Consider the following 288,358-nt stretch of genomic DNA (forward strand, 5'->3'; position numbering starts at 1 on the left):
ATAATCTTCGTCGTATAACTAGGCCACGGTAGAGTCTGATGAACGTGGGATGACTAAACAGTTGCGTGGCAGCCTGCATACTCTGGCATCCGAAGTGGAGTCATCGGGTCTCTACAGGGTTCAGCGTAGAGGATGTAATGGTAAATGACATCTAACATATCCACATAAGACAAGTACGACCCTTAGTCCCGTGAAGTGGACCTATCGGATGGGAAATAATCCTCCCCATTGCCCTGATCCGAATCCGTTTTGGGGTATAAGGTGTCCGGAGTGGAGCTATGTGATTGGTTGTGATTCCAAATTGTTACTGGGATCCACAAATCTCCAGTGTGGGGCATCCTCAACAGTGTCCATGACTCCGGTAAAATGTTGAGACTGGAAGTCTGTGCCGAAAACCTGTGCGCCACGGGCCCTGTATTGCTATGTTATTTATTGCTATCTGCGACCGTGGCGGTGGCGCCTCCCGTGGGGGTAAGTCTAAAGCCTGGCCGGCGGACGGATTTAAAACTTGACCTCGGACAGTGGCCGTCGAATTTGGGGCAGATGACGATGGGCGTGTCTCAACGTGAAGCTGTCTCAACATGAAGCCTCTTGGCCTGAGGATTCTTGTTTGTGAAGCATTCCGTTTCAGCTGATCTAGCTTCAGCGATAGGGCCGACAAACGGGATTCAAACAACGATTCCATGATGATCTTTGTTCGGCGAATAAACGCTCCAAGAAAATCTGGTGTTTGGCCCGTCGGTCGTGGTGTCTTAAGGGTAGCAAGGAGCGATGTGATTACTGAGGTAGCTGGAGACGTGTCTGGGAGAGCCATGATTGCGCCCACCTTCTTCTTAGCTGCGTCTTTTCTCCTAGCTTTGGTGATCGAATCGGTATTATTTAACTTGGAGAAGGTCTATTTTGAGAGGCTAGCACACAGCTCACAGCACCTTTCCTCGGAGTATCTGCATTTCCAGCAGGACTTATGTGGATCTTCGGGAACCACGAATCGGCCACACTTCTCAACGTCGGTGAAGCAGACACATGATGCCAGAAAAGAAACCATCCAAACATCAAACACACACTATACTTACGTAAAACGTTCCCCAAAACAATTAATTAATTTTGTATCTAGTTGAATAAATAATAAATACGAACTATATTTAAACTGAACGAGACTTAATGTGGCTACATCAACCACGTGCTGGAGGGGAGCAACAATATTTTGATGTTGACTCCAGGACACACAGGAAAGAAGTGATGATTTTTTCGCCTTTGCACATTGAAGAGGTAATCCAAAGTGCTATTAGGGATACGATTAATGATATATCTTTGACAGTCAAGAGGACTTCTGTTGAAACTCGGAAAGTCTTAGTGTGATTGCAGCCAAAATACAAGATTATGGCAATGATGAAATAGAGGTAGAGGATTCGTAAGACTTATATATGTCACTTATAACATTCAATGCCCCTTTTTATAAAGCGACAAAAACAATTTCCATAATCATAAGCAATCTCCATTGTCCATTGTACTATTCCGATTATATCATCAGAATGTGTTTATGAATCACTCAATTAGGAATGGTACAAGGTGTTTGCGAAAAGGTGAGCGTATCCTGTCGGTGGCGCCGGCCATAAGCACATACAAAGGCAAACACGGCACCAGTCAGTATAGGGTATTGCATCGGATATAATTGAGGCCACTGATGAGTCAAATTTGGAAAAGCCCTCAACATAAAAGCTTTACCTATGCCTTGAGTGTTGTGACCACCATCAAACAAATGTTGAGCAAGAGACGTCTGTCGTTCTTTGAAATTTTCGTAAAAAGAGAATGTTCTGGTGTCCCTCAGTTGTAAAATATAATGTAGATACCAAGTCATCATCATCATCATCATCATCATCATCATCATCATCATCATCATCATCATCATTATTATCATTATTATTATTATTATTATTATCATCATTATTATCATTATTATTATTGTCCCTGATATCTTTACATGACATATATTTGATCTACAGTCAGAAAGAGCAACTATTGACACAAAGAATATTTCCATACCGAAGACTGATAGCGACTTCCGAGTTGTACATTTGACCCTGGACAATTCGTCTTCAAAAGACCGTGTCAGGCTGCCTCGCCGGTGGAAGTAGGCCACAGCCTTACAAGCGTTGACTAGAACTTTCCATCAAATGTCACAAAACAATCTGACACGTGATCTGATTGGTCTCCACTGAAAGAAAATACAAAGACGCAATGTCTTAATATCACTCTAGATTACGTCAAACAGTACCGCGGGAGGGCGGGTTGTTTTGCCACGGATGTTTTCACAGCCTCTTGGCAATGGTCTGCGATCATGGTTAGGGAAAGGTCATGTTGTATTTTCAAGTCAGACCCGCCAGCTCTCGAAACACCCTGCTATGAAAATATTGGTGCAGGTTTAAAGACGAAGGCGTCGTTTTAGAACGTGAATTTGGGACTATTGTCATTGTGGTGGTCAAAGTGCTGAGATGTCTTCGTGGAATTGTGCGTTGGTGAAGTCTGACCATGGCTAGGCCATGAAGAGTAGGATCCACACTCTCCTGCTCATGTTCTGTGTAGGTCTAGGCCTTACAACTCACGAATCTTGTGAAACTGAGTCATTATTTCTATGTAAGCAGTTTACAGATTGATCAAGATAATAAAAAATAGTTCTCAGACGGGCAAAGCGTTGTCCGCCATCACTCGATTGTCTGGTCAAGACTATTGCTTACTGGCAGGAAAGTTGTGCAACAAACAAATACATACTTTTTCATGCAAACTGTCTGTTTGTTGTTAAACGCCGCACTCAGCAATATTCTAGCGGCGGTTATATATATATATATATGACGTCGGTATGTAAATAATCGAGTCTGGACCAGACAATCCAGTGATAGTCATCATGAGCATCGATCAACGCAATTGGGATCGATGACATGCATCAACCAAGTCAGCGAACCTGCCCACCCGATCCCGTTAGTCGCCTCTTACGTCATGCAAATTGTGTGGGTGGCGGAAGCTGCCGGTGGGGAAGGACATGCTCATCTTTTCCGAGAACACGTGGTGTCATCATGATTTCTGTAATCCATTCATATACTTTTTACCACTATTTTGCCGTTTACGTCCGATGAAATCTGTTGCGTTAGATAATCAAAACGGGTAATTCTCTGGCGTTGACATATTTGCAGTCTGGTTCCATTTGTGGCGTTTCAATTGATCAAACTGTCGCTGCATCACAAATGCCCTAGCAATGGCAATACAACAGCACAAGTTTAAAAGTCAAGTAAATATTCCAGGTTAGAATTAGTCTTCAACAACCCATGCTTGTCGTACGAGGCGACTAACCGGATCTGTGGTCAGGCTCGCTGACTTGGTGGATGTATATCATCGTATCTCAATTGCGTAGATCAATGCTCATGATGTCAATCACTGGATTGTCTGGTGCAGACTCGATTATTTATAGATCGCTGGAATATTGTTGAGTGCGGCGTTACGCAAAAAGCAAACGAACAAAATAGTTAAAATATGTTTATCGATGTTGTGTTACAGTATTCATATGGACAGTGTTGATAGCCTTCATATCTGTTTATTTTTGTCCATTCTATGTATCCTTAATACACATTACTTGAAGAGAGATGGTGGTATCCACGCCGAAAACGTTCAGAAAATCATACAATGAACTTATCATACAGTTTATCCAGAATTTGTTGTGCTATATGACCTTACTTAGGATTCATTAAATACAGCTTATGCACAAGGATTTGAAACACCACGTAGACATGCTATTAAAGTGAGTGAGTATGGTCTTACGCTGCTTTTAGCAATATTCCAGCAATATCACGGCGGGGGACACCAGAAATGGGCTTCACACATTTCGAGAATCGAACCCGGGTATTCGGCGTGACGAGCGAACGCTTTAACCACTAGGCTACCCGACCGCCCCAGCATGCTGTTAAAAGGGGTAGGTAACGATGTGATGGAAGTTAGCGATAGCTTCGTAACCGTTCATGTTTAGAAATTACATTTGACAATTATGTAAATCGGCCTGCAACTCATACACTCAGACATTGTGTAAGAAACAGGCAAAGAAATCATGACCTGTTGTGTTTTAACGGTACATTGAGTGATGGTTTCAGCAGGCGATGTCATGGACTTCCGATCGATGACTTCGCGCCAAGATTGACACACCGGATTAAGATCAGCTTTGTGGTTTAGTTAACCTTAGCTGAGGTTGTCCTTGGGCCCTGGCTGTCTGCAGACAGCTCGCGTGCATTCATTTCAAGAATAGAGCATGTGAAATAAAAAAAGTTTTTTATGTTCCAGTGAAATCAAGTTATATTGATGCCCGAGTTATATCAAGTTATACTGATGTCCGAGTTATATCAAGCTACATTGATGCCTGAGTCATATCAAGTTATATATATTGATGCCCGAGTTATATCAAGTTATATCACGGACCTATATATACAAGTCTGTGATAATATTGATCCCCGAGTTTTATCAAGTTATATTGATGCCCAAGTTATATCAAGTTATATTGATGCCCGAGATATGTTATGTTGGTGGCCCAGTCATATCAAGTTATGTTGGTGGCCCAGTCATATCAAGTTATGTTGGTGGCCCAGTCATATAAAGTTATATTGATGCCCGAGTTAATCAAGTTATATCACGGACCTATATATACAAGTCCGTGGTAATATTGATCCCCGAGTTATATCAAGTTATATTGATGCCCAAGTTATATCAAGTTATATTGATGCCCAAGTTATATCACGTTATATTGATGCCCAAGTTATATCTCGTTAAATTGATGGCCGAGTCATATCAAGGTATATTGAGGCCCAAGTTAAATCAAGTTATATTGATGCCCAAGTTATATCAAGTTATATTGATGCCTGAGTAATATCAAGTTATATTGATGCCTGTCATATCAAGTTATATTGATGCCTGTCATATCAAGTTATATTGATGCCTGTCGTATCAAGTTATATTGATGTCTGTCGTATCAAGTTATATTGATGGTCGCAGTCATATCAAGTTATATTGATGGTCGCAGTCATATCAAGTTATAGTGATGGTTGCAGTCATATCAAGTTATATTGATGGTTGCAGTCATATCAAGTTATATTCATATTTCATCTTTCAAATATGGTCAAGAATCCCACCATGAGCAACAAGTAACAGACAACAAGACACAGACATGGAGACATAGACATACTTTATTTACAACCTTGCTTGATGGTGAAAACATACAGGTGTCAACACATGAACCAAGACAAAGTTGGCAAACCGACAACACAAACTAATGGTCAGTGGAAGGTACTCCTATAGACAGAAGGTGGTCCATGAAACAAGCAGCCCCGGACACAGCGGGTCAAATATCACACTAATATTGCATAAATCAAAGATTTCTACAGAACAGACGGAACAGTCCACTGTCAGGTCTTTGACATACGTTTGGGTACCAACCATTCGTTATTCTGGGGGGATGGGCATCGAGGGGAAGGCTGGGACTTTGTCAAAAACGATATATTGTGCCAGAAAAAAAAAAAATATTTTGGAAAAAATTACATTGTTAAACAGGGGCGGTCGGGTAGCCTAGTGGTTCCGTTCGCTCCTCACGCTGAAGATCTGGGTTCGATTCCAGACATGGGTACAATGTTCGAAGCCCATTTCTGGTGTCCCCCGCTGTGATATTACTGTAATATTGTTAGAAGCGGCGTAAAACCTCACTCATTCATTGTTTAACAAAAGATTTAAGCTCAAAGTTTTTATTAAAAATAACATGTTTTTTGCAACTGAAGCTAAAACGTATCTAGTCTCCAAACAATCCCCACCATCTCCAGAATATCAAATGGTCGGCCCCTTAGAGGAAACTATTTTTTACTGATTCTAAATTGTTTGCAACGGCTACTTGCTTCTTACATCTTGATGAATCCTATATTCAGGGTAGGATCAGAGAGTTTTTGGAAAATGACTGGAATGTGAATAAGTCTTAGAAGCACCACAAAGAACTGATACAGCCTAAAGAATATCTTCACAACAGAGGTCCGACTAGAATGTGCAGTGTTCAGGGGACTGATGATGGCAATCCAAGTCATCTGGACATTCAGTGTAACTGCCCATTGATTCCTTGCACTAAGATCCATGACACACACCGAGGACATGGTGCAAGTAGTCAAAGAAGTTTAGGAAAAGCATTAGAAAATGGCAACCAGGATGACAGAACTTCAGAAATCTGCCAGTCCTTCAAATTGTTTCCTGGTTAACCTGTCTTTTGTCTCTTACGCCCAATAGAGTCTGTTTGGACCGTGGATCTAGACCAATTATTTTTTTGCATTCACGCTTTATATTTCGAAACAAATTTTATATATAAGAAGAAAATTAAATATTAAATACATTGCTGGTATGTCACAGGATGTGATTTGCATTTATATTCCATATTAAATACACGATACGTTTAATAAATGAATACAAATTGAGTGAGTTTACTATTATCACTGTGGAATAGATAGTACTCAGTCTGTCAAATAGTTGTCAGGATCAACAAATAGGTTGAAAATACTGGCAAATATGTTATAATAATTAGTTAACATATATTTGAATCAGAAATTTTGAATATCAGTGGACAGATTGGAATAATATTGTCACATCTAGCATATTGCCTTTTTTGATGTCAAAGAAAGGAGGCAACACATCTTTGTATCAAATTCCCCTACTGGCTGAAAAGGACGCAAAGAAAAGAAACATGTGGACACAATATAGAAGAAATACATTCTATTTGTAAAATTTAAAAACATTATTGACACATATCTAGATGCAGTGCTAATAATGAACATAATAATGATTCATTTATATGCATTAGTTACAGCTCTGTTGTGTATTGAGACATCTATTGTTTAACAGTTGTCATAGTGCTTTGACAAGTGAGTGGGGGATACAGAGAAGTCATACAAACTATGAAAATATGTTAGGCCACAATAAATTAATTATTAGATTGTGGCAGGAGGCATTTTATTATTCATACAATTTTTTATAAAGTGATCCAAGCATCTGTGTCAGTGGATGTGGTTTTTACCTGATGCATGGATGTCTAGTGGGACGACCGTATTAAATGGCGTGTGTCATCAAGGTAAGAATTAAACAAGGAATACACACACTGTGATTTTCTTGCAGGTACTGGGGGACAGTCCCAGAGATCAAGTGCAGTGGGTAGTTGTGGGGTGGGGTCAGCTCGGCTATAAATATAACCAAGGTATCATAACCTTACAGCAAGCCTAAGAAGAGTGAGTTATCTGCCCTTATAGTGAACCAAGTTCAACAAAATGACCACGTTAAAAATTACACCTGGGTCAACAACAAAAACAGGGCCTGTAAAATGTATGAAAACTGAGGTAATCTCCAAAAAACAAAAGCAAAAGAATTGTTTTGGATAATCAATTTTTTGTTTCCCGATCGAGTTACCTGTTGAAACGAAGGACTTGTCGAACCTTAACACAATGGTATGGTATTTCAATCAACTCTTCCCATCAAGTAAGTCAGTGACCGTAAAATATATATACATTACCCTACACTGAACCAGTTAGCTACATCAGTCCTCCACTCCAGTCAAATTCATCATTAACATAACTTCATTAATAGCATCAATGCAGAAACAATAAAAGACTAGTTGCTTTTTGGGCCATTCACAATCACAAAAGTTTGGAAATTAAAGTTAAAAGATATTTTCATTTTTCCACAGGTGGTCTAACAATTCTAATTAAAATCGCTAAGCAAATTATTTATGACTAACAAAAGTACATTAAAGTACATTAAAACAAACATGTGATATATCTATCTATATGAACAGCTTAAACTGTTTAATGGTAGACACAAATTTGACACATGATATCCGATCATTCATTCTTTGACTTGTGCCATGATCCCATGTTTGTTCAGGTGAACACTTGCTTTGCCTTTGCATGTGTTTGTGATGGACATCACCAGTGGGGCTGGATATGCTCACCTTTCTTATGATTAAGGAAATGGTTTTGTTGCTATTTTTTACAATAATTTGGAACATGAACAGATTCCTAAAGATACACCTAACTTCAAACTTTCAGCACAAATTAACACAAATTCTGAATAAACATTGTTACTATAACAATCTAGAATGACTGCATACATCATTAGCACAGGTAACTTATACAAAAGCTATATAAGCTAGGACTTCAAATAACGGAGTGTTTTGTTAAAGTCAAGAGTTGGCATAACTCCTTAGAATGTCACTGAATGTGCAATATAAGATTTGCAACAGAGATACGTTACTATGGTTGAACACATGAATCTACCAACTAATAATGAACAGTTGTTACTCGGAAAATATAAAGCTCCATAAAAATGAGAAACAACAATTCCACAATGTAAATAAAGTAAATATTGCAGAAATGGTTAAGTGCATGAAATGTATTTTTGTGATTCAACTGTTCACATAATATCTGTACTAACACAAAATGAATGAAGTTAAAAGTCTCAGTTGTTTTTCAAGCTTCATAATTTACAATATTTCCATGTTTGGTCAAATCAGCATAAAGCAAATTAATTCAGTGACCTTTACAAAAAGAAGCAACAATGTATCACGTTATTGGGTTAGCATGTTAATTAATCATATATTATACCAATTAACACAAATTTGTTCAGAGAGCAAGCATTAACTTTAAACAATTACAAAATTTATACACTACTGAAAGTCATCAGTGAATAATGAGTCTGCTTAAAAGCTTTGCTGTTGATCAAAGATGGTATGGCATGACTTCATTAGGTCATAAGCCACTGATCAAAGATGGTATGACATGACTTCATTAGGTCATAAGCCACTGATCAAAGATGGTATGACATGACTTCATTAAGCAATATGCCTTTGATCAAAGAAGGTATGACTTTACTCCATTAGGCCATACTCTGTGCATCAAAGCTGATATAACATGAATCCATTAGACCATATGCTGTTGATCAAAGATTTTATGACTTGACTTCAAGCAATATGCCTTTGATCAAAGATGGTATGACATGATTTCATCAAAGCTATATGCCTTTGATCAAAGATGGTATGACATTACTCCATTAGGGGATATGCCATTGATCAAATATGGTATGTCATGACTTCATTGAGCAATATGCCTTTGATCAAAGAAGGCATGACATAACTCCATGAGGGGATATGCCATTGATCAAATATGGTATGTCATGACTTCATTGAGCAATATGCCTTTGATCAAAGATGATATAACTCCATTAGGTCAACTACTGTTGATCAAACATGGTATGACAGGACTCCATTAGGCAATATTCTTTTGGTCAAAGAAGGTAAGACATGTCTTCATGAGGCCATATGCTGTCGATCAAAGAAGGTAAGACATGTCTTCATCAGGCCATATGCTTTTGATCAAAGAAGGTATGACATGTCTTCATCAGGCCATATGCTGTTGATCAATGAAGGTATGACATGTCTTCATCAGGCCATATGCTGTTGATCAATGAAGGTATGACATGTCTTCATCAGGCCATAAGCTGTTGATCAAAGAAGGTATGACATGTCTTCATCAGGCCATATGCTGTTGATCAAAGAAGGTATGACATGTCTTCATCAGGCCATATGCTGTTGATCAAAGAAGGTATGACATGTCTTCATTAGCCCATATGCTGTTGATCAAAAAAGGTAAGACATGTCTTCATCAGGCCATATGCTTTTGATCAAAGAAGGCATGACATGTCTTCATCAGGCCATATGCTGTTGATCAAAGAAGGTATGATATGACTTCATCAGGCCATATGCTGTTGATCAAAGAAGGTATGATATGACTTCATCAGGCCATATGCTTTGGTCAAAGAAGGCATGACATGTCTTCATCAGGCCATATGCTGTTGATCAAAGAAGGTATGATATGACTTCATCAGGCCATATGCTGTTGATCAAAGAAGGTATGATATGACTTCATCAGGCCATATGCTGTTGATCAAAGAAGGTATGATATGACTTCGTCAGGCCATATGCTGTTGATCAAAGAAGGTATGATATGACTTCGTCAGGCCATATGCTGTTGATCAAAGAAGGTATGATATGACTTCATCAGGCCATATGCTGTTGATCAATGAAGGTATGACATGTCTTCATCAGGCCATATGCTGTTGATCAAAGAAGGTAAGACATGTCTTCATCAGGCCATATGCTTTTGATTAAAGAAGGCATGACATGTCTTCATCAGACCATATGCTGTTGATCAAAGAAGGTATGATATGACTTTATCAGGCCATATGCTGTTGATCAAAGAAGGTATGATATGACTTCATCAGGCCATATGCTGTTGATCAAAGAAGGTATGATATGACTTCATCAGGCCATAAGCTGTTGATCAAAGATGGTATGATATGACTTCATCAGGCTACATAATTAAATACAGCTGCTTCAAAACAGACTAAACTGAGGAGCAGTTAATCCTGCACACCTAATATTCAATCTGGGGTTCTAGCTGACTGAACGAATCAAATGTAACAAATTGCTAGATACTTGCTGAAAACAATGTTTAACACCAATAAATACATAAATTGTACAGAAAAACTTCAAATTCAGCCTCTTGTTTCCAGAGTAATGTATTATGCATGATGCTTTAGCATCCACAAATCATTGTCCATGTGTCAGCAATGAATACAATGGTAGAAAAGTCATTCACATTGCACAACCATGTTCAGTGTGTTCGTCTTGAACCTTGCATAAATATCCCTACTGCATGGTAACACTATCAATACTGTGTAATATCTTGAATACTGACCTGAATAGAGATCAAATACCAGTTCTCAGACTCACTTTTGGTTAAGTGTGTATGGTACTGAATTGAAACCACACATCATCATTGTCAAACGACAATGATGTCTTGCATATTGCAAGCATTTATGTATCCTTCAAATGCACTGGCCTTGATACAAGTTGTCGAACTGTTTCAATGACTGTCATGTACAAATAATCTTTCAGATAACCAAATTCATAAAATAAATTACTGCAATAACATTCTTGTCATTTGGTTGTCAAAGGTAATACTGAAATATAACAATGTCACATGTTTATGCTGAACATGACATGTTAATATGTTCCCCAGTGTACGACACATCTCATTCATTTGTCCCCAATAAGTATGTGTGGAGGCTAATGTCTTATCAATAGTGTAGTAGACACATTAGTAGAGTCACTATAGCCCTCAATGGGATGGAACTACCATATTGTCTTATCATTACTAGATGTGCTCTGTCATGAGCATCCGGATATCCATCAAAGAAGAATTATCCTACTATCAATACCGGACTTCTTTGAATCCATATTGTCTGTGATGAAAAGTGTATCCTTTCCGACTTAAGAACTACTTCCTTGGGACACTGTGTAGTCTCTTCCATCAGCTCACTGATGCTGCAGACATCATTAGAGACACTTTTATGTCTCCAGGATTCATCATGGCAATGGGGATTCTTGTTATTTTGCAAACAGATCATGTTCACCAATTCATCCTCTGCATTTCGAACACTGAATGCTGTCATTCATCATCAAGATGGGACTTCATATTTGATCTCTTGCCCATCATTCATCATTCAGCAGCTGAACAGGCATCTCATTCCTAAGGGATTACAATAGTGATGTTTAACACTAAATCTTAAATGAAACGATGATTTAAATTTCTGCAATGACAAAATTATTGTCTTCAAACGTCTGTTTCATCATGTGATAAGAGGCACGTTTTTGATGGGTCTTAAAACTAGGTTCGGGGGGAGGAACAGCTCCGTTGTCCATCTTGTCCATGTGTCCCCCATCACCCTCACCACCCACTTTGCCATCGATGAAACTTGTATGCATCATACACTGACTCCGTGACGGACTCATGGAGTCACGAGATACCTGTCTCTGATTGGCTAATGGCTGTTCCTGTGACAACGACTTTGTGACATGCTTTGACCGATAGCAGTATACAACTAGAATGACCAGTCCAATGACACCGAGACTGGGCAGAGCTATGCAAGCGGTCATGATCAAGATTTCTCGGGGACCTGAAAAATAGAATAAATAAATATGTTCACTGGTCGTGACTAAAATGCATCTCTTATCACCAGGATCTTTTTTTCGTCAGAAGGCATAAAATGAATTCACAAGACAAAATATTACCAATCTTCTTGAACAAATCTGTTCTGATGGCATATTCTAGCTAAACCAGAAGACAATAAAATTTTCATGGCCTTTAAATATATGGCCAAATAACTCAACATATATAAGTTTGGAAAGTGTAGGATACTTGTTCTTTTTATCTTCATAATGATTGCCTGATGTTACCTTTATTGAACTTACACACTCTGATGAAAAATATTTGTAAGTTGGATTGAAATTTGCATGAAGGACTGGGTTTTTCAATTTTACACCTCCAGACCAAGTTTCATTAGTTCATATTGACACAATCAATACATGAAATTGTTTACAACATACTGGTAACAAGTTACCATATTAAAACAATTTATATATATAATAAACATCAGTTAATTTGTATTTTTTACAACTTGTTGAATAAGTATACAGTGTTTCTTGATATTGTGTTTATTGGTACACGACATCTTACATCTCCTCTCATCACTGTCGTCAAAGGGCCCACAGTTTGGGATGCGATCACATCGCAGTGACTTGTTGATGCAGTAGCGGGGCATGGAGGGGCATATCGTGGAAATGCAGGACTTCCCTCCTTCACACAGAAACTCGTCACAGTTTCCTGCTGGAAAAAAACAGAGATTCCATGTGTGCAAAACAATATATTACTCAGTTAATACAAATAACATGTTTTACCATCTCCTTACTCACTGGCACCTAAAACTTTTAATGAAAATTGTGTGAGTGGAAGATGCTACCAGTAGAGCAGGACATGATCATGCTTCTCAGGAACACCTGGTGTCTTCAATGATTTTCAGTGATTCCACCCATAAAACTTTCATCATTATTATGCAGATTTTGGAACCTGTTTCGGCAGATATTCGAGCCTGAAATTTCTCTGGGATTGACTTTATGAATTATGTCAAATGTATGATAATGAATGAATGAATGAGTGAATGAATGAATGAATGAATGAATGAATGAATGAATGAATGAGTGAATGAATGAATGAATGAATGAATGAATGAATGAAAACATACCCAGTTTTGAATACCTGATGAAACAGATTCCATTGGGCATAAAGGCAAAATAGCAGTGAAAATTATAAGAATGAATCTCTGAAAATCATTGATGACTCCTGGTGTTCAGGAAAAGGGTAAGCATGTCCTGCTTTATTGGTAGCACCTGCCACTCACGCAATTTGCAAATGAAGTTGTGTTTGTTGCCTGACACCACACAGTAGTGCTCCCGGCATCCTGTAAACAAACCAGACTATGGGCTGAAATCCTGCCACATGATAGTGCATTTACTGATTTTGTTGAAACTAAAAGTGACATTTGATGTATATTGTGCCAATTGAGATAGTGGCGGTGATAAGATGTATTTTTGTGCCTGCTCTTCTGAAAATACCATCCAACTCAAAAATGAAACAACCTTTTTTTCTCCACCAACTGGTCCATCTGGACATATATATCCCTCTCTTGAAAAAATGAACAGATTTCCTGTTTTATTGAAAGGAGAATCAAGAAGGGCACGCACGCACGCATCAATGTGTAATCGCAATAGTTTTGGATGCTTCTCCAAAAAGAGAACTGAGTATGCTCAACATTTGAAGCTGGATGTTTCTGGTTGGTCAAACTAGAGACTGAATGCTGACACCCACTGACCAGGCCACACATTGTCACCATCTGATCGTCATTAGTTAATACATTGGTTCTGGGACCTATTTTGCCACAGAGTCCCCAGAGTAAATGGGCGGAACAAGCATGACAGTAAATGACCATTGTGATGTCCCATATGTTTTCTCAGGTTGTTTGAGTAAAGTTCACTCTAATCAAGAAACTCTACGGTATATATTCAGACCTAATCAGGTATAAAAATAATATCACACTTCATCACAGAGAAACTAGTTTCTCCATTGTTCTCATGTGTACATCTCTTTACCTGAAACCAAATCACTTTGAAACCCAGTGCCTGTCAGTCAAATTCCAGACCAACCATTAAAAATACCATTGGCGCTGACATGGATTTGTTACAAGATGGTGATCTAACCATCATTTGATGGTCCCTGATGTATTCGCCTTTACTTTTGTGTCAGGCTCTCATCCACTATTGTCAAGCCACTGGGGAAACCTCTATTAGGCTTGTGTATTTCACAATACTCAGCATTGCCATAATTAATCTAAATTGACTGAGAAAATATTGATCTTGTTTTAAAAATCTTAGTTGGAATGACATTCCAGCACGACATCAGGAAGAGATCGTTGTCAAAGGAGTCATGTGACACCATGGGCTTAGTTCGAGAGCATGTCAGCACTCGAGGCAACACGTTACAGGCCATCACTGCATTGGCCAATCTCATTAAAACCTGTCTTTCAATATTGGAGTTGAGTTTGCTGAAAGGTTTTATAGACCCGTTGTGTCCAACTGTTTGAAACCACTGAAAAGGTTAGTTCTTCATAACCCAGGTCGTAGTAACCGCCATTGATTTCAGAAAAAACACATTTCCAAACTGATGCTAGAAATAGGTTTTGAGTGTGCCTCCATAGTGTTTACTTTGAGGTTCAATAATCTTGAACATTGTTAAAGAAGGACTTACCAGTCTGTGAATCCAACTCAGACTTTATGAGATTCATGTATTGTTATGCTTTCTCAGATTAGAAAAGGCTCTATATCTCACTGAGGCTTCAACAAACATGCGACAGCCTCCGTGGTCTAATGGTAGAGCGTCCGCCCGGAGAGGGGAAGGTCCGGGGTAATACCAAAAGACGATAAAAGATGGTACTTGTTGTTACCCTGTCTGGCACTCGGCATTAAGGGGCTAAAACAAGGACTGGTCGGCTCGGAGTCAGTATACTGTGTCTGAGTGTGGTATTCATGTTAAACTGCGGCATGGTATCTCAGTGTGCTAGCACTATAAATCAGCATCAGTCCGGACTAGTACAAGCAGCCACACACACACATACACGTGCATGCACGTCACTATGTAAGTGCAATAATCTTGGACGCAATGTTAAACCCCATTTCACCTCACCTCACCTCAACAAACATGCGGTGGTACTTAGAACACTATGACTGGAGGTTTGGCAAGATTTAAGGGTTTAAGTGAGTATACACTTTTGGACAACCAACAAAAAGCAGAGACATCTGAAGCAGGAGAAGAGTATGGTTTTTACACCACTTTTAGCAATATTAAAGCAATATCACAGCAAGGGACACCAGAAATGGGTTTCACACATTGTACCTGTAGCAGGCGTGGAGTCATCCCACAGATGACATACTTACCTTGTCAGCTTGCTGACAGGGTTAACCTCTTTGGTCATGTTATGGCCGCTACATTGGCGCCCAATGTGGGGCTGAGCATGTTCATATTAAATTTGAGCAAAATAAGCCTCAGTAACCTACTATGCGGCCTGGGACGTGCCTTCTGTTGATGGGGGAGTATGTAACAGGGCGTGGAGTCATCCCACAGATGACATCCTTACCTTGTCAGCTTGCTGATAGGGTTAACCTCTTTGGTCATGTGGACTAGGTGTCCGACCTCGGATCAGAAGGTCCATGGTTCGAATCCCATCACAGGACTCAGAAATTTTATAGCTGCTACATACCCATGTGGGGAATCGAACCTGGGCCTTTGGGGTGACAACAAACCCTTTAACCACAAGGCTATCAACCGTCCATGAAGATTTAGAAATAGTCACCTGACCAGCAGATTCATTCTCATTCTCATTGAAATCAGATTTTCCCTGTCAAACCTTGATAAACCTTCATTAGAGATCATGTCAGGTGGATTTTCTAATCAGGCAATTGGCTTAGCTAGAGGCATCAAAGTCTCAGTACAAATGAGTGGAGTGTTTAGAGATCTGATTTGTGTATCTCAAAACAAGTATATGGACAATTCTAAACAATAACAACTGTTCTGTATTGTGGATATTATACACACTGTTGTGATGAAGTGCCATGACATTTACACTCAAGATGGTGTTCTGTCCTGGGAACGTTTGTGTTTTCTGTATTTATTGGGTTTTTTTACTTTTGTTTAGATGGAAACTTCTGAAGTGGTAAATAATTGCAAGAAGAAGAAACTGCACATGACAACGGATTGTATTCGAAAAATACAGAATGTAGTAACTCCAAAATGTTTTAGAGTCTTTGTAAATTCATAATTCATATATGCCTGGGTTTCTGCAATCTCATTAAAATCAGATCTTAGTTCTCGCTATCGCTAAGCAAAGATCTCAAGACATCCCATTACGGGTCACGTTAGAACGATCTTTTATGTGACCAATCAAAGTGTTGCTTACCAGATCATGAAAGTGACAGTCGGAAAGTGTTTTCTAATCATGCAACCTCGAAAACGTTAACACAGGGTATTCCGAACGACAATTACAGCCTGTACGACTGATTCCGTTAAAATCATCGTCTATCTCTCGCTTCCATGGGAGAAACATTTGAATGGAAGAGGTGTTGCACAGTACGTAGGGAGCACTGCCATACAATCTCAGCCATATACTAGTATTAATAATTCTGGAATGTTCGTTTGTTCAGTTTTCAAAATTTTAATCGGGAACTGTGTCAACATATTTTTCAAGCGTAGTCTGAAATGGAAGCCGCCAGGTTGAAACGAGTGCTGTAGAGCTCGAGAAAGCTGCTTTCTAATTGCCTGATGTCAACATCTTGTTAGTCATTTCAGTTGTCGGTCAAAGTTTGCGAAAGGTCGTTCTAACTTGACCCGTAATGGGATGTCCTCAGATCTTTGTTAAGCGACAATGAGAACTTAGATCTGATTTTAATGAGATTGTGGTTTCTGTTTTAGATTCTTTCTCATTTTACATATATACTACTCAAAATGATTTTAAAAACTTCTGTTTTTTTGCTATGACAAACTTTTCCTGTGTAGTATATATTGAAACATTAGGTACAGGAGAAAATGTCTCTTATTATATAATGCAGATAATATACTACTCAAAAGAAGTTAAGGATCACCTGATTCTTTCATATTACAATAGTTAATCTCTCATGCCATGACAGATTAACATTACCAATATGAAAGAATTGGGTGATCCTTAACCTCTTTTGAGTAGTATATTTCAAACTTGGATACCGTAAAACCAGTTTGAAACATTCTTCCGCATGACATTTCTAAAGACAAATAATCAAGCAATACACCGACAAACAAGCCATAGAACCTGACACAAAGAATGTTTCATAAAAACATACACATGTATTTCTAGATGGAATGTCATTCTGCAGTTGGGTCCTCTTGCTAAGATCCCACTGGGAAATCTTACACTTGCCCTAACAAAGCCGTAATTTTGTTAAAAAATCTACTTTAGTGCCTTTCAATAGTTAATCTAAAATGGTTACCATTGTAGCAAAGAGACAAAAAAATTGCAAGGACTTAATTCATCATTTTTCTTCCCTGAATAAAGTGAAAACCTAACCACTTTCCCTATTACTTAATTTGAGTAAAAGTCTATGTTTTTTTCTGAAATCATTTGGAATCCAAAGAGAGCCCTAATGTCTAAAGGATTACATTCATTTTGTGTCCCATTTCAACACTATTCAATCGCCAGTGCTTTGAGGTTCTTCTAGGATCACAGGACTTTTTTAAGGGGAAGAGAAACTGATTGCAGTTTGATTTTGTGATTAGAATTCTTATTTCTTTAAGGAAAGTGGAACTCTAAGTTGTGTTTTTTAACCCACACAAGTTTCTCATCAAATCCTCCAAAGACCAATGACAGTTTATGAGGTCATGTGTCCATCGCCCGGGAAATGACGAAGTAGCCCAATTCCGTGGCTCTTTCTTGGTGCGTTACCATTTGCAACAAATTGCAGATATCTTATTTATCTGAACTCACATCTGTAGGTGATGAATGGATTGACAATATTTGCTTCAACTATACTGCTGTGGGTGCCATTGGTCTTCAGAGACTAGAAATTTAATTTTCTGGGGTGAGGGTGCCTCAGATACTTACAGAAATAAATAAACCTGCTTGTAATTAACTTAAAAAATAACCTTGTTCTACTTTACGACTAAACAAATTGCCAGATGAAAGTGTAGACTTGTCATGTTTTATGGATACCAGAATTTTTTGGGTCATTATACACATTATAGATTCATAGTGAAGATGTAAAATTATCATATATCATTGTATTTGGAAATATCAACTGCTGTTTTTGCACATAGTTACATTGTGAGTAAATGGCTTGGGGCTTTATTTAGCAGGAATTCTATTTCCGTAGAATCTAAATTGGTACATTGTAACCACACATAACTTACTCATCATTTCGTTATTCTTTTCAGTTGTTACTCCAGTGGAGCTGGAATACGTTACTAGAAAACCACTAGAAAGATGGCACCAATCTCACCTAATCTTAGTCTTTCATTTCCATATTTAGTCCAAACTAAAGTTTTACAGATTTAATGCCCCACTACCTGAAAGCGGGAGGGGTAGTGGGTGGGGGTGTGGGGAATAAAAATAAGAGTATTAATATAAAGAACATATGGGGGTGGGCGGGGTTGGGGAAAAATAAGAGTATTAATATAAAGAACATATGGGGGTGGGCGGGGTTGGGGAAAAATAAGAGTATTAATATAAAGAACATATGGGGGTGGGCGGGGTTGGGGAAAAATAAGAGTATTAATATAAAGAACTTGTGGGGGTGGGCGGGGTTGGGGAAAAATAAGAGTATTAATATAAAGAACTTGTGGGGGTGGGCGGGGTTGGGGAAAAATAAGAGTATCAATATAAAGAACATATGGGGGTGGGCGGGGTTGGGGAAAAATAAGAGTATTAATATAAAGAACATATGGGGGTGGGCGGGGTTGGGGAAAAATAAGAGTATTAATATAAAGAACATGTGGGGGTGGGCGGGGTTGGTGAAAAATAAGAGTATTAATATAAAGAACTTGTGGGGGTGGGCGGGGTTGGGGAAAAATAAGAGTATTAATATAAAGAACTTGTGGGGGTGGGCGGGGTTGGGGAAAAATAAGAGTATCAATATAAAGAACATATGGGGGTGGGCGGGGTTGGGGAAAAATAAGAGTATTAATATAAAGAACATATGGGGGTGGGCGGGGTTGGGGAAAAATAAGAGTGTTAATATAAAGAACATATGGGGGTGGGCGGGGTTGGGGAAAAATAAGAGTATCAATATAAAGAACATATGGGGGTGGGCGGGGTTGGGGAAAAATAAGAGTATTAATATAAAGAACATATGGGGGTGGGTGGGGTTGGGGAAAAATAAGAGTGTTAATATAAAGAACATATGAAGAACAATGAATAAATTTATCAAAGCGTTGTGTCTTTCACCATACTTTCTTAAGTTAACCTCTTTCTAAGTTTATTATAAGGCAGCTTGTGTTGTGTACTCAATAGGGAGCTGGGAATGTAATCAAATGCACACTGATCCTTTAACATGAGTAGTGTGTGAGTTGGGTTTAACGCCACTTTTAACAGTATTCCAGTTATATCGCGGTGGGTCAGCTTAATGTGGGGGGAAAGCCCGAAGTGATGCAGGTCTCAGATGTTTACCACTTCGATGAAACCTAGAAACATAATCGGGGCGAACCAGGATTCGAACCCACAATCATAGGTTTCTGGCGTGCCCAAGGGACGCAACTCTGCACAGCCAATCACGGTGCCTAAGACAACTGGGCCACCGGTGCCCCCTTTAACAGGAGTAATAATAATGGATCTTGATGAATGGAATAACAGAGCTCCAGATAACTCTTTGAGCAATTGAGTTTTTACTCAAAGGTTTTTATTTTAATTGGGTTATTACATTTTTCATTGGGTAACCAATATTTTTTCACTCATCTATTCATCACTCTATTGGGTTTTTCCCAAAATGAGGTAACATTTTGAGATTTAAAAAAAACTAAAATAATATTTTAGATGTGTATATAAGGGTTCTAATTATAAGCTTGACTCAGAAAGTAAATTAGCTCGTAATTGTGTTTCGGAAATTACCTCCATTGTACGCATGCTGAAAAGACTTCATTGTGTTTTTCATCTAATGCATGCATTTCTGTACACAAGTTAATTGAAAGTAATTGGGTTTTGAATATCCTTTTTTTGGTGGGGGGTATTTTACGCAAATACACAGCTTATCTATAGCTCTGTCATCATCATCATCATCATCATCATTATTATTTAGATTATTTACAGATTAAAATACAAAATGGCAGCAAAGAGGGTTTGGGTGATCCTTGCTCAGTCAGGCTTGTTAGGCTCATCATCAGCTCAGGGCCCTTGCCCCCTCTACACGCAGCCCAGACAGCGAATGGGACTTCTCCCAGGAAGCGCTGCCTAGTCAAACCCACCGAGAACTTCATCATCATACCGAGGTCAGCCAGACTACAGAGTCAGGTGCCACTAAAGCATTCATAAAATTTCCCAACCAGTCTACAACATGAAGGGGCGGTCAGGTTAAAGCGTTCGCTCATCATGCCGAAGACCCAGGTTCGACTCCCGACATGTATACAATGTGAGAAACCCATTTCTGGTGTCCCCTGCCATGATATTGCTGGAATATTGCTAAAAGTGGCGTAAAACTATACTCACTCACTCACCCTGACAGCAGCAACCCACCAAGTTGTCTGACCCATCTCCTATTATTTCCACAACATGCTACTGGTTCAATTATACACAGAACGTTCATTACAGAGTGTTAACCTCAATACTGTAAAACCTTCTGTGTGCTATGCGGCCAATATGATATGATGAAAGGCTAAATCATTTTATCGCTGTGGTCACAAAAAATAAATTCTAAATTCTTCTGATGATATCAACTCAATATTTGGAATTGAGAACTGGGGACTATTTTCAGCATTAAAATGGCAGGAAATAATTACAAGAGGCCAAAATAAACACTGCTGAAACTCACCCAAAAAACCTTAATCTAAAATCAATGCTGACTAGTCGATGATATTAAGTCAGTTAATATTAGTCAGAGATATTAGCTTCGTCCCAATCTTTGTCCTATTTTTGTACATTTTGTCAGCCTCAAATACACATTTGACCCCATACTCTGGATGTCTTGGGGAAAATGATATTATGAACAAACTGTCTTAGTAAGTATTAAGAATGTATGGTAAATAAAATAACAGTGAGTGAGTTCGGTTTAACGCCACTTTTAACAGTATTCCAGTTTTATCGTGGAGTGTAAGCTTAATGTGGGAGGAAAGCCCGAAGTGACGCAGGTCTCAGATGTTTACCACTTCGGTGAAACCCACGAGCACGGGTATGGTCCTGACAAACCTAGAAACATAATCGGAGCGAACCGGGATTCGAACCCACAATCATAGGTTTCTGGCATGTTCAAGGGACGCAACTCTGCACAGCGAATTGCGGCGCCTTAGTCGACTCGACCACCCGTGCCCCCTTACTGGTGTAAGCTGCCAAACTCTAACCCCCTTCAGAGTTCTGGAAACTCCCAGAGTATAGGCCCCAGAATCTACCCAGGTATACTTTGTAAGGCGGGCGGGAGGGGGGGGGGGGGGTATACTTTCAGACTTTACATCGGCACTAATCACCTTAAACACTCCTTAAGTATAATATACTACTCAATAGATGTTAAAGAAAACCCAATGTTTTCAAATGAGTATAGTTAGTCTATCATAGCGGTGATAGATTAACTATAGTCATATTGACAAGTTAGTGTTTTTAACTTCTTTTGAGTAGTATATACAAACAAGGATGTGTAGATTCACTGAGGATGTATCCTGTATAGTTACTGCAGGCAACACACTGTAGTTTCATCTGGACATTTCACTTACCGTTTCCAGGTATCCTCACTGCTGACCAGCTGAGTTTGAATCCAGTGCTTCCAAAAGTATTGCCAGTCACTGACACAAACCTGCAACATCATGTAAAAAAGGTAATAAGGATAATAATGATGATAATTCTACTACTAGTTATTATTTGTATGGCCTAAGGCTTAAATGCATAGATGTTTCTGAGAAATTATTAATTATTTGTTTTTCAAACTAAAATGGTGATTTTAATGCCACTCTCAAATCAGAGACTTGTAATGGGGCTAGGACCTTCCTAAAGTTTCAAGCTTATCAATCTTTTCAAAAAAGATATCACAAGTTATGTCCTGACAAAGTTTGTTTGTTTGTTGTTTAATGCCGCACTCAGCAATATTCAAGCGTAGTCCTGACAGCCTCCTGTAAGATTGAGTCTAGACCAGACAATCCAGTGATTGATACTGTAAGCAATGATCTATGTCATCAGAGTACGATGATGCACTATCAACCAAGTAGCAAGTCCATTTGGTCACCTCTAAGTATAGTATTAAAATATTATACATTTATATACCTAGGTATCCAGGTACTATGTTCTCCAGTGCGGTTTTATTTCTTCCCCGACCAGTACATTCGTTTGAATTCCAGTTACCATTCTCAACTCTGAGGAATATACAACCCAAGCTGCCCACAGCACTAGAGGGTTTTTACATCCACCTCACATATCGGGTACCCATTCCCTTAGATGAACAGCGGCACATTTGAACTTATTTACTTGCCCACGTGACACCACACGTTTTGACACTTGTGATTCGGGTGTATGTACATATTCGTGTTTCCACCATCTGGTCATCTACCATTGGACGAGTGAGTTAATTCTTTTGTGAGGTGAGGTGAAATTGGGTTTAACGTCGCGTTCAAGATTATTGCACTTATATAGCGACATGCATGCACGTGTGTGTGTGGCTGCTTGTACTGAACCCTGGACCTTCCGCTCTCCGGGCGGACGCTCTACCACTAGACCACGGAGGCAGTCTAATTCGTTTGAGTGCACAGGGTGAATGTACGATATAGGTAGTGACAACCAGCATAGGTAGCTGGGGACCTAATCTGACCGAGAATCCTGACTGGGTCAAGCCAATGGACAGATAATGGATAACATTTTCTCCCCATTGTCAGAGATCTCATTACAGAGTTTATGCCTCACATATATAGATCTTGTTGTTTCTATGTCCATGACAACAGGAAGAGTGAGCGAGTATGGTTTTACACCGCTTTTAGCAATATTTCAGCAATATCACTGCGGGGTACACCAGAAATGGGCTTCACACTTTGTATCCATGTCGGGAATCGAACCCGGGTCTTCACCGTGATGAGAGAACACTTTAACCACTAGGCTACCCGATCGCCCTGACAACAGGAAGAACGGAAGACAAGCTGCTGATATGAGCAGAAAATTTCACATCAGGTGAGATAAAAATCACAACTATATAACACTTGCAAAATTTTGTCTGATGTCAAATCAAGACAATATTATCTATCTCCTCTGTTAACTGGTACATGGATCTGTCAGAGCTCAAAGAAACATGGCTCACAGCTCAGCGTCTTTAATTACAACATGGTCAATGGAGTTGAACTCAGAATCCCAACACACCATCAAACATTCGCACACAATTAAGAATCTGCTTGAAGACTCTTTTATTACATTCATCCTCCTGGTAAATGTCACAAAGTGCACATGTCTGAGAGATGCGTTTGTCAGATTAACATTTTCACATGGTGTGAACATAACGATTAATTTCAGACTGCTGACATTTTAAGCATTTGAAGTTCGATCTGAAATTCAAAACTCATTCTACAGCAACAACTCAAGAAGAGAAAATGTCTGTTTCCAGCTTCCAGCTTCCAGCAGGTGCGTTTGAACTGGCTCACTTCTCACTTCCTGTTATACTGATGGTAAAAGGTTAAGCAACAGTGTTTCATGTTTCCCACTGAGATGTGTAGAATATGGCATTCTATATTCAATATTGCAAATACAGTACCATATAACGGACTACTGGAAATGGACAAATTTCCCATGGAATAAAAGATAGCCAAATTGTTCCACTTGTAGATGACTTGAACAATTAACGACCATCTCCGTGGTCTAGTGGTAGAGCGTCCGCCCGGAGATCGGAGGGGCCGGGGTTCGATCCCCGGCCGTGTCATACCAAAAGACGTTAGAAAATGGTACTTGTTGTTACCCTGTCTGGCGCTCGGCATTAAGGGGCTAACACAAGGACTGGTCGGCTCGGAGTCAGTATACTGTGTCTGAGTGGGGTATTCATGTTAACTGTGGCATGGTATCTCAGTGAGCTGGCACTATATATCAGCATCAGTCCGGACTAGTACAAGCAGCCACACATACGTGCATGCACATCGCTATATAAGTGCAATAATCTTGAACGCGACATTAAACCCAATTTCACCTCACCTCACCTTGAACAATTTACAAAGGAAATCTTAATTATTGAACAAATTTTCACTGGATGGCGCTGTAGTCACCCCACTTCATAATATTTAACGCATGATTTGCAATTTGGGTTTACTTTATGGATGCTTTTGCAGAATAAAATTTCTGGAAAAATGTAGTTTTGAATAGCATTTTGTAGCATTGTAATGTTGACATAGAAAAGCTACCTTGGTATTATTTATAGATACAGGTACCTCACGATACGATATGTATCTCAATTTTAAGATCAAGATACGATACATATCTTGATTTTGAGGTCAAGATACGATACGTATCTCGATACAGCAATACCAACCTTTTATGCATAATTTTAGAAACAAACTTTTTAATTACATATCACATTCACAATTATGTGTTCTAATCACTATCAGCAGATTATTTTGTAAAATAATAATAATTAGAAAGGTTTATTCAAACAAGTGTCAGAACTAACAAGTTTTGGTATGTGTCAAATTCAGAAAATATGATGACATTTAGATTTGAATAAAAAAATCAATTGATACACGAACAAGTGGATACCGATTTCAATAAAATTTCGTATCGATATAAATTTACATTCGCGAGAATTATCTACCGATGCATCAGAACAATTGGTGAATCGTGACATCCCTTGTGAATAATAATGCTTATAATAATAGACCAGACTCTGCCTGTTTACAGGCTGCTGTCTTACATCTGGAGTATTGAGTAAGGATAAGAATTTATGGATGAACAACTTTAATACAATTAAGAGCGATGTTTCGGTGTAGGTCCTAACACCGTTATCAAACGAGTCGCTCTTAATTGTAATAAAGAAGTTGTTCATCCATAAATTCTTATCCTTACTTAGTACTCCAACTTCTAAATGCCTATCAAAGAAGCTGGAGTATTGTTGATTCTGGTCTGAAACAATAACAATTGGTGTGAATGTGAAAGATGGTGTGGCTCCATGACCAGGCACGGTATAGGAACCAGAAGCTCCACTTGGAACATTCAAAATCACCAATATCGTGTCGTAAGAGGCGACTATCCTTGTCAAGGAGGCGTCTAACAGGATCGGGTGGTCAGGCTCGCTAACTTGGTTGATGCATGTCATCATATCCCAATTGTGTAGATTGATGTTCATGATGTCAGTCACTGGATTGTTTGGTCCCTGCTCAATTATTTACAAGCCACCTTACTATAGCTAGAATATTGCTGAGTACAGCGTTAAACAGCAAACAAACAAACAAACAAACAAACAAAACAAAGGAAACGTGACAGCAAGGTACTGAGCTTGCCAGATACAGGAAGCAGGAAGATACAGATCAAGTGGTTCCTGCAAGTTACAGTGGCAAGGAAAGTGCATATATGTAGTCATGGAGACATCTTGAGATTCTAATAGGGTGGAGTGCCTCCGTGGTCTAGTGGTAGGGCGTCTGCCTGGTGTTCGATCCCTAGCTGCTTCATACCAATAGACGTTAAAAGATGGTACTTGTTGTTACCCTGCTTGGCGCTCAGCACTAAGGGGCTAAAAAAGGACTAGTCGGCTGAGAGTCAATTTAATGTCTGAGTTGGTATACAGTATTTTGAGTATAGTGTGCACTTTTTTCCCAAAAAACACAGCTGTGTCGAGGGGTAAGTGCAATAATCATGGACCCCATTTCACCTCATCTCACCCGTTCAGGCCGAGTTTAATCTACTCCCGGAATCAACAGATTCTAGTGATTTATACAATATACAACGTGAGTGGGTGAGTGAGTGAGTGAGTGAGTGAGGTTTTATGCCCCTTTTAGCAATATTCCAGCAATATCACGGTGGGGGACACCACAAATTGGCTTCACACATTGTACCCATGTTGGGAATCGAACCCGGGTTTCGGCAAGACGGGCGAACACTTTAACCACTAGGCTACCCGACTGCCCCTCTACAACTTCAACCATGTTATGGCTGATAATTTAATTCATAATTATAATTTCTTCACAATTTTTCATAATTACCTACACTTGCATTAGTTCTACATGTTCCGAATGGCCAGAGAATCCTGGCTGAGAACTAACTGCAAAAACAACAGTGTGACGTCATTCTAATTGGTTCAAACTCAGGTATAGTAATAAGGGATTAAGGGATACAGAGTGCAATCTTACCGTATAACAATTTTCGATGCGGTGGATAAGTACTTGCTCATGCCCTTGTCATAAGCAGCCAGCTGGCCACACAGGATCTTCACAGGCAGCATATCCTTAGTGGCAAAACCATTGTAGATCAGCAACTGAGGGTCAGAACACTGAGCTGAAACAGAAGCACAGCGACTTTACAAATATACTGAGGGAAACAAATAAGGGAACACCACTTTATCCCACTATTTCTTTATTTATTTCCAGATTTTCACCCACAGAGCAATTCAAAGCATGCGAAGAAACCTGGAAAAGAATAAAGGAACATGTACTTTCATGTGTTCCCTTATTTATTTCCCTCAGTATATATTGGCCATTTGCATCAGCACAGGTTACACTATTTCATTCCCCATAGCTGGATGTTCAAATTCAAATTCAAATGTTTTTTGTATGAAAGGCCAAATACATGAAGTGAATACCATATAGTGCAAGATCATTTTACAAATACATTCATTTAAGTACATTTCTGCTCTTCAAGGCATTTTTGAAATACAACAGAAAAGATGTTAAATCTTCATAACTTGCGGTTGCCATGAGGCAAATAATACATTGTTGGACTGACGGTCAAACTACATATTTATTTGGGATGTATTGCTTTTGAATGTCTTTTAAGGACGGACATGAACATGTATAGGTGAAATGATAGAGATTTTTTATATTGCTTAGGTTTCAATATGTACATAATCTTTCAGATTTTGGAATATTGTGGTGTCTACCAGTATCAATATTAAGCCCTGTCATCCAATTCGAGCACAAGCAAATTCAGTAGGAAATGTACACATGGTCAAATCTGCTAAATCTCTTTCTGCTTCAAGACTTATCTTAAAAAAACCCTTAAAACATTTATATCTAGTGCATTGAGGGCACAGGTGGCCCAGTTGTGTTAAAGAAGCTCCTATTTACTGTGCAGAATGCCAGATACCAAGATTGTGAGTTCGAATCCCAGATTTACCCTGAATAATTTTCCTGGTTTGTCAGAACCATACCCCTGCTCATGGGTTTCACCAGAATGACAAATGTCTCAGACCTGCTTCTTCCATCTTCCCAAGGCAAGAGAGTAAACTGACTTTAAAAGTCCAGTTTCCACCCATGCCGAACAAGGCTGGAATTTCTGGGCTCGATCGTAGCGCCACCAGTGGCTATTACCAGTTATGTCACTTCTAAGCCTCTCCTATGGGCCAATCAGATTCCACCTTTCGTATCACTTGTGTTTGCTTCATACAAAATGGTGGCGCCCAGTCAGGACGATCTGATCGATAATCAAGATCTATATTGTGATAAAATGGGTCTTACATCACGAAATGCATCAGATCACGTGAGCACCTTGATTAAAAACATGAAAAGATTTGGAAAACATCTGCTGACAACGAGTTGGCGGTGCACATGCTGAAATCTACACGACAGTTTACGAACCGGATTTCGATTTCGGTGCGTGATTTTGATTGGACTACGCATAGACTCGTTAGTCCAGCCAAAATGTAACCCCATAATACCAGCCTAGCTCGGCAAGGGTGAAAACTGGACTTTTATAGTCAGTTAACTCCCTTGCCTCGGGAAGATGACTTCTTCAAGTCCTTCACACCAGACTGACATGCATGGTATGACCGAAACACCGTTCACAGTGGTACTAAACTAACCAACTCACTCACTGTCAAATCACCATTGCAAGAATGCCTGAGACCCTGGCTTGGCACAGGATTATGACAACCTTGTTATGACGACATCACCTTGTGTGATGAAGTCGCACATGTTCATGCGGACTGACATGATGATCAGTATAAAACACAACAAATAGGCCAGTTGGGTTTTCTTGTTGGTTCGGAGATGTTTTGCTCAAAGATCAAAGGAGCGTGTAAAATACACTTCTGCAATAAAGTACACTTTTTGAGTTATGTCAGAATCCGCTGAAGTGATGATGCTTCCAAATTCCCCCACCCACTCCCCATGATCTAAGATATCCCTGATAACAAGGTTCTGTCATAACTTTTAATCAAGTCTACGAAGACACATCTATCATCAGTAGGTGAAATAGATTCTCAAAACTTGTCAAATAATTGAATAATATTCTTTTTAAAAATGTCAAGGCACTCGGATGCAAGCATTCTTGTGCTTTAACTTTTATAGTTTAGAGCAAAACTATACTCTATTTAAGAAATCCACGATGAGGGGAAGTTGTTTAGGGAATAATAAAACACTGCAGGGGGAATAATCCAAGAAGGGCATGAGTGGTTTGATGGAATAAGGTCGCACATCAACAATAAGTATTTGTATGATGTATTCAGCAATGAAATTATATATTTGAAAATATTAAATCAATATTTTCCCACAATGAGACCAGAGCTACTTCCAGTCAGCATCATGGACACAACAATTTTCGTAGGATCATGAAAATCGGTAAAATATGCAATAAATAGAACATTATTTTGTTTTATCTTGTTCACAAAACATGTTTATTGTGAGGGATCTATCGTGTTCAACCAGGGGAGATAACTCACAGTTTATTTGCATCTTAACTTTTCAAACAGGCATGTTGCAACATGAGGTCCAATGTATTGATGCACACTGACTTTGGTAGGAAAAAGACAAGTTGTGTCGTTTGTGTGGGAAATTACTTTGGCATCTTCCGAGGCAAGGGAGTTAAATGACTATAAAAGTCCAGTTTTCACCCTTGCCAATCTAGGCAGGAATTTCATGGCTCAACTACAGTAACACCAGTGGCTGTTACAAGTTATGTCCCATCTATTGACAAATCAGATTCCACCTGTCATATCGCTTGCGTTTACTTCAAACAAAATGGCAGTGCCCAGTCAGATCACTTGAGCACCTTGATAAAAATCATGAATAGATTTGGAAAATGTCAGTCAACGCCCATTTGACAGTACTCATGCTTTGCAAATCCTGCAATCGACTGAAATCTGCATGTTGTTTACAGACTTGGGTACTTAAGTGCTATTTTTTTTCTACCCTTCAGTGCCATATTGATCTCATCTTGTGACCAAAGAATTGTAAGATTGTGTCACTCATGGCTGCCACACTCCTGAATACGTCAACATTATCAGGTCATGCAATGAGACAAACATGTTATTTGACAGGAGAACATACACCCTTCACCATGTCTTTCCTCAGTATGCAGATGTGTTTTACTGAGATGAAATGTATACAGCTGATTGGCATTGAACATCACTCATTCCCTCAACCTCTCACTCAACCACTCATTCAACCAATCACTCAACCACCCACACACTCACAATAGGTCAACTGACATATCTAGAAAATAGGTGGTATTATTGATGCCAAAAGCTGATTTCACTTCCTGGGAATAGGTGATCAATACCAAAGACTAAGGGCAGGTTTTTTTTACAGCCTCCTGCCACACATAATGAATTCACTTGGGACCCCCATTCCGTGCAGTTTTAGTGGTTGATCCTGTAGGGAGATGGTGCTTATCTCCCTTGACGAAATACACATGGACCTCCATTGACATGAACAAAAAATAGTACCTTTGTAGTCCACAACATTTGGGTCAACTAGCCTGGACCTGCATCTTTGGCATCAGTTTCAGCAGATGCTAGTGCTTGTGTATGGAATATTGTCAGATGAGTTACTACACCACGGGTGGCCTAGTCATCTAAGGTGCCATGATTCGCTGTGCAGAGTTGCGTCCCTTGAGCAGGCCAGAAACCTATGATTGTGGGTTCGAATCCCGGTTCGCCCCGATTATGTTTCTAGGTTTGTCAGCACCATACCCGTTCGTGGGTTTCACAGAAGTGGTAAACGTCTGAGACCTGCATCACTTCGGCCTTTCCTCCTACATTAAGCTGACACGCCATGATATAACTGGAATACTGTTAAAAGCGGCGTTAAATCCAACTCACTCACTCACCCACTCACTACTACATCAGGGCTCTAGTGCCAGATTGTCGTTTCTGCACTGACTGAAGGATACAAGTATCCAACCGTATTTTTCAAAACTGACACTCACTCATCAATTCAAGTTTATAATATCATTTATATAGAGAATTCAAGAGAACCTGGGGAATGGCTCTCAATCTTATCTGGCAGAAAGTGTCGAAACATTCTTTAAAGATTGAGAGTGGGTGTTTTAATACTGAAAAACAACAAAGGGAGATATTGGGCTATTGATAGATCTACTGGACAGAAAAAAACATTGACAAGAATCAGGTTTTGGACTTGTGGCTCAATTCCTAGTCTACCTTTGTATTATCATAATACAGAAGAATTCATCAACATCCCCCTCCATCCTTGGTTGACTTGTAACCCCACTGAAGTTACGAACTCAGTTTGTGCGGGGCGGTTGGGTAGCCTTGTGGTTAAACCTGGGTTTGATTCCCAACATGGATACAATGTGTGAAGCCCCGCCGTGATATTGCTGGAATATTGCTAAAAGCGGCGTAAAACCAAAGTCACTCAATCACTCCAATTAAAGGGGGCAAGGGTGGCCCAGTCATCTAAGGTGCCACAATTCGCTGTGCAGAGTTGCCTTCCTTGGTCATGCCAAAAACCTTTGATTATGCATTTCGAATTCCGGTTCGCCCCGATCACATTTCCAGGTTTGTCAGCACCATACCCATGCTCATGGGTTTCACCAAAGTGGTAAACGTCTTAGACCTGCATCACTTTGGGCTTTTCTCCCACATTAAGCTGACTGGAATACTGTTAAAAGCGGCATTAAACCCAACTCACTCACTCAATCACATAAAACGCTGTTCCCTTGTCTGCTGTAGGTTCATCACTAAATATACTGTGGCAAATATATATATGTGATTCAGACTGACACACGCATGAGCAGGTCCTGTCAGATCACAACACATTCTCCACGAGGAAGACATATTAATCTGAAATGATATCCAGGCGGATTCACAAAGTTGGCAAGCGATAACAACTTGAATCATGGCAGGGGTAGGATCTGATTAGCTTTCTCAGTAAATGGCTTCCAAGACTTGTAGTGTAATTCATCTTACCTTAAACACATTAATCTTGATCATTGTATATTCTATTGATTTCAATTGCAATAATTAGCTTCGTCTAGACGACCTCCAACCTGTTATTGAATGAATATTTTCTACCCTTGGTCCACCGTTTCAGGCACTGATCATTCAACATGGTAATTTCCAAATCCCCAGGATATGATATTGAGACAGAAATTATTAATAACGCTCATCTCATATCTCAAACCTTGCTGGCAATGCTGAATTAAACAATGCCACTATAATAATAAGCGACCAACCATGTAATATTTTGGGGTGGAGAGCTTTGGGTTAAGATATTTTTTCGGTGAAAGGAGAAGCTAAAGAATTATACTGACAGATATGTTGATCTCTATATCCCCCGTCTTTTAAACCGGGCGGGGATGGGATAACAATGAAAAGTAATTGATGGTGATGGAAATAGCATGCAACCAGTGGTTTGAATATATGACTAGTAACAGTCAAAGTGGTAAATGTCCGAGACCCGCATCACTTCGGGCTTTCCTCCCACATTATGCTGACACACCACGATATAACTGTAATACCGTTAAAAGCGGCGTAAAAACCCAACTCACTCACTCACTTAAACCCCTTCTAATTCTCCCCAGAGCTTCCTGTGAACTTTCAACACTTCCACGTCTCCCCAGTGACCCTTTGTAACACGACCTTGACCTGCCTACAGAATGAAATCCTTACCCTGAAATCTGATGATGTTTCACACCAGCTGTAAAATGCTATCACCTTTCCATTCCTCCCAAACAATACATCATTCTGCAACTCTTGGAGCATTCCCATACCTATCTATCAAATACACACTCTCATATGTAATTAACCTGCAGAGAATTAAAACCAACTTCTCGTACTATAGCTTTTCATCATAACACAACATGTCCTCATAATTATGTGATAGTCTCGAATTTACATTTTGCATACCCTGCGGATATATATTTAAGGACAACATTCCACTCATATCCCACACAGTCCAGCAAAATCCGAAAAGAGTCAGACCACGTCTTCCTAATTACGTGATAGTCTCGTATTTACATTTTGCATAACAACTATACCAACTTTGATACCCCCCTTTATACCACTATTGTATGCTAATCCAATTGAATGAAATAAACTATGAACACATTGAATGACCATCACTTACTCACACGCTTCTCCAGTTAATTAAACTAATCTCACGAAAACAAAGGAATAAGCACCCACAACTTGAAAGTGTTTGTGTAAACAACATAACAATACCAATCGGCCCGTTATTATCAGTGATCATTTCCTTGTGTACCGTGTTGGTTTTTAAACAACAGGAAGCAATCACAGTGGTCACCGTTTGTGACATCAAGGAAACAGCTGATCACATGTTTTTGCAAATGGCGAACGGAATAACTCGCCGTTACATTTGTTTATTTGCCTCTTTCAATTAAGGTAGATACTTGTTCACTATCAGTTTATGAACTTTGCAAAACGTACGTAATAGCTATTGGCGATTTCATCTGGGGATTATATATCATAGTTATGGATTATATATATTGTTACATGTAAAGATTGTGGAGTTTATGAAGAACGATAAACTTTGAACATTCAATTGAAAACTTATTATCGGAAGTAGTAACAAGCATAACATTTTTTTAATAATGACAACATTGGAGTATAATAATAACTTTATTGATAATTTATCACAATAATGGCTCTAGTCGTGGCAACTTCCAAACTTTCAGGAAGTTGTAATCTATCGGCCTGTCATTCAGGCGATGTTTCTGACAGATCACGATCTGAAAAATACTATCATGAAAGTGTATCCCATGGATAAGCCGCTCCCATCTACAGAATCTTTTTTTCTGGTCCTCAAAATTCAGCTTATCTGCGGACATATACGGCACCCTGCTGATGTGGATACATGTCCCACACAGTCCATCAAAATCTTAAAATAGTCACCACCAGCATATTAAACATTATAGCTAAAATGGATAGAATTATCATTAAACCGCCCGCATGTTATCAGAAATGAGCGGGCCACTGTAACTTGATAATGCCCTCATATTGCTTGACGACTGGCCATTATCAAGCCAGTTGTTAGGTATCGTCATAGGATAGTGATAGGTGACGTCATGTTCAATAGGTTTGTTCTATGACGTTTCCATACTTGTAAAAGTGGGTCAGTGACATTCGTGTTGATTGCAGTAAATGTTTCCAAACCGATATTGTTGTTTCTTTCTATTTGATAACCAATTCCACCCATTTTAGCTATAATAACGGTAACGCTATTCTTCAGGGCATTATCATTTGCAGAAGCCCTCGGTCTTTTCAACTGCCTTCCTTCGTCGGGCAGTTAATGAAAGACCTCGGACTTCTGCAAATGATAATGCCCTGAAGAATAGCGTTACCCTTATACTACAATCATGACAGCTACAATTCAAGTTTCCAACCCTTACCCTGCATGCCCTTTCAGTACAAGATGAGGATCCTCATCAGTGGAATGCATCATGGCAGAAAGGACAAGGTTTGCTGCCACTTAATTGCTCTAAGGAGAACAAATTTCACACACTCTGTCCGAAAATAATGGAGACTCTGTCTAAGGGATCAATTCTTCCGTCTGAGAAATCAGCTCGAAAGGTCACAATTTCTCTCAAGACCACTCTGACCACTTGGCTGACCACAACAATCGGTCTTTCAAGTCTTGGCCCTGCATTCAGGAATGGAAGACCATGTGGTCAGCTGTATGTGGACAGGCACCACATGTGGGTGGCCGAAATGGACTGGAGTACTTGTGTCTCCAACCTGACCCAGACACTCGCAGCTGATTTCAATTTCACACCACTGACATTTCGTCTTCTTTTCTGAGCATCATCTAAGTCAAAATATATCCTGACGTCATAACATTTCTATTGATGTATGACTAAACATGACTCTACATTGGTTCTGAAGTGCAAGTCAGAACCATACTACATCACACCTTGTTGAAAGTCATGACAGAAGCCTACATCCTTACATCACACCTAAACTGGAAGTCATGACAGAAGCCTACATCCTTACATCACACCCCAACTGGAAGTTAGGAGGGAAGCCTATAGACCTACATCACACCCTGACTGGAAATCATGACAGAAGCCTACAGACCTACATCACACCCCGACCAGAAGTCATGACAGAAGCCTATAGACCTACATCACACCCTGACTGGAAGTCATGACAGAAGCTTATAGACCTACATCACACCCCGACTGGAAGTCATGACAGAAGCCTACAGACTTACATCACACCCTGACCGGAAGTCATGACAGAAGCCTATAGACCTACATCACACCCTGACCGGAAGTCATGACAGAAGCCTATAGACCTACATCACACCCTGACCGGAAGTCATGACAGAAGCCTATAGACCTACATCACACCCTGACCGGAAGTCATGACAAAAGCCTATAGACCTACATCACACCCCGACTGGAAGTCATGACAGAAGCCTATAGACCTACATCACACCCTGACCGGAAGTCATGAAAGAAGCTTATAGACCTACATCACACCCCGACTGGAAGTCATGACAGAAGCTTATAGACCTATATCACACCCCGACTGGAAGTCATGACAGAAGCTTATAGACCTACATCACACCCCGACTGGAAGTCATGACAGAAGCCTTTAGATCCAACATCACACCCCGACCTGAAGTCATGACAGAAGCCTACAGACCTACATCACACCCCGACCTGAAGTCATGACAGAAGCCTACAGACCTACATTACACCCCGACCGGAAGTCATGACAGAAGCCTACAGACCTACATCACACTCCGACTGGAAGTCATGACAGAAGCCTACAGACCTACATCACACTCCGACTGGAAGTCATTACAGAAGCCTACAGACCTACATCACACTCCGACTGGAAGTCATTACAGAAGCCTATAGACTCCCTTGGAAGTAAGGAGGGAAGCCTACAGACTTACATCACACTCAAAATGGAAGTAAGGAGGGAAGCCTACATCCTTACATCACACTCAAAATGGAAGTAAGGAGGGAAGCCTACAGCCTTACATCACACTCCCAATGGAAGTCAGGAGCGAAGCCTACAGACTTACATCACACTCTTAATGGAAGTAAGGAAGGAAGCCCACAGACTTACATCACACTACTTGGAAGTAAGGGGGGATGCCTACAGACTTACATCACACTCCCAATGGAAGTAAGGGGGGATGCCTACAGACTAACATCACACTCCCAATGGAAGAAAGGGGGGATGCCCACAGACTTACATCACACTACTTGGAAGTAAGGGGGGATGCCTACAGACTTACATCACACTCCCAATGGAAGTAAGGGGGGATGCCTACAGACTTACATCACACTCCCAATGGAAGTAAGGGGGGATGCCTACAGACTTACATCACACTCCCAATGGAAGTAAGGGGGGATGCCTACAGACTTACATCACACTCCCAATGGAAGTAAGGGGGGATGCCCACAGACTTACATCACACTACTTGGAAGTAAGGGGGGATGCCTACAGACTTACATCACACTCCCAATGGAAGTAAGGGGGGATGCCTACAGACTTACATCACACTCCCAATGGAAGTAAGGGGGGATGCCTACAGACTTACATCACACTCCCAATGGAAGTAAGCGGGGATGCCTACAGACTTACATCACACTCTTAATGGTTGTAAGGGGGGAAGCCTACAGACTTACATCACACTCCCAATGGATGTAAGGGGGGATGCCTACAGACTTACATCACACTCCCAATGGATGTAAGGAGGGAAGCCTACAGACTTACATCACACTCCCAATGGAAGTAAGGAGGGAAGCCTACAGACTTACATCACACTCCCAATGGATGTAAGGGGGGAAGCCTACAGACTTACATCACACTCCCAATGGATGTAAGGAGGGAAGCCTACAGACTTACATCACACTCCCAATGGATGTAAGGGGGGAAGCCTTCAGACTTACATCACACTCCCAATGGAAGTAAGGGGGGATGCCTACAGACTTACATCACACTCCCAATGGTTGTAAGGGGGGAAGCCTACAGACTTACATCACACTCCCATTGGAAGTAAGGGGGGATACCTACAGACTTACATCACACGCCCAATGGAAGTAAGGGGGGAAGCCTACAGACTTACATCACACTCCCAATGGAAGTAAGGGGGGATACCTACAGACTTACATCACACTCCCAATGGATGTAAGGAGGGAAGCCTACAGACTTACATCACACTCCCATTGGAAGTAAGGAGCGAAGCCTTGGGCCTATACCATGATATCAATTGCTTTGGCTTGAAGAGCATGTATCTTGTCTATGCCTTCACTAACAGTTCTCTGAGAAGGTAAATCCTCAGCCTCTATAAAATTATACAGCTTATTCTTAGCTTTTGTACATGCTGTTTTAGCATCTGCATTCTGTTTTTGTGAGGCGTAAGACAACTCTTGGTCCACTGCATTAGACCTCAAATCATTTACTCCCTTCAAAACTATCATTTGCACTTTCAGCTATACTGTCTGGGAACGCAAATAGACACAGACTGATACACAATCTTATACACATTCAAAGAAACAAACAGGATAAGACATAAACTATGCTCTGCTCCAATTGATAATAAGGAATATCTGTCTCATAAGGCAGCTTGAGTTCTATACTCCCCAGGGAGCTGAGAATGAAATTTCAGGGCACATTGATCCATTTATCAAAGTAATATATTAGCACTTTGAGCAGGCTACAAAAGGATGAATAAATGCACACATTATGATTATTATAGGTTTTAAATAACTGAGATTTCAAAAATCTTTGCAATGGAGACCATTGTACTGGCCAAGTTTCTCATCACCCGTTCGTTTGCCGGACTTCGCTAAAGGGGTATGGTGTAATTTTTTTTCTGCGCTTGGTATTCAAAATTTTTTTTTTCCAAAATACTGAATCCACTAGAGGGGGGTGAACATTATACATGGGTGCGTACTCTACTCAAGAAATTACGGTAAGTTTTAGAGAAAAGAATTGTGAATAGCCGAACCAGACATTTATAGAATGAGAGCCCCTAAAAAACTATGTATCAGAAAAATCAATCAGTTGATTTGTGTAAGGAACAGTTTGAGTTCCTCCCACAGAGATTAGCTGTGATGTGTAACATATCTTGTGTAATAGGAATAATGTATTTTCTTATCTGAATAGACATTTAGCCCATTTTCAGTCAACTGTTGGAGACATGCCATGCATTTGGGACTCGGTGCTTTATTCTGCATTAATAACAACTCGAAGAGAGTTGAAGTGTTGTCAGTGGAAATCTGGTTGAGTGGTAAGCTGTTTTAATGCATGAGACGAGAATTTTTTTCGGATTCTTGAAAGCAGCTTTGTATCAGTATATTTTTCGCTATGCTATAATGACTTTATTATGCTTTATTTTTAAGATAAAAATCATTCTCTGAGGGAATCACATAAATTTTGTTGCATTAGATTTCTTTTCTGTTGAGTGAGCACTCATATTTCTTCCTAATTGATCGTTCTTGCATGGATATCAATAACATATAATCAGCAACAATTTGATCACTTATTTTTTTTTCAAATAAATTTGAACAGTCCTCTCAAATCTAATCTATATGAACTGAATCAGTACAGTTATTGCTTTTGATATCCAAAAAGTGAGTGTAGTAAATAGGAGAAAATATTGTTTGGATGAAGAGCATACTTTTTGGTCAGCTAGAAAAACAAAATTTTAATTGTGTGGAAAAGTGTTCTGAAAATCATTGGCACGTAGGAAGTATTGATCATGGGAATTCGAACTTGTTTAAAACTTTTTCAATTTAAAATTTCATTACAGATGCTTGAATCTTTATCTACATAAAGTTTACATTTACTGATAAAACACAAAACAGTACTAGTTTTATTTTCTTTGACAGATCTTTGATATTCACATGATTTGTGTTCTTGGGAAACTTGAAAACAGTTTTCACGTACAAGTTATGGAATTTGAGAAGTTTAACAAAATGAATTTTGAAAACTGTCATGCCAAGAATCAATAATAATGTGAGAAATAATGTGATTGGTAGACTTGTAGCTGGTTTAGTCACAAGTATCAGTGACAAATCATTTTAACTTTGCCCAGTGCACAGATTCCCGAATTTGGGCACTATATCTGTAACATGGCACCACTACAGACATGGGACCACTTACGTGACACCACTACAGACATGGCACCACTACAGACATGGCACCACTTACATGACACCACTACAGACATGGCACCACTACAGACATGGCACCACTACAGACATGACACCACTACAGACATGGCACCACTACAGACATGGCACCACTACAGACATGGCACTGCTACAGACATGGCGCCACTACAGACATGGCGCCACTACAGACATGGCACCACTTACATGACACCACTACAGCCATGGCACTGCTACAGACATGGCACCACTTACATGACACCACTACAGAAATGACACCACTACAGATATGGCACCACTACAGACATGGCACCACTACAGACATGACACCACTGCAGAAATGGCACAACTACAGACATGGCACCACTACAGACATGGCACTGCTACAGACATGACACCACTACAGACATGGCACCACTACAGACATGACACCACTACAGACATGACACCACTACAGACATGGCACTGCTACAGACATGGCGCCACTACAGACATGGCACCACTATAGACATGGCACCACTACAGACATGGCACTGCTACAGACATGACACCACTACAGACATGACACCACTACAGACATGACACCACTACAGACATGGCACCACTACAGACATGGCACCACTATAGACATGGCACTGCTACAGACATGGCACTGCTACAGACATGGCGCCACTACAGACATGGCGCCGCTACAGACATGGCATTGCTACAGACATGGTGCCACTACAGACATGGCACTGCTACAGATATGACACTGCTACAGACATGGCACCACTACAGACATGGCACCACTACAGACATGGCACCACTACAGACATGGTGCCACTACAGACATGGCACCACTACAGATCAGGGAGACTCTACATCACCACAGCAACCAAAGATTGCTAAATCTGTGTCCTTCACCTTCAAAACATGACCCACACTGCAACCTTATACTGCACCTAGTGCAGTTTTATGTCTAATATCTGCACAGATTGTCCATAACTCTTTACAAGCTGCAAGAAAGACCTGACTGCAACATACGCTGCAACATAAATTCCTGGTAATGTCTGGTATCTGCACAGATAATTGTCCATACTTGTTCATGAGCCACTGCACTACGAGCATGAAGGCATTACATTTTTTACGCTCTATCATTTTCCCTAAACGTCTTAGAATATTGTTTATAGAGTATCAGTGGTTTTCACAACTTTAGCAAAAGTACAAAAGGTCAACAGATTTGGCGGAGGAAGTTTCATGATGTGGGAGCCATCTGTTATGGGCGAAGAACAGATCTTGTTCATATCCATAGGAACTTAATGGGTGTGCGTTATCTTGATGATGTCTCAGCTCTTATAGCCCTAAGCGTTATTTTTCAACATAAAAATGCTCATCCTGTACTGATTTCCTGAGAGCTCAGAGCATAAACGTAGTGACATGGCTGTCAATGTCACCAGGTCTCAAGCCAATCAGTATGATGAGCCAATGAGACATTTATGTCAATGTCAACCATTGGTACAGAATCGGCAGCAATCATGCAAAGCTCTTTAGGAAAGCTGGCCTGCCATTCCATTAGGTGTCTTCTGCAACCTCCTAGGTTCCAAAGCCTTGTTCCACCAAGTGATCTTAGCGCTATGCCTGTCGTAAGTCTATGTTAAAGTATGGGAGTTACGATCACCTTAGCACTAAGATCGCTTTGTGGAACAGGGCCCAGGTGTGCACTCATTCTGACCAATGGTGGACATACAAGGTCAAGAGGTCAAGGCTTTACGGAAGCTTTGACTAAGTAATCTTCCAAAGACACACATGCCTGACCTTGACCCACATTGGTTTCTTCAGGCGGAGAGGTACAATGCATACAGTTGGTGAAAAATTCATTTTAGGTAACTGACTCACTAAAATCTTTTTTTCTGAAAATAATTGACTTTTTCATCTTTCTAGATGTGATCAATATGTTGGCATTGTAAAAAATGTTTGGAAGAAAAAAATGCCACCTGTCATTTGAAAACTTTAATGAAATTTTTTGTAACTCTTTCAAAACTTACAACTTGTTCGACTTGGTGTGTTGAAAGGAGCCTTTTCATTGGGTATAGTTTTTAGCAACAGGGCAGGTGAAGCATCTCTTTACTTAATACATGTGCATGGACCAAAAAGTGATGAAGTATGGGAATAATACACCACACTTGTACATTGGCTGTTTGTCTGTTTCCAGCACCTACTCTTCACCAGACAATTTCTATTGTCTCTACCAACATAAGACAATATTTCAATAATGAATGACTGAACATGTGTGTTCTTACATTGTTCCTAATACCACTATGAGTGGAGCCCATTTCTTGTGACCCGTGAAGATCAGCAGAATAGGTAGAATAGGTCAGCAACCCATGCTTGCCGTAAAAGACGACTATGCTTGTCGTAAAAGGTGACTAATGTGTATCGATGTTCATGATGTCAATCAGTGGATTGTCTGATCCAGACTCGATTATTTACAGACCGCCGTCATATAGCTGGAATATTGGTGAGTGTGGCGTAAAACAACAAACCAACCAACAAACCTATTTCTTGTATCCCCTGACGTGATTTTGCTGGAATATTGTGAAAAGCAGCGTAAAACAATACTCTCACTCACTCACTCACTCACTCACTCACTCACTCACTCTTAATACTAATACTCTCAAGCACTCCACTCATACGAAATATAGCTTAAGGGCTTTTTTGGCTAATGACTAGATTTACAGATTTTTCAAAACTTCTGTCTGTGTTCCAAATAGAAATGAACAAAATAAACACATGATTTTCTTTGTCCTGTGCTTAAGTGTGCAAGGATAAAGGGTTGTTTCAATGCCATATTGTGTCCATAAGTGAGGGAGTTGGGTTTAACACTGCTGTGAACAGTGGTTCATATACATGTCGTGTTAGAGAAAAACAACTAGTGATGTAGGTGTTAGGTATTAACCATGAGAATGAGCATGGTGCTGACAAACCTGGAAACATAATCAGGGCGAACTGGTATGGAACCATCATCACAGCTTCCTGGCACAACTAAGGGACACAACTCTCATTAGCGAAATCCTGCACCTTAAGATGACACAAATACCTCAAACTCATAGAACAAAATGCACTTTAAGAGTTTAAGAATGATGCATACAAGTTTTTTCTGACGCTTCCACGAGTTAGTTCTTCATACAAAGTTACGTTCGCATTGTGACCAATTTGCTACTTGTGTGTACTTTAGAGCACTTTGTAGACAAAAACACATCAGCAGTGTCTGGCAATCAATAGGACCTGCTCCCCATGTTGTAGTAGACGATATACTAACACTGAGATAATTGGATCGAGTCAGTAGTATGCTGGAGACCTACTGCATCACTTTCTATCACATCAATCTTTATGGACATTTGTCATTGCGTAAATAGTTGGGCTTGATAATACTTCATGAAGTATATGCTGAGGCTGTTGTGCAGTCAGTATTAACAAGGAGTAGTGGAAAGATGGACTCATAGCACAATGACTGTTGTACTCTCTCATACTTTCGCATTGACTTTCGACATAAGCAGCAAGTCGAGGAGTCATTCTAGATGACATCCTTACCTTCTCCGACCCGTGAAGATCCAGGGTAGAATAGGTCTTCAGCAACCCATGTTTGCCATAAAAAGCGACTATGCTTGTCATAAAAGGCGACTAATGGGATCGGGTGGTCAGGCTCACTGACTTGGTTGATACATGTCATCAGTCCCAATTGCGTGGATCGTGCACATGTTGTCAATCACTCGATTGTCTGGTCCAGACTTGATTATTTACAGACCGCTGTCATATAGCTGGAATATTGCTGAGTGCGGCGTTAAACAACAACCAACCGACCAACCTTACCTTCTCAGCTTTTGAGGGACTAACCATTTTGGTCCAGTGGACAAGGTGTATGACCTTAGATCAGATGGTCTGTGGCTCAAATCTCAGCACAGGACTTAAAAATGAAATGACTGCTACAATATTTGGCCAATGATTTTTATTTCTCATTGACATTATGTTCTGTGAGTCCTGGCCGAAAAAGAGAAAAAAACTGTAGTCAGTCAAGAGATCTGTTGAGAGAAACTGTCTTGTCAAGATAGGAACAAAAAATTAAGTTTGCTCCCTAAAGATGTGGATACTATTTGTTTTATATTCATATCATGCAGTATTTATTACCCAAGGTCACCCTCAGCTTAAAATCTTGATATATTCTTAAGGGGAATTAAAGAACAGTGCAAGTCCCTCGTTCCTCATGCTTGTCAAGAAAATTAAGCAGCCAGTGATTATCCATGTCTCTAACCTGTCTGTCCAGCAACATATTGACAACTTGTTTCACATGACTGATGACAAATTTGTAACCCTACCTGAATTTCAAATTACATATTGACATCCTGGATGCGTAGGACCAGTATTAGTCTGATATTGCAATCATAATGCATGAGGTTACATTTGGTGTGAATAGATTATTTTTGAAATATTTATTCTGGCTTTTGAACACAATCAGGACTTTGCTGGTGGCAGTACACCATAGGGAATCTGTGTCTGGTTAGAGGTCCCCAGCATCTCGTACTTGTCATGAAAGTTAGCTACAAATCGACCAGGTGGATACATTATGTGACCTGCTTCGGCAGGTGCTGTGGGTGGTTCCATATCCTGTCAACCACTGGCTATTACTAACATCTGTGATATGGCTCAATTACTGGTGAATTAGGAGATAAGTGATTATCGACATACTGTTATAGGGATCGGTTATTTCCCGTTGCATGACCAGCTGCAACAGCTGTGAGTTGACATTCATGAGTGAGTTTGTGTATTGTGTTTAATGCTGCTTTGAAAAATATTTCAGGTATGTCATGGCATGTCAGGTTGATGTGTGAGGAAAGCTCGAAGTGAGTGAGTGAGTGGGTGAGTGGGTGGGTGGGTGGGTGAGTGAGTGAGTGAGTGAGTGAGTGAGTGAGTGAGTGGGTGAGTGAGTGAGTGAGTGAGTGAGTGAGTATGGTTTCACGCCACTTTTAGCAATATTCCAGCAATATCACGATGAGGGACAACAGAAATGGACTTCACACATGTAGGTATGAGACATTTACCACTTAATGAAAACCACGAACACATAGATGATGCTGACAAATCTACATAATCAGATAGAATCTAGGATTCAAACCAACAATCATAGTTTCTGACATGCCTAAAGGATGCAACTCTGCACAGCATCATTTAGTTGAAGGATGCATAGGTTCTGGAGCCAAGCAGATGTCTTAACCAATAAGTTTCAATACTGTACCACCTTGATTTGGAAGTCAGAAAAATATAATCCATAACAGTATCCACATCATAATAGCATTGCCATTATTATATAGCATTCAGAACTGCCCATTATTGTTTGTTTTCAAGATACAGAAAGCAGATATGCTGCTCTGAACACTTCACATGTTGATACCGCAAACTGAGAATCCTGGACGCTGATTAACTGATAAGAAAGTTCACCTGATGCGACATCGCGATTTGTCTGATCTTCGTGCAGAGACATATCATTATGAAGCAAAAGATCCAATGTAAATAAGATTAGCAGATCGTGGTAGAAGTAAGGAGACAAGTGTGCACATTGTTCTACTTACATGTGGGTCCCATGTCCATGGCCATCAGATGGACCAGCACCAACTGCCCTTCCTTGACCTTGATCTGCCAGGTGTTCTCTGTGTGTCCGGGGTAGGGGCCGGGGAACTGGGGGGAGGCGATAATACCCCCATAGCCGGTCAGACTCACTGTGTTCGGACCAAAGGGGTACCAATCTGAAGTGGACGGAGGACACTCATTGCATGGTTCATTATGGAAAGGTTTTTGACGCTTTAACTTGAACATTTTAACTAAAGTTTTTCATTATTTTGTCTTGTTTGGCGCAATGAGATTTCAATCATTGATACCAATCTGAAGTTGAGGTTGCACTCATGGTTCATTATGGAAAGGTTTTTGACGCTTTAACTTGAAAATTTTAACTAAGGTTTTTCATTGCTTTGTCATGTTTGGCACAGTGAGATTTCAATCATTGATACCAATCTGAAGTTGAGGTGGGACTCATTTTTCATTGCTAAGTCTTGTTAGCGCAACTGGATTTCAATCATTGCAATAATTTTGAGAAGTTGGGGTTTAAATAATTTGTTGGCACACCAACGACGTCAGCTCAGAAGGTTCTCAAAGAGCTTTCTGACATGCAACTCAATCACCATCGTTAATACTTCACAGGTTTTTCCTCCATCCATTAAAACATACAACCATTATACAGTGCAGTAGCGATGCACGTCTTGATTCAGTCAGCTAATGACACGAGCCCATGTAAAACTCATGGAAGTCCAATGATCCCTGCTCTGTGCCTGACCTCTGAGTGAACACTGCCATTGCCTGATATTGAAACTGTGTGTAGGGTAAACGGCTGCAAGGTTGTGGCACGTGTTGCAAAAGAAGTTACACAATTGTGATCTGTACCATACATGACCGCAGATAAGCTGAATTTGAAGACAGAAATAGATTCTGTAGAAAGGGTTGGCTTACATAAAGGTCACCTTACATCAAATTCTTTTTCTGTTGGTAAAACAATTATATCATAGGTGAAGAAACAACGCTATACGAACTTTGTCGATGAAAATGTGAAATTTGCAATTAAACATCACCAGACATGATAGCTTTACCATTGTATTTCTTGTTATGCAGGGATAACTATTATTGTGTGTATTGTCTCGTAAACTAAGCCGGAAATAGCAATGACACATCTATACATGTTTCTCCCAATCTACCAGTCACACATACCCAACATACCAAATAACGGAAAAGAAATTGCATGCAATGATCAGAGTGAGTGAGTGAGTGAGTTGGGTTTAACGCCGCTTTTAACAGTATTCCAGTTATATCAGGGCGTGTCAGCTTAATGTGGGAGGAAAGCCCGAGGTGATGCAGGTCTCAGACGTTTACCACTTCAGTGAAACCCACGAGCACGGGTATGGTGCTGACAAACCTAGAAACATAATCGGGGCGAACTGGGATTCGAACCCACAATCATAGGTTACTGGCGTGCCTAAGGGACGCAACTCTGTACAGTGAATCGCGGCGTCAGAGACGACTGTGCCACCCCTGCCCCCGCAATGATCAGAAAAAATAGTATCTTAAACTGCTATTTTACTACAAATAATACATTCTGATATCATGTTATTTTAATTGCAGGTTTTACTGTATAATTTGTAACAGATTTCACGGACCAAGTTAAAACCTCGGCTTAGATAGGAGATCGGCTTAACTACGGTCACATACCGTACACTCATTGGTGTGATCACTCACTGGTTTCCCTCTTGCTTCACACATTGTACCCATGTCGGGAATCGAATCCGGGGCTTTGGCGTGACGAGCGAACGCTTTAACCACTAGGCTACCCGACCACTAGGCTACCCGACCACTAGGCTACCCAACCACTAGGCAACCCGATCACTAGGCTACCCGACCACTAGGCTACCTGACCACCCCCCTCTTGCTTGATCCAGTGACTGTCAAGTTGAAAACACTAGTCAGTTCATACAAGTATTTATTTCTGCCCCCCTTAGATTTTTTATAAAAAACAGTTTTATTTGAATCAAGTTGGGGACAAGTGATACTTGTTCAAATATTTGCCCCCCCTGTCAAAAAAAGTTAACTACGGCCTTGTTTAATGTCATATTGTTTTCATTGTGTAGTTTATTGGCGACCCACTTGATGTAGTAAACTTTTCTTTTGCTGAACCCTGATTTTGACAACATATATTATATGAGTTATTAGTGATGCGTGTGATAGTTTAAGAACAACCACAAACACACAAAATACACTTAGGTAAACACAAAATATGTAAGTTATAGCCATAAAATAGGGCTAGTCAAATATGATGAGGGCTTGCAACATTTTTGGTTCACAAATCCTCCTGGCCTGTGAACTTTGGAAACAAATTCCTCCACTGATTGAAGATGCCTAAACACAAGTTTACATGCATGTTCCAGGACGAGAGTGGTGTGCCCATGTGTATCAGACTGACACACCAAGTTCACCATATCATCATTGACTCAGATTTATTGACTTTAAGTGCTTACCAATAGCAATAGATTGATATTTTGGTTTATTGTGACACCCCTAGTATATATATGGACGATGTAGACAATGATAATGTGAAAACTGTAATATCTAACAGTCAAACTATATTTACCCTTCCTTCCCTCTTTGCAACTAGGGGGGCACAGGTGGCCCAGTCGTCTGAGGAGCCACGATTCACTGTGCAGAGTTACATCCCTTGGGCACGCCAGAAACCTATGATTGTGGGTTCGAATCCCAGTTCGCCCCGATTATGTTTCTAGGTTTGTCAGCACCATACCCGTGCTCGTGGGTTTCATCGAAGTGGTAAACGTCTGAGACCTGCATCACTTCGGGTTTTCCTCCCACATTAAAATGACACGCCGTGATATAACTGGAATACTGATAAAAGTAGCGTTAAACCCAACTCACTCTTTCCAACTAACTTCTCAGTATTGTTGCCTGGTTGGTATATTACATTAACTAAATTTAAAAAAACGTCAAGTTCTGCGTGTTCTGGGTGTCAGGCATCAAACAATACAGACTGTAACTATCTCACTTTAAAAGTCATGGAAGTTATTTGGAGAGATATAGACAAGTAATTACATGCTATTGCTTGTGTAATACAATCTCCACTGTTGTTCAATAACCAGTTCTTCAGTACTAATTACACATGCCATCAGTCAATACTGAACATGACACCCAGCCAGACATCAAACAAGACACCCTGTCTTAACTCTATAAACTACCACTACAAAGGCTGAGGCCATACCTTTATAGTGTATGGTTTACAGATTGTTGTTAATCAGTTAACAAGGGTAAGTTGAACGAATGAACGAAGGAATGGATGAACGAACAGAAGGACGGACTGACGGATGAACAAATGAATGAATGGATGAACGAACGAACGAACGAACGAACGAACGAACGAACGAACGAACGAATGAACGAATATTTACATATTTTTTGGTAGCTCAATACTTTTTATTTTTAACCTGGCATGGCTGGGGTGGTTTAGTGGGAATAGATAAATGTTTACTGTTCGACAGCAACTGCTATATTTTCACAGCATCATGTGTATGTATGTTTTCTGGAAAGGTGAAAGGATCGAGACTACATACCATGCATCTGATAAATTAGTAATTCAGAAGTAGCTACAGTCGAACACTGTTGTGTTGAACTGATGTGTCAAACTGACATTGTCTCAAAGAAAAAATTTGGTCCCTGCATATTCCTTCTCTATTCTTCATTTTCGGTTGTTTCGAACTTTGGGTAACTCGAAGTATTTATGTACGTCCTTCAACTTTGAAACATCGGTGTTTGACTGTAGTTGATTTAATTTTGTATCTATTTCTAATCCAACTAAGAGGATGTCGTTGGGCAAATTACAACAGATTTTTTACCATTCTTATTTCATTTTATGATTGCGGCTTCTGCTCCTGTGGTTGAATCCGTTAACCCCAATATTACACGTGTGTCCTAAGTCATATGTCTGGGGTCTAAGACTAGGTGCCTGAGTCGGGTTGAGAACATTTTCTACCTGAAATTGCTGTATTTTGGCATCAATGTATTCATGTTCTTTGTCATCTAGCTGTTCAATCTAACATATATTTCTTCATCATAAGAAAGGCCTTTGAAATTCCTCTAGCTGTTATAACCTACAAACCTATGGTCAGTTTTGATGATCAATCTGCATTTTAAAAAAAAGCTTAATCAAAATGAACATAAAAACATATCTTTGTGACCTATACACTGAAAAAAGTATGCCCATGTCATCAAGCATTTTTGAAAGGGAGGGGTCCGAAATATCAAAATCCTCCCTCCGTTAATTTTACTGCCTACAACATTCTAACTACATCAGGTTTTCTAAAGGGGGTAGAGGGTGGGTTCACGACCCCCTAGAACCTCTCTGGATGCATGCGTCTTCATGTCATCATTTTCTTTTTTTCTTGGTAGGAGGGGCGTTGCAGTAGCCTATTGGATAAACCGTTTGCTAGTCACATTGAAGACCTGGGTTTGATTCCCCACATGGGTACAATGTGTGAAGCCCATTTATGGTGTCCCCTGCCATGATATTGCTGTAATATTGCTAAAACCGGCATAAAACCATACTTACTCACTAACTCACAGCAGGATTCTAATTGTCCACCAGAAAAAACAAGGGAATTTCATCAGACATCATTTTTGTCACTGATGCATCAAATTTGGAAATGTCCTCCACATGTCGTCTATAAAGTTTTTCAAAATAAAATGCTGTCTTTCATAACTTTTAAAAAGAGAATTAAGTCAATAAATAGGAATTATTTCTCTTCAGCAGCTTACTTATTTTCAAAATAACAAGGAAACCAGATTTCTTTCCCTCACTCATATCAGCAGGCAGGAACTAATTCCAACTTGTCTGTAGCCAACATCATATTGAAGTCAAGAACAGACATCATTTCTGTATCAATCCTGTCATACATAGAACTACGGTAACATAACAAATTTATCAGACCCAAACCCTATCGATCACCCTAAAAATATTCTTCACAAATCTAGTTACAAATACATCATACTTACTATCATCCAGAAATTTATAATGTCCCATAAATCCTTTTGCTGTTTTTGTATAGTCCGATACAAATATAATCTCAATGGTGGACTGAGCTGACGTGATTGGCTCTGGGTTTTTGGAACCACAATATCGGTCTACAAGAGACATATATCCCATCTCATCAACGTTAAACACATCGATGTAGTCGAACCGGCATCTGTAACACAAGAAGTTTACAATAAATATAAATATGAACTGTCAAAGCAAGAAAATAACCAGCTAGATATTTTTGCCAAAAAGGATTCCATTTGGTTTAACGGCAATGCTGTGGAAACAATGTGAATGGATCACTGAATCTCAGTGTTGACACCAGGTGTTTGCAAAAAGAGAAAACACGACCTGCCCTACTGGTAGCAGCAGCCATTCATACAATTTGCATAAAAAGTAAGTATTTATTGCCTGATGATGCACAGCAGTACTCCTGCCATGTGACGTCAGCCTATAAACAAACCAGACAATCAAGTGATCAATGAACCAGAGAATCCAGTGACACAATAGTACCATAACTGATTTTGTCGAAACTAATAAAAACAGTATGTTAATTTTGAATTACATCTGCTGTGTACTAGTGCAGAAGTGCAGCTTATAAGTAAAGAATATTTCTGGAATATATTCATTTTGCAACACTGTGGGGCACAGTTTTAAAGTCTCTGGCCCAAAACTATGAATATTATACCTTGACACAGAAAAGCAACTATAAAGCTCTTGAAAACCATGCATGAATTTGATCCTAGATGCAGAATCAAATTCAAACCAAGTGCTGGCTTATTTCATGTCCTGTGCCGAAAGCTGCTGTCATGTTCCTTGTCAGATCGGATGATTGGAGTTACACATTTACATACTCAACGTCTCGACGCTGCAATATTATCATCTCATTATTTAAATGTTTAACACTGGGAAATATTTGATACTGATTGGTCATTCAGAGGTTTTAAATCACAATAACAACTTCTGTTTGAATATTCATAGAAAAGGACTTCGTTCAGAATCATTGTCAGGAATTTTGAAATAATGAAATCATTGTAGGTAACAAAATGCAAAGTCACAGTTCATACAATATTCAAATGTCGGTTGCAATTTGTTTTGGGCACATAATATCAATAACTGTATATTTCAAATTTTAGGGACATCAAGGAGCTTGAAGTTTGGCCGCACAATTCATTAAAAATGCACTTAGTGCTGTCCCATTTACAGCTAAAATTGTTCACATTAAAAACACAGTATGTTTTTTCCTAGTTATTATCTGTTTTAGTGTCAGTGATGGAGGGTGATTGCTTACACACAAAAATTCAAGTATATTTATCTACTTTTATCACATCCATACATGTATACTTGCATCATCTCAAGTGCAACTTGAGAAATATTAGTAATAAAATACTAAGCTCACTGACATGTAATACCAATTTTATGAAACTTGTGACCAGTTCTGGTATCTGACTTGCTTTTTCTCATCCGATACCACAACTACTCACTCAGCGGTTGTTTAGTATTCTATATATATCTAACTATATATGCAACAGTGCACCATCACAAAGTATCTGGAACATATCAAAATGTCAAAACACCAAGCAGTACTGGTGAAGCATTTTATCAGACCAGCTGACAAGGTTCTCGGAGGAAGGCAACGGGGATCGATACGTCTGAGTGAGCTTGGGAAGATGACACAACAATCACACTTACAGACAAACCTATTAACATTTCCCCATTACTCTGCGATGGTCCCTGATGATAAATATTAGAAGAATTGTCATTCCAGCTTTCCCCTGCTGCTTGAATCACGGAATGTGTCAGACCAGACCTTCCCTTCAGCAAAAGTAACCATGCGAGGAGCCCTCCATTTCACAGCTACTCTTCGTCTTGGGTCATTCGGTGCAAAAGCATTCTCGTTTTACCATATTTTCTAGTGTGTTATTTACACTTTAACCCAAAAACAAAAGCTGTGCATTATGTTTGTGAAGCAAGGCATGGAGTCATCCCACAGATGACATCCTTACCTTGTCAGCTTGCTGACGGGGTTAACCTCTTTGGTCATGTGGACAAGGCGTCCGACATCGGATCAGAAGGTCCGTGGTTCGAATCCCATCACGGGACTCGGAAATTTTATGGCTGCTACATTTGCAGACAATGAATCATCCGAAGTGAAAACATTATCACTAGCATGAAACTGTATGTCAACAAACCTTGGTGCTGTTGTACAAAACAACCTTAGCGCTAATGACTGTCTTAATTCTATGTTAAGGTATGGGAGTTTAATCACCTTAGCACTAAGATCGCATCCTGTAGTGAAGTAAGCCAAATTAGTCCCATTTTTTAAAATATTTTTAAACAAAAAATGTTCAGAATATATCTGCTTTTAGTCTTAAATACATTTAATCTGTTTTAACTGAAAGTTAAGTGAAATTTAATTTAAAATTGTGAGTGGTCTGATAGCATATATTTACACCAGAAATTTTCACATTATCACTATAGACTTCTTGAAATGAACCTGGATTGTATGAGAACAAATAAATATATCACATATATCATACGTTCACTCACAGTTGTTGTAAGATAACTACTGCAAGTTATTGTGTTTTAAGCTGCATGGTATTGTAATGTTTCATATTCATAATTGCTGATTGATATGTATTGTACACAAGAAATTATGGTAATACCATATAGAAGTATGGGCACAGAAGTTAGGGTCAGTAATGAAAGGATTTTTAAGCAGACATGTATGTGGGGGGGTATTTCCAAATTTGCTGCATCAGTGACCAAAATGATGTCTAATGCAATTCTCTATTTTGACTTGCACCATCATTTTTTTTTATGTCCCCTTGTTGTATACATGACTTGCCTTTGCATGTGTTTTTGATTGGTGCCACTGGTGGGACTGGATATGCTGAACTTTCCTGGTATCATCACTATTTGAAAGTGATTCATAAACGGATGCTAATGATAAAGTCGAAACTGTTCCATGGACTCTGCTTTTAGCAGAGATTTCTTATGACAATTGACACATTTTTTCCGCTTTTATTTACATATCAATATTTCTTTGATTGTGGAAAGGGTTTTCAATGTGTCACTTTCATGTGATTGCCTTATCATTTCTACAAGTGGAATATTAACATAATAACTGTGAGTGAGTTGGGTTTAACGCCGCTTTTAACAGTATTCCAGTTATATCATGGTGTGTCAGCTTAATGTGGGAGGAAAGCCCAAACTGATGCAGGTCTCAGACGTTTACCACTTTGGTGAATCCCACAAGCATGGGTATGGTGCTGACAAACCTAGAAACATAATAGGGGCAAACAAGGATTCGAACCCACAATCATAGGTTTCTGGTGTGCCGAAGGGGCGCAACTCTGCACAGCAAACCGCGGGGCCTTAGACGACTGGGCCACCCGTGCCCCCTAATAATTGAAGAATCTCTGTATGAATATTGTCCCTACAGACACACAGATGGGATTTCCAAATTGAAACCGGTGGCGGTTCCTATCATATTTAGATGAAATAGACTTGTGTTGAGAAAATTGGGCCAGACATCAATCAATTGCAGTATTGAAAGAAATCACACTACGCTATATATAGTATAATGTCATACTAACAAATCAGGCTAGGAACACAATTGTGGAAATCACAATTTCCAAAAATTGATCTATTTTTAGTTTAAAATATCATTAATGAAAAAGAAACAAAATAACTTTTTGCTAAAAATGACGACAAATGAATATTTAAAGGTGACTACAGAATGGGATCTATTTGTAAGTGACAAACAAGTTTCTTTGTGGTAGAGCTGTTACAATTCACTCGCGCATTCAGTATCGAACTGTATCCATTCATGAATTGAATTCGTTATTCGTGGCCACAAGAATCGAATATTTATGAACATGCAATCATGTGAATTTACCGGTACATAAAAATATCTATAAGGACATATCATATGCATAGATTTCTTCAAAAGACAATACTCTTATACTATTTAATTTGACAGTATTGTGGTCACTGGGTATTGTCGCATTTGAGCAGATACTAGCACCTGGATAAGTGCTGCATAGAAATTTATAATATATGAATAATTAACAAACCATGTCAAATATTTTGTTGTTATTGCTTCACTGAACATAACAAACAATACATCAACTGCTGACTTGTAATTGTATTCGTGAATTAATATTTGAATTTGTTTCCCAATATTCTTTGGAATAGACAAACAGAGCAAAATTCTTTGGTTTTGCACATTTCAAAGATTGTTTACTTTACAAACAATTTCTGCAACATTTTCAATTCATTTCAGTCCAATCATGTTTACGTAGCAAGGGAGTTGAATCATAGTTTGAATTTACTGATAATCTCAGTAAGTCTGTTCACCCAATAGCACCTAGAGCATGGAAGAGACATGGCCTTCACCCTGTCTTTCTGTTTCCCAAATGTTATACAAAAACAATAGTGAATAGATGTGTGTCACCAATGCAAGAAAATGGTTACATGCTTATACATAACTTCTTTGATAGGCATTTAGAAGTTGGAGTACAAAGTAAGGATAAGAATTTATGGATGAACAACTTCTTTATTACAATTAAGAGCGACGTTTCGGTGTAGGTTCTAACACTTGCTTGATAACGGTGTTAGAACCTACACCGAAACGTCGCTCTTAATTGTAATAAAGAAGTTGTTCATCCATAAATTCTTATCCTTACTTATGCTTATACATTTCGAAATAATTTAGAAATATGCATATTGGATGTCTTCGTCTTTGAAAAAGCCAGCAAGAGAATGAAGGAGTAAAATAATCATAAAAATGAGATGTGTCACAAAACGTCATGATCATGAATCAGATTGGTTTGGATAATTATTGACTTTGCGTCAGTTGTGGACATAGTGGAAATTTAAAAATTCACTTCAATGATCCTGACTTCACTTCCATGGATGCATGTTTGCACAAAAGGGGGAAATACTATCATGACATGAAACTTGGAAAGCCATTTTGATTGATTAAAATCATAAAAAAAAGTTTGAAAATCTACTTCTCTATGAAGCACCTTCAACTTTGCTGTATTATTTTAAGCATGTCTTAAAATAGTGCCACGGGACTGTAGCTCACGGATGTCAACAGTTTCAAAGCTTGAGTCAAACTGAAATTGTGTTTTCTACACAGATAGTGAGAACAAAATTATAACTGTGACTCCCTTAACTAAATTAACAATAATTGTGCAACATTGAACTTATGAAGTTAAAAACTCAATAATATTGAATACCATTGTCTTGTTCTTGCATTTCTGTTCCGTTGGAGAACGGTACATGAAAATGTATCCTATCTTGTGTCATTTTTCAGGGTTCTACCCATGTGTAATTAGTGTGGCCAGACTTTTTATAGGTTTGTTGTTGTATGCTCAGGTGTGTGACAGTGACATTCATGCATGTCCCCTAAACGAACATGAACCATTGTAAAATGTGATCAACAGGTTTTCGTTCAGCTTTGGATCTGACATCCTTGATAATTTTGATGAGTTTCTGAATATACAGTCAGTATAGGTCCTTATAACGTTCTATGTGCCTCAGCCTTCTGGGTGGAGTGAAATGAAATGTCCCTGTATACTTGATTACCTTTGTCAGATGTATTTTGTCCTGTCAACCACACCCCCTGACTTTATGTCACCTTATGTGGTTAATTTTCGCATACATGTACTGCTGCAAACCTGTTTTCCCTTGTATGCAATCACAGTATCTAACTTTATCAGCTGGTGTGTCACAAGTTCCTCAGTTGGTGTGTATAAAAGTGCCCTTGCCATCATGAAACAAGAATTGCCAAAAACAAAAGCATTTGCAATAAAAAAGACACATTTGTCTTTCCTTGAATAATCTTAGGTTTGAGTCTAATTTTTTAAAATTTCATAAGGATTTTTCTTTGATAGACCAACGTCAAATCATCTAACAAGTTTGATAGAATTAAAACTTTAAAAGCCCTCATTTCTGAGGTGTCCATACTTTTCAGATTTCTTTTTCTACTTTTAGAACAAAACATGAACCGTCTACCTGAGTTTTGTTACGTAAACAAATACTTGTTTTAAAATGTGAAAAGGAATTCCACTGATGAGAAATCTTTCCATGTTCCACGGAATCCATTTGAAATGTGCTCTTTGTTCGTAAAATCTCTTGAGAATTTGTACCCAAATGGTATGTGCTTATGTACCCAGAATAATTTTGTATTACAGTTTCATAGAGTCAAATATACACATTACTTTTTGTATGAAAAAGTTAATTGATTATCACTTTCCAGTCACAACACTACAATGAACTTACGGTTTACCAATTTACTGGCCTCTTCTTCAGTGACAAGAATTTCTTACTTTCCTATCACAATCAATCAATTTGAGTCGTGCCAACGTGGACTGACTTCACTCAAGGACCACGTACATTTAGGTTAGTCATATTATGAACTTGATGAAATGTTTTATCATAAAGTTCAGCTGTTTAATTGTTTGCGATGAACATGAAAAAATAAATATGATCATACAGATTTCGTTTAGTTTCCTTGGGTACAAAATCACCTAGTACTTTGGGTACAATTTTGTTTTGGGTACAAAATCTCAGTTGAAGTGTGTACCTACTTTCATCCGTTCTGAAGACTGGGGAGGGGGAGTAAACGTTTTAAAAACGATCCTTAACATTCTAAATTGTCCTTCTTGCAATGACAGACCAATAACAATATTTTGTTGTTATTATTATGGCATATCAATATGTTATATCGCTCTCTGTTGCCGTCGCTTTCAGAAAATATTTTTCAAATCATCGAGCGTGGAATCCTTTACCAACCGGCGACAATCACAATATATTTGAAACAAATAGGATTGAAGACTGCTATCCAGATCAATAAAGAGCCGACAGTTGACGAAAACTGGTAAATTATGTATTTTCTTTTGAATTTGAATCTATTTCAGAATTTTTTTTAGGACAGCTTGTCACCTTTTGGATATTTTGCTTCCATGTTCCACATGCAGTATACTGGTTTTGGAAATGATAGCTATAATTGCAAGTATTTTGATTATTTTTCATAAACTGCATTCATTTGCTGTTGAATGGTTTACCTGGAATGTATATCAGTTCCAATTTTATGAAAAATTATAAAATTATAAAGAAAATATTGGACTGCATGCTGCTCAATGTGAAGTGCCAAAAGTTAACAACGGTCGTTTCTGGTAGTTATGTGCCGATAAATTTGGCCGATATTTTCTTAACTCGCGGTGTTTTCTTTTTGAGGTAAATAAACAACTGAAAGTTTTGATATTTTGCAAGCTGAGCATTTATGCATACCATACGTAACTTAAAATATACGCAAAGCCTACTCGTTAAACAGTCATAGCGAGTTTCATTTGAGGTTGTCCTCCTACTAAGCGCATGTCGAATTGGTTTGACAGAAGCATTGAGAGCATTAAGGGCATTCTGAAGGTGCTCACATGTGTGAGTTAGCAATATTCCAGCAGTATCACGGCGGGGGACATTATTATCTCTATGTCCCTCCTACTGACAAAATCAAATTCCACCTCTCATACCACTTGCATTTGCTTAAAACAAAATGGTGGCACCCAGTCAAAATGATCTGAACAATAATCATGATATTTATTGTAATTAAACAGGTCTTACTTCACAAAATGCATCAAACAAGTTGAGCACCTTGACTAAAAACATGAAAATATTTTGAAAATATCTGTGGTCGCCCAGTTGACATTAAAAATGCTCTGCAAATTCTGCAATCGTGCGAAATCTTCACTGAAGTTTACGATCTGGATGTCGATTTTGTTATGCGATTTTGATTGGACTATGCACAAACTCGTTAGTCCAGCCAAAATGTAGCCCAATGATACCAGCCAAGTTTGGTAAGGATGGAAACTGGACTTTTATAGTCAGTTAATTCCCTTGCCTTGGGAAGATGACTGAAAAAAGGTCAAACTTACGATGTATCATCTTTTGCCATGTCTTCCAGATCAAAATAGTCAAATTCCAGCTGAATCCGTCCATCTGTTGCAGCTTCAAACTTGTATTTACATTTGATCAGCTCGGGATACTCTTCCGGGAACTTTGGTGATGCAAACTTCCCTGACTGTGAATGCTTGTAGGAGAAGGAGTATTCACACTTCTCATTTTCTTCTCCTGTTAAAAAATATTGAAATAAAAGACATATCAGAGCAGCATTCTTTGTATCTTTGGCTCAAAGATTTGTTGGTTATATTTGGAAAAAGGATAAAACGGATTGGATGACAATTTTTGAAGTCCTTGCCTGAAGGACTCCTGTTTTATTTCAAATATGTCCAACTCAATAAAACATTAGGGGAACCGACAGCTCCAAGATCCAGAATGTTGTAATCTTTTGTTTCTGTTCACCCTTTCTGAGACTGCCTCTATGGTCTAGTGGACAGGGCGTCTGCCTGGATATCGGAAAGTTTTTGGTTCGATCCTTGGCCATATCATAGCAAAATACATTAAAAGATGGTATTTGTTGCTTCCCTGCCTGGCATTCAGCATTTAGGGGATAAAACAAGGAGTGCTGGTCTTGCTGTCAGTATACTGTGTCTGAGTAAGATATCTATGTTAAACTAAAGCAGGTTAGCACTATTAAACAGACATTAGTCAATGCAGGAACAGAGACATGATTTAACATTATCTGACCAAATCAGCGAGAATGAGAACTACTATTATGAAGACCACATCCATGAACACAGACATGATATAAATGTTATCTCATCAAGAACAGCGAGACTGAGAACTCCCATGATGAAGAATCCATCCAGGGTGTCATTATACAAAACAACTATAGCAAGACGACTGTCGCAGGTCTATGTTAAAATATGGGAGTTACTATCACCTTAGCGCTAAGATTGCTTTGACAACGGCATCCAGGAACAAAGACATAAAAGTTATCTCACCTAGAACAGTGAGACTCAGAACTCACATAATTTTGACTGCATCCAGGAACATAAACATGATATAAATGTTATCTCACCTAGAACAGTGAGACTGAGAACTCCCATAATGTAGACTGCATCCAGGAACACAGACATGATATAAATGTTATCTCACCTAGAACAGCGAGACTGAGAACTCCCATAATGTAGACTGCATCCAGGAACACAGACATGACATAAATGTTATCTCACCTAGAACAGCGAGACTGAGAACTCCCATAATGTAGACTGCATCCAGGAACACAGACATGACATAAACATTATCTCACCTAGAACAGCAAGACTGAGAACTCCCATAATGTAGACTGCATCCAGGAACATAGACATGATATAAATGTTATCTCACCTAGAACAGCGAGACCTAGAACTCCCATAATAAAGACTGCATCCAGGAACACAGACATGATATAAATGTTATCTCACCTAGAACAGCGAGACTGAGAACTCCTATAATGTAGACTGCATCCAGGAACATAGACATGATATAAATGTTATCTCACCTAGAACAGCGAGACTGAGAACTCCCATAATGTAGACTGCATCCAGGAACATAAACATGATATAAATGTTATCTCACCTAGAACAGTGAGACTGAGAACTCCCATAATTTAGACTGCATCCAGGAACATAGACATGATATAAATGTTATCTCACCTAGAACAGTGAGACTGAGAACTCCCATAATGTAGACTGCATCCACGAAAACAGACATGATATAAATGTTATCTCACCTAGAACAGCGAGACTGAGAACTCCTATAATGTAGACTGCATCCAGGAACATAGACATGATATAAATGTTATCTCACCTAGAACAGCGAGACTGAGAACTCCCATAATGTAGACTGCATCCAGGAACACAGGCGGGATCATCCTGTTGGCATTACGTGGTTAAGGCCCATCATCACTCACCTGAAACACAAATGATGCTATTGACATGTGCTGTTTCCTATATTAAATCTATACCTGAACAACAGTAAAAACACAAGCGTATACAGACACACTTCCCAGCCAAATGCTTAGTGCTGTCACATGGCCATGTATCCCTCCAAATCAATCTAAGAGGTGCATTGTCCAGGACCCCTCACTGTATCATGCTGTCAATTGACAGATATCGCAATCTGTTGTACAATCATTAATGACTCATTTGTTACAGGACTATGTATTTTTTCCTCACAGCACATATTCATGTTTATTGAATCAATAAAACACAAACATAGATTTAAAATGATCAATTTGAAGCAAATTACACGGTAATTTTATAGCACAGTTCTTCTACCGCTGTCATTTCATGTTGCAGGTGCAAACAAAGCTTTGCATTTATTTTCAATGGCATATTTTGAACTTTCATATATCCTCATTGAGAAATACATTTGAAAGATTAACACCACTTTGTGACAGACCACTTAGGAGGGTGTGGGTATGCAGGTAGGGGTGGGGATAGGCATGTAGGTGGGAGTGGGGATAGGTATGCAGGTGGGAGTGGGGATGGGCAAGCAGGTGGGGCTGGGGGTGGGGGTGAGCATGCAGATGGGAGTGGGGGTGAGGTCGGGCATACAGATAGAAGTGGGAGTGGGGATGGGTATGTGGGTGGGGTGGGGATGTGCATGCAGGTGGGAGTGGGGGTGGGGTTGGGGGTGGGTATGTAGGTGGGGATGGCAGTGGGTATCCAAATGGGAGAGGGGGTGAGTATGTAGGTGGGGGATGGGATGTGCATGCAGGTAGGAGTGGGGGTGGGGATGGGTATGCAAGTGGTAGTGGGGATGGGGGTGGGTATGCAAGGGGGAGAGGGGGTGAGTATGCAAGGGGGAGAGGGGGTGAGTATGTAGGTGGGGATGGGGGTGGGTATCCAAGTGGGAGAGGGGGTGAGTATGTAGGTGGGGGATGGGATGTGCATGTAGGTGGGATCGGGGGTGGGGATGAATATGCAAGTGGGAGTGGGGGTGGGGGTGAGTATATAGGTAGGGGATGGGATGTGCATGCAGGTGGGAGTGGGGATCGGGGTGGGCATGCAAGTGGTAGTGGGGATGGGGTGTGTGTTCTGAAGGGTCATGCATTTATTTGCTGGGTACAGACAAGGGTTGACTGAGGAGAGCGCATCTTCACCTTTGACATAAGCATCACAAATTTCAAAAATAGTCTCAGATACACAATGCAACAAAGGATTTATTATTCCCAAGAAATGTTGACTTCTGAAGGAGATAAGATCCTTCAAATACACTGAAAGTATCGATTAAGTTTCAATGCATATTCCATTTACCTAAAACAACAGGATCAAAGTGTTATTTTCAAATTCTCCTAAAATCCACAATTCACAAAGCCTATTCTGAAAGCAGAGCAATCAATACCACCAGATTCAAAACTCAGTCAAGATTCAGTCTTAGAATCAATGCAAGCTGGGTTACATGTTTCAAGCAGTCAACACACACGATGAAGGATATTCATGAATGTTAAGAACTCCTGCTCACAGCAGATGCTAGAACTAATCACAGGGAACTGTGCAGTCAATCTTACGTCTATGTCAAATGCACAGAGGCTGCTCTGACATACACACAGGTTCAAGCAGGAGACTGAGGGATGAAACGGTTTTCTGTCCTTCAAGAATGGATATGCCATTACCAGGATTGTTTTAATCCTATCTAGTCAATGTGAAATACATAGGGCATTCACTGTAGCCCCATCTAGTCAATGTGAAATACATAGGGCATTCACTGTAGCCCCATCTAGTCAATGTAAAATACATAGGGCATTCACTGTAGCCCCATCTAGTCAATGTAAAATACATAGGGCATTCACTGTAGCCCCATCTAGTCAATGTAAAATACATCAGATTTCTCTGGCTCTTGACCAGTCTCTCATCATCAGCTTCATCACCACTGTTGTTTGTTTGTTTGTTGTTTAACGCCGCACTCGGCAGTTTTCCAGCTATATGACAGTGGTCTGTAAATAATAGAGTCTGGACCAGACAATCCAGTGATTGACATCGTGAGCATCAAACCACGCAATTGGGATACGATGACATTGGTCAACCAAGTCAGCAAGTCTGACCACCCTATCCAGTTGGTCGCCTCTTATGACAAGCATAGTCACCTTCTAAGGCAAGCATGGGTTGCTGAAGACCTATTCTACGCAGGTCACACCTTTCTGATCCAATATAGTCAACTTTCCCTTTGCAAGGAGCCATAATCCAGCGGCTCCAGCCTTTGGAGCCTACTTCCCACAATTTCATGATTTCAAGGAGCATCACAACTTAACGTTTTATGGTCGACATTGGAGAACATTTTCTAAATTTGATGCCCAAAAAATGCTGTCTGAAGCTCACCTTATTGTGAACACCTGGTGTCATCATTATTTGAAAGTGTTCGATGATTTTACTTTTTGAGTTTTCTTGTGATAATCATCATGGTTTTGTCATTTCTATTCATATATCTCTCAGCAGCACTAACATATGAACATTAGTTGGCTGAACTGAAAATAAATACATTTGAGTCAAATTGACTGTTTATGAGTCAGATGGCCTTACATTGGTATACAAATCTGCCATCTACAAAAAAATGAAATGAAATGTCAACAACAAAAATGAAAAGCAGTGGGTTTTCAATTCCACCAACATTATATATGCTAACAAATTCTTTACTGTCATTATCAACATAAAAAATTAGTTATAATATTATAATTAAAACCTCAGGTCCATCATCCTACCTACCTAACATTTTAAGTAAATCTGGGGTGGTCGGGTAGCCTCGTGGTTAAACCGTTTGCTCGTCATGCCAAAGACTCGGGTTTGATTCCTGACATGGGTACAATGTGTGAAACCCATTTCTGGCATCCGCCGCTGTGATATTGCTGGAATATTGCTAAAAGCAGCGTAAAACCATAATCACTCACTTTAAGAAAATCTGTAACACTTCCACCCCACACACCTAAAGTCTAGCCCACTTCTTACACTAATGATGGGAATACTCTTTACTTTCAGAGTAACAACCTCACGATTCAAGCTGTTATTAATTTTTTAACTGTAAATCCCCTGGAAAGTTAATTTGTTGGATCGAAAAAACTTCACACCCTCATCATTAAGGAAATCAGATTTCTATCAGACTTTTAAACTGCTCCAAAATGAGATCTGTCTGCTCCTGCTAAATACCCTCCACACCAACAAACAACAATCTACATATTTTGAAATGCAGAGCTTCAGGCTAAAGCTTTGGTGCCCAGGTCAAAAGTTCACTTAAACTACCAATGGGACATCATTAAGAAATTGTGTCCCTCAACGTCATATTAACATAACAACTCAATTTTCATTTCAACATTTGTATCCTTACAAAAAGCCCCGATTTAATTAATTGTGCAGGAAAACAAATATCATGCACCCTATTTTTAAATACAAGGTTTGATGAATCATCATTTTCCAATCAAACCTAGAGATATGATAGATAATCATTCATTAGGAAACCAACTTGCCACAGATGTGATGAAGAATTTATTTTGTACCTCATGTCTGACAAGCTGCTTTCTCAAATTTAATCATCTTCCGTAATCATCCTACTTAATCATTTTAAAAACAGGTAGGTGGACATATTGATGTAACAATACCTCCATCCTGTCAGCATCTCCTAGTCTCCCACCCAGCCACTGACAGCACTAACATCCATAACTCCACACATACCGTATTCGACGTAATAAGCACCCAGGGTGCTCTCCAAATTAGAAATAGGGGCTCTTATTAGAATACAGAAAACTACGTTTATAACAAACATGCTTATAACGAACTGACGGATATAGCGAACTTATTTTTAGTCCCGACCATTTGTTGTATATATATGCTGTATTAGTCAGTAGGCCAGGGGTGAAAAACAAGATTTTCGTTACCACATTTTCCTGTATACCTTAAACCTTTTCTATTGCATAAAGGAGGTATCTGTACACAGTTTTCGTTGGATAGTAAGCTTGCAAGTGTGTGCAGGAATTTTCCGGGGGTCAAAATTCCATAAATTGAAGGAAAAATGCATAATTTGACAAAATTGGCTGTAACATTTTTATTAAGTCATTACACTATCCAAATTTTGTCTTTGATTACAGGTAAAATGTTCAGTTATCTGAATTTGGCAAACATTTGTTTCATTTATCTGTTATTCTAATTCTCAGTGGAAACATTGGTAAAAATAATGTTTTTTTAATTCATTTTAAAATCTTGTGAGTAAGTGAGTATATGTATTCTTATAAGGAACTACGGTTATTACGAACTAAAATTAGTGGTCCCCTCGAGTTCGTTATAACCGTAGTTTAGAGTATACTTTTGGTGAGAAAAAAAAGAAAGTTGAAAGGTCTTAAATTTCGTGGTTCATGCTGACAGCCTGAAATGATACAAAAGAAAAGTCTGTGCGTATTATACACGACAGATATTTTTCCAGAATTTCATTGCCCATAATTAAGGGTGCATATAACACACGAATAAATAAGTCTTGTGTACATTCATCAATCAGAAGGGGTGCTAACTGGGATCGTTCAACAGCCAATATATTAGCCAATATCACCAACGGCACTTATTAGAGTGGTGCGCTTATTAAGTCGAATACGGTAAGTCCATAATGAGCTGTTGGTTGTCTATGCCCAGATAAACAGCAATTAATACTCTTGCAATTAAGAACTAATTGTCTCGCAGTTTGTCAAGCAACAGTCATAGCCAATCAAGTTTGCTGACCTTTATTCTGTAATGAACATCTCAGTCTAAGATTGTCCCAACACATCATTACAAACAGTTGCCATTTCCTGGACAGAGCTGGAAACGTCAGGAATCATTAAAAGACAAACAAATCCCAATAAAGTGGAAGACAAAAGACTTGAGAATAAGAGTCCGAGCTCCTGTCGACAGCCATCAACATTCATGCTACTTAGTTCTGCTGTGGACCTCCGAATGAAATGGACGTCTTCATGAGAAATCAATTCCTCGTCAATTGCGATGTGTCTGTTTCATGAAAAGACAGCAAGATGTTGTAAATTTCAGAGGGTGCTGGTTAGACGTACCCTGGTGATATGTCAGTGTTCTTCAGATGCCGTATAACACAAGATTGGTGAATCTGAGACTGGTATTGAAAACATAATGTGTCTTGGATTGATTTTCTGATTTCGGTCACAGCAGTCATGCCATGTACATCAACAATTTATTTGGTAGGTAAATGAAATTCTCCTTGTCTTGACCAAAGGGCTTCTTATTTCAAGATAAAAGATTTTAAACGTTGCACTGACTTAACATATGACTCTGTTTGGGGATGCTGGGTTTGAATCCCAGTTTCGTCAGCAGCCCATGGAAGTGGGTCAGACCACGGCCGTAAACATATATGACGTCTACAGGTCACTCTGGGTCATTCAGGGCTTTTCATCCACACACAAAATACAGAAAACTATGACTGCACCTTTTTAGGAGATTAGGCTTCTTGATATCGGTTAAGGTTAAGATGACATGGTTGATGCATGTATTGACAAACCATGGGCGCTTATTTATCATAAATGTTCCTAAATTTGGTATAGACCTTCCCAACAGTAACTGGGTCTACAGTGTCTGCACTAACAGGGTTTACGCTAACAGGATCTGCACTAACCGTGTCTGCACTAACAGGGTCTGCACTAACAGTGTCTGTTCTAACAGGGTCTGCACTAACAGGGTCTGTTCTAACAGTGTCTGCACTAACAGGGTCTGCACTAACAGGGTCTGCACTAACAGGGTCTGCACAAACAGTGTCTGCACTGCACTAACAGGGTCTGCACTAACAGGGTCTGCACTAACATTGTCTGCACTAACAGTGTCTGCACTAACAGTCTCTGCACTAACAGGGTCTGCAATAACAGGGTCTGCACTAACAGTGTCTGCACTAACAGGGTCTGCACTGCACTAACAGGGTCTGCACTAACAGGGTCTGCACTAACAGGGTGTGCATTAACAGGGTCTGCACTAACAGGGTCTGCACTGCACTAACAGTGTCTGCACTAACAGTGTCTGCACTAACCGTGTCTGCACAAACACAGTGTTTGCACTAACCGTGTCTGCATTAACAGGGTCTGCACTCACAGTGTCTGCACTAACAGGGTCTGCACTAACAGGGTCTGCACTCACAGTGTCTGCACTAACAGGGTCTGCACTAACAGGGTCTGCACTGCACTAACAGTGTCTGCACTAACAGGGTCTGCACTAACAGTGTCTGCATTAACAGTGTCTGCATTAACAGGGTCTGCATTAACAGGGTTGCACTAACAGGGTCTGCACTAACAGTGTCTGCACTAACCGTGTTTGCACTAACAGTGTCTGCATTAACAGGGTCTGCATTAACAGTGTCTGCATTAACAGGGTCTGCACTAACAGGGTCTGCACTAACAGGGTCTGCATTAACAGTGTCTGCACTAACAGGGTCTGCACTAACAGGGTCTGCACTAACAAGATTCTCCATATCATTAAAGTCATTCTTATTAACAATTATACTTACTAAGAAACCTATACCCTATTTTAGAATCTCCAGCCCTTGCAGTTGGCCTGTATTCAGTAACACTAAACCTACAGCTTCCGAGATGTACAAGCCCAGCTGAAGTTGAGAGCTATATCTACTTGAACCATCCGAAAGTGGAGCCCTTTCTGTAAGTGTAACTCCCATGGATCCATAAAGTAAGCAATTCAACAAGGAGCCACAAACTATAAGCCATCGTACACTATCACCCTGAAGCAACCATATTCTTGAAATGTCATCAGATTCAAAATCTAATTTTTGTAAACAATTAATGTTGATAGAAACGGAGGTTACAGGACACAGGTACAAATATTAATCTGCAAATTTCACATGTTACTTAAATTCAAGCCACATAAATTCCCTCCATCGGGAGGCTTTTTCCAGAAATAAACATGGTTTCAAGCCAGTTACCCAGAATCTGAATTCTGATCTTTAAATTCGCTAACCTCATTTCCTGACGAGGAAGTATCCGTGGATGAGACTGGCACCAACCTTCCTGAGCCATTTCCAATGGGAAATTCCATATCCAAATTAACTGTAAACGGTTTAGCCAAAGTGTGCATGATTTGTGGCCAGATAAGTCATATAGCTGTACTATATCCCCAGAGAAGGTGACGCAGTGCTAAACATGCACAGCATCCTCACTGGGCAGTACTTAACATGCTGAAGAGCTGGAGGGGGAGATGTTTCATGTAAAACTGTCGTAGTCTAAGATGAATCTCATGTAGCATGTAACAGCATTCATTAAGTAAGGCTCCAAGGAATGCCACCCAAAAAGTCTTAAAATTGAGTATTGCAATCCTTAAGTTGAATACACACACTGATAAGTGAGTTAGGTTTAACACCGATTTGAACTTTATGTCACTTACAACACTGCATGTCATTTACTTATACTTACACCGTATTCGACGCTATAAGCGCCCCGCTCTAATAGGCGCCCACGGCGATATTTGCGAATATATTGGCTCGTGAAAAATCCCAATTAGCACCCCTTCCAATTGATCAATGTACACAAGACTTATATAAACAGGATAATACGCACTCGTGTGTTATATGCACCCTTAATTATGGGCAATTAAATTCTGGAAAAATATATCTGTCGTATATAAACATTTCAGGCTGTCAGCATAAACCACAATTTATCTTTCAATTCTGTTTTTTCACCAAAATAATATTCTAATAAGAGCCCCCTATTTCTAATTTTGAGAGCGCCCTGGGCGCTTATTACGTCGACTATGGTAGGTGTTTACCACTTTGATAAAGCCTGACTGCAGACTCATATGTAAACCTAGGGTCATAATCAGAGTTAATTTTATTTTAATCAGCAGATCCTGGCCTGACTAAGGTTGGTTGTTTGGTTTCTTGTTTAATGCTGCACTCAGCAATATTCCACCTATATGATGACGGTCTGTAAATAATCAAGTCTGGACTAGACAATCCAGTGATTGATATCATGAGTATCGATCTACGCAATTGGGATTGATGACATCTTCAACCAAGTCAGCAAGCCTGACCGCCAAATCCTGTTAGTTGCATCTTGGGTCGCTGAAGACCTATTCTACCCCGGACCTTGGCATGACTAAGGGAGATAACTTGCAATGCCTTAATCCACTATAGGTCACTTATATATAGATGAATGGTGGTGGAGTAGCCGAGTGGTTAAAGCATGGGCTCATCATGGGTTTGAATCCCACCATGCATGGGTTCAATGGGTGATCAGTTCATTTCTTGTTTCCCACATCAAATAGCTGAAATATTGTAAAATTTGGGATAAAACCATACTTTTACTGACTACCTAACTCAAGATGTATTTTTACATCATGATTACTGAAATGTTGCCTCAGCAGGCAAAAATATATTTTCTATATTTTATAGGTCAAGGGGCCTTTTAGGAGAACTATCATTATTCACAAACTGGGAGTTCCAACAAGTTTGATTTGAGTCATTAAAACCCTATACTTTGGCTGGCAATGACGACTATCAGTGTCACAATACCTGATTGTTAATGTTACATACAAACAACGCAAGAACCAACTTCTAGACCTTTACTAGACCACCTCCATGGTCTAGTGGTAGAGCGTCTGCTCGGAGAGCGGAAGGTCCGGGGTTCTTTTAGTTAAAAGATGGTACTTGTTGTTACCCTGCCAGGCGTTCAGCATTAATTGGCTAAAACAAGGACTGGTCGGCTCGGAGTCAGTATACTGTGTCTGAGTGGGGTATTCATGTTAAACTGCGGCATGGTATCTCAGCGAGCTAGCACCATAAATCGGCATCAGTCTGGACTAGTACAAGCAACCACGCAAACAAACACACGTACATGCACGTCGCTATATAAGTGCAATAATCTTGGACGCGACGTTTAACCCCATTTCACCTCACCTAGACCTTTACTGAAAATGTGCAACATGCCTTGGAGAAAAGACTCTGTTGGAGATATTGAAAGTGAGTGAGTTGGGTGTAACGCTGCTTTAAACAGCATTCCAGTTATATCACAGCATGTCAGCTTGAAATGGGATGAAATCCTGACGTTGATTCAGGTCTTAGACATTCACCACTTTGGTGAAACCCATGAGCACAGATATGGTGCAGAGAAACCTGGAAACATATTCATAGGTTCCAGGTGTTTGCAATGGATGCAACTCTGCACAGCGAAATTGTTGGACCTTAGACGACTGGGCCACCTGTGCGCCCAGATATTGAAAGATATTGCTTTCAAAATAAACAACTTGAGCTAGTATGCACACATGTTCAGTTCCACAATGGAGTTAATGTTAAATGTAATGTGTCTTATACAATGCAGGAGATGTTTCTCTTTCCCAGTGCGTCAAGAAACAAAACTAGTTGGCTTCATTCATCATTGCTTTCTTCACTTACAATCTTTTCTTCAGTGTTAAATCAAAGACTGCTACATCTTTCAAGGACAGAAAAGAATCAATTGACAACTACAATACTTTCACAAATTTTGAAAATAAGAAAACATTTAAATGTTGAAATGATGTCTGACCTTCAGCCAATTTTTCCACAAAAGCAGGAACTCTGAGAAGCGAAGATATTTCTTTGCCCAAACAATTGACCAAATATTACTATCTGGTGTTCAAAGTGCTATCTCAAAAGATCCAAGTTTGAACATTCATTTTGCCAAAGCTTCAGGGTTTGAACAAACCTCACAGGAGTTTGGCCGTCCTCAATATGCACCTATCTGTAAATGTGCACAGCACTTACAGAAGAGTTCTGTCAATATGAAGACTTCAGTCCAGAGATTGAAAAGTCACTGAATGTGGACACCCACATGGCAAAAACTGAAGCAGATCGTTATCCGTCACCTTTGTAAACACAACTGTCAAAGTGGAAAACCACTCAACAGAAAATCAATCCAATATCTTAGTTTCAAAGTTTACATAATACTCTCCAACCAAAAACTGCCTGCTCAATAGCAGTCTCATCGCGTACAGTGGGGAAAAACATTTCTTTAGACCCTGGGCTCTGTAGCAGGTAGCAGCATGGATACGTGGAATCGATTCCTAGAGTCGGAGAATGGCAGGATGAAGAAAGCCTTTGAATGTAGATAAAACGTACATGGAGTATATTTTTGAGATGACAAGAAACATACGACACGTGGCCGGATATAGAAATGAAAGAATGCTGCTCTTGAAAGTGGGTTGAGAATATTAAAACAAGATCTGACCTTGTTTGATCATGGCGATGATGTAAAGGGCAATATCTAAAGTATTCATGACTGGATCAGAATCCCATTGCTTTCTTTGCTATAGCAGGGAGTTAAAATAATTGCTTTTGCTGGATACCAATTTAGAAAATTTTACAAGTTTAGTTTGAGCAAAAATATTGTATCATTGTCATAAATTTGAATTTGTAGAAGTACAAAAAGACAATGTTTTATTCACTTTGCAATAGATTATGAGTTCTTCATCAAATTTATTTGTACAACTTGATTTCTTTCAAGTATTGATGGTCAGATGAAAAAACTTAATGAAATGAAAGTGTTTTTTATTGATGTAATCATATAATTTTACTTTACTTCACATTTTAAACAAAAATGAATTCTTTTCAGTTCTGAAATTAATTAACAGGCATGATAAAAAACCCAAACAGTTCTGAAATCTTCATTCTATGTTACTATGTAAAATTCAGGGTCACTGAGCCAATTTGTGGAATAAAACACTTTTCTTCTTTTATTCTGTTGGATGTGCCAAAACACGTTGTCAAATCTTTTATCTGCTTGTCATTATTATCATCATAATTTTTTAATGATATACAGCTTTTCCATTGGATGAGAGGTCGGTCACATGACCACGGAGCTGAAGTTCATGAGTGTATGAATGACGTTTTTTGACGTTCACATGTTTTTCACATGACTGTATTCTTGAAATGACGTAAACACTGACAAATTACTTCCACATTCCTGAGGATACCCCTGGGAATTCCCTAGCACGTATACACACAGAAGCGTTGTTTCTGATCACTTAGACCCTTTAATCTTGAACTCAGCATTTTAGCAAACAATGGGAAAAGTCAGAGAGTTTGATTGCATTCCCGTTCAAGGATATCCTCGCTACGACCCATCCTAGCGAACAAAACGAAGAAAAGCACATCCAAATTGTCATAGTATCAACTCGATCCGTGTCTAGACTGACAGTGACAGTCTACAGCATTCTATGAATTTACCTTAGCATCTATTTGAAACATATTGACAATCACCTTTCATTGACTGGCCAATTGATCCATGATGACCAACACTTGTTATCGCCACAGGTTCATGAAGAATTTTGGAAATCTCTCCCGTCACGTTTATTGGGTCGGCCATTTTGACGTCCTGCATTTGATGTGAATGTATTGCAGCATGTGGTCACTGTGACTGACATAAGGTAGTTCTTAAGACACATTTTACATCTAATGAGTATGAGCCTTTATAGAGTGAGGACCAATCTATCAATCTATCTATCTCTCTATCTATCTATGCGTGCGTGTGTGTGTTGGTGTGTGGTGTGGTGTGGTGTGGTGTGGTGTGGTGTGTGGTGTGGTGTGTGGTGTGGTGTGGTGTGGTGTGGTGTGGTGTGGTGTGTGTGTGTGTGTCTCAGTGTGTGTGTGGTATAGTGTGTGTGTGTGTGTGGTATAGTGTGTGTGTGTGTGTCAGAGAGTGTGTGTGTGTGTCAGAGAGTGTGTGTGTGTGTCAGAGTGTGTGTGTGTGTGTGTGTGTGTGTGTGTGTGTGTGTGTGGTATAGTGTGTGTGTGTCAGTGTGTGTGTGTCAGTGTGTGTGTACCTGTATGTGCTTTAGCCCATTTCTTATTCTAATGAACATTCAAGTCTTTGTACAAAAGGAGTACTTATCAGTCATCTCGAATTTCAAAATGGCAAAAACAGTAATCCTTATACTGCTACTGTTTCAACTCGACCAACATTCTGTCCGAATGAGTTGTGTACTGCCACAGTCAGGTATTCCAGTTATACCATGCCTATTTATAAATCATGGAGTCTGGACCAGGCAAACCAGTGATTGAAAACATGAGCCATGATACACACAGTCCATGCAATATGACACACAATCAGTTATATGGCATGCAACACAGACTGACAACCCAATCAAGCAAGTGGTTTGGATAACATTGAGGAATAGCTTGAGTGGATATTCTATTGACAAAACGTTTGTAAAGTGTTGAATATATACCTTTAAGATACAGCCATGTCGAAATTGCAACCAAGCCAATCTCAGTTGAATTAACCTTAGGGCAGCAAATTAAATTGAATTTGCAAATAAAACAAAAAGACTTCCAAAAAATGCACTCATTTAGAAATTAGATCTAACTTTGAACAGTTTCACATGAAGTTGGATGCAGATTACATGCCAAATGCTAGTTGTTCAGAGAATAGCTTCTTCTGATAAATAGATTTTCGCTTGATGAATATGAAAAAAGAATAGTCCCTAAGGATGAATTGACCTGTCTAATCTACTTCCTGCACTTATCATTCGGTGTTGTGTATGAAACAGTACTTACCTCTCAGTGAAAAAAATATATACTCTCATGACAGATGTGTTATTTAAGTGTGGTTACATTAATCACATGCACTAATCTACAGATAATCTTACACATTGTAGAATTCAGTGCCTGGTTCTATTGTTGGATGTGAATTCTAAAATGATGCTGCTGCCTAGTACATTTGTCAAGTCACTTCTGTGCAGAATTGTTTCCCTTAGCCTTGTAAGGATCTGCTGTTTGAATACCAGGTTCATCTAATTATGATCCTTGATCTGTCAGGTACGGTCCTGTAGCTGTGGGTTTCACCACAGTAGCATCACAACAGACAACCTTGACATGGTAATAATGTTCAAAACACCATCCCTCTTATCACTACTTCTGATTTGTTTGTTTGTTTTCTTACACAACACTTGGCAATATTCAAGCTATAGGATGGCAGCCTGTAAATAACCTTGTCTGGACCAGACAATCCTGTGATTGATATTATGGGCAATAATTGCCTGGACCAGACAATCCTGTGATTGATATTATGGGCAATGAGTGTCTGGACCAGACAATGCTGTGATTGATATTATGGGCAATAATTCACGCTGTCAGGGTATGATGACAAACAATCACCCAGTCCAACCTGGACCAATCCACTAAGTTACAGGGGCGGTCGGGTAGCCTAGTGGTTAAAGCGTTTGCTCGTCACACCGAAAAACCCGGGTTCAATTCCCAAAATGGGTACAATGTGTGAAGCTCATTTCTGGTGTTCCCAGACGTGATATTGCTGGAATATTGCTAAAAGTGGCGTAAAACCAAACTCACTCAAACTCACTCACTAAGTTACAAAAGCATAGCATGCTGGGGACTATTATTCCCATGTGAAATCCCCACTGGGCCAAATTCTGAGGCTGGTTGCATGGTAGCCTTGGGGTTAAAGCAGCAGCTTCCTAAAGCTGGGACAAATTAGGATGTCAAGTAATGCTTCATACATGAAGAATATTATTCCAAATTCTCCCATCCCACCTCCCCTTCTTCATCTGCAACCCTTGTGATTCTGGGTCAGAATCCCAAGCTTATTTTCCAAGCCAGCTGTGTCACAGGCAGTCCCAATGCTACGGCCAGATCGACCTGTCACTTTGTGTTTAAGACCAATGGTTTGTTTGATCCAGACTTAGATGCTTCCCTGATATATCGGAAATAACGATGATGGCTTCATGAAACAACATCTCAACTCATTATCGTCCAGTCTCACAGAACGAGATGTCATAAATGACAAGAAATCATCATGTGCTAAAAGCTTCAAAACAAAGTGATGCACATCTTGGAAAACATATTTACCACTTATGAGATTGTGATACTTGCAATCTCAAAAGGATGCTCCAGTGTGATCTGTACGGAGGTAATGATGTAATTAGGTAGAGACTAACTGATGCACAGTTAATCAATTGCTTCCCATCATTGGAACAATGTAGGAGAATACCATATTATGTGCCTGTCTCATAAATAGTGACTGTGACAAGACATGCAAGCCTAATGATCAGGCCATCAGGAAGTGACGAGGAAATGTGTTCAACAGAGATGGAGGACAATTGATCCTCTTTCCAAACATAAAATTGAAACAAGAAAAACTCAATCTGTATCAGGTAAATGTCCTCATAAATCTCTCGTCCCTCTTTTATTACGTTCTTAAATTCAAGCGAGATAAAATCAAAAAGTCATGAAATATATACGACAGCTTTAATGTCAGTCTGCATTAACAGACAGTGTTCGTGTACTTGGGTCTACTCAGATATGCAGACACTAGGGCTGGGACAGGTGACTCGGGTACTCAGGTCTACTCAGATATACAGACACTAGGGCTGGGACAGGTGACTCAGGTACTCGGGTCTACTCAGATATACAGACACTAGGGCTGGGACAGGTGACTCGGGTACTCGGGTATACTCAGATATACAGACACTAGGGCTGGGACAGGTGACTCAGGTACTCGGGTCTACTCAGATATACAGACACTAGGGCTGGGACAGCTGACTCGGGTACTCGGGTATACTCAGATATACAGACACTAGGGCTGGGACAGGTGACTCGGGTACTCGGGTCTACTCAGATATACAGACACTAGGGCTGGGACAGGTGACTCGGGTACTCGGGTCTACTCAGATATACAGACACTAGGGCTGGGACAGGTGACTCGGGTACTCGGGTCTACTCAGATATACAGACACTAGGGCTGGGACAGGTGACTCGGGTACTCGGGTATACTCAGATATACAGACACTAGGGCTGGGACAGGTGACTCGGGTACTCGGGTCTACTCAGATATACAGACACTAGGGCTGGGACAGCTGACTCGGGTACTCGGGTCTACTCAGATATACAGACACTAGGGCTGGGACAGCTGACTCGGGTACTCGGGTCTACTCAGATATACAGACACTAGGGCTGGGACAGGTGACTCGGGTACTCGGGTCTACTCAGATATACAGACACTAGGGCTGGGACAGGTGACTCGGGTACTCGGGTCTACTCAGATATACAGACACTAGGGCTGGGACAGGTGACTCGGGTACTCGGGTCTACTCAGATATGCAGACACTAGGGCTGGGACAGGTGACTCGGGTACTCGGGTCTACTCAGATATGCAGACACTAGGGCTGGGACAGGTGACTCGGGTACTCGGGTCTACTCAGATATACAGACACTAGGGCTGGGACAGGTGACTCGGGTACTCGGGTCTACTCAGATATACAGACACTAGGGCTGGGACAGGTGACTCGGGTACTCGGGTCTACTCAGATATACAGACACTAGGGCTGGGACAGGTGACTCGGGTACTCGGGTCTACTCAGATATACAGACACTAGGGCTGGGACAGGTGACTCGGGTACTCGGGTCTACTCAGATATACAGACACTAGGGCTGGGACAGGTGACTCGGGTACTCGGGTCTACTCAGATATACAGACACTAGGGCTGGGACAGGTGACTCGGGTACTCGGGTCTACTCAGATATACAGACACTAGGGCTGGGACAGGTGACTCGGGTACTCGGGTCTACTCAGATATACAGACACTAGGGCTGGGACAGGTGACTCGGATACTCGGGTCTACTCAGATATACAGACACTAGGGCTGGGACAGGTGACTCGGATACTCGGGTCTACTCAGATATACAGACACTAGGGCTGGGACAGGTGACTCGGGTACTCGGGTCTACTCAGATATACAGACACTAGGGCTGGGACAGGTGACTCGGGAAATCGGGTCTACCCAGATATACAGACACTAGGGCGGGGACAGGTGACTCGGGTACTCGGGTCGGGTTGGTCCTGAGTAGAACCCGGGTACCCACAGGACTACCCCGGACCCGTGGTTAGTCACGTCATATATTGTTTAATGACAAAAATTATCTAAAACTCTATTGTTACACTGTCAGTCACTAATGTTCCCATTTCTTTCTGACAATGCACCCATTCCTTCTGACTTTTATATGTTTGAATAAAGATAAAACTTCATGCATTAAACTTCAGTGTATACATGAGCGGATCGTTTTACATGTGTATCTCAATACATTTTGCAAGAGCCAGGGTCAAACTTTTCCAAACCGGACAGTTTGTACCTATCTCTAAATATCTACAGCGGGTACCCAGGTAGGGTTGGGTAATAGGGTGGTGGGTACCCGGGCAGTAAATTTGGACCTGTCCCAGCCCTAACGGGCACATTGTCTACTGCCATTGTTCAACAATATAATTGTTATTTACCATTTCAGTGAATGAGAGAGTGATTGGGGTTACAAGCTGCTTTGAGCAGTTATTCAGTCACATCTAGCCATCAGTTTAGTTTCCCGCTTTATGACGGCGGTCTGCAATAATGGAGTCACAACTATAGAATCTAGTGATTGACATTAGGAGCATTTACGCAATTGGGATATGATGACATGCATGAGCCAAGTCAGCAAGCCTGACCACCCAATCCTGTTAATTGCCTTTTACAACAAGCATTGTTACCTCTTTTAACAAGCATGGTTTGTTTAAAACCAAATCAAACCTGGGTCTTCATGGTCCTGACATGTCAAGCACTTTGGTAAAACCCACTTCTATGGAGCAGATAGACCAAGGATCATAATTAACATAAATATGGGATTCAAACCAGTCGATCCTGGCAGCAAAGGGACATAACTTCACAAAAATAGTGGGACCTTAGACAACTTAAGCACCCATGTTGCCATTTCATCATCATGAACATCTGTTGCATCTCTGTTTTTTTGCTATCCTGCTGCTGCAACTTAAGTACTGGCATCAGTCTGCAAGGCTTTGTCGAACAGTGAAGTAAGTAGGTGAATGAGTATTGTAGTGAGTGAGTTTGTAAGTTTGTGAGTGAGTGAGTTTGTAAGTTTATGAGTGAGTGAGTGAGTTTATGAGTGAGTGAGTGAGTTTATGAGTGAGTGAGTGAGTGAGTTTATGAGTTTATGAGTGAGTGAGTAAGTGAGTGTATGAGTGAGTGAGTGAGTTTGTGAGTGAGTTTATGAGTGAGTGAGTTTATGAGTGAGTTTATGAGTGAGTGAGTGAGGGAGCGGGAAAGCTGGGATTCAAACTTTCTCTTATTGTAATAATCAACATAATCTTACAACTTACTTCTTCCACAACTACATTTGAAAGAATGAGTGTCTGAGTTGAGTCTAATACCACTTTGAACAGTATTTCAGTTATCTGTGACAGTCTCAGTTGGATGTGGGAGGAAAGCCTAAGTGATGCGGGTCTTGGATGTTTTCCACTGTGGCAAAGCCTATGAACAGATATGGTATGGAGCTGACAAACCTAGAAACATTTTGGAAGGTGAAGTGAAAAGGGGTTTAATGCTGTGTCCAAGATTAGTGATGTGCATACAGTGTGTCCAGACTAATGTGCGAGCCCACTGAGATACCATGCCACAGTTTAACATGAATACCCTACTCAGACACAGCAAACTGACTTCGAGCCGACCAGTCCTTGTTTTAGCCCCTTAATGCCAAGCGCCAGACAGGGTAACAACAATTACCATCTTTTAACGCCTTTTGGTATAACATGGCCGGGAATTGAACCCCGGACCTTCCGGTCTCCGAGCAGATGCTTTACCACTAGACCACGGAGACAGTCCCTCTCTATAGAACGAAAGGTTCGTGGACAATATACAATTTAACATTCTAATACAACCGATAAAAAGAAAAATGCAAGGATTTTTATATTCGTGTACCCAATAATCTTCACTTTAATGCATGTTAATCAGTTTTGTTCAATATCTTACATTTATAAAAATACAAAGTTTTGTCCATATTCAATAGGTAAAAACATTTCTCTTTAAAAGAACAGAAAGCTCTGTCTTAGGTGACACACCCAACGGACATCACATGAGAAAGAACATGAATCAATAGAAATTTGAATCATTGACATTGCTAGTTTGAGATGAAATCGTCCATGGACATAATGAAAGCATCAGAAAAATATCATTCCAGGAAAGGAATGAATAAAAAAATAATAAAAAGTCATGGCATCCAATTCAGAAGAGGCGCCAAACCTTTTCCGACCATGTTGTTTTTAATGTTTCTTCCCCAAGCCTAAAGTATTGGGTGACAAGCAAGTGACCCTTCATCTTATTTATAACCCAATTGAAATAATCCCAATTTTCAACCCAAAAAACATGAGGATGAAATCAAGATAAAATCAATCCAAGAATAAAATATATCTTCCACACAAAGAATGCCCCTTACAATTATAGAACCACTTTTCATCCTCTAAAATTTAAAACTGTCAGGAAGACATCCACGGCACCGATACACTAGCCACATCCACATCAGAAATTCAATTTGGAACTGTCAAATCGGGAAAAGACGGAAATGAACACTGCCTCCTGCATTGAAAAGAAGAAAGAAACACAAACAACGTCGAGTCGGCGTTGGAACTTAGTGGACTGAAGGTCTGCAGAAAGGGGGACCGTTTGATATGAGATTAGCGTGAGCATCTGCTTCAAACTGTGAAGTCTGGGCCTAGTCACAGTTATTGACAACACATCAAATATGTCTAACATCATACATGTCAAGTCAGCATTATTTAATAAAGAATTGGAAATTGTGTGAAAACGCATATTTATTTGGGCTAAGCTGCAGGATGAAGGAGTGTTTTCCAAGTCAAATCTGTTGTTTGTGCAGTAAAGTATGGAGTGATGGTTTTTTAACACTGTGCAAGCAATTTTTTCCATTTTTTAGACGGCCAGTCTGCTACTCTCCATCATGCTATTTCAATGCTTATCTTAGCTTGGTCATGCTGATGACAAACAGATGCTTCTTTCTGAACAGACCATGGCTGTAAGACTTCTGTTTGGTTTGGTGCCTTTTTTAATTAATATTTAAAGGAAGACACGGCTCAGGCAGATTGGCAGCAAGGTTTCTTCATGTCTACAAGAGTTAGGTTACATCGCAGAGCCATTTAGTTCACCTACAAGCTGATCTACATTCTTACAAGAAATAATCAGCAGTTCCACATTGATTAGGATTATAGGGGTGGGTGGGTGAGTGAGTGAGTGAGTGAGTGAGTGAGTGAGTGAGTGGGTGGGTGGGTGGGTGGGTGGGTGTTTGAGTGAGTGAGTGAGTGAGTGAGTGGGTGGGTGGGGGGTGTTTGAGTGAGTGAGTGAGGGGTGAGTGAGTGAGTGAGTGAGTGAGTGAGTGAGTGAGTGAGTGAGTGAGTGAGCGAGTGAGTGAGTGACCACTGCATATTTCACTATGCACGGAGATACATGCCATTGATGTAGCTGTCATTCCTGCATACTGCAGTAATGAATATTTAGATGATCATTCATATTTTCATATTGGATATTAGGCATAAATGTAATCAGTGAATTAGATGTGAGGTGATGTGAAACGGGGTTTAATGTCACATTCAAGGTTGCACTTGTATGGTGATGTGCATCCTCCCAAGGCAAGGGAGTTAACCAAATGTAAAAGTCCACTTTCCCCCCTTGCTGAACAATGCTGGAATTTCTGGACTTGACTGAACCCGACCAGTGGCTATTACAACTTATGTACCTTCTGTGTCCCTCCTATTGACCAGTCTGATTCCACTTCTCATGTCACATGCATTTGCTTCAAACAAAGTGGAGGCACCCAATCAAGATGATCTGATCGATTATCAAAATCTATAGTGTGATAAAATGGGTCTTACTTCGCAAAATGCATCAAATCACATGAGCGCCTTGATAAAAAAAACATGAAAAGATTTGGCAAATAGCTGCTGATGCCGATTTGGCAGTACACTTGCCTTGCAAATCCTGCAATTGACAGAAATCTGCACAGCATTTTTCGAAGTGTATATTTTTACATTTATGCTGAATCTTTGCTGATTTGAGATTTATGTTGTGATTCTTGGCAGCAACACTACATATTGGATGATAAACTGACTTAAATATGTTGTCAAAGGACACCAGATGCTATACTATTGGAGATAAACTGACTTAAATATGTTGTCAAAGGACACCAGATGCTATACTATTGGAGATAAACTGACTTAAATATGTTGTCAAAGGACACCAGATGCTTTACTATTGGAGATAAACTATTTTAAACATGATGTCAAAGGACACCAAGTTAAATACTATTGGAGATAAACTATTTTAAACATGATGTCAAAGGACACCAGATACACAACAGTTGAAGTTGCACAGTGAATCAGCCAACATCCTTTACTGCTAGACTGAAAAAACATTTCAAAGTTTGAGCTGAAAGAAATTAAGAGGGTCCATAAAAAGATGAATCTAAGTTGAGCCAAGTCCCCCTTTAACACTGATCCTGCAACAGACGCATGAGCTGGGTAGCTCACTGCCATGCTCAGATCCACACTTCATCGATCCTTCCGAACTTTTTATTCACAACTCATTTCTTCTTTCTACATAACTACTTTAAAAAGTCCCCAAACCATCCAAGCAATTTTCCAACCTCAGGTCTCCATGTTGTGTGAAGAAAATCATAAATCAGAGAAAATAAGTCTGGGCCTGATAACCAAGAGAACTTCACACAGCAGGCAACTCAAAACAAGTTTCGGGAGAATTACCAAGTGACTACCCAGCTCTGCTGGAGAGGGCTAATGAGTCCCTCTGCTGTTGTTATTACAGGTCCAATGTGGCATCGAGAAGACCTCATGCATAGCAACAGAGAAAGAAACACCAGTTCCTGATGAATTCTTACTTTCTCGGGCAAGCCCTCATTATCTTTTTGAAGCCGCTTTTTTAAACCTTCATCCCCCTATTTACCTGGCCATCATTAGTATACATCAATGGCGTTCACAAACACATTCTTCGGGTCTAGACACACACGGAAAAAAGGATAGATTTCTATTTCCTTCTCTCTGGTGTATTTGCCCCTGGATAAAACATATACACAAAGGTATTGATTCTGGGAAATGACACAGGATCTGATCCAGTTCCAGACGTTCCAATCTAGAACTTTATCAGGAGATGAACATCACCTCAAGTTGATTGTATACAGGAGAATACATGAAGAAATTATAAATTTGATTTTCGATGATAAGAACTAATCTGCAATGAGATCACTTTTATGTCCTAAGTGAAAGAGAGAACTTGTTCCATCCTGATGTTTCAATCTAGGGACATATATGAAGATTAACATCACATCGTGTTAATTACATACAAGAGAACATATCAAATTATTAATTTCATTTTGTAGGACAAGAATACCTCAGGCATTGATGTTTAATATTTAAATTCAACCCAAACCTTTGGGTTTCTTGAATTGATTATGTATTTATGCCATTTTTTGTTTAATAAGAAAAAGTGAAAACATTAACAATTGCTTGAATCAATCTATTGTATTGAATACCCATGAGCAGATGAGACGAATGAAAACATCAAGAAACAAAGTTTGAAGGAGTCTCCACTGCAAATATTAACAGTGCTGTCAGATCAATGTAAGTTTTTATATGTGAGCATATTTCAAACATGCCGTCTTTGAAACCAATTTTCCAATTTGTAATTTAATGATGAAACACATGCAGATATTATATGCAGCTATCAATGTCCACAAAAGGTTATTTGAAATTAAATTTATGGGGAAATGGGGGAAATAATTCCCTTTCAACCTGGCTGGAACATAACACTGGCATCTTATTAATTCTTTCATATCATGGCAGTGTAGCAGAGCAGTCGGTCATGCCACAGATGACATCCTTACCATGCCAGTGTTCAAGGGTATGGAGTCATCCCACAGATGACATCCTTACCTTGTCAGTGTAGCAGTGTGTGGAGTCATTACTCAGCTGCAGATGACATCCTTACCTTGTCAGTGTAGCAGTGTGTGGAGTCATTACTCAGCTGCAGATGACATCCTTACCTTGTCAGTGTAGCAGTGTGTGGAGTCATTACTCAGCTGCAGATGACATCCTTACCTTGTCAGTGAAGCAGGATGTGGGCCATCCCACAGATGACATCCTTACCTTCAGTATAGCAGTACACAGTCATCCCACAGTTGTAAGGACAAGGATTAGTTTTAAAATACCAAAGTTCTATACATTTTGAGTGAGTGAGTATGGTTTTATGCCACTTTTAGAAATATTCCAGAAATATCATGGCAGGGGACACCAGAAATGGGCTTCACACATTGTAAGATGTCAGGAATCGAACCTGGGTCTTCGGCATGACGACCGAACGCTTTATCCACTAGGCTACCCGATCACCACCCTTTGAATGAAAATGGCTGAGTAATGGCAATAGGAAGTTTCAGATCACAGGGCAGGTGAAATAGGATTTTAATGTCACTCTCAACATTATTGAACTCACATAGTGAATTCACTATGTGTGTGTGTGGCTGTTTGTACTAGTCTTGACTAATTCCATATTGAAAATTGGATTCACACCTCCTTGGGGTGTTGTCATTGATCGGAAAAAGCATGTGAAGTTTCAGGTTCACTGGTATGGTGGTTTCTCAAGATTATTTTCAGTATGGCCACTGGCAGCCATATTTGATTTCCAATGAAGATGCCTTGAAGAGAACATGTTACAGGCTTCTGTCCCTTTAAGTTAACAAGTAGATATCTTAATTATTGCTTTCTAAATCATAGATGGCAACTTGATGGTCATATTGAAATTTCAGTTTAGATGCACTAAAACCCCTTCAAAGAAACAATCATCCTCATAAAATTTTAGCGAAATCCATCAAACCATTTCAGAGAAGAAGAAACAATAACATGAAAAATTAATGGATTATTCGTGACATCAAAAATGCATTACTATTATTATTATTACTACTTTTGTCAGCCTTTAACCTAAAAAACAGTCTCAGTTGCATATCAAGTTACAGAACAGTTTCTCTAATATATGGCATATTTTTCCCATGATGTGCAATATCTAAGATTTTTCAATCCATTGGATTATATTTCTTCTTTGCAAATAACCTTTAGCCTAAATAAAATGCACAATATTTATTTATTGCTCAATCATGTTTCATCATGTCAAACCATAAATATCACCCTACATATACAATTCTCATATTATGCTCACCTGTTGCAACAAAAAACCTCAATCATTATGTTCCCAATCAATACCATGGTTAATTCTCTTGCAGCACTAGTTCACATGGTCCCTGACACAAATTAAAGGTTGTCATCAAGCATTACTGAAAGGCTTCCAGACACAAGACAAGATGTAAGTGACATAAATGGGTCACAATGTAATACTCTTCTTGATAAAATGCCAAAACGTAAAAACTACATACATATCTGTTTCTCAATGTGTCAAAATAACCAGTATATCTATTAAATCAAGATACATTATTACATATTTTCTATCCCGAAGTCCACATAACCAGTCAATCATGTGTTCACAAATATGATGGCTGTCATATCTGTATGTATGTTTTATTTCACATCAACAGCTTCATCATTTCTGGGTGACTCAACATTTATAGCTGCATGTGATTCATGAATGTGCAATTTAATTAAAATCAGACGTTTTGCCTTTTATATCCAATGGAATGTTTTGTCGGTCGATTGAGTCAGGTTGTTCTCTCCTATGGAGATGTCCATAGATCTTCACACACAGAGGTATCGTACCAGGACTTAAACATGTGATTTTAATGAACTTGGTACCAGTGTTCAAAATAATTTTAAAACACAACAAGACAGTCGGGCAGGTGATCCATAAGTTTTGTCTGCCAATATTCAAAGTTACCTGCCCACTTTCAGGTATTATAAATATTGAAAAATCACAAAAACTGAAAGACAAATTGTGTCTTGATTTAGCTGAAATAAAGCAAGAATTTACTTGAGAATCTTCAAGGAGTGATTGACATCATGAACATCGATCCAAGCAATTGGGATACGATGACATGCATCAACCAAGTCAGTAAACCTGACCCTCCAATCACGTTAGTCACCTCTTACGACAAGCATAGTCGCCTTTTATGGCAGTCATGGGTTGCTGAAGTCCTATTCTACCCTGGATCTTCATGGGTCGAAATTCTAAAATAACGAACTATGGAGTTGAACAAATTTCAACAGTCCCCTGGAGTTTAATGTGGTTGTTGTGATAGCCAATGTTTACATACATTTTACGTTTGTCATCCTTGTCCAACATGGACCCACTATCGACAGATGGCCATAGGCATCATATTCACAATGGACTGGGGGGCACGGGGGGCCCAGTTGTCTAAGGCACCACGATTCACTGTGCAGAGTTGCGTCCCTTGGGCATGCCAGAAATCTATGATTGTGGGTTCGAATCCTGGTTTGCCCCGATTATATTCCTAGGTTTGTCAGCACCATACTCGTGCTTATGGGTTTCCCGAAGTGGTAAACGTCTGAGACCCGCACCCCCTGCAGCTTTCCTCACCCATTAAGCTGACACTTCTTGATATAACTGCAATACTGTTAAAAGCGGCGTTAAACCCAACTCACACACTCACTCACTCACTCACTCACAATGCACTCTACAAGAGCTAGTCATTACATACTCAATCAAGTTACTCAGTGATGCATGCAGATATGGAATTAAAATTGACAGACAACTTTTCCTGTAGATGATTTTGCGACCATGCGTGTTAAATATCAGAATCCTCTGAATCCATTTTAATGCCATTGTTTCTGGATCAGATTCACCTTCGCAAACCCACTATAGTTCACAGGAGATGTTGAAATTGCAGCATCACAAGATTCAGTTAGGTGCACGGAGCTATAACAGTGACATGTATATATCAGGTATTAAAATATTTCTGCAAATGCAACATATTTCCTACACATTAAACACCACATTGACATACGCATATACAACTGCATGAGTCATTTATTATGAGTTAAAAAAACCCATTTTCATATAGTTGTCATGGCAACTGTGTTGAAAGTCAGGAATAAATACTGTGAATGTTTATTAATAATTGGCAATGGCAGATGTGTTGGGTCATACATGTAGCTTCATTGAATTTTTGGTTCAAAATTATATTTGATAAAATGGATAGTTGACAAAAAAAGGGGACTTCTGTTGAAAATCTGAAGATTTACCAACAGTGTGAAGGCAGCCAAAATACAGGATTATGGCAATCATGTAATAGAGGTTTTGTATTCACAGGAATTGTGATAATTAAGAAAGTGAATGTCTGAAAATGTAGAGATAAGTCAGTAATGTTGGACCATTGATGCAGGTGAGCTGAAAGGGAATTTGACAAATAGCAAATATGGAAATATTTCTACTGTGGTCATTTTTTACATCATCAGGCACCTTCCTACAAGCTAGAGATCCATCGGTTTCACAGATTTTGAAAATCAGTGGTTAGATCAGTAGGCAAGGGACATGCCTTAAGGGGCATTTACCTCAGCATATTGAAACCCAACAACCTGCCTACACTAATCATCCAGATTATGAGTGCTATACAGAAGAAGAAGAAGGAGAAGAAGAAAGAGGAGAAGAAGGAGAAGGAGAAGAAGAAGGGGAAGACGGAGAAGGAGAAGAAGAAGGAGAAGGGGAAAACAAGAAGAAAAAGGGGAAGAAGAAGATGGAGAAGGAGAAGGAGGAGGAGAAGAAGAAGGGGAAGGAGGAGAAGGGGAAGAAGAAGGAGAAGGGGAAGAAGAAGGAGAAGGAGGAGAAGGAGGAGAAGAATAGAGAGAAGAAGAAGGAGAAGAAGAAGGAGAAAAAGGAGGAGAAGAAGAAGAAGAAGAAGAAGAAGAAGAAGAAGAAGAAGAAGAAGAAGAAGAAGAAGAAGAAAAAGAAGAAGAAGAAGAAATTAAAAATGTTATAACCGTAGATTACTGCAGCTCAAAATTACTTATTTTCCTTGAATATTAAGGTGTACTGGTTTGAACATGGATAATAGACTAAGGATTTTAAATATCAATATTCAGATTTTAAAATTTAAATTCTGTCTGTCAATCCTAATTTTCATTTGCAGTTTCTTGAAGATGGGTGATGACTGTGATCTCTCACAGCCCAAACTATACTTCTTACTTAAACAAACAAATCTGTCATAAAGTCCCATCTCACCATTTCAAACAGAACATATACTTTCCCTGATTTGATAATCAGGGATGGGTTTTGCCTTTACTTGCATCAGATGTCTTGTCAGTGGCTTGGCCAGCATTAATCACACGTAAATATCATCCATCTAATATCTTTTCTCAAAATAAACTCTCTAATTCTTGAATAGGAACCTGGTAATTAAATTACGCTCGAGATGTATTACTTCATCTGTCACAATTCCCAATTTATAGTATCACTTTCTCACATACATAACTCTAAGTATGACATTTGCAGGAAAAGAATGCCATGTAACAGACCATTTAATATGTGTAAAAATACATGGTACATTATTTACACATGGAATAATTTTAATGAATTGATGCTGGTGTCATTTGTGAAAATGATACGCAGCTTAAGATATATTATATTAACATTTGTCAGTGATTCTACCAAAATATCCTAATCACCGCCACAGATAGGAAATATTACACCATTATTACACTGAGATATATAGATTATGTCACAATTAGATATTTCAACCCTGCACAATGCATCAAGTGATAACTATTCAATTTTCATTAAAAGAAAATTCTCACTGTCAAATCCAAACAATAATCAGAGACTAGTGACATACATTAATACTCGAATTGTATATATATCAACAGAGCAGTGAACCATATTTCATAGCTAAAGAAACTACTCACACTTGATGGATGTGTTTTCTGGAATGATTGAGTTGGCTTCCAAAGAAATATAATCATTTCCGGAGAAGAAATGCCAGTTGTTAGCGCTGTGGCCAGTGTGCAAACATAACTCATTTGTGGAAGCAGTATACTCACAAAGAGGTTTTATACTGCAGAGAATCGATTAGAAAAAATCTACCGGTAGCTGTGAATTTAATCTCAGAAATACCATGATGATTATGCCACCTTCTGTCAATGACAACAGGTATTGTGCTGGATATTTCTTTGTGTCAAGCTGTCCACGAAATGTGTTTTGTTGTGATTGTAATTTTAATAGCTCAGTGTATTGAAGAATAAACAGCTTATACTAAGACATGGATTGCAAGTCTCATTCAATGAATGATTTCAAACTTAAAGCTTGTCTATTATGGATTTTATGTTATTGCATCTCAGCTTCATGAGTTATTAATTAATATATCATATTATATGAATCAGTATCTATGGTGTGATTTAGCATGTTGAGGTAAGGATTTGTTTGATTATATTTGTTAAGGTATTTAATGTTGTTGTTGTTGTGTTGCTAAGGTGCTGTACATTAATGTGGTTGTGTGCGTGGTGTACCCTGGGTAGTGTAATTCCTGATTAATGTTCCTGTCTTATTATAAGATGTTGATGTATTAAGATATGTAAGGTACCGGTATATATGTTTTTGTGTTGTTGTGATGAGGTATCATATATGTTGTGCTTAGGTACTATATAGCCTGTGCTGAGGTATCATATATGTTGTGCTTAGGTACTATATAGCCTGTGCTGAGGTATCATATATGTTGTGCTTAGGTACTATATAGCCTGTGCTGAGGTATCATATATGTTGTGCTTAGGTACTATATAGCTTGTGCTGAACTATCATATATGTTGTGCTTAGGTACTATATAGCCTGTGCTGAGCTATCATATATATTGTGCTTAGGTACTATATAGCCTGTGCTGAGGTATTATATATTCTCATATCACATCTTTTCTAACCACCTCTTTTCAAGCCCCTAAACAAGATGTGACTACGGGCTTAATAATGTAAGTAAGGTAGATGCTTCAAAGCCCACAGAAGACATCAAAGTGATTGCCACTTGTCGCTGAAGTTATGTTATGAATTAACATTCAGCTCGTCATGCTTGGGAGAGGCATTAACACTATAAACTTAAAAAGACATGGTCATTTGACCTTCAAAGTGTAAACAGAAATATATATTCTCAAAAGGTAAGCCCTAATTTAAGTGTATTGGGGCTGTTATTAGACATGTAATAAATGGAAGATATTGTATGAGTGTTCATGTCATACTACGTTTACGGCATGAGTGTCGTCAACATAGTATGACATGAACACAAATATAATGTTCCATTTAAGATGTCTACATACAGAGATGAATTTTAGTGTTTTCCTATGAGGACAGCAAGTCGCAACTGCAGCAGAACCACAATTTGTCGAATGACATCAACAATCTTCAGTTATGACATTGTTTCTAGTGTGACGTCAATCCAACCTCACGTCACAATAAGATTCGAATGATACACTGTTGTCTCGTGACGTGATATGACCCTTCGGCACATATGATTTTTATGAACCCCGATATGTTTGCCCTCATAGGTAAAAAGAAATACTCTTAGGGCCTCAAAACTTTCATTGTCAGCATTTATACAGAATGTAGGACAGCTTTGATTAGCCCCACCATACAACTATCCATAAAGAATAATAGAGTGACTGAGTGAGTTTGATTTAGCAATATTTTAGCAATATTCCAGCAATATCATGGCGGGGGACACCAGAAATGGGCTTCACATGTCACATGTCAGGAATCGAACCCAGGTTTTCAGTGTGACGAGCTGGGCTACCCGACCGCCATAAAGAATAAGCAGGCTGTAAACAATCATATCACAATACATCAACCGTTCTAATATCATAAAATTTGGATCTTACAACATACCGCAATGTATATTTCTTCTAAACATGGCGTGCACACCACTTTTACCTTGTGACATATTGCAGCAACATCTCGTCATAGTGCCATGGCTTCAAGCATTGTGAAAACCCTCAAAGGTAATGGAACCCTGCATTTATCCACTGACATGCAAACACCCTAACCAGTAGACTACCCTGCCAACCCTTTAACCAAGGTTATGAGTTTAAGTTTACTTACATAAAAGCTGATTTGACGAAAATCATTTTGGCTTTCTCTGTCAATATGATGAAGTGAAGTGGCTTGGCAGCAGAGTGACAACCAGTTCTAAAACTCCATATGGTGAGAAGTCTCTGAGGCATCCCTCTTCAGATTAACACAATCTGTCTGTCACATCCATGGACCTATTTCACTGATGTTGATGCATGTACACAACCATACAAACAATAATCAATATCCCAGTTTCACCTTGTCCAGGAGTATTTCACATTCCACAACTCAATGCCAGTCAAGATGAGGATGCCTAAATAGACATGCACACATTAACACATACCGAGGTGAGGATGCAAAGCGGAATGGCTTAATGAAATGTACACATGTCAATTTACTGAAATAGGTTCCATTTCTGGATAGACATATCCCGTTGTGCTGATTTGCGCCATGATCACTTGTTGCATGTGTGATCAATGGCATGTTGACATACGCCGCTAATGATTTACGACTTCCCTGACAGCCTGCTGTTTGTTGTACCAACATGAACAAGCACAGTCTGAGAAGTGAGAAATGGTCAATATCGGTATGGCGAATATTGGCAGTTATGCTATTATGGTGCCTAATATCACTATTCTAATCCACCCCGACAGATGTTTGTCTACGGATGTCAATACATCGGAGTGGAATAATCCTTGCCTATTACAGATAGAAGCGACACCAATTAGATGAAGTCATAAGGAGACAGGAATCAGATAGAATTTCTCTCAAGAGCAGCAAGACTTGTTAAATTGTGTTTATTCTATCAGGGCATCAAAACAGAAATTTGAAGTGACAAATCTTTTTTGGTAAAAATTGACAAAAATGTCAACTGAGGATTTTTAAGAGAAAGTGTGGGAACATGAATTGATTTGTCAATTTGGACAGAGAAGATGGCAAATAATTGTTATTAGCAATTAAGTTCAAATTTTCAAAAAACCCATCTTTAAATCATTACAGATGGTAGAAAGAACATTGTATGATCATTTTTCAATGATTATTGAGTGGAATAGGATTAAACACAGCTTAGCAAATGAAAAGTAAACCAACTTGCCATTTGAAATGTTCTTCAAACTTTCACAGTGTCTGTTCCATTTTAACAATGTCAGTACTTCAAACTTTCCCTTCGCTTATGAGAAAAAGATGATTGAGTGAGTTGGGTCTAATGCTGCCTTTAACATAATTCCAGTTATATCGCGTTGTGTCAGCTTAATGAGGGAGGAAAGCCCGAAGTGATGCAGGCTTCGGACGTTTACCACTTCTGTGAAACCCACGAGCACAGGTATGGTGCTAACAAACCTAGAAACATAATCAGGGCAAACCAGAATTCGAACCCACAATCATAGGATTCTGGCGCGCCCAAGGGATACAACTCTGCACAGTGAATTGCATCGCCTTGGACGACTGGGCTACCCATGACCCCAAGAAAAAAATGAGGGTTAAACCTTTTGATATACTTGAATGTAGTGGCATGTTTAGGCACAAACTGACCAAACACCTTAATGATGCAAGCACATTGACTTCCAATTTGTTTCAAGAAAAAGAGAGCAATTCAGTTCTTCAGTATCAATAGAACTGTTAATGTTTCCAGCACATTTGATTCTGGTTAGTGCAATTAATTTATGGTCAGAAATCCTTTATTTTACACTGTACAAATTTACATACAGATTTTTTTAAATTATCATAATAATCAGGCAAATTTGTTGGAGTATCTATGGTTTAAACAACTTTCAAAATCTTTACTATATCTGACGAGAACAATATTTGTTAGAGTTTGGTTTAGATATGTGTTGAAATACTCTCACTAGTAACAGCAAAGCCAAAAAAAATGAAACAGATAGTGAGTGAGATTTTACACCATTTTTAGCACTATCACTATAAAGGACCCCAAGAAATGGGCTTCACGCATTGAACTTAGTTTTACAAAGGCCCCACAGAGTACATACGTCCAAGTTGTACACAGTCATGCATGTTTAACATATGTTCAGTGGATACAGTTTAGATTAATATTATAAATTTTTCCACAATACCATTGGACCCGTGACGATCCAGGGTAGAATAGGTCTGCAGCAACCCATGCTTGTTGATAAAGGTGACTATGCTCATGGTAAGAGGCGACTTATGGGATGATGTGGTCAGACTCGCTGACTTGGTTGATGCATGTCATCGTATCCCAATTGCTTGGATTGATGATCATGATGTCAATGACTGGATTGTCTGATCCAGACTTGATTATTTAGAGACCACCCTCATATAGCTGGAATATTGCTGAGTGAGGCATTAAACAACGTATAAATAAACAAACAAACAAACAAAACCATTGGTAGGGGCATGTATAGAGCCATTATAAGTATGGATATTGCTAGCTATTAGTCCATGGACACACAAATGACTGAGGTCAGATAGGTGTAAACTATGAGGGTGGCACACTGGAAAGAGATTTTATTTATCATCCAAAATCATTCTTCCAACTTTTTCAATTTGTAGACAGTAATAAGCAGCGTCTTAAGTGTAAAAAGTACTGCTAACAGCTTCAGTAGCAGAGCCATTAGTGATGTCATTTGATTGTAACATCATGGTAATCAATGACATCACAATGGTCTGCAAAGCATTGTGATGTAATATCATTGCAGCGATATCTATAGAGTGTAGATATTGCTTGATCTCACCAAGTGATATCTCCTGTGGGAGCCAGTGGATGATAAACAGTGATAGTCTCCTTCATCATCCAGAAAACACATGCACACATGTTATTTGTTTTGAGAAATATCTGCCATTATCAACCATTCTACCATGAATTTCGAAAACACTTGATTCTGATTGGTCAGTCAGAGGTTACAATCACAATAATCACCCCTGATTGAAGCAAATGATTTGATGGCATCATCATCGTGAAGTCTAACAAATTTATTGATGTAACATGTTCTGGACTAAAGCCCTAAATGCAATCTGCCTCAAGTGATGGTGTTTGACACCCATCCATGCATGAAAGCGATCTGTACATTTATGCACTATCATCAAAATGTTATGTTCCAAAAGCATAGACTATAGATTCACGTTCCAGAGTAGCAGTTAATCCTCTAGCACTGGCATGGATCAGCTGTCTTCAAAAATAAGTGTTCAGGTAGATATAAAAGAAGGTTGGGGAAATAAGAACACTATGAAAGGGAATCAATAAAACACTACTGCCTGCCACATGTCAGCTAGTCGGTCTAACTGATACATCAAGTTCAGGAAAAGATGTGATCTAATTTACTGGAGGAAAGAAATAAACACTGTTGATAATTTCTGCAAAACAGGACAGTTGGAACCAGTCAACACACTGGTGCTGCTTGAGGACTATAAAACACAAGGTCTACTCAGTCTGAGTTTGTGTGCATATTGATGTCAAGATTTGGGCACTTGATTTGTCTGCTTGAGGTCAGAAATGAGCATGGATATATGAGTATTGGGACAGGGAGTGGATGGGCAAGAGTGAGTGAGTTGGGTATTAGGACACTTTGAACAGTATTTCAGTCATGTGTTAGTGAATTTGACTGCAGAAGAATTGAGGGAGAATGAGATAGATACTGGAGATAGATATAGGGTAGCTTGATACTGGAGTCAGAAGAAGGGTAGATGGATACTGGAGTCAGAGGTAGGATAGATGGATACTGGAGACAGAGGCAGGGTAGATGGATACTGGAGTCAGAGATAGGGTAGATGGATACTGGAGACAGAGGCAGGGTAGATGGATACTGGAGTCAGAGGTAGGGTAGATGGATAGTGGAGAGATAGGGTAGCTTGATACTGGAGACAGAGGTAGGGTAGATGGATACTGGAGTCAGAGGTAGGGTAGATGGATACTGGAGACAGAGGGAGGGTAGATGGATACTGGAGTCAGAGGTAGGGTAGATGGATACTGGAGACAGAGGTAGGGTAGATGCCTTGACATTTTGGTTGATGTCCATCTGTAACCTGAGTGGAGAAGGGATGGACATCTGGATACCCCATGATGTTAAATATGCCTTGACATTTTGGTTGATGTCCATCTGTAACCTGAGTGGAGAAGGGATGGACAGATGGATACCCCATGATGTTACATATGCCTTGACATTTTGGTTGATGTCCATCTGTAACCTGAGTGGAGAAGGGATGGACAGATGGATACTCCATAATGTTACATATGCCTTGACATTTTGGTTGATGTCCATCTGTAACCTGAGTGGAGAAGGGATGGACAGATGGATATTCCATAATGTTACATATGCCTTGACATTTTGGTTGATGTCATTTATAACGTGAGTGGAAAAGGGATGGACAGATGGATACTCCATAATGTTACATATGCCTTGACATTTTGGTTGATATCAATCTATAACCTGAGTGGAAAAGGGATGGACAAATGAATACCCCATAATGTTGCATATGCCTTGACATTTTGGTTGATGTTCATCTGTAACCTGGGTGGAGAAGGGATGGACAGATGGATACTCCACAATGTTGCATATGCCTTGACATTTTGGTTGATGTTCATCTGTAACCTGGGTGGAGAAGGGATGGACAGATGGATACCCCATAATGTTACATATGCCTTGACATTTTGGTTGATGTTCATCTATAACCTGAGTGGAAAAGGGATGGACAGATGGATACCCCATAATGTTACATATGACATTTGGTTGATGTCCATCTGTAACCTAGGTGGAGAAGGGATGGACAGATGGATACTCCATAATGTTGCATATACCTTGACATTTTGGTTGATGTCTATCTGAACCTGAGTGGAGAAGGGATGTTGTTGAATCTTTCACAAGTTGACGAAACAAATTAGAGGTGAAACAAACTTTCCAACAAAATGTCACAGTATCATCAAAGGCGTAAGTGTCACCTATCCCAGAGGCTGAGCATCCTCATTTTTCATCAGATTAGTCATGCAGTCAATTAGAAGGACTAAATGTCTCATGTTGAGAGTGTTTTTGCTCTTGATTTAATATAGTTGCAATCTCTTAAGAACCAGATGACATTTACACATTGATGACATCTGATCGTTTCTAACTGTCTCCGAATAGTTCTTCGGCATAAATTCAGAGATCAAAGCAAACATAAAAAAAAGGAAAGTCAAGTACATGAGGTTTGTGTGTATAACACATAAAAATCCTGTCAGTTTACAATCTTATGAAACTAAATTCACATTCACATTCAATATATTTTCATTTGTAACAGATGGAACTTCAAACAAAACTTACTTTATTAAACATTGTCATGCCCTCTATTTATAGCTGTGAATGAATGTAATATAGACAAGCTGTTAGGGGACTAAAGCATCAGATTAGCTAGTTCCAAGTATAAATTTCTAGAAAAGGAGTAAGTAATTTGTTATGAGTTTGTGAGTAAGTTTGTAAGTAAGTACCCTGGTAGGGTACTGAATGAGTTTTGTACTGGGTGAGTTAGTTTTGTAGTGAGTGAGTGAGTGAGTGAGTGAGTGAGTGAGTGAGTGAGTGAGTGAGTGAGTGAGTGAGTGAGTGAGTGAGTGAGTGAATACTGAAGAGCAAAGTTCATATGGGCCTGAGTGCATACCACACTCAAATCCTGACAGTTTACATTCCTCAGATAGTATTTTCACATTCACTTTCAATTATTTTCCCCTTGTAGCAGAGCGAGGTAAACACTGACTTGCTTAAACATTGTCATCCCTAAAGGCTGTCCTGTATGTTTACTCAAACACAATGTTAATATTATAACATTGTCATCCCTAAAGGCTGTCCTGTATGTTTACTCAAACGCAATGTTAATATTATAATATCTTTATTCCTATTCCTATTCTGTACCATTTCATTTTCTTTCATGACTAAATGTGTTCTGGTGTTAAATTCGATTGAATATCAACTCAATAGGGTTTCATGAGAGATTATGTTTTTGAAGTAAAATTTAAAAATATTCAAAATTCAAAATCATTTTTCAAGTAATAGTAAAAGATCTAGTTATTTAGAGATGCACAGCAGTCTGAAAGGAATTGACAATTTAAGAAATGACTTTCCTCAACACAGTTATGCATTAAAACAGCATTCCATTCACCCTTGACTAACAGACAAGTTGTTTGATAGAAGCACAGCTCTCCACGAAGTCTAAGGAATAGAGTAATTGGTAATGCCGACCTATTAGATCAGTTTGAAGCCACATTTAACATATAAGATTAGATAAAAGTCTTCGATAGGTATTTAGATGTTGGAAGAACATGACTACTTGACACATTTATATGGATAACAACTTCTTTTATTCCTCAAAACATTTCAGAGGTTCTTCTTGCCCTTTCATCAGGAGAATACGAGATTATGAATTGACACTGAAGTCATCCACAGGCCAGTTTATGGAAGCAGAATATGTACCAGAATGTGATCACATACAAAGTCACATGGTCATGCTAGATGATGAGTGAGTGAGTGAGTATGGTTTTATGCCACTTTTAGCAATATTCCACCAATATCACAGCGGGGGACACCAGAAATAGGCTTCACACATTGTACCCATGTCGGGTATCGAACCCGGGATCTTTGGCGTGACGAGCGAACGCTTTAACCACTAGGCTACCCTACCGCCCCTGCCAGATGATGAAATAAGATCAACCCTAATTCAATCAATGAACACATTCAGCTATAAACCTACAGGGGAATCTATGATATGAGTAGGTATAAGATCTGTGCCAATAACCGTTATTGGCGCTAGCATGTTATATTGGATCACATGTACAATGATAATTAAGGTCAATTTTATCAACCATAATCTTATATGTTTGAGTATTTTTTATATTCAATGCTTTGCTAAATTCATGTAAAACCATCTGTAAATAAATTTTTTGAGTGAGTGAGTGAGTGAGGTTGGTTTAACACTGCTTTGAGCAATATTCCAGCAATATCACAGCGGGGGACACTAGAAATGAGCTTCACACATTGTACTCATGTCGGGAATCGAACCCGGGTCTTCGGCGTGATGTGCGAACACTGTAATCATTACTTAGCAGTTGACAGATGACAAAATAGAGACAATTTATGGGTAAACAACATTTTTATTTACTATAAAGGTGATGTTTGACAACGGTACAAGAATCTATACCAAAACCGAAATGTTGCCTTTACAGTAAATAAAGAAGTTGTTGTCCATTAATTGTGTCTTCTTTGTCATCTGTAACTAGTAATGACATAAATCTGTCAGTCATGCTTGCCGTAAAAGGCGACTACGCTTGTCATAAGAGGGACTGTCACTAAAGGGATCCATGTCATTGATCCACTTGGTCGATCCATGTCATTGATCCACTTGGTTGATCCATGTCATCGATCCCAATTGCGTGGATTGATGTTCACTGGATTGTCTGGTCCAGACTCGATTATTTGCAGACCGCCGTCATATAGCTGGAATATTGCTGAGTGTGGCGTTAAACTACAAACTAAACTAAAAAACTAAATCTGTCAGTGACACAATGCAGGAAGAAAATTAAGGTACAACCTGGGGCCCCTATTATGTGTAGTTGGTTATATTTGAAACATTTATGTTTTTATATTTACAAACTTGTAACTGTCCTTCGTAGACAACCTTGAGGACATACTAAATGTGTGTGTGTGAATATGTGTAATTTACAACTAACTGTTGAGGCATCTGGTTACATTAACTGTAACATTAACATTAACAGATGTGATTTACATGAAGCTTGAGGGAAGTGGTTTAGCCTAGTGGTCAAAGCATTCACTCATAAGGCTGAAGGCCTGGGTTCGATTCCCAACATGGGAACAATGTGTGAAGCCAATTTCTGGTGGTGTTCCCTTGCTGTGATATTGCTGGAATATTGCTAAAGCGGTGTTAAACCATACCCACTCACTCACTCACTCACTCACTCACCCCAGGGTACTTACTTACTTACAAACTTACTCACAAACTCATAACAAAATTACTTACTCCTTTTCTAGAATTTTATACTTGGAACTAGCTTCTCTGATGCTTTATTCCCCCAACAGCTTGTCTATATCAAATTCATTCACAGCTATAAGTAGAGGGCAATGTTTAATAAAGTAAGTTTTGTTTGAAGTTCCATCTGTTACAAGTGAAAAAGTATTAAATGTGAATGTGAATGTGAATTTAGTTTTCAGAGGATTGTAAACAGACACTCACTCACTCACTCACTCACTCACTCACTCACTCACTCACCCACCCACCCACCCACCCACCCACTCACTCACTCACTCACTCACTCACCCGGCCACCCACCCACCCACCCACCCACTCACTCACTCACTCACTCACTCACTCACTCACTCACTCACCCACCCACCCACCCACCCACTCACTCACTCACTCACTCACCCACCCACCCACCCACCCACTCACCCACCCACTCACTCACTCACTCACTCACTCACTCACTCACCATCCATGAAGCTTGAAAACTTATGATGTATTTCATTAAGAAGAGAAAGATGGAAACACACATAGCAGCTTTCTTCCTCTGCATTAAAACTTGGGTACAAATTAACAATGCAAGGTAAAAAACTTGTGTTTGGTCATGCTGTGAGCAGGGAAGAAAATCTAACGATTAATTGAATATTTCCCTGTTCACAGAATTAACTCTAGGACTGAGAAATGTTAACCCACTCACTGCTGACTCAATTGGAATGTTCTATAATGAGATAATACTGCTTTCAATAGAACTCATCTTCACTGACAGTGATAGTTTACCATAGATGAGAAGCACAACTGGTTAATGCAGGCTTGTGCAGCATATAGAAGGCATCATGATGGTTTGTGAGCCGGTTTCATCGCTTCAATCATCGTGGGACCTATGGATGAGAGTGGTTTATCCTTCTAACATCAGCATGAAAGAGCGGCATTGGGAAACAACGGAATATTTTGTTACACAAAAACACCACTTTCCAAGGTTTGTAAATCCAGGGATTCAAGTCAGATCATTTACAGCTTTATGACTGCTGGGAATAATTGTGACAGTTGGTTGAAACTCGGACATTAATATTGCAGATAAAATGAAGCTTTCAATCAACCATGGCTGTGAACTCCATATGTTTCCATGGTGTAATATTGGCTTTTGAAGTGCTACATGATAATGATGGTTAAATGCTTAGATGACTGGGTCAGTGGGTCACTGGCCATAGCTTACATTCACTAGTGTGAGTGAGTAAGTTGGGTTTAACGCTGCTTTGAACAGTATTCCAGTATATCGCGGCGTGTCATCTTAATGTGGGAGGAAAGCCCGAAGTGATGCAGGTCCTGGATATTTACCACTTCGATGAAACTCACGAGCACGGGTATGGTGCTGACAAACCTAGAAACATAATCAGGGCAAACTGGGATTCGAACCCACAATCATAGGTTTCTGGCGTGCCCAAGGGACGCAACTCTGGACAGTGAAACGGGGCACCTTAGACGACTGGGCCCCTTTCATCTACTATATGAGAGTGGGTAGTGAGTTTGGTCAACACAGCTTTGAGCATCATTTCGGTATCTCATTGTTCCAGCTTAATGCTGGAGAAAGACCAGAATAAAGAAGATTGTGGAAGTTTACCACTTTATTGTAACCCTCGACCATGGTGTAGTGCATCTTCCAGAGGCAGGAGAATTAACTGACTTTAAAAGTCCAGTGTCCACCTTTGCCGAACTAGGCTGGAATTCCTGGGCTCGATCGTAGCGCCACCAGTGGCTATTACGAGTTATGTCCCTTCTATGCCTCTCATATGGACCAATCAGATTCCACCTCTTGTATCACCTGCATTTGCTTCAAACAAAACGGCGACGCCCAGTCAAGACGATCTGATCCATAATCAAGATCTCTATATTGTGACAAAGCGAGTCTTACATCGCGAAGTGCATCAAATCACATGAGCACCTTGATTAAAAACATGAAAGGATTTAGAAAATATCTGTTGTCACATGTTTTGCAAATTCTCCAATCGACTGAAATCTGCATGACAGTTTACGAGCGGGATTTCGATTTCGGAGCGCAATTTTGATTGGACTATGCATAGGCTCGTTAGTCCAGCCAAAATGTAACTCCATAATACCAGCCTAGTTCAGCAAGGGTGGAAACTGGACTTTTATAGTCAGTTAACTCACTTGCCTCGGGAAGTGCTGACAGACCTAGGAACAAAATCAAGGCAAAATCTGGGATTCAAATCAATGATCAGTGGGTACTGTGACAACAAAGGGACACAACTCTGGACTGTGTGTTACATTGGTGCAAGGAAAAACCTGTCAGCTAACAGATAACTGTTGCAAATGTAAGAATGTGCAATGTTGTAAGTTTCTGAGATAAATACCATTCTGTGCTACCAAGAAGGTCACAGCTTGTCTCACTGGGTAATTTTAACATATCATTGATCTTCAATTCTCAAGGTAGTAATGGAATTACTGTCCTGTTTACTGAATTAGTCAAGCATAAATCTTGCATGGTGTTTGATTCAATGAAAGCATTAATCTTGTTTGTTTGGAAGTGTGGACGACCAGTGCCAGAGAGAGTTTCATTACCTATCCATCAGGATGGTGAGAATGTGAAAATGTCTCACAATTTACTGCGCTAGGCAAAGAGGTCACACATGCAAAGTATCAAGGCAAGAAGCAACTCTTTCATTCTCACCTCATGGGAACACATATACTGAAGGTCATAAGATATGCAACCATATATCCAAATCTGCGAACGGTGTTGACACATATAGTTAACCCTTGTTGTGTGGAACTTGGATGTGTGGATTCCCCATCCTCTTTAAAATCACATTCTTGTCCCCTGTATTTATCATGATGTTCACGGATCTGTTGAACTGGATGTGTCAAATTCACAGTTGTCTCAAACTCATTTTGGAGTCCCAAGTATCCAAATTAAGCATAAATGTCCCTGATGACTCAAACATTGAAAAATGAAAATGATTTAAGGAAGAAAAGTCAAGAAAAAATGTTACAAAAAATTATAATTTGTCTCAATAACGTCTTCTGTCAGGTCGATGATACGCCCGACTGCTTCTATGGGACGATGATGCCAGTCAGGTTTGGACAGATGACCATATGTGTGCCATATGGAACCTGGGTCAATGACAATGACGTGTGCCAAGTTTGAACAATTGATTACCATCTGTTGAAATATAAATCTAAAATCACTTTTGCGTCTCTCTGTTTGCAGAGTAGTGAGTGAGTGAGTGAGTATGGTTTAACACTGCTTTTAGCAATATTCCAGCAATATCACGACGGGGGACACCAGAAAATGGGCTTCACATGTACCCATGTGGGGAATCAAACTCGTGTCTTCGAGGTGGCAAGCACACGCTTTAACCACTAGGCTACCCCAACCGCCCCTTTTTTGCAGAGTATATTTTGTTGCTTGGAAATGATACATAAAAAACATTAAACTTAAAAAGATGATTAAAAACTACATGAATCGGTCTGACAAGCAGAACAGCATCATGACGGTCAAAGGTTTGTTTTATATCCATTTCAGTCCATGTTCAGCAACTCCATCATCAAGTGTCTTCCCTCGAGCACTACAAGTCTGTGATGAAAGGATACCCAAATAGTCTCCAGGCAAACTAACTCCCATTTCAAATGTACAGGTGCTTCAAGGGCACTTTTATTCATCTTTATCTAAGATAGTAAATCCTACGACTTATCCATTTTGAAAAAGCTGGGTATTGACAGCTCATTTGAAGTTGCAATATGTTATACTTGATAAGATCCTACTATTCTCCATCACACTGACAAGGACTTCAGAAGCTTTGATTGGATAAAAGACAAAAAATACATCTCAAGAAGCTACATTGTCGTAAACGCATGTACAAAAAGCACACATATTAGAATGAATTTACTATCTGGTGGCTATTGCATTGATCTGATACTTGAAAACAAATGTTATTGTACAAGATATGATGATGCCAGGGCCCACTTGCACAAAGCGACCTTAGAGCTGAGACTATTGTAAGCCTATGTTAAAGTATAAGAGTTAAGATAATCTTAGCGCTAAGATCGCTTTGTGCAAGTAGGCCCAGAAACATGTTTGATCTCAGACTAATGATAGAGTATCAGGGAATTAGTTGAAGGTGAGGTGAAATGAGGTTTAACGTCGCATTCAAGATTATTGCACTTTATATAGCGACGTGCATGAATGTGTGTGTGTGGCTGCTTGTTCTAGTTCGGACTGAGGCGGATTTATCGTGTTAGCCGATTGAGATACCATGTTGCAGTTTAACATGAATACCCTACTCAGACACATCACAACCATTACTTGTTTTAGCCCCTTAATGCCGAGCGCCAGACAGGGTAACAACAAGTACCATCTTTTAACGTCTTTTGGAATGGCGTGGCTGGGGATCGAACCCTAGACCATTCACTCTCCGGGTGGACACTCTACCACTAGACCATGGAGGCAGTCGTTTGGGCAATAGACCAAATCAACATACTTGAATATATCATTACAGTCAATTCCAGATATTATTCTTCTCTTCAAGTCAGATAAAAACAAGTTATATGTTGTATATTTATCCTTAAGTCAACGTGCAGAGTTGCATCTCCCACGTATGCCACAAACCTGGGATCGTGGGTTTATAACCTGATTCACCTCAATAATATTTCTCGTTTGTCGCCATACTTGGTCATCGGTTTTATCAAAGTGGTTAACGTCTCCTCCCACATCAAGCTGACATGCTGTGATGGAACTGAAATACTGTTCAAAGCAGCATTAAACCACAGTCATTGCTCATTTTCAAAAACACTGATCAACTGACCCTAAAAGATAAGAAAAAATCTGAAGAGAAGCACATCATTTTGACGACGTGCTGAACAATCAGACAGGTTGTGAAGTTGTCTAAGTGAATGCCTTCTATCAAACTATCTATGATGGCCATCCTTTGTTGCCTTGGAATAACAACTCGATATCAGCATAGGTATACAATCTTCAAATTTGATATCAACAGGCTTGTCAAGGACGAAGTAATTGTAAGTATTAAAGAACAAATTCATTTCTGTGAAACTAAACCTATCAATATTTAATGTAAATGCCAGAGAATAAGCCAGTCTTGATATTCCAGTGGAACATAAAAAGCAAACCTACTTGTCCAGCAACTATCTCTGTTTGCAATAAGCTAGGAGGGTATTACAGACACACACACATGTCCAGCCACCATCTCCCTTTGCAACAAGCTAGGCATGTACTGCAGGGACACACACACATGTCCAGCCACCATCTCCCTTTGCAATAAGCTAGGAGGCTATAACAGGAACACACACACATGTCCAGCCACCATCTCCCTTTGCAATAAGCTAGGAGGGTATAACAGGGACACACACACATGTCCAGCCACCATCTCCCTTTGCAATAAGCTAGGAGGCTATAACAGGGACACACACACATGTCCAGCCACCATCTCCCTTTGCAATAAGCTAGGAGGCTATAACAGGGACACACACACATGTCCAGCCACCATCTCCCTTTGCAATAAGCTAGGAGGCTATAACAGGGACACACACACATGTCCAGCCACCATCTCCCTTTGCAATAAGCTAGGCATTATGATGAAGCTGAAGGATATAATATTACCAGAGCATCAATTTATGTCTTTTAATATTTTGATATCATCTGACCTCATAATCTCCTGTGGAAAGAACATTTTTGACAAACACTGTGAATATGACCTGTGATATTTCCATTTCGCAGCTTGCTGAAAATAAGAGATTTTGAATCAATTATATCTTTGATGGTAAAAATGTGATTTTTTTTTATTAATTTCAATATCAATATCCTTTCATTGAAATGCCAAGCACTGTCCCTGTTTTATGTTAGCATATTGAGATTTGCTGCGTTCTTAAAGGGTTTCGAAACACTGACATTTACAGTTTGTAAAAGGACCTATTTTGAGAAACTCGGAACACATTATTATGGCATAAGAAATTGATTATATGTTCTTCCAATTTTTAGGAGTAAGTGGATGGAAGATCAGTAGATATTTATATATATATATTTTCAAAATGGCAAAACAACAATGGTCTTGAAAGACTGGCAATATCTGTTAATATCTGATGAACTCACTGGTGATGATGGGGTTTAACATCGCGTCCAAGATTATTGCACTTATATAGCGATGTACATGCACATGTGTGTGTGGCTGCTTGTACTTGTCTAGACTGACGCCGATTTATAGTGCTAGCCCACTGAGATACCATGCCGCAGTTTCACATGAATACCCCACTCAGACGCAGTATTCTGACTCTGAGCCGACCAGTCCTTGTTGTTACCCTGATGTCGAGCGCCAGACAGGGTAACAACAAGTACCATCTTTTAAAGTCTTTTGGTATTATGCGGCCTGGGATCGAATCTTGGACCTTCCGTTCTCAAGGCGGATGCTCTACCATTAGACTACGGAGGCGGTGACATGAACTCACTGGAGTACAAATGATAAGAATAATGTTTAGCTGATGGGGACACTCTACAATTATTGCCTGCCATTGTGATTCAGAATAGGTTGGAAATTAAGCTGGCAAACCTGTACCTGAAAATCTGTATCAGAATCCCTAGAGGAAGACACCCATCCTCCATCCAACCCACCCCATACTAATAATAATGTACAATTTGGAACATGAAGACTGACAAGATCTCTAAGGTATCAAGGTGTTGATGCTGTCATGTACAAAAAGGAGTATCTTGAAGTGGATCCTGAACTTGACCAGCAGTCAATGCAGGGATTGTAAGACAACCTACCAACAAACACACCAAATACACATCCATCCACCCACCAACCAAACCACCCATCCATTACACACCCACCCATACTCACTCACTCCCATTCTGCATCATTAAAGCCACAGATCCTCATGTTAGACATCAATCTGGGAAGTGATATACAATATCGTACAGAGATATTACTTACAACCAACCCTTGGTATTATATCTTCATGGATAAATCATCTTGATTGAAAGCATCCTCAACCTCCAAGGCCAGCATCCCACATAAATAGGTGAGGATACAGAAACCTGTCACCGATACCTTGTGTGTGTGTGTGAGTTGGGTTTAACGCCGCTTTTAACAGTATTCCAGTTATATCGCGGCGTGTCAGCTTAATGTGGGAGGAAAGCCCGAAGTGATGCAGGTCTCAGACGTTTACCACTTCGGTGAAACCCACGAGCACGGGTATGGTGCTGACAAACCTAGAAACATAATCGGGGCGAACCGGGATTCGAACCCACAACCATAGGTTTCTGGCGTGCCCAAGGGACGCAACTCTGCACAGCGAATCGCGGCGCCTTAGACAACTGGGCCACCCGTGCCCCCACCGATACCTTGCTTGTCATAGAGTGTTACAATGTTGATTTGATAAAAGCAGAAAATTGTCTAAGGCTTCAATATGAAATGACACATACAGGTTGATTGATAGAAGGATGTTGTTCACAGAGAAAAAAGAACAAAGAATATAGCCACATCATGCTATGAGAGCATCAGAGACAAGACTGCCACATGAAGAATGCCAACATTAAATGAACTACAGACTAATGGGAGACTTGCTGGTGCTTAGAAAGGCCAGAGATAAGAAATAAGCATGTACTGTTGAAATAATCATTGAAGTTGTCAAATGTTTTGATATGAAAGGGAGTCTGACTTTGAATGTTTTAGACCTTTTTAGAAAACACTAAAATGTGTCCCAAATGCTTATTTTAGAGCCTTAAGGACTTTTTGCAATAATTGTTAACATATTTTCTTTAGAGATGTAGCTAAAGTATAGGTTAGACCATGAGGATCGGATGTTTTATCCTTGGCATGGTCAGTTAAACCCCTTGACTCTCCCTGCCTTCTGGTTTAACTGACCATGTCAAGGATTAAACATCGGAATCTTAGTGGTCTAACCTGTTTAAACAATGGCCAACAGTCATAGCACCCAAAATGCTTAAACTCATTGTTTTGTCAAAGACATTTTGAAAGATGTTCAGGAACTCTATGCTTAAGTGTGAGAACACTGTGTGAGTCGCCCCTGTGTGATGCACGTGAAATGTTCCCAAGCCTTCTGCCCATGCACTTCTCGTTTTGCCGACTCGAGTCATCAAAAGCATGTTCAAGGACAGAATACCATTCATTTTGTTGACTTATTTTTTTCACTTTTTCTGTCCAACAGCAGAACTTCAGTAATATGAGAGTGGTATTGATAAAGTTTTCACAATTGTTAATTCAAATATTTTGACTACATATTGTCAATTTATTATTTTTGTTTATGATTGCAAAAGTGATTGATTTTACACTGCTTTGAACAGTATTTCGATCATGGTCAGCTTTGTGAAAGGATGCAGGCATATGATGTAAACCAAGGATACAGGTCTGATGCTGACAAACCACAAAACATAAACAGGGCAAATAGGGGATTTGAACCATGAGGAAAAACAAACAAGTTCTTGGTTAAGATAAATTTACAATTTCTTATTACCAGCATTTTTACCTAAATACTAGAATGTTGTAACCCCCAAAGTAGCCATGACAAGCAATGTTTTCTTTTCTCATTTTATGCATCCAAAGTCTGATGGTTTCAAAAGTTCATAAGCTGAACTTATCTACCATCAATTTCTCTTTCAATCCATCTCAGAATACACTGCCTGCAGGCCGTAATATTGGTGAATATGTTTTCAGTATCTGCAGTAATCTGAAAGTCGCGCAGTGATAACAGTTACACATGATGACATGAATTATGTTTCAAATTTGTCTGACTCTTAATCACCAAATGCTGCTGTAACTTAAGCAAATATTGGTTGAATTAAGAATAAAAACACTGTCAAAGCATGGTCTGCCAGACATAATGGTGTCAGAAGTTAGTCGTACCATGTTACCCTGTCCGAAGGCGCTACTAACTGATTCGGTTTAATAAGGCCATTAGACTCCTTTCTGATGCTGTAGACATCTCATTATTGGAAATATTATTCCTCCTTGCCATGCCCCGGGGAAACGGAAACATTTGAATGGACTGGAGTATATATTTTGCGTCTTGTGTTTAGACACATTGGGTGATGGGTGTATGAATTATTACAACCTTCGGACTTTCTGCAAGTCCCAAAAAGAAATAGAGTGTAACATATTACCCAGCCTATCCGATAAGCATCTATGGTTTGATTGGCTTCTAAACTTGGTTGCAAAAGAAAGTATAGGTCGAGTTCCATGATTGATTAAAAAGTAACAAGAAGAGTTTTTGTTGTGAATTATAATCTAATCTAGGGAGGGGTAACAAATGATTGATCAACCACAGTTTGAATGAAATTGTGCAATCACAGGTAATGTAAGCTCAAGGTAAACAATGGTGGGGTAAGAAATTTCATTTTCAAAAGTTGTCTGAAATGTCACCAAAAAATTGTCAGACACACTACAAGTTCATTGTCGACACAGTTGCCTTCAACAGCGTGTATGACCTCCAGCTGCCTCAATGCATGCTTTGATACGCCGCCTCATCAATGACGTCAGTCTTCTGATGACGTGGATGGGAATCTGTTACCACTTGTCTCTCAGGGCCTGCTGCAATTCTTGTCTGTTGACCAGAGGCTGATGGCGTGCTCTAATCTGTCTGTCAAGATGGTACCACAGATGTTCAATAGGATTTATATCGGGTGAGTGGGCAGGCCAGGGCAAAACGTCAACATTCTGCTGGTTTAGAAAGATCCAAGTCATTCTTGCAGTATGGGGCCTGGCATTGTCGTGTTGAAACAATGTCCCCTGCTGTTGGTTTTGTAAGAACAGAAGCACAACTGGCTGCAACACTTGGTCTCTGTACTGCACTGCGTTCAGGTTTCCCTGTATAATCACCGAATCAGTCTTCTGATCACCACAAATACCGCCCCACACCATGACACCTCCCCCGCCAAATGGATGGACCTCTCGAATACACGCCGGAGCCAAACGTTTCCCTCTGCGTCGATAATTTTTTCTCTGCCGTCTTTTGGAAACAAGTTAAACCAACTTTCATCAGTAAACAGCACTTGACACCAATTTCTCACTTGCCAGCGTCAAACCTGCCTCGCCCATCCCAGTCTCAGGCATCGATGTTGAGCAGTCAGTACCATTCCTTGGAAAGGACGATACGCTTGGATTCCAGCAGCACGAAGTCGTCGTAGTACTGTACGTTGGCTAATGAGATGTCCCAATGCTGTTGCTGCCGTTGCCATCACCGTTACGAATCTGTTTCACAGGTGACTGTCTTCCTGTGGTGTTGTCACTCGGGGTCGTCCGGTTCTAGGCCTGTCCTGTGTCCTCCCTGTCTGCCTGTACCGTTGAATCAGACTGGCTACTGTCAATGGTGTACAACCAAACCATCTGGCAATTTGGACCTGTGTTGTCCCCATTTCGTGGCATTTCTTTTGTGTGCTTTCATCACGTGTGGTTATACCCTGCAGACGAACGCATTTATACAGCTAATATGCACGTGCAGTTTATGCCATAGGCGGGACACTTGTTTCACCATTTTTTTGTCACCACACGAGCACCGTCAAAGGTGGCGTGTTCGGGTGAGGTGTTTTTTGGTACCTCTTCGTGGGCAGTCATATTATATTCCCAATACCCACTTCCACTAGTTATTGCTGTTTTTAGGAAAATTATAAATTGCCAACCTATACTTTCTTTTGCCGCTTACTTTAGAAGTCGGTGAGTAAATTAGAAAAAATGCATCTTAATGGATAATGACTTCTGGTTTATTTTGTTGCTACCGGACCTGTGAAGATCTGGATTAGAATAGGTCTTCAGCAACCCATGCTTGACGTAAAAGGTGACTAAGCTTGTCGTCATCACAGGATTGTCTGGTCCAGACTCAATTATTATAATTACAGACCGCCATCATATACCTGGAATATTGCTGAGTTTGGCATTCAACAACCAACCAACCAACCAACCAACCAACCAACCAACCAACCAACTGTTGCTACCAGCATATGCAATAAACCAAAAGTTGTTGTCCATAAAGTTGTGTATAAGCATCTATGGCTCTATAATACATTAGTTAGCAGGACATAATTTGGAGACATGTTCACTTTGATGAAACCCACCAGCATGGGTATGGTGCTAACAAACCTAGAAACATAATCAAGCCAAACCTGGGATCTGAACCCATGATCATAGGTGCCTGCCATGACTAAGGGACACAACTCTGCACAGTGAATGTGGCACCTTAGATAACTAGTCTACCAGTGCCCTCTGGAGAAAGTTAAGTCCAAATACAGCATTATAGTTTACATGTTCATGTCCTATGATGTTTTACATCAGAAACCATGTCAGTACTCGAGAAAAAAGAAACGAATATTGAAGCAATTTTACTTCAACTTATTTCTCAAAAAAAAAAAATAATTCACCACACACAATCCCCAGACGACCATGTTTTCCAAGATTATATATAGTCTGTTCATTTCCTGTATGTTTTTTGCTTGCACCATGACATTTAGCTCAGCTGTATGGAGCAACCATGACCCCTGTGAAGGTCATACCGCCAGCATATACCAAACTCTGCTTCATCGGTTATGAAAAGTGATTTTCGTGCAGACTGATTTGGTGTCAAGCCCTAACAATTTCCTCCAAGATATCTATACTTTCCTTTATGATAATGACAATTTTGGTAAAATTAAATGTAACCCAAGCCACTCTCAAGTAAAGAAAATAAAAAATTACTCAACTTCTTCTTGAAAATAGACACCAATATCTCTCCTTAAATCTCCAATAACTAGTCAAGTGGTTCCACCAACTATCGGACTTGACCCCTGATCTCACTTAACACATTCTGCTGCAGGCAAATCAAATTTGGATCGAGAATGGAAAAAGTATCGAAACTTGGCATTCTGAGAGATCAATGATTGAATTAGCTATGGCTGAGAGCTCACTATCTTCCAATGGAGTTTGAGTGTCATGGACATAAATTCACTTTCAAATGCTTTTACTTTATAGTCGTCACATTTACACTTCTCTCTTGTTCTGTAAATGTTTCATCAAATGTAAATTTAGTGTAAAATTCTTTTTTAACTTCACTTTATTCATTTACCTGAGCATGGAAGTTGTTAATCCATTTATTAGAATGTGTCACAGTGCCGCTCCTGATACCCTAACGATAACATAAGGCTAGCAATTATCAGTCTTTGTTTCTGTAAGGTGGAACTGAACTTTTGATAAGCATTATTTCATATCTTGCAGGAAAGGAAATATATGAAATATTTATAATCTCATAAAACATTTTTTTTAAATATTGGTTTGACATTACAAGGGTCATATTGATCTACAGGAGATGGCAAAACATAAACAGTCCATTTAGTTCGCTACCATTTTAGTCATATGACATGATCAAGCATGACCAAGAAGCTCAAATGATAGGAAAATCAAAACAATAGTTATTAATAATACTACCTCTATTACATCATTGCCATAAATCCTGATTTGGGCTGCTAAATCTTTAAATTTTCAACAGAAGTCCTTTCACTGTCAACTACACACAACTAGTTGTTCCCGCAATAGCACCAGCAGCCTACCAGCTTTTCAGCTTAACATGACAGTTTCTTCTCAAACACAAATTTTATATTGTTCTGAAAATGTGTTCTGCGCACTGACAGTCATTAACTGGTCACACCGCCTCCGTAGTTACTGGTAGTGCGTCGACAAGGGGAGTGGAAGGTCCGGGGTTCAATCCCCAGCCACGTTTATCAAAAGATGTTAAAAGACGGTACTTGTTGTTACCCTGCCTGGCGCTTTGCATGAAGTGGCTAAAACAAGGACTGGTCGGCTCGGAGTCAGTATACTGTGTCTGAGTGGGGTCTTCATGTTAAACTGCGGCATGGTATCTCAGTGAGCTAGCACTTTAAATCAGCATCAGTCCGGACTAGTACAAACAGCCACACACACGTACATGCACGTGGCTATATAAGTGCAATAATCTTGGACGCGACGTTAAACCCAATTTCACCTCACCTCACCACATTAACAGGTCATCACTGATGAGGCAGGTAAGGTGAGGTGATGATTATTGCACTTATATAGGGACGTGCATGCACGTGTGTGTAGCTGCTTGTACTTGTCTAGACTGATGCCGACTTATAGTGCCAGCTCACTGAGATACCATGCCGCAGTTCAGCATGAACATCCCACTCAGACACAGTATACTGACTCCTAGCCGACCAGTCCTTGTGTTAGCCCCTTAATGCTGAGTGCCAGACAGGGTAACAACAATGGAGTGCCAGACAGGGTAACAACAATGGAGTGCCAGACAGGGTAACAACAATGGAGTGCCAGACAGGGTAACAACAATGGAGTGCCAGACAGGGTAACAACAATGGAGTGCCAGACAGGGTAACAACAATGGAGTGCCAGACAGGGTAACAACAATGGAGTGCCAGACAGGGTAACAACAATGGAGTGCCAGACAGGGTAACAACAATGGAGTGCCAGACAGGGTAACAACAATGGAGTGCCAGACAGGGTAACAACAATGGAGTGCCAGACAGGGTAACAACAATGGAGTGCCAGACAGGGTAACAACAATGGAGTGCCAGACAGGGTAACAACAATGATAGAACGCATGACCCTCCGATCTCCGTGCGGACGCTCTACCACTAGACCACGGAGGTGGTCTGATGATGCAGGACGGATGTATGATCAAGCAGTGTCATCAATGCCCTGTGCCATATATCAGATTTCATAACATCCAGTCAGAGGTTGCGTTTTCTCCTTGAATGATTTCTACAGTCAATTTTCAGTCATTAAAGATTTTTTGTAAGCATCCCATTTTAATTTTGTGGTCCTTCGATCAAGAATTTTCAAACATAATGAACAATAAATTGTAGCCACCATATTTCCTACTGAAGTGTCATATGCATGTGAGCTATCGAAAGAATAATTTCGGGTCATGCATATCTGTAATGAAATATGAAGGTGAAGATATTGATAGACTCATTGCATACTTCAAACAACTGGTTATGAAACCAAGAGCAATGAAAACACAATCACATCTTGTGCATCATCAGATCAAACAGATATGAAAATGCTTGGCATCTGCATCAAATACTGTCATCATAGAAACGCCATCCTTCAGAATAATGTCACGAGATTAATAATACTAAAATGGGAATGAAGACCTATCGATATCACAAACAGTTTGCACAAGCAGCCATGTGGCCGTTAACCCTAGCACTTCCAAACACAATCTAAACCCACATGCCTACCTGTTTAGAATCAGAATAATCCTTTTACAACAATTACCTCAGTCTTTCCAAACATGTCGGGATCCATCAATCTACTAGGTTTCCCCACAAAGCCTCTTAACATCTTTACATACAATCCTGCACTGCGTAGAACATAGAATAAATAGGGGACCCACCTCGATCACCAGCTCAACCAGAGCGATACCATCTTCCCTCTATCACAGTAATGCCTTATCACATCCCCGGACTCCCCCAAGTGATGCTGGGGGCCTTCAGGGTGTATTTACACAACATAAACAGTTTTACCAAACCGCAAGGGTAAGAAGAACCAATTTTGCTCATGAGAAAGACAGGGAGTTTGTCCAAACACGACCATCTTGATTATTGGAGAAGTGTTCTGGTTTGTTAGAAGTGCCTAATAAATCTGATTTATATCCAATATCCCTTGTCACTGTTCTACTTCTAGACTGCAGCAGGACGACTTTAGCGCAGCAACTGGCTTCAAGAATGGAATGAAGGCTATAGCCCTTTAAGTAAGACTATGGGTTCATTTGCATGTACCGTATTCGACGTAATAAGCGCCCGCTCTAATAAGCGCCAACAATGATATTTTCTAATATATTGGCTAGCGAACAATCCCAATTAGCACCCCTCTCGATTGATAAATGAACACTTTATTTATTCGTGTATAATACTCACTCATGTGTTATATGCACCCTTTATTATGGGCAATTAAATTCTGGAAATATATATAAGCACAGAGTTTTCTTTAGTATCACTTCAGGCTGTCAGCATAAATCACGAAATTTATGATCTTTCAACTGTCTTTTTTCTCACCAAAAGCATATTCTAATAAGAGAACCTATTTCTAATTTTGAGAGTGTACTGGGCGCTTATTACGTTGAATACGGTATTAGTTTTAGCTGCTGACTTGAGGATGTTTCTAGCTATTGGTTTCTTGTCGGGACATCATGTCTGAGCATGACAATTCATTCATTAGAAAGCAAATACCATTGATTGTTCAATGGTTACATTAATTTGTTAGTTGGTTGTTTATCAAGCAACAGTCCAGCTATATTATTGCAGTCTCAAAATAATCAAGTCTGGACCAGACAATCCAGTGATTACCATCATGAGCATTTGCCTCATCCAGCAATTGGGATTCAATGACATCTATAAATGAAAGTTAGTGAGCCTGACCATCCAATCCTATTGCATCAGTCACCTCTTATGACACAAATGGGTTGCTGAGGACCAAATAAAACCCAGAACATCACATGGGGTGTCCAGTAAACATTCTACTCTGACACTCACTAAAAGCTACATTTAAGGATAATAGACATTTAAAGAAGTCAAATTTTATTAAATTAATGTAAATGGCTATCATAAAGATGCTGCTAACGCAGAAACAAAAGTTATTACCATTTTTATACATATTCTTGATCAAATTGTAATACAATGTTTCTTCAAGCATTTGAATGCACACTAGGTGCTTTTATTTTATCACCTATCATTTTCTTCAATTTCTATCCTCTTAAATGACACATGTGCTATCGTTCATGTCAACTGAAAAAGAAAATATGCAGTTAGTCTGACTAAAGATGACAGTTAATTTTTAAAATGACTTGATCAAAATTGATCATCCTCATTTTGACTTAAATTCTTTTGAGCAAAGAGTGCTATGTTTTTTAAATGAAATTGTTGCCTTGTTCACCATTAACCAAAAAAACATTGGAAACTGACAATGAAATTAGCATTGAGCCACAGACTATTGCTTTAGGCTAGTAGAGGGTTTTTAATCCCTTTACAAGAAGTTGAAATAATGACAGTGTGACTTACAGAACCGGTTGAAAGAAATGTTAGCCAGTCAGAAGCCAGAACAGAAGAACTTTCCGAACATGGTACACATGTCACAGTTGTTATCTAGCAGACAGACAGTAAGTCAAGTAAAGCTATGAGCAGACTCAAGCCTTAGAAAATGTGAAGACACGACTAACACAAAACTGGAAACTTTTATTATGTTTGCATCTGTAATGCAAGGTTTTGGTTTGTGAGATGAGGGGGGTACGAAAGGTGGCCATACTATGCATGGGGTAGAATATCTCATTTTTGTTCTCCAGCTGTTCCAAGTTTCACTAACGATGTTTGAAAGCAAGCTAAGCACTGATGCTTGACAGTGAAAATTAGCATTTCATTTAAGATAACAATTACTTTAATGATTTTTGCAAATGATCATCTATTTTATCTGATATAGTATTCATGCTGTATATTTTATGCCAATAAATAGAGGATATTGCATGTGTTGAGTGAAATATCATTTTTCTCTCATCAAGTGGCATATCTCCTTTTCCCCTGTTACTTGTGTAGTTTTCTACCAGAAAATGTAGTCATTACAAATGTAAATATGATTATGATATGATTATATACAAAATAAACTTTAACAAAATATATTCTTAAAAACAAGGAGACTGCTGTTGAAAGCTAAAGTAAACCCGCTGGTCAAATAACAATAATGGCACTTTGCAAAACAAACAGTGTCAATTGACGAGTTTAATGAGAAATTAACAGTTTATAACGAAACATTTTCAAGAAAATAACAAATGGCAACAAGTGATATTTACTCAATAAATGACCATCTGTCATTATTTTTCCTTGTCAATGTGGAACTAACATAACAAGGACGTCAACAGTTTGTGTACGGGCTTGACACTTACGGTAAAGGGAGACAATTTAAGGGGTGGTAACTCTTGTATGACAATAGTTCACTGCAGTGAAATATCAAGTGTTATGTTCACTGCAATGAACATATCACATGTCTTAACTTCAGAAAACTCAGTCTTTCACACTGAAGTATATAATAAAGCTTAAACTGTATTCTGAAACGCAGTATAGACGCGGTATACAAATTCGCTTTGAATTTGAAAGTTTATATAGGGGGTTCCATTGTGAGTGAGTTTGGTTTATAATAGGCCATGCATATTGTGTATATTTCCACACCACTCAGGGTCATACTCAAAGTGCCATCATTACCCTGGTCACTGGATCAGTGTGCATTCAAGAATCATTCTCAGCTCCCTGGGGAGTATACGAGCCAAGCTGCCTGTGAGGTGCTAGAAGGTTAACAACCACATTACTATCTCATCCTACCGGGTACCCATTCACTGCTGGGTGAACGGAGACACATTTTGAACAAAGTCACTTTCCCAGAGAAACACCACATGTGTTACATGTGCTTCAGTGTGGGGCAGGACCGAAGCCCTAGAAACTCTCAGGAGCCAAGCTGCCGAAACGCGGACACCCATCACTTTGAACAGTATCGCGTCATGTCCGACTAATGCTCCCGAAGTGATGCAGGTGGTAGATGTTTACCACTTTGGTGAAGCCCACAGACATTGGCATGGGACTGATACGCCTTGAAACGTCATCAGGTCGAACTGATATACAAACTCACAATCATGCTCTCCTGAAATGGCTGAGGGATGTTGATGACAGCTGAGTGAGGATATCCAAGATGAAGCATTGTGAATAAGTCATGGGGAAGGCGAGCTGTCACATACAAAGTAACTGGCATTCACATGTCTGTCACACCACTGTGTGACATTCAGCAGGATTCAGGATTGTGCCTGAATTGTTCATTTCATTGATTATATGTCTGTCTCAAAAGAAAATACCCAGCTAAATTGTCATAATGAAGTACATTGTTCAGCTTAGCAGGGCTCACTACAACCTTGACTAGAGAATTGCTTGTAGACATGGGAAATATCTTTATTGGAAGTATAACATTGAATATTAAGAGATGTCAGTATTGGAAAAAAGTCCACATAGCAGGTGCTGCCAATGGTGCTTCACTATGTCTTCAACCATTGGGGAAGGGGGCTTTGTATATGTAAGGAGTAGAAGTCCATGTTAACATTCAGTTTCAGATAGATAGAATATTGCTTTAGGCTAATAGAAGGTTTTTAATCGCTTTACAAGAAGTTGAAATAATGACAGTATGACTTACAGAACCTTTTGAAAGAAATGTTAGCCAGTCAGAAGCAGGAACAGAAGAACTTTCCGAACATGGTACACATGTCACAGTTGTTATCTAGCAGACAGACAGTAAGTCAAGTAAAGTTATGAACAGACTCAAGCCTTAGATAATGTAAAGACACGACTAACACAAAACTGGAAACTTTTATTATGTTCGACATCTGTCATGCAAGGTTTTGGTATCACATTCAGTTACAGACATCCTGGTGCAAATGATGTCATTTTTGGCATTAGGTCATGAATAAATGACTGGTAACTTGACACAAGTTATTAATTTATTACTTCATATGAGGCAGCTATGTGATAAATCTAAAAAAAACAATGAAGAATGAAGCAGAGTTTATTTTGTGATAAAACATTGTTCTATCATGACGTCATTTCTGGAGATTCGAACATGCGCTCGCAACTTGATGACAACGTTAGTTTTGAGAGGGGAGTGTCCAGTGAGTTGCTCCCCACAGATGCAGCTGGAAAATGCAGGTAACCATGATGACCTGAATGACCGCTTCCAAAAGTGGCAGAGATATGACAATCAGTATTGGGAGAAAAGGTACATGTAACTGACGTGAAGATTGTGTGAATATGCTGGAAATACCCACCTGTGCATAAAATGGACTGGTCTGACGTTACCGAGTTCAGATTCTAGTGAGGGAGTCATAATTATTTAAATATGGGTAAATATTTTTCAAGCTTGTACATTTTATCATCATCCTTAAAGAGGCCGTACATAATGTTGATTTCTGATATAAGAAATAAGCGACTCAAGGTTATCGTTTATTTAAACCACCATGTCCAAACAAAATGTCGCCATGTGTGGGAGTCATGCATTGTAGAAAAACAAAAGAGGAGGCAAGACATGTTTTTGTTGACTTCATCGGTAGTGGCTGACTGTAAGGTCTACTGATGTGTGTCTGGAACACACTGTATACAGACAGGGAAAATAAATTAGCATTGAAGGTTTCTACAGGATAGGTCACCTAGTCTGTCTCACAGTCCCTTAACCATATTATTTTCCTGCTGTCCAGCCCTTACCATAAAACAATAGAACTACATGAAGCAAGTCTAGATTTTCACTGGGGCTACTTTTCAAGTTTAATGTAGTTACATGTTCTATCCAAAAAAAATTCAGATACTAAGCGTTATTCAAGGTCGCACATTATAGAGAGGATCATACAAACGATGATATACAGTATGACAATTATATTATTGATTTATGCCAAAATGAGTCAAACGACATAGATTCGAGACCAGCTTTAATCAGAGCTCTACATAAATTTAATTCCTGATGTAGAATAAGAGCAAACAGGAATCATCAATGCCTTAGACATGATCTCATACCCAGGGATAAACGCTGTAGGACTTCCATGGCACTAAACCATTATTAGTAGCTGGTATTGAGTTCTGTTATCTCAGCTCATCTACATCGAAGCCCCAGTCTGCAACATCAGCATCCCCTGAGCACAGTCAAGATGATCATACTATATAGAGACAACTAAAACACATTACAACCTTCCCATACTTTCTGTTTTATGGTATCGAAAAAAACATCCAATTCAGGAGCCAATCTTCCAAAACTAGTTTCCTTAAAACTAAGCAGCCATTCATTGTAAGACCACCAACTCATTATGTTTTAACATATCGATTTACACTTTTTCAGTTTTTTCCCCAAGATTGCAAAGATTGGATGTACTGTAGCTTAGCCACTGGCCAGGTGGCCCGATGCTGTTGTCGCCTACATGATTCGGTTGTAGGAATACATTACTTGCCGTTTCGCCGGAGGGGCATTTAGCCCTAGTGGGTACAGGGAGGTTAATTAGCATATGGGATAGGTATTAAAGGGGACAATGCTATGTGAACTGCCATTCCAGCTGAAATGTTGTAATTGATTTTGTGTGTAAAGTGAGCTATTGTGGATAAGTAGTTTAGGTGGGGTGAAATGGGGTTTAACATCGCGTCCAAAATTATTGCACTTATATAGCGATGTGCATGTGTGTGTGTGTGCTGCTTGCACTAGTCCACTGTGACTGATGCTGATTAATAGTGCTATCCCAGTGAGATGCCATGCCACAGTTTAACATGAATACCCCACTCAGACACAGTATACCGACTCCCAGCCGACCAGTCCATGTTTTAGCCCCTTAATGCCAAGCGCCAGACAGGGTAACAACAAGTGTCGTCTGTGGTGAGTGACCACATAGAGAACCTGCACAGAGATTTGCAGAGACAAATGGGCCACCCATGCCTAGGGGTGTCATTGATTGGAACTTTTAATTAATATTGACATATCAATTCAGAAGTATCACAATATAAAAAACTACCGTACCTAAGTAGACCTGCAATTTAATGCTACATATGTAGCGGACTGATACATTCAATGTTTAAAATGGAATTTCCATCTGAACCATCCATCATAACCATGGTAATGTTAACAAATGTAAACATTCTATTTTTGACGGTGAATTATTAATTATGTATTGATATTAATACAATATCAATACAGAATCGACGTACAAATACTACTGACACATCGATGTCACAAAATATGACATCCCTACCATGACCCACAGTGGTAATGAAAGGAGGCGTCATAAGACACCTAAAATGTTTCCTTTTCAGAACCAGACTGATCCTCTCATTTCAGCACCCCTTTCAGCTGTTTTAATCAAAGCTATGACAAACCATTCAAAATTGTCTCAGAAGTAGTGACACACTTTACATCAGTGTCAGAGGGTAAGGAAGGTTCATAAAAAAACGACTAAGGAAAACTAGCACTGAAAACACAACCAACTGTAACGGTCAGAGCTTTGAAGCCACAAAGAGCACAGAAAACACATCAGTAGCACACAAAAAAACATCTGACAGCTGTATAATCTGTCTCCTCTGTCCAAGTGGTCCTTGAGATGAATGAGATCGCCTGAAGAAAATAATCCATGTTAGGATCATGTTTCTATTTACCCTATTCGACGTAATAAGCGCCCTGCTCTAATAAGCGCCCACGGCAATATTTACGAATATTTGCTGGTGAACAATCCCAATTAGCACCCCTTCCGATTGATCAATGTACAAAAGACTTATTTATTCGCGTATAATATGCAATTAAATTCGGGAAAAATATATCTGTCATATATAAACATTTTAGGCTGTCAGCATAAACCACGAAATTTATCTTTCAAGGCTGGTTTTTTCTCACCAAAATAACATTCTATTAAAAGCCCCCCATTTCTAAATTTGAGAGCGCCCTGGGCACTTATTACGTCAAATACAGTATGTAGCAATATGAGAGATAAATGGTGTCAAACTTTAGGGGACCTTGGACATTCTTCACAAGGAAGCAACCATTTGATTTTCAGGGGGATGGGGTGTTCTAAAAAAGAATCAAGCCCTGGTTTTACTTATTATTTTTTAAATATGCCTTGCACTGAAGGACAATAAATAAAGTGACCTTATCTTGGCAACATGGGAACACAGGGAACAAGTCAAACCAGGGAACTGCATCGGACATCAGTTTGATCACTGACGTGTCTAGTTTGGAAATTTCCTCCACATGTCTACCATACAGCCTTTTGAAAGCATTACTACGTTGTAACAATGATCAAACAACTTTTGGGTATGGTTGTATGATGCTCTTTGAAATTTCCATAGAGCGTGCATGCTTGATTGAACCTCAAACGACACCATAGGTCAGAGCTGGTGGAATATTGATCGACATGAGGGGAAAGTTGACTATTGGAAAACTGATGTCATCCTCCTTATCACAGAGTCTTGTGGATAGTTTTCAGTCACTTTGAATCTTTATGCATAGATTTGATATGAATTAGACGAGGCAGTGTCACTGATCCCTTGTCTCCAGCTCAAGTTGGTAAAGTCATGGAAAGTAATTGGCAATTGGTTCATTATTGAATGATATCAGATCATTGATGTACCTGAAGCTTCAGTTAATATCTTGGCCGCTTGTTTTGATGTTGCTAATATGGCCAGACATTCTGACTTATATGCATAAACAAACAGATCAACAAGAAGAGGAGCACAACCCTTGTCCAAGGGGATACCGACTTCTTGCCTCAATGTCATACCCACACAATTCACATTGATGTCATCTGTGACAGTTCCAAAACTGTTTTCTCAGTAAACTTTAGATGACAATTGCTTTCTTTTGACAATTTTCCTGAACCTTTGACGATAGTGAACTAATATTTATGGTCACCATGTTAGCGACAAATTGCTCAATTGAACAAGGAACAAAGCTTTCCCTTAAGTTTGTTTAGTGAGATAATGGTGTACAAAGTCCAAAAATGAAAGTTTTGACACACAGTATTTAAACTTGGTTCTTCTCTGATATTGCAAAACATAAAGGACCTGCTATCACTGATTTGAATCCCATATTTACAAAGAATGATGCTCGACCTGTCAACATAATACCCATTCTCATGGATTTCACAAAACGCTAAACAATGTTTTATTTTCAAATCATCTCTTTTCAAACTGGAATTGGTAATTGACCCGACAGCCAATGTCAGAGACCAATTCATTCATGGAAATGATTACAAAGCTGAAGTTTAATGTGCAAAAGTTTTCTGGTTTTTAAGCTTTTCCTCTATCAGTGGCAAAGTGAATAAAAGCAACAGAAACATTTGCAAACTATTCAGAAATCTTTGCTAAAAAACATTGTTCATTGTACAATTCCAACTACATCATAAGCAGACATGCCTACAACATTCAAGGCCTCAGTTAAGTTTCAAAAGTTTTAAGGTCAACATGTGGAGGACATTTCCAGCATTGATGCAATTCCCTATTTTGACTTGTACCATATGTTCCATTGTTTTTTTCAGGTGAACAATTGACTTGCCTTTGCATGTGTTTGTGATGGGTGCCACCAGTGGGGCAGGATACACGCACCTTTCGCAAACACCTGGTATCATCACTATATGAAAGTGATGAATAAACACATACTCCCTGTTGAATTTCTTTTGAGAATAGTTTGATCCCATGTCTGGAAGCATTTAACCCTAGAAAGGCCAACAGATTTCAAACCAGGAGCTGCAAATTTTAGAAAAAAATGTTTCCGAAACTATCTCAGCATTTTTGTCAAAAAATTCCACTAAATTTGACTACCTCTGGGACAATATCTTCAACCTTAGCTGACGGAGCATTAACATTAAAGCTCACTTCCAAATCAAAGACAGCAATTTATGGGACAATTACCCCCTGGTGCAAAGAGATGATTCTCCACCCATCAATGTCACTTGATGTTCGCCAAGAATATTGCCTAGGTCTCTAGGTAGTGAATAAAATGATGTCCACTAAAGCTTTCATAGCTTTGATCTTGAATTCATGTTATCCTTGCTCCTCAAGCACAGGATACACTGACCAAAGTGTAATGGACCCGTTTCTAGCTGTAACACTTGACATTATCAAGATGGCTTATTTTGGTGATCAAGTGCTCCCTTAACTATCAAGATGCCTTCTTTTGGCTCCTTTGAATATAAAGATGGCATCTTTTGGCAATCAAGTCGTCGACCAAAAATGGAGCAGACTGCCAATACTGGTGCTTGACCAAATCATCAGGTCAAACTTGTAGATTTGTTTTCAGAAATAACTTGATCCATTTTTATCTCAAGTGTGGCATTATATATTTCACCCTGTTACATTGTTGAGTAATCCAACCACACATTACTGACTAGTAACACAATGCTTCCATATCAGTGAGTTGGGTTTCTACTTTCACTGGAAGATCCGGGGTAGAATAGGCCTTCAGCAACCCATGCTTGCCGTTAAAGGTGACTATGCTCTTCGTAAGAGGCAACTAACGGGATCAGGTGGTCAGGCTCGCTGACTTGGTTGAAGCATGTCATTGATCCCAATTGTGTGGATCGATGCTCATGATATCAATCACTGGATTGTCTGGTCCAGACTCGATTATTTACAGACCGCCGTCATATAGCTGGAATATTGCCGAGTGAGGCACAAAACAACAAACCAACAAACAAACCAACTTTCACTGACACAGTAAACGCTGCAAACCAAAAACCAAGAAAGATGCCCTGGGTAGAAGATTTTAGTGAAAAGATCCTTCCTCACTTTTTAAAATTTGATTTCTTTATTGAGAAAATGTTGAAATTTAAACTTTTCATATGTAATATAAGTTTAAATCATACAGGTTATAAAAACCCATCTTTTAGACACCTGAGTTCTTACAGGTGACTATACTATCAATTTCTGTTTTGTTAAGCTAGGAAACTTATGAAATCACTGTGTCAAAGGCTTTGCAGGCGCTGAGTAGAAGGAATATCTAACCATGAATTGGTGCAAGTATCTGCCCAGGAAATATTGTATTTAAATCATTTCAAAATGGAACTCTGAATGGACAACTTTTTTTCAATGACAACAGCACTATAGGCAATTCATATCTGTCTCTGTCCCAGAAAACAAATTAAGCCTGTAAATGATCAAGTCTGGAGACAATCCAGTGATTGATATCATAAGCAACAATCCATGACATCAGGGTACAATGACACACAATCAAACAGGTCACCTAGCCTGATCACCTGATCAACTTCATCACCTCATACAAGGACCACAGGTTGCAGGGGGCCAATCCTAACTCAGAGTCCAAGCATCGGACAGAATGGTTTAGAATGTTGGCCCCCTTGGTCATGGATACCGATAAGGCTGGGACGAGTCCGAATTTACTACCCGGGTACCCACCCACTATTACTCGACCCTACCCACGTACCCACTGTAGGTCTCAAGAGATAGGTACAAAATGTCCGATTAGGCATTTTGTTACCATAGCACTGGCAAAACGTATTTAGATACATGTATTAAACAATCTGGCCATGCATACACTGAAGTTGACTCAAGTTATATCTTTATTCAAAGATATGAAAAGTCAGAAGGAATGCGAACATTTGTGACTTGTAGTGTAACCATAGAGTTCTAGATACTTTTTTGTCATTAAACAATATATCACGTGACTAACCACGGGTCTGGGTAGTCCTGTGGGTACCCGGGTCCCACTCAGTACCCACCCGACCTGAGTACCCAAGTTACCCATCCCAGCCCTATATACCGATACATGTTATGAGTACAGGTCAAGGTGACAATTGATGTGGCTTTAGAAAAACTTACGTGTGCGATGGTCGATGAAAAAGCAATTGCGATCACAGGTTCTTACACGCTCCGTGACCTTAAGGTCTTTGTCGAGGAAATAAATGAATGCAACATTGTCTAAGTGTGGTGAGTCATGAGATTAAAATGGAAGAAACTGCTCCTCACACAAAGAAGTCCGAGGCCAGCAAGAGGCTGACATGCCATTAACAGAATGCAGGTTCCTACGGAGGACTCAGTGTGATCGAAATAGGATGTCTAACAGATGAAATATTTAGAAGGCTGATAATTTCATATTTTTGTCAAAACAAAGAAACTGTCAATAAATAATTCCTTCTTGGAAAGCGGTCATATGAAACAAATGATATATTTGGGATAATACTTTCTAAGTCGAGCATAAATTTTTTTCCCGTTCAGGATTCGAACCCACGCTCTCGGAGCCAGGCACCTCATCACCAGCACCCAGTCAGTGATCTAACCAGCTTAGCCATCGATAGCCCTCCGCCATTGGAGCAATGGCAGTTTACACTTATCAGAAGGGTACATAAAGTGCATGATCTAGACTACCATCTGTCACACTTCCATTTTTGTAGAAGCTAAAGTGGCTAAGTGACTAAGATTGCTGAATTTGTGTGCTGGTGATTATATTCCTCTATATGAGAGTGTGAATTCGAATCCCGGGTGCGACTCAACCAAAACGTACTTGAATTAGTTCTTTACTAAGAAAGCGTTAACCTAAATATAACATTTGTTACAAAGAAACTGTGTTCTAGAAATCAAGGACATGGTGTCTGCCATCATTATTGTCCAGACCTTTCATATCTGTGGTTAGTCTCATAGTGTTAACTATAACTATAGAAACGCAGCAGACAGGACACACTGTTAAGGTGTGAGTATGTAACAGTCCTAGCATGTTAGAATCCAACCATTACGCCACTGTTTATCAACCTAGTTGTCATTGTTTCCCCCGGTACACAGACACTGTCTCAGACATGGCACTTATTAGGTGTCTGGGCCTAAAAATGGCCACAGACAGAGAAGCACTGTCTATAACAAAGATCGAGGGAAAACGAGCATCTTGTCAACAACAATATGCAAACATATCCACCTTCTTTCTGTCCAAAGATCAGGGTAGAACTGGCGAGTGAGGTTCTGTTGTATTTGTATTATTATGATTTTCCATTCTGGTGGATTTAGGTGAGGTGAAGTGAAATTGGGTTTAACGTCGCGTCCAAGATTATTGCACTTGTATAGCCACGTGCATGTACGTGTGTGTGTGTTTGTGTGGCTGTTTGTACTAGTCCGGACTGATGCCGATTTATAGTGCTAGCTCACTGAGATACCATGCCGCAGTTTAACATGAATACCCCACTCAGACACAGTATACTGACTCCGAGCGGACCAGTCCTTGTTTTAGCTCCTTAATGCCGAGCGCCAGACAGGGTAACAACAAGTACCATCTTTTGTCGTCTTTTGGTATGACGCAGCCGGGGATCGAACCCCGGCCCTTCCGCTCTCCGGCCACTAGACCACGGAGGCAGTCTCTCTGGTGGATTTAAGTGAATTTTGTTAGTAAAAGCAAAAAAAACTCACAAGAAATCTCTGCCAAAATCAGTTGATTGTACGATTCTGACTAAATCATGCAATGTAAGTTTGTTGTTAGTAATCATTAGGTCATGTAAGTAGAAGAATGTGACCTTACATACTTTGTCCAATGGATATTCTTATACCAAGGGGGCAAAGGTGTCCGTGTTATCTCAGCCACTGCAATTCGCTGTGCAGAATTGTGTCCCCCAGGAATGCAAGAGACTTATGATTGTGGGTTCGAATCCCAGGTGGCCTTGATTATGTTTCTAGGTTTATCAGCACAATACCCTTATTCTTGAGTTTCACCAAATTGGTAAACGTCTAAGACCTGTATCACTTGGGGATTACCTCCTACATTAAGCTGACACACATGTGATATAGATGGAATACTGTTCAAAGTGGCATTAAACCCAACTCACTCACTCTTATACCAAACCATATTCTTGTTTCTTTAAAGATAGCTGTCACACATAATATGATTGTGTCGTAGGTAATGGTATTTGGAGCATCATGGGGGCCACCGGTGGCCCAATCATCTAAGGTGACGCGATTCACTGTGCAGAGTTGTATCCCTTGGGCTCGCCAGAAACCTATGATTGTGGGTTCAAATCCCGGTTTGCCCCGATTATGTTTCTAGGTTTGTCAGCACCATACCCGTGCTCATGGGTTTCACCGAAGTGGTAAACGTCTGAGACCTGCATCACTTCGGGCTTTCCTCCCACTTTAAGCTGACATGCCCTGATGTAACTGGAATATTGTTAAAAGCCGTGTTAAACCCAACTCACTGACTGACTGCCTCACTCACTCAAGCATTATGGTTCCTAATTATGCATCTACTGTGCTTAAAATATTTTCTTGTTCAAATCATCTAAAATAATTTTTGAAAATATTACGTATAAATTTATGCCAGAGAATAATCAGTCTATGAAATCATTCCATTGAGTATAAAAGGCAAAATAGCTGTATAAATCATATGAATGGATCACTGAAATTCAGTAATGACACCAGGTGTTTGCGTGAAGGGTACGCAATGGGCACAGGTGCCTCAGTTGAAAGTACTGACATAAAACTTGTCATGGTTAATGTCCTACATCATTCACTTCTTATTTCAAACAGTGAATGTCAAACATTAGTCCACAGTGAAGATGCAACTTACTCAGTCTTACTGTGCACTTACAGGGCTCATCTTTTTACAAAAGTTGGAGTTGAAAGCATTTCAAGCATTTTCGACATCTTCCCGTTCCCATATTGAACAAGCAGCACATGGAGACGATCACCAATGGCTGCAAATCATCTCCAAACAACCTAACTCTGTCTAATTTGGCAGTAAAACCTCTACGAGTATGTGACAATGCTTCTCACAAGACATTTAAGGAACAAATTCAATTCCCATGCAATTAATATGTACATTCCAAAGAAGTTCCGTGTTTGTTGAAACTGAGCCAATCCATGGGAATGTTTCGACAGATTGTGTACACACAGTTCAACTGTTAAAGTCATGCCACCAACAAATTGAATTAATTGCCACGTCTTAAAAAAATAATAAGACAGGGTCTGGGGCCTATAGATCGTGATGGCTAAATATAGGATGCAATTGGTTTTCGATCATCAGCTAACAGTGAGAATAGGGAGGCAAACCCAAGGCGATTGTCAGGATGTCGACAACCATGAAAATTAGTGACTGTAAATAGAGGACTTGCAGACCTTGCAGGACAATTTCAAAGAGTTTTTACACTGTGTTCCACAAAGAAGATTAACTTTTGGCAATTCGAAGCAACCATGAACAGCTTCTGCTAAGCGAAATGGAATTGTTCTTGTCAAGTGTTCATTTGATGTATGTTTTAGGGAGAGTGATTATGAACAAAGGGAGGTAATGGAATAAACTCCACAATTATCTCCAAGTAATCTCAATGAAACTGAAAGAGAAATATACTCAGATGTGGAACATTAAACAAATTAATTTTTTAATCTGCTTCAAGATCATTATTATTTTTTTAGCTGAATGTTACGTCTTTGATCTACTGAATCTAACTGTGTCCGTTCGCCACTTACAGAATATATTGTTCCTTCTTAAATAGCATTATTTCAGTAAAAGCATGAGTCATTGACATTTTCAAGTCCATTATTCTTTACTTTTTTTTCACTGCTGTTTCTGTAATGTGAGGACAGTGGTCCAAATGTCCTTTTTCTGATTTCTCTAGACAAACATGAATAGAAACATTTACTGAAACGTATACTTGAGCAAAACTTCAGTTTCATTTTCTACTTAGGAAAATACATAAACAAGGAATGAAGTAGAAAAGGACTTACACCGCATATATCAGAAGCCACTGAAAACATTCCTGGAATGGTGACAAAATAATCCATGGTCTCGGAAACATTTATTTAACCATTACTGGGTAGGATATCTGACTTCTGCCCTTTGTGACCAGATATGTTGCTTTCTATGTTAACCCACAGTGATACTTTCATCAAATATTTATTGCACTTTGAGCCAGACTCTTCAAGTTAAAGTTGATGGCAAGAGGATTGGGATTGATTGGAAAACTTTCTTACTGTCTGACATCATTTCCCTGTGGAAAACCCAACTAGTTTCTTGTCATCCCAAACCTGGGACTTCTAGATCATAAAACGATTTGTTGTTTTCATATTGAATCAGCATGCCATACTTGTAATTTTTAAATAGATTCTGGTGCCAATCCTTTAATGGACAGAAGCTTTACATATGTGTGTGAATATACTTTACATATGAGGAAATAGCCTTTACATATGTGTGTGAATATACTTTACATATGAGGAAATAGCCTTTACATATGTGTGTGAATATACTTTACATATGAGGAAATAGCCTTTACATATGTGGGAATAGCCTTTACATATGTGGGAATAGCCTTTACATCTTGGGAACAAGCTTTACATCTGTGGGATTAGCCTTTACATCTGTGGGATTGGCTTTACATCTGTGGGAATAGCCTTTCCATATGTGGGAATAGCCTTTACATCTGTGGGAATAGCCTTTCCATCTGTGGGAATAGGCTTTTCATCTGTGGGAATAGCCTTTACATCTGTGGGAATAGCCTTTACATCTGTGGGAATAGGCTTTACATCTGTGGGAATAGCCTTTCCATCTGTGGGAATAGACTATACATATGCAAGTAGGCTTCAAATGAGGAAATAGGCTTCACTTATGAGGAAATAGCCTTTAAATCTAAGGGAATAGGTTCTACCTCATAGAAAATTTCCTTTACATCTGTAGAAATTAACTTTCCTTTTGTGATAAATGCCTCTTATTCCACTGAAATAGGCTTTACTTCATTGATTATTGCTTTCACTTCTGTTGACATTACCTCTCCTTCTGTTGACATTACATCTGTTGACATTACCTCTACTTCTGTTGACATTTCATCTGTTGACATTACCTCTACTTCTGTTGACATTACATCTGTTGACATTACCTCTACTTCTGTTGACATTACCGCTACTTCTGTTGACATTAATTGTGTTGATATTACCTCTACTTCTGTTGACATTGCCTCTACTTCTGTTGAAATAACCTCTACTTCTGTTGAAATTACCTCTACTTCTGTTGAAATTACCTCTACTTCTGTTATAATTACCTCTACTTCTGTTGAAATTACCTCTACTTCTGTTGAAATTACCTCTACTTCTGTTATAATTACCTCTACTTCTGTTGAAATTACCTCTACTTCTGTTGAAACAGCCTACACAAAGTAGATGATTCCTGCACGTTCTAATCTATGCATGGTTGGTTTCATATCAATTCATTTTACACCACAGGGTGCTTTTTCTCCAACCTTTTTGAACAATAACCTCTGCCATTTCAATAATTGTCATATTCCCAGAACCACTTTCTGAAACAGGTTTTCTCACCCAATGTCCAGACACTAATGTTTCAGCCATCTCCGATATCCTGGGAACACTGACATTTGTGGGTACTGCTCCAGTTTCCAAACTCATTCAGGAAATACTGGCTCATTCTAGGCCATTTTCTATGAAAAAGACCATCGGGAACCTGAAACCTAATGTTTACTTGTACATCAGCCAATAAAAACTGTACCAATCTGACATTATCTCAATTATCATTTTACTGATATTTGTCCCGAGAGATTCTATTGACGTCATCATTCCCAGGGTATCAATACAAAATTGTTTTCAGGCAAGTCCTATCCAAGTTGAGGGGTAAGGGTGGTCCAGCTATTTTGCATCCCTTATAGGCATGCCAGAAACCTATTATCATGGGTTTGAATCCAACATTTGCCCTGATTATGTGTCCAGGTTTGTCTGCACCATTTCCATGTTCGTGTGTTTAAGATACAGGTAATTGTCTAACACCTCCATAATTTCCGGCCTTCTTCAACATGACAGTGTGAAATACATGCAACATTATTCAAAGTGATATCAAACCAATGAACTCCTGACTTTCAATAAACAGACTTATCCTCAGTATGTTTGATGGTGACTAAAATGAAACAAACAACAATTGGTTATTTGATGGTGATGTATTTTATACAGGTATCATAGTTCTGTATTGGACCTTAAGTTTTTAATGTTCCGGCGACTGTTTTCAGGCTGCTAACATTATACTAACATTTGAAATGTTTTGGTTCAAATCCAATGTATGTACTTTCTTTTGCCTGGCAGGTTAGTAATAACAATAATTATCTACAAGTGAAGAGAAAATTATCTTTCCTAATTAAACATTATTTCATGGGAAACATATAATTCTATATATTACCCATATTGATTTTTCTGGAAAAATGTAAAAATCGATGGAGTCCACATCATACGTGGATACATCACCTCAGCTATCTATTGTTGGCACAATGTCACATTATACCATCTGTGACATCATGAACAAAGGATGACGCCATTTTTAATTACTAGCATTTATTCATGGATATGATGACACATTGCTAAGGGCCATTTCACAGTATTGCTGCTACATCTGTGTAGATTTAGTTGGGTTTAATGCAGTACAGAACTATATTTCAGTCACACCACATCATGTCAGATTCCATGCAGTGCTTACATGCTTATCATCTGGGTTAGAATTGATCTTCAGCAATCCATGCTTGTCATGAGAGGCGATTAACGGGATCGGATCGTCAGGCTCGCTGGTATAGTTAATACATGTCATCGTATCCCAAAAGCGTAGATCGATGATCATAATGTCTATAACTGGATTGTCCGGTCCAGACTTACATATTTACAGACATAAATACATAAACATTGCAGCATGCATCCTTAAACAACCAACAAACAAACAAACATGCATTCCACTTTGGTGATATCAACAAACACTGGTATGGTGCTTACAAACCAAGAAATATACTCTAGGCACATCTGGGCTTCAAAACCACATGAGCAATCATTGATAGAAGCATTAAAGCAGCCGAATCTCTTAATTCTGTTGACCGCCTCAGTGGTCTAGAGGTAGAGCGTCCGCCCGGAGAGCGGAAGGTCCGGGGTTCGATCCCCGGCCGTGTCATACCAAGAGACATTAAAAGATGGTACTTATTGTTACCCTGTCTGGTGCTCAGCATTAAGGAGTTAAAACAAGGACTGGTCGGCTCGGAGTCAGTACACTGTGTCTGAGTGGGGGGTTAAACTGCGTCATGGTACCTCAGTGGGCTAGCACTATAAATCGGCATCAGTCCAGACTAGTACAAGCAGACACACACACGTGCATGCACTTTGCTATATAAGTGCAATAATCTTAGGCACGATGTAAAACCCAATTTCATCTCACCTCAACTTAATTCAGTTCCGCAATATTAGTCCCTCTTTTGTAAAACCCTAACTCTGCCTTTGATTCATGACACTGTTCATGGTGCCAGCCGCTGATTGCACCATCTTTGACAAATTTATTCAAGACCTTGGATTTTTTCTTCAAGGAATCCCATTCCCTACTACAATCAGTGGTATTGGAGGTTCTACAGTCAAAGCAATCACAAACGGCCATGGTTCATCTGGCGCCACTGCTTTCGTTTTCATTGTAAAATCCCATCACATAACCCTGACTAAGTAACACTGACAGCCTTCCCGTCTAACACAATTGCCATGCAGATTATCTCATTGGTATTGTCTCCCTCCAAGATCCATAGTTTCCCACCTTCTGTGGGTTCCCCTCTTTACTTCACCAATCTTCATTTTTGTCCACCTCAAGCACTTCTCAAGGTGACTGGTGAGGTCATGGACAAGGCTAAGGAGGGACCATCTCATAAAATAATTTTTAAATTGTAAGTTTTGTTTAATTCCACTCTATGAACAATATTCCCTTACATCACTGTGTAAATACTTCATATCCAGATACTTATGGCTGGTTGGTAAGCTGTTGACTGATTGACTGATTTGGGTCTGACGCCGCTTTCAAAAGGTGAGGTGAGGTGAAATGGGGTTTAACATCACGTCCAAGATTATGGCACTTATATAGCAATGTGCATGCATGTGTGTGTGTGTGTGTGTGTGTGTGTGCTTGTTGTCTTCCAGACTAATACCGATGTTATAGTGCTAACCTACTGAGATACCACGCTACAGTCTAACATGAATACCCTACTCAGTATACTGACTCCGAGCCGACCAGTCCTTGATTTAGCCCCTTAATGCCGAGCGCCAGGCAGGGTAACATCAAGTACCATCTTTTAAGATCTTTTGGTATGACACGGCTAGGGGTTGAACCCTGGACCTTCCATGCTCCAGGCGGATGCTCTACCACTAGACCATGGAGGCGGTCTCTGCTTTCAAAAGGTATTTCAATAATTTTACCATATGCCAACTTAGTGTTGGAGGAAAAGTCATGCAGGTCGTAGATATTTACCACATTCATAAAACAAATGTATAATCACAATATGTTGGAGAAAGAATCTTAATCAGGTAGAACAGGCATTTGAACCCATAATCAGAGGATCCTGGCATGGCTAAAGGAGGTAACTCTGCACAGAGACTTGTGGCATCATGTTCACAACAATCGGCGTGTCAAAACTTGTTCAATGTTTGATATTAAATCAGTCATACATGTGAACCTTGGGGATAAGAATTTTATCAAGAGGTAGGCATCCCCATGGGCGCCAATTGGGCGCCAATACTTGTTGATCGGTGTCTTTATGCATATGAATCAGAATTTCGAGGTTAAACTAAAGCTTTGGTATATCGATGATCTGAATCATTCAATAACAATCAAATAGCCAATTCCCTTCCACTGATTTACCCACCTGAACTAGACATAGAGGAGACCAGTGAGACCGCCTCATCTGTTCTGTATTGGATCTATGCATAAAGATTCACAGTGACAAAAACTATTCACTGTATGACAAGAGGGTGTATTTGAACTTTCCAAAGTCAACTTTCCCCTCATGTCGAGCAATATTCTAGCGGCTCTAGCCTGTGGTGTCACAATTTTGGAGGTACAACCAAGCATATTCTTTTTGTAATAAATGTTATTTTTGGGATAACACTTTTTGAGTAAAGTACGGATTCTTGTACTTTTGGGGGGTTGAGTCCCTTTTGGGATTCAAACCCACACTGCCAGAGTGAGGCACCTAATCACCAGCACGCAAAGCCAGCGATCTAACCCCCTCAGCCACTGAGGCTTGTTAGATCGCTGACTTTGTGTGCTGGCGTTTAAATTTACTACCCGGGTACCCAACACCCTATTACCCTTTCCCCTTCCCCGGATACCCGCTATAGGTCTCAAGAGCTGGGTACAAAATGTCCGAATGGGAATTGTTTTACTGCAGCACTGGCAAAAACTATTTAGATACACTTATAAAACGATCTGGTCATGTTTATCCTCCTTTGAAAGGCATTTAGAAGTGATACACATAAGGAAGAGAATATATGGATGTCAACTTTTTTTATTATGAGGAACACAACGTTTCCGAGTAAGAAGGAGTAAGCATTTTCTCCGAAACGTTGAGTTCCTCATAATAAAGAAGTTGACATCCATATATTCTCTTCCTTATGTGTATCCTTACTCGAACACATAAAAGTCAGAAAGAATGTCTGCATAGTGAGAAAGAAATGTGAACATTAGCTATGCTCATAGTGACCCACCCGACCCGAATACCCGAGTTACCCGTCCCAGCCCTGCTATACCCATAGCAAGTGCCAGTCCTTGATAACAATTCATTTCTTCCTAATAATAATTATTGATAAATAAGATCATGCATAACTGTTTATTCAGTATTTTAATTATTCTACATCGACAGATAAATCATTTTTATCAAATCATTCTTACATTATTTGTCGATGAATGATTGATTGAAAGGTTAGTGCATTAGATTAACATAAGAACAAAAGAATATTTCTTGGTTCTTAACAGACATAAGTTTCACGATTAATGTGAATAGGAATTTATCTGACTTTTCTTTTAGTTTATTTCCTCTATTAAATTTTGTGTTCAAAGAAAATTAAATACTAATCTTTTTAAATATGTATTGTTTTCAAATATTAGTATCACATCCATGGAACACAAAACTACTTGTGTCCTTATTGTGCTGGACAAAACTCTTGAGTATTTCTTCTTTATATAGGAGTGGCCATGGTGTAGTGAGTGAGTGAGTTTGGTTTTACGCCGCTTTTAGCAATATTCCAGCAATATCATGGCGGGGGAAACCAGAAATGGGCTTCACACATTGTACCCCTGTCGGGAATCGAGCCCGGGTCTTCGGTGTGACGAGCTAACGCTTTAACCACTAGGCTACTCGACTGCCCCAGTGTGAGTGAGTGAATGGAGTTTAATTCTTCTTTGAACATTATATCAGCTATATCTTGCCAGCTTGATATGGATAGAAAGCTCAAAGTGCTGCAGGTCATGAGTAAGGGTCTAGTGTTGACAGACCAAAGATAGATGTTATTTTGGACAAAATTTCAGCTGTTCCTGACATGGCTAAGGGAGGTAACACTACCGACCGCCCCGGTGTAGTGAGTGAGTGAGTGAGTGGAGTTTAATGCTTCTTTGAACACTATATCAGCTATATCTTGCCAGCTTGATATGAATGGAAAGCTCAAAGTGCTGCAAGTCATGAGTTAGGGTCTAGTGTTGATAGACCAAAGATGTTATTTTGGACAAAATTTCAGCTGATCCTGACATGGCTAAGGGAGGTTACACAACACAAATGGCAGCAACCTAAAGCCTTAGAACACTGTGTCCCCTGGGTACACTGGACATGATGACTGGCGTGACAGATCATAATAAACAGATACCACCACATCCCTCCGAAGGGAGCTAGTTAACCTTTGATGGTCAATATCCTTTAGGGAACAACTAGTTACTTTTTTGGGGACGAATGCTTTGATTTTTATTGGAGACAGGATATTTCTTCGGTCACTTCTTCAAGACATATATATTTTATTTCTCTGATAATATCACATGCCAGAAAACAACCATTTTTAATTTGACATTTAAACTGAAGAATGTTTGGTTCTGATTGGTTTGATGAGGTTTCCTTTTTGCAACAGTATTTTGAAATTTGATGTAGTCCCACTGCGGAGTAGATACTTCTTCTTTATATGTTTGAAACTTCACGCTAAAGCGCTCGATTCCAAATTAAAATAAGAGGTATCTATTCTACAGTGGGACTACATTAAATTTCCAAACACAGTTGGTTTATCTTCAAATTATACATTAAAACAGACTCCATTGGGAAAAATAGCAGTGACAATCATATGCATAGATCACTGAAAATCAGGGGTTTGTGAAAGGCCTGTAATTATTTTATTTCAATGTAATTACTTTATTTTAGTGTAATTACTTTATTTTAGTGTAATTATTATTTTTATTGTAATTTTTTTATTTTAATGTATTTTTTTGTATTTTCCCGTAATTATTTTATTTCAATGTAATTATTATATTTTCACAAGACAATTACTTTCAGGACATTCAGCATGAAAAATGTTTTCAAGTATTTCTGGAACATTTTATTGAGGTGAGGTGAAATTGGGTTTAACGTCATGTCTAAGATTATTGCACTTATATAGCGACGTGCATGCATGTGTGTGTGTGTGGCTCCTTGTACTAGTCCGGACTGATGCCGATTTATAGTGCTAGCTCACTGAGATACCATGCCACAGTTTAACATGAATACCCTACTCAGACACAGTACACTGACTCTGTGCCAACCAGTCCTTGTTTTAGCCCCTTAATGCCGAGTGCCAGACAGGGTAAAAACAAGTACCATCTTTTAACTTCTTTTAGGTATGACACGGCCGGGATCAAACCCCTGACCTTCCACTCTCCAGGCAGAAGCTCTACCACTGGACCACGGAGGCAGTCTAGCACTTCTAGAATCAAATGGCTGGTCCATTCAGACAAATCATTTCATCAGAGTTTATACAATGAACACTTGGTAACCTCTACTGAACTCATTGAGTGTTCATCCACAAGAGTCATCTCCCATTGGTGACCTCTAACACAAGTTCATTAACCTTTCACCAGATTCCTTTCATTCATTTATCCTTCTCTTGAGCCTCCCACTTGCACTTATTGACCCACTAGAGCATTAAAGGTGGGTCTTCTCTTATGTGACACCTCATTCAATTAAGTAACTAAGTCTGACTATTCAGCTGACATCTCTCTCCAACTCCAGCACAATTCCAGTAGCTCTTCAGTCACAGTCTCCTGTGAACTCTTCTATAAAGGATCTTTGCCTCTTCATACTACTCCCATCACATTCACTGAGTGTCACTCTCCCCTCTGCCCTGTGTACATGTCCTTCTGAATCGTCCAGTTTTAACACAAATGCTTGTCCATTGGTCCCATCTGTTTTGCAAGGACCAGTGGCATTAACTAAATATGGTCAAGGCTTTAGTAGTCTCATGGCTTTGTGGCACTGATGATTGTTTTTACACTTGAAGAGCTTAGAGCCATAAGGGCCAAGGTCATGTTGATTCTGTTTTGAGAAGGGTAATGAAAACCACAACCTTATGCCTGCTAATGACCTTTTTTTTTTCATCGATAAATTCCTAAACTTTAACACATTCTGACAGTAGACATATAAATGATGCTATAAAAACATTAAAAAAGGAAATAAACTTATGTTTTTAATTTGTGTAAGGGCTGAAAGGGCCAATGTCTGTATTTTGTCCCTTTTTACTATCAGGCATTTGCAAGGGATTTAACATGTGAGATAGATAAACTACTACTGAAAGTACAAACACATACTACTGAAGCTCTGTTAAATGATTTAAGCTACTGGCAACTTTGTTGAAATAGTTAAAACATAATAATAATATTTCCAAACTTTCAAAATCTCTCAGACAACCAGTCTCAAACACACACGGAGATGAGAGCTAAAAGGGCCAAAATCTAGCAAAGTGACTTTGGCCCTTTTACAGAATTGTAAGTAGCAATATTTCAAAAACCTATCAATGAAAACATACAATAATTCTTCTGCAAGTAGACAAGAACTCATAGATGTTATTTATGAAATAATATGCAAAAAGGGCAGAAGCTCTAAGCTCTTCAATCAAAGACTGAAACTCTCATCAAAATCAGCAACATTCTGTATTCTCTTTTATACAAATTATCATTAATAGACACCAGTTAACACTTTGGTTTGACCCATGGGGATTCCAGGTAAGAATATAAGTCCCCAGCAATCTATCTTGACAAAGACTAAATGGATCGGTTGTAAGGCTTATTGACTTGGTTGCTTTTCATAGCTCAATTGTGTGGATCAAGCTCATGTAGAGGATGTCAATCTTTGGATTGTCTGGGCCAGACTTGCTTATATATACAGACCGCCATCATATAGTTCTATAGCTGGAGTATTGCTTGATGCACATTATACAACAAAAAAAACCCAGAAAGCACCAACACTTCTTGGTCAGGGCCACTAGAGTTTCAACAAGACCAGTTTATATTTCTTGCCTTTCAACTACGAACATTAGGGCTGGGACAAGTCCAAATTTACTACCCGAGTATCCGACCCCCTATTACCCGACCCTACCGGGATACCCACCCGCAGCTGGTCTCAAGAGTTGAGAACAAAATGTCTGATTTGGAATTGTTTTGACACAGCCCTGGCCGAAACTATTTAGATAGCGACATGTAGTGTAACCACTGAGCTATAGTGAGTTTTTGTCATTAAACAATATATCACATGAATAAAAACGTGTCCGGGTAGTCCTGTGGGTACCCGGGTCCTACCCAGGACCCACCCGACCCGAGTACCCAAGTTACCCGTCCCAGCCTGACAACACATTCTTCCAGTGTCACACACTGCACATCGCTCCCCACTACTTCCCTCACTGATGATTTCTGGGACGGATCCAACCTACAGCACAGATGGATTTCACCACGGTGACAAATCAATAAATACCTCCATCCAACAAAGCACCAGGATACTGGAAATCCATTTAAACATGAGGAATTCTATAGTAATTCACAACATTATTTGTCTATTTTATTTTCGAAAGCATCGATGTTTGCTTCCTGTCATAGAAGTCATGCATGGGGGTGTGTTCATTGCACTGGATGGCTGTATTATCAAATATTCTTTCAAGTCCAACTGTCATGAATGTATTGAAAATACCATAAAGTTTTTAAATTTCTTGATATTAAAATGTTATTATTTTTTGTTGATACACTTCAAGTTAGACAGCAAAATATGATGTAATGTTTAACTTTTGATCATCATCATCATCATCATCATCAGTTTCCTGTGAAAACTCTTGACAACGCTGCACTTAATTTGAATGGATCAATACATGGAGAATTTCATTTAAGTGTCTTTTGATATTTTGATATTAAACATATCAACATGATTCAATACAAATTTTTAGCTTTTATTGACGTATGTTGGTACATTAAATATCAAAAGACATCCAAAATCATCAATCATATCCTAAGGACACATCGCTTGATATCACTCAATCTATATCTTCTAAGGACACATCGCTTGGTATCACTCAATCTATATCTCCCAGGACACATAGCTTGATATCACTCAATCCATATCTCCTAAGGACACATCACTTGATATCACTCAATCTATATCTACTAGGACACATGGCTTGATATCACTCAATCTATATCTCCTAGGACACATCGCTTGATATCACTCAATCTATATCTCCTAGGACACATAGCTTGATATCACTCATCTGTATCTCCTAAGGACACATCACTTGATATCACTCAATCTATATCTACTAGGACACATCGCTTGATATCACTTAATCTGTATCTCCTAAGGACACATCGCTTGATATCACTAAATCTATATCTCCTAGGACACATAGCTTGATATCACTCATCTGTATCTCCTAAGGACACATCGCTTGATAGCACTCAATCCATATCTCCTAACTACACATCACTTGATATCACTTAATCTGTATCTCCGAGGTCACATAGCTTCATATCACTCAATCTATATCTCCTAGGACACATGGACCCTGAGACCCACGGGGGATGACTGTATTTGTTTTTTTGGTTTTCATCCAAAAAACAACTGTGATTTTTCATAGACAATACTTAATCCACAAACCAACGAATAGAACAAGTGTGGCCTTATCAACATGTCACTCCGATAACTAGATCTGGATTAGTAGAACTGGATTCCAAATCATTACTTCGACTTGTTCCCTTGAGTAACTTCGTAGTCACTGTAATTGTATACTGGACTGAACATCCACTGCAACTGCTCAACCCAGACAATACCTAACTGACACAGACAGCAAGTAATTTTCCCCACTATATTTCCAAGCCTCGATCATTACAACCGACACCATCTTCCCGAGGCAAGGGAGTTAACTGACTATCCAGTTTCCACCCTTGCCGAGCTAGGCTGGTATTATGGAGTTACACTTTGGCTGGACTAACGAGTCTATGCATAGTTCAATCAAAATTGCGCAACGAAAGCGGAATTCGGTTTGTAAACTGTCGTGCAGATTTCGGTTGATTGCAGGATTTACAAAGCATGTGCAACGCCAACTTGTTGTCAAAAGATATTTTCCAAATCTTTTCTTGTTTTTAATGAAGGTGCTCACATGATTTGATGCATTTTGCGATATAAGACCTGTTTTATCACAATATAGATCTTGATTTTCGATTAGATCGTTTTGACTGAGCGCCGCCATTTGGTTTGAAGCAAATGCAAGGTGGGATTTGACTGGTCCAAAAGAGAGGCATAGAAGGGACATAACTCATAGTAGCTACTGGTTGCCTACGATCGAACCCAGGAATTCCAGCCTAGTTCGGCAAGGGTGGAAACTGGACTTATGAAGTCAGTTAACTCCCTTGCCTCGGGAAGATGAAATGACACAAATTGCAAGTCATTTTCTCCACTATATTTCCAAGCCTCGTTAATGACTATCCATAGTCAAGAATACATGAAATATTCATTTTGTACCAACTGTTTTGGATTCTGACACTGGTTAATATGATTAGAGCTAGTTCTTTGAATCCCCAATTGACAAAACTGTTTTTCAATAACCAGTCTCTGATGAACAAGTTATCAATCAGTTTGACTTTTTCATTACTTTTCATATATCTTGTATTTTTAGATGTCTTCAGTTACTACACCAAGGATGGTAACTATTTTAGTAATGAAAACAACTTCAAAGGAGGCCTAAAAGCAAAGTAAGGAGTATTAGCAATTACTTCTCATTCCAAAATATGCTTTTCCAATTTTCTTTAAATAAAACATTTGTAAAATGGCATCATTCTTTATATTTCAACCTCTGATATATACAAAAATCTGTAACTCAAATACATAAAATACCAACATCTAATTAGTTTCAGATTGCAGCAGAGACTCCTATTCACTTTACAGTCACCTTTAGCCATTATACAAGAACTAACAGTGTTCAAAACAGGAAAGCCATAATTTTCAGGCCAGAATTAACTCAACAAATATGTCTGTCATTTTCAAAACTGTAGACAGTTCACCAAATGGTTTGAGTGAGTGAGTGAGTGAGTTGGGTTTTACGCCGCTTTTAACAGTATTCCAGTTATATCTCGGCGTGTCAGCCTAATGTGGGAGGAAAGCCCGAAGTGATGCAGGTCTAAGACGTTTACCACTTCGGTGAAACCCACGAGCACGGGTATGGTGCTGACAAACCTAGAAACATAATCGGGGCGAACCAGGATTCGAACCCACAATCATAGGTTTCTGGCGTGACCAAGGGACGCAACTCTGCACAGCGAATCGTGGCGCCATAGACGACTGGGCCACCCGTGCCCCCCACTGCTTTGAAAACCTATTCTATTCCAGTGTTTATTTTCCTATTTGGTTAAAAAAAAGATGTACTCAATAACTGGTAAATCCAACAACGCGTTGATGCATGTGCTTTGCAGACACACGTGACGTTGCTAGTGAATTATTTGCATACTCGTATATAGAAGGGGTTGGCGTATGGTTCTCAGTAGGAAGTGACAATTTGGAGAGGATGGCTTGCGGTATATACAATTTTACTTTACACAGGTAGATAGATACATACAAAAAACATTATGTTCCAGGTCAGCACATAGTGGTAGTGGTTGTTGTCTAGGTGCCCCGGAGCACCCAGCCTAACCCTAGCTAGGCTACAGGTAAGACCTTCCTCTTTCTCTCTCTTCTCTCTCTTTCTCCCTCTCCGATTTTCATCTGTGGACCAAGGCTTAATATATAGCCAAGGTCACTTGACATTTAGTAAATCATAAATATAAAGGACAGTAATTCATCAGTGAAATACTTGCACATCTCGTTCATGATGGCAGACAGTCAATGTACAAAACAATGGGGATTAACAATTGGGATTAGTATCTCATAAATAACGGCAATTAAGTATTTCTAGGCATATAGATGTCATGTCTCCAGGGTAATTAGCCTTTGGCATTAAATTATTATTCATTATTGTATATATTATTCAGACGAATAGGTCTTCAGCAACCCATGCTTGCTGTAAAAGCCGACTATGCTTGTCGTAAGAGGCGACTAACAGGATCGAGTGGTCAGGCTTGCTGACTTGTTTGATGCATGTCATCGATCCCAATTTTGCATGGATCGATGCTCATGATGTCAATCACTGGATTGTCTGGTCTAGACTCGATTATTTACAGACTGCCGTCATATAGCTGGAATATTGCTGAGTGCGGCGTAAAAAACAAACAATTGGCATCAAAACACTCACTATACAAAATATGTCTTCTGAACTTGTGGATACATTTGTGGACATTTTTGTGAGAAACACATCATTCTCTCCATTGAACATATCATATCTATTATTGTCACTATTGCAACTGTATTACAACAAGTAAAATAACTATTTTGATACGTGTGCAATATCGTTCCCAGTTTTCAGAGCTACTGCCATCGTATCATTGGTAAGTCCAACATAAATTGGCAATGCAAGAGAATAACCATCCTAGATTTTCTGCCCAAACAGATTTCACTTGGCGTAAAGGGCAAACTAGCTGTGGAAATTATATGAATGGATCACTGAAAATCAGTGATGACATCAGGTGTTCGCAAAAAGGGTGAGATGTCCCGCCCTACCGGTGGCACCCGTCATTCATACAATTTGCATAAAAAAGAAGGTAGAGTATTTATTGCCTGACCCAACACAGCAGTACTCCTGCCATGTGACGTCATCCTGTAAACAAACCAGACAATCAAGTGATCGATGAACCAGAAAATCAAGTGTCACGATTGTACCATTACTGATTTTGTTGAAACTAATTAAATTGATAAGCTAATGTTGAATCACGTCATTCATACATTTTGCATAAAAAAGTAGGTAGGGTATTTATTGCCTGACGCAACACAGCAGTGCTCCTGCCTTGTGATATGTCAGCCTGAAAACAAACCAAACAATCAAGTGATCGAGGAACCAGAAAATCCAATGACTCGAGATTACCATTATTGATTGTTTTATGAAAACGGTATGTTGATTTTGAATAATGTCTGCTATGTACAAGTGCCAAGATTTTGCTGCTTATAAGTAAAGAAACACATAAGGAAATATAAATATTTGTTCTGTAGTTGACTCAGCATAGGTACATGCTACTGAGCTTATGATGAAAGTAGGGGACTTCAGTCCATCGGCAGAAATATTGATCCAGTTCAAGTAAATATCAATTGTCAATGCAAGAGAATAACCAGCCTAGATTTTCTGCTAAAACAGATTCCACGTGGCATAACAAGCAAAAGAGCTGTGGAAATTATTATATGAATGGACCACTGAAAAGTTCAATTCTGATAAAAACTTGTGACGGCTTAGCTAGCTCTTTTTGTCGAATACAAAATGCACACTTTGTTTTTTCTTCAAAAAAGTTTGAATTACATGTAATTGCACAACACATTTTTCAACACGAAATGATGTATAAATACCAGTCTGATTATTGACATCAATCACAATTTGATGACAGTCTAAGGTCCTAGTTCAAACAGAACACGTCTTAAATGTGTTGTTGGTTAGCACGTACTCTGTGAGGAATTCTAGGATAGCGTCAACTTCAAAGACACAATCTTCATTTGAAAAATCCTCACTATTACCAGAATGCTCTGAGTATTGAAAGGTCAGCATTACAGCAGATTAATCACATTTCGCAATTACTGAAGAGCACTTTTCTAACAGACAGGCAGACAGACCCTGAGAGCAGAAGGTCCGGGGTTTGATCCCTGGCCGCATCATACCAAAAGAAGTTAAAAGATGGTACTTGTTGTTATCCTGGCGCTCGGCATTAAGGGGCTAAAACAAGGACTGGTCAGCTGGGAGTCAGTATACTGTGTCTGAGTGGAGTATTCACGTTAAACTGCAGCATGGTATCTCAGTGTACTACCACTATAAATCGGCATCAGTCTGGACTAGATGAAGCAGCCACACATGCACAGGCACACGCACAAGCACATGCACATGCGCACGCACGCACACGTGCATGCATGTCACTATATAAGTGCAATAATCTTGGACATGACGTTAAACCTCATTTCACCTCACCTCACCTCACCTCACCTCACCACCTTTAAATAAACATGGGAGCAGGTACAACAATTTGACAGACAGCCACACAGACAACCCCACAGACAGGCACACAGACAACCCCACAGACAGCCACACAGACAACCCCACAGACAGGCACACAGACAACCCCACAGACAGCCACACAGACAGGCCCACAGACAGGCACACAGACACCTACACAGACAGCCTGACACTGGCACCACTCCTCCACAGCAATATCACAAGCTACAACTCAACATCCAATAAAACTGTTACAGTAATTGCATCAAATTACATGAGATGCTTTGGAAAAAGATTGCAATGCCTGTTGAAGCTCAACAAGTTACTCTTGCTAGAAAACACATTCAAATAATCGGCTGTGAATCATTAAATATAAAGAATCATCGAGTTGGCCCACAAAGTACTTCAAGCACAGGGGTATGAAATTGGGTTCCAATCCTGAATTCCCCAAGTTGAGCGAGAAGGATGGACAGACAGCGATTTCTCTGTGGAGGGCTCTGAACTATAGCTTTTAAAGATGACTGCAATTGTACTGTGATGCACCAGTGCCACTTCGCTTAAGAAAATGCAATTTGGTTCACTTGTATACTGGCGCTCATCACGGACATTGAAGGGCATCAAAGGGTTTTATAAACATTGTGCTTGGCTGACTGTTAAATGAAATCGATTAAGAACACCTTTGACAAGCTGCTTGAAAAACCTTCACCTCAGAGTCAAAACATCAGAGATAAGGGATAATAAATGGGGAAAGACAGTCAGATTGTTACATTTGATGATTTTTTTCTCTTCCTGGTTTTCAAGTTTTCAAGTTTCCACTGGAACTGGAGTCTGTTTTGGAATGTTTGACCATTCCCCAATGGATCTTCTTTATTGACCCTTGGATCTCATTGTTGTTCATCACACCCGTCAATAGCATTGTGTATTTTGTCATGACCCTCCCTACAGAACTTGAATTTACTATCAAACAAATCTCCTGTGTATCTGTCCAGAAAGTGATAGACGAATACTGCAGATACACTTGAAATACCTCCACTGTGTTAAAGATGCATGACCACATTTGCATTTGTTTCATGTTTTTTTAAAAATGTTTTAAAATAGATATTTCATTTTCACATTCATTGCTAAAACTCTTTTTGACCACGTGCACAGAGGTTATATCCTTAACATGCCTGACGTCCTCTATTGACAAGTGGGGAGGATGGGTAGCCTCGTGGTTAAAGTGTTTGCTCGTCACGCCAAAGACCCATGTTCAATTCCCCACATGGGTGCAATGTGTGAAGCCCATTTCTGGTGACCCCTGCTGTGATATTGCTGGAATATTGATAAAAGCGGCATAAAATATAATCACTCACTCTCTCACTATTGACAAGTGTTAATGGTTTCACAAACAGATTACCCTATTGTCTACACATCAGTATCAAGTTCGGATCAGAATACCTCCCCTGAGTATCTCAAGCTTGTTGTAACACCTGACAATGATGAAGGTTGATTGGTCAGGTTTGTTGACTTGTCAGATTGTTTACCTTTGTACCATGATGAATGACAATGATATATTTCTTCTTTGGTTTGCCTGATTTAGAGCTGATTACTTACGGGACTCTGAATCTGGCATTAAGCAACTTTCACTTTTTTTAGAAATGCAGTTCTCACTTGTGGCATTGAATTGCAATACCTATTTATAGCCACTAACAATACTGGGAGTGCCTTTGTTTTAAGGTTCAGGTTAAATATCTTCACACAGGGCAGGATATTCATTGCCATATTTTAAGATTGATCTTTCCATTTTGAAAACCAAAAACACCAAACAACCTTGAAACATGTCTATATCACTATAACCACATACAGAATATTTGTATGTAAGATTATTTACTGTTTCCATGATAGAGTGGATAGAGACTGCTGAAAGTGCCTGGGACACATCATACAAAAAGATTTTAAAAGAGGAAGTATGTCCGAGTGGTGTATCCATGTTAAACTGTGACATGGTATAAAAACAGCTTAAGTCCAGACTAATACAAACAGCCACTCACACACGCACATTCACATCCCTATATAAGTAGAATAATCTTGAACGTGACATAAACCCCATTTCACCCCATTACTGTACTCCATCTGTTTGGCTTGACTGTAAATATGGCTACACCATTCAACACTATTATCCTGGAGAGTACTTCTCACTATCACTGCCCTAAAGTAATAACTCAGCCAATTACCCCAAACCAACCTACAGGTGAAATTCTGTCCTGAATATCCCATCACTGTAATTTTAAAGCCATCATCCAAATTAATAAAACCATTCATAACCCAAAGAAGTATAGCCAATCTAATCAAAACATGATGCTCCAACTACTGAAAGCTCAGTAACCATGAATAGTTGTTAGGAATTATTCATCTCCTGTAGACACTGCTGTGACAAGTGGTGCTATCTTGTCTGCAATTTTCTGAGAGTGGCTATAGATCCTTGCCAATTAATCCTTGACATGCAGATGTCCATGCCTATGACAGCCAATCCTTGTGGGTTATTTTGATGGCAGTTGAGTTGGGGTTGAGTATTTTAAGATATTTTTGTCCTGAATTAGCATGACACCAGACAAGACCATTGGTGACATGGTTCCTTCTGTATTTAATGAACTCAAGAGATAATCAAATGAGATTGGTTCAATTCATCACAAGTAAAGGTCACAAACTGGACCAAAATAGGTGGTATTCATACATGAATAGCTTGAAATGAGTTCTGATTTGGTGTATCCGTTAATAGGTTCAAATGTAAAATCAAGAGAGAAGTTAGTCGACATTAAGGTTTTTGTTGATTCATGTTGTTGAGTTGAGGAGCCCAATTTAAGATGTGAAAGGTGAGGTGAGGTGAGGTGAGGTGAGGTGAGGTGAAATGGGGTTTAACATTGCGTCCAAGATTATTGCACTTATATAGCGATGTAGTGATATGGCATGCATGGATGAATGGATGGATGGATGGATGGATGAAAGGATGGATGGATGGATGGATGGATGGATGGATGGATGGATGGATGGATGCTCTTACTAAGCATCCACCAGGTGAAGGACCAAGAAGCAGCTCTGAAACATTAATTGTGTCAAAGAATAAAAGTTGCTATCCATTAAAAGTGTCACATATTCAGTCACTAAAAAGTCAGGAGATGGGCATGGAAATGACAGCTGTGGTCAACAGTGACAACATCTCTGGATACCATTTTCACAACAACTATTTAATAATGAATCAATAAATGCTTGAAGCAAACGATAAATTCTATGCAATATATTGCCAAACTCAGAAAGTTCATTCTCTGTCTGTTGGCACACAACTTAGTTAATATTTACATTTGTTGTAAAACAGAGAGAAACATAAAACAAGCGCATTTATGAAGGATCTGCCTGTGTAAGCCTCACAGGATCATTGGCCATATTTAGTATTGTTGATCATCATTCACATATGACGTTTTAAAGCATTCTATCCTCCACAATGATAATAAACACAGATTTTTTTTATGTAGTGAATTATAATCGCAATCATTAAAGATGAAATATGTACCGTCAGAGACCATATATCTACACAGTGCTCATTGCCCATGCATCCATGTCTCAGACATATGTGGACAAAAACTTGATGTTCAGTCCAAACGTTTCACGATTAGACTGTTGAAACAGTCTCCTGCAGGCATTCAGCGAAATCATCAGAAGAAGCTACAGCTGCCAGGCTGATCCACCAGGTATGTTGACTGCGACACCGGTCCTCACAGACCTGCATGGACTACCACGGAGACAGTCATGTTCAAGCAGCTGGTATTTGTCTGCAAATCACGCCATGGTCTGGCTCCAGTGTACCTTCAAGAACTATAAGGTTCTACCATCCTGAACCCGCATTGTGTTCTGCATGCCAACAGCAGATGCCAGGTGGTGCCACATACCAGCCCTGACAATGCATGGAAACAGAATCTGTAGCAGAGCTCTGTGGAATGAGCTGTAAACAAGATTTGGTTCCACGCATATATAAATTCCACTGAAACTTTTACGACCAACATTTGAGGTGCATATAAAGGATACATGGAATTTAGGCATGGAACATATACTTGCAATGTTTTTGTTAAATTAAAGTTGGAACAAATGCTGTATAAAATGCTATTTGAAATATCCGTTAACGTTTTTGAAAAAACAACAATATATATATTTATATCTCTATTACATTTTGGTAAAACAAATTCTCCTTTTGTCCTTTTCTGTAATGTCTTCAGGATACTTCCAGACAACCATAGTATTCACTGGCGACTTCATTTTGTGTAATTTATTTGACATTAATAGTCATTTCTTGGATTTCTCCTGCAGCAGTACTCTGATTCCAGTTGCGTTTTGGACTCTGCATTCTATCCATTTCTGTCATAAATACATGTTTTCACATTTGCCTTATCCTTAATTAACTATCAGAATTTGTTTCATGCTTTCCTTTTCATCGTATTCTTTTGTTTTGTTTAGATTGTGCTAACATGTCTTGTGATTGTATGTCTTAGTCTCCCTTCTTTTCATGTTGCACAGTAACAATATACAGGAACATCGCTCATAAACACACCCAAACATTTACTCCTGTCAACCAGAAATCTCACAACAAGGTCAGAACATTTTCACAGCAATTTTTTGTATTTAATCCTCATATTTCTTCTGGTCTAAACTAAAATTGGGCAGAACAAAATCATTCTTACAGAGCTTCCAGTGGATGTCAGCAGTTCCAAGTCAATTCTCAACACCATCTTCCTCCAAAGAGTAGGTGACTTGAGTGCTCATGAACAGGGACTATCTACATAACATGCTCCACATAAATCTATAATCTATTATTACAATTTATTTTTTCAGTGTTCAAAAACCATTTTCATAAATCTATTTCTGCACTAAATTTGATGCAATTGTTTATAAATGACCATTATTTTCTAACTGATACCAACATCCATATATATAGGTCTTTGAAAGGCATTCAGAAGTGATACACATAAGGAAGAGAATATATAGATGTCAACTTCTTTATTATGAGGAACACAAGGTTTCGGAGTATATGCTTACTCCTTCATTCACCTGATGAAGGAGTAACCATACACTCCAAAGCGTTGTGTTCCTCATAATAAAAAGTTGACATCCATGTATTCTCTTCCTTACCCATAAATATAATTAGATAAAAGTGACATAACAATTTCCATAATCATAAGAAATCTCTACTAAAGTCAGAGTCGATTGTATGATTTCGACTATGAGCAATCTCATTAAAATCAGATCTTAGTTCTCGCTATCGCTAAACAAAGACCTGAGGACATCCCATTACAGGTCACGTCAGAATGACCTTGCACGAATTTTGATCAACCAATGGAAGGACTGACAAGTAGTCGACATCAGCCAATCAGAAGGCAGCTTTCTCATGCTTTACAGCACTAATTTCAAATTGGTGACTACGCTTCGAAACATTTTTTGACAAATTCTTGATTAAAAATTTGAAACCTGAACAAAAGAACATTCTGGAATGACAAATATATGGTCTAGATTGTATGGATTCAGTCATTAAACCTGTAACTATCTTTCGGAATACCCCATGTTAACATTTTCGAGATTGCATGATTAGAAATCACATTCTGACTGTCACTTTCATGATCTGGTAAGCGACGCTCTGATTTGCCGAATAAAAGGTCGTTCTGATGTGACCCCTATTGGGATGTCCTCAGATCTAAGTTTAGCGGTAGCGAGAACTAAGATCTGATTTTAATGAGATTGGACTATGAGGGGGTCACAAGTCAGCAGTCCTAAAAAAGATGGGCCTCAATAGTCATTAATTTTTCAGCTCAGTCAGTAAAAAAATCGCGAACCATTTTTCCGCATCATGTTAAATCAGTAAATTTGAAAGGTGTCTTGTTCAAAACTTTGAAATGTGAACAACACCGGAAGAGAGTGTCCACAGTTACATTATCTAAGATGCAGTGACACGTTCTTTAACAGAAGAAAATCAGCATGAAAGAAAGCAGGAGAACTTTTGGGGAATCATTCACCTGAAAAGAAATCAAATACTTGTCCATGTGTGGGCTGCTGATTGTAAGTCTGTCTGTAGGGAACGTAGGGACAGCTGGCTCTGCCCTCCTTTCATTACTGTAATTCGTGTTTTGCAGATACCACTGGCTGGTTCTGTTGTGTTGTTAGATTTAGTTATGTACCACATCTACAAGATTTTAGAACGATTATGATAAACAGTTTTTATCTATGCAAAGCAGTTTTATATGGACATCTTATGGTAATCTTTTCAATAAAAATTTGACTCATTTTATGTTTACAAAAGTTTTTTACGCTAAACAATACAAGCCCATCAGGACTGTCATATATGAATGACCACAACATTATGAATATACCAGGTATTGTAAGACACACAACATTTTTCTCTCAAAAGAGGAGGCCAAAATGAACTTCTTTTGGGTAAAAAATAACCGCTTTCAAACATCAGATGGTTGGCTCTTTTAGTTCGCTGGAGTGACAAATACTGGGCACTGGGGAGGGAAGAACTCTGCTCTCAAATCTCCCAGATTCTTGGGAAACAGAAAAACAGATTCACTTTTCAAAAAAAAATAACCCCTTCCAGCATCAAATGGTTGGCTCTTTTAGTTCGCTGGAGTGACAAATACTGGGCACCGGGGAGCTAAGAACTCTGCTCTCAAATCTCCCAGATTCTTGGGAAACAGAAAAACAGATTCACTTTTCAAAGAAAATTAACCCCTTCCAAACATCAAATGGTTGGCTCTTTTAGTTCGCTGGAGTGACAAATACTGGGCACTGGGGAGCGAAGAACTAAATGTAACTACTGGGGTACAGTTAGCATGCTGTCACACTAGGGCTGGGGCGTGTCAAATTTACTACCCGGGTACCCTCCCCCTTATTACCCCACCCTACCCGGGTACCAGCTTTAGGTCTCAAGAGATAGGTACAAAATGGCTGATTGGGATACTGGTATAAAATGATCTGATCATGCATACACTGAAGTTGACAGAAGTTTTATCTCAATGCAAACATATAAAGTCAGAAGGAATGTGTGCATTGTCAGAAAGAAATGTGAACAGTTGTCACTTATAGTGTAACCATTGAGTTCTAGATAATGTTTGCCATAAAACAACATAATCACTTAACTAAACACGGGTCTGGGTAATCCAGTGGGTACCCGGGTCCTACTCAAGACCCACCCGACCGAGTACCCCTGTTACCCATCCCAGCTTTATGTCACACATATGCCACACTTTACGATGACACTATGCGACATATATTGGAAAAACCTATCCGATGTATCTCATCAAGTGTCAGTTTCAAAGTATGGCACAGCACTAAATGGTGAAGTATTGACACCAAGGATGCAGGTGGTTGTGTGGGCAATAATTGCAGTCAGACAGCCAATTAGCCAGGGTATCTTCAACTGAGACTGCTGATCCTGCCAAGAATGTAGGTTATTCTGCCTAATTATGTTCAAGTTCATTTGCACAAAAGGTCTAAAATTCTAATTCGCTCATGACTGAATATGTACCATTGAGTATGTTGCAAAAAACACCATCTTTAATGATAAGTTATAACACCAAAGTGGTATTTTCTCATGAACTGACACTTGGTGATCTGATAGCACTGCTGATTACGAAGAGGTCCGAATTCTTGAAGCCGTTTCCATCTGACATATCATGCAGGCAAGCTTAAGTGTAACTATTTAAGAATTTTGGTGTTGCTACAGAGACAAATAATCAGGATGTGATATCACCATCTCAAGAATGCTCAGTATCATTCGTGACCAACTCGTGTTATTCTGAGAAGAGCCGAATAGTCACTGGTGCCCCCCCTCGTGGCCATTTTTGTGACTGGGTTCTGTCTAAGTGCAGATGGGCACAGCTAAAAGAATTGTCAACTTGTTGCATAATGATTCATGTATATTTACCCCATATATCATATATATTCCAGATGCTATTGAAAACACATCAGGACTTATACTGTGTTATACAGTATGTTTGAACACACTTAAATGTATCTTGGGTATGTTTTTATATGCAAGACATATGTAAAATCAAACATTATTCCTGAGGAATTCTTTGACCGAAGTACTTCTGATTGGTTTGTCGTATTTTCGCACATAACATTCATCAATAGGAGGACGAGTCTTCTTGCAGGTTACGGAAAGGGGCGAGTGATGATGAATGACTTGATATATCTTCTTTCGTATATTTTCTGATCTTCAACTGGATACAGTAAACAACAACACTAGTGCATTATGATAAACACACAAGGTATGGCAAATCCAACACTGAATGTTTACTTCTGAAAACAAAATTTCAACACCTCACTTGTCTCGAACTACAGAAATTTTGATATACCACCGATGATCTAAAGGACTTCTCAGTGTGCTCTGAGTGAGTGAGTGATTGAGTGAGTGAGTGAGTGAGTGAGTGAGTGAGTGAGTGAGTGTGGTTTTATGCCCCTCTTAGCAATATTCCAGCAATATCACGGCAGGGACACCAGAAAAGGACTTCACACATTGTACCCATGTTGGGAATCGAACCCGGGTCTTCACCGTGACAAGCGAACGCTTTAACCACTAGGCTACCTGACTGCCCTTGATGTGCTCTGATGTCGGGCAAGAGTTTAATGGCAATAACTTTTTATTTGAAGTTAACACGATATACAGATTTTCCAATGGACAAGATTGGTCGAGTGACTGCGGAATTGACATTTCTAAGTGTTACATGAACTACACGATTTGACGTTCATATGTTTTTTTTGCGCTCCTGGGTTGTTGAAATGATGTAAACACAAACAGACTACTTTCACATTCCTGGGGGACCACTGGGAATTCAGTATATACAGAAGCATTCTTTCTTAACATTTAGACTCTTTAATCTTGAAGCTTTTTAGTATACATTGAGAAATGTCAGAGAGTTTGACTGCATGATCATTCACTCAACTGCCATGAGCTGTTTTCCATAATTTCATAACAGAAGCAATTGCAGTTTCATTTCAGATTTAAACGAAACATAAAGAGACTGTTATCCTCTGAGTTTCAATTAGCTCAGCACCCCCATCACAAATTGAGTACCTGTAGTGTACATTACACTAATACCTACAACATGAGATACAAAGTTATAGGGTGGATGACTCATCAGGCCCTGATTTTCTGAAACAAAATTAAGTTTCTACTCAAATATCAAACTGAGTCTGAAAAAACAACTCAGCTGAGTTTCTAACTCAACAGCGTTTCTTGAATCAAACTCAGCAAAAACTAATCTAATTTTTTTTTTTACTTAGTGTGAGCGTATTTGGTGTGCGATTTGACTTCCGTTCCATTTTCAATCTCCGCTTATGTCTATTAGCAATCACCATATTTCTCTGAAAGAGTTACCATGTAGGGTAACTTAAGTTTGACATGTTTTTTAACTCAATTTGCGTAAAAGTTTGAATTCTGTTTTATTTGAGAAATGCATTCTGCTGAGTTTTCTCAAATTTTCATAAAAACTTAGACATCAGTCTGTCTGTTTCAGAAATCTGAGACAGAGGTCGGAATAACATTTCTATCTTTATTTCACTTGACCTTCTTGTCATGAAAGAAAATCTGCAAACACCAGAGCAAATGAGAGGGTATGCTGTGCTGTTCATTTCCTGATCAACTATATAGGCCTGTGACACTTTAAGTGGTACCAATGATTATAACCCAGCGCTCATTATACCTTTAATCCTCTCCACAAATGTCTAAACGTATTAGTGGTAGACTTCAAACTTCTCCTTGAATAACTTCAGAAATTGGTAAATGCCTGTCTGAACTTTGGAATTGTGCTAATAATCTTCCTTTCTTCAGCTGTATGCACAAAAATCTGTCTGAATTCTGTCATCCAGCAGCAAATTGCTCAATAAGGATGCTAATGACCTCATCAGACACAATTCAACAGTTCTGTCCTGGGACATGAAGAAACTTCCCCAGCTATATTTCCTGTGACCAGGACAAAAGTCTGTGCCCTGCATTATTACCATATGCCCTGAATTCCAAACATACCATTGAGACTCATTCCCTGCAACCAGATAGCTGGTACTGTACACTACTTACCATTTGTTGTTGTTTTCTGAAAAAATATCAGGTTTCAGTGTTGAAACCATCATATGTCAGTTATATAACATATGATAAATTCCTTCAATTCTATTGCAAATTTTGCCAATCGTTCCCTCTTTCAATATAAGCCTATCTGCATGAATTCATTCACTTTCAATAAAGACGCTCATTGAAGGTATTTGATGGAGCATTCCCGCCTGAAAGTGTCCAATATAACGAGTTTAACATTGCAGGCTGTAGTGAAGCATGACTACACATACCCTATGGTTAAAGTATCACTACAGAGTGTCATTCAACGGGAATTCTGGGAATTGTGACTGACCATTTAATATTATGGAGTTCTGTCATGTTAGAGATCGATAGAATAGCTTTACAGTCACTGCTTCAAGAAATGCAACTTTATTTTCTCCAACAGGAGATTAACCATTTCTTTTTTTCACATTACCATTTTTTTCAGGACATCCAGAATGTCATTAACTCTTTTTGTTCCAAATCCAGACAAAATTATTTTTTCCAGGCCCCCACCTTATATCCTTGTATTCCTGATGTCAAAATTCACATGTTTATGAACATGGGCAAAAGATAATATGAACAATTTCAATAGACTGAAATCAAGTGACTAGTTTCCAAGATTGAGGAACTGACAATTGATGGTTTTAACTTCCAAGTAAGCTGCATTGAATATATTATGATTCTGCTTCTATGGCTGATTACAACAGAGTTGGCATGGCATGGCATGGTATTTATTCTTGTATAGAACTCCACAGTTCATGACTATATGAAATGGAATAGCAAATATTCTTGTACAGAACTACCAGTCATAGCTATATGAAATGGAATAGCACATATTCTTGTACAGAACTACACTGGTCATGACCATATGAAATGGAATAGCCAATATTTTTGTACAGAACTACACTGGTCATGACTATATGAAATGGAATAGCACATATTCTTGTACAGAACTACACTGGTCATAGCTATATGAAATGGAATAGCCAATATTTTTGTACAGAACTACACTGGTACTGGCTATATGAAATGGAATAGCACATATTCTTGTACAGAACTACACTGGTCATAGCTATATGAAATGGAATAGAATACATTCATGTACAGAACTCTACAGGTCATGGCGACATGACATGACATGGCATGGCTTGGGGATTCCAGGCTAGAATATATTAATCATGCTGACTGAGCCATAAAACAACATACAAATCATGACAGGACAGGTTTTAGCTGCAGGGCCAGAACATCGATATATCTCTGTTCTCATCCTTCTGTATCAAGAACGATGCAATATTTCTTTTAACTGTCTCTGTGCTCATCTTTTCAAATCAGAAAAAGCATAATACAAAAGCAGTAAAACTTACACCCAATCTGATGTGAATACAGCTTATACTAGATCAACTCGGCAACATGACCATAAACTTTCCGTTACACGACATAAGGGATTAAACATTTGCTAAAACCAAGGATTACATCAGCTCGTTTTATGTTCTTTTTACCCCACCATTATGAGATCAAATGATACCATTCAGGATGGTGAAAAATACTGAAATCTCCCATTCATCATCCAAAACACCATGTGCTGGGGAGCATATACGTCAGCCATAAGGCCGCTCTTAAATTTTACCCGAAATGCCTCTTTGCAAGAGCATGTTTATTGATAGAGCTATAACGAATGTTGATCCATTGGAAGTCCTCTTCAGGAGGTTTAAGCCTTTAGGGGAACGTACGGAGCCATTACTGCATGTCTCATGTTGTATGACCAGCAGGCAAGATGAGCCATGTTATCATGGAGATGAATTGTAGTCTTCAAGACAAGAAGTAGTCCTTGATTTCAGGGAAAAGTAGTTTTGGATGCTTATCCTCGTAATGCCTCAGTTGAGAGGAGATTATATGGATTCTATTATACAATATTTGAATATTGACTTTCTCTTCTTCTATGTCTGTAAAAATGGAATTTAAATTGTGTATTGATCAAAGAGGTAATATTTGGAAAAGAGATCAGAAAAGAAACGATGTGACATTGAAATATTATTACTTAAAATTGAAATAAAGCTGCAGCTTAAGATGGTTGTCTTTTCTCATGGAGTGAGTGAGTGTTGTTTATGCTGCTTTGGACAGTATTTCAGTAATTGCATGGTGTTTTACGTAGTTTCATGCTGGAGTGATTGAGATTGTAGATGTTTACCACTTTTGTGTAACTCACGAACACAGGTATTGCCCTTTAAACCTAAAACAACCTTCTACATTTATCAATTTGGTCAAACTCACTAGCACACAAATTTCATACTTATCGCCAGTTACACCATTACTTATAACACAATGTGATACCTACACATCAGGAACACGCTTGTAAAACTTCAGTGTTTAATGGCAGATGATACAGAGCCCGGGCAAGGGAGATAACTCTAGTGACTTGCCATTATAATAACCGCAAACAATAATGTTGGCGTATCAAATGATTTTTATCACTAAAATGCCTTTTATGTCATATGGAATCGGTTTTCCAAGATATTTGAGACTGATTATTCTCTGCCACAGATGTTTTTAATCATGGAAATTCTAAAGATTTAGTCTATATTTTATCAACACATAAGACAGTTGGTTGAATACAAAAACAATGTATTCAAATTTATGTTTTCCCACTTTCCGTTTATTAAAGCTAAGAAAAAAGTCTTGTATTATGATTAACAGGTAGACCTAAATGTATAAAAAACTTGCTTACATATAATTAGACAATGTGATATTCTTTCGTATTCCCGTGTGCGAAATACGTGGGATGTATCGTTTTACATTTCCAAAATGTGGACAGCGCATGTTACATCTCAAATGAAGTAAGTAGGTACTTTTGTACTTTATTAATATTCTCCTTTTCATCTAATTGTGTTTTTCTCTGAGGAGTAGCCATTTATGGAATCACTACCAGGAATATTGCCTGTAAACCCGTACTCAAGCACTCCCAGGTAAGTAGAGCTCTTCTATACAACTTGACATTAACATCTTCACGAGGTTTAGAAGTATGTAATCTGAAGCTACAAGGATTGCAATAATCTAAGCTTCATCGATACATAGACATGTATCACATTTTCAGCAGACAACTGAGATTACCTAAGATAAGCAGGTAATCAAAACTTTTTAAGATTCTGTTTGATTTGCCACAATTATTGCTGCATGTTTACCATATTGTTCAATAAAGTATATTTTACTTTTGTTATTGTAATCACCGACCTCATTATAGATGTATGGAATGTATTTCATTATTTCTTTTTTATTTTTGATATATATTGGTTCCGGAAAATTCCTGTAAACCAAGTAATTAAACTGAGAAGGCCAAAGTTACAGATGGAACAATGAAAGGATATCAGTTCTAGTTAAACTTTATTGAAAGGAGTCTTGTATCCATCTCTTCCAAAACTTTCAAAAACCTTTTTCTTTATGACAGAACAAGATTGTAAAAGACTTCAATTGAAAAATATAACAAAGGTTGATGTAGAATTCTGACTTTAGTACCACTGGAAACATTTTCCTGATGTAGTGGGGGTCAACTGTAATGAGAAAATAAATAAGTCAAAATGACCTTTAGCGGACACATTCGACAAATGCCAAGGGCTAAGAGTGTAATATTTTCTGTAGACGGCAAATGAGCCATCTTGCAGGAATGTCAGTCAGGCAATTGAGCTCGTCAACAGTAACCATGCAGCTTAAGACTTGCTGAGACCAGATCCGAGTAGATATAGCTCATTGGCTCATTTACTGAAACGTCAACAAGCTACACACCATCTGACCTGTGAAGATAAAGGGTAGAATAGGTCTTCAGCAACCCATGCTTGCTTTAAAAGGAAACTAAGCTTGTCGTAGGAGGCAACCAACGGGATCGGGTGGTCAGGCTCGCTGACTTGGTTGAAGCATGTCATTGATCCCATTTGCGTGGATCGATGCTCATGATATCAATCATTGGATTGTCTGGTCCAGACTCAATTATTTACAGACAGAATATTGCTGAGTGTGGAGTGAAACAACAAACCAACCAACCAACCAACATACAATCCTCTGCACTTTCTGATGTTTGGTACTACAACAGTTCCTTCATGTAAATAAAGCGACGAAACCCTTTCCATATCCCCTAGAAATCCCTGCATAAAGCAGAGTCGACTGTATGATTCCGACTATATCATGAGCATGTGTTTATGAATCACTATCAAATAGTAATGATACCAGGTGTTTGCAAAAAGGTAAGTGTATCCTTCCCCGTCGGTGGCACCCATCACAAACACATGCAAAGGCAAGTCAATTGTTCGCCTGAAAAAACATGGGATCATATGGTACAAGTCAAAACAGGTAATTGCATCGGACATCATTTTAGTCACTGATGCATCAAATTTGGAAATGTCCCCTACCATAAAACATTATGAAAGGTTTACTGAGGCCTTGAATGTTGTAACCTTGATCAAACAACTTCTGAGCTCTTTGAAATCTTGGTAGAAAGAGCATGACTGATTGTATCCCCAAAGTCTAATTCATTCATTGACAAACTAATGAGACCATTAAGTAGATGAAGTGAAGTTTAATCAGGCATTAAGAGAATATTTGATTCTCTTTAAAAAATGCAAAATCCCAAATCCATGTAAGACAACAGAGAGCTCTTACTTGAAAATTCCCCCAAACCATATTGTAATAAGGTTCTTGTAATTTAAGCTAACTAATGGAAAATTCATTACTTTTCAGTGAAAGGTTTTCAAATCAAGCGTTTAGCAATGAGGATCGAATGAACACTGGCTAATTTAGCATTACCCATAAGTTCCACCTCAATCAAATATTTAACATGGTTTTTTTCGCTTGTTCTCAATGAAGTCTTGGTTTCAAGATTATAACACTTAGCTACAACCATCAAGTCTGATTTTCTTCAATACTGATTTCTTCCTCACTTGGAGACTCAACAAATGTTTCAAGCTTGAACTCCATATTACAGATAAAGACTTCACAATAATCTTGTGCAATGTGTGATGAGACAGAATGAACACTAGCAAATTAACCACTGAATTTGTTTTCACAAAAGTAAAATTTTCAGCAAATGTAATTCAGATCCAAGACAAGCCTTCAGTTTCTGTTAGGAGTGACTTCTAAATTGAAATACAAAGTTAACCCCAAATCGGTATCAACAGAACTGAATTGTGAACTCAAGCCAAATACAAAAAATAAGCAAAAGGCAGTACAATGGGTCAAATATGGGGGGCGGTGGGGTATTCAAGTGGTTTGAATACCCCACCGCTCGACACAAAGACCCAGGTTCGACATGGGTAAAATGTGAGAAACCCTTTTCTGGTGTCCCCCGCCATGATGTTGCTGAAATATCAATAAAGGTGGCGTAAAACCTCACTCACTCACTCACTCACTCACTCAAAAAAAGGGGGAGCACCAATAAGTGACATGCCCAAGAATTTGTTAATGTACTTAAATGTTGGGAAACAGGCCTGTCTCCCTTCTTGAGTCGAGATGGTGATGTCAGGAATCTGGTTTTACAACTAGGTACCTTATCTGTATTTGGCAAATAGATAAGAAGCAGAACGGGTCGAAACAGCATTCGAAACATCCTCTTATATATGTACAACCTGGTGAGCCTTCTCGCAACTGTCTCTACTCAAAACATCTTGCTGTCACTGACAATCATTTGCCATCACTGACAATCATTTACTGCTACTGACAATCATTTGTCATCACTGACAATCATTTGCCATCACTGACAATAATTTACTGCCACTGACAATCATTTGTCATCACTGACAATCATTTGCCATCACTGACAATCATATGCTGTCACTGACAATCATTTGCCTTCACTGACAATAATTTACTGCCACTGACAATCATTTGTCATCACTGACAATCATTTGCCTTCACTGACAATCATATGCTGTCACTGACAATCATTTGCCTTCACTGACAATCGTATGATGTCACTGACAATCATTTGCCTTCACTGACAATCATATGCTGTCACTGACAATCACTTACTGCCACTGCTAATCATTTGTCATCACTGACAATCTTTTGCCTTCACTGACAATCATATGCTGTCACTGACAATCACAACACATGAACTTACAAGTCTCTACTGCTGCAGAGCAGTACATAATCTGCAAGTCTACAAGATCAATTGAAGAGGCAATATCCTCAATAAATATCTAATTTATAATAATATCCTAGTTATATGTTAGTTACTGGTATATAATCAAACCTGGTCCACACAACTGCTTGATATAATGAACAATGATCCATGCCCTCAGAGACATGGCATACAATCAACCAATACACAGAGACTGACACCCAATCCACAAGCCTCCCCATATAAGCATAAGTTGCTGAGGTTCCGACCCAGACTCTGGGACCAGGTTCAATACACAGAGACTGACACCCAATCCACAAGCTTCCCCACATAAGCATAAGTTCTGGGACCAGGTTCGCTATGCAGAGCCAGAACCTATGATTTGCTTGTATTATTTATTTATTCATATCAGCACCATACCCATGCTCATGGGTTTTACCAATGTGGTAAACATCTGAGACCTGCATCACTTTGGGCTTTCCTCATACATCAAGCAGTCACACTATGATGTAACTAAAATACTGTTCAAATAGAAAGGACACATAATGCAGAAGATAACTGACTTTGTTTGTTTGTTTTATTTCTTGTTTTATGCTGAAGTCAGCAAATAATCCATCTATCTCATGGCAGGCTATCAATGATAAGTGTGTCATGATTCACACCTGACAAGACTACCGATGTTTCCATGTCTTAATTCTGTCTCAATTTTCAAAAAATAATCTGGTATTAAAACTACCATGGCTAGTGTTCCTGCCTGAGATGAAACAAATACCAAAACAGATTGTATAATACTCTTAGCATGATAAGGATAAAGCTCAAATAACTTCTTATAGTATATAAATGGGTGATATGGAACGTAGGATAGCGCGTAAAATAAGCGCAAACTAATTGTCATCATACATTTTGCATCGTGACTCCAGCACCATGATAAATATTGGTTATGACTCGTAAAGTATCGCGCCCAGGTCATCACAGATTATCTCTGACACTAGGCATATGGACATAGACTGGCCCGGGAAGTCCCCTGACATGCCCCCAGTAGAGCATCTGTGAGATGTTCTTGGGCGGAGAGTGTATGTCAGAGACCCAGCACCCACCAACGTCGCCCCGCTTAAGGGCAATGGCGGGCAATACCAAGGATGACCATAAACAAGTTTATCAAAAGTATGCCATTAAGGAGTGGTGAAATATTGTATCACTCAGCATGGGGTGACACACCAGATATTGATTTCCATGCCCAAAATTAATTTTACAGACATTTATCGTCATTAATGTCACTCTCACTTCATCAGTCTCCTTATATGTGTCGGCAGTATATCATAAATACATTATTACATGGATCATTTATCACATCACTCAAATACAATATTTGGTAATGATATAAGGCTTAGATGTTGTTGATGTTGTTGTTTTTAATTGGGTTATGGACCCGCCAACCCAAAATAATGAAAAAATGAATAAAATAAAAATCAGTTTTCAAAAATAGTTTATCCCTGCCGACCCAAATATATAAGTAGAGGAATAAAAATATTCTTCTAGAACAGTGTCAAGATGACTTTGTAATCATTTTTCAAATTGCTTGTATTTTCAAATGCAATTTAAAGTAATATCCAGTAACACGTTCCACTGTCACAGATGTAAAGGATCAAAGTCATAATACGGGACTATGTCATGTAGAATCCCAACCCAATGAAAGCCAAAATGAATGTTTCCTTGAAAATTCCATAAACCAACTAATAAAAAAAGGCCCAATACATAATAGAAATTACAGATGAATATAATCACTGTATTTGTTGCCTTGTTTCTCTACTTAAGGAACGACACAATTCATGTTTCATTGTCTATTCTGTATCAGTATAATGCCCTATACAGGAATAAGGGGAATGTACCTAATTATCAACAGATGAGGTGTGCTGTTTACAACAGCCAGCGAGTTCTGTCACACAAGTTATTTCAACAATAATAAACTAAAACAAATTGTCTCAAAAATATACAGAAGCAATTGCAAAATTTTAAATTTTTATAGAAATATTTAAAAAATTACTTACAGCAATCCAAGAACATCCCACCCCTTGATGAAATATACAGTTCCTTCCTTTGAACTACGACAACTGGCCCATTTTTTCCAGTTTCATCAATCGCAAACAAGACTCCATTACCACTGCTGAAAGGATTGCTTCACAGTCACAGGCTGGCCGACCAGCACAGAAACAGACCGAATACTTTCCCCCGAGATTGCTATTTACAAATTCATAACCTTGTTAACATCTCTCATTATAGGAAGACAAGAGGGGAAGTTTATTTCAGCTTTTAAAGCTGCTTCTCATCATCCGCTCAGACAGTTATTTATATTCATATGTATAGATGAAGACCTACTGGAAGACCCAACGTCCAAAGGTCAGGATCTGGGAGATTTGCTGGCACAGGAGTAGAATACCTGGGTTGTTGGTGCTGGAAGTGGTGATTGCCAATATACCAAATATGTTTGAGTCCTGAACGAATGCCATGGAGGTTCCCCCTGTATGGTGGCCTTTTGTCCAGGGTGATTCAATTAACCGTGCAGAGTTTTATCCCTTGGGCGTGCCAGGATCTGTTGCAGGTGTTGATCAGCAGTTGGCCAGTTCAGGGATGCATCTGGACTTTCATGTAATGTCTAGGGCAATCTAACAATGTAGTTTCTTATTTTACGAGTTTCTTGGTCAAGTTACAAATAGGCAGCAAAAAAAATAAATGTTTCTTGTCAGAAGTGATTGATGGTTAATTTAAGGTACTCTTTTACTGAAGGTTCAACCTAATAATGTTAAAAGGGTTTTTTTCTATCAAAAACAGCAATTTGTAATTCATTTGTATTTATTCTAAAGGTTTAGGTCTAGAGTGAGTTTGTGAGTGACATCGGCAAAATGTTATCCATGCATAGGTAAAGAAAGTAAATGAACATGAGTATGGAGCAGACAAACCATAGGATCATCATCAGGGTGTATTGGATTTGATCTCATGATCATAGGTTTCCAGCACATCTTAAAAACACCATTGACAACTGGGCCATCACTGTGAGTAAGTCACATCTCAGTTGTGTACAGACCATTGCCATGCAGCTGGAATAATGCTGACTGCCGATCTTTGTCCTATGTGCTATCGAAAGAAAATACAGATAATAAGCCTGTGGGATCCTCCCTTTGCATGAGGATTAAAATAGTTTTTGATAGTTTTCAAACATTTGCATAGCGAATATAAGAATGCAGGCAACACTGATGTTGCATTCTTAAAGAGACAGGACATTGACTGCTCTGAAGCTTTGTTTGCAAACAAAAGCCAATCACCCACGAGCTTACTCTGCTCTGAGAGAGAAGTTTCTGCAGCAGCGACCACACTGCAAGTGTCGGCTTATCGCATGACCGGACCGTTCTCTTGTTTGTAAACAAATGCACATATTCTGAAATAAGAACAGCTGGCCTAATGCAAGCCTTTTGGTGCACTTTACATTTTGTTTTGCATAATTATATAGACATACTACTACAACTGCAACAGTGAAGCACATGACGATATAGCTTTACACATCAAAGTTACCACATTGCTAGCTCACCGTAGGGCTTCGATGACAGGACGTGAAAGATAAATAAGCAGATGGAAATAGTTTTTCATGGCTTAGGATATTTTCTTGATGAAAGTTAGACATTTCATGACGTATGTTTATCTAAGTGTGTAGACTTGTCCAGAAAGAAACAGATGACAAACACATGAATGGACTGTGTCATATGTGACGATGTGACAGAGGTAGGCTGGGCACAAGGAACCCTGGGTAGGAGACTGGTAGATACGTTAATACTCCACGAGAGCAGAGACTGTGCAATAGTTGCAATCAAAGATATGTCGAGAATGAATATAATTTTTTATTAATTTGTAACGCTTATGATGAACTTCTGGTTTTGCGCTGTGTATGCATTAGATTATGTTTATGACGTGTAAAGAGGTGAGGTGAAATTGGGTTTAAAGCCGTGTCCGAGATTATTGCACTTATATAGCGACATGCATGCATGTGTGTGTGGCTGCTTGTACTAGTCCGGACTGATGCCGGTTTGCAGTGCTAGCTCACTGAGATACCATGCCGCAGTTTCACATGAATACCCCACTCAGACACAGTATGCTGACTCCGAGCCGACCAGTCCTTGTTTTATTCCCTTTATGCCGAGGGCCAGACAGGGTAACAACAAGTACCATCTTTTAACGTCTTTTGGTATGATGCTCTCCAGGCGGACGCTCTACCAATAGACCATGAAGGCGGTCTGATGTGTTAAGAAGGGGTTCACATAATTGCTAAAAATGGTTAAAATGAAGCATTAAAACTCACTCAGCCATCTACTGCCTGCATCAGGCGTGGGGACTTACTGATGTAATACACTGAGAATTGGACTGTGAAGAAAAATCCCGAAGCAAACAGGAAATGTTATTTTATTCAATTGAAGGAAAAGGTACAAAAAGAAAAATAGCAACACCATTTATAAATTAATGATTAGATTATCGCTATGTCCACCTCACATCAAAGTTCCAAAGCAAATAGAAACATTGTGTCTCCTTCTCCCCTCATCTGATGAATTAACCATATTTATTTGGCCTAACGGAGGCGATGTATTGATACTGAATCAAGAATTGCCAGATGCACAAACAGCAGGCTGATTGAATTTGTGGTTATGGAATCAGAACCAGAATCACCTGGGTTACGGTTCCTGGAAATGATAAAGCCCATAGGTCAAACCACCCTGACCTGACGCAATCACCATTATGGACAGTTAGTTTCACAGAGCTCATTTTTAATTTTCAGGAATCAATTGCTTGCCTTGTTCTTTTCTGAGTTTGAGATAAGAACTAGCAGACAAATGTCACAAATTGTCATGTCAAACTGAGTTTATTTTGTCCAAACAGTGTTCCTATAATTAACCCTGACAAAAAGTATGTTAAAATAGGTAAAATATCAAGTATTCAAAATATTCAAGTTATATGTTGCAAAATAAAGCTATGCGAATAATGCATACTTATATTTTTTCAAAATGGCTCAGAAAATGTATACTGCAATGGATATTCTGTTATTATTTAAGTGTTCTTGAATGTGTCAAATTATAAATGTCGGAATAGAAGCTGTTCCATCATTGAAGCCATTGGTTAGTTGTGCGAACTCAGGAATACAAACACCTCAAAGTTAATACCTTAGCTGTTGAAAATCAATCAAACAGTAAGGATTAAACCTTCACTTTAGAACCTTCAGTTTCCAAAACTCAAAATGTTGCTTTACTTCTTGAAAGTAAACACATTTCTGTCTCAGAATCAGAGTAATGACAGCCATGATGTGTATGAGTGAGTTGGGTTTAACACCACTTTTAACAGTATTCTAGTTATATCGCGGCGTGACAAGCTTAATGTGGGAGGAAAGCCAGAAGTGATGCAGGTCTCAGACGTTTACCACTTCGAGAAACCCACGAACACGGGTATGGTGCTAACAAAACCTAGAAGCATAATAGGGGCGAACCGGGATTCGAACCCACAATCATAGGTTTCTAGCGTGCCCAAGGGATGCAACTCTGCACATTGAATCACGGCGCCTTAGACGACTGGGCCACCCGTGCCCCCTGATGTATATGAAGTGAAACTCTGCACAGCACACAACATCCTTCAAACCGCCTCTTATCACAGTGAGTGAGGCCCATGAATATCTGGTGTAGAAGAGGTCTTCACAAACACATGCTTGCCATAAAAGGGGACTATGCTTGTCATAAGCAGCGATTTATGGGATTGGGTGGTCAGGCTTGCTGACTTGGTTGATGCACATCATCGATCTCAATTGCGTGGATTGATGCTCGTGATGTCAATCACTGGATTGACTGGTCAAGACTTGATTATACACAGACTGCAGTCAAATAAATGCAATATTTTTAAATTCAGCGTTAAACAACAAACACAGTGAGTGAGTGAGTGAGTGAGAGGGTGAGTGAGTGAGTGAGTGAGTAAGAAGTGAGTGAGTGAGTGAGTGAGTGAATGAGTCAGTGAGTGAGTGAGTGAGTGAGAAGGTGAGTGAGTGAGTGAGTGAGTGAGTGAGTGAGTGAGTGAGTGAGTGAATGAAAGAGTCAGTGAGTGAGTGAGTGAGTCAGTGAGTCAGGCCGTTTGTAAGAAAATGAGTGGTCACTGCAGCAAAGAAAAAAACAACACAATGATGCCTTGACTCTTCTTAGCAACAGAACCTAATATTTTCACAATTCAAAGTTTCACAATATTTGAGAGTGATTGAATGTGGATGAACATTGATGAATCAGTTATCAAGAATTCAAGTTACCAAGATAGATATTTCAGTAGATGGAATTTCATTGCAATTTCCTCAACCTAATTTCAGTCAATTACGACCTGATAGCTCATATGAAATTTATCTCATAATATTCCAATATATTTCCCTTCTATAGAGCTAAAAGCCAGAAGTCTCATTATCAAGATGTAATATGCTCAGTTGTATTTGCAAATATACCTGATTTAGCTAGCTGCTCACGAGATTGTCAGATCATTTCTTTACGATAACATTAATTTCACAAGTTTTTATCATAAATAATGACCAGGTTAAGCGCAAGAGAATCAGTTTTTATCCCCTTAATCATAGTCTTTGATAAATGGGGCCAAATGATAAAAAATACACTCACATGAGACTATGAAAGTTGTGGAGCTCAAGTCGTGTTTAGCTGATTTGTCTGCGATGGGTTGCATCTGTTCGCGATATTGAAGGATGTAATTTTGCCTGCTGTTATCTGATATTGTCTCACTGTTGGTACTGATGCTTGTGCAATTCAATTTTTCCTACAATATGATACAGCTATCCACCGGAGAACAATTCGTCATAACTACATATTCAATTTACACTGTGACCAAACCAGCAGAAATTCTGCAGATATTAATGTTCTGTAAGGCCAGAGCAATATTTCCATACCCCCCATCTCCCTATAATAAAAGACCAGTTCCTAATAATGTTCAAATTTATATCTTTATATTTAACAAAAATAGAATTGTGTCATTTTTTCATGCCCCCTCCCCTCATGGCGTTGTGAATCCCCCTTTCCCCGTTTCTTTTTTCATGACCCACCCTTCCCTATAAAACAAAACGACCAGTCCCTTACTCTGTTGACATTTAAATATAATTAATAAATATATTGATAGGGCTCAATACTATCAAACAACAAAGAGTATTTATTTCCATACTTTGTATGTTCTAGTTTCAAAGTGCACAGGTAAGATTACTTTGTGAAATGGGCCCTATGGCTATTAACATTTACAGACATTGACACAGCAACATTTAATGAAACATGACACAATGTCCGTGAAGATACCATTGTGCATGACAGAACTGGCTCCACGTCAGACAAGTGTTGAATGCATTCATGATGATATCTGTTTGCGAAGCAAGAAATGTAACATCTGCTAGCCACCAAAAAGAAGAAAACAACCTCAGTGTTACAGTTAAGACTAGGCTTACCGTCTTCGACGTAATAAGCGCCCTGCCCAAATAAGATTTATATTATATATATTTGCTAATATATTGGCTCGTGAACAATCCCAATTAGCACCCCTTCCCATTGATCAATGTACCAAAGACTCATGTGTTATATGCCTTCTTAATTCTGGGCAATTAAATTCTGGCAAAATATATCTGTCGTATATAAACATTTCAGGCTGTCAGCATAAACCACGAAATTTAGCTTTCAACTCTGTTTCCAATTTTGAGAGCGCCCTGGGCACTTTTTACTTCGAATACAGTATGTACATTGTGTCACCGAGGTTCTATTTGTATCATTAGGATTCTAATTGTTTTGCCATAGTGATGCACATTTGTATTACAAGTGTTCAATACATTTATTTTCATCAACGTTAATTCTATATCATACTTTACACATGAATGTCACATTCTGATCGGCTGAGGCCCATTCCATTATTTTCATTTTTTTTGTATTTTTTGTTGTTTAACGCCCCTCTCAGCAATATTCCAGCTATATGACCTGGGTCTGCAAATATCGAGTCTGGACCAGACAATCCAGTGATTTACATCATGAGCATCGATCCACGCAATTGGAATTGATGACATGCATCAACCAAGTCAGCGAGCCTGACCACCCGATCCCGTTATTCGCCTTTTATGGCAAGCATGGGTTGCTGAAGACCTATTCTACCCTGCATCATCTCCAGTGTATCCCGCTAACATTCCTTTTGTTCCCTGCTTGAATTGCCGTACTGTTGGAATTACATATGCAGCTTACCAACCACAATTTTGTATCTCGAATTGATGATCCAAGATGTCATTCCCCTGTTCGTTATGATATTTCCTGAATGAAATAGATCTAGAGGAAAAACTCTCAGTCATCTGTTTGATGAACGAGAAAAGTTAAGAAAGTGGATAAATGTCTATCTGTGGTATTCTCACTGATTCAGACCAAAGCGTGCATGGATAAGACATACCTACAATATAATTAGATGTGCGGTAAGATAAATTCCTTGTCCACTGGTATGAGGGTGACATCAGTTGATGTGCCTTCTCTGTTAGTTTATATTCTCCCAGCCCTTCAGGTAGTGGACAACACATGATATAATTGTCTTCTCAGGGTTCTATTTGTTTCATTAAGGCACTATACAACAGTTTACAAAGGTGTGACCCACATGTGACCCACAAGGAGAAAGGGGACTTTATGGTGCACAGTGAGTGAGTGAGTTTGGTTTTACTCTGCTTTTAGCAATATTCCAGCAATATCATGGCGGGGGACACAAGAAATGGGCTTCACACATTGTACCCATGTCGAGAATCAAACTCATGTCTTCGATGTGATGAGCGAACGCTTTAACCACTAGGCTATCCGACCGCCTCTATGGGTGACACAGTTGTGCTCTGACGTCATAAAGGCGTTTGAGGTCATCTTATTTCATCGAAGATCGCCATGTGATGTCATGTATCTCTGTAATAAATGTGAATTGAAGCTTGTGATGTGGATTTTTGTGTTCCGAAGATGCTGTTGTTTTAAAGAATAATGGGAAGTCAAAATGGGATTTTTCGACAATGAGGTCCCTTATCTCATGGTTGGTCACGAACGTATACCAAGATGCTATACTTTGTATTAACTAGGTGCTCTACACAAGCACCAACATGACACATGCTTGTATTAAATGTTCTGTGCAAATTGACACATACATTCTATGTTTGTTCATTTGTATGGCCAATGTGCTATACGTTACATCACATTTCCAAGGACCCGTGAAGATCCAGGTTAGAATAGATCTTCAGCATCCCATGCTTGTCGTAAAAGGTGACTATGCTTGTCGTAAAAGGTGACTAACAGGATCGGGTGGTCAGGCCCGCTGATTTAGTTGATGCATGTCATCGATCCCAATTGCGCGGAACAATGCTCATGATATTAATCACTGGATTGTCTGGTCCAGACTCGATTATTTACAGACTGCCATCATATAATTGGAATATTGCATTAAACAACAAACAAACAAACAAACAAACAAAAACATTTCCAAGATGGTATATAATGTTTGACCAGGGTGCAGTACACACATCTGATCAAGTCATCAACTTTTCTCAAAAACAACTGGAAAAAATCCAGTGCCAGACAACAGCATTCAACTTCAAATACAACTTGATCCTGCACAGACAGGGATATACAATAAGTAATGCAACAAAACCCCTTCCATATCCAATCAATTCCGACTTTATCATGAGCATGTGTTTATGAATCACTATCAAATAATGATACCAGGTGTTAGCAAAAAGGTAAGTGTATCCTTCCCCGTCGGTGGCACCAATCACTAACACATGCAAAGGCATGTCAATTGTTCACTAGGAAAAATACAGGAACACCATATGGTTCAAGTCAATATAGGGAATTGCATCAGACATCATTTTGAGGCGTCAAATTTGGAAATGTCCTCCACATGTCAACCATAAAACCTTTTTGGAAGCTTTACTGAAGCCTTGAATGTTGTAACCTTGATCGGGCTGTCGGGAAGCCTAGTGGTTAAGGCGTTTGCTCGCCACACAGAAGACCCGGGTTTGATTCCCGACATGGGTACAATGTGTGAAGCCAATATTTGGTGTCCTCCTGCCATGATATTGCTGGAAAATTGCTAAAAGCAGTGTAAAATCATGCTCACTCTCACTGTAACCTTGATCAAATAACTTCTGAGCAAGTGTCGAGTGACCCTCTTTGAAATCTTGGTAGAAAGAGTATGCTTGTATCTCAAAAGTTGTGAAAGGCAGGGGCTACTGGAACATGAAGGAAAGTTGACTATTGGAAAGTTGAAGTCCTCCCTCTTGCCACACAGTCTTGTAGGAGTGTTTTGTTCCTCTGAAATCTTTATGCATAGATCTAAATATGAAACAGATGAGTTGGATGAGAAGAAACCTAACCAATACACATGCCCTGCAGACGGCCTCTTCCTTCCACAGAAACAGATAGCAGCTTCAGTAAAGGAATGGGAGGATGATAGGAAGATCAATGTCATACATGTAAGAAATACCCCAATCTACCAGTTTTTATGTGCAAGTTATGGTAGCTGGGAAAAGCCATAGAAACAGTGATTGTGCACACGGAAAAAATGCAAGGCCATTTTAACTGCGCTACTTCGGGACTATGGAAGCTCCAAAAGTTCAACACAACCTTTTCCTGCTCGCGAGACACGCATAGCATCAGGATGTTTTAAGAAATTGGGCAAGGGGTAATTGAACATATTGTGTAATGTTGGCAGTTAAATCTTTCCCCAACTGTTGCAAAATGAACATATGTCTCAAATGATTTTCTTTACTTATATTCACCAGAACGTCTGCCCTTGTACACAGCAGATGTAATTCAAAATCAACATATCATTCTTAGGTTCAAGAAAACAGTAAATACTGCTATCGTGTCACTGGATTTTCGGGTTCATGATTTCATTGTCTGGTTTGTTTACATGCCACAGTTGCATGGCAGGAGTTTTGCAAACAAATATTACTATTTGACGGAAATTGTGCAGATGCTACCAAAAGTGCAGGACATGCACACCCTTTTCACAAACACCTGATGTCATCACACAATTTTAGTGATGCATTCTTATTTCGCCTCCATTTTGTCTTTCATGCCCAAAGAGAACTGTTTCGGTCAATAATCGGCTACTCTCTCGCAATGACACTGTATATTCAGTCGGTGGCCTCATATGATCAGCATTGGAAATAATTGGGCCTATTCTATCCCGGAATTGCACCAGGGGTTATTATACATAATAAAAACTGACTCAAACATTTCAAAATGTTTTATAAACAAACACTTACGTATTACGTACAGGCTTCAAATTACAAAATAAAAACATGTTCATTTATGAAATATATAATATTCGTACATGTCATCAACCAATTAAACCAGATTAAAAAAAATAATAATGTAAATTTGCATGTTGTTAAATAATGACTTTTTTCAATAAAACATTAATTGTGAAACTTTATGGAAACAAAACCCAATAGGAATGATTGTCACTTTAAAATTCTAAAACTTCATCCCAAAAGGAAACCAGTTACATTGTAAGCCTGTCCTATCTTAAAGTATCAGTTTGCTGTATAAACTTCCCATATTGGCTACGGTCCTATTAAGTGATAAAACTGACTTAATTCTGATTTCAAATCAAACAATAATCCATGTTATATCAAGAAGACAAAAGACTCATAAAACATATTAAAGACTGGATCTAAGGGTTTCGTGGGACATTTAATTGTCATATTTTATAGGTTTCTTTCAGCTGTTATTGACCAAAAAAATTTAACTTGTGATTGGGGACCTACAAAGCAAACGCTTGAAATTAAAGCTCAAAGATGATGATCGTAAAAAGGCACTTCCAAGCTCTGTTTATAGCCTTGGCTAATATTTCACCTATTGATTTTTCGCCGTTTTGGCAAAGAACAATCTTCTTCTGTGAGAAGTTACAAGCTATTCTCAGAAAACAGTCCTTGAAAGTGACGAAGAATGTCTAGGAAACTGCCAAAGTTGGAAAATTACAGCCATCAGGCACGTAACGTGTGCCCACGTCTTGAGCTATGACGTAGCTTTCATTTCTAAACTTATCCCTCATAGGAAGAACTCTTCTTCAGTTGTCTGCAGCTGTCATCTTGGTACGTGAGTGTGTTGGTGTTGTTTCCTTACCTCAGTCAATTAATGTCTGCAGAAATGCCAATTTTTATTTTGGAACCTTTTTGCCTTTGCTTCACAAATAGATTGCCCAGATAATTGGAAGCAGCATTTATATAATAATGGTCTACAGTTTTCCGGTTCTTTACAGAGGCTTAATATGTCTTCTGACAATCTTAGAAGCTGAAGATATACATTTTGCATATTATCTGTTACACTGTTAAACTATTGCTGGTCTGTTCCAAAGGTGACTGGACCACCTCTGTGTCTAGTGGATAGAGTGTCTGTTCGGAGTGCGGAATGCATGTGGTGCGATTCCTGGCGGTGTCATACAAAAAGACATCAAAAGATGGTACTTGTTATTATCCTACCTGGCACTCTGCATAAAGAGCATATACACGGCATGGTATCTCAGTGGGCTTGCACTATAAAACTGGCATTAGTACAAGCAGCCACACACACACAATAAAAGAAAACAAAAACAAAAACCATTTCCCCTAATCTAAAGATGACTGTATTTATTCCAGGTTGCATTGGTTTGTATGAATGTTCAAAAGTCTCCTTAGTCGAGAAATGCTAAACAAGAGAATAAACAACAAGCCACTAGGAATTTGGGCTGGGACGGGTAACTCGGGTACTTGGGTTGGGTGGGTCCTGAGTAGGACTCGGGTACCCACAGGACTACCCGGACCTGTGGTTACTCACATGATATATTGTTTAATGACAAATTATCTGAAACTCAATGGTTACACTTCAAGTCACTAATGGGCCCATTTCTTTCTGACAATGCACCATTCCTTCGATTCTCACTTTTATATGTTTGAATAAAGATAAAACTCCATGCAGTAAACGTCAGTTTATGCATGAGCAGATCGTTTTACACATCTAAATACATCTTGCCAGGGCTCTGGTCAAACTTTTCCAAATCGGACAGTTTGTACCCATCTCTAAATATCTACAGTGGGTACCCAGGTAGGGTTGGGTAATAGGGTGGTGGGTACCCGGGTAGTAAATTTGGACCTGTCCCACCCGTCTTACTAGGATTAACAGATGTTCTGTCTCTGTCTGAGGCAAGGAATGGTGTAAGGGCTGAGCGTGAGTGAGGAACTTCCACCATTCATTCACAAGACAGTCACAAACATACAAAGTGTCAACCATAGAAAGAACCTACCTGAAGTAAACCTTTTGTTCAAATGACGTAATGTTTACAATGTGTGATGTCATAAACAATAATTATAGCTAAAATGGATAGAATTATCATTAAACCGCCCGCATGTTATCAGAAATGAGCGGGCCACTGTAACATGACAATGCCCTCATATTGCTTGACGACGGGCCATTTTCACGCCCGTTGTTGGGTGACGTCATAGGATAGGGATAGGTGACGTCACGTTCAATAGTGACGTCATCTGGTTTGTTCTATGACGTTTCCATATTTGTAAAAGTGGGTCAGTGACATTCGTGTTGATTGCAGTAAATGTTTCAAAACCAACATTGTTGTTTCTTTTTATTTGATAACAAATTCCATCCATCTTAGCTATAATAACAGTAACGCTACTTTTCAGGGCATTATCATTTGCAGAAGCCCTCGGTCTTTTCAACTGCACTCCTTCGTCGGGCAGTTAATGGAAGACCTCGGGCTTCTGCAAATTAAAATGCCCTGAAAAATAACGTTACCCTTATAATACCGCATTCGACGTAATAAGCATCCCGCTCTAATAAGCGCCCACGGCAATATTTGCTAATATATTGGCTTGTTAACAATCCCAATTAGCACCCCTTCCGATTGATCAGTCTACACAAGACTTATTTATTCAAATATAATATGCAGTCATGTGTTATATGCACCCTTAATTATGGGCAATTAAATTCTGGAAAAACATATAATAACTAATCACCAAAAATGACATATATCATATTGAAGATTATTTGCCAATAAATGCAAGCATCATATTGAAAATTAATAACCACAAATGACAAGTGTTGTATGAAAGGTTAATTACCATAAATGGCAAGTATTATACATGTATTGAGCTTAATTACCATAAATCACATGTATGAAATTAAAAGTCCAACAGTTAGGGATAAAAGGAAAACATTCATCATTTTCAGAAGACCCCCTCCAACAAGTACAGGGGATTGCCTCATTATTAAGGCTGATTGTCAGATAAATAAACGATTCAAGCCTCTAATAATGGACTCAAATGAACCCATTTCAGAGACAAATGTCCACGTTAAGTACCACTTTCATCCTGATTGTTAATGACTTAACTATCCAACACATCTGTTCCCAACCTGCACCAAATCACAGATTTCACCCTAAAGGGATCACTTCTAATAACACAGACCAGTGATATGGAGTTGAGAGCTATCTGGCCAATGAGCCTCCATTGCCTTCCCAGATTGCCCTGATTATGTATCAGCAGTGTGTTCTCCCTGTTCTACATCCAGCCATCTCACCTGTGAGGCAGGCAGTTCATTACAACGTATGAGGTGGGACAATAAAGCCTATGTCTGACAGTGTAATGCCTCCACTGCCTGCAAATCAAGCCAATTAAGGACACCTACAACACGGACACCATTGGAATCTTGCCCATGTCTCACAATAGCATTGCGATAATAAAGATCTGTCTGCCTGGTAAGTTTCATGATATAACCCCAGGACTAGGACGGGTTTTCTCTGGAGACAAGCTCAAGCATGAAGCATCAATATTTTTTATGGTTTATCAGCTGTGCGGGATACCACGTCAGTCTTCTTGGGGGAAAAGATAGCATGTTCAATTTCTACTGTTTTCTTTCTGTATTCTCAGCATCTATGGTGCAACTATTAATGCCTGGCTGGTGAATGTCTCCCAGCAGTAATGTAACTGACAGCTCTGTAACTGGAGAAGAGTCTGGAGTATATCATTTCATAGTTTATGTATTTTTTGCCAAACTTGTATGTTGGTTTGGTCAATATCAAAATAAAAGTGATGTTTGGTATTTTACATTAGAGAGAGAGAGAGAGAGAGAGAGAGAGAGAGAGAGAGAGAGAGAGAGAGAGAGAGAGAGATTTTCAAAAGTAATGTGAAAAGGCACCTATTTACTTTACAATTTACACAATATGGTCACAATATACGCTGTATTTGATTGATGATAACTCAAATAGTTTATATATATTGAGTTAAGCAGTCGTATATTTTTTTCTAAATCTAACAAAAAATAAAATGAGGAGGCAAATTACAATACATTTCAATAGTTTTCTACTTTAACTGATTGTGAAGCTAGGTGGTTCCGGTTTTGTTTGTAAATTGAGATATTGAAAACATGTCGCCTGACGGCATATATATAGTTGATGTCAGCTCCAGACTCAAAGGTGTTACCACATCTGCAAACATCAATGGGCTCTGACAGGTTGGCTCTATGCCAACACCTCAAAACATTGAACAAGTGGAGGTTTGTTTACAAACTGCTTTGAACAGCATTTCACTCATATCGCAACATGTATTGTGGGAGACAAGCCCAAAGTGATGCAGGTCTTGGATGTCTTCCACTGAAACCCACAAGCACAGGTATAGTGCAGACAAACCTAGAAACATAATCAGGGCTCATCTCGGATCGGAACCCATGATAATATACTGTAGGTTTCTGGCAAACTTAGGTGACAACTCTGCACAGTGAATTGTGTTGCCATGGGCAACTGGACCACCCTCGGCCCATTAGGCACCCCGTGTTGCAGCTTCTCCTGGCTAAGTAGACCGCCTCCGTGGTCTAGTGGTTGAGCATCCGCCCGGAGAGCGGAGGGTCCGGGGTTCGATTCCTGGCCGCTTCATACCAAAAGACGTTAAAAGATGGTACTTGTTGTTACCCTGTCCCCTCGGCATTAAGGGGCTAAAACAAGGACTGGTCGGCTCGGAGTCAGTATACTGTGTCTGAGCGGGGTATTCATGGCGGCATGGTATCTCAGTGTGCTAGCACTATAAATCAGCATCAGTCCAGACTAGTACAAGCAGCAACACACACACACACGTGCATGCACGTCGCTATATAAGTGCAATTATCTTGGACGCAGTGTTAAACCCAATTTCACCTCACCTCACCTCCTGGCTAAGTATTGATGGTGCTGTCACAAACATAAGCATTTACTGACTGACTATCTTTAGAGTATTGATACTTTCAAAATTCTGTTACCATATAGAACAGATTTACCACTGACAAAACCTAAGCTATGTCCCAAAAGAGAATAATCTGTATTATTTGTCACATTGTGACACCAAAGACTACATGCACATGTAGTTCAGTGTGTAAACTCAATGTAGACCTTTCTGAGATGGCGGAGTTCTTCTTTGGTCATCTTTGACACAACATGGATGGTTGGTTTGTTGTTTTACGCCGCACTCAGCAATATTCCAGCTATATGACGGCGGTCTGTAAATATCGAGTCTGGACCAGACAATCCAGTGATTGACATCATGAGCATTAATCTACGCAATTGGGTTTTGGTTTGGTTTGGTTTGTTGTTTTACGCCGCACTCAGCAATATTCTGTCTGTAAATAATCGAGTCTGGACCAGACAATCCAGTGATTGATATCATGAGCATCGATCCATGCAATGGGGATCGATGACATGCATCAACCAAGTCAGCGAGCCTGACCCCCTGATCCCGTTAGTTGCCTTTTATGACAAGCATAGTCGACTTTTACGGCAAGCATGGGTTGCTGAAGACCTATTCTACCCCGGATCTACACGGGTCTTTGACACAACAAGCAGTATTGAAGTATATTAAGCGATTTGATCTTTTGTTCTGGGAACAAACAATGGTGTTTTGGTGTGCACATTTGAATCAACATAGACATCTATCTTTTTGCTCATGCTAGATTTTTTATTGGTAGGCCAGTGTTATAAGCATTGTTATTAGAGATACAGTGATACTTGATATCCTATTCATCAACACACTCATAAAAATACAACATGACTTACTCAAGACTTAAACTCATGAAAATACACTGTGACATACTCATGTTTGAGGGGCGGTCGGGTAGCCTAGTGGTTAAAGCGTTCGCTCATCACGCCGAAGACCCAGGTTCGATTCCCGACATGGGTACATTGTGTGAAGCCCATTTCTGGTGTCCCTCGCCGTGATATTGCTGGAATATTGCTAAAAACGGCGTAAAACCATACTCACTCACTACTCATGTTTGATACAAAATATTTAGTCAATATGGGAAGAATACATAGTGGCACGTGGTCCTGTGTACAGTTCACACATCATATACCAGATGAAGTTTGGCAACATCAGTGGCAGGGAGTAGTTGGTTGGGTGTTCGGCAGCTTGACTCCAAGGAGTTCCTTCGGCTTTGGTCCTGCCCCTTACTGAAGCATATGTCAAACATAGTGTCTACATAGGTGAGTGACTTTGTTCAAAATATGCCTTTGTTTCTCAGCAGTAGATGGGTACCCGGTAGGAAGAGATGACTGTCAACATTCTAGTGTCTCATTTGCTGTATACTCCCCAGGGAGCTGGGAATGAAAATCAAGTGCAAACTGATCCAGATACTCGGGTAAAAGTAAGATCAATCATGGTCCAATGCATCTGAGCAGTTATAAATTGGTAAGTGTGCTGCACAGATTCATAATATGATATAAAGCAATGTCAAAACTTCATGAAAATGACTTGATATCACAGTAATTAAGTAGATGTATCTGTTGGGATCATTTAAGTGTAAACAAAGAAAATACAAATAATCTGTAAATTTTACATGTCTGATTGAAAAACAGGATGTGACTGGGAACTTCATCAATATCCAGTCCACCTTGTAATCGGACACGGACCAGACAAGCCACGAGCGGTGGACATGTAGAATCTGTGTTTGTGTCAAATTAATACAACCAGGTTACAAAGAGGCTGAAAGCGAACGTCTTCACTCCTAGTGTACATGGCCAGAACCCCTGAATCAATGGCAGAACTCCTGTTTTATCACTCTCCTGCAAGACAGTGAAGCTCGTTCAGTAGAGTGGTCTAGTGGTTAGAGTGCTTCCTCATTAGGCAGATACCCCACATTGTGGGAGGTTAATTTACTATAATGTCTGTTGCTATCTGCACAGACACAAAACTGCAACTGAACTGCCATCCAGACACAGAAACTGAAGGAGATAACTCCATTCTGGTCACGGGATTGCTTGTAAAATGAATACATACACATGTGGCCAATTGGCATTTCCAGACAGGGCTGCTAAAAAGACCATTCATCTACATGGAGCACCAATAGAGCAATGAGCTGTCACCATCGTTCGAGCGAAGTTATTATAGCTCTGGACCAACTGTTCACAGTGACCTGCTTGTGATGTTACCACAGTGGTGTGTGTATAGTATAGGACAATAGTCATACTGCTTAGATTGTGAGTGAGTGAGTGAGTGAGTGAGTGAGTGAGTGAGTGTGAGTGAGAGTGAGAGTGAGTGAGTGAGTGAGTGAGTGAGTGAGTGAGTGAGTGAGTGAGTGAGTGAGCTTCAATTTTGGTTTGGTGAGAAACACTTTCATTGTTTGTGCAGAGTGAGTGAGCTAAAATCTTGGTTTGGTGCGGAACATTTTCATTGTTTGTGCAGAGTGAGTGAGTGAGCGAACTTCAATCTTTCATGGTTTGGAAAGCAAACATTCTCATTACTTTTGCAGAGTATGTTAGTGTGTGAGCTTTAGTCTTGGTTTTTAGTCTTTCATTGTTTGTGCAGAGTGAGTGAGTGAGTGAGTGAGTGAGTGAGTGAGTGAGTGAGTGGGTGGGTGGGTGGGTGGGTGGGTGAGTGAGTGAGTGAGTGAGTGAGCGACCTTCAATCTTGGTTTGGAAAGCAAACATTTTCATTACTTTTGCAAAGTATGGGAGTGAGTGAGTGAGTGAGTGAATGAGCTTTAATCTTGGTTTGGTGAGGAACACTTTCATTGTTTGTGCAGAGTGAGTGAGTATGTTGATGAGTGAGTGAGTAAGAGAGTGAGTATGTGGATGAGTGAGTGAGTGATGATAGACGTTTGGCTTACAATGACACACTGAGGTATCTAGGAAATGGCTTACAGTATGTTGTCATCATCTGAGTAAGTCATGCTGTAGATGTGGATATCAGGCAATCTGTGGAAACATCATAACCAAATACAACAGGAATTACATTAATTTGATCTATCCATATTGAGACCCAAACTTTTTCAAACTATATTCTGTGAAACAAAGTGAACATATCAAAAGGATATTTGAAAATCCATACAAATGCATGTAATTTCTTAAAATATCACTAGGAATAAAATTCACTTGAGTTTGGTTTTACGCTGCCTTTAGCAATATTCCAGCAAGATCATGGCAGGGGACACCAGAAATGGGCTTCACACATTGTACCCATGGCGGGAATCGAACCCAGGTCTTCAGCATGACGAGCGAACGCTTTAACCACTGCCCCAAAATTCACTTGAACACAGCATAGATAATAACACTCAAGTAACTGTAAGAATAGCACAAGTGAAATAAAGATTGTGAATAAAATTATACTTTCATCAAAGTCCTCAGCCTTGAACAAAATATCATGTTAATAAACTAATTATAATTTTTTTTCTAATTAAAATTCATCATTTGTGACACATAAGATCTTCAACTTATTTCCCTCGAATATGATAAACAAACGTTACAAAATATATGTGCATCTCTAAAGCAATACTGACAAAACTTTACATTTATAGTGATATCCGATCATTGTGACATTTCCTTATTGGAACCCTTCAATAATGATGATGAGCTTAAACAAAACTGTCTTTGTAATTACCCTGCAGCTAGAACATCATGGATGAAAATACAAAATCATCATCAAAATTAAGATGCTCATCTGACTAATAATCTGCTTTGTATCACATATCAATCACTGGTCTGAACGGCACAATGAACATCAACGCCATCCTTCTCATCTTCCACTTTTTCTATATAGTTTTTCCAAAATTATAACAACGGTAAAATGTTAAGATATTGCTTGGTGATTGTGTTACACCATCAACTAGATTCAAAGCGGGAAAGTTATAATGTTGATGATCATCTTAAGTTGCTACAGAAATATTGACGAATCATCAAAAACGTTTTCGCATCATATCACTTTCCCGTCTCAAATATATGTCATGTCTGTCTTGCAACTATGAATGTTTTGGTTGCTAATGGCAATATCATCACCTACGGTGATTCCACATAAGAGCGGGCATGGGTGGCCCAGTCGTCTAGGGCGCCGCTTTTCGCTGTGCAGAGTTGCGTCCCTTGGGTACGCTAGAAACCTATGATTGTGGGTTCGAATCCCGGTTCGCCCCAATTATGTTTTTAGGTTTGTCAGCACCACATGCGTGCTCATGGGTTTCACCGAAATGGTAAACATCTGAGACCTGCATCACTTCAGGCTTTCCTCACATATTGAGCTGGCACACCGTGATATAACTGGAATACTGTTAAAAGCGGTGTTTAACCCAACTCACTCACAGACTCACTCCAGGTAAGACTTGGTCCCCTGAAACCTACGCTGGTTGTCAGAGGTGACTATATGGAACCCGTGGTCAGACTCAGTGACTTGGTTGGTTGCTTGTCATTGTACCCTGAAATTGTGGATTGTTGCTCACAATATCAATCACCGGTTTGCTGGGCCAGACTCAATTATCTATAAGCCACAGTCACATAGCTGGGGTACTGTTGAGTATGTTATACATCAAATAAACATAAACAGACTGAGAAGGTTTCGAAAAGCATTTCAAAATCTCAATATGTGATCTATTAAATCTACCACTCCACATACATAGTGAGAATTGAGCATACAATGTAAGATGTCAGCCAATCTCGAGGGGCACTTGGTGTGAGGTACCCTGTGTGTAAGTCTATGTACCCCTGAGCCGTTATGCTCAGGGTATATAGGCTCACACACAGGGTACATCACACCATGTGCCCCGAGGGATCAGTTGACATCCAATTGATCTCACCAACATTCATTCATACATACCTGGATTATATGTCTGAAGTTTCACCGAATAAAACGCCTTGATTCAGCCATTTTGACAGATAGCAGACAACGCAAACTGAATTACTTCCTTTACCCAATGCATTCGGATAAACATCGGTTCATTTCAGCTCAACAAAACTTTTGCAAGATAAGCAAGTTACTTTGGGTTTCGATAGATTGCTCAGTGGGATATATAAGCGGACGACATGAGCGGGCTCCTTAACCAATCAGAAGCTATTATTTTAATATAAGGCATGATAATGATCATTATTTCCCTGATGAACATACTATTGATCTTGTTGTACAATTTCTATTTCCCTTCAGAGCTGTGTATTACCATGACAAAGGTATCAAGAGACAAAAGATGTTGCAAACACCTTTAAGTGGCAGGCCGGATAAGTAGATACTTTAGGCTCAGTCCCTAAGTTGGCCACAAAATGAGTGAGTGAGTTGGGTTTAACAGCGCTTTGAATAGTTTTCCAGTTATATATGACAGAGTGTTATGTTGGAGGAAGTGATGCAGGTCTTAGACATTTACCACTTTGGTGGAACCCACAAGCACGGGTATGGTGCTGACAAACCTAGAAACATAATCGGGGCAAACTGGGATTCAAACCCATGCTCATAGGTTTCTGGTGTGACAAAGGGACACAACACTACACAGCGAATCGCGGCGCCTTACACATGATTCCATATTATACATGAATGGATAAGTCTTGTGTACATTGATCAATTGGAAGGGGTGCTAATTGTGATTGTTCACTTGCCAATATATTAGCAAATATCGCTGTGGGCACTTATTACGTCGAATACGGTAGGTCTACTCCTAAACTTAAGTTCAGATTTATTTCCAACTAAGGAATATAGCCATGATTCAAAGCTGGGGTCTGTGGCAGGCTGATTGGGGGGGGGGGATATTATTTTGTAGAAAATTGGATTTTGGAAGTTCTTAGTTTCCTAAATTCAAGGGTATTTGAACACGTATAACCTACTTCTGTCAGAGACATTACTTCTCTTTATGTTTCTAAATAATAAAAACAAGATCAGTAAGGCAAATAAAAATATTTCAATTTCATATATTATATTTTCAGATTGAGATGTTTTGCTTCACTATCTTGTCTATCAACTGTCAACTAAGAAACTAAAAAATATTGTTGTAATGTCCAAATGTCATAGTTTGGTTGATGTTTTCTGACGTTTCAAGATGTCATACAACACAAGTTATGGAAAATACATATAATTGGTAATAACAAATGCATAAAACTTTGCCGAACTTGTAGTAGTGATGTTTCCAGTTACATGTCACGCATGTAACAAACATCTATTGTATAAAGTTCACATATTCCAGGTCTAAGAATTTCATCTCTGCCATCTGGAAGCAAAATGATGCAAGCTAAATCCAGAATGACCCCAGAATGCTGCCATGTTAGTTTGTTTGTTTGTTTGACACCTCGCTCAGGAATATTCCAGCCATATAATGGCGGTCTGTAAATAATCGAGTCTGGGCCAGACAATCCAGTGATTGTTATCATGAGCATTGATCTATGCAATCAAGATATGATGACTTGCTTCAACCTAGTCAACGCGTCTGACCACTTGATCCTGCTAGTTGCCTCTTATGACAAGCACCAGGTGAACTCTAGGGGGTATGATACACCCGCTGCCCCACCCCCACCCCTGGATCGGCCAGTGTCCATGGATGCTCTAGGGGGTATGATACACCCGCTGCCCCACCCCGCCCATGGATCTGCCAGTGTCCATGGATGCTCTAGGGGTATGATACACCCGCTGCCACACCCCACCCCTGGATCTGCCAGTGTCCATGGATGCTCTAGGGGTATGATACATCCGCTGCCACACCCCACCCCTGGATCGGCCAGTGTCCATGGATGCTCTAGGGGGTATGATACACCCGCTGCCCCACCCCCACCCCTGGATCGGCCAGTGTCCATGGATGCTCTAGGGGGTATGATACACCCGCTGCCCCACCCCGCCCCTGGATCGGCCAGTGTCCATGGATGCTCTAGGGGGTATGATACACCCGCTGCCCCACCCCCACCCCCACCCCTGGATCGGCCAGTGTCCATGGATGCTCTAGGGGGTATGATACACCTGCTGCCCCACCCCCACCCCTGGATCTGCCAGTGTCCATGGATGCTTTTCCAAAGAAACCAAAGCCACTTCGGGTTCAAAGGTAGTTGCCTAAAATATGTGGGTTCTGTGATGGGATTTGAATCAGCAACAACTGATTCAAAGTCAGGTGATTCTCCACACAACCACAAAGGTTTCCATCAGAATGCTGGCCAACTAGGGATATCATGGCAGCAATATCTCAGCTGTAATATAGGGACATTTATCAGTGGGACCAACTGTTGCAAAATGTAACCAATATGGGACCTTGAAAATGGGGTCAAGGTCACCAAAACATGACTAGTGTCTGCGGTGTCTGTATATACACCATAGTTCCAAATATGAAGACAATCCAGCGATTAGTTCTTGAGATATCGCGGCAACACCGTTTTCCAACTCCAAGAGCAGATTTGCCTGCTGTGACCTTGAAAATGGGGTCAAGGTCACCAAAACCGACTGGTGTCTGCGGAGTCTGTATATACACCATAGTTCCAAATATGAAGACAATCCAGTGTTTAGTTCTTGAGACATCGCGGCACAAACAGGTGGGACGTACGGACGGACGTACGGACGGACGTACAGACGACGTACGGACGGTCGTGACTACTATATCCCCCGCTCCACGCTTTCGCACGGCGGGGACAACAAGTAGGCTTAAACACTGTCATTGCAGCTTGGTCGACATAACTATTTGTCATACTTACACTATTAGTGGTTGGTGTGATACACAATTTATTCTACAACAGTTAATTCAATGGCGACTAAAACAACAATGATAGGCTGACATCTTTTATCTCCCTTATATTCAAATAAAGATGAGGATGCCCAAATCTAAATTACAAAAAGGAGCAGTTTAGAAAAATTTAATGAGCCAGTGCACTTGCCTGTATTTTACAAACATTAAAGTGCCAAAATGAATCCATATCAGCGCTTGTAACATGCATAAAAAGAAGTTGCACGTCAATAGCAAATGAATAATCAATGGTGTTTCACTCAAATCAGAAATTAACTGCGACAAGAGCATCCTGATTGAGAGTGGTTCTCTCCATCTGATGATTTGTTGATAACAGTGCTGATTTGACCCAACACTACACTTTTTTTTAATTGTTTCTGCATTTGCCATCAACAGGGCACTAACATCAGTACCAAGATAAGGCCTGTTTTTCATATTTGATATTTTTAAGAACATGATAGCTGAGTGAAAACAATTGAAAGTTTCAAATACATTTCTTTAATAGATCTTCAAAGTTTGGTTATATAAGGCGATATAAAAAAATAATACATGAAAAATTTATTTTTCTTAATGATAACACATAGTTGTACATAATTTTGTTTATTAGTAAAATTAGTTAACTAGCAAGAAGCTAATTTTATAAAACCTATTTTTTTGGGGGGGGAATAGTGTGCATAATATATAAATTGATCAATCTTATCAATAAATGATTTAAACATCTCACCCAAATATAACATGCTACTGCCAAATTTTTGTTATTGTCATTGTGTCTTCTAGAATTATAAAAAGAAACGATAAAAGATTAAAATGTGAAACGATAATTTGAAATCATTATTTCTGAACTGCACAAGGCTGGCAATTTCACATTCGTTAAAATTGCATTTGTGTAGTCTTTTCATGTTGGGAGATGAAAGCGAAGTAAAGGACCTCAACAGAGTTCATCTTTTGTTCATATAATGTGAAGGGAAAAACCAATGCCCAAATACTCTGTACAGCTGATGAGGCCAAATATTGAAGGAGTTAACCAGCTGGGATTACTGATAAGGGACCATCTCAAAGGCTGAAAGGCCAGATTTCATTATTTGTCCAGTCAGAGTGAAAATATTAAATTTCTGCAGAGATTTATTGATTTATGAAAGGTGCAGATGGGAAGAATATTGACTGCAATATTAATCCATTGTGAGGGCTGGAATGTGATTAATTGCTTGTGCCAATGTCAACAATATCGGTTTGTTATTTAAACCCTTCATTGAAAGCATCTTTAACAATACAAGTGTCATCAACTTCTTTATCGTTATCATCCCTTGAGATTATTGTAGGATGGAGTGAGTGAGTGAGTGAGTGAGTATGGTTTTACGCCGCTTTTAGCAATATTCCAGCAATATTATGGCGGGGGACACCAGAAATGGGCTTCACACGTTGTACCCATGTCGGGAATCAAACCCTGGTCTCTGGTGTAACAAGCGAACGCTTTAACCACAAGGCTACCCGACCGCCCCTATTTCAGGATGGCATGTCCAATGCTCATGGTAAAAGCAGAACAAATGGTGATTTAGTGGTTGTTGGCTGTTTGTGTACAGTTTTACCCTGTGGCATCATTGCTCATGATGTCAACCACTGGTTTGTTTGGTCTAGTCTAGTCTAGGTGATGCATATGTCATCATGACATAGCTCTTATCAAGCTGACTGCAGGATATAACACAGCAATATCTCCTTTTCATCATTGATATTTAGAAATATGTTATAATTGCTGCCATTGTTACTGTGACCATTACCATTGTTTAATGCTACATTCAGCAATATTCCAGCTACATGACAGCACCCTCTAAATAATCAAGTCTTGACCAGCCTTGATAAGTTCTATAACCACATACTTGTCATTATTGCCATACCCATGTGCCCTTGTCATTATTTCTGATTATTGTAATTTAACTTATTATCATAAAAATCACCATCATCATCATCATCATCATCATCATCATCATCATCATCATCATCATCATCATCATCATCACTTTGACATAATCAAACAGCCATTTTGGCCAACTTGTCCTAATGTAACCGGTTACAAATATGAAATCATCGTCATCATCATCATCACTTCGACATAATCAAACAGCCATTTTCCCCAACTTGTCCTTATGTTACCAGTTACAAATATGAAACATCAAAGCATTATCCTTCAAAACTCCAGCCTCCCTTACACTCTGAAATAGCAGAGATCATATTTCAAAATATTTCCCTCCACCAAAAAAATCCCTCCACTTCAAACAGGATTTACCCAAAACACGCTCCATTAAGTTTAAACAGCATGACATTATCTTTCCTTGACAACTCCACAACAGGGCAAGTTCTGTGATGTTTGTCAGGAGTTAATAACCTCTCAAACCTGGCGTCCACAACAGATGAAGATGCTGTGATGCTCGGCTCCAGCATCAGGGAAACAAGGGTCCTATCAGGCATTTTATGATTTTGAAAAATGTAATATCTCAACATGACATGGAGCCGCCTTGATGTTGGTTTCACAAATGCTAAGAGACATTTGATCTGCCCACAAACAGCATCTCCTAGTTGTGTTAAACTGAGGCTGTGACTTGTGTGGGAGTCTACATGCTTCATGAAACAATATTTGCAATATGACAATCATAAGTCAAGGTTAAATATATATATTTATTTGTACATAACAGGCTGTGTGGAGATTCTGGACTAGAATAGGTGTCATAAGAAGTGATTAAAATGAAGATCCGGGGTAGAATAGGTCTTCAGCAACCCATGCTTGTCGTAAGAGGCGACTAACGGGATCAGGTGGTCAGGCTCGCTGACTTGGTTGATGCATGTCATCGATCCCAATTGTGTGGATCGAAGTTCATGATGTCAATTACTGGATTGTCTGGTCCAGACTCAATTATTTACAGACCGCCATCATATAGCTGGAATATTGCCGAATGCGGCGTTAAACAACAAACAAACAAACAAAATGACAAGTGACTGTGTTGATTCTGGGTTATCTTACCCTGATGACATAGGATGTTGCTCATGAAATCGACCACCAGTTTGTCCGATCCAGACTTCAGAATTCACAGGATATAGTTTGAATGTTGTTGACAGTGGAAGTTAAAACAGCAAACAAACAAACAAACAGCATATAAAATATATGGTGCTTTAATCTTGTCTCATGAACTTTAGGGAAGGGCTTTCTTTTAACCTAATGATTAGTTATCACACCACATTAACATGACACAGTGTGTTTTATCAAGGAAATACCAAACACCATGTTCAAAGCATTCCCAACTCAAGGTTTTACTACACCAAATCAGAACCAGTTGGGACAGTGCAGTTTTCGTAGGGAGCCTTCAGTGCAGATCGAGAGATATCTGCAGGCTGTGATTGGAGGATATTGTGTAAGATTTTTATGTCTTTTAAATGTACATCCATCCAGTTATTAAAACTGACCATGTTTTTCTATATTTAGTACTGTCTTTTTCAACATGATGACTTATGCTGAATGTGACCACAGCTATTTTCAAGTTGGTGACATTTGGTGCGAAACTGGGGGTGGTGTGTTTAGCTTCCTGTACTCGGAAAGGAGCTGGCTAAACTAGTCATTTTTTTTGTTTTTATTGCTGCTCTAAGGCCAAACTGTGCATACACGTACAGGTAATAACTGTTGAATGCTTAGTTATTTTAAAAAAAAATATAACATTACTATAGAAGTCTATGGATAAACATTTGGTTGCGTGTAACCTCAAGCTCCAAGCCGCCATTATTGTGCCCTCCATCCAGTGTTTCAAGTCCCCAAGCTCAATCAGCAATTGGCTCCTTTGTCAGATGGGTTAGGTTAGCTGCATGTCAAAAGGGCAACCACATTGAACAGGCCATCAGGTTCAATGGCTTGGCTGATTGCATGTCATCTTATCCTAATTGCATGTGACATTGTTCATGACATCAATCACTAGTTTATCAGATCCAGACTTGTGTGACAGCTGCTGTGATAGAGCTTGAATATCACTGGATGACAGCAAACAAATAGCATATGATAGTTGCTTTAATCTTGACTTATAAGCTTGTCCCTCTATGAGTTAACCTCCCACATTAACATGGTATGACTAAAACACAAATTGCCAACTTCACAGTATTATCCACACAAGCTCAAAACCTCCTTATGAACCAACTGCGATCTTTGGCTACAGTAGTGTGGGTATCTGCCTATCTAATAGTATCCCTGTGAGACCTGCTTTGAGGTTTTACAAACTTGCCTTTTAATATGAATCTTATGTTAAATTTTTGTTGGTTAACAGTCACATTTTTTTTCACATGAAGGTTTTATGATGTGAATTGAACCTGCAACCTCAATCATGTTTAGTATTGTAACCCACTGTTCAACTACTAACCACTAGATCTGGTGATGAAAGGGTGTTCAATCTTACATGTCATGACTTCAGTTGTGTGCATGCTGCACATGGTCTTTCTCGCATGCCTTTATCAAATTCTGTTTATACCGCAACACACTGTATTGTTTCACTATAAGGTATTTCATGCATTTAGACTGTTCATAACTCAAATAAAACACTCTTCCTCCATTTTGGTGAAGGCTTTTCCCTTGCTTGCAGTCTTACATTTTTAGGGGCAGTCGGGTAGCCTAGTGGTTAAAGCGTTCGCTCGTCACGCCGAAGACCCGGGTTCGATTCCCGACATGGGTACAATGTGTGAAGCCCATTTCTGGTGTCCCCGCCGTGATATTGCTGGAATATTGCTAAAAGCGGCGTAAAACCAAACTCACTCACTCACTCTTACATTTTTAACCAAAATCTTGGAGTCATGTTTTATCCTTGACATCCCACCCTGTGATAACTGAGATTATATTTCAACATAATTCTGTCCGCCAAAAGATATCATTCAACTTCAACAAGATTAACCCTTTACTCTCTCTGTGTTGAAAAGACATATGACAGTCACAGCAGTAAGGACCATGAGATCATTTTATGCTACAGGAACTATATGGTGGAAAACAAAATACATCTACAAGGCAGGAATTACAAAAGATAAGATCGACATTTGAAATGGACTGGGATTGAAGAACTTAGTCCTCCTTTATATAATACAGTGAGTGAGTTTTACACCGCTCTAGCAATATGATGGTAGAGGACACCAGGGCCCACTTGCACAAAGTGATCTTAGTGCCACGATGAACGTAACTCCCATACTTTAACATAGGCTTATGATAGTCTTAGCGCTAAGGTCGCTTTGTTCAAGTGGGCCCTGCTATACACTTCACACACTGTACCCATGTAAGAAACATACCAAATCATGTGCAGTGACAAATGAATGCCTTTACCACTAGGGGCGGTCGGGTAGCCTAGTGGTTAAAGCGTTCGCTCGTCACGCCGACGACCCGGGTTCGAATCCCGACATGGGTACAATGTGTGAAGCCCATTTCTGGTGTCCCCCGCCGTGATATTGCTTGAATATTGCTAAAAGCGGCGTAAAACCAAACTCACTCACTCACCTTTACCACTAATCTATCCAACTGCCCTTTAAACAATATAAGCCACTGGGATCATAGGAAACAACAAATACAAGTAGCAATACCGGGTACTTCTGTACCAACACTGGACCAGGACCCGGACCAGGACCAGGAGACCTGAAAATGGGATCAGAAACAAAATCTAAAATTACAAAGAGGTCAATATTTTTTGTAAAACTGGTGTGTGTCCCTGACCAATGGCAGCAGGCATCTTGTGTGAAGGTGGAGGTCAGCTCGAGTCCACACTCAAGTAATTAGTGGACAACATCACTTCAAAAACGTGGCAAGTCTCCTAAGCTCAATCAGCAATTGCATCCTTGGGCCGTTGTTGATAACAGTGACCAAGTAACAGTAAGCAACTCATTGGTCATGTGCTTGGCAAACTGCCAATGCCGAGATGAGTTGATAAATATTGCAATTGCTCATCTATGGAAAAGACTGTTAATATGTTTATATTTTAATTCAGTGTTACTGTGTATATATTTGGTGCCATTAGATCTCTAGTAATAACAAGCATGAAATACTCATATCCCCGCCAATATGACATGTCCGGTTCAAGGCAAGAAATATTGTATGGTTTTTAAGATCTTCTCCGAAAACAAGCACAACCAACATTTTCAGTCTGAGTAAAAGACATTGCTATTTAAGCTCAAAAAATTTTATTTTTTTTAAATCCCAAACTATCAAAAGGCACCAGTTTACCACTTTCTATGTGTCAAGAAATATTGTATGGTTTTCAAGATCTGCTCCGGAAAGAAGCACTTTGAACTAAATGTTTCAAAAATCCCAAACTATCAAAAGGCACCAGTTCACCACTAGACCTATCATTGTACCAAGTTAGTTAAAGATATCTCTCATGGTTTTTGAGTCCTCCTAAGGAAACAAAATGTAACGGACGGACGGACAGACGGTCGGACAGCACCCACTCCTATATCCCCCTTCCACGTCGTAGTAGGGGATAATAATTAACATTTCTTTTGTGCCATATCCACCCACAAGGGCAGCTCATAGTGAGTGAGTGAGTGAGTTGGGCTTAACGCCGCTTTTAACATTATTCCAGTTATATCGCGGCGTGTCAGCTTAATGTGGAGGAAAGCCCGAAGTGATGCAGGTCTCAAATATTTACCACTTCTGCGAAACCTACGAGCATGGGTATGGTGCTGACAAACCTTGAAACATAATCGGGGCGAACCGGGATTCGAACCCACAATCATAGGTTTCTGGCGTGCCCAAGGGATGCAACTCTGCACAGCAAATTGCGGCGCCTAAGACGACTGGGACACACGTGCCCCCTAGCTCATAGTGCTAAACAGTAATGACTGTTCATATAAATATCACCGCAGCCTTGCAGTTTATGGTAGAAAAAGACATTCCTTAATATCAAAATTGATGGTTCAGGCACTTCAGAACAAGTTGTGCACAGAGAGAATCACAAAATCAGAAACACACATAAAATGGAAACTGAAGGTTTTGAAATGCCCCCTATCATAATTATACAACCAGAATGTCTAATAATCCCTGTTGGTATGAGTCATTAAATTCTATGGAATAAACGTCACCGGGGAGGAGTCTTCAACAAGAAGGGGAACCTAATCACTCCCGGTATTGCAGCCATCAACATGAATGGTTTACACTTCAAGGATGAACCAAGCATTGAAATGTTAGATCATATACATGAAAGATCTGACAAAGATCCTGATGGATAACTGGAAAATTTGAAAAGACACTTGGTGGCTGAGCATGGTTATTTAGACAACATACACTCTGAAGGACAGAACAAACAGATTCAGTTCTGTGGAGAGTATTACCCAAAGTCTTGGTTGGCTTAAGCTTGAGTAATCGAGTTGAGATAGGCTTTTAAGCAATGGTGGTTTCCATTTCACTGAGAGAATGCTGGATTTAAAGCCAGAACGCTCTTATTCCTCGTTTAACACATTTTCCCAGTCATAATTCCAAGATAATTTATGTATGAAGAGGAATTTAAGAGAGAACATTGAAAAATTAATTTTCAAAGAGTAAGGATACCGTATTCGACGTAATAAGCACCCCGCTCTAATAGGTGCCCACGGTGATAGTTGCTGATATACTGGCTCGTGAACAATCCCAATTAGCACCCCTTCCGATTGATCAATGTACACAAGACTTATTTATTCACGTACAATACACACTCGTGTGTTATATGCACCCTTAATTATGGGCTATTAAATTCTGGAAAAATATATCTGTCGTACATAAACATTCCAGGCTGTCACTATAAACCACAAAATTTATCTTTCAACTCTGTTTTTTTCCCCCAACATAATATTCTAATAAGAGCCCCCTATTTCTAATTTTGAGAGCGCCCTGGGCACTTATTACGTCGAATACGGTATTATTTGCCTGTTGAATGCACTTGTATTTCTTTTCTGATTTGAATCAAAGTTCCATAAATACGAGGGTGAGGGAAGTTGAATTGAACATGATTCCACAACTCATTTTATCAAATATGTTCTCATTTCTTACAATATTCAGGGTAAGTTCTCATGGAATTATGAAACAGGTAATACATTGGTTTTAAGCTATAGGTTCAATTAGGACAATTACAACATTAGGCAAAGTATTCTAAAGGATATACAAAACAGATCCAAAGTCTCTACATACCTACAGCTGGCCTGTTTTATCACACATATTTTCAATAAACAATAAAACAGATAGATAAAATAATCCACAAAATGTCATTCCATCGATGGCAACTCGGGCTCGGACGGGTAACTCTGGTACTCGGGTCGGGTGGGTCTTGAGTAGGACCCAGGTACCCACAGGACTACCCCGACCCGTGTTTAGTTAAGTGATTATATTGTTTAATTGCAAACATTAACTAGAACTCTATGGTTACACTATAAGTGACAAATGTTCACATTTTCTTCTGACTGCACACATTCCTTCTGACATTATATGTTTGCATAAAAATAAAACTTCAGTCAACTTAAGTTTATGCATGACCAGATCGGTTTCCACAGACAGGAGTACGTTCAAACATTTCCCAATTGGACATTTCGTACCTATCTCATGAGACCTACAGCGGGTACCTTTGAAGGGTCAGGAAATACAGGGGTGGGTACCCGGGTAGTAAATCTTGACTTGTCCTAGCCCTAATGGCAAGTCATATTATACTACTTAAAAGAAGTTTAAGAACAACCAATTCTTTCATTACCCTTTGTAATGTCTTGCCATGTCATTATTTCCTGGACAATATCATGGAGAAAGTAAAGTACACCAATGTTTTCAACAGTGGCACAGTACTGGTAGTGGACCCAACATGGGAACTCAGGAGCAGGCTGTGGGTCCCTGATACCAAACAAAGCCGACTAAATTTGGATCAAGTGGTTAAAATATGGGACCTGACTTAATGTGTATCATTGTCCATGAAGGGGTGAATCTGTACTCATGCCTTCACCCACTGGTTTGCTTGGCCCAGACGAGACCCCTGAAGATCCGGCTTAGTATCGATCTTTAGTAACCCATGCTTGCCATAAGATCGGGTGGTCAGGCTCGCTGACTTGGTTGATGCATGTCACCATATTCTGATCGTGTAGATCGATGGTCACAAAGTCAATCATTCACTTGTCTGGTCCAGACTCAATTATTTACAGACCACTGTCGTATAGCTGGAATATTGTTGAGTGCACCGTTAAACAACGAACAAGAAAAGGCAAGATATGGTCCCGACTCAAAAATGTACGTCCTACATACAGGACACCATATATATATTCCTAAATAAAGTATCTTGGCTTCAGTAAAATTTACAAGTGACATTACTTGAAATTGCTGACTCTTGTAAAACAGGTTTCACTTGCTGAACTAAACGGATGTTCTAAATGTAAAATGTTCCAAATGTAATGAAATGTAAGATACATCCTTTGATTTGAGACTGCATCTATATGACATGACATCCATATCAGTCAAAAAGCGAAGAATAACAGGATTACGTTCCTCTTGCAAGTGAAATGAGCCCTGGTCTTACAGTAGGAGTCTTTATCATGCAACTGTGATCACTTAATAATAAAATGACATCAAACAGAATTGCAAAAACATTGCAGAATATGTTAGATGCAGAAACATTGTGCAATAAAGAGAGACATCAAAGGACAATATACATATATGCAATGGACTTCATGTATGCCATAACATATCTCACAGATATTCTTACATGCATATCTGATGTAAATCATGAAATGAGTGCAAAAATGTTTGTTTGGAATGACTCTTGTTTGCATAAATAAGTACCGGTAATGATAATAATTTTGTGGATTTATGTTGGCGATGTTATGTGTACTTCCGGTAGAATGAATTTTGCACACTTTAGAATCTGGCATATTGGGGTTTCTTGGTGTCAGTGTAGCGGCTATAAAATTTCCGAGTCCCGTGATGGGATTCGAACCACGGACATTCTGATCCGAGGTCAGACGCCTTGTCCACATGACCAAAGAGGTTAACCCCATCAGCAAGCTGACAAGGTAAGGATGTCATCTGTTGGGATGACTCCATGCCCTGCTACATAAGCATCAATGTACATGCTGCAATAATGACATATACAACATGACAAAGCTCGCAGTAAACATATTATGTTTTCTGCTTCTCACAATAAACCATGTCAAGTGTGGTCATAGTTTGTTTACACACAAGCTGACCAAGCTGTCAGGACACTTGCCAAACCATGTATGATGGTATCTGTGTCCTTGATTAAACTGTCAAGTAATCCCCTAATTAACATGAACACCATGTACAACTACAGCAGAACATGGATATAACAAACTACAAGGGACCGGAGAAATCAGTTCGGTATATACGTTGTTCGTTATATACGTTCAAATCTGACATCTTGGCAAAAACAAAACACAATACACATACACGTTTACCAGTGATTCAGTTAAAAAGTACCAAATGATACCAACTCAAAAAGTTTTATTGCAATGGTCGGAAGTAATTGTATCTGAAATTATTATTGTATTAGAATAATATATTCCAATATCACCGAAATTAATGTAAACACTATTGAATCAAATTTGTTTGTTTTACAGACTACATTAGTCCAATTACATGGACAGGTAAGATTAACATATGCAAGTTTAACAAGGTCGAATTGTCACCAGTGATTTTGTTGTGATTCGCCGCGAATGTGTTGATTCGTGTCTGATTGCATACAGCCAATTGTCAGTGACACTTGACACTGAGTGACATTTATCAGTTCGCTATAAACGTCATAAATAAGTGGTAGATGGGCTTTTCGGTGATCAGATATCAGTTCGCTAGTCCTGTTAGTTCGCTGTAAAGAGTTCATTGTGTACATAAATTTTATATGATAACATATAGGAGATAAATCAGGGATTTTTAACAGTTTGTTGTATCCGTCCGTTTGTTCGTTCTATCCATGTCTGTGTTCTACTGTAGAAGCATAACACATACTATTCCCCCAAATGTCCTGTTTTCCATTCCACAAAGTGATCCTAACTTTATGATTGTTGTGAGTCAATGTTTAAGTACATTCTAGGTTGTTCTGTGGACCGGACCCTGCTCACTATATGAAGTGGTGGGGAATACATGATAATAAAAAAGCTAAAAAACCCTTTCCATATCCCCTAGAAATTGCTGCATAAAGCAGAGTCGATTGAACAATTCCGATTATATCATGAGCATGTGTTTATGAATCATTATCAAATACAGTAAACTACGGTTAAACTCAAAAGGATCGGTAATTTTAGTTTGTAATATACGTAGTTCGTTATAAGCATATATATAGCATATATACAACAAACGGCGGGGACTAAAAAATAAGTTTGTTATATCGGTCAGTTCGTTGTAAGCATGTTTGTTATAGACATAATTGACTGTAGTGACGATAACACTGCTCAACGCAATCACAACACAGAGCCTCGTGTATCTGTATCATACAAAAAAATAAATCTTTACCAAGGCTTTCATAATACAATTTGTAGTCCTCCAATGTGATAAATTACGATACGAAAGTACAATCTTTATTTCTCAGTTTTGTGGAACGTTACTTTTGCCTTTGAGTATTGAACATTCACCTCATGCACAACATGCCAGGGCTGAGATCCAGGATCGTCCATGGTGGATGCTGAGAAAATAATCATTCAGTCACAATGATACAGCAGGATCTGGTGATGGTAAATACTCCCATCATCCACAGATTCACAATGCTAACAAATTCCTTTGTGCGCTGTCTCTAGGGATCAATGATGAAAGATCATATCAATATCCCCAAGTGTCAAGCTAGAATTTTGCAAAAACAGGATGTTGTGTGTACGATCTAATGAAATGAAGGGAAGGAAAAGTTACACATCTATCTGATGTGTTGGGAAGGGGTTGGATGCCAGTATTATTACTACAAACATGAGAACAAGACCCGAAACATTATTTTGACTATTGATTTGAAAGAAAGATATCATGACTTTGCAAATTTGCATGCATGGAGAATTTTTTTCTGTGCTGCAGCCAAAATGGACACAAATTAATAAAAAGGATTTTGAACATTAATTTGTGCTTATCTCAAACAGACAATTTTTCTTCAGTCTTTGTAATTATCTAAATTGGTAGTATTTAGTATGTATTGGATTTAGGTGAGGTGAAATGGGGTTTAACATCGGGTCCAAGATCATTGCACTTATATAGCGACGTGCATGCATGTGTGTGTGTGTGTGGCTGCTTGTACTAGTCCGGACTGATGCCGATTTATAGTGCTAGCCCACTGAGATACCATGCCGCAGTTTAACATGAATACCCCACTCAGACACAGTATACTGACTCCGAGCCGACCAGTCCTTGTTTTAGCCACTTAATACCGAGTGCCAGACAGGGTAACAACAAGTACCATCTTTAACCGTCTTATGGTATGACGCGGCCAGGGACCTTCCGCTCTTTGGGCGGATGCTCTACCACTAGACGACAGAGGTGGTCTTTTGGATTTAGGAAGACATGATACTTAAAATCTATAAGGATATGAAGCTCCATCTTCATTATATCGGCATGGAAACAGCCTCAATCACTAATCTGCAGATGGCATGGCGCTGAGAGATTCAGCAGTGCTTTGTTCTATGGTGGTGACATACCCTAATTCTCTTAGCCTCAGGAAATGAAAATGGGACAAATGAGTTGCATTCATTTGCTGGAACCTCTGCTAATTTCAGCTATCATTGGAAAGCATGCAACACAAGAAGGGTATCTATCTAGAGGCTTATAACTGAGTAGGGTACAACTTGTTTATAGGACTAAGCAACTAGGTTTGGAATAGCTTATGCCCGAAGGATGAACTGATTTTGGAAGGATATATATACTTTTATGGCCTCTGTTGTTTTTGGGTGCTTCCATATTATGGGACTTGAAATTTTATGGCCGCTACCTGCAAAGTCTATTTAATTCAAACACATCTGTCCTCATTCCTTATTGATGACTGTCACTGGATTGTCTGGTCAAGGCTCGATTATTTACAGACCACCATCATATAGCTGGAATATTGCTGAGTGTGGCGTTAAAAAACAAACAAACAAACAAATATTGATGACTGTCACAATTCATAATGTCACAGATTTGTGTGTCTACAAATTTCCCAAAGTTACATCTTGTTCACTTGTTCGACATATGCAGCCTACCTCATATTAACTGCTTCCTGACTGGTATTGCACTGAAAACAAGTTACCATATGAGAGATAAATTCTTCTCCCAAACCATTCCATTTAATGTATTTTGAGATGAGAACAATATAGAAATTGTTCTTTCTTTAATGCCTTTTCTGATTGTGGTGTACTGAACGTCATATTTTGGAATTTGGCCTGTAATACCAAAAGGACATTATATGAAATATATAAACACTGTAAATCGTGAAATTAATGCGTCTCCAAGAGAATGTGATCACTGGCCCCTAGCCAAAAATGCGACTCAATATGAATGCGACACCTCCCTCCTCTCAAAAATCAGTGGATTTATATCTAAAGAAAATTTCCTCTCGCATTTAATTCACGCCTTTGTTAATTTCAAGATTGGCAGTGACTGCATCGTGCTTGTTATGTTGTTCATTCCATTGTTGGGCTTCTACAGAAACGGTCTGGGGAAGAACAAACACTCAGCATTGGAACAGACAAGGTTGAATCGAGTGGGATGATAATTTTCTACGCTGCAGACTTGACATTAACATGTCATAACATAATTATAGCATGTCATAATTAATAACAAATACAAAAGTCCACCCATTAAAAAAATTGTAGAGTGAGTTGGGGAGCATAAGTCTGGGCCAGACACATCGGTGAAAAAACCATGGGTATTGACCCATCCCACTGGGCACTAGGGCCGGGACGATACACCAAACTGTGTTTCACGACACCTTGCTCACGATCCGATACACATCACGACACTTTACTCACGGTCCAATATGCATCACGATACTTGCATGTTCTCTTATCTGTGGTGCGTAAGCCTTCTTTTTCACTGACAGGATGGCCAAATACCTGGCACACTGATGATTTACAGTTGGCAGTGTCAAGTATGGTGCAACAAATGAAAATATTTATGTTTTCACTATTAACTTGCACTACTGATCAGTGTTTAGTGGAACAGTTATTAAAGCAAACACTTAAGGTCAGAATTGATATGCTTTACTGTGTGTGTGACTGTGATCGGTACTTGTATTGAAAAGTAAAAGATCGCGATCCACTGATACATCGGTGTATCGTCCCGCCACTACTGGGCACCATGACATGCAGAGTCTGACCACAAACATGTAGTTTAGTCATCTCTTACGACAGGGGCACGGGTGGCCCAGTCGTCTAAGGCGCCGCGATTCGCTGTGCAGAGTAGCGTCCCTTGGGCACGCCAGAAACCTATGATTGTGGTTCGAATCCCGGTTCGCCCCGATTATGTTTCTAGGATTGTCAGCACAATACCCGTGCTCGTCGGTTTCACCGAAGTGGTAAACGTCTTAGACCTGGATCACTTCGGGCTTTCCTCCCACATTAAGCTGACATGCCGCGATATAACTGGAATACTGTTAAAAGCGGTGTTAAACCCAACTCACTCACTCTTATGACAAGTTTATTGTACTAGGGGCATATTGTGACCTTGACTCTAACAGTGGCAAAAGTGGAAGAGCTTCAAAAATTCTTAGAGCTTCATGGGAAATGTGATTTTCCTTAAATGTCATGTAATGGCATGTTACATAGTTGTGTTGAGTATATAATTCAATTATACTTCTCTCCTTTCAATCAATGAATGTTGTTGCATCTATGAAAATTGCGACAACTGTCAAAATCAAGGTGATATTAAAAATGTATGTTGCTTCTGTAAAAAAAGCTTACATAATTACCGGTAAGAAGAAATAGTCCTGTAATATTTGACCGGGCTAGAAGCACTTCATCCCATTTGGGAATAAAGCTGCTGACAAATGTAACCAAAACTTGCCATACACTTAACACCTTAACATAATAGAAGAACAGCAGGTTAATTAAACAACATTTTTTACAAAGGTATTTCTGAAGAAAACATTTTAATACATTTACAAAAATGTCCTAATATAATAAAAGTCCCAAAAGTGTGACATAATCAAAGATGAAGGCATATTGAATTAAATTAACTTCGTTCAGTACTGAACTTAATCATGAAGGAGCTAATTATCAAGGGCAAAATTCTGGTTCTGAAGTCAGTTAATGGAAGTGTAAGTGAACACATGGGTTCTAATCACCTTGATGATAATATCCACACAGTGTCAGTTGTCACGTTAAAGTGATTAGAGATTGGTGGCTAAAGTAATAATGGATCGCATCATGAATCTCTCAATGACATTGACATGCACAGGACAATGTTAACACAATTCATAGCATGACCTTTTAGACCCACTCTCTGATGTCACAGGGAGGGCTTTTATTTTTTATTTCTCAGTTTAAGGATCTTTTAAATACTACATGACCAGCTTTGCAACTATAAATGCAAAACCTTCACGAGCAGTAAACAATGATAACAACCATTACACACACAAATTCTAGGATACCATTGACAATAAACCCCTCGAAAATTGGCCTTCGCCTGTGACACTATTATTTTTTCCAGAGAGATATATCAAAAGACTTGGCAAAAATACAAAATGGCTGACCTGCATCAAATGGAACGCATTTGCTGAAGACCCATGTGGTGAGGCGAGGTGAAATGGGGTTTAACGTCGCGTCCAAGAATATTGCACTTATATAGCGACGTGCATCCACGTGTGTGTGTGTGTGGCTGCTTGTACTAGATACCATGCCGCAGTTTAACATGAATACCCCACTCAGACACAGTATACTGACTGAGCCGACAAGTCCTTGTTTTAGCCCCTTAATGACGAGCGCCAGACAGGGTAACAACAAGTACCAACTATTAACGTCTTTTGGTATGACGCGGTCGGGGATTGAAAACCGCACCTTCCGCTCTCCGGGCGGACGTTCTACCACTTGACCACGGAGGCGGTCTGAAGACCCATGATCAGATTAGCACTGGGAATAACATGTTGTGTAAACTAGAAGAAAATAATGTTTGTTGCATTCCTATAATCAATAGCTAATAGCCAACATTATTTGAAACCAAACCACTTATGGTTTGAACATGTCTCAAACATTTCGAGTTTATGCAGGAAATACTAAATCAGCCAAACCCAATATTACATTTATAATAATGTCAACATGTAAAATGTGCTGAGATACTTGTTCTAGATCTAACAGTTCAAGTCAAACTATTCCCCTACCAACATGTAATACCGTATTCGACGTATTAAGCGCCCCGCTCTAACAAGCACCCACGGTGATATTTGCTAAAATAATGGCTAATCCCAATCCCAATTAGCACCCCTTCTGATTGATCAATGTACACAAGACTTATATATTCATGTATAATACGCACTCGTGTGTTATATGCATCCTTAATTATGGGCAATTATATTCTGGAAAAATATATCTGTCGTATATAAACATTTCAGGCTGTCAGCATAAAAAAACATTTACGATCTTTCAACTCTGTTTTTTTTCACCAAATTAATATTCTAATAAGAGCCCCCTATTTCTAATTTTGAGAGCGCCCTGGGTGCTTATTACATCAAATACGGTAATCCTATAACGGATAACCTGATTGTCACCTGATAGTCTTTGAGCTGCCATACATCATGCTGGCAGTACAGAACCAGGTTGAATTAGCGCCACAAGAAACATGCACGGAACATCACCATATTCTGTCTAGATGCCAATTCAGTATCTAACAGACTGTAAGTGTAAACGGAGTAGGGATGCTGGAAATGACTTACCTTTGTGCTGTAGCGAAACCATTACTGGCAGAGGGCTAAAGCATGATATTATACAGCGATGGGTCTTCGTCCTACGTACTCCCTATCATCATCACTATTCAGATGCTTACAGCCTCTCATTCATCTTGCTGAAAAAAGCTGGCTTTACTGCATGTGTGGAATTGACAAACTACGTACACAGAAATTAAAAAAAGATTATTTTTGCCATATTTGACTATAACTTTCCCAGAAGAGTCCTACGTCTGAAGATGAGATTAACATACAACAAAATGTTTTACATCATTTAAACATAAATATTGTTCAGATTGACATGATTTCAGAATCTTCAGGTCTGGAGTCCAACTAGAGATGACTTATTGTAATAGACAGAGAGCCAGTAATTTATCAGGACATAAACATACCGTTGCAAGAACAATAGGCTCAGGTTCGTTCACCTTGCCCTTTCTTCTATTGACACAAGTTTGTATCCCGATAAATTACTGGCACAAGTTCTCCGTCTATCTAAGAGCTTTAATACTCAAGTGACCACCTCCGTGGTCTAGTGGTCGAGTGTACACCTGGAGAGTGGAAGGTCCGGGGTTCGATCCCCGGCCACATCATACCAAAAGAAGTTAAAAGATAGTGCTTGTTGTTAACTTGCCTGGCACTCAGCATTGAGGGTCTGAAACCAGGACTGGTCGGCTCGGAGTCAGTATACTGGGTCTGAGTGGGGTATTCATGTTAAACTGCAACATGGTATCTCAGTGTGCTAGCACAATAAATTGTCATTAGCCCAGACTAGTACAAGCAGCCCCACATACGTGTATGTGTAAGAGTGAATATTATCCTACCCTATTTTTTATCCCGGGGATGAAATTCTCTAGTGTCAGGATGATTCTCCCTAGTGAATTTGAACCCATACCAGTGTGTTTAATCCTATAGATACTACACTCTAGAGTAAAACTTTTCCTGGGATAGTATTTAGGTAGGATATAATCCTTGCTTAAACATGCACGTCGCTATATAAGTGCAATAATCTTGGACGTGATGTTAAACCCCATTTCACATAATACTCAAGTTCCTGGTAACTATACTCTGAGAGTTTCCCACCTTTATAAACAGAATACTTTACAGAACTTTATAAGCACATACAAGTATTCTACCTGACCAAAATAGTGACCCCCCAGTGGTACTCCATAGCCTGTAAAGATGCTCATAGGCTAACACAGAAGATGTCTTCATGACTCACACTGCATCTCAGTTTGTGACTTACAAACTCCTTCAAAAGAGATGACTTACTTCAACGGAAAGGCCATTTGAACCAGGAAGAATTAGATCATTTTGTGAAAGGTTTCCAGTTTCCCCGGGATGACACATTTAGCTTGTACAGACTGCTACGATTGGCATCCTTGAAGGTTTGAAGAGGAAGTACTCTGTCAAGTGCACAACTGATGCAGATGTGTTCAAGAAAATCTGTGCAAACCGGAATACGGATCAACTTGAAACGATTCTGGTAAGCCTGAAAGAGTTCTTGATCTTCTGAGGGTATCTAAATGTGTTTGTCTGGTACACTTTCTTAAAGTCAAGACCTTCTAGTCTACTGTCAAGATGTGCATAGAGTGCTTGAGGCTTGATTCAATCGATTGTAACTGAGTTTTGAAAAACAGGTCAAAAAAGATTTTTTTATATGATGAGACAATTCAAATTTTATGATGTTGGTTTCATAAAATATTGGTATTTTTAAATACAAAAAGTGTTTACGGTCCAAACAAATGTGTATATTGTAGTTATGAAAGAATTAGAAAAATAACATAAAGAACATAATCGTCCATTGGTTGTCGAGCCATGTATAAATGGGTTATCAGTGAATTGAATTCAAATTCTAATGTAAACTATTTTAAGAAAATGTCTATCCAAAACTGAGAATAATTTAAGAAACTAAGTAATACTTCTCGGTATAATATATGTACATGCAGTGTGTGTGTGTGTGTGTGTGTGTGTGTGTGTGTGTGCGTGCGTGCGTGCGTGCGTGCGTGCGTGCGTGTGGGCGCGCATACTTGTGTGTGTGTGTGCGCGCATACTTGTGTGTGTGTGTGAGCGTGCGTGCGTGCGTGCGTTTGTGCATATGTGTGTGTTTTGTTGGTTTGTTTAACGCCACACACTCAGCAATATTCTAGCTATATGATGGCGGTCTGTAAATAATTGAGTCTGGCCCAGACAAAACAATGATTGACATCATGAGCATTGATCTACACATGCCTCAACCAAGTCCAAGAACATGACCACCCGATCCCTTAATTTTATGTCACCTCTTATGACAAGCATGTCTTGCTGAAGACCAATTCTAACCAGGATCTTCAGTAATATGCAAATGTGGTTATAATTATGCACCCACATTTTTATCAGCATCCATTTGCCTTTGCTTGAACATGACCAAGACATCTGAAGCAACCTTATTACCTGAACAATCACAAATTCAATTGCACTTAATTTCATCATCTTCAGAGATTCAAATCAAGAGCTTTCAGAACATCCTCTTGTGTATCTGTTTTCCTGTGATACAATAATAGCATCAAATTAATAACCCAAGAAAATCAGCCTCTTTGTGAACTTCTTACAGGAAGATATTGCAAGAGACTGGCATGTGGTCTCAAGAGGATGTGTATTATCTTGTCTTCCTGAAGCTGAAGAGTAGGAGGAGCAAATGAGGTGGCTACGTCACGCTTCACTGATTTCCCTTATTTAAAGTGACTTCTTCTGCGACTTCCTACTCCTTCATCTTTGGTAAGTGATCTCCTTTCTGTTACATCTGTTTTAGGGCATATTAAAACAAATAATTGGTTAGGGATAAATTCTGCTTGAAAGTGTGCCCAGTAAAACAATCGACAAAACCCTGTCCATAATTCAAATTATAAAAATAATAGTCCATTCAAGTACAATTTCAACCCCATCATGAGAACATGTTTTTGAAACTTTTTTTTCAACACAAACATTTTTCCCCTGTTTCTTGAGAATAATTTTTTTAAACTTATTTGTTAAAAATGGTAGTTTTGAATTTACCACACAAAATAACTGACATTTTTTTGTAACTGATATTTTCTTTCTATTTATATTTTCAGATAAGACCAGACATCCATGGTAGTGCCTGGACAAGATTTACAGACACATTTAGAAAGATTAAGATTATTAAACAAATTTCAGAAGTTGTTCTAATGCACACTGATACAGACAACCATGGATGTGTCGAATTCCCGGTTGTCTCAAACTCATTTGAGAGACCCGAGTGTCCAAATTAAACATAAAATTCCCCTGATATCTCAAACTCCAGTTAACTGTTTTCCAGGTCCTCACAAGTTTGACAAGACGAGGTTTGACTGTAGTAAGATTGATATTAGAGGAATAGATATTATGGACTCGGAATTAGCAGATAAATATTAACTCATACTTTCCATTACTGCCAATGTGCCTAAGCCTAGCACCCCCTTGTAAAAAAATCAATATTAATCCTTGCAAATGTTATAGTTTTAAAGTACACACAACACAGGAAATGTCCCATATCTGATGAAGGTCAAGCCCTGATGATGTCATTGTTCTTCCGGTTGTACTATCAAGATATACATAGCCTCACACATATCATATAGAATCCAAATTAGAAATTCAATGATTAAAATCGGTGTTGGGAAATTTGAAAATAGGAAAATTTTCAAACAAACTTATTTTGCCACTGATGTCCCAAATCATTAATGTTTGTGGACCAAGTAGAATTATCAAATGTCACACTGGAATATTACATGGTAATCATACCTCTTTCTTTCTATTTGATCAGAAATATTAATAAAAATTATTACAATAATATCTTCCAACTTCCTTGAAACAGGTAAAAGGTTAATGTTTAAAGACATCAATAAAATACTTCTTTTGTCAGCACTGTTAAATTGGAGGGATTAAATTCAGTTCAAACTCATTTTCTAAAATCTTTGAATGTCAAGTTAATTGTCACTTGATAGCTTTATTTATTCCTCCTGTTATACAAGCCATTGTTAACATTCTATATTCACCCACATGCAAGTGGGGCTTGGGCCATATTATTTGAGTGAGTGAGTGAGTGAGTATGGTTTCACGCCGCTTTTAGCAATATTCCAGCAATATCACGGTAGGGAACACCAGAAATGGGCTTCACACATTGGTCTATGTCGGGAATCAAACCCGGGTCTTCGGCATGACAAGCGAACGCTTTAACCACTAGGCTACCCCACTGCCCCCATGTTATTTAAACCCCTGATTATGTTTCTGGGTTTGTCAGAACCAGTGTTTGAAACTTTTTTTAAACCCAACAAGAGAGTATGGCAGGTGACCCATAAGTGTTGCCTTCCCATCTTCAAAGTTACCTGCCCACATTATAAATATTGAAAAATCATAACAAAAATATTAGACAAATCACATCTTGATTCAGTTGAAATTATGCAAACAACTACAACTAACAAGAGTCACCAAAAGATGAGAAATCCACATGGCCCCTACAATAGCAAAAGGCACCACTTCAGCACATGTAGTAATATATGTACCAAGTTTGATGAAAAATCTTTCCCGGTTTTCAAGTTATTCTCCAGAATGAAATATGGACAGACAGACAGATGATGACGAAAAGAAATCTGAATAAAAACTGAAGTCTTAAAATTATCTACCAGACAGTCGGGTAGGTGGAGGAAAATGTCATGCAGCCCGACAGAAAAGTTACCTGCCATGGGCATCGGGCAAGCAGTTATTTCAGACAGAACCATACCCATGCTCATGGGTTTCACCAAGTGGTAAACATCTAACACCTGCATTGCTTCAGGGTTTCCCACCACATGATCCAGACAAGTCTGGATATGACTGAAATACTGTTAAAAGCAGTACACTCCCTTTAGAGACGAACAGCATGCAAAACAAGCATATTGGACATGTTTATGATGTGAGCAGTTACATTCCAGGGAATTGGTCATAATTCCAGCCTACTTTCCCACTTGTCTCCCAACTTCTTTCCTACTTCTCCCCTTACTGAACGTAATACCTCCTCTTGGGTATTTCAGTTGTGTCACAGCATGACAGCTTTGTGTGGGAAGACGGACAGGTCATGGACATTTACCATCAAAACACAGTATTTTGCTGGCATCCAAGAATTATTATTGGAGAAAATGTGGAGTGTAAACCAATGACCAACTTTTCGTTTGTTTGTTTGTTTGTTTGCCACACTATATGATGAGCCTGGACACGACATTCTAGTCATCCATCTTGTGAACAACAATCCATGCTGTCATGGCAGGACATGCTATCAAACAAGTCACTGAGCTTGACCACCCGATACAGTCTGGCTGCCCGTTACGACCTGCATAGGTTGCTGGAGACCCATTGTAACCAGAATCCCACTGACACCAGCACATGAGTAGCACAACTTCAAGTCATGGATCTGACAAAAGGAGAATTGTACTGAAAAGCTTCATCTTCAGGTTGACACTGGTTACATTTGATAATTCACAATATAAGCTGTTTATCACTTAGCACTCGCTAATGAGTGAGTGAGTGAGTGAGTGAGTGAGTGAGTGAGTGAGTTGGGTTTAATGCCGCTTTTAACAGTATTCCAGTTATATCACGGCGTCACTCGCTAATGACTGAAGAATAACAGTTGAAACACAGTGCAGATACTCCTTATTCTAGGTATGGGTAAAATGTAACATATAATAAAAGTTAGCAGAAAATCCAGGCACAAATACTGTAATAAGCGTCCAGGGCGCTCGCAAAATTTGAAATGGGGGCTCTTATATAATTATTACTGGTAGAATATTATTTTGATGAAAAAAAAACAGAGTTGAAAGATCGTAAATTTTGTGGTTTCTGCGGACAGCCTGAAATGTTCATAAACGACAAATATATTTTTCCAGAATTTGATTGCCCATAATTAAGGGTGCATAAAACACACGACTGCGTATTTTAGACGAATACATGAGGCTTGTGTACATTGATCAATTGGAAGGGGTGCTAATTATGATTGTTCACTTGCCAATATATTAGCAAATATCACCAAGAACGCTTATTACATCAAATACGGTACATCTAAAGAACTTACAGATTAGAATCAAAGATGTACAGTGATCCCTTGCTACAACTCTCCCTCTGGGGTCCAAATAATTGTACCTCTAAACATAATTACAAACAGCCCACACAAATACTGTCTGCTTACAACCAGGTGAAAGTCAAATATTATTAAAGATTTGTATTAAAAAACAAATGAGAAAAAACATAGTGTAGCAATAAGCTAAAACGCTAATACTGTCTGCTTACAACCAGGTGAAAGTCAAATATTATTAAAGATTTGTATTAAAAAACAAATGAGAAAAAACATAGTGCAGCAATAAGCTAAAACGTTTGTGTTAACTTAAATTAAACCCCAATTAAATACACAGTATCAGAAAACACAAACATCAGTGTAGTTGTCTACATTACCGCAAAGCTTGTTGTAAGATGTGACTAACGAGATTAAGTGGTCAGGCTCGCTGACTTGGTTGATGCATGTCATCATATACCAATTGCGTAGATCAATGCTAATGATGTCAGTCACTGGATTGTCTGGTTCAGTCTCGATTTTTTTAAAAACCACCACCATATAGCTGTTATAATCCTGAGTGCGACATTAAACAACAAACAAACAAATCAAAGAGATTATTATCAGAGAGTAGAGAGCAGCTGCAGTGAGGTATTAGTTTAAAGATAAATACTCCAATCCAGCACCAAACTGAACCACCCAAGATCATAATGTACATGAACAAACAATAGAAAATTGTGACAATATTCTCATCCTATATTCCTGAAGGTATCCGTGTGTAATTTCATAATAATATAATCATAATTCAAATTTACCATGTAAATAAAACATCTTTTTATTATAATAGGGAAAACAAATTTGGTAAATTTGAAAATTGTGAGATGATGTTTTTCTCATCCAATTGTCATAGCGACTGATTTATGACTACCATTGTCTGCAGTACATTTGACTTCAAGGGCAATTTACCCTGTAGCCATGTCTCCTTAACTTAATTGCCATTACGTTTTAGGCGCTAATCCCCGTTGTTAATCCTCACCAACATTTCATTGTATTTTGACTGTCAGTCAGCCTGGACTACCATATCACTTCCCTTTAACTACTGCTTTTATAGTATGGCATTTATTGCCCTAATTGATCATCCCATGAACTGTGTTTGTTAATCACGCCCATATGTCCAAAGCAACGTCGTTGTCTCTTTGTCTGTCCATTGTTGTTCATTACTATATATGTGCTACCATTACACAGTTACTAGGGTGTTAGTCAGGCTTGGTATTCCGAGTGCTGGCATAGGGACGACCTCGAGCAGGATATGCTGCTCGTAGGAAACGCCCTGAGGTGGGCTGGAGCTCCGCTCACCTCTTGTACGCCTGAGCTGGAAAGCCTGCTCATTGCTGTGTTTGTGTTGTCAGAGCACGTATTCCGCTCATTGTGCAATTGTTGTTTATTGTTTACATGTTGGGCATAAAGCGTTCCGGGACAGTGATGTCGATTTTGTCCTTTATTCCCCCAAGAGCTAATTCCCCGTCAACATGCGCGTTGACACAATGACACCAATGATACCTGCGTGTGTTTGAAATTTAAGTTCATGTGACCAGAAATGTAAATAAATTTAGCATGTAGAGAAAATCAGAGTATGAAAAACAAATAGAGCCACATGGCTCTGAAGCTCATCTGAATTATGAAGAAATAATGGTGAACATGTTCAAAATTGGATTAGGATTCTGTGAGTAGTTTTACACCTACTCTTGGATCTTAATTCAGATCCTTGTAGTTTCAGAGAAGTCAAAAATGCAATGAGACTAGATTTATCAAAAATGAGAATATGACACCAAAAAATTTATATGTTATACCACATGCTTGCTGCATATAAATTTTTTATAATGATACATGCAGAAATGGCTGAAAATTGTCAAAATTGACATTTTCCATATGGCTATTTGAGGTGACCATATTTGACCTTGAATTGGAATTTTGTAAGCAGATTTTAAGAGACACCACAGCTGGAATCTCTTGACTTTGAGTCAGGTGAGCTAAAAACTATACTGCTAATGTGGTATGACATAATCTTTAACAAAATATTCTCCCTTCACGATCAGGCGTTCATCAGAATATATTCTGCCCACCTCACATGCCAAGATGCTTGATGGATGAGCTAGCTTAAAATTGCATCATTGGACAAAGCACAGTTGCATCAGTGAACAAATCACAAAACGCCATGGGACAAACACACTGACATTTATCACTTTTGCAATGCATAGTCAGCACACTTTGGTAAGCTATCAATTATTCATCACTGGAAACTGCACATGAGTATGCAAAGGCCCATTATCCAATGGCCCTTTGCACTATTTTATAACCCAAACAGAATCACAATGCTGTGAAATCCTTTACGGTTACACTTTGTTCATCGATATTCATCATGTTCATGCACATTCAAAGTGACATCAACACAGCTGTGAAATCAAAAGTTATTTCAGTTCATTACCAACATCTATTCAGTTAAATAGAGACTCTGAAAATAATTCTTGCACAAAAAACCACAATAAATGAAACGACATTGATCAAAGACCATCCTGTCAAACCCCATAACATATAAAAGATTGTTTATTTTTTTAAAAGATTTTCTTAAAAAATAGTTTGGTAACTTTTAGTCTTAATGAATAAATGTTCCATATTTAGAAGCCAAAAATCATATTTACCCCTTCACAATATTGTTTTTGCTTCATAAAGTACAAATTCTCAGGGAAAAACATTAAACGGTATCTTTGATCTATTTCTAATGTGTTTCTAGAAAGGATGGTTAAAACAAAAGAAAATGACAGAATAGATAGGATTTGAATACGAATGGCCCACATCAATACTGGCTAAACTAGGAATAGAAATCTAATGAATATTTCAACTGGATTTATAAAAGTTTGATACACGTTCATCCAACTGTCATACATACAATTGTGTTGTATGAGAAATACCACATCAATCATTATACTAAATACTCTTAATACATATACTATATATCTATAAGTACACACATTTTTTCTTTTATTCATATATTCAAAATGGTCCCGTATTCATAATCACTATGTCAGTCAGAACATTTTTTCTCGTAACCATACCATTTTTATGGAAGAACTGATCGAACTTCTAATTGCAGCCATCAATCATGATAATTAAAAAAATGTCCAAGTCAAACCAGTTTAACATATCTCCCAAGGACAAGCTTGAGAAAAATCATCTTCTGAATATCAATAAAACCAGCAATAACAAATGTATCATCCCATCAGATCAGTCATATCTTACTGTAGGTTCTGGATAAATCTTTATTATGGTGCCAAGACCAACAACACTGAGAAAGACCTCCAGGAATCACAAATGGCTGACCAACTTCAAGATGTCATGGAGTGCATTGTATTTCCTGTTCATTCATAAATTTGTAGATCATGGTGGTCAAGAAGCAAGTTAGTTACTAAAATTATTATTCAATTTATGACATGTATGTATATAAACATATTTATTTCTGTTTGTATTATGACTGAAAAATATCACATTAGCTTTGGATGTCTGAGGCAATACTTTGACCACGGGAATTATTTTCTCTCATGACACACAATTTAATTTTGTGGAAACTTGAGCCAGTATTCTGCTTTTTTCATGAAAGCCTTGTGAACTCTCGACCCAATACGTTCCATGAAGACTCCTTCTCCCATCTGTCATGAAATGTGCAATGTCTGCGAGATCATCTGGAGATTTGCAATGATGCACCCTGCTGTTGGGTGCCTCAGGTCTTTCCGACCTTTGGATTGAGTCAGGACCACTTTTTATCAATAATGGCCAAACGGTATAGCTGATAATTTAAGCTTCAGATTTGCCATTTGATAATGTAATAATGCATGTATTCCCTGACAGAGATCTGGTTCTTGGATTTTGATAGTATTTCTCATGGTTACTGTACAATGACCACAGCCTTCGTCTTGCTGATCTGACATGCTACAAGCATATATGTGACCTGTTTCACCAGCACGCTGCTCATGCTATCATTGTACCATCTTCAACCTTTCATAATTGTAATATTATCTTTTGTTACTTCATTTACAGTTTAGTTACATAGCATGTGGCAGAAACTGAGACAATGGACTTTTACAAATTGGCAGTCCTAGCAAGTTGATTTAAGTTGATGTTTAAACATCACTCATATATGTTTTGTTTGTTTGTTGTTTAACGCCGCACTCAGCAATATTCCAGCTTTATCATGGCGGTCTGTTAATAATGGAGTCTGGACCAGACAATCCAGTGACTGACATCATGAGCATTGATCCACGCAATTGAGATACAATGCACTCATATATGTATATGAATGAAACAATTAAAGATGATCTTACAATCACAGAAGGCTCTACCTTTGTTTGTTGTTTAACACCGCACACAGCAAATAAGATAGTTATACAACTGTGTCATTCCACACAAATAAACCTTAAACTGTACAGACATTCAAGATTAGGATTTACACAGGATTTCAGATAATATTAAAAGAATGTACATTATATAATCAGTTATTGCACACTTCCAAAGAATCTGACAGAATAAAAACCTGTGTAAAAGCATGAAACTGTTAATAAATATGTATCCTTAAATTCTAAGATCAATTTTTACTGAATCAATCAGAGCAAGATGAGAAACAATACAATCCCCTTCCAACATTACATGACAACATTACAGTGATTTACTGTTTTAATGTCGACATGCGTAAAGTTTACTAATGAACTTGAAAGAGGCTTAAAACACACCTTGCATAAAATCTGCTGACTTGCAACAAGATTTAAGACATTTTGCCTTAATCAGCTTCAATTTTTGTGATCATAAATATTCTAAATTGATAAAAACCAGCATGATATTTTCTATTCAGGAAAAACTCGTGCCTATTTAATTCATACACACAGAATCAGGAGGAATTGGTAACAGAAATAGAGCGAGGAAATTGACTAGATAACTTGCTGGATAAACATGGCATGAATGTTGACATAACCTTACATAATCAAACACCAGTCTCCGTAGGTTGTCAAGTTGTTACAATTTGAACAATTCTGATTCCTGGTGCTCTGACAAATTTCCGCAACAATAGTTTCCAAGAAAGTAGTAGCATGCCCTACTCACAGTGTTATTAGTTCCTTACTGCCTTCAGCAAATTAACTTTGCATTCCGGTTTTCATTTTGAGGCAGTAGTCAATATTTACTTTTTTCATTTTGAATAAAATAAAATAAAATTCATTGGACAGTCGTTTTGAGAATAGCCATCTTGTAGACAATTCAAAATCTAATATTCTGGAGGTACTCTGTTAGAGACAGGCACATCTGGGTCACAGTTTCAATACATGCATTTTCCCTCTAATATGGAGCTGAACAATTATATTAAATTTCTCAACAGTCGTGGACAACCAGCATGTCGAACAAATACTTTATCAAATCTGATGCAAAAAGGTTTTTTCCTGCTCATTTTCTGGATATTTAAAATTATTATTTTAATAAAAAGAATCCCACACTCTTGCTCCCCAGAATATCAAATGGTGGTTCTCAGCAGGAGAACTGTTGTCTCTATGACAATCACGGCTATAACACAGGTCACTTACCAAGTGAGGCAGACAAGGATGGAGATCTTCTAATTAATTTATCCTGGCAGAAACCTCCATTACGTTTTGTACCATATTCATAATGTACACAGCATTATTCTTCATCAATAAGCCACTCCACCAATTACTGCCATTAGATCTCCCTTACCGCTTTCATTGTATTAGACTTGTGACAGACCAAGGCAACACCTCAAGCAGCCGTCTGCTCAGTGTTTCTGTCAGCCATGGACTGCCTGCATCAGCCCCTGAACACACCACAAAGCTGAGCGATCCGCTTTAAATCACTGCTTCAGTTGTAGTTATAACCTGGCAGCAGCTATTATCTTCAACCTCCTATTATATTTCAGTTTATTTCATTTTCAGAAGTTCCTCCAAATTTGAATTTAATGAGCCTAAAAATGTTATTTAATAAGCTAACTATATCAAGGAATCGTTGGGACCTTTAGAATCAGTTAGTCAGCCATTTTGGAATTGTCATTTTAAAAAAATAAAACAATGATGTACATTGTCCTCTATTGCAGCTACCTTGACTGTAAGTCCCTACATTATGTGTAGCATTAACGAGTCCATACATCATCCAGTCCATCATATCCAGTTCTAATGTCCATTACTTTAAGTTAAGTGCACCTTATCCAGGATAGGAAGTGTGAATTTGTAACAAAGCTGCACCTGGCGTCTTCATCAATACAAAGTGCTGATAATGGAATATTCAAATGAGGTCAACAGAGAACAAATTTCTTTCACTTCAACAATTTACTCACAATAACCCACCATCACAACCAACACAATCCAGAATCGATTTTTTCTTTCATTTCTATTGCCATATTTCATATCTTTTAGCATCTCAAAGCTATGAACATGGTGGCCCGTCACAATGTCCTGAAATGACCCAGAGAACATGACAATGCCACGATGAGTCTTAAATCAAGAGATAAATCTAAGACACCATAAACACATCAAGGTCTCTGTAATGGTAGCAGTTATCTGCAGCCAAACCCTAGCTGCTTTCAAATCCTGCATATCCTCCCCATTACACGCATTCTCTATGATTATCTGCCTTAATCACCCCACAGGAACAAATGAAGACCAAGAGTAGTCAATCCATAGGCATTCAGGCAATGGCTTAGCTGTCACAGGACACTTATGTGCGATAGCATGCCTTAAGATTGGTTGCAGAATGGGAAGAAATTCAGAGAAGCATATGCTTCATGTAGCAGGAAATATTTCTTGAACTCATATTGTGACGTTTGACTATATTTATAGAATGAAAACTGTCCATAATTATCAATGTTTTTGTTAAAAAGATTGGCATGATCATAATTTATAGATTTAGTTTTTATTTAAAATGATTTGTTAAATAAAAAATCCATCTTTCAGATTTTGAAAGGATGACTGACTGGAGCTAGAAGAATACAGAGAGTCACAATGATGTCTAATGATACTCTGGTGGCACGTGGTCCTGTGCACAGCGCACAGATCACTAATCAGATGAAGTTAAGCAACGTCGGTCTCGGAGAGTAGTTGGATGGGTGACTATGTTGAGCTTGACTCCTGAGAGTTTCTAGGGCTTCGGTCCTGCCCCACACTGAAGCAAATGTAAGACATGTGGCAAGTGACTTTGTTCAAACTGTGCCTCTGTTCACCCAGCAGTGAGTGGGTACCCAGTAGGATGGGATGGTTATGTGGCTGTTAACCTTCCAGCACCTCACAGGCACCTTGGGTTGTATACCCCCCAGGGAGCTGAGAATGAAAATCGGGAGATCACTGATCCATTGACCGGGGTAATAATAGTGTAGCACTATGAGCATCCACTTGGTGAATGGAATCTGGCGCATTATAAATGCACTTATTATTATTATGCTCAAGATACCACACATATTGAAATACTCTGATACAGGGGCCTTTAACAAAACTCCAACAAATAGTAAGGTGAGCTACAGAGCCTTTGGCTCTATTTTCATATTAACAACTCCTATCGAAAAGGATAAGGTGGAGAAATTGAAAGATGGCCATACTCTTTTGAAGTTTCTACAATATGTGTTCATGCAATCTTTGATCGTTTTGATTATGTCATATGACATTGATTGTTGTTCATGCTATCAACCCTTTGTTTGTGGTCCAGACACTGTTATGACAGGGGAGGGTGAGTATATAGCAACAATCACTCACTCTAACATACTGTCCGACAGAGTATTTGATGATTGATGAAACTTAACATAACAGTGAAATTCATAGAACACAAAATCGACAAAAGTATGTCAGAGCTCCACAGAACTTTTTGACCAATTGAGTTTTAACTCGAAGGTTTCTATTTTTATTTGGATATTACAATTCTCATTGGGTAACCAATATTTTTTCACTCACCTTTTCATCATTCTATTGTTTTTTTCCCAAAACGAGTAAACATTTTGAGATTTAAAAAAACCCAAAATAATGTCTTTGATGTATATAAGGGTTCTAACTGGCTTGACTCAGAAAGTAAATTAGCCCGTTATTGTGTTTCGGAAATTATCTTCATTGTACACATGCTGAAAAAGCTTCATTGAGTATTTACGCATGCTGTTTTGATACATTTGAGTTTTCCATTAAACGCATGCATTTCTGTATGCACGTATGCAATTAAAAATTATTGGGTTTTGAATATTTAGGGGGATTATTTTACGCAAATACCCAGCTTATCTGAAGCTCTGTGTGTGAAATAAAAGCAAGCTAATACTATATTTCAGCCACCAAGTAACACACTGCCAATAGGCACTGTACAACAAATGTGCATTACAAATGTAACTACAGATAGATTCACAGCCTGGAAAAAGTCCTTGGGAGAGAAAGGTGATACATGTTAATCCTTTCCAAGAAATATTAGCTTCATATTCGAGTTAATCTTTAAAGGTAGCTATCTGTCACACAATATCGACTCTGTTCAGTGTATTGTTACCATGGAGAATTCCTGGCAGGATGGTCTCGAAGAGCACATCATCCCAGAGGTGATGTGATGTAATTGATTCTGTTTTCTGGATCAGGTCTGGAGAGCATACTGGAATGTCTATTGTCTTACCAACTATAATCTTCAGGGCTCGGCCAAGTTGTTATTACTGACACAGTCACGAACACGATCACTTACCCCATAATCATTAATTTTCAGAACAATCTGAGTTTGTTTGTTTGTTGTTTAACGCCGCACTCAGCAATAATCCGACTATATGATGGCGGTCTGTAAATAATCGAGTCTGGACCAGACAATTCAGTGATTGACATCATGAGCATCCATCCATGCAATTGGGATCAATGACATGCATCAACCAAGTCAGCGAACCTGACCAGCAGATCCCGTTAGTCGCCTTTTACGACAAGCATAGTCGCCTTTTATGGCAAACATGGGTTGTTGAAGACCTATTCTACCCCGGATCTTCAATTTGAGATCAAATATTTAACTACTTATCCCACATTGCATCATGTACTCACAGACCCACACTGAAATCACTGCAACATGTAAACACACCTCAATACTTGGTACTCCATTTTCCAATGACTAAGTGAGTGTGTATATTCCAGCAATATCACGTTGGGGGACATCAGAAATGGGCTTCACACATTGTACCCATGTCAGGAATCGAACTCATTTCTTCGGCTTGACAAACGAACGCTTTAACCACGAGGCTACCCGTCCGCCCCCATTTTCCAATTATGTCGATACTTAATATAATTAGTCCGAACATTAAAAATTTAATAGCTTACAGACTTTTGCGAGACAATTAGTTTGGGTTGATTGAAATAAAGATAAAACAAATTTGGGCAACATAACAACATCAAAGATCAGGTGCATTAAGCCACGGGACGTATGGAAAAAGTTTTCTTATAGGTTGCCCTACATTCTGAAGCAATGATCAGTACAGAACAGGACAGTTTTCACAGTGTGGTGACTGTATACTTCAGCTGCCAAGAGGCATCAATTTCCAAGCAGCGACAACATTGCTTTTCACAACCAGAGAAAAAGGAAATCACTTACTTCCGATGTAGGATTTCTATAGCTAGACAACACTTTCACTCAAACATAATCATATCTACTTGGACTTAATGGAAGAGAAGATGATTCAAAGAAAGTTCAACCAATATTTCTTTGAAGGAACGCCAAGGCAATATCTGTTTCAATCAGAATTCCAGGCCAAAGCTAACTGCCACACAAACAGTTCTGAAAGCAACTAGGGTAACTCCAATACTAACGAGGTGCCTTTCAGGCCAGTGGTATCTACATGTACCACTTCAAGTGCTGTGAATAGCGGACAGTCTGCGAACTCGGATGATTCCCGAGCAGAATAGTTCCTGGTGCTCCATACTTGTGGTAAGAGCAGGCTAATGATGATAAGGTGGATACGATGAGGGACCAGGCTGGCTGGGTGTCATGGAAGATGTTGATCTTTGTTCCTGCAATCCACCACAAGCCTCTGCGAGTTTTTATTATTTCCAGACAACAGGGATACAGCTGGGGTATTGCGGACACAATCTTCTCTCCCTTCAATCAGGCTCTGCGAGGCTTAATTAGGCCACACTTTTTTAATTTTATGTTTCATGGATTTATTGCAGCTTTTCCACACAAGGTTAATCGAAATAAAAATGAATAGCTATGTCAATCATTTGTTAATTTATATGAAAGTCATTCCGAGGTTAAAACTGCAGGTGGCTTCTTAAACCACTGATGGTGATGTAGACATGGAATTTATATACCGTATTCGACGTAATAAGTGCCCCGCTCTGATAAGCGCCCATATTTTGGCTGGTGAACAATCCCAATTGGCACCTCTTCTGATTGATCAATGTACACAAGACTTATTCATTCGTGTATAATACGCACTCGTGTGTTATATGCACCCATAAATACAGGCAATTCAATTCTGGAAAAATATGTTTGTCATGTAATATACGCACAGACTTTTCTTTTGTATCATTCAGGCAGCCATCATAAACCACGAAATTACGATCTTTCAACTCTGGGTTTTCTTCACCAAAATTCGAATAAGAGCCCCCTATTTTTAATTTTAAGAACACCCTGGGCGCTTATTACGTCGAATACGGAGGGTCTGTATTAGTAGTTGGAAAATAAGAAAAATACTTTTTGTTTCATTAATTTCTTTTCCAGCAGCTGTTTAGTAGGGGTGGCAGCCTGTGAGGTGAGAAATTAAACATGTGTGACTTTATATACAGGCAATAGTGATGTCGCTGGCGTTTGCTGACACAATGTTCCCTCCCTGCAACCAGGATCTTTGGTCATACATGTATACACTCATATCATTACCTCATGCGACTCTATAGCATGATCAATATGATAAAATACTGGTTGAAACTGACCAGAATGCATGAGGGTCTACCAGTGATCCCAACAACAGTACACAGTGATCCCTCGCTACATCGCTACATTTGGGGTCCAAATAATTGATAATTTATAGACGATCTGAGGTTTAACTGATATGGAGTCATAGGGGGTAGATGACCAACACAACAGTTCATGCTCTGCCTACCTAACATGATCTATGATGCATTTTTCAGATTTGGAAAAAAAGATTAGAATAGTAGTTGTTTATGATTCATAGTGTAAAAAAGGATTTATCAAGTGTTATGCGCTTAAAAAAAACCATATCGTATCCCTTCAGCAAATTCAGGTGAACAAACAGGTATAAAAAACTTGGTCAATAAAAATATGAAATTTGATATTTCATTAATATGTACCCTTAATACACCCTTAATTATGGGCAATTAAATTCTTAAAAAATATATCTGAGGTACATATACATTTCAGGCTGTCAGCATAAACCATGAAATTTATCTTTCAAATCTTTTTTTTTTTTTCAAAATAATATTCTAATAAGAAAAATATCTCTAATTTTGAGAGCGCCCTGGGTGCTTATTACGTCGAATACGGTATATTGAAACTTGTCAGTGAAATACATGTGCACATAATTTTAATTTAATTAAGATGTAATATTTTTTACCTCTATGAAAGACCACAGGAAATCAGAATCAACTGTATGCATTTTATGTTGTTGTCCTGTTTGAAAATATCAATTGAATATGAGTTTCTTTTCGTGGTTATTCACAAAAATATGAACTGTGCTTACACTTTTTAACCAGAATCCTACTGTTTGATTGGTTCGTTGTTTCCCTTCACACTCAGCAATATTCCAGCTATATGATGGCAGTCTGTAACCAGATAATCCAGTGATTAATAGCATGAGCATCGATCCACGCAATTGGGATCGATGACATGCATCAACCAAGTCAGTGAACCTGACCACCCGATCCTGTTAGTCTCCTCTTATGACCAGCATAGTCGCCTTTTACGAGTCAAGAATCCTACTGAAAATTTCTCACAACCATACATATAAATTTAAGAGTTTGCTGAGTACATCATGGGATGGTTAAACTGCAATATTTTGTATACCCTGCATCTAAATAAAGACATGACTTTATAAATACCAAGTAATATCCGCCTAGTTATAGTCTCTGCATTGTAGGACATATTGGCAGACAGCTTAATTACAGATAAACTATTTTGACTTTCACAAAATATGTTTCAACTAAACCAGGCATCATCATCACCTCAGCATCTGATAAGGAACTGACGTGGGCCCCATTCCACAAAGCCATCTTAGCGCTAAGATGATCGTAACTCCCATACTTAAACATTGGCTTATGATCATCGTAGCGCTAAGTAAAGATCACTTTGTGGAATGGGGCTCTGGAAGCTTAACACTCTGCTGTACATTAACAGTCCCAGAGATGAAGTCCTAATGCCGCCATGGCAGTACTCCACTACCCTGGGGCAGCTGCCGGACCTGTGGGTGGAAAGTCAAAGTCAAGGAAGGCGATACATTAACTCCCTTGATGAACATACACAGACAGACTGGGAAAGGGGATGGTATATTGCAGGTTGCTTCAAATTTGTCTGCTCATGATCAAGTTTGGCCGTGATGCACAACTCATAGCCTATGTATAAAACATGGATATATAGAAATTAAACTAAGTGCCTGTGTTGTGCAAGTTGAGATTATTTTGTTCCAGACTGAAATTTTTAACATCCTTCTTTTCTTCAATTTGGATACAGTTCTGTTGGTTTGTTTGTTTGTTGTTTAACTATATGACGGCGGTCTGTAAATAATCGAGTCTGGACCAGACAATCCAGTGATTGACATCCTGAACATCGATCCACGCAATTGGGACAAGTGACCATGCATCAACCAAGTCAGTGAGGCTGACCACCCGATCCCGTTAGTCGCCTTTTACTACAAGCATAGTCATGTTTTACGGCAAGCATGGGTTGCTAAAGACCTATTCTACCCCGGATCTTCACGGGTCGAGGTAGTTCTGTGCTGGACTAAAAACATAATGCTCCACCTGTGCAATGCTATCCATTAGTGGTAATTATAATAACCTCAAATTTGGACCTTCCTCATTCCAATTGGGTTTTATTGAAATATGCAACCGACCTGGCAATAAATATAGACCAATGAGAATGCCAAGATAAATGCTTGCAAGGTGTTGATCCAAGATTCTAATGTCTGCTACAACATAAGGTTTTCTCCAGTTGAGACCTCACAACTTCAGTCAAAGGATAAATCTCCAATGAACCAAACATGAAAAGACTGAAATAAGTTCAGATCCATACACCACTACCTGCGTGACACAACTTCCTGGATGGCTAGAGACTGTGGCACCCAGGCCCCATCATTACATGAAATGCCCCATTACCTTCAAACATGGAGATGATCGTGGAACGAAATGGCAGCAATTTTATGATCCATATTTGGTAGCAAGATGCCTCAAGGAATAGATGGTCAATGACCAGTTGATGTATATTGACATGTGACGGACAGATGTCATCAACTTGGGTCCCATACATAGCATCATTAAAACAACAACCTTGTCATAACGGACACTGTCGTATCCAGCCTTTCTGTGTGGACAAATTCCAATACTTCTACAGTACAAAAGCATTAAAAATGTTTAAACACTGCCTCCACAATCAGACAGATTACTATCCTTTGAATCTTTAGGACAAATAAAACAATTTGATTATTAACCTATCTCATCTCCAATTTTCTGTAATAATAACAGTCAGTTTGTCACACCTCATAATCAATAATTTAGTCATTGCGAGAAGTGAAAAGAAAAGTCTTTTCAGTAGTGACTACCTGATCAGATAAGCATTTCATGCCCAAAGACTCAGACAAGTTTCGGTTTGTCAGCGAGAGGAGTGTATGTCATTAATACTGGTTGGTTTTTGCATTCAAGTGAAACAAGAGACCTCTCGCTACTAATCAAAATGGAGAGGACACAGCTTTTTCTCTCCTTGCTTTTAAGAGATAAGCATGCTGAAAATAAATTTAAACTATAGAGAGCAATGTCTTTTATTATACAAGTTCTATAAATTTATGATGGTGTTTGGTGAAGACAATTATTGAAAAGCACAAACAGCACACCCATCCATGGATGTAGTTAAGTCGGAATAATCAGGGACACAGCTGGTTTCATGATGACAAGTTACTATACAATTGCCAGATGAGTGCAGATAATTCATGAAGCAATTTGCATTGACAATTAAATGTTATTTGTGTTGAAAATATCAATGAATGAGTTAGTTACATAAAGTGTTGTATTACATTTACATCTAGTCTTCCCCGTTGGGGAGTGGTGGGGAGGTGGGTGTGGGTGGTGTGGGTGGTGTGGGTGTGTGTGGGTGTGTGGGGGTGGTTGTGTGTGGGGAGGGTAGGGGAGTTTTAGTTGTTAAAGTGTTCGCTTGTTACGCCAAAAGTCAGGTTTTGATACCCAACACATTGATACAATGTGTGAAGCCCATTTCTGGTGTTCCCCATGAGTGAGTCAGTGAGTTTGGTTTTATGCCGCTTTTAGCAATATTCCAGTGGGACACCAGAAATGGGCTTCACATATTGCACCCATGTCGGGAATCGAAACCGGGTCTTCGGCGTGACGAGTGAACGCTTTCACCACTAGGCTACCCGACCGCCCCATTTCCCACATGATGACACCAGAGTAGTGGTTGGGGTTGAGGTATGAGGGTGGGGGTTGAGGGTAGGGGTTGGGTTGGGGGTTGGGATAGGGGTTGAGGTGGGGAAGGGGGTGGGGTTTTGGATAGGGTTGTAGGGGTTTAGGGTAGGGGAAGGGATGAGGGTGGGGGTTGAAGTGGGGGTGGGGGTGGGGGTGGCAGTGCGGGTGCGCGTGGGGGTTGAAAATGGGGGTGGGTTGGACACCTCTGCATCCCCCTTCTACATTTGCATATGACCCAGCCAAAGAAAGAAAATGATTTTATGAAAGTCTACTTCAGTACAAGGTAAAGACTGCAAATGCCATTGACATATTATTGGAAATAAATTGCATACAAAAGTTAAAAAGACAATGTAATTAGAATCATTACAGTTGTTTTTTCAGAAGGCATTATCAAACATATATTCCAAACTGTAATCAAGCCTCATAACCTTATCAAGTTCACTTCCCTTTTCTCAGATATAACATAAATGATATCATTAAACAAAATAACTAGTACCATTATATGAAATATAACATAGAATGTTTCAAAATATATCTGTCCAGATTATATGCAATTTAAAATCAAGAGTAGAAAGAAAAGACAAATTTATATTTGGTGATCTGGGAAAACGTGAAGAAAATAATTTAAATCGATCACAGATACATGGCTATTTACATAGTTCAAAGGAACACACAAGCCAATATCAATGCATCAGGGATCAAGAAGAAACTCAGAGCACCAATGTATTATGTTAAAAGTCAATAGACGTGGTTATAGACATCCCTGTGGGGAGTTCTGACAGAATCGGTCCCCATACCCAATGCATGTCGTAAGGGCTGACACAATGAGGAGCATGGCCGGTGTTTGACCTGGATGACTGTTTATCACTAACCCTAATGTCACATTCATGCTATCAACCACTGGTTGATCTGATGACTTACAGGCAGCATGACATCATGTACTGGAATATTACTGATTGGAGTCGAAAAAAAACCTAAAAAATAACTATGGCCGCTATGGTAAAAAAGGCCATATTTGACTGTTTATATATCTGTCTTGATGAACCAAAATTTGTCAGGCCCAAAGCACTGTCGGGACATCGACATCGACATCATCATCATCATCCTCATCATCATCATCCTCATCATCCTCCTCCTCCTCCTCATCATCATCACTTGACAAACATCATCATCATCATCATCATCATCATCACTTGACAAACATCATCATCATCACTTTATCATCATCATCATCATCATCATTATCACACTATCATCATGATATATATTACCACCACTGGTATGTAAACATCATACACCAACCATCATCATATCACACTTTTACAGCAGGGTATAAAACACAAAATTATCCCTACAATTATCATTAGAAATTATTATCATCATTGAAATATTCCTCATCATTATTCCGATATTTCTTCATCACCGACATCTGTAAGACAGCTAACATGCCTACACTGCATGTTTCACTGGAGAGACAGACAACTGGCGTGCTTACTGGCGTGCTTACTGCCCCTTTAAGAGAACTCGCTGGTGTATTGCCTCTTCCACTGACACTAGCAGTAGGCACTGCAGGGATCTGTGGTCAGGTATCATGTTACACACAGTTTATCTCTTGTCTAGGCTATATAATTAACATGTAGCAAAAACAAGAAACACAATACGAAACTCTTTTTACCTTGACCCTGTTAATGTAGACACCTTGCCATTTAGGCGAATACTGTATGGGACATCCAAGTAGTCATACAAAGGGACATTACTCCATACTGATGATGCAATAATCCCCCAAAATTTAATCTGTCATATTTGACTGGGATTTATCTGGATTATCGGGGCTGAAGTGTATAGAAGCCTGTTGTCCATGTTACTGACAAATTTACAAACAATGTGCGGAACACAAGTCCAGGGTGGATCACACTTGTTTCTATTGGGTACAAAAAAACATCATACCTGCATGTGTAAAAGACTGTCAACAAATTCAGAACTCGTTCAATGCACCATAAAAGTTTCTAGAACTGTTTAACTGATTTTATTGATGACTGGATGGTTTCAGCATTTGGCAGAAGTAAAAAGAAGCAATACTGTCAAAAGTGTGATGAGAGTCTCTTTAATACTGTTCATTCAAACAGTATGATAACAGTACCCAAAAATGTAATTTGAAAATTACAATTGAGTTACAATCCATCAGTTACACAATAGATGCTTAGAAATTAAGACTTCTATGGTTTTGCTTTACAAATACCTAACTGAAAATTAATCAAATGTAGACCAACAAATAAACAATCCTATAGTCTCAACCCAAATGAAGAATGTTGATAATCCTGGCTGTACGATATACCGGTAGTCAAATCAAAGGAAGAGTATTTATATTCAAGACGTGCATCGCCAACAACTTTCAACTGACGTACAATCGTACAGTACCATCACTAACCTGTGACAATAATGTAATGGCTGTAGAGAACTAGCCTCAGACAACAAGCAATGTTATGATTCGGTCATAAATATCCACTTCAGAAAATCAAAACCAAACATATCAGTTCATCCATCAAGAAATATAGCAATACACCTGAAATGAAGTCATTTTGTGACAAATAATCACAAAAATATTGACTCGGCATTAGGAAATGTACAAGAAAGGAGAGAGAGTGAAGAAAGTGACTTACCTCATAAAGACTAGAGATTGTCTGCACGACTGTGGTAATCCCAACACGCTGGATAAGCTCCCTGTCCTCGCGAGGTACACAGTCATGTGATCGGCAATCCTGGACACATTACGTCCACAAGGCTTTTGCTTCAGACACTCAGATGCAACTAACGAAGATGTATGATGCAAATACAAGCTCAAATCTAAAACTCTCCCCCAACCTCAAGGCAGTGGCAACAAGAACTGAACGTTCATACAGACCAACTGATGAAAAATTGCGACACGGTTAATACTGTGGTAGGTTGATCCAACACTGATGGACAAGACGGTTGGCTGTGTCGTGAGGAACTCCACGACAGGCAGTGGTCTGGTCTTTGTTATGAGGTTCATGGACAGACGTTGGTACATTGACCATAGTCAGTGTATTGATCCGTTCCCGATTGGCAAGTCCGCAGAAACCCTCGGAGTAAAATGATAGTTGCATCGGTTCTTAACACACCACCATCAAGGAAATGATATTCGTTATCGAGCAGGCATCACGAGAAAGTTTGCCGTCGCAGACAGTCTGTTTGAGCAGTGCTGATGTGAAGCATATTCGCTTTTTCACATATTTAGTGACTTCCTTACCCTTGAACCAAATATTATTCTCCCATGGGGTATTTTTTCATTCACACCAACTCTTCCTTCATGTGAAGCAACCGTTTCCACTTTTTCTGGAATGGAAAACGTGAAGAAATTGAATAGAAGCACACAGTATAAAGCCACATGGGCTAATCTAATATTACAGCAAGCTAAACATATAAACCTTCATTGCCATTGATCACTCTACTTGTCGCGACAAAGGTTATTTTCTTTTAATCAGATTCTAAAATATCTCCAACACCCCTACTGATATTGGTTAAGCCATGAAATAGTTCGATGGAAGGATTGAAAGATTGTTTGTGTTTCCAATGTAAAATATGGTATTTAATGCTGTTGAAAATCACATTGCACGGCTCCAATATGGAACCATCTACTCAACAAGCGTTATACTGACATGAAGAATGGAAATAGATCGCTGCTTTACTTCCCCTGATGTCGTTTTACAACACCGAGAGAATTATAGTTTGAAATATATATGTAATCTTTACGGCATTACGTCCATTGCAAGCAATAACTTTCGAGTTGTGGAATTTCATGCCAATATTTGGAAAGTAAAACGCCTCACAAAGTACATTTATGTTCGATCAAAAATTAGATTATAAAACTATAGATTTCTGGTATGTTTTAGTATTACAGAAACGAGCTTTATCCTCAACGCATACATGTTTATCCTCTTTTGAGCATATAGGTGAAAGGATTTTATCAAAACAGAATTCTGTTTTTTTAACTGAAGATGATTAGCTGATCATCCAGAAATATCAGGCAGAAATTGGGTTTGGTTTGTTGTTTAATGCCGCACTCAGCAACATTCCAGCTATATGATGGAGGTCTGTAAATAATCGAGTCTGGATCAGACAATCCAGTGATTGATATCATGAGCATCGATCTACGCATTTGGGATCGATGACATGCATCAACTAAGTCAGCGAGCCTGACCACCCAATCCTGTTAGTCGCCTCTTACGACAAGCAGTCATCTTTTATGGCAAGCATGGGTTGCTAGGGACCTATTCTGTAACTCTAACATATGTGGGAGGTATTTTAGACGTATTAAAGCAGTCATGTTTGTTTGTACAAAATAAGTACCTAAAGATTAGCACGGTAACCTCATTCCGATTATTTGTAGGGGCGGTAGGGTAGCCTAGTGGTTAAAGCGTGCGCTCATCACGCTGAAGACCAGGGTTCGATTCCCGACATGGGTACAATGTGTGAAGCCCATTTCTGGTGTCCCCCACGGTGATATTGCTGGAATATTGCTAAAATCGGTGTAAAACCTCACTCACTCACTCTAATTATTTGAGTATGACACATACAAGTAAGCAGGGCAAGGCTAGAAGATCTCCAAACTGCATTCATAAAGTTACTAGGTTTTCAAGTAGTTGCCTCAGCAACCCATGCGTGCCGTAAAAGGTGACTATGCTTGTCGTAAAAGGCGACTAACGGGATCGGGTGGTCAGGTTACTGACTTGGTTGATGCATGTCATTGATCCAAATTGCGTTGATCGATGCTCATGATATTAATCACTGGATGGTCTGGTCCAGACTCGATTATTTACAGACCGCTGTCATATAGCTGGAATATTGCTGAGTGCGGCGTTAAACAACAAACCAACGAACCAACCAAGTAGTTGCCTGATGACAATATTTGATATATACAGCCCTCAAAACTAGTGTCATTATTACTGTGATCTATTTGCTGCCCACGATGAATGATGTCGGAGTAAAGGGCCTTCAGGCGCTAGTGATGGATGTAAGCTGGCAGCTACTTACAAGTTTCATCTGAAATCTGTGAGTCATCATTCAAACTACAAGCTTGATCTGCATAGCTTGAAGGTGGAGGGCTCAGGGATTATGAAAGCTGATCTCATGAAAATTAGTCTGTGGCATAGATATAGAAATGAAAAAAATGTGTCAGCTCAGCACTGGAGGGAAGTGTGTATATTGTCAGTATGGTGTATGTGTGTGTGTGTGTGTGGTGTGTGTGTGTGTGTGTGTGTGTGTGTGTGTGTGTGTGGTGTGTGGTGTGTGTGTGTGTGTGTGTGTGTGTGTGTGTGTGTGTGTGTGTGTGTGTGTGTGTGTGTGTGTGTGTGGTGGGGGCTAGGTGAACTGAATAAGGGTGGTCACACTTATATTGGACTGATTGTTGGGTGATCTGAATAAGGGTGGTCACACTAAGATTGGACTGATTGTTAGGTGATCTGAATAAGGGTGGTCACACTAAGATAGGACTGATTGTTGGGTGATCTGAATAAGGGTGGTCACACTTAGATTGGACTGATTGTGGGTTGAACTGAATAAGGGTAGTCACACTAAGATTGGACTGATTGTGGAGTGAACTGAATAAGGGTGGTTACACTAGGATTAGACTGATTGGGGTGAATCGGTCAAGACATATTGGTCCTACAGTAGACAATGACCAGATCTCATGGCACTTGGTCAATACACAGGTCCTACAGTGGACAAGGGCAGATCGCATGGCACTTGGTCAAGACTTACTCATCCTACAGTGGACAATGGCAAATCACTTGGCACTTGGTCAAGACTTACTGGTCCTACAGTGGACAATGGCCAGATCACATTGCACTTGGTCAAGACTTACTCGTCCTACAGTGGACAAGGGCAGATCACATTGCTCTTGGTCAAGACTTACTGGTCCTCTAGTGGACAATGGCCAGATCACATTGCGCTTGGTCAAGACTTACTAGGACGACAAGGGCAGATCACATTGTACTTGGTCAAGACCTACTGGTCCCACAGTGGACAATGGCAAATCACTTGGCACTTGGTCAAGACTTACTGGTCCTACAGTGGACAATGGCCAGATCACATTGCACTTGGTCAAGACTTACTCGTCCTACAGTGGACAAGGGCAGATCACATTGCTCTTGGTCAAGACTTACTGGTCCTCTAGTGGACAATGGCCAGATCACATTGCGCTTGGTCAAGACTTACTAGGACGACAAGGGCAGATCACATTGTACTTGGTCAAGACCTACTGGTCCCACAGTGGACAATGGCCAAATCACATTGTACTTGGTCAAGACTTACTCATCCTACAGTGGACAATGGCCAGATCACAGTGTACTTGGTCAAGACTTACTGGTCCTCTAGTGGACTATTATGGAATTATTATGGTTCTGTTCAGATAAACAAAACCTTCCAAATGGCGTGCTGGTTTTCTTTGGGGAATTAGTCAGCAAAGAGCCGGATTCACAGGAGACTAATCACAATTTTATTTACAAGAACAATTAACAATGAACAATTTACAATATCTTACAATATAGCTGAGGGTGCCACAGAGAGTCGGTACAACCCTCTGGGCTGTGGGAGAGAGATCTGCTAGGAATATGATTGGTTGATATATGATGGGATGTGCCCTATGCTAAATGAATGGCTAGACAGAGGGGAATACTTAATCCTGTTAATCCTCTTGGACTGGCACTAATCTTGTTGACATATTTACTGGGTGCTTGGAAAGAGATTATAGTATCACTGTAGATGAGCTTGTATGGGGGCTTATCCTTAATGAGTCTAAATTGAAGTAATTGCTGAATGTTATTCTAATATAGGTGGTGACAGATTTACTTAAATAAAATAGTTCAAGGCAATCTATAAGACTATGTAGACATATCTTTTGTCTAATTGGATATTATGTCTTGGAGATGGGATCTTGATACCTTAGGCTAGTATTTATCTAAAAGCTTTAAATCTATTAAAATACATAGACATAACTTTTGTCTTATTGAATAGTATGTCTAGGAGATGTGTTCTTGTTACCTTTGGCTAGCATCTATCTAAAAGGCTATAACTGAAACTACCTTTATATATGCATTTTACCTGATGATAAGTATTACTTGCTAAACTATAATTATATTAAATGATGTATAAATATTACACCATGATAACTCATAAAAGCACTTGATGTGCATCGAATTATTATAGGAAAACTTAGCATAAATGTTATATCATGATAGGACAATGGCCAGATCACATGGCACTTGGTCAAGACCTACTGGTCCTACAGTGGACAATGGCCAGATCACATTGCTCTTGGTCAAGACTTACTTGTCCCACAGTGGACAATGGCCAGATCACATGGCACTTGGTCAAGACCTACAGGTCCTACAGTGGACAATGGCCAGATCACATTGCACTTGGTCAAGACTTACTGGTCATACAGATATCATTGCACCTGGTCATGGCTTTAGTGGTCCTATAAGTGGACAATGGCCAGATATCCCAGGATTAACCTTGAATGTTTTACCTTTTAGAGAAAATCCCCCCTGGTCTAAAAGCAATGAGACTTTTTGGCGTGTGATGAGATTTTTGTAAATTTTCAGAGACATTTTGTCTTCCCACAGTGGAAACTGTATTTGATATTCGGTATTTGTGACTTGAATTATTTTGCAATTAATGTTACTAGATTATGTAGATACATCCTTCGATATTTTCAAACATTGATTATTCCACTGTGTATATTTAAAATTATTAGCTTTAGTTTCAACAAAAATATTCATTAGTATTTATATTTCTGTTCATTGTCTACTTTATGAGAAAATACATTAATATTTATGTATTTCAGTTCATTGTTGACTTTAGGAATTATTTGTGAGAATAATTATAGATAAGGCATGTTTACCACCATCAGCTGTTCATTTTGTTGACAACAGGGGCAACAAACAATTTATAGGTCTTTGACAATGTCTGTTAAGATCATAATTTAATATATTCAAAGCGATGACATGAAATAGCCACAGTTGTAAATGGTGTCACAGTTTGTTGGCAAAAAATATATAATTTACATTCCAAAGCGTTCTTCAATTTTATTGTCTTGTAGTGTCTGCAGTGTGTACTGTATCAAAGACCAGGTGTCTGACCGTATCAAATGAAATCTGATCAATATGGACTTTTTCCATTAACTAGAAGTGACAGTTCATTATACAGTGATTTTTGGTCCAGGTTCAGCCTTTTGTTTAAATCAGCAACAATTAAGTCATTTATTTTTCTGCCGAAGGCAGCATGTTTGCCATGTGCAGCAACCAGAAAATGTTTTTTTGAGTAACCTGAAGTTGAAAAGATTGTTGATATTCACGATGTTTGTGAGTTACATTTGAATGATTAAATCAGTTTTCAATAAATATGGACAAATTGGAAGCAAACATATCGGAGCATATTAAAAAAAATCTTGCTGTTTGGCCACTAGAAATAGTTCTAAATCCGTACGTAATTCATGCAGGTTGGCCATTCTCAAGAGGGTACTTTCATAAAAAACAGTGCTGTCTTATCTAAAGTCTAGGCGAATCTCATCTGAAATACGATCGTTTGTGACCTGAAATTCCTATATTCTTATGGAGAAAGAGTTGTATGTGTTTTCATTTAGGTTTGGTTTTGTCATTCCAAATTCCAAATTTGCATGTGTTTTGAAACTTTACCCGTGATTGCTTTTTTTCTCTTGATTTCTGCAAATACATGTCTGTCTTTGATTTCTTGTAGGATTTAAGTGACAAAAAATATGGCTAATGACTTGTTGTAGATCACTGAATATATACAACTTGACAATCAGGTATAAAAAATGTAGTGCAAAGCTCCACGTAGTGCTATAGGAATTATTAATGCACAGTAAGAGATGGCATGCAGTGTTGCGAGTATGCAAATCGCTGTTTCCCTTGACAACTTTTGACGATTGAAGAAACTATCGAGTAAGTTTTTTATTGACATTTTTAGATACAGTAGATCAGGGTTCACTCAAGGAATTTTCTGACATGGGCCCTTCATGTGAAAATTTCAAATGTTCCCAAGGTACACTCATACAGCACAATGTCAACATGCCTCATTGTATTTAGAATTATGCCTGGTAGATAATTTTATTCACGCAATAAAACTGTTTTGATGTTTGTAGGTGAAAATGAGAGTGTCAATGCAGATAAAACTAGTGAAAGATTATGCTATTTTCAATCACGCTGAATTAATGTTAATGCGAAAATCTATGACATCTATTTGAGAATATTGCGGAATCGCGGCCTAAGTCAAATCCTGGATATCACTGCACTTGGTCAAGACTTACTGGTCCTACAGTGGACAATGGCGAGGCCATCATTGCACTAGGTCAAGGCTTACTGGTCCTACAGTGAACCACGGCCAGATGCTGCTGTCACACAGTGAAGCTAGAGAAGCGAGACCACTATGACCTCCGCAACAAGATTACCAGCAACTGGACAATGTAAGAATGTCATCTCAAATCTTCCCATGCACACTTAAAGTGATTGTACAGCATGGATCTGGTCATTTCTGGCACTGTATGTAGCTACAATCTACTTTTATTAGCATTTGATTGGGCCACATAATTTCATTACAAACCTAAAATTTGCAAAAGTCCTGAAGGTGTGTAAATCTGTGAGATCTGGTAGGAGTTCCATCCATTTTTATCAATTGTTGCACTGTTAATAGCAGATGGCACCATGCAAGAAGAAGCAGGAAGTGCCTACTGCTTAATGCTGAAAAGAAAAATCTTAGCTTGAATGTTGGCGCTGATGAATATGCATGAGTGGCATCACTGGTCCTAGGGTGAAGGGTATAGATTACTGCATTGGGTACATGTTGGCGCTGATGAATATGCATGATAGGTATCACTGGTCCTAGGGTGAAGGGTATAGATTACTGCACTGGGTACATGTTGGCGCTGATGAATATGCATGAGTGGCATCACTGGTCCTAGGGTGAAGGGTATAGATTACTGCACTGGGTACATGTTGGCGCTGATGAATATGCATGAGTGGCATCACTGGTCCTAGGGTGAAGGGTATAGATTACTGCACTGGGTACATGTTGGCGCTGATGAATATGCATGAGTGGCATCACTGGTCCTAGGGTGAAGGGTATAGATTACTGCACTGGGTACATGTTGGCGCTGATGAATATGCATGAGTGGCATCACTGGTCCTAGGGTGAAGGGTATAGATTACTGCACTGGGTACATGTTGGCGCTGATGAATATGCATGAGTGGCATCACTGGTCCTAGGGTGAAGGGTATAGATTACTGCATTGGGTACATGTTGGCGCTGATGAATATGCATGAGTGGCATCACTGGTCCTAGGGTGAAGGGTATAGATTACTGCACTGGGTACATGTTGGTGCTGATGAATATGCATGAGTGGCATCACTGGTCCTAGGGTGAAGGGTATAGATTACTGCATTGGGTACATGCTGGTGGTGTGTGCAACTGGCTGAGCTCAAGTATCACAGTCACCAACATGTAGGGCAGGGAATATGGTTCAATGTTCCGTTGAAGTGATGTATGTTTTAGTGATTCCAGTATACTGACATCGAGTGATGGATATATGCATGCACAGAAGGAGATTAGATCTGTTACTTGTATGTAACTGGTGATCTCCAAGCATATCTTACCATCACATGAAGATCTGGGTTTAGAATTGGTCTTCACCATTACCGTCTTCGACATAAGTGCCCAGGGTGCTCTCAAAATAAGAAATAGGGGGCTCCTATTAGAATATTATTTTGGTGAAAAAAAGATCTGAAGGATCGTAAATTTTGTGGTTTATGCTGACAGCCTGAAACGTTTATATACCATAGATATATTTTTAAAGGATTTAATTGCCCATAATTAAGAATGCATATAACCCATGAGTGTGTATTATACATGATAAAAAAATCTTGTGTACATTGATCAATCGGAAGGAGTGCTAACTGAGATTGTTCGATAGCCAATTCATTAGCAAATATCGCTGTTGGCAGTTATTGGAGCGGGGCCCCTTATTATGTTGAATACGGTACATGCTTGTCATAAGCGGCAACAAACGGGATCGGGAGGTAAGACTTGCTGACTACGCTGATGGATGTCATCATATCCTAACAGCAGAGGTCGATGCTCATGATGTTAATCACTGACTCTTTGGCACAGACTTGATGATCTACAGACTGTTGACACATAGCTGGAATATAGAGGAGTAAGGCATTAAACAAAAAATACAAAAAAAACCAAAAAACATATTTTACCAACTCCATTTTACCAGCACATGTCATGCCCATGAGTTTGAATTACAACTGTTGCACAGTTTAAACACTTCTGTTTTAGCGAGTAGTTAGTGAGTGAGTGAGTGAGTTGGGTTTAACGCCGCTTTTAACACTATTCCAGTTATATCGCGGCGTGGGAGGAAAGCCTGAAGTGATGCAGGTCTCAGACGTTTACCACTTCCGTGAAACCCACCAGCACGGGTATGGTGCTGATAAACCTAGAAACATAATTGGGGCGAACTAGGAATCGAACCCACAATCATAGGTTTCTGGCGTGCTCAAGGGACGCAACTCTGCACAGCCAATCAAGGCGCCTTAGATGACTGGCTACCCGTGCCCCCATTTTGGTAATATAATTAATAAGCTTAGAGTGGATAACATGTACGCCATTAACAGGGTCTGATCATTTTGTTTTAAGTAAATTAAACCTGTGTAAAAATCTATTGATTTATCACATATGGTTAGTATTATTGATGCAATAAATCCAATCCAATAAACTTGGTATCACGATCCAATAAATATGCAAATGAGGTCAACTAGAAGGAACTACTTTCAAGCTCCATACATAAATGCAATGCCTTGTTTCTCAATAAACTGCTCGTCAACATTCCCAGTAGATAGAGTTTTCCTGATGTGTCACTATGCTTCTGTGGACATACATGGCTGTAGATCATTTGCCACTCTTTGACATATTGGTGGTGCAATCAAATATTGTATTCATACAGTTCCAGGAGCTACTTTATTGAGTGACATTAAATCTTAAACATCGATTGAAGCAAGAATGACATTATATGGTAAAGAGATTATCCCCCTCATGTGTTCCTATCATAGATATCCATTGGGACCCTTCGGAGTTGCCACATTCATGAAGCGTGCTTTGACATCAGTGCTGAAGTCAGTGTGACATGTCAGACGAGGTGTTAACATTTCACAGACACAAATTATCAGGATTCATGAATTCCTAATTTGATTCTCATGCAAAGTGTGCCTCTTGAACTTGTTGCAAATCAGTCTACCCCCTGACAACATCAAAGCATGGGATATTGGACTATTGGTCTGGTGCTGCTTCCACTACTGCTACAAGCCATTTATGACCACCCGTGTCACTCTGTGACAAGCCATTTATGACCACCCTTGTCACTCTGTGACAGGCCATATATGACCACCTGTGTCACTCCATGACAAGGCTTTCATGACCACCCATGTCACTCTGTGACAGGCCATATATGACCACCCTTGTCACTCTGTGACAGGCCATATATGACCACCTGTGTCACTCTGTGACAAGCCATTCATGACCATCCGTGTCACTCTGCAACAGGCCATTTATGACCACCTGTGTCACTATGTGATAAGCCATTCATGAAGGCCTATGTCACTCTGTGACAAGCCATTTGTGACCATCTGTGTCACTGTGACAAGCCATTCATGACCACCTGTGTCACTGTGACAAGCCATCAGTGACCACCTATGTCACTCTGTGACAAGCCATTCATGACCAGCTGAGTCACTCTGTGACAAGCCATTTATGACCACCTATATCATTCTGTGACAAGCCATTGGTGATCAGCTGTTTCTCTCCGTGACAAGCCATTCATGACCAGCTGTGTCACTCTGTGACAAGCCATTCAAGACCACCTATGTCACTCCGTGACAAGCAATTCATGACCACCTATGTCACTCCGTGACAAGCCATTCAAGACCACCTATGTCACTCTGTGACAAGCCATTCATGACCACCTATGTCACTCTGTGACAAACCATTTGTGACCATTTGGCACACTCATCCCATTCCGTAATCTACAAGATATCGAGTGGTGAGGAATGAGTTGATACGGTGTGAACTGAAAACAGCTTGTAACGTCAGCCATTGAACTCGCTGGTACGTATGAATGACATGGTATTTAATAGTTTGTCAGTCAAACTTTGAGACAGAAAGGTGTTGTAGGAAACATGTGGATAATTGTAAGGAATGAGGGAGGCATAAGCATGACTAGTGATGACACAAGGGTGAATCTGTACTGAATAAATGTAGCGGGTGAAAGTGGCTTGTGTGAGTGTTTGAGGACAGTTTCCAGCAGCCAAAATATTTGATACTAAATCATTTCATCCTTTTTGTCTTGACGTTTTTGTGTGAAGAATATCACACAATATAGGAGCCACTATAGAATCTGTAATAGCTACTAAACGGGTACCTAACCCTAATGATCGTAAAGCTAGGGTTAATAGATCATAAATGGGATCCAAGAGCTAAGGATAGAATTCTGGTAATCTAATCACCACTAAACAGGTACCTAACCCTTATGATTGTAAAGGGGAGATTGATCGCAAAGGGGATCCAAGGGCTAAGGATTTAGAGTTCGGGGTAACCTACGCTAACACAGTCAACATTTGCCAATATAATATAGGCCTACCTAATAAACCGTACTCCTGTGCATCATTTGAAAACTAATCAATCAAACAAATAATATATGTATATTAGTTCCCATTTATAATCATTTTAGCCACTTGAATTTCGAAAAAAAACGAAAAAAAAATATATTGAAAATAAAAATGCTTTCATAAACTAGTGCTTGCCATAAAATGCCCTGCTGCAGGCTTTATTTAGTAAACAAATATGCAAAACTCTCAACATCGCTGGGCGTATTCAATGACATTACGTGTAGAGATGATAGATCATTGGGAGGAGCTTATGCACAGTCGATGACCTCTGACATCACAGGGCATTGTTTCGTCGGTGTGACTAGCATCAAAATAGCACAAATTACATCATAGGGTATTGTTTTGTTTTGAAAAGTTTGTGGTACTGTATTCCAAAGGTAGGCCTCTGACTGTTGCAGTTCTTCTCACCTCTTGCCTTGATTGATTGACAGTTCCCATGAACTTTGTTTTGATCCTACTCTCCATTGATTGGCTACTGATTTGTGGGTGTGTCAAGTTATGTGCATAAATTAAACAATCACCTGATTCATGTTACACCACAGTATGTATTCCTACACATGGAATGTTTATCAATCGCATCACTTTTGTTTGCTTTGATATACATGTATACAACTGATTTTGGTTACACTATTGTAGATAACACATGTTTTCATTGTCAGATTTAATTATCAGGATTAACTTTTGTTTTTTTCAGTTCATTGAGGTACGAATCAAAAAACCGATGTGCAAACTTTTGTATGAATCTGCTATGTGGATTCATACAGTTTATACATCGTTTTTTTCTATTTATACCTCGATGAACCGAAAAAATCCAAGTTCAAGTTCATCTACATGAGTCCAGCAGTTTTGGAAGAGTTTGTATTTTACAAATTGCATTTTACAGGTTTCTGAGGGCATGGCCAAAAAGCAAAGGTCAAACAAAGGTCAAAATTATTACAAAATAAAGAATGGAACATGCATTTTGATTCCATTACTAACAACACATACATCAAATTTCATAATAGGTTTCACACAAATGTCTTAGTAAAAAAGTCAATATAAAGATTTTTCAATATGGATGAACATATCGGACTTTCAGTCTGGAAAACTTGAAGGAAAAAACGGAACCTGTCTGTCAGCAAAAATGGATTGACATAAAAGTCTACACAATTATTAAGTCATCATTACATGGGACACATATATACTACTCAAAAGAAGTTAAACACCCGATTTGTTCATATGACTATAGTTAATCTGTCAAGGCTGGTGGGTATTGCAACACAGCCTTCAAATTGTGGGTGTTCTTTAACTTGTTTTGAGTAGTATATAACACTCTCTGGAAGGAGAACAAGATGTACATGATGTAGCTGATGTTGTTGTCAAACAACCATGATGTCACACTATCCATGTATATCTAAAATGATATTATTTGTTATTAATTGTCCGGTGAATTAAACAATTTAAATTGAAACAATTCATAATTCATCACATTATGAATAGGTAACAACTTGTAATGTGCGTGAAAAGTCGTCCTAAAATATGCTATTTGAAGGGGGCGTGGCCTAAATGCAAATGTCCGATTGGGATTTAAAATTTTCCGGACCCCTGTGTCACAGTACCCAATGGTGACAGAAACCATGTGTGTTTTGCATTGAACTCACTTTGAAGTAGGGGGTTATGAATCGACAGTGCATCTTGTTACTCTGTGCCACCATTTCACTAATCAACTCCAATCTGCTAAAAATTGTCTCAATAGGCTTTCTTTTCCATATAGTCCAATTGTCAACATTCCATTGGTGTCAAGCAGTTTGGAAGCAGCTCCAGCCGTTGGTGTCTACATTTCACAACTTTTCAGGCACTATTGAGCATGCTCTTTCTTCAAAGATTTCAAAGAGGGCACAACATTCCAGGTCTCAGTTCTAAAAATGTTCAAGAAGTTTTATGGTAGGCATGGGGAGGACATTTCAAATTTGACACATCATTGATAAAGATAATGTCGGATACAATCCCTAATTTGGCATTTGCCATCCTCAGTACATTATTATCTGTCTCTGCGCCATTAAAAGATAGACACTCATTTTCTATATGTTCTCTGCATAGACAGTTTTGGGACAGTTTGTCACTGATAGATTGTGTACTTCCTAATCTTTGACTTTAATATTGAAATAGGCATCATGTACTGTTGAAAAGGGCACAAGACTAATCCCCTGTCTGGAGCACTTCCCTTTTACATCTGTTAAGTCCCTTCAGGACAACACTGATCCCAAATTTGTAAGAAGATATGATAACATAATAACATAAAATGTGTCCTGAACTTCTTGCAATGAGATATTGATACGATTAACAGCTTCTGGCCACAAAAGTTTTTCATTATGAACATATAATTTGAACATAAAGCCTGTTATCATCCTTCAACTCATTACTCACAAAAACACTTCAATCAAAATTGTTTGTTTGACTTTTGGACATTTCTTGGACCAAATTAATTTTCTTGGTCAATAATGCCCCGAGGTGGGAAACCAAAAATTCAATCATTTTGAAATCATTTGAAATTGGCATTTTACAATCTAATCCTGACTAATATATGTCCTACTGACTTTGATCTTTGTCAGTGCTTATTACCTAGCTGGCTTCAATTTGCCCTTTGCTATGTCCATTCTTTTACCTATCAGTGCTAATTACCCCCGGCCTCCCGTTTGCCCCGTGTCCATTACCTATAACTTATCTATGATAACTTAAGTACTGGCTTCCATACCTTCAGCGCTAATAACTGTAAAGTGTTGGCTTCCATTGTCTATTGCTAATTGCCTATCAGCACCAATCATCTGTTGGCTTCCCTTGTTGGTTTCTACACTTTGTTATTTTCCACCTTTTGTTACGAGGGGTGCATGTTCATTAAAGATTTCCCCTGACCCACTTCTGATAGACCTAGTGGAATGAAACTTGGCATAGGTATTAGTCTTTCTCCACATTGGAACCACCAAGAGTTACACACTTCTCCCATCGTTTTATGCAACTATGGAGACCTCGCTTGTAAAAGCCCTCATTTTGCGTCTCAAACAAGGACTTGACTTCAGAAATCAGTGTTTCATCATCTTTGAAATGTTTTCCCTTCAAAAATGACTTCATGGTTGGAAAGAGCTGGAAGTCAGATGGTGCAAGGTCAGGAGAGTAAGGAGGATGTGGAAGGATTTCATAGCCACAGGACCACGCTTCTGTCTGGGCAACATGAGAGTTGTGTACTGGAGCATTGTCTTGCGGGAGACGGACACCCTTGGTCAGCATGCCACACCTCTTAAGCTTGATAGCGTCCCGCAATTTCCGCAGCAGTGAAGCATAATAAACTCCTGTAATTGTGGTACCCTTTGCCAAGAAATCCATCATCACTACTCTGTGCTGGTCCCAAAACACCGTGAGCATGAACTTGCCTGCAGAGGGTTGCCTTCTTTTGGGGGTGGTGACTCCTCATGCTTCCATTGCATCGACTGAACTTTAGTCTCAGGATCATAGTGATGGACCCATGTTTCATCCTGTGTGATAAGTCTGTCAAAAAAGTTTGCCTGTTCTTTTTGGCACATGTCCAAAAGATCCTTTGAGCAATTGACTCGTTCCTGCTTTTGGAAAGGTGTGAGCAACCTGGGAATCCATCGTGCAGACACCTTATGCATGTTCAAATTGTCATGGATGATTTTTTCTACAGACCCTACACTGATCTTGACATCTTGTGCTAACTGGCAAAATGGCGGTCTCCACTTGATGGATAGTGTCCTCATCAATGGCTGAATGGGGGCGACCAGGAATGGCAGCTGTTTCCACAGATGTCCGACCACACTTGAACTGGCGATGCCAGTGTTTAACAACGTCATATGATGGGGCATCTTCCTCATAAGTTGCTTTCATTTCATCGAAAGTTTCTTTTGGTGTGCAACCTTTCAAATATAAAAACCTAATCACTGCTAGGTATTCTACTAGCTCCATTGTCACACCCTACTCGATCATAACACCTGTAAAAGTGGTAAGATTAATAGTTCGGTGCTGCAAATTCAGACATAATACATGTATCATTACACATGTGAAATTTCAACCAAATATGATAACCCTAAGTGGTTTAGGGGAAATCTTTAATGAACATCCCTCGTATCTTATCAGTAGTGTTGTCCTTACCTGTACATATATATGCTCTCTGCCTCATGGTATTCATTCACCTGATGAAGGAGTAAGCATAAACTCTGAAACATGTTCTTCATAATAAAGAAGTTGACATCCATATATTCTCTTCCTTATGTGTATCACTTCTAAATGCCTTTCAAAGATCTAGATATTGAATAGTTTTGCTGTCTTGAAACTTTCTGGAAATTTGAAGCATCTTCATCAATGTAATCATCACTTTGCAATATTACTGTGTGCATCTGCAAACGATAATCCTCTAATAATTCATACCCATGGATTAGACGACAGACACATCTCACTTGTCGCACTGTAATCAATATGGCCACTCTCCAGCATGGCACACACAAATTAACCACAGTAATTCGGCACCAATTTAGGATCACAGCACCCACTGAAGGCAACAACATATGCCAAAGTAATCCCCATTAATGCTAAGGCCCTCCACCAAATCTTCTACCAATTTTTCCATATTTATCCTGCGTCTAGACGTTTCCAATATGGACATCCTAGTACCTATCATATTTCCCAGCATGCCTTGAATGATGATAACGATGCCTCAGTAAGTGTCTTCCAAATAAAACAATCTCCAAGTTGCTGCTAATAGGATGTATAAGTTACATATCGTCTGATGTGAGTGTTTCATGCCATTGTCTTGCCATATCTGCCTGAGATTCTGGCTATAATAACCCTGGATGTTCCAGGAGGAGCAGAGACGTGGAGACTGCAGTCTGACAACGACTGCTACAGTGTCAGAGTCAACTATACTCAAACTAAAAGTGTATACACATGTGCATCGGAATATAAGACATGTTATGTTATTTTGTATTATTTGGTCATTGATTTGAATGCAAAGCAGTATTTTTCTTTATGTTTACCCTTTTGTTACTGTTTTTTGTTCATCTGGAATATTCTGGACTGGCAACATTTTATCTTCCCGAGGCAAGGGTGTCCATAAGCCTATACAAAGCCTAGTTTCTACCCTTGTCACATCAAGGCCACTTTTCTTGGCTCAAACCTGGCACAACTTGCGTAGATCAGGAGTTGTACCCCTTGTTATGGAAACGCTATATCCAATCAGATCGCTGTTCTTATCTCGTATCGCTTCACAAAAGAGGGTGACTACCACAGGTGATCAAACACCAAAAACATGCAGAGACGTGGAGATTGTAGTCTGACAATGACTGCTACAGCTTCCAAGTCTACTATGCCTAAACTAAAAGTGTCAGAGTACACGTGTGCATCAGAACATAAGACACATATTTTATATTAATTGGTATATTGATTAAAAATGTCTTTCGACAGTGTTACTTCAAATAGGAATAAGTGATTATCTCAACTGATATAGTCCAGCCATGTCAGTTTGAACCAATCTAGTGATTGACATCATGAGTATTGATCTAAGCAATTGGGATGCGATGGCATGCATCAACCATCAACCTCCAAATTTCTAAAACACAATATATCGATATGCAAAGATATTATTTTGTATTTACTATATCATTCATAATGCCCACAAGAAGAAACACAAATTCAGAATAAATGAAACATTCCTTATCCCCACCAGTGCATCTCAAACAGTCGACAGATGGGAATAAACGCAAGTCTACATGCAAGTTCTTCAGATACACATGCAATATCTGGAAATGGTAATTGCAGCCAAAGAATGTTTCCTCTTATTCTAAATAACAAAGAGAACTTCAGGACTCTAGTTCTTGTAAGGTAATCAATAAATGACATTGGGAGATGGTCATTTCAAGCAGGAAAATATGACATTCTGAAGAAATCGGCATCCATCAAAATATATTGCAGATGAAATTGATTACATTCTTGTACCAGGTGCCTGACAAGTTTGCTCATCAATGGCACTCTTGGAGAAAATAGTTAGAATTATGAAGAGATGTGATTGATTTTAAGGACAATCTAGTCAGAAATTGAAACTTAAAATATGAATTCACAATTACATTTATGGAAATTGTACTTTCTTTGAGAAGAGAATAAACAAAAGAATTGCCAATATGATAAAGGTTAAGGATCTATTCAATAACTACAAAATGAAAAGCATTGTGGTGAAAATTGCTTGAACATAACACAATGCCATGGTAAACATTTTAAATATCTGTAGAACCTTTCATACACTAACAAAACTCACAAGTGTGAAAGATAAACACTGGAAAATAGATTGTTTTGGAAGAAATATGTATATTCCATATTCATAAAAAATCTCTGCCAAAAACAGTTACTTGTATGATTCCAACATTATCATGAGCATGTGTTTATGAATCACTGTCAGATAGTGATGATACCAGGTGTTCACGAAAAGGTGAGCCTATCCTGCACCATCAGTGGTACATCACAAACACATGCAAAGGCAAGTCAATTGTTCACCTTATAATACATGGGAACAGATGGGTCAAGTCAAAATAGGGAATTGCATCGCACATCATTTTTGTCACTCAAATTTTGCATCCAGTTTGGAAATGTCCTCCACATGTCTAAAATAAAACTTTTTGAAAGCTTTACTATGGCCTTGAATGTTGTAACCTTGATCAAACAACTTCTGAGCAAGAGTCATATGATGCTCTTTGAAATCTTGGAAAAAAATTAGAGCATGCTTGACTGTATGTCCATAGTTGTGAAATGTGGACACCAAGGGCTTGAGCTGCAGGATTATTGCACAATATACAGGGAAAATTGACTATTGGAAAGTCAAAGTCATCCCTCTTGTGAAGAGTGTTTTGCCACTCTGAATCTTTATGCATAGATCTAAATATGAAACGATGAAGCGGTCTCACTACTCTACTTTATTTTAAGTTCAGTTGGGTAAATCAGTAGAAGGGAATTGGCTATTGGATGGTAATTGAACAATATCAGATCATCAATATTATTGAAGCTTAAGTTAAACTTTTTGGCCAAATTACCTTGTTTAGTATTTGCCAATCAGGGCAGAAATTCTGCATAGAGAAACATATCAAGAGGGTGTGCACAATGGGAGCCCATGGGGCTATTAAAGATGGAGTAATTGATAATGTCATTGTTGGAATCACCAAAACATGACTGGACCATTGCTTTTGCTATCCACTGTTAAACCTGACCTGGACTGGACCATTGCTAATGCTATATACTGATATACCTGACCTGAACTGGATCATTTATAGGCTGCCTCTGTACAACAGGAATATTGCTGGCTGCATCATTAAAGAATTTAGAACTTGCACCTTCAAATTCAAGTTTGTGGAAACACTGACTTCATTAGCTGAAGCCTTCCAAGGTGGTTGTGTTCAAAATAGCAAGGCAGCCTTTGCTAACAACCAATCAGCCTTTCACGATGTACATGTGGCTGTTTTATCCTGACAGATAAGGATATCATGAAGAAGAGCCAATCCAGAAGATTGATTTATGTTTTACAACTTTCAGAAAAACATCAAATAATCTGACAAATCTATTGATACAGTCAAACCTCGTTGATATATATACTAAAACTAGATATTAAATAGTCTTACTTTCTTGTAATTATATGGAAATTTGAAGCATCTTCAATGATTTAATCATCACTTTGCAATATTACTGTGTGCATCTGCAAACGATAATCCTCTAATAATTCATACCCATGGATTAGACGACAGACACATCTCACTTGTCGCACTGTAATCAATATGGCCACTTTCCAGCATGGCACACACAAACTAACCACAGTAATTCGGCACCAATTTAGGATCACAGCACCCACTGAAGGCAACAACATATGCCAAAGTAATCCCCATTAATGTTAAGGCCCTCCACCAAATCTTCTACCAATTTTTCCATATTTATCCTGCGTCTAGACGTTTCCAATATGGACATCCTAGTACCTATCATATTTCCCAGCATGCCTTGAATGATGATAACGATGCCTCAGTAAGTGTCTTCCAAATAAAACAATCTCCAAGTTGCTGCTAATAGGATCGTATCGTCTGATGTGAGTGTTTCATGCCATAGTCTTGCCATATCTGCCTGAGACTCTGGCTATAATAACCCTGGATGTTCCAGGAGAAGCAGGGACGTGGAGACTGCAGTCTGACAACGACTGCTACAGTGTCAGAGTCTACTATACTTAAACTAAAAGTGTCAGAGTACTTTCTTATGACCCAATACACATCTGCTTCGGAATATAAGACATGTATTTTATATTAATTGGTTATATATGAAAGTAATTCAACAGTGTTACTTCAAACGGAAATATGTGATTATCTCAATCGATGTAGTCCAGCCAAGGTGGATGAATGTTATCAGACTTTAAAATACCCACCTGCCCAACAGTCAGAGATAGTCTATTTTGCTGACGGATGGTCAGTTTTGAAAAGTTGCATGCTCGATTGTCAGGACTTAAAGTACTAAGTTGACAATCCACCCGTTTATTGTTACCTTCTGAGAACTAACATTAAACAGTACTATTCTTATGTTTACCCTTTTGTTACTGACCCGCGAAGATCTGGGATAGAGTAGGTCTTCAGCAACTTATGCTTGACGTAAAAGGCGACAATACTTGTCGTAAAAGGCGACTAACGGGATTAGGTGGTCAGACTTGCAGACTTGGTTGATGCATGTCAACGATCCCTAAATGCTTGGATCGATGTTCATGATGTCAATCACTGGATTATCAGGTCCAGACTCGATTATTTACAGACCGCCATGGTATAGCTGGAATGTTGCTGAGTGCAGTGTAAAACAACAAACAAACAAACAAACAAACCAACCAACCAAAACACTTTTTCGTTAGTCTAGAAAATCCAGGATTGACAGTATTTTATCTTGTCTGATAATTTTGCAATGTTGTCAGTCTGGTTGTCTGACTGAAATTTTGTAGAATTTTATACACTGATGTCATGCAGGTCCCATGTCAACCTGCTTAACCTTTAGCCTGCTGAATTATTTTCACACTTTTTACCCCTGCATGCTGGATTAATTTTAGCATAAGGCGCTCTAAAGAGGGTGGGTGATTTCAAACAGTTGGTGCTTCATTATACAGGGTCCAATTGGAGAAATACTTTGAACATTTATTCCTCATAGTAAACTACACAGTACTATATAAAAATATCCCGATGTTTTCAGTCATACCAAGGTTAAGACCAAAGCGAATGTAGCAGGGCGTGGAGTCATCCCACAGATGACATCCTTACCTTGTCAGCTTGCTGACGGGGTTAACCTCTTTGGTCATGTGGACAAGGCGTCCGACCTCTGATCAGAAGGTCCGTGGTTCGAATCCCATCACGGGACTCGGAAATTTTATGGCCGCTACATTGGCGCCCAACGTGGGGCTGAGCACGTTCATATCAAATTTGAGCAAAATAAGCCTCAGTACCCTACTATGCGGCCCGGGACGTGCCTTCTGTTGACGGGGGAGTATGTAGCAGGGCGTGGAGTCATCCCACAGATGACATCCTTACCTTGTCAGCTTGCTGACGGGGTTAACCTCTTTGGTCATGTGGACAAGGCGTCCGACCTCTGATCAGAAGGTCCGTGGTTCGAATCCCATCACGGGACTCGGAAATTTTATGGCCGCTACACGAACACAAAATTTATAAATTTTCTTGAACTTACCTTTAAAGGGAACACTGGATCCAGACAGAAAGTCAGCTGTGGATGGAGCTGTCGGAGCGGATGATGCCACACTCCAGCTGTATCATGGCAGGTTGTAAGTAATAGAGCCTGGTGGTGGGCAAATCAGGGTCGGACAGCATCAGCAACGATCCACACATCCGGCCACAATGACACACATTCAACCAGGTCACATATTGCCCTCACCTCATTCCAATCCTTTCACTCTTACAACAATCAATTGTACTGGGGATTTATTCTGGCCTGGAATCCCAACCTCCATTAACTATAAGTTTGTTTGTTTGTTAGTTCGTTGTGTAAGGCTGCACTCAGCAATATTCCAGCGATATGACAAATAATCCACTTTGGACCAGACAAACTAGTGATTGACATCATGAGTATTGACCTATGCCATTGGGATGCAATGGCATGCAGCAACCATCATCTTCCATTAGTTCTATAAGAAACAAATTTCTAAAACACAAAATACCGATATGCAAAGATAATATTTTGTATTTACTATATCATTCATAATGTCCACAAGAAGAAACACAAATTCAGAATAAATGAAACATTCCTGATCTCCACCAGTGCATCTCAAACAGTCAACAGATGGGAATAAATGCAAGTCTACATGCAAGTTCTTCAGATACACATGCAATATCTGGAAATGGTAATTGCAGCCAAAGAACGTTTCCTCTTATTCTAAATAACAAAGAGAACTTCAGGACTCTAGTTCTTGTAAGGTAATCAATAAATGACATTGGGAGATGGTCATTTCAAGCAGGAAAATATGACATTCTGAAGAAATCGGCATCCGTCAAAATATATTGCAGATGAAATTGATTACATTCTTACCAGGTGCCTGACAAGTTTGCCCATCAATGGCACTCTTGGAGAAAATAGTTAGAATTATGAAGAGATGTGATTGATTTTAAGGACAATCTAGTCGTAAATTGTAACTTTAAATATGAATTTAAAATTACATTTATGGAAATTGTACTTTCTTTGAGAAGAGAATAAACAAAGGAATTGCCAACATGATAAAGGTTAAGGATCTATTCAATAATACCCAAAATGACAAGCATGGCCATGGTAAACATTTTACATCTCGGTAGAGCCTTGGATTCAGAAACAAGTCACAAGTGTGTTTCAATAGAAACCTAAAATGTTTGTTATGTTACCTTGTAACAAATAGACCACACACATACTCATCAAGAAAAGAAATGCACAGGTGATATTGACACAAATATATGAAAGACAAAAACGATCTCATTTGGTAGCAAATTAATAATATCTTTGTTGGATTTATCAAAACACAGCGACAGTCAAATGCACAACCCAAACATAACCCAGAAGAGTAACACCAGATGAGTGAGTGAGTGAGTATGGTTTTACGCCGCTTTTAGCAATATTTCAGCAATATCATGGCGGGGGACACCAGAAATGGGCTTTACACATTGTACCCATGTTGGAAATCGAACCCCGGTCTTCGGTGTGATGAGCGATGCTATAACCACTATGCTACCCAACCGCCCCTAACTCCACAAAGGTCCATAGGGTTGTTGCAAGTGGATGTTTTGTATGTCCAACATTATGAATGTGGGAGTGTTCTCTGTTGCTTTGTCTGTGAGCAGTTGTTCAACTACAGTCATGCCATGACTAGCTGAAACACATCAGCACCATAGGATGTGAAGCAGGATGTTTGCTTGTTTGTTTGTTTGTTTGTTTGTTTGTTGTTTTCTATGCCGCATTCAGCAATATTCCAGCTATATGACGGGGGTCTGTAAATAATCAAGTCTGGACAAGACAATCCAGTTATTGACATCATGAGCATCGATCCACGCAGTCATCTGAGGCCTGTGTATTCAATGTGTCCCAGTGCATCATCTCCAGGTTTGGTACCAACACATCTCATAACTGACCCAGGTCAGGTCAACACTATGTAACATTATCTGCCCACGAACGCTTCATACATCTACATCATTTGCTGTAAATGTTAGGGCTGGGATGGGTAACTTGGGTACCCGGGTTGGTTGGGCACTGAGAAGGACCCGGGTACCCAAGGAACTACCCGGACCCGTGGTTAGTCACGTGATATATTTTTTAGTGAAAAAAATTATATGGAACTCTATGATTACACAAAAGTTACTAATGTTCGCATTTCTTTCTGAATGTGCACCCATTCCTTCTGATTTTGCATATGGTTAAATAAAGATAAAACTTAATTCAGCTTCAGTGTATGAATGACCAGATTGTTTAATACATGTATCTAAATACGTTTTGCCAGGGCTATGCGGAAAATGTTCCCAATCAGACATTTTGAGGCATCTCCAGAGACCTTGCATGGGTACCCAGGTAGGATCGGGTAATACGGCGCTGGGTACCCGGGTAGGATCGGGTAATATGGTGCTGGGTACCTGGGTAGTAAATTTGCACTCGTCCCAGCCCTAGTAAAGGGGTACAACATCATCTTCTTCAACAGCAACAATTTCAAGATTGCGAAGAATCTGACCAGACAGCGTGGAACTGACTTCATGAGATGGATCTCAGAGCCGACAGCCTGTCAGACATACTGTACAAACATCATCTCATAGGCGCCTATACAATCACCCTAATGTTCAAGTTGCACTTGTAGCAGCCAACGCTCATTATACTACCACAAACCTGTTGGTCCTACAATAACTGGTGACTTTGTCAAAGAGGACCTGTTCCTGAAGTGAAAATGTTCCTTTGTACTATTTTCTCCAGGGAAAAGTTTTTACTAGAATTTTGTTCCACAACTGGGGATTTGGTCCCCCCATTTCTCTAGGTCTGGTATCAATTTTCCTGTGAAAATGTCCCTAAACCCAAACCCTGATATATATATATGTATTCATCTGGACCTTAACAATACAAATTTAAGATTATTTGACAAGATTACCAAGAACAAAGGCATTGTCATGCAGGGTTGGCAACTGTCAGGACTGAAGGACATTTCCAAGTTTGCTCAGAAGTTGTTTGATCAAGGTTACAACATTCAAGGCCATAGTAAAGCTTTCAAAAAGTTTTATAGTAGACATGTGGAGGATATTTCCAAATTTGATGCATAAGTGACCAAAATAATGTCTCATACAACTCCCTATTTTGACAAGCATCATATTCCTTGAGGTGGACACTTGACTTGCCTTTGCATGTGTTTGTGATGGTGTCACTGGTGGGTCAGAATACACTCACCTTTTTGCAAAAACACAGCGTATCATCCCTTATTGATGATTTTCATGAACACCTGGTGTCATCACTGATCGTGATCAACAAACACTGTGATAAAGTTTGAATCCACACAATTGATTTTTCTTTCAGCACAGGCTTTTTATGCTCATGAACAGGGTTTTGTTGCTTTTATTTCCATGACGTAACAACATCATCAACTGCAATGGCAGTGGTTTCAAACATGCAGAGTATATTGCTTAGCCAGTGATGTAGAACTGTTTGGTTCAACAACCACTCCAGATTTATGCAACACTGAGGTAATGTGTGAGACGGTGTACTGACGTCCCCATGAATGATTTGCCACCAGCATATATGGGAGGTTGACACACTGCCAGGTCAAACCTGCAAGTACAAGGCACGTAATGGCCCAATGCTATTGTGAAAAGTTCCACCAATGCATGCTGTTACCCTTATGAAGCATGTATACATCATTCAACACGACGATGCTTGACTACATACATGTGTCACAGCAGCATTCCTATAGAGCCACAAGGTACTAGTCCTCCCATGGCCATCTCAGCTGCATGATTAAAACTTGACATAACACCTACGAGACTTGTTTGATCGCTGCATCATCCTGAACCACAGACACTGCAGGGGCGGTTGGGCAGTGGGGCAGTGGGGTGGTGGGATAAGTCATAGGACTAACATTTTTTGCTCACACACACAACCATTGTATGTAACATTTTTTCATGACCCAACCCTCCAATCACACATGACCAGTCCCAAATAATCTTCAAATATATCATTTTTTTTATTTGCAAAAATAAAACTGTCATTTGTTCATACCTAGCTAATACCATCCCATGACCTATATAATTGTGCCCTCCACCCCCCCCTCCCCCCCTCCCCTTGAAATCTTACTGGCCCACCTCCCCCCCTAAATAAATTACCACTCCCCAATGTCATCATATTGTCCAGCGTTTCTGTCCCATTCAAATGTATTATTAACCTCCATAAAATCTATATTCCTGATAAATATATTACACATCCATTCCTGTATAAATTTAACACATTAAGATCTATCACCAAACCTGTTGTAATAAGAAACACTGCAATGTTTATCTTTCATGCTAGTCATCTTCACTTTTGCAGACAAATGGCTGGTATTGCTGTAACAATGTAATAGAGACCGATGGCCTACATACACCTGAAAAATGAGAAAATTGAAGTATATCATTTCTGATCAAGTGTTCATGCAGATGTGCCACAAATGTGTATTATTTCCCATGCCCAAAAAATCTATTTATGTGTTTTTTTCTTAGAGTATATTTCCACAACTTAACATATTAACTTATTTTCTATTTTTGACACAGTTGGTAGAAGAGTAGCCTCAAGACAGGTGCTCTATGTTCCATCATATCTGGAGGCATCTTAGTGCCAAAGTCACAACAGCGCTTCCTCAGAACTCAAGACAATTCAAGTGAATTGAAGACAATGCTTTTTCTTCAGATCAATGGTACTTTCCATTCTGTTCTCAAAATAGACTGAAAATAAACCTAAAATAACCATCATTTCAGCTGATTAGAAACAACAGAGTCAGCTGTATACCTCATCATTCCATCACTGATGGTTGTCATGAAGTTCCAAGTTAAGTTGGCTGTCGATGAGTTCTTGTCACAAGACACAAGCATGTACATTTCACCAATGCCACAGGCCTACATAGTCTTGTTGTCATCAGATTCAACAACTGCTTAAAATCATCAAGACTTTCTCATATTATGGCAAAATTCCCCCGACATAATCAAGTTTTTGTAACTGAATCAACGAGTGCCTTCCATTGATTTTGTTTAATATTTAACCTCAGAGATCATCAAGTATGTATTACTACATATCATTACTTCATGTCATTGTGATCATGACAAGTTTTCTTTGCACAGATGCAATGTTTATCACTTCTATCAAGTATCTCATGAGGCGAGAGGAGATGATGTTTAACATCTCGTTCAACATCACTTCACGATATGGTGACATGCCAGTATGTATGTGTCTGCTTGTACTAGTCTGGACTTATGCTGATTTTATAGTGCCAGCCCACTATGAGATACCATGCTGCAGTTAAACATGGATGCCCCCCTCAGATATGGTATACTGTCTCTGAGAAGTCCAGTCCTTGTTTTAATCTTTAAAATGAGGGGCAGGGTAACACCAGCTGCTTTATTATAACATTTTTTCCTAAGGTGTTGCTAGGGATCTAACCACCCACCGTTCGCTCTCTGGGTACTTGCTCTGTCCACTACATCACAAAAGTGTTCAAGTAGCTCATGATATAAATTAGTAATCTATATAAACCGATCATGTAGAAGAAAGGGAAAAAAGTAGATACATTCATAAAGTAAAAGAACAATTCAGGAATACTTTGTTGGAGACTGGTCCTTTATCCTATGGATGGGTTGGTCAGAGGGAATCAGGGGATGCCACCCAGAATATGATACATGTAGTCTCTTGGGGAGGGCCATCCAGAATATGATACATGTAGTCTCTTGGGGAGGGCCACCCAGAATATGATACATGTAGTCTCTTGGGGAGGGCCACCCAGAATATGATACATGTAGTCTCTTGGGGAGGGCCACCCAGAATATGATACATGTAGTCTCTTGAGGAGGGTCATTAAAAATAATACACATATTGGGTCATGAAAAAATCGACAAATGCTTATGGTTTTTGTCTTTCGGGGGAAGGTCATGGGGAGGTTCATTTACAAATATGACAAGCATACTTGTCATAAGATCTGGACTGCACACTTGCCACTTTTGGTGTCACCAGGTACTTGTCAAAAGATCAGGACTGCATACTTGCCACTTTTGGTGTCACCAAGTACTTGTCATAAGATCTGGACTGCATACTTGCCACTATTGGTGTCACCAAGTACTTGTCATAAGATCTGGACTGCATACTTGCCAGCATTGGTGTCACCAAGTACTTGTCATAAGATCTGGACTGCACACTTGCCACTATTGGTGTCACCAAGTACTTGTCATAAGATCTGGACTGCATACTTGCCACTATCGGTGTCACCAAGTACCTGTCAAAAGATCTGGACTGCATACTTGCCAGCATTGGTGTCACCAAGTACTTGTCATAAGATCAGGACTGCATACTTGCCACTATTGGTGTCACCAAGTACTTTTCATAATATCTGGACTGCATACTTGCCACTATTGGTGTCAACAAGTACTTGTCATAAGATCTGGACTGCACACTTGCCACTATTGGTGTCACCAAGTACTTGTCATAAGATCTGGACTGCACACTTGCCACTATTGGTGTCACCAGGTGCTTGTCATAAGATCTGGACTGCCCACTTGCCACTATTGGTGTCACCAAGTGCTTGTCATAAGATCTGGACTGCATACTTGCCACTATTGGTGTCACCAAGTACCTGTCAAAAGATCTGGACTGCATACTTGAGGTATTGGTGTCACCAAGTACTTGTCATAAGATCAGGACTGCACACTTGCCAGTATTGGTGTCACCAAGTACTTGTCATAAGATCAGGACTGCACACTTGCCACTTTTGGTGTCACCAAGTACCTGTCACAAGATCTGGACTGCATACTTGCCACTATTGGTGTCACCAAGTACTTGTCACAAGATCTGGACTGCATACTTGCCAGTATTGGTGTCACCAAGTGTATGTCACAGGGTCACATGTTCATATGCCTTGTCACCAGGTCACATAGTTTTTGACACCAGGTCACCAAGTTTTTTTCGAGATCATCAGGCTGGTTTCACTGCAAGGGTCAGTTATCTCCTCTATTAGTCGTAGGCAAGCAACACCAAAGCCAAGAGGACTCAAATTAGTTTTTACAAGTCTAACAGAATTGGTTTTCCATGTGACACTCTGGCCTTTGCAAAATCTTAATGAATTTGGTACTCATGAATTAACTTGAGCTTCAGTTATGAATAATAAACAAGCCTAGCATTTCTTTCATCAACGGAAGTCATGAATACCATGGTCACTTCTCTTCAGCAGAATTTTTATCAAAACATTCCTTAATCATCTCATTGTACCTTTCATCTTTGTCCATTGTTTGGTTTGCCTCTGAGAATGTTTTCAACATCATCGGGCATGAAATCTTTTCCAAAACCCATTCAACTGATGAAGGTTTAACATAACTATTCATATCTCCGTAAGCCTGGGAAGTTTGTTGAAAAGGGAAGAGTTGTTTCGTAACTGCTTCAAGACATATAACTGAAAGAAAGATACAAATAATTTTAAGACATCCAACATGTCCACCATATAGTCTTATTTTTGTGTGTAAAATCTCTAGAAAAGGCTTTTCCCTAATATGTTCTTGAAAAAATAATGCTTTTCAATTATTTTTAAAAAAAATGTTGTTGACTAAGATTTTTCAGGCTCCAACATAAGAAAAATTATGATAAATTCAGAGTAATGTTTCCCTACTGTGCATTTTTATAGTAAGATGCATTTTTATAGTAAGATATGATTAATTCTTCATTGTGACCACAGAAGCTGCTCAGAGGAAGAGAAGAAACACTGACATCATTGTGATAACACCAAATAGGTGCAATGTCAGACACTAGAAGTTTTGTAATGGAAGGTGGTTAAGATCTCATCACATCTGGCACAGCTCATATGTAACCAATCGGCAGCAAGTTTAAGCCAATCAAATCTGTGAACCTGTAATAATCCTTCTTCAGGGCACCATGCATTAAGGGCAAAAGTTAAAACCAAGCTCATCTTCATCCTAGGGAATAGAAGATGTGGCAGCTGAGGCAAAGTAAACACAATTTATGGGTAACAAGTTCTTTATTTACTGTAAAGGCGATGTTTTGGAATATATCCTTATACGGTTGTCAAGCAAGACTGAATAATGAACATGGTACAGAATGTCCTCCACCTACTATATATATCCATATATATTGAGTATCATGTTCATTATACAGCCTTGCTTGACAACTGTATAATGATCAATACTGAAAGGTTGCCTTTACAGTTAATACGAAGCTGTGTACCCATCAATTGTGTCTACTTTGTCATCTGTCAACTTCTAAGTAATGCCTCTCAAACAATTCATCATGATCGACTGTTTGATGAACTGATTGTTTGTTGATTAACGCCACACTCAGCAATATTCCAGCTACATTCCAGCTGTCTGTAAATAATCAAATCTGGATAAGACAATCCAGTGGTTGACATCATGAGCATCAATCCGATATGAAGACGTGCATCAAACAAGTCAGCAAGCCTGACCTCCCGATCCCATTAGTTGCCTCTTATGACAGGCATAGTCACCTTTTACTGAAGATCTATTCTACCCCGGATCTTCACAAATGAAATGCACAAATTTTAGTAATTTCTATGAGTCCTACAGATATGAATTGGTTGGCACTGTCGGACCAGCGCTACACATACCTCAGACATAATGAATTGTTTGGCACTCTGGGACAAGTGCTACATATGATTTAAACAATATTAATTTCACCCCCAAAAAGGAATGGGATTGGTGAACAGGCAAAGCCTATTTAAACACCTCTCCCTACAAAGGTCATTTGACAATCATAAAATGATAAATTTAGATTAATTCTACCTACTGTTGCAAACATGATGTAAATATTCAAGTCACACATAAATACACACTTTCATCTATCGGTACACAACCAAACCGGTGCATCCATGCACATGTATGCATACACATATATACTTGTACACATATACCTCTACATACCAGCATGTCACACATACAGACAACTATTTGATTGATGTAATCGTAAATATAGAAGACAAGGTTAGTATCAGTAGATGTTGTAGCATTTCCATATAATACTGAATCCAAGTCATATCCCTTTATATAGTAGTACATATTGTTCCGAAGATTGCAGTAGTTGCGACCTGAAAAGAAGTAATGTGTAGGATCTTCATAATGATATCCACAGGAGCAGGTAGTAGAATCATGAATATGTCTGTGATATTTGTGTGCATTTAAATCACTGCATCCTAACCTGAGACAGGAATGGATAATTTAACAGACACGTGTTCAATAATTTAAGTTAAAGCCAAATATTTTAGGATTTTCTGTTCTGTTCTGTGGTGATACTTTTAGCAAAGTCAAATACAGTATTTTTTTAATGAACATTATCCAGTAATTCATTCTACATTCACACAGTGTCGGGTAAAATGATTTGTTGTCGTTAACTGCTCTAGCATTTACAGTCTGTAGCTGTGAAGAAGTTCTTAAATTGAAACGTGCACTCGCTGAGACGTAATGTGCACTCGCAGGAGGAAGAAGATTACATAGGTATTCAGGGGCCAACTTGTTAACAATTTTGTAAAATGTTTTTCAGTTATGAGATTGCCGTCTTTTGGACAAGGGTGTAAGGTTAGTTTCAGAGTGTAGATTTGTGACTGGCACTACAAGAAGCTCCACACATTGTTCTCAGTGCTGTTGTTCTCAACTTAGCCTTTCCAATACCAACGCTTGTTCTTGAGAACAGTTATCCCATACCTGGTCACAATAGTCAGAAATTGGTAAAATATATTATACATATATATTCTCTTATGTTTTTTCTGGACAGGCGGTATTTGAAAGTTCTAAAGCAGTTAATCATTTGGCTTATTTCATCTACTTTATTATCTATATGATTTGACCAATAGCCATCTTGATGTAAAATTAGACCTTGTGCTATTGACAACTTATAACACTCACGAATTGGTTGGCAATATGGGGCTAGTGCTACGCATACTTTAGCCATTGTTTGGGACCTAAGGATTAGTGTTACAGTTCCCAGAGCCATCAGGAGTTGGTTGGCAATATAGGGCTAGTGCTACACATATTTTAGCCATTGTTTGGGACCTTAGTAGTAGTGTCACAGTTCCCAGAGCCATCAGGAGTTGGTTGGCAATATGGGGCTAGTCCTACACATATTTTAGCCATTGTTTGGGACCTTAGTAGTAGTGTCACAGTTCCCAGAGCCATCAGGAGTTGGTTGGCAATATGGGGCTAGTGCTACACATACTTTAGCCATTGTTTGGGACCTTAATAGTAGTGTCACAGATCACAGAGCAATCAGGAATTGGTTGGACAATAGGACTAGCATGAGCATGCGTTGAGTGAATGAGCCACAGTATTTCAGTTATATCAAGACATGTGATCTTAATATGGGAACTGATGCTGGTCATAAACATTTACCACTTCAGTGAAACCCACAAGCATGGAACTGGTGCTGACTAACCTACAAACATAATCATAGTTAATCAAAACCCATGCAAATATCCCTTGTATCAAACCTTTTACCAGCTGAAAATGTATCATTATCTGCTTAAACGCCAGTTCCTCACCATCTCAAAACCAAAAACTGATGGCACGCAGAAACAAAATCCAAATGAATTGGATGATTGAATCACTGCTCAATCCAGCATCTTCATTTTCAACTTCTTCTCATTATCTTTCGTCCAGCAATGCCTTCAAGGAATTCATACTGGGAATATTTGTTCTGAACACCACAGTGAACTTGATATCATTAGACGTGATGAACGTTTATTAGCTGTTGGAAATGAAGACACGAAACCTGAATTATTTGTGAAGGTCAAATACCATTATTGTCCCCCTCATGAAAACAAGAGAAAATGCAGTTTAGAGTTGTGAATGGTAAATAAATATTAAAAATCCATTATTCATGGTGCAGACATAATAAGGTTGGGTGTGAGCAGGTTGTTAGATTTGTCAGTCCTCCCGTTTATTAGTGATAACACTGTAGAGTTGATGAGGGTCACATTGACCTGCATATTGGCTTGTGAAGAAAAGGCTTCTGGCTGTCAGTTTCAATTCTTTGTTTGAAAGACATGTTGGGCATTTGGGAAATATCTTATTTATCTAGAGCTGAGGACACATTCAAACCATAGATCCATACTGGTAGGTCCTTGTCTTCACCAGGGTTAGAAACCTCCTTCAATGTCATCCACTGTTTTCTGAGGTTTCTGATTTTGTCTGACCTCTGCTTGTCTTTACCTCCTGGTTCAACTATGCTCAATGGGAAAATGAAGTCGATGTCATCGCTAAATGTTTTTTACAATCTATAAAATAACCCAACTGATATAAGTTATTATGTAAAAGACATGACCCTGAGGTTTTGGTTGAAAACGTAAAATCATGTGCAAGGGAAAATAAAACTGTTACCCTGGAGTAATGTAAAAGTAATACTTTGCCTCTAGTTTTCACCAGGGATAAAACTGTTACCCTGGAGTAATGTAGAAGTAAGACTTTGCCTCCAGTTTTCACCAGGTATAAAACTGTTACCCTGGAGTAATGTAGAAGTAATACTTTGACTCCAGTTTTCACCAGGGATAAAACTGTTACCCTGGAGTAATGTAGAAGTAAGACTTTGCCTCTAGTTTTCACCAGGGATAAAACTGTTAACCTGGAGTAATGTAAAAGTAATACTTTGCCTCCAGTTTTCACCAGGTATAAAACTGTTACCCTGGAGTAATGTAGAAGTAATACTTTGACTCCAGTTTTCACCAGGGATAAAACTGTTACCCTGGAGTAATGTAGAAGTAATACTTTGCCTCTAGTTTTCACCAGGGATAAAACTGTTACCTGAAGTCATGAAGTAATAGATTGGTAATACTTTGTAATATTTTGGCTAATTCTTCTCCTTGCACAAACAGCTGGTAGTCTGAAAGTGAAGCAAACATGGGTTAATGCACTTATCAGTCCAGACAGCTGGGAATAACATTGATCAATCCTGTTATATCTTCTTTCAAGTAACTAGATTACCATATCTGCTTTCCATAGCAGTTATGAACAAAGCAAATGGCTGTTATTACACACCCAGGCACTATGAATGTGATTGTTTCACAAGTTTAACAACCAGTGCATTATTATAACAATTCATAGGAAGACTTTAGCAGATAATGGGCCCCTCACGTTCTGAGACAGCAGTCCACTGAGGGACATATGATGAATGATGCCTGACAATGTGAGGTGCAATGTCATCCAATAACCATTTAAATGTCACCATCAATAGTCAAAAAAGGCTTGCAGATGTACAGAATCATGTGATGTGAATATAAACCACAATGGTATTTTCTTTTGTACACAACAAGAATTGAAACAGCCAAAAGAGCTTTGTGGTGCAGGTGGTACGTTTATACAATTGTTTGGAATACATATAGACATGCTTATCGGAAGAGGTGACTAACGGCATCGGATGGTCAAGCTCGCTGACTTGTTTGATGCATGTCATGGTATCCCAATTGCATGGATTATTTATTTATATTCACATAGCTGGAATATGGCTGAATGTGGCTTTAAACAACAAACAACAACAACATATAGATATGAATGTAAACTATCTATTTTGGTGCCTGTACATATACTAAAACATTATGTTGGCAGGATCTGTGTTCATTACCATGAAGCACAAATGGTTTTAATTTGCTAGGCTTTCTGAGATTATCACATATTGATGTCTTGAAGAGGCCTGTATGGCTAGAATTGTCTCTGGATAGGTTTAGCTCAATCCATCAAATTGTCCAGAAGAAGCCAAAAAGTGTGTTTTTGCAACATCATCTACATCTGAAGTTTGTTGATATTCATGATGCACTGAACAAACCTAAAACTCCTTATTTGATTTTCATTTACAACAAGTTTCTGTCTACTACAACGCCGAGAAGGCAACATGTAACAAGTTTCAGAAAGTAGAAACTTTTTTTTAAAAAGTAAATATTTATCTTTGCTGTCTAGAATCCATATAAGACCATCATGGTTAGAAACACTTATATATTTGAATCTTGGATAAAGGTCAGACTGTGAAATGTTAACAATTACATATGACAAAGTTGATCTGGCCCAAACAGAAGAATCTGTTGACAAAGAGTATTTTTCTAGCATTTAAAAACAAAGTTCATATACCATTTGACTGCAGCCCTGTTTCCCAGCTTAAAATGTCAAGGCTCTCATACACTTTACTGTCAGATAAGTATACAATTTAATGCCATGCCAACAATGGTAATAACCCTTAATCTGGGTGCTTAGAAAATGTATAATGTTGGTCAAGTCATGTTTTAAGTATTTGTACATATAAGTTAGATATTTTAGATGTTTCATTTTAGCTTTAAACTTTACATACAGTACCCTACAAACAAACCTTTAGAGTTATACAAGCCCTCAATACAATAAGCCTATCCCTGCACCCTGCATTTAACAATAGCCACCTTACTGGGTCAGGCCAGGTTCTGACCCATGCGTATGCACACTGCACAAGTTTCTTTTGTCTGTCTGCTTTAGTTTCTGTGGTCAGCTTACTATCTATTGTGTATGTAGATTTAAAGGTTTCTGTCCGGCATATCCTGTTGGCAGTTGTACACAATTATTCAAGGAGGTCACTTAGATTTGTATTAGATCGTTTTCCTTCATATCAGCCCCTTGCTGATTGTGGATGTTGAACATTGTACATTCAGGGAACTCGATGTTTGTGTATGGAGGATTTCATTATCCAGAATGATGTGACCGTAAACAACATTGAACGTGACTGCGAACCACTGAGATAAGCTCATGGCCACACAGTGGGTTTAATATGATTAGTATCTACTCTCGGAATAAAGATGGTTGTCATGTGAACTGACGAGTAGCGTCGTGTTGTGTGTGCCCCACCAACATCCACCCCTTACCCGCTACTACATTTTGGAGCCCCCAGTGAGGAGTGACAACCAGAGAGTGATACCCGTCCCCTGGAGACAGACACCGTGAGAGACACCATGTTATGTGGTGATATGTGAGCCAGTGACTATATGATTTTTGTGACATCTGACTGTATTCGGTGCTAGTGCCACTGACTATGATATAAGTGGGAGTATATTGGTGCTTGTGCCATTCAGTGACTCTGATCTGCAAGACTACAAGTGGGACTACCATGCATTAGCCCAAGTGACTTTGGGCCAGAGTCTTTGTGCTACAGACTTTCGTGTGATTTATAGGCTTCATATGTTCATGTAATTTATATTTTGATAACTATTTTGATAACTAGATCATTGCCATAAATACATATTTGACCTGTTTTCATTTCGCGCCGTTGCCATGATTTGTTGTCGCGCTGATGTTGCGATAATATTGTTGCAGGCCTTTGGTTTTCCAGATTTTGTCGCGACTGTTTAGCCTTATATTGTCGCAGTACTGCCACGACTCGCTATTGTCGCGGTAATTTATTATGTAACCAAGCGTTCATCTTGAAGTGTTTTTTTTGTCACTTCATTTGATTTTGATTGATTGATATCATGTGATTGAGTTTGCATGGTGTGAGTTTGTGTTTATTAATAAACAGGGAATCAATAAAGTATATAATTACTTACTATTAAATAAATTTTAGTAATGTAGGATTTACGTCCAGTAGATAATTTCAATTACGTGTTAAGGTGCATAGTCTAATGCTTTATTATCATAAATATAGATATTAGTATTTAGTTGTTAGTACTTAGCATTTAGTTTAAAGGGGTTGATATCTCGTTCGACTAGGTTTTAGTGTGTTGATCCTTTCTTCGGTTAATTGGTTTAAGTAGTTTGTCTTTATTGCAGTTGGATTTCTTCAGTGTTCTCCTGTTTCACCTATCATTTGCGCTTGCGTTGCACCTGCATAAGTTAAGCATGAAATTTGTACTAACCTGAGCACTTAGCCTACACATAATTGATCATACATAAATTCCCCAGTATCCTATTGCAAATATCAATGTATACACTGTATAGTGTACCCAGTATATTTACCTGAAGTATATATTATACTTGTATACTCGCCTGAAGTATACAACATACCTGACTCAAGTAGATAGTATACATACCTGCAGTATATACTCTAGCTGTTTTTGTGTTCCTTCTTAGTTGTGCTACTACTCAATTTTTGTGCTTTTTACCAGTCGACAACAAGTATGTCTTCCTAAACAAGTTTACTGCTTATTCTTCCGCCAACATGTATATTACTTAGGGCACAATTTTGTGTTTGACTTTGCTGAGTCATCATCAGATAGTACATTTGGTGAGAAGTGTTACCATTTTTCATTTTCTATCTACTAGTTTGTTTACTTATTCATTATGGAGCCAGATGGTATGACTGAAGAGGAGATAGACCAGCTTGTGTCTACTCTCAATACACTCAAGATGCGCCCCAAGTTGGGTTCCCCAGAAGACTTTATGGCCTGGATGCGTGAGTGTTCTGGTACTTCACAGGTAAAGACCGAATCTAAGCATTCAGAATTACCATTTGAGACAGGCACTCATGAGACCCCTGGAGTTCTTACTGGTACAGAGACGGTTCTAAAGGTGGCAGAGGTACCTCGCCTACCATTTTTTTCTGGGGAAGGTAACAAGGATGCCAGTTATGACATTTGGCGATATGAAGTGAAGTGTCTATATCAGGATAAGTTACACTCGGAGGACAACATCAAGCAAGCCATCAGGAGATCACTGAAGGGACCTGCTGCCAGAGTATTACTTAGGTTAGGCCCACACGTTGATGGAAGCTCTATTTTAGCCAAAATGGACAGCGTCTTTGGCGATGTGGATGCGACGGAGACACTTTTAGCAAAGTTCTATTCCGCCAAACAGACCAAGACTGAGTCAGTAGCTACCTGGGCTGTGCGTCTAGAAGACCTCTTGGGACAGGCCATAGATGCCGGAGAAGTGGAAGCTAACAAGCAAGACCGAATGCTTAAATCCATGCTATGGACAGGACTTCTGCCTGACTTAAAGGACATTTCCGGCCACAAGTACGACCAGAGCCTCACCTTCAGCGATCTTCTAATCAGCCTCAGAAGAATAGAACAGGAATTAAAGACACGTGAAGGGCCCCTGTCTTTTACTCCCAATTCTACTGTTACTAAGAAGAATCCTATTCCTGGTATGGCGGCTGTCTCCAAGGAGAACAAGGAATTGGCAGAGATCAAGGGGATGATCAGAAAACTTTCAGGTGAAGTAGCTGATCTCAAGAAGAAGTGCGACAATACCTCTCAAGCACAGACACGACCCGCCATTGATTTTGCAGGTGCCTGGTATCCACCATTTCAGGGAGTCCAAGAGATGCCACGGCACCCTCAGGGTCCTCCAGTTCGGTTTTCATCCCCTGCTTCTATTCAGGCTCAAAACAACAATGCACGGGGACAGCAAGCCTTTCATCCAAGGACAGTTCGGCCAAGGCAGGGGTGGACAACTGATGCATATGGACAGCCTACCCCCATCTGCTACCGCTGTGGACAACCTGGACACGTCAGCTACAAGTGTACAGTTAGGATGGACCACAGTTGGAATCCGTTAAACTGAGGAGAATCCATAAGGTGGGACATGTTATGGATTTCAGTGTACAGGGTCCCAAAGATGATGATATAACTGGCCTTGTGGGTACTGCATCAGAAGTGGAAGTTGCCGTTCATGGAGTGAACACTAAAGCCCTACTGGATACCGGAGCTACAGTTTCAACCATGAGCGAGTCCTTCCATCGAGATCACCTGTCCCACCTCCCTATACAGCCACTTGAAGGTATCCTGCATGTAGAGTGTGCTGATGGTAAGCCATTACCATATCTTGGATATGTAGAGACACCGCTTCAGGTAACTGGTATGTCACCAGCTGACCAGCAAGGATTATTTCTTGTTGTCCCTGACAGTGACTACAATGAGACTGTACCTATTCTTATGGGCACAAACATTTTGAATGCGCTTATGGTTAATTGTAAGGAGCATCATGGGAACAGATTTTTACAGTGTGCTAATCTCTTTACCCCGTGGTACCTTGCCTTCAGATGTCTCGTACTTAGGGAGAAGGAGCTAGTCAAGCGCCACAATAGGTTAGCTTTAGTGAAGAGCGCCGAGTTCAAGAGATTTATCATCCCACCAAATAGTGAAGTAAAGATTCATGGATATCTTGATAAACCTCTTGAGTACCACTCGACTTGTGCTGTACTGCAGGCAACGAAGACTTCCACAATACCAGATGACCTTGACATTGCCCCAAGTCTAGTCTCCTACAACAGTAAACAGAAGATGGGAGTTGATGTTTACATCTGTAATGTCACCACCAGGACCGTTTCTATACCACCCAATGCAATACTTTGTGAAGTACAGCCAGTCACCATTGAAGACATACCCCAGACATCTACCACTAGTGATGGACCATTGATTGAGAAGATGGACTTTGAAGAAGCTGCTGTGACTCCTGATGAACTGGCCAGAGGCAAAGATGTTATTAGACAGCACTTGGACATCTTCTCAACTGGGGATACAGATGTTGGTTATACTGACAGGGTGGTGCATAGGATTAAGCTGACTGATGAGCATCCCTTCAAACAGCGACACAGACGGATCCCACCACCGATGTATCAGGAAGTGAGAGACCATCTTCAACAACTTTTACTGAGTGGGATCATTCGTAAATCCTATTCACCATGGTCGTCTAATGTTGTGCTCGCAAGGAAGAAGAATGGCAAACTTAGAATGTGTGTGGACTTCCGCCAGCTCAACAACAGGACTATCAAGGACAGCTATTCTTTGCCGAGAGTGGAAGAGATGTTTGATGCTCTGGTTGGATCCAAATTCTTCACGACTTTGGATATGAAGAGTGGGTATCACCAGGTGGAGTTAGCTGAAGAACATAAAGAGAGAACAGCTTTCACAGTAGGACCACTCGGATTTTACGAGTACACCAGGATGCCCTTTGGTTTGTGTAACAGTCCAGCAACGTACCAGAGATTAATGAACGAGTGTTTTGATGGGCTTCATCTCAAGATCTGCCTAATCTACATAGATGACATCATTATCTTCTCGGACACATATGAAGAACACTTGGAACGACTTGACCGAGTTTTCGAGAGAATCAGAGAGTGTGGCCTGAAGTTAACACCAGATAAATGTTCTTTCTTCAAGGAGAAGATAAAGTTTCTTGGACATGTTGTGTCATCGAAAGGAGTTGAAGCAGATCCAGATAAAGTACAACGTATCAAGGATTGGCCACGTCCTATAACACCAGAGCAAGTTCGCCAGTTCTTGGGCTTCGCTGGGTATTATCGTAAATTTGTGAAGGACTTTGCCAGAATTGCTCAACCACTCTCAAGCCTCATGCCAGCTCCCAAGGAATGCAAGAGGACCAAGAAGAAGACATACGTTTGTAAGCCATGGTCTTGGGGTCCAGAACAAGAGTCAGCTTTTCAGACATTGAAGGATGTTCTTTCATCACCACCAGTCCTAGGATACCCAGACTACACGAGGAGTTTTGAACTTCATACAGATGCTAGTACTCACGGACTTGGCGCAGTTCTATACCAGAAGACAGACGACGGGAAGAAGCAAGTGATTTGTTATGGAAGTCGCGGGTTGAGTAAGTCAGAGAGGAATTACTCTGCACATCGGTTGGAGTTCTTGGCCCTCAAGTGGGCAGTGACTGAGAAATTCCGGGATTACTTGTACGGCAATACCTTCACTGTATTTACTGACAACAACCCACTGACTTACGTGCTCACCACTGCCAAACTCGATGCTACTGGCCATCGTTGGTTAGCTGCACTTGCAGCTTATAACTTCGACATTATGTATCGCCCAGGTCAGAGTAATGCAGATGCAGATGGATTGTCCAGGCTTCCAGGATTGTCAAGAAAGGAAGAGGAAGGATCACAGGTTCCTATAGAATCTGTCAAAGCTGTTTGTAATGTAATCCATTCTCAACCCTTTGTAGAAACCCTGTGCCTATCAGCTGAGGTCATAGATATCGAATTAGACCAAGGACAAGACATCCGCCTCATGACTGACAGAGACTGGAGGAAAACACAGTATCAAGATCCGACTCTCAGGCCATGGATAGCCAATGTGCGAGCTGGTCTCAAACCAAAAAAAGACATGATTCCATCAACAAAGACGGATGCAACTCTGTTCAAGGCTTTTGACAGACTCATCCTGAAGAATGGAGTCCTTTATCGACAGGTCACCATAGGAGAAGAAAAGAGACTACAGCTGGTTCTCCCTGCCTCCTGTGTAGAAAGAGCCATGATAGGATGCCATGACGAAGTGGGACACCCTGGAAGAGACCGCACTCTATCACTTCTGCGAGACCGATTTTTCTGGCCAGGGATGTCCAAAGATACTGAAGCGTGGGTACGTGCTTGTGGAAGATGCCTCAGAAGGAAGTCTCCTACCAACGCCAGAGCACCTCTTGTGAGCATCAACACCAGCCAACCTCTGGAGTTAGTGTGCATGGACTTCCTTTCACTGGAATCATCCCAAGGCTACGAGAATGTGTTGGTAATTACAGACCACTTTACCAGGTATGCCATGGCCATTCCCACACGGAACCAGACAGCCAAGACAACTGCAGAGGCTTTCTACACCCACTTTGTTCAACACTATGGAATGCCACAGCGTCTCCACACCGACCAAGGAGCAAACTTTGAGGGCAAGCTCGTGAAGGAATTATGTGACTTACTGAACATCAAGAAGTCAAGGACCACTCCATACCACCCTATGGGCAACGGCATGTGTGAGAGATTTAATAGGACCCTCTGTGACATGCTTGGCACCCTATCGCCTGACAAGAAACGGGACTGGAAGAATTATGTGGGACCTTTAGTTCATGCTTATAACTGCATCCGCCACGAGACCACTGGCCAGACACCCTTCTTCCTTATGTTTGGACGTGAACCCAGATTACCAATCGACCTTGCTTTTGGACTGGAGCTCAACAGAGAGAAGAAATCAGTGTTTCAGTACACCAAGGCCCTTAGGGAACGACTCCGGAGTGCTTATGAGCAGGCAGCCAAGACCACACAAGATGCTCAAGGTCGACAGAAGGCAGGTTATGACCTGAAGGTTAGAGGCGGAACCATAGAGGTCGGAGACAGAGTGCTGGTCAAAGCTTTGGCTTTCGATGGACGACATAAACTAGCAGACCGATGGGAAGAGGATGTTAATGTAGTTCTGGAACAGCCAAATTTAGACATTCCTGTGTTTGTGGTCCAGAAGGAATTTGGTGAAGGACGGAAGAGGACCTTGCACCGGAACCATCTCCTGCCCATTGGAGCCATTTCACAGTCAAAGGATGCCAAGGTCAAGCAGAGGCCAACTCCAGCTCCTAGACGAAGGACATCAACTGTGTTATCCCCAGCATACACTCAAGACGCGACATCAGAGATGTCTACTGGAAATGAAGATATCATGGAGATAGGAACATTTACAGTGCCTGTTCAGACGTCCCAAGATACAGCAGACGTTCATGGCTCCACAGTGATGAACGCAGAATCTGCAGAGAGGGATGAGGAATCTACCCAAGCAAAGACTGGTGACGACCAAGAACTTCTTGAGGTAGAGGGAACTTCTTCTGGTGGCGACGGTCACTCGTCAGTGTTGTCAGAGGAACAGCAGGACACAGAAGAGACCCGTGAAGAAGAAATACAGGAACTTGATGAGGACGAAACTGAACAGGAGGAACCTGGGGCTCAGACCGCTTCAGGGATAGATGACGAAACATCTGCTGCTGCAACTGCATCGATATTTCCAACTGCATCTGCACCTAGACGTTCAGGAAGAGACTCAAAGAAGCCTTCTTGGATGACATCAGGGGAGTACTTGATGAGTCACAGAGTGACAGGTTCAGAGGCTACTATGGACAGAAGATCTAGAGCAATCCAGGAACTTGCAGCTAGTGGTGTTTTAAAGCATATTAGTGAGAGTTTATCCCAGGCTTTTATTTCTATTCTGGATGGAACTTCCAAATGACGAGGACGTCATTTCTGGGGGAGGGGAAGTATGTGGCCAAGTCATGTTTTAAGTATTTGTACATATAAGTTAGATATTTTAGATGTTTCATTTTAGCTTTAAACTTTACATACAGTACCCTACAAACAAACCTTTAGAGTTATACAAGCCCTCAATACAATAAGCCTATCCCTGCACCCTGCATTTAACAATAGCCACCTTACTGGGTCAGGCCAGGTTCTGACCCATGCGTATGCACACTGCACAAGTTTCTTTTGTCTGTCTGCTTTAGTTTCTGTGGTCAGCTTACTATCTATTGTGTATGTAGATTTAAAGGTTTCTGTCCGGCATATCCTGTTGGCAGTTGTACACAATTATTCAAGGAGGTCACTTAGATTTGTATTAGATCGTTTTCCTTCATATCAGCCCCTTGCTGATTGTGGATGTTGAACATTGTACATTCAGGGAACTCGATGTTTGTGTATGGAGGATTTCATTATCCAGAATGATGTGACCGTAAACAACATTGAACGTGACTGCGAACCACTGAGATAAGCTCATGGCCACACAGTGGGTTTAATATGATTAGTATCTACTCTCGGAATAAAGATGGTTGTCATGTGAACTGACGAGTAGCGTCGTGTTGTGTGTGCCCCACCAACATCCACCCCTTACCCGCTACTACACTTAAAACCTTACATGCAATGATCAAGAGGGAACTAGTTTTGGCGCAAACAACTTGCAAGACAAAGTGATTGACAATCTTTATATATATAACCATTATTGTTGTGTGCGATTTCCTCGTATCATAACCCAGAATTAATGTGAGTGATTAAGTGTGTGAATGAAGTTTTACACAGCTTTACAGCTTTACTACAGCAATATCATAGCAGGGGACACCAGAAATGGGCTTCACACATTGTACCCATGTCAAAAATTGAACGTGATGAGCGAATGCTTTAACCACAAGGCTACCTGGCCGCCCCTCTACACAAGAGCACAGCCTGGAATTATTAGAGCAACAAAATTAAAAAATGTTGCCAGTTCCCCTAGCTTGATTTCCATGCACTGAAAGCTAAGTGATGATGTAAATATATTCTGGAAAACACTAACACCAATACCCAATCTTGATTATCCAGTGAAACAGATGCCATTGGGTGTAAAAGGCAAAATTGGAGTGAAAATTATATGTATCGATCACTGAAAATCATTGATATAATACACACATTATGCTGTCACTGTTACGTTAAAAAAATTAAATATATACATTGTATTTCACTTTTTTCGATGATGAAATATATAAACCTAATTTATATGAGTCTGACAAATGAACAAAATTGTAAATTTGTAAGTTAAATTATACACAAAACAATTTTTAAGATGCATTGTTTTATTTGGCACATGTTCCTTTGATAATAACATGATTCGTGCAAAAAAATGTAAAGTTTACCTTAAATTTTATATTTATATACTTATCCTATGTCACACCATGCATAACTTCCTCATCTTCTTTCGATCCTTATGTGGAAACATGCTTGAACAAAGTTTCCAGCTTCTGAAAACATTTCACCTGAACACGTTCCATCTTTACCATGGTCTCCATCCCAACAAATGTAATCCTGTGTTGTGACCTTACACAACCTGTTCACCTCAATACCTCTGCTGTATTATTCTCTTTCTTAGAGCTGACAGGCCAGAGGAGCTGTGATGCAGGGATGGTGGGTAGGGCTTGTGGACTACAGCCATGAGACATACACAAGGAAGCTGGTGCTAAATCGTGATACAAATCTAGACTAGACTCGTAAAGACAGGAACTTGTGAGTGGGTAACATCATAAAATCGGGTATAATGTCTGTTAGGTGTTTTCACGTAGGACATCGTTACAGAAACGGCCGTGTAGCTTTGAATAGAGATCTTTTCAACATATGACTTATAACCAAGCTGCAAGGGGTCTCCAGTCAATAAGTTCTACAATCACTATCTCTGGATCATCAAACCAACACTGAGTCACCATGTGCCTAAAGCAGAGGTGTGCAGGTAAGGGCTCGGGACACCACAAAAATGGTTGCATCTTGCGGCAACTTTGATGTTGAAGATCGGAGTCTCCAAAGACGAGGAAGCTCACACTCGACTGGGTAGTCAGTCAGGGAACCTGAAAAATAATGACAGTAAACACAGAATATTTAGTCTGTATGTACAGGAGACGGAGTACTGGGCTGCAGGAGCAGGTACAAGTATTGTTTATCTGAGCATGTGTGCAGCCATCAATTGTTGCACAAGGACCGAGGTTCCAAATAGGTGGAGGCCGTGAAAGTCGGTGACTGACATGTCACAAAGACAGTGGGAAGCGAAGACATTATCAGACTTCCTCGAACAACCCTGCATGATGGTGGACAGGGTGCAATTGCTGTGCAAGGCGACAGTAGAGGATTGGAAGTCACAGTAGGAGGCAATCCAGCAAAAGCATAGACTCAAAGAATAGTCGAGCGAAGCCAAAAGGAGACCGTGTTATGGGAGATTTCTATTGTGGCCGCTATGGAAAGGTGGATTAAGTCTCTTGCGAGCGCCCCAAAGTGACCTCTGCCTCAAGGGAGATACGAGTGAGGTGAAATGGGGTTTAAAGTCGCGTCCAAGATTATTGCACTTACTGTAAAACAGGAAATTAATGCAAGCAGAATATTGACGTGACGGAAGGTCGAATTAATTTTATGCGCATTAATTTTTTTACCATCAAAATAAGGAAACAATCAACAAACGAAATAAATCACTTCAGTATTATTTACTAGTATTACATCAAAAACAATGATATCAGATCATTACAAGTTGATAGCAGCCACTGACAACAATCAGTCACAAAGGTAATAGATAAATAAATTACTAGACAAAATTACAAAGTCACCTAGACAAAGTGAAGTTGAGTAGTGGTCAGTTCACATCCTGTCAAGCAGCCCAGATTGGCACCAGCCACGAATTATCACATCAGTGTCCTTTACAAGCTTGTCAAGAGCAGACATGAGCCAACGCGCATATATACTAGTGACAATCTTGTTGTTTTATTTGAGAATATCCTATCAGCATAAACCCCTTATTTGTACCAACAGACTGTCAACTAAAGCAACACTAACACAATAATAGCTGCAAGGAAACCATTCTCACGCTTGGCCATCAAACATACGGGCAATTAGCTTAAATAATATTAAAATAAGGAAGGAATCTCACACTGAAAAAACATGGACAGGGGATTTAATGTGCACAGTTAATTCATTTATCTCTGTCTACTCACAGTTCCTGCTCAAAACGTCATTTGAAACAAATGAAGCGTTTTCAGGTAAGGCTTTTATTTACGTAGGTTACATTAATTAAAATAACACAGAACATCAATCCAGCGCATACATTTTTAGGAAAGGGTATGTGCACTCGCATTTTTAAAATGCGCATTTATGTCTAAAATCAAGAGCTCGCATCATTTTCATGTCGCATTAAATTCCTGTTTTACAGTATATAGCAACGTGCATGTATGTGTGTGTGTTTTGTGTGGCTGCTTGTACTAGTCTGGAGTAATGCCGATTTATAGTGCTAGCTCACTGAGATACCATGCCACTGTTTAACATGAATACCCCACTCAGACACAGTATACAACTCCGAACTGACCAGTCCTTGTTTTAGCCCCTTAATGCCGAGAGCCAGACACAGTATCAATAAGTACCATCTTTTAACGTCTTTTGGTATGACGCATCTGTAGACCGATCCCAGGACCTTCCGCTTTTTGGTTGATGCTGTACCACTAGACCATGGAGGTGGTGTCAAGGTAGATACGGAGTGCTCTAAATGGGCATAATGAGATGTCTTCATAGTTATCTGGGCTCAGGATGGACGCCAACGACAGGATGGTGAACAAACGGTCCCGCTGTCCCACAAGCTGATTCTTTTCTATGAAGTCCCAATAAAGGTCCAGAAAGACCTGCCAATTCTGTATTTTCTCACACTAGACCCTGTAAACATACTTGGCATAGATTTAACTCACTCGAGCAGCTGTTGCAAGGACCAGGAGAAACTGAACTCAAAGTCTTTCTCATCAACTGGTTCACACTCCGCAGAGGTCAAAAAGCAGAGGGTGATGTAAAGATCCCAAGTCAGGGGCTGTAAAAAGAATAGATCGCAGCTAGATAAGAAGACAAAGTAGAGCCCTTAAACTTTCGAATTGTTTCATAGACTCAGCAGCCTGGTGAGGAGAAGCAGTGGTTTGCTTGGAGATGTTGCAAGCACAACTGTAAGCCTCGGACACTTTCCATTTATGTTCATATGTTTGTGGAGGTACTGTGAGCCTCAGTGATGGTCGTGGCTACTCTTTTCGAATACCCTTTGGCAACAACTGACTTCTGGAGATGTGCCATATTTAGAGATGAAGCAGAAGATTGTCCTGCTGTGGAAGATGGTGGTACTTTCTCTCTGCAATCTTTACCAGCATTGTGAAACAACTTCGCGTTGGCCAGTAGGGCACAACCAAAAGCAATTGAAGTTGGTGGATGGACGCCGCCTTTTAAATGAATGAGGTAGGAGGTCAGTTGCAGGAAAGGCATAGGCGTAGAGGTTCCCCCATGAGATGGACAGAGCTTTGTGGTTCCATGCCTGAGAATCCGTGATGGGAGAGACCTTGGTAGCTGAGCATTAAACCTGGTGCAAAGAGGTCAATGTCTGGACTTTGTCTGGATATTGTGTATCCTTGGAATGTGCTCGCTTGGATCTGACCATTCAAGGAGTTGATCAACCTCAATGAGTTCTAGTGTCAGCGATAGGATGGATGTTGATTTCGGGGAGCCCATCTTGTTGACAACTGATACCAGGTGACTGAGAGATTGTCTGATCGGATCATGAGGTGGGACACATGAAAGACCCCTGCCTAGTGGGACACTGCCAGAATGACCACCTTGAATTTGAGGTTGTTGATATGGAGTCGATGGACCAGCGACCTGCCACTTGTAGACAAGGCATCAACGATGACGTGTTTGGTCTGGTTGAATGGCTGCAAACATTCAACATCACCTCACCAGCCACCACTGAAGATGAAGATGCTGATGCAGTGAGATCAGGACTCGGCAATTGTCGCTCTGGATGTAGGGCTGCAGGAGGCACTGGATCAGTCAAAGCTGAAGTTGTCCTCTCGGATGTGCCACCATCAGAAGACCTAACGGCTGTTGCCATTGGTGTAGAGATAGGGGCTGTCTGAGTGCCAATGGCACTAAATGTTAATTTGGCCAATTGTCTGGAGGAACAAACAAAATGCCCTGTTTGGAGTCAAATAGTGCCCTGATGAACAGGAGAAGTTGAATTGGAGTCGTTTCAGACTTCACAACATTGACAAGCCAACCCAGCTGATGAAGAAGCTGTGTAAACTCAAGATGTCATCAAGACGTCTGGATCTGTGAGGGCTTGAATACTATCTTCAATGTACACCTCGAAGATGATCCCTTGATTGTGCTACCTGATCAGCTTGGTAATATGCGTGAAAAGCAAAATGGGAGCTCCTTTCATTGGTAGTGGCGGCCTTTGAAAATGAACTGGAGGCAATTGTGATGCCCCTGATGTTGGTCCCAGGTTTCCTGTAGCCAATGTGAGTCACTAAGAGGATGAGTCGCCTGGCTTGGCTGACTCTCCGACATACTTAGAAGCAGTGAAAGAGACAGAAAGCACGTTTGAGGACTTGTAACCATGTTGTCCTTGACAACCACAATTTCTGCCACGAAAAGAGCTAGTTTTAGATCCAGTAACCTTATGGAGGTCCTGCTGTAAAGGGATGAATTGCAGCCGATGGTGCTCCTTCTTTTGTTGGTCCTCCAGGTGGTGTTTCTGAAGCCGAAGCAGGTCCACAGATACCTGGGATGAGTGTCCCGAGTAACATCTTGGGTGACTTCCAGAATCCTGTTGGCAAATAGATGTCGGGCAGACCATGGAAGCTGGTATAATCGCATCTTGATGTGGTCATCCCATTCACAGTAGTGCAGGAAACCACAGCGATGGAGAGCTGTGATGGTACCTCCAGAATGTTACAAGATGAGATCCATGATGCCCATACACTCAACACAATGGTACCCCTAATAAGGGCGTCTTTGGAGTACTTGGCATGTGACACAGATACAGCAATGGCTTCTGTTGCCAACCGGATGGTTGAAAAACGTGCAAGCGTAAGTATGATGGTAGTATAAGTCGGCAAGATTTCGATCATCCACAGAAAAAGTAGTAACAGAGCACTTGGGACAGAGAGTTGCAACATCATGATTGAATTCAGGTGTCACGGCAGTAGGAGACAAACCATGATTGCCAGTATCATGTAAGTTGAATCGAGAAGTTTGAAGTCTCTGCTGAAACGTTGAAAAGTAGGAAAAAGTCTTGTCCAAATTACTAGCAGGATGACAGAAAAACCTTGGGAGGGAGAGTGATAGGAACCAGCACTGGTTACAACAAAACCTACGGCATATTTATATAAAGTATAACTCACTTGGAACAAAAGACAGGTGATAATCTGATTGTCTTCATATTGATTTCTTTGTTTGATTGTTGCTTAACACCACTCTTAGCAATATTCCAGCTGTATGACAGCGGTCTGAAAATAATTGAGTCTGGACCAGACAATCCAGGGATTGACATGATGAGCATCGATCCATGCAATTGGGATACAATGACATGCATCAACAAAGTACAGCTGACCACCCGATCCTAATAGTCACCTCTTACGACAAGCATAGTTGCCTTTTACGACAAGTATGTGTTGCTGAAGACCTATATGACACGTATGATTACTAAATGTATACATACTGGGTATATGGGTCCACTGAAGGACGATAGTAAACATAACAGTTGTATTTTAGTTGAAATAAAGTTACAAACTTATACTCTGGAATGACGTGTGTGAGTGACTGAGTGAGAATGGTTTTACCCGGCTTTCACCAATATTCCAGCAATATCACAACGGGTGGTTACGAAGAGTGCTGAATATAATCACATCTTGGCCAGGGAAACCAGGTGACAGCACAAGGAACAATCCTTGCCACTGACACAAAATCAGCAAAGCCACATGTTTGTTTGTGTTTATTTGTTGTTTAATGCTGCACTCAGCAATATTCCAGCTATATGCGGTCAGTCTGTAAATAATCGAGTCTGGACCAGACAATCCAGTGATTGACATCATGAGCATCGATCCATGCAATTGGGATACGATGACATGCATCAACCAAGTCACCGAGTCTGACCACCCGATCCCGTTAATCGCCTCTTACAACAAACATAGTCGCCTTTTAAGGCAAGCATGTGTTGCTGAAGACCTATGCAATTATGCATTCAAAGTGTTCTCACCTTACATTGTCATTATCTGCAGACATTATATATATTATAGTGGACATTATATGGGATGAGAACCTGTGGACAGGGTATCAGGAGCATAGACTCCATAACAACTCTGCCTGGGAACTGGAACTAGTTTCTCAGGATTGATAAAAACAAAACTGCTCTGTTTACATTCCTTGCAATGCATATTGCAAACATGGTGATAGAAAGATAACTAATCACCACTATTTGCTCAGATGTTATGTTTGTTTCTCAAATGGACACTACAGCCTTCATGCCTTGCACACATGAAGAGGCAGACACAAGAATACTGCTTCATACAGTAGATAACGTGAAGGTTTCAGGATTCCATACTGTAGACACAGGTGTTGTTTTGGCCATGTGTTTAGTGAGCCTATATATTATAACCACCCGATCCCATTGGTCGCCTCTAACAAGCACAGTGGCCTTCAGTGGCAAGCATGGCTTGCTGAAGATCTATTGTAACCCTGACCTTCACAGTTAGCAAGGCCACATGTAACCACTGAATCCTCACTTTACTTTTCCCATAGCACTGGGCACTGGGGAACCACCATGACTATTCAGTCTTTGACTATCATACAATAAAACACTGCAGGGAGAATAAACCATGAGGGGCCCAGCCCAAGTGGTTTGTCCTCCCTGCAGAGTTTGATTGTTTAATAAACAACGACCACAAGTCGTTTATGTCTTATATGAGATATCAACATATATCATATATTATATTTACATATAAACAGGATATGATAAGTACGACAATATGAGTTACTTTTTTCATTTCTGTCTGAGAAGTATGGTAGCAGTAAATATTTTCCTCTTCATATTCTTCATAAACTCAAGAACCTGGCAGTGTCATTCAACAACAGTAAAAAAATCTATGTTGTTCATGTCTACTTAGTATGTTTTAATTAACACTGAGAAATGTCATGTGTAGAAAGACCAACAATAAAAAACAGATCAAGGTTGAAGTAATATTTTCAGTGGGAATTCACCAAAGTACAATTCCATCAGATCTTTCCGTTTTTTCTTTGGTTTCAGATAAAAGGAAATATGACTTCAAAAGACATACATCTTTGAGCCTAGATGCTTTCGCAACAAGCTGGAAAATACACTTTGCTGCTGTATTAGAAGTGGCTTGGTGGTGGGCTATGCCCTTCTTAAGTCAATCAGTTTTTGCTATGTGTCGGTGTCAGTCTAATCCTAATTTCAGGGCAGTGGGGTAACCTAGTGGTTAAAGCGTTCGCTCGTCACGCCGAAGACCTGGGTTCGATTCCCGACATGGGTACGATGTGTGAAGCCAATTTCTGGTGTTCCCCGACGTGATATTGCTGGGATATTACTAAAAGCGGTATAAAATCAAACTCACTCACTAATCCCAATTTCAAGCTTCCCAAACTCCCAGCTGCAGAGAGGCAAATAAGTGTTCAAGAACTAACAATATGATAATTTAATATTGTGGTTTGTGCAAATTTAATATTTTGTTTCTGCTTACTATATGCATGTCCAGAGTATCATAAAAAATTATTCACATGTACGTGTTTATGTTACGCCTACAACTATCCCTCGTAAGGTTCAAATTCCCCCTCTGCACATGCGCACATGAGCCTATTTACCCATAAGCCCTGTGTCTCTCCATTCCTCACCCAAAGCTAGAAGGACGACAAGACTCACTACAATAATTGCCATACCATAATTACATATGAAGTATTCAGTATGAGCTCCTTCAAGACACACAGAGATAAAGTTGTCTCCTCCTGGTTCACATGATCTACTGGGTGACTCTGGCTAAACAGGATGAGTGATCATTCCTTTCCTGTCTCGGTGACACGTACAGCAGACATGGTGGATGTCCAATGACTGTCAACACAGTTTATAGTAGACTTTCTCATGACATTAAAGAACTTTCTCAATGACCACTGTTTACAGATGACATGGAATGAAGCACTATGATGACATTAAAATACTTTCATCAATGACTGCCAACCACAGTTTACAAGTGATTCATAATGAAGCACTGTCATGACATTAAAATACTTTCATCATTGTGTCATGGTGACTGATTTACATACTTGCACATCGTTCAGGATGGCAGATGGTCGATGTACACAAAAATGGGGATTAACAAATAGGATTAGCATCAAGATAGACACAATTTTTATGGATAACAACTTCTTTAATACTGTAAAAGGCGACGTTTCGGTATAGATCCTTATACCGTTGTCAAGCAAGACTGAATGAGGGACATAGTGCATAATATATATAGCAAGTGGAGGATTAACAGTGGAGGATTAACTGTAACAACAAGGGCATACATGAGTGGGGTAACATAGGTAGGATTAGCATCTTATAAATAATGGCAATTAAGTCTTTCAAGGCATATAGATGTCATGGCTCCAGGGTAATGAGCCTTTGCAATTAAATGTTCTTCAGACAATGGGTGTCGTAAATCAGTCGCCATGACAAATGACTGCCAACCACAGTTTACAGATGACATAGAATGAAGCTCTATTATGATAGTAAAAGCTTCCACAGTGACTGTAAATACAAGTCAATAGAAACCTTTCCATAATCATAAGAAATCTCTGCTAAAAGAAGAGCCCATTCTTCAATTTAAAATATATCATAAGCATTTGTTCATGAACCACTATCAAACAGTGATGGCACCAACTGCTCTTGAAAAGGCAAATCTCATGTCCTCCACATGCCTACCATAAAACCATCTGAAAGCCTTACTATGGCCTTGAATATTGTAACCCTGATCAAGTAACTTTTGAGCAATAAAAGCAACAACTACCGTATTCGACGTAATAAGCGCCCCGCTCTAATAAGCGCCCACGACAATATATTTACTAATATATTGGCTAGTGAACAACCCCAATTGGCACCCCTACCGATTGATCAATGTACACAGGACCTATTTATTTGTAAATAATACGCACTCGTGTGTAATATGCACCCTCAATTATGGGTATTTAAATTCTGGAACATATATCAGTCGTATACAAACATTTCAGGCTGTCAGCATAAACCACGAAATTTATCTTTTCACCAAAATGATATTCTAATAAGAGCCTCCTATTTCTAATTTTGAGAGCGCCCTGGGCGCTTATTACGTCGAATACGGTACTTTGAAATCTTTGTAGAACGAACATGCTCAATTGTACCTAAGAAGTTGCAAAATGTAGACACCAAAGGCTGCAACTGCAGCAATATTGTGCAATATGAAGGGGAAGTTGACAGTTAAAAAGTTGAAATCATCCCTCTTGTAACCCACAATGTACAGATGGCTGTGTGAGGAGATCTATCATGACATACAAGAACTATTCTGACTGACTGTCACCACGGATTACAGACGCCTTGTTATGGGGCTCTATTGTGACATTCTAGAATTTTCCAAAACCTGAAACATAACACTCTTGGTCAATCTTGTTTCCATTAGAGAGCATTTATTGTAATTTGATACCTCTGATTGACCAATCAAAATCAGGTATTTTCCAAATTAGTGGTAGAATGTTTCATCACTCGCTGTCATTCCGCCAATAAAGACTGACATCTGTATACTTTGCATTTTTATTTTGTTACTTTTTCGATAATTTAAGTGTAAAATTCAATTCAAGTTTCACTTTATAAAACTCAGCCAGACAATCTTTCTCTATTTGTCATAACTTAAGGTCAGAAAGTTTTTTCATTTTCATTATTATCCTGAAATTTGAAATTCTATTTTCTTATCTTGCCTAATGTCTTCAAGGGATTATATTGCTTGTTTGACCTCTATCAGAAAAATGCCACATATGTTATCAAAAACATTTTATATTGTTTAAAAGGACATATAACTATTCATGATACAATTAATGAACAAATATCTATTGATGGTACAATTATTGGACAAATAACTATTGATGGTACAATTAATAGACAAATATCTATTGATGGTACAATTAATGGACAAATAACTATTGACGGTACAATTGATGGATAAATAACTATTGATGGTACAATTAATGGACAAATAACTATTGATGGTACAATTAATGGACAAATATATATTGATGGTACAATTGATGGACAAATAACTACTTATGGTACAATTAATGGACAAATAACTACTTATGGTACAATTGATGGACAAATATCTATTGATGGTACAATTAATGGACAAATAACTACTAATGGTACAATTAATGGACAAATAACTGTTGATGGTACAATTAATGGACAAATAACTATTGATGGTACAATTAATGGAAAAATATATATTGATGGTACAACTGATGGACAAATAACTACTTATGGTACTATTAATGGACAAGTAACTACTTATGGTACAATTGATGGACAAATATCTATTTTATGGTACAATTAATGGACAAATAACTATTTATGATACAAATAATGGACAATATTTTTTAAAGTATTGAAGATACAATTAATGGACAAATGTTGAAAAAAGTTCTATAGGCCATTATTATTTGTTTGTTGGATCAGAATCCTGTTGCCAAAGGGGAAAAAACACTGTAGCTCACTTAAATATGTAGTCATCAAAACTAGTAACCCTTTTAAATTTTAAGTTTCATGGATTTATTCCAGCTTTTCCACACAAGGTCGGTCGAAATAAAAATAAAATTAAATGTCAGTTATTTATTTATTCATATGAAAGACATTCTGTCCTGGAATTAAAACTGCAGGTGGCCTCTTGAATCACTAATAGTAGACATGAAATTCATATAAAATTATAACATTTTATATTGTTTAAAAGGGTCTGGTCCATACTACCAGAAGGAAACATAATAAAAATAAATATTTTCATTGTTATAACAGCATGTTTTAAATTTATGTTGATTCTGCCAACAAATCTGAAAGAAATGTATATGAAATGTATTGTTGCACATAATTATATTACTGTAGTTGTAGTGGGATGTTTCTATGGACTATTATTAGCATAACACAAATCATGATATAGTATTACATTAAAAGAAAGTCAATGCTCTTTAAGAAAATTGTCTCAATATCAAACCAAACTACTGACATCCTCTCTATAATTTATTATTGTTATGCAGTTCTCAGTATTGTAATACCCAAGGAAATCCCTTATGTGAGCGTTTTTGGCGACTTTTTACGTGACCATGAGTTTCAAGACAATGACTGATTCCTTCATTTTCTACTACAAGGAGGGGGAACGGGTGGCCCAGTCGTCTAAGGCGCTGCAATTCACAATTTGGGCAGAAACCTATGATTGTGTGTTCGAATCCAAGTTCGCCCCGATTATGTTTCTAGGTTTGTCAGCACCATACCCGTGCTCGTGGGTTTCTCCGAAGTGGTAAATGTCTAAGACCTGCATCACTTCGGGCTTTCCTCCCACAATAAGCTGACACGCAGGAATACAACTGGAATACTATTAAAAGTGGCATTAAACCCAACTCACTCACTCACTTCTGCTACAAGGGAAGTTTACAGGTTCCTTTGCCCATATTTCTGTCAGAGGATATCTATGGCACAATTGCTCTTGGCTCTGGTTTCTATGATTGTCTATGGACCTGATATATGGACACACCTTATGCTGTTCTGGGTATGACCCATCTATTGCTGTACACCAGCTACACTCGATGAAGAAATGGAAATGGTGGAGCCATAACAACAAAGCTCAAGAAACACCAGTGCATGCTAGACTTCATGTACATGCAGCCTGCCGCATGATCTTGTAGATACCCTCTTTGATACTGAACTTCCTTGCTCATATGAGAGTGTGCTGGCCATAGAGATTTCAACAATGATGTAGCAATGTACGATAGAGAAGAGGTTGTGTGTCCCCCAAATCTTTGACTAGGTGCATTCACTCTCTCAGCAGTTTACAATACTGATCACAATACTAACACATCTACTGCCACAAGTTCCTACCAGGATGATGGAATGGATCACAGAGACGTTTGGGCACTTTCACCAGTAACAGGATCAGTTTCCAGAATATTACACAAGTGTTTCTCCAGGGATCTGGAAGAAGGGAGATTATACCCATACCAGAATCATTGGGAAAAGTAAAAAATTATGGCAACCTTGTTTCACAGGCACTCCAGGAGGAAATCAACTAGCATGAGCATTTTTATAGAACATACCTACCTGACATGAAAGATGACATCAACATATCCTGGGCTGCAAGAGCCTAGTCTTTTGTTTGTTTGTTTAACACTGCACTCAGCAATATACCAGCTACATGACAGCGGTCTGTAAATAATCGAGTCTGGACCAGAAAATCCAGTGATGTGTACGCAATTGGGATATGCTGATATGCATCCGCCAAGTTGGTGAGCCTGACCACCCGATCCCGTTAGTCGCCTCTACACGAGGAAAAGTTATCATTCTTGGTGGCTTGCATATTCAATAGCAGCTCTCAAGGCGTATTTGACTGGTGGAAAGACAGTGAATGAGTGGCAACTTCTCTTCATTCACTGCCTGACAAACCTGAGAACTTGGCTTTTCAGCATGGGTCATACGAACTGTGCCAGATGGCTGCCAATTCATGTACACAGCATGATCAATCTGAAAAAGACCCATCCAAATATTCAGAAGAAGTTTCAGAATGGTAATTTCATGGACATATTGCTGTGTGCAAGACAAATATTTGCACTAAGAGCAGTAGTTCAGGTGCATGAAGAAAACCAAGGTGCTGTGAAGGGCGATGGTGGAATTGTTGGCCTCACCCAAAACCCTCAGGCATTAAGACATTGGATGGTTTCATGACCAGAGAAGACCAGAGTGTGAAGCATCCATAGAAGGAAGATGCAGGAGAATATCCTCGGATTTACAACACTATGAACAGAAAAACTGTTGAGGTCATATTTTCTCAACAAATGAAATCCCTAGTTGATGTGATCAGCAAAATGGGCAACCCTGTTCCAGGAGAAGGAACTGAACTTCCCAGGCTGTGCACATGGAACTTCATGGGCCAGACTTCAGAACCTTTGTTAGGCAGGATGAACAGATTGGGCACAAACAACTCTATTAACTTGAGTGAGTGAGTGAGTGAGTATGGTTTTACGCCGCTTTAGCAATATTCCAGCAATATCAAGGCGGGGACACCAGAAATGGGCTTGTACCCATGTACCCATGTCGAGGATCGAACCCGGGTCTTTGGCATGACAAGCGAACGCTTTAACCACTAGGCTACCCGACCCCTATTAACTTGAGAGGCTGGTTGGACATACAAAACTACTTTGATTCCCCCAAAAAAGAACAAGCTGTAGCCATCCCTCTCCAAGAGTCTTAAAAGGGTTAGGAACGGTCGGGTAGCCTAGTGGTTAAAGGGTTTGCTCATCACGCCGAAGACCAAGGTTTGATTCCCGACATGAGTACAATGTGTGAAACCCATTTCTGGTGTCCCCTGCTATGATATTGCTGGAATATTACTAAAAGCGGTGTAAAACCATACTCACTCACTTAACTGGGTTAAAACTATAAGTTTCTTCTTTGAAAGTGACTGTGCACTGTTTTCCAGATTGCAAATGGCCTGTCAAATATGAGGTAACCATTTGGATCACACTGTTTAACATGAAAACCAGACATGTCATTGTTCTCCTTCCTGATCAGATCATGACAAATTATATTTGGCAATTGATTGCCTTGCCACTTGTGCCTTGGTGATAGTCTTATTGCAATCAAGACTTACTGATTATGCATTCGTTCGTTTGTTCGCTTGCTTGTTGTTTAACGCTGCACTCGGCAGTATTCCAGCTGTAGAGACGGTCTGTAGATAATCGAGTGTGGATCAGACAATCCAGTGACTGATATCATGAGTATCGAGCCACACAATCAGGATACAATGAATTGTATCAACCAAGTCGGCGAGCCTGACCACCCGATCCCATTAGTCACCTCTTACGACAAGCATAGTCGCCTTTTACGGCAAGCATGGATAGCTGGTGACCTATTCTATCCCGGATCTTCACGTTTAATTATGCATTCAAAGTGTTCTCACCATACATTGCCAGTATCTACAGGCATTATATATATTCTAGTGGACATTATATGGGATGAGAACCTGTGGACAGGGTATCAGGAGGAGCATAGACTCCATAACAACTCTGCCTGGGAACTGGAACCAATTTCTCAGGATTGATGAAGCAAAACTGCTCTGTTTACATTCCTTGCAATGCATTTTGCAAACATGGTGACAGAAAGACAACTAATCACCACTAATTGCTCAGATGCTATGTATGTTTCTCAAATGGACACTACTGCCTTCACACCTTGCATACATGAAGAGGCAGACACAAGGAGCTGCTTGACACAGTAGATGAAGTGAAGGTTTCAGGAAGATTCTCCTCCATACTGTAGACACAGATGTTGTTTTGGCCATACATGGACTTTCCATGAGTGCATAGGCTGTGATACAGTTTCATCTCTTGCAACTTTCCCCTAATCAACTGCATAGGATATATGGGAAGCACTTGAAGAACTTATGCCATCATTTCTTGCTCTCTCAAATTCGCCACAGAATATATCAGACCAAAGTATGGGGATTCTTGAACAATTCACAATTCTCTTGTATGACAGAACCTGCAAGTTGGAGTGAGTGAGTTCAGTTTAACACTGCTTTTAACATTATTCCAATTTTATCACTTAATCAGCATAATGTGGGAGGAAATCCCGAAGTGATGTAGGTCTCAGACGCATACCACTTCGGTGAAACCCATGATCGTGGGTATGGTGCTGACAAACCTAGAAACATGATTGGGGCGAACAGGGATTCGAACCCACAATCATAGGTTTCTGCCGTGCCCAAGGGCGTGACTCTGCATAGCGAATCACGTCGCTTTAGACGACTGGGCCAGTACAGTCAATTGCAGCATTCCCACCAAGTACAGCTGCTGCACATATAGCGAGCTGTGTTCCGGGAGGACATTGCTGGGGACAACCACTAGTTCGAGCACCAGAGATGCCATCCCCTGGAGATTGGAGACGGGCCGAACCTAAACACTGGAAACACTTGTGGGCATGCATGCACTGCTACCTGAAGCCAGCACTTCCTCTTGGCACTTCCTCTCTGCACTTCCTCTCAGCACTTCCTTCTCTGTTAAAAGGGTTGCAGTGGAGATTGCAAATGTGCCAAAGCAGCATTGAAATGTACAGCTCTCAGTGTGGTGGGGACTTTAGAACTCAACTGTTATTGATGAATATGTACATGTCAGGGCAGTAATGAAATCCAATACTATATCATGTTGTTATTCATATTTTGTTTTGGATATGTACTCCGAATCTCATATATGAAGGATCACAAGACTTTTGTTAAAATGAAATATCAGACCTGAAAAAATCGACATCTTATTGTATAAAACGTAGATTTTTACATAATTTATGCATTGAACTGATAATTTCTTCATTGTTTTACACTGTAAGATGACAGTGTTCTGAATATTACACACAGCCTGCACTCCAAATGACATTTAAGTTCAAAAGTTCATTGAATATGATCCTGTTATCAACTTTTATAGCAGACATTTTTTTTCAGAATGGTGTCCATTTAGAAAAGTGGTTGCCGTGGACGCCATATGGTGAATTTTAATTGACATCTGAAAATGCTTGTTATGCCCTGAAGGTTCTCTGTTCCAAGCTTCATGCTTCTATCATAAAAGACACAATTCTTACACATATCTGTTGGACAATGAGGAAAAAAGTATGAGTGAGTGAGTGAGTGATTGAGTGAGTGAGTGATTTGGGTTTAACGCCGCTTTTAACAGTATTCCAGTTATATCATGGTGTGTCAGCTTAATGTGGGAGGAAAGCCTGAAGTGATGCAGGTCTCAGACATTTACCACTTCGGTGAAACCCACGAGCACGGGTATGGTGCTGTCAAACCTAGAAACATAATCGGGGCGAACCGTGATTCGAACCCACAATCATAGGTTTCTTTCTTGACTGGGCCACACGTGCTCCCCCCAAAAAAGTATGAACAAATATGAAACAAGAAACTAAAATTCAACAATGATTCTTAATCTACAACAATGTTGTAATGTAATGATGTATAACAATCAACTAGGTTTTCAAATGGGCTTCTGTGGAATGCTGGTGGTTCGATCCCCGGCTCCGTCACACCAAAAGGCAATAGTGCTTCTAGCTACCACGCCTGGCATTTGGCATGAAGGTAACTCAGGGTCAGTCTACTCACAGTATGTCACGGTCATGTTCACAGACTTGGTTAATGTATGTCATCGATCCCAATTGCGTGGATCGATGTTCATGATATCAATCACTGTATTGTCTGGTCCAGGCTCAATTATTTACAGACCGCCGTCATATAGCTGGATTATTGCTGAGTGCAGCGTTAAACCACAAGCAAACAAATCTGAGTGAAGTATCCATGTTAAATTGTAGCATGGTATCTCAGAAGGCTTGCACTATAAAAGCAGGATTATTTCTGACTAGTACAAGCACTCGCATACAGGTAAAACAGACCACTTGGTCATACTTTGTAACATGATAATAGTCACTCTTGTACAATTTCATATATTTTGTTTTTAATAAACGCTCATTTCACCTTACAAAATTTCATCACAATTTTTGTTAAATAGCTGCACAATAGCCATAAAAAAGCAACCATATTGAAAATGTAATTTGAAACTCTTGGACTTGGTCAAAACAAGCCCAGGTCAGGCGAAGCATTTTTAATGCATCACAACTAGGCAACCCTACCACCCCTTGGTCCTTAAGTCATATAAAGGGTGCTGATCAAAAACCATTGAAATTCGACAGAGACAAGTAGAACATATACCTGGTCCAGTATACATCCTCTGACCTGTAGTTACCTACTTCCAAGTGTACTACATCATTATAATGCTGTCTGAAACTCCAGACTTACCATAAACGAGTTGAAAATTAGGTTTTAAGAAATAAAAAGGCAAGATGGAAGCAATCCTGTGTACATAGCAAGATATCCCCCCATTAATCAGAATCATAACATCACGATTATCCCTGATGAAAGTCTATCACATCTTCCCACTGGAGTCACATCACCACCTCAGACATTGCAGAATATATTTTATCGCAGACAAAAATTAATGACGATGATGAAAACTCCACCAAAAGCTGAATTGCAAATTACTGATAAGAAAGTGTGCCAGATCCTGGTAATGCAGAGCTGGTGAGTTACAGGACGAAATGGAGCAAATGAATGAAGCAAATCTTGGATACCATTTTTTATGTGGAGATCAGGGTGCTTATGTTGCCTTGACTTTTAGGGTAGACTTTACTGAGCAAAACATAAATATACTCAAGCAATTGAGCAAATGCAGATTTGTTGGCTATGGACTATGATAATGTAATTAAAGTGTTTGTAAGTTTTATTACAGTTTTGGATTGATTAGTGCATGGAATTCTCATCAGTTTTGCCATTTTATGCTACATCAGTGTATTTCCTATATATACAAGTCATTTATAAGTATTCTCTCTACAAAGGTTTCATGTTTCCTAGTGTATATGTTCAATTGACAACAATGTCAACCTTTGGTGCATGTGAGAGAGTGGCTTTATGTCCTGTCATCGACTTGTTCAAGTAACAACAATATCAATCTTTGCTGCATGTGAGAGACTGGCTTTATGTCTTGTCATCGACTTGTTCAAGTGACAACAATGTCAATCTTTGGTGCATGTGAGATACTGGCTTAATGTCTTGTCGTCAACTTGTTCAAGTGACAACAATATCAACCTTTGCTGAATGTGAGGGACTGGCTTAATGTCTTGTCATCGACTTGTTCAAGTAACAACAATATCAATCTTTGGTGCATGTGAGAGACTGGCTTAATGTCTTGTCATCGACTTGTTCAAGTAATAACAACATCAACCTTTGGTGCATGTGAGAGACTGGCTTAATGTCTGGTCATTGACTTGTTCAAGTGACAACATGTCAACCTTTGCTGCATGTGAGAGACTGGCTTAATGTCTTGTCATCCACTTGTTCAAGTGACAACAATATCAACCTTTGGTGCATGTGAGAGACTGGCTTATTCTCTTGTCATCGACTTGTTCAAGTAACATCAATGTCAACCTTTGGTGCATGTGAGAGACTGGCTTCATGTCTTGTCATCGACTTGTTCAAGTGACATCAATGTCAATCTTTGGTGCATGTGAGAGACTGGCTTTATGTCTTGTCATCGACTTGTTCAAGTGACATCAATGTCAACCTTTGGTGCATGTGAGAGACTGGCTTTATGTCTCGTCATCGACTTGTTCAAGTGACAACAATGTCAATCTTTGGTGCATGTGAGAGACTGGCTTAATGTCTCGTCATCAACTTGTTCAAGTGACAACAATGTCAATCTTTGGTGCATGTGAGAGACTGGCTTTATGTCACGCATCGACTTGTTCAAGTGACAACAATATCACTCTTTGGTGCATGTGAAAGACTGGCTTAATGTCTTGTCATCAACTCGTTCAAGTGACAACAATGTCAATCTTTGGTGCATGTGAGAGACTGGCTTTATGTCTTGTCATCGACTTGTTCAAGTGACAACAATATCACTCTTTGGTGCATGTGAGAGACTGGCTTAATGTCTCGTCATCAACTCGTTCAAGTGACAACAATGTCAATCTTTGGTGCATGTGAGAGACTGGCTTTATGTCTTGTCATTGACTTGTTCAAGTGACAACAATATCACTCTTTGGTGCATGTGAGAGACTGGCTTTATGTCTTGTCATTGACTTGTTCAAGTGACAACAATGTCAATCTTTGGTGCATGTGAGAGACTGGCTTTATGTCTTGTCATCGACTTGTTCAAGTGACAACAATATCACTCTTTGGTGCATGTGAGAGACTGGCTTAATGTCTCGTTATCAACTCGTTCAAGTGACAACAATGTCAATCTTTGGTGCATGTGAGAGACTGGCTTTATGTCTTGTCATTGACTTGTTCAAGCAACAACAATATCAACCTTTGCTGCATGTAAGATACTGGCTTTATGTCTTGTTTAATATTTTAATACCTCAAATCTTGTGGTGGTGTGTATAATGTACAGCCCCCTCTGCACTGCTTCATTTTCTGAAAAAAAAGTGCTCACTATACTCAAGAAAATATGGTAATACAGACCAGACCCTCTTATACAATATATAATGTTATAATTTTATATAAATTCCATGGTGATTCAAGAGGCCGCCTGCAGTTTTAACTCCACGGCAGAATGACTTTCCTATAAATAAATGAAAGACATTTATTTTTTCGTCCGATCTAGTATGGAAAAGCTTAAATTACATTTCAAAAAGAAATTTGTCATCAAAGGCTCTAAATCAAATACCTTATCTAAAATAGACAAATCCATTTATGTGCCATATTAGAGTCTTTTTCCCTTGATAATCAACTTCCTGGTCACCGTAGGTTTGTTCATTTCTCAATGTTTAAAAACACAACCAGTCTGACCGGGGCTAAGAAATAAGCTTTCTTTCATCACTCCAAGGGAAACCTTTGAGCCTCTTCACCATAAAATACTGCCAACAGAAAGCCAGCATACATTGTCCGTTCTTCAATCAACATGAGACATCTCTTTGTACTACATAGGGTGTAGGTTTCAGTGACAATTGGACAATGCTTCTGATTGGTCAAGAAATTTTCTTGTAGACTTCGTTAAAAACGGAAGCAAATTTGCAGAGGCTATCTGAAATTACAGATTTCAGACAAACCAGCCAGGAAACTTAATTCGGTTTGTCAAAGAGCCTGACCTTAACACACTGTCTGCAGCAAAGATAATAATATCATCAGTCGATACTTCCACAAGACCGCCTGTTTAGTTCGCACGGTGAAAATACCTTCTAAAAGAAGCAAGATGTGAGGTGAGGTGAAATGGGGTTTAACCTCGCTTCCAAGATTGTTGCACTTATATAGCGACGTGCATACGTGTGTGTGTGTGTTGTACTAGTCCGGACCGATGCCGATTTATAGTGCTAGCACACTGAGATACCATGCCGCAGTTTAACATGAATACCTCACTCAGACACAGTATACTGACTCCGAGCCGACCAGTCCTTGTTTTAGCCCCTTAATGCCGAGCGCCAGGCAGGGTAACAACAAGTACCATCATTTAACGTCTCTTGGAATGATGCGGCTGGGGATTGAACCTCAGACCTTCCGATCTCCGGGCGGACGCTCTACCATTAGACTACGGAGGTGGTCAAAAGAAGCAAGAATCACAACCTCTAAGAAAGATGAAAATATAATATATGAATATAACCCTAACTGGTACATGCAAATTAATATCTAAACAGGGGCAGTGGGGTAGCCTAGTGGTTAAAGTGTTCATTCGTCATGCAAAAGACCCGGGTTAAATTCCCAACATGGGTACAACGGTTGAAGTCCATTTCTGGTGTTCCCCGCCGTGATATTGCTGGAATACTGCTAAAACCAGCGTAAAACCATACTCACTCACTAATGTATGAACATAAACTTATGACATTGTATTCATAAACCCACATATCAAGTTTGATGAAATTAGGTCACTATTTATAAACACTAATTCTAATGACACTTGACAAATAATATATTTGCACAAATGTGTACATGCCAGTTGTCCTTTTCATAAAGACTGGCTCTGAGATCTGGCCCAATGGTTTCATCGTATGTTGAACAGAGCTGCATCCGTTAATAGTCGGTTCAAACCTACGAATCTTCCAGAACATTATCCTTGTTTTTTTCACAATACCCATGCAGGCTCATGAGTTTCAAAAGTGTAAAAATGTCTGTGACCTAAGCACTTTGGCTTCCCTTTGACATAAAATGAATTCCCAATATCCATCAACTTCCAATTTGAAGGAACTATGGTTTCAGATAACACAGAAGGGATGACAAGACACATGGAAAGTCTGATTTTAGGGACACAACACAAGTCCCCTCCAATTTGAATGACACAACACACTGTAAACTTTTGCTTTGCTTTCTGAATTGTTGTGTTTATGTAGAGCATGTATCTAAAACAAAAAATTAACATATCAATGAAAATTTATTCATGTTAGTAATAAGTTGTTACATTACATATAAATGAAGATTCAGATGTTGGTCTATAAACATTTTACTATTTACGGGTATTTATAGTTAATAAACTCATCTTGGTGCATATACTGTGCCAAAAATGTAGGGGATAGTGGGAATCATCTTCTGATCTATGTGGTATTGGCAAATGGAAATGGTATGATCATTTGCTGCGGAGTTGGCAATGAGATCTTTGGGTTCTAATGGCTGGTGTGATGAGATGGTGGTGCGCAAAGTTGTTAAAGAGGTCAAGGGTCAAATTCGAAATTTTCATTTTGCATCCAATATTGGGTAAAACTACCTCTGTTGGCCAATCATCCACGAATTGTTGGAGGCATGCTTCATATGAGTTGACAGGTCTAGTGGTAGAGCATGGAAGGTTGGGGTTCGATCCCCGACCGCATCATACCAAAAGAAGTTAAAAGATGGTACTTGTTGTTACCCTGTCTGGCGCTCAGCATTAAGGGGCTATAACAAGGACTGGTCGGCTAGGAGTCAGTATACTGTGTCTGAGTGGGGTATTCATGTTCAACTGCAGCTAGCACTATAAATTGGCATCAGTCCAAACTAGTAAAAGCAGCCACACAAACACACATGCATGCACGTCACGATATAAGTGCAATAACCTTGGACACTCACCTCACAAAATACACAACACTTAAGTTTCTAAATCTAGATGTATGGCATGTAATGCTGATCTTGCGATAAATGCAATGTCTATGTTTCCATCAGCAAGGTCACACTTTGACTATGAGAGGCAGGTGTCGATCACTCTGTATTTTCTTCTCCTCTTTGGTTTTTTTTCTGGCCTGCTTTTAACTGAATGAGTTTTATCTCTATGGACATCTATTGTCTTGGTAATTAGGGATGTCTTGAAGGTGACATCTATTGTCTGAGGAACTAGGGATGTCTTAAAGGTGGCATCTACTGTCTTGGTAACTTGGGATGTCTTGACGGTAACATCTACTGTCTTGGTAACTAGGGAACTAGGGATGTCTTGAAGGTGACATCAACTGTCTGGGGAAGTTTGGATGTCTTGAAGGTGGCATTCTACTGTCTGGGGAAGTTTGGATGTCTTGAAGGTGGCATCTACTGTCTGGGTAACTAGGGAACTAGGGATGTCTTGAAGGTGACATCTACTGTCTGGGGAAGTTTGGATGTCTTGAAGGTGACATCAACTGTCTGGGGAAGTTTGGATGTCTTGAAGGTGACATCAACTGTCTGGGGAAGTTTGGATGTCTTGAAGGTGACATCAACTGTCTGGGGAAGTTGGGACGTCTTGAAGGTGACATCTACTGTCTGGGGAAGTTTGGATGTCTTGAAGGTGGCATTCTACTGTCTGGGGAAGTTTGGATGTCTTAAAGGTGGCATCTACTGTCTGGGTAACTTGGGATGTCTTGAAGGTAACATCTACTGTCTTGGTAACTAGGTAACAAGGGATGTCTTAAAGGTGACATCAACTGTCTGGGGAAGTTGGGACGTCTTGAAGGTGACATCAACTGTCTGGGTAACTAGGGAACTAGGGATGTCTTGAAGGTGACATCAACTGTCTGGGGAAGTTTGGATGTCTTGAAGGTGGCATTCTACTGTCTGGGGAAGTTTGGATGTCTTGAAGGTGGCATCTACTGTCTGGGTAACTAGGGAACTAGGGATGTCTTTAAGGTGACATCAACTGTCTGGGGAAGTTTGGATGTCTTTAAGGTGGCATCTACTGTCTGGGGAAGTTTGGATGTCTTGAAGGTGACATCAACTGTCTGGGGAAGTTTGGATGTCTTGAAGGTGACATCAACTGTCTGGGGAAGTTGGGACGTCTTGAAGGTGACATCAACTGTCTGGGTAACTAGGGAACTAGGGATATGTTGAAGGTGACATCTAGTGTCTGGGGAACTAGGGATGTATTGAAGGTGACATCTACTGTCTTGATAATTAGGGATGTGTTGAAGGTGACATCTACTGACTTGGGAACTAGGGGTGTCTTGAAGGTGACATCTACTGTCTGTGTAACTACGGATGTGTTGAAGGTGACATCTACCGTCTGGGTAACTAGGGATGTTTTGAAGGTGACATCTACTGTCTTGGTAACTAGGGATGTCTTGAAGGTGATATCTACCGTCTTGGTAACTACGGATGTGTTGAAGGTGACATCTACCGTCTGGGTAACTAGGGATGTTTTGAAGGTGACATCTACTGTCTTGGTAACTAGGGATGTCTTGAAGGTGACATCTACTGTCTTGGTAACTACGGATGTGGTTGAAGGTGACATCTACTGTCTTGGGAACTAGGGGTGTCTTGAAGGTGACATCTACTGTCAGGGTAACTAGGAATGTCTTGAAGGTGACATCTACTGTCTGGGGAACTAGGGATGTGTTGGAGGTGACATCTACTGTCTTGGGAACTAGGGGTGTCTTGAGGTGACATCTACTGTCTGGGGAAGTTTGGATGTCTTGAAGGTGACATCAACTGTCTGGGGAACTAGGGATGTCTTGAAGGTGACATCTACAGTCTTGGTAACTAGAGGTGTCTTGAAGGTGACATGTACTGTCTTGGTACCTAGGGATGTCTTGAAGGTAACATCTACTGTCTGCATTACTAGGTAACTAGGGACATGCTGAAGGTGACATCTACTGTCTGGGTAACTAGGGATGTCTTGAAGGTGACATCTACTGTCTTGGTAACTAGGGATGTCTTGAAGGTGACATCTACTGTCTGTGTAATTAGGGATGTGTTGAAGGTGACATCTACTGTCTG

At 39.5% G+C, this 288,358-nt stretch overlaps 3 protein-coding genes across 4 annotated transcripts; 1 reads left to right on the plus strand and 2 right to left on the minus strand.

The window, feature by feature from the left end:
- Nucleotides 1–5,213: 5,213 nt before the first annotated feature.
- LOC139474275 (neuropilin and tolloid-like protein 2) lies at nucleotides 5,214–221,901 on the minus strand. 2 transcript variants are annotated; one of them, XM_071257216.1, is made up of 9 exons: nucleotides 221,493–221,901; nucleotides 59,138–59,240; nucleotides 57,322–57,517; nucleotides 49,354–49,544; nucleotides 44,331–44,504; nucleotides 26,526–26,670; nucleotides 21,939–22,018; nucleotides 12,630–12,779; nucleotides 5,214–12,069 (listed from the first exon to the last, which is right to left on the minus strand). In XM_071257216.1, the coding sequence occupies exons 2-9, from the start codon at nucleotides 59,199–59,201 to the stop codon at nucleotides 11,696–11,698; spliced, it is 1,374 nt and encodes a 457-aa protein (XP_071113317.1). In that variant the 5' UTR covers nucleotides 59,202–59,240; nucleotides 221,493–221,901; the 3' UTR covers nucleotides 5,214–11,695. The 2 variants fall into 2 exon arrangements, with proteins under 2 accessions (XP_071113317.1, XP_071113316.1); XM_071257215.1 differs by lacking the exons at nucleotides 59,138–59,240; nucleotides 221,493–221,901 and adding an exon at nucleotides 58,445–58,501.
- Nucleotides 221,902–257,611: 35,710 nt separating this feature from the next.
- Nucleotides 257,612–258,835, plus strand: LOC139475201 (zinc finger CCHC domain-containing protein 18-like). The gene has a single exon (XM_071258454.1). The coding sequence runs from the start codon at nucleotides 257,612–257,614 to the stop codon at nucleotides 258,833–258,835; it is 1,224 nt and encodes a 407-aa protein (XP_071114555.1).
- Nucleotides 258,836–286,714: 27,879 nt separating this feature from the next.
- Nucleotides 286,715–288,197, minus strand: LOC139475203 (saposin-like protein 11). Its single transcript, XM_071258455.1, has 3 exons — nucleotides 288,033–288,197; nucleotides 287,323–287,403; nucleotides 286,715–286,909 (listed from the first exon to the last, which is right to left on the minus strand). The coding sequence occupies exons 1-3, from the start codon at nucleotides 288,195–288,197 to the stop codon at nucleotides 286,715–286,717; spliced, it is 441 nt and encodes a 146-aa protein (XP_071114556.1).
- Nucleotides 288,198–288,358: the final 161 nt, after the last annotated feature.

The sequence above is a fragment of the Haliotis cracherodii genome, unplaced genomic scaffold (genome assembly GCF_022045235.1).
Source record: "Haliotis cracherodii isolate W230 unplaced genomic scaffold, xgHalCrac1.p SCAF_3, whole genome shotgun sequence".
Lineage (NCBI taxonomy): Eukaryota > Metazoa > Mollusca > Gastropoda > Lepetellida > Haliotidae > Haliotis > Haliotis cracherodii.

What these genes read in the sequence shown, in the direction of transcription:
- LOC139474275 (XM_071257216.1), bottom strand. Translation starts at nt 59,201, where the DNA reads ATGATCCCGCCTGTGTTCCTGGATGCAGTCTACATTATGGGAGTTCTC. An exon ending in TCTCAGTCTCGCTGTTCTAG is followed by an intron (nt 57,518 to 59,137) that starts GTGAGATAACAT and finishes ATTTTTTAACAG; the next exon opens with GAGAAGAAAATGAGAAGTGT. An exon ending in CGACAGTGATGAGAGGAGAT is followed by an intron (nt 12,070 to 12,629) that starts GTAAGATGTCGT and finishes TCTATTTTTCAG; the next exon opens with GTCCCCGAGAAATCTTGATC.
- LOC139475203 (XM_071258455.1), bottom strand. Translation starts at nt 288,197, where the DNA reads ATGCAGACAGTAGATGTTACCTTCAAGACATCCCTAGGTACCAAGACA. An exon ending in CATCCAAACTTCCCCAGACA is followed by an intron (nt 287,404 to 288,032) that starts GTAGATGTCACC and finishes CAACTTCCCCAG; the next exon opens with ACAGTTGATGTCACCTTCAA. An exon ending in CATCCAAACTTCCCCAGACA is followed by an intron (nt 286,910 to 287,322) that starts GTAGATGCCACC and finishes AAACTTCCCCAG; the next exon opens with ACAGTAGATGTCACCTTCAA.
- LOC139475201 (XM_071258454.1), top strand. Translation starts at nt 257,612, where the DNA reads ATGGAGCCAGATGGTATGACTGAAGAGGAGATAGACCAGCTTGTGTCT.